At 40.1% G+C, this 288,358-nt stretch overlaps 2 protein-coding genes and 1 long non-coding RNA gene across 6 annotated transcripts; 2 read left to right on the top strand and 1 right to left on the bottom strand.

Moving 5' to 3' along the window:
- The first annotated feature begins 7,408 nt into the window (after positions 1-7,408).
- On the top strand, positions 7,409-20,304 carry LOC107982735 (uncharacterized). 2 transcript variants are annotated; one of them, XR_010005732.1, is made up of 3 exons: positions 7,409-9,406; positions 17,054-17,211; positions 19,966-20,304. It is a non-coding gene; the product is annotated as an uncharacterized LOC107982735 (long non-coding RNA). The 2 variants fall into 2 exon arrangements; XR_010005733.1 differs by having other exon boundaries at positions 19,961-20,304.
- Positions 20,305-51,528: 31,224 nt separating this feature from the next.
- grhl2 (grainyhead like transcription factor 2) lies at positions 51,529-154,113 on the top strand. Of its 3 annotated transcripts, none has more exons than XM_062980127.1 (16): positions 51,529-51,730; positions 76,122-76,311; positions 76,859-76,929; positions 78,262-78,658; positions 81,731-81,786; positions 84,840-84,996; positions 85,846-85,957; positions 89,031-89,125; positions 106,908-107,066; positions 125,238-125,325; positions 125,431-125,567; positions 133,064-133,095; positions 133,950-134,041; positions 135,621-135,706; positions 151,923-151,987; positions 153,343-154,113. In XM_062980127.1, exons 1-16 carry the CDS (start codon positions 51,711-51,713, stop codon positions 153,455-153,457), a joined length of 1,872 nt encoding a protein of 623 aa, XP_062836197.1. In that variant the 5' UTR covers positions 51,529-51,710; the 3' UTR covers positions 153,458-154,113. The 3 variants fall into 3 exon arrangements, with proteins under 3 accessions (XP_062836197.1, XP_062836198.1, XP_062836199.1); XM_062980128.1 differs by lacking the exon at positions 51,529-51,730 and adding an exon at positions 53,002-53,253; XM_062980129.1 differs by lacking the exon at positions 51,529-51,730 and adding an exon at positions 53,265-53,341.
- Positions 154,114-159,721: 5,608 nt separating this feature from the next.
- ncald (neurocalcin delta) lies at positions 159,722-238,609 on the bottom strand. Its single transcript, XM_003219456.4, has 4 exons — positions 238,468-238,609; positions 181,118-181,514; positions 174,640-174,745; positions 159,722-172,620 (listed from the first exon to the last, which is right to left on the bottom strand). Exons 2-4 carry the CDS (start codon positions 181,493-181,495, stop codon positions 172,523-172,525), a joined length of 582 nt encoding a protein of 193 aa, XP_003219504.1. The 5' UTR covers positions 181,496-181,514; positions 238,468-238,609; the 3' UTR covers positions 159,722-172,522.
- Between the last annotated feature and the right edge of the window lie 49,749 nt (positions 238,610-288,358).

Raw genomic sequence — 288,358 nt, 5'->3', positions numbered from 1 at the left:
ATAGGGTGTGTTATGTGCTCTTGCCTGTGAAAAGGGATGAATCAGAGTTGCGGTTTCCAGGTTTATTATAAAGGGACAAAGAGCTTTGTTTTTGAGCCAACCCGTACAGGCTGCAGCTGTAAGCGAGGATTTTAAGGCACTCTACTGCAAAATATGGCAAAATGATTCAAGGAAAAGTAGATCAGGAATGTTAAGAATTAATACAAATATATACAGTATTTTGAAGTTCATAGAATCATAGAATCATAGAATAGTAGAGTTGGAAGAGACCTCAAGGGCCATCTAGTCCAACCCCCCGCTAAGAAGCAGGAAATCGCATTCAAAGCACCCCCGACAGATGGCCATCCAGCCTCTGCTTAAAAGCCTCCAAAGAAGGAGCCTCCACCACGGCCCGGGGGAGAGAGTTCCACTGCCGAACAGCCCTCACAGTGAGGAAGTTCTTCCTGATGTTCAGGTGGAATCTTCTTTCCTGTAGTTTGAAGCCATTGTTCCGTGTCCTAGTCTGCAGGGCAGCAGAAAATAAGCTTGCTCCCTCCTCCCTATGACTTCCCCTCACATATTTGTACATGGCTATCATGTCTCCTCTCAGCCTTCTCTTCTGCAGGCTAAACATGCCCAGCTCTTTAAGCCTCTCCTCATAGGGCTTGTTCTCCAGACCCTTAATCATTTTAGTTGCCCTCCTCTGGACGCTTTCCAGCTTGTCAGCATCTCCCTTCATCTGCGGTGCCCAAAACTGGACACAGTATTCCAGGTGTGGTCTGACCAAGGCAGAATAGAGGGGGAGCATGACTTCCCTGGATCTAGACGTTATTCCCCTATTGATGCAGGCCAAAATCCCATTGGCTTTTTTAGCTGCCGCATCACATTGTAGGCTCATGTTTAACTTGTTGTCCACGAGGACTCCAAGATCTTTTTCGCACACACTGCTGTCAAGCCAGGCGTCCCCCATTCTGTATCTTTGATTTCCATTTTTTCTGCCGAAGTGAAGTATCTTGCATTTGTCCCTGTTGAACTTCATTTTGTTAGTTTCGGCCCATCTCTCTAGTCTGTCAAGATCGTTTTGAATTCTGCTCCTGTCTTCTGGAGTGTTAGCTATCCCTCCGAGTTTGGTGTCATCTGCAAACTTGATGATCGTGCCTTCTAACCCTTCGTCTAAGTCGTTAATAAAGATGTTGAACAGAACCGGGCCCAGGACGGAGCCCTGCGGCACTCCACTTGTCACTTCTTTCCATGATGAAGACGACGCATTGGTGAGCACCCTTTGGGTTCGTTCGCTTAGCCAATTACAGATCCACCTAACCGTAGTTTTGTCTAGCCCACATTTTACTAGTTTGTTTGCCAGAAGGTCGTGGGGGACTTTGTCGAAGGCCTTACTGAAATCTAGATATGCTACATCCACGGCATTCCCTGTATCGACCCAACTCGTAACTCTATCGAAAAAAGAGATCAGATGAGTCTGGCATGACTTGTTTTTGGTAAATCCGTGTTGACTATTAGCAATGACCGCATTTGTTTCTAAGTGTTTGCAGACCACTTCCTTAATGATCTTTTCCAGAATCTTGCCTGGTATTGATGTGAGGCTGACCGGACGGTAATTGTTTGGGTCGTTCTTTTTTCCCTTCTTGAAGATAGGGACCACATTCGCCCTCCTCCAATCTGCTGGGACTTCTCCTGTTCTCCAAGAACTCTCGAAGATGATTGCCAGTGGTTCTGAAATAACTTCCGCTAGTTCCTTCAATACTCTTGGATGTAGCTGATCTGGCCCTGGGGACTTGAATTCGTTTAGAGTGGCCAGGTGTTCCTGGACAACTTGTTTCCCTATTTGGGGTTGGATTTCCCCCAATCCTTCGTCCATTCCATGTTGCTGAGGTTGAAGATGGCTTTCTTTTTGTGAGAAGACCGAGGCAAAGAAGGCATTAAGCAGTTCTGCCTTTTCCCTATCCCCTGTCACCATCACCCCATCTACTCCTTGCAGTGGCCCTATCGCCTCCTTTTTCTTCCTTTTTCTACCAACATAAGCAAAAAAACCTTTTTTGTTGTTTTTTATGTCCCTGGCAAGCCTGAGCTCATTTTGCGCTTTAGCCTTGCGAACCTTTTCCCTACAGGAGTTGGCTATACGTTTGAATTCTTCTTTGGTGATTTCTCCCCTTTTCCACTTCTTGTGCATGTCACTTTTGAGCTTTAGCTCAGTTAGAAGTTCTTTGGACATCCATTCTGGCTTCTTTGCACTTGTCTTATTTTTCTTCTTTGTTGGCACTGTTTGCATTTGCGCCTTGAGTATTTCACTTTTGAAAAACTCCCATCCATCCTTAACTCCCTTGTTTTTTAATATCGGCGTCCATGGAATGCCGCTCAGTAATTCCTTCATTTTTTGGAAGTCAGCTCTCTTAAAGTCCAGAATGCGTGTTTGACTTGTCTTAGTTTCAGCATTCCTTTGTATTGCAAACTGCAGGAGCACATGGTCACTTGCCCCTAAGGATCCAACCACTTCAACTGTATTGATCAGGTCTTCCACATTTGTTAAGATTAGATCAAGAGTTGCTGATCCCCTTGTTGCCTCTTCTACCTTCTGGACCATAAAATTATCTGCAAGGCAAGTGAGGAATTTGTTGGACTTTGTACTCTTGGCTGAGTTTGTTTTCCAGCAGATATCGGGATAATTGAAATCGCCCATGACTACTATATCTCTTCTTTGTGCCTGTTTGGTCAGCTGTTGACAGAAGGCTTCATCAAGTCCTTCATCCTGACTCGGAGGTCTGTAGTAGACACCCACAACAAGATCTTTTTGAGTCCCGGTTCCCTTGATTCTTATCCAGATGCTTTCAAGCTGGTTTCCCGGATTACAGTCTTGCATTTCTTCTGCAACGTAACTGTTTTTGACATATAAAGCTACTCCCCCTCCTCTCCCCTTTGTTCTATTTCTGTGAAAGAGGTTATAGCCCTCAATGGTTAAATTCCAGTGATGGGAGTCATCCCACCAGGTTTCAGTGATGCCTATGACATCGTATGTGTGGTGCTGTGCTAGGAGTTGGAGTTCGTCTTGCTTATTTCCCATGCTCTGAGCATTAGTGTAAAGACATGTAAGCCCCTGTGACCTCCCCTCGAACTGTTTATTTGGGATTATTGTGCTCTCTGTACTTGGTCCTTGCTGTGTTTGTGCAGCCCTCCGTTTAGCCTTTCGGCGGTTCCCTGTGGTCGTGGGTAATATAGTGTTCGCCAGGCTGTTGTTCCCCTCCCCCAGTGGATTTAGTTTACTAGTTTCCAAATACATTTGAGAGGGAAATAAAGGAAGGAAGAGCAACCAGTACTTCTTTTGTTGAAGGTACCCTCGAGATTAATGCATAAAGTTGTGAAATCAACCGATGGGGTAGTTAAAACTATGGGACCTTCCACACAGCCATATAACACAGAATATCAAGGCAGAATAACCCACAATATCTGCTTTGAACTAGAATATCTGAGTCCACACTGCCATATGTGGACTCAGATATTCCACAGAGCCGGGGGGCGCAATGGATTAAACTAGTGGTTCTCAACCTGTGGGTCCCCATATATTTTTGGCTTTCAACTTCCAGAAATCCTAACAGCTGGTAAACTGGCTGGGATTTCTGGGATCTGTAGGCCAAAACACCTGGGGACTCACAGGTCGAGAACCACTGGGTTAAACTCTTGTGAACTGCTGACCAGAAGGTTGGGTGCTGACCTAAAGGTTGCTGGTTCGAATTTATGAAACGGATGAGCTTCTGTCTATCAGCTCTACCTTGTGGGAACATGAGAGAAGCCTCCCAGTAATATATCCCGTCGTCCCCTGGGCAACATCTCTGTAGACAAGCGTTTCTCAACCTGGGAATCGGGACCTCTGGGAGGAGGTCGCGCGGGGGGTTTCAGAGGGTTGCCAAACACCATCAGAAAACACATATTTCTGATGTTCTTAGGAACCCAAATTGCTCCAGTATTTTCTGTTGGTCATGGGGGTTTTGTGTGGGAGGTTTGGCCGAATTCTATCATTGGTGAGGTTCAAGGGGCTCTTTGATTGTAGGTGAACTATAAATCCCAGTGACTACAAATACCAAATGTCAAGGTCTATTTTCCCCGAACTCCACCAGTGTTCACATTTAGGCGTATTGAATATTCATGCCAAGTTTGGTCCAGATCCATCATTGTTTAAGTCCACAGTCCTCTCTGGCTGTAGGTGAACTACAACTCAAGGCCAATGCCCACCAAACCCTTCCAGTATTTTTTGTTGGTCATAGGAGTTCTGTGTGACAAGTTTGGTTCAATTCCATCGTTGGTGGAGTTCAGATAATGTGAGCTTTTATTCAGCTGTGTGGAAGAGGCCCAAGTCTTCTCCTTGGGAGACACCAGGCTCAGACTGGTCTGTCTCAATAATCATTCCCTCTTCCCAAGGATGGCAGGAAAATTTCAATTTTTTAGTCTGAAAGGGCGAAGCTATAAGTTTTAATAGTGAATGAGCACCACCCTTGTCAAATCAGCTCACACTATCCACAGGGTTCTTTGGTGGATGCCACGGCAGTTTATTAATTCATTATTTGTTCGTTATAATGAATACAGAACTCTGAAGACCTAGGCAGGATACAAGACGCGCACACACAAACACAACTGCAACGTGAATGGGATGGGACAATCACTACCACTCAGGCTAAAACAGTGGTGAGCTGCAAACTACTTAAAAGGTGAATCATAACTCCTGGGGTAAAATCCTACTAGACAATTATGCCACGGTGATTCCTCTTTAATTGCCATTGCAACACCTTACAAAATCCCAGTTCTGCAATTTGATAAGATGCTGGCATTTTTTGCTTAGAATTGTAACTACTACTGCTTTGTGATCCCAGGATTTCATAGGATATTCTTCTGAGAATGGCCGCAAAGTGTGGAAATTAAATAGGGTGAAAGACCTTGAATAATCTTGAGATGGTTAGAGAACTCCAGACCTTTTTGCTTCTCACTTGCTATCCTACTTTATCATTTATTTATTTATCGTATTAGAAGCGAACCAAGTGTACAGTTGTAATGTATTTTAAAACACAAAGTTAAAAACGTGGCATTGTACTAAATGTCCTTTGACCAGTAGCTGGCCACTTGGAGTGCCTTTGGTGTTGCTATAAGAAGGTCCTCCATTGTGCATGTTGAATCATAGAATAGTAGAGTTGGAAGAGACCTCATGGGCCATCCAGTCCAACCCCCTGCCAAGAAGCAGGAAATCGCATTCAACGTGGCTCAAGCTGCATTGTAGTAGGTAGTCTGTGGTTTGCTCTTCTCCACACTCGAATGTCGTAGACTCCACTTTATCATGAAATGGAGCAATGTGTTAAATGTTGTTGTATGTCCAACAGTGCCTACTGGTTGATTCAATCACAGTTGCAACATCCTGTTGTATCTTGGAAAGGCCTTTTGTGTCCACTTTTCTTATTCCTATGGAGGCTTTACACTCTTTTGCAGGCTACCAGCTCAAAAGCAGTTGCTTTGTTGACTCTGCCATTGCCCCCTGGCAGACTGCTGTCTGTTCACCACACCTTGCTTAGTACGTTTTTAGGGGGCATCATTATGAAATGGGGAAAAATATAACGCAAACAAAGACATTTGCTTTAGGAGTTTGGCTCGGGTTTAATAGAGGATGTTTGCAGTCTCTCAGTCCTGTTTGGCCCACAGGGCTTAGAGGCTGTACACAACTGCTTACTTAGTGTCATTATTTATCTTGCATTTAAGGATCATGGCCTTTATTGGTCTGTCAAGCGACATCAAACATGACATTTTTTTCCACTGGCAGTGCTGCAAATTCCTTTTGCTTCCATGCCATATACAAGTGCACAGGATTAGATTTGTGAAAGAAAAGTAAAATGTTTATATTTTTGCCAGAGGTAAAAGCAAGGCAGGTTTTTTTTCATATGTACATTTGCTATTTAAGGGGAAAAAATTAAGTGGCACTTACAGTTTTTCATTTTAACAAAAACACTTAACAGCCTTAGCTTAGTCATAATATCACTAAGATCTTGGAAGATTACAGACCAGAAATCTGAATAGCAATCATTTTTTGTTTTTCAGTCATAGATAAATAAGTCCTAGTCATATATAGTATTATTGGAGTACTCTCCATGAGGTCACTTTTAGTTCAGTCCTCCATCTCAATAACCATTTCTTCCTTCACTATTACAGTTTTTTTTAAACATTGCTATGGATCAATGAACAATTTAGACACAAATTAGAGTAGCGTTTTGATACTTTCACATAACCACATACATAAAATTAAGCCTACACTTCTGTGATTCTTTGTCTGGAGGCTGCTGTAGGAAGCTTTCCCCCAGACATGAAGACTCTAGTTTAGTACATTGTGACTCTATTAAATTGTGGAGTGAGCAGTTTGTCTCCTGCCCTCTTGCTCCAAAAAGGGAACACAGCTGCTCATGGTGGATAATAAAATTGGTTTCCAGGCAAGTAATGAAGGAAACAGTTTGGGCAGCAGGACTGCCTGTTAACACACTCAGAAGGCAATGTAGAACTTGAAATGGCTGCACCTTTATTAGTTACTACTGCTAGAGCCCTGAAATAACATAGGTTATGGATGCAAGCATTTTATGACCCTCCTTTGGCCCAGAGACATGGGAAAATCCATGGGATGGCAGTTACTGGGAGCCACATAGAAGCCATTGTGAGCTTCACACTGCCACTTGGAGGTGAGAGTGATGATAGACAAGCTGATTGGTGGCTGAGAATCAGGGGCGGTTCAACCGTTAGGCAGACTACGTGGTTGCAGAAGGCGCCATGAGTCGTAAGGGCGCAGCCTGCCTCGCTCCCCCTCCCTGGCTCCCCCGCCCTCCACGGGCATGGCCTGGCCTGCCTCTGCAAGCGCACCTCGGAAGCAAAGGGGCAGGCGCCTGCGGGGGGGTGGAGGAGGCGGGAATGGTGGCACCCCTTCTCGCACCCCCGCCCCCTTGTCAGGGAAGGAGGGCGCGAGAAGGCAGACGGAAGCCCCCGGGGCCACTGCCAGGCATGCGCAGCCCTCCGAGAACATGGCGGAGGAGGCAGAGGCGGCTTGAATCCCGGCACAGTTGCCACCCCGCCACCACTGCAGCAGCCTTCACACCATGAGATGAGCGCGGGAGGAAGGGCTTGGCGCCAAGGAGCGGGGCCTCGTTCTTCCTGCTGGGGAGAGGGAGAAGGAGGAGAACCAGGCAAGGAGGCTTCTTCCTCCTCCTACTCTTCCCCTTTCTTGGGGAAAGTGCAGGTAGTGGAAGGAAAAGCGGTGCGTTAGGGAAGGCAGGCAGGAAGAAGGGCAGGCTGCTGTTCCTCCCTCCCTCTCTGTCTGTGGGGGTCTCTCTCTCTCTCCATGAGGGAAGAAGCAATGCCACCGTTCCTTCCCCCTCCTGCCTTGTCCTCCTCCCCACTTCCGTGCCCACCTTTCCTGCCATCAAAAGGGAGAGGAAGGGGGATCGCATTCATCTTCGGGGAGAAGCTGCTGCTCGCCGGGGGGCTTTCTCTTCATGCCGCTCTCCTTTCCTTCCTCTAAAAACACCCCCTCTCTTCTTTCTCTTGCGCACCTTGATATTCTGGAATATCAAGGCAGAATATCAAGGCAGAATAACCCACAATATCTGCTTTGAACTGGATTATCTGAGTCCACACTTCTATATAATCCAGTTCAAAGCAGATAATGTGGATTATCTGCCTTGATATTCTGGGTTATATGGTTGTGTGGAAGGACCCTCAGGGCTCTTCTACACAGCCATATAACCAGAATATCAAGGCAGAAAATCTCACAATATCTGCTTTGAACTTGGTTATTTGAATCCACACTGCCCTATATCCCAGTTCGTTTGGTGCAATTCACAAATATAGTAATTCCTACATAACATTACCGTGTATTGAACTGCTTTTTCTGTTGATTTGTTGTAAAACATGATGTTTTGGTGCTTAATTTGTAAAATTATAATGTAATTTGATGTTTAATAGGCTTTCCCTTAATCCCTCCTTGTTATCCAACATTTTCACTTATCCAATGCTTTTATTTTTCAGTGATTGGTTTGGGGGGAGGCGTCAAAATTCTGTTCGCTTATATTTGAAAATTACCTAGGGCTGGCCCTGCTGAGAATTATGACATTTGTAGTAAAATACATCCAGAAACTGCTAAGTGGGACACAAACATCTTCAAGTGTCTGTCAATAAAATTTAGACTGAAATGAACTCCATGGGCCATTGAGCCCAACCCTCTGTACAATACAGAAACTCCAACTAAACTATAGTCAATTTCTGAAGATGTCCAGGGAAGGTGACCCTACTATCCCTCTAGAAAATTGATTCCATTGTGAAAGTGCTCTTACTGTCAGGAGGTTACTTCGCTTGAAATCCAATTTTTCTATAATTTCAAACTGTTAGGCATCCCCAGGGCCATGCATTGCCCCCTCCTTTTCTAGAATATGGACATCACAAAAACAACCCTGAGCTTTCCGTTTGACTACCAAGCAATTCTACGAAAATTGTGATCAGTGGCTGGCTACATTTTTCATCATAGGCCTCTTTGCCTCCACCTCCTTCTCAATTTCAAGCATAGAACCATTCTGATCACACAGGTTACAGCCCCTAAAAATCCTAGTGAAGATGGGGGCTATAACCCAAAATATCTAGAGACTCCCAGTTGCCTACTTCTGCTCTAATTCAACATTTGTCTTGCCATTCCCTCCTGCCAAAGTTCCAGGCAGCCATTTTTTTTTCAAGTAAGTAGATACCAGGAGATTAGAGTGGGCCTCAGTAGCTTTCTTTAAAGGAGGAAAATGACCCCGGTAGCATCAGTAAATAGCACAAGTTTCATGTAAACACCTCTGCTATGTTTCCCTCATGTCTCTAAGTGCTTTACTGAAAACAAATGAACAGTAGAATGAAAGTGCTGCACCGACATTCCACAGTATACACGGCTCTAGACAATCACTTGTTTTTTTCCATTTAACAGGGACAGTAGACTTGAGTTTCCCAGAATAATGAGCCATTATACTTGGATTTTTAAAAATAATTTGTGCCCATCCTTAATTTATCAGAGGGGTTGCTGTCTCTTGGATGAGCCTGTCTGCCTATTAAGTTTGAAAACAGAACCCTCTGCATGTCCAAACAGGGTGGCCACTTATGCATCATCCAAAGAAGAATAACGAATTACCAAAAAAAGTGTGTAGGGCGGGGGCAGGGTTGCAGGTTTATATACTTTCATTTGCAAATCTTTATGTGTAGGTGAAATCCTGAAAATAGAAATCCTATGCATCTGACCATAGAAGATTGTGACCAGCTGGTTACTGTGCTTTCTCTTTCTGCCCAGATACCCACAGTTGATGAGCAACTTTATTGTCTCAGTTCTCACATCTTAGATTGCTTTAGCTTCAATCAGATAATCCAACAAACAGTAAGTAAGACATATGGTAATTACATTCCTCTTATATGGGTAACTGCTCCAGATAGTCAGAACAAAACCTAGATTATGTCAGGTAACAAATCTGATCCATAAGTCAAGGAAACTTGAGTCCAACACCTTAAACCAACAGAAAGAACAAGGCATGGAAAATTTGAGCAGGACATTCAGTGCCTGAAGTATTCTCAATTCATCTTTATTGAAGCTGGGTAATGGGCATAATAATTCTATGCATTGTAGGAATGCTGGAATATTTGCTAAAGAATTCAAGTGCAATTTTTATGACCTCAAAAGTGTGGGGAGTTAAAAGTCAGCTTGAGCCTCACAATGACTGATAGCTTAAAGAACTAGGAATGCCTTGCAATGTTGCCATCTGTCGAAAACACAAGCCATAGAAACTTCTTGTTATGATTCTGTCCTATAATAAAGATTGGAAGAAGAAACAATGCTCACACAACTGAAAGTCAATCAATTGGGGAGATTTAAGAAGTTAAAACAAAGATATCCCTGGAGTGTAAATGCACCTACCAGTGAGAAACTCAAACAACTTTATTGAGTCACCAAATCCTGCAATCTCAGTCCGCTTTAGCAAAAGAGCAGAGATGGAGTCCAGCTATGCAAATACTGTCCCTTTCTTTTTAGCTTCTTCTCCAACAGTCTTGATCAGGATAGTGGGTCAGCTTGGAATTAAAAAAATTATGGAAATCAGATGGAAACGATCTTAAATGTAGCCTGAGTCCAATTTTTCCATTTAGAATATGGGAGTGATACTACTGACAGTAATGAGTTACAAGGAATATGGGTGCCTGTAATAAGTAACTAATTCGTATAGTTAGCAATCAGATTGTAATGATGTTACATTCCAAACCTAACCCAAGTAGGAAGGATGCTGCTCTGTTGATACCCTAAGCACTACCGTGTTTCCTTGAAAATAAGACAGTGTCTTATATTAATTTTTGCTCCCAAAGACATGCTAGGTCTCATTTTCAGGGGATGCCTTACTTTGCTCCCTCCTCCTCTGCTAAGGAAGGCGCATGCGGTGCGATGGAGAAGGAGGGAAAGGTGCGCCTTTCCCTCCTTCGCGCTGCACGTGCCTTCTTCGGTGAAGGAGGAGGGAGCCGCTGCTGCTGAGGAAGGTGAAGGATAAGGGGGAAAAGTGCTTACCTTTCCATCCTTGTCCTTCGCCTTCCTCGGCGGAGGAGGAAGAGGGAGCCATTGCTGTGCTGCCACACTGCTGCCAAGGAAGGCGAAGGACAAGAAAGGAAAAGCGCTCACCTTTCCATCCTTGTCCTTCGCCTTTGTCCTGATTTGTCTCTCGAGAACAGCCTTAAAACAACGTTGTAAGTAAATGAAAACTGCTTTACTTCAGCAAAACATAAAGAGCAGCACACACAGTTGTATAATGCAAAAGAAAGCAAAGAAGTCTTAATGCAGACACAATTCTTAAGTTTCTAAGAAATTCCCAAATAAAGCAGCAGTCTTACTTCAGACAAAGAAACAACAATAAACTCTTAGGAGCAGTTTCCCAAACGCAGACTCGAAGCAGGCACAAGGGGAGTGAAGGCTTAAGCATCAGCGTCGATTGTTACCAGCGAAAGCTGACTACTCCAGCTTCTGATTTATAGCCCTAAGTTCCCCCATGCCACAGCTGCTAGGGTGGTTCCCAATTGCTTTAGTGTTTCTGGCAGCTCTTCTAGCTGAACAATGTCTCTGGTCTGTTTCCTTTTGCTTTTCCTGAAATGTGGATACTTACAAACCCTCCTCCTCTGATTCCAATTCCCCCTCTAATTCTTGAACACTTTCCTGTTCACCTTCCTTTTCTGAAGGTGAGGAATCCCGAACAGCCTTCCTTGGGGGAGGAGGAAGAGGGAGCTGCTGCCGCTGAGGAAGGCGAGGGACAAGGAGGGATTATTTTCAGGGGGTGTCTTATTTTCAGGGAAACATGGTATTGTCAAGTTAAAATTTGGCCTTATTTTTGACGTTAATTTTAGAGATACTTTGACAACATTTAATCAGGTTTTATGTCATTGCTTTACCAGTTCTAAGGGTTTTAAAATATAAGCAATCCCCAAATTACAAACATCTGACCTACACTGAAAGTGAGAGAAATCTACTCCTGGGAAGGGAAATTCACTCCTGAAAGAGTTATCATGAGGCAAAGGAGTCTTCACTGAAGCTTTATCGCCAATCCTTGTTTCCACAACAACCAAAATTTTCAAAATCTAATTGTCACAATGACAGAGAGTGATGTGAAATCTTCTGAATAGGGGAACAGACAGCAAAACAAACACCACAAGGGTGTTAACCCTTCCCTATGCTACCAAAAACTAAAAATAAATATTTTTGGCTGGAGTTACATCTAAATAATGAACCTTTTCTGAATTAAATACATATTCAACTTAAGAACAAATTTACAGAACCTATTTTGTTTGTAACCCAGGGTTCAGCTTGTAATAAAAGTAAGAGGAGTAACATTTGGTGTTATGTGTTATCAATGAATTACTTATGTGTGGAGTGGGGGTAGCAGAAAGAGCATTTTGAAACTCAAATGACCTCTGCAGTATTTATTTTCAGACAAATACGGTTTTTCAGCTGGAAAATATTGTTTGGGGGGGGGGGAAATGAGAATTGGGGAACATGGGAAAACTGCTTGAGATATCCCTAAAGGACATTTCTATCCCAGATGTGAGGCCCTTTCACACTACACCATTGCAGCACTATGCACTTTTTCAGGTAGTTTGCCCCTTGTACAGATTTACACATGGAATTCTAAGATGTAGTAGGCAGGCATAACTCAGTTGTTGTGGGATCATAGGACCTGTAGTTTGATGAGTAATCAACAAACTTCGGCCAGTACATCCAGCCACCAAAATGAAAACCGTAAAGAAACTGGTGGCAGAAAGTCAGCCTCAGAGGTGTTTTTGGAAGCAGCCTTCAAGCAGTCCTGAGGAAGTTCAAAATGTTTTTGTTTTCTTCTGCAAGGTTGTCCTGACCTGGTTGCTTCATTTCACAGGTGGCTGTGATGTAAGAACCTATCCCCATTCTTTCCATGTTATCCCTACTTCTAATATTGTTGTTGTTAAATTAGGAATGCTTAGGAATACATCTAATTGGTGAACAGAGGAATACCAGTGGGCTTATGTTCAAAGTTTATCCTTTGAATAAAACCTCAGACTCCATATATAGAGTGTTTAAAGTGTTTGTAAATGTAAATACTTGAATTATTCTTTCATTATGTTCATTTCTCATAGTTTCCTTATATAAAGAAATCTGTCTTCTGAGATAATATGCATTTGTCTTTAAACATTTTTACATGTGTTTACATTTATGAGACAATAATTCTTTTTATGACAGAATTTAAGAATACTTTATTTGCCTTTACCTTATTTTGGGTTTAATAGTTTCCCTTGAGTAGCTTCCCTGGCACCCACCCCTAACCTGAACTTTTCACATTAGGCACTTTTATTTCACTACAGTTCCGCTTCAATAGCAATGACTGCATTCTATGGAATCCTGGAATGTGTAGTTCAGTAAGGCACTAGAACTCTCTGGCTGAGAATTCGCTATATCCTTCTCTAAACTGTAAATTCAGGATTTTACAAGGGCAGTTCCAGTGGAATCACAGTGCTGTAAAAATTCCCAGTTAGTCAGCATTTTAACTGCTGCTGTTTCTTGAACTGAGACAATATAAGATCTGTGTGTTTTTGTGGATACTTCTTGACATGTATGTGCTTGAATAAACCTTGCAATTTGCATAAAAGTAGACTTGGAAAGTATAGTTGATTCTGGATTGGGCAATCAATTGTCCATGACTCATTTGAGACTCTATTCCAGCGTTTTGGTTGCTTGAACCAACAGTTTTCCAGTTATAAAATCTGACAAGGTGATGAGTAGCAAATCTGCTACGCTTTTCATCAACATCCTAACCTTCTGAAAATTGCAAAGAAGAAGTGAATGTCTCCTGGCTGCTCGCTATGGAAATTGGAGTATCAAACTTTTATTTTGAGCAGAGCTGAGAGCAAACTCTGCTGTTAGTGAAGTGACTGGCTACCTCAAACATGCATTTTTGGTAGATCTGAGGACAGCAGCTAAGGCTGACCTTCTCTGTTATTGGGCAGGATGGTGTCTCAAGGGCCAATGCTTCCCACCTTCTAATCTTTCACATGCTTTGGACTTCAACTACTAGGTTCCCTGTCCCTTAGCCATGCCGGAAGAGGTTTCTGGGTTCTGAAGCAGAAAGCATCTGACGGACCTAAGGACCACAGTTCAGTGCAACCCGATCTGCATGCACTAGTCTGGCACAATGCCCTTGAGTAAGGTTTTTTTTTTCATGTCAGGAGTGACTTGAGAAACTGCAAGTCGCTTCTGGTGTGAGAGAATTGGCCGTCTGCAAGGACGTTGCTGAGGGGACGCCCGGATGTTTGATGTTTTACTATCCTTGTGGGAGGCTTCTCTCATGTCCCCATATGGGGAGCTGGAGCTGACAGAGGATCTCACCCACTATCTTGGGTAAGATAGAGGATGTTTTCCTGTCACCAATGTTGAAATGAAATTCAAGTGTGTGAGGAAGACAACTTCTGGTCTTTTCTCTAGGCATCAAAATATCTTGAGTGACCCCTAATGTAATCCTTTGTGGGCACTTCAATAATGGGCAAATATTTCATTAGGTTGTTGTATTTGTTGTTCCAGCTCTTGTCCTAATCCAAGTTTTTTTCTCTTTTTATTAAAATCTATAGCCAGTGTATCATTTATTTTCTGACAATTTTAGCTTTAGCTACAACTTTTTTCTCTTTTGTTTATTTATTTATTCAAATAGACATACATTTATAAGTGTTTGTTGCATACAGTGCAGTACTTCCCAGGCTCCAAACTAATATCCGTTTCTTCCTTGTCTACAGTTTTATAGGTTCCTCTATGTACATTTTTAGATTAATTTTACATTGAGATGTTGGATAATTGGTTGCCATTCATTAACAAAGTTCTCTAAAAGTTCTCCTCTTAAGAGTACAGCTATTTTATCCCTTATCAACCAATGTGTAATGTATTTATCCCATTCTTCTAAGGAAGGTATCTCTGAGGTTTTCCAATATCTAGCATATACCAATCGAGCTGCCACTGTAGAACAATTTTTTTCTGAATTTCCTTTCTAGTTCTTCATCGGGCATGTTCAAAAGGTACATTTGTGGTGTCATTTTGAAATTTGTGTCTAATAGCTTTTCAATATATACATGAATCTGTTTCCAGTAGTTGTTTACCTTGCTGCGTGACTACCACAGGTAGTAAAATGTGCCTTTTTCTTTCCCACATTTCCAACATTTGTCAGTGCAATTGTACATCTTTGCTAATCTCTCTGGAGATAGATACTATTGCAGGTGCATTTTGTAGACATTTTCTTATAGGTTTTGACATGCCCCATACTTCATTCTTCTCTTCCATATCTTTTCCCATTGAGCCATTTTTATCTCTAGGACTATGTTTTGAGCCCATCTAACCATTGAGTCTTTTTAGCGACAACTATTTATTCCCATCCTGGAGTGGATTTGTTTTAGATTCTGAAACAAAGGACCCTTAAAGAAGTATGATTTCTCAACATACAGCTTTTTTTTAGTTTTGACTGTTGTTCGCTTCTCCACATCTCTTCATTCTATTCTTTTGGAGAGCTCTTTTTAGCAATATTTGGGCTCAGCATTTGCCCTCTTCCAAATATATTTTTAAACTGTGGTCATGGTTTCCTGAGATGATCCCACAATTTGAAGGACAGCTTTTCCCTTATTTTATTTTTTAATTAGAAATTAAATAACAATAAAAATGACATCAAAAGGGAAAAGGACAGAGAAAGAGCACCATGGTGAGGAAGAAAGAAAAGAAAGAAAGATCACTTCAACGAGTGAATAGAAAGGGGAAAGAATGAAGATCGTTATTTCTGCAGGAGTGAAAGGATGTCTAAAGGATAACATGTGTTATCTATATTTGTTTTAACTTTGTACACTAACTTGAGTGTCAGTGGTTGGGAAAAAGTACAATATAAGTGAACAAAGGATTAAATAATAAAACCTCGGCCAAGGCATTTCTACTTACTGTGGGGCTGGGTATGTAAGCCATCTATTTACAAAAGTAACTGAAAAAAATGAATCAAACAAAATACCAGCCTAGGTCTGTCTTATCTAAACAACTCAATTTCTACATAAATATCCATATCAATTCAAATATTTTAAAGGGGCCATTATTTTAGGGTCCATGCCTTTTCAGGTTAGACAGCTGTTTAAAGACAATGGCTTTTCTGGATTGGCGCCCAAACGGGCACCCTCCCTAAATGTATTCATTGGCATTATTCGTACGCTTTTAAATGGAAAGCATAGCATATCCTCCTCTATATTTTAAATGGTATTTGAAATTCTACTTTTCCCTGCAATTAAACTCCTGGCTTATCCCTTGTCCCTATTGATTTTACTGATGGTTCATAGTATACAGGCCTGTAGCGAGGGGGGGGGGTTTAGGGGTTCAACCCCCCCCCCGAAATTTTTCAAGTTATTAAAAAAATCTCGTTTACTCATGAATTTTAACTGGTTAACCAAATCCCCATGCTAAGTCTATGAGATGCAAAACATTAAGAGTCCCTCCAGGCACTATCTCAAGCAGATATTGACAGGTTTGTAGCGGGGAGGGGTATGTGCTAGGGGTTCAACCCCCCCCCCCCCCGAAATTTTCAAAACCCCTCCCGAAATTTTTTTCTGGCTACGGCCCTGATAGTATATATTTTTTTTTTACTTTCTCTCCTTATTTATTTATTTAGTTAGTTATTGCCCCAACTTTCTTCTCTACCAGAACCAAAGGGACAAGCAATTAAAAACAAGATAAAATGTGTTGTCAAAGGCTTTCATGGCTAGAATCATTGGGTTTCTGTGAGTTTTCCGGGCTGTATGGCCATGTTCTAGAAGCATTCTCTCCTGACGTTTGACAATACAATAAAAACATCAAAATCCCTACCTGTCACAAGAAGATAGGCCAAAGCATGAATGATTGATATCATTGTCAAGAAAAGATAGATATAAATTGTTAGATTTTTTTAAAAAAAAAAACCCTTTAAAATATTACCATATCAATGCACTGGCAAAACAGTTCATTATTATTATTATTATTATTATTATTATTATTATTATTATTATTATTTATTCATTTCTATCCCGCTTTTCTCCTGTGGGTGGGACTCAAAGCGGCTTACAAAACACAAAACCAATATAAATATAGCCACTCAATACATAATCAGCTGAACATCATATACCAATATAAAAACCCAATTTAACATATCATATAAAAAAATTAAAACTTACAGCAGGCACCATTTAAAGGTATCCATAACCTCCGGCCACTGAGGTAATTTGTTAAATATTATCAGACCATTATCAGACTGGCAGTGCCTATTATCATTCATCTGGGAAGCCCTTGCTCCACAGTTTTAAAACTACAAAAACAAAATGCCCATCTGGCAAGGTCAGTGGCAATACCAGTTATTTGATTCTGGGAACTATGGTCTAAATTTGTAACTTCCAAGCTGTGAATATCAACTAATAATCTGTATAGTCCTCCAGAAATCTGCAGACACACATTTCTGACTTTATTTTTATCATTATTTGATTTCAGTACAAGCTCCACGTGGATGATTGTTACTTCTTCCTGACTTTTCCTTTCCTGAGATTGTCCTGAAGTAAACAGGGTGATCTTCAGTGCATCTGGGAAAGAATGTAGAGAAAAGGAACAAAGACGGGTTGAGGCATCATGATACAACATGCAGGATTCAGGTATGCATAATAAAAGGTGAGGGAAATTGTCCAAGCGGGATGGGGCAAAGTTAAGAATGCCTCGGGGAGTTAAAACAAGGATTTGGAAGTGTTATGCAATCATGAGGTATTTACTACTGCAGCATCTACAGGCCTTGATATTCCACAGAGCTGTGAAGAATTTCCTTCCAAACAATGTTGAATCATCTGTCCTTTAATCTATGTGGGCTTCTTTGATGTAGTAGCATTGGATGTTCATGGATGGGTCTTGTTTCACTTTGAGTAAAACAATTGTGCAATAGAAACTGAGGATCCTGTTAATTTGTCCTTACAGCTAGGACATATTATACCAATTTCTGTGTGTGTGATTTTGAAGTCTGTTAGTGAGCATAAGATATTGTGTTGGAAACAGTTCTGAGATGAACAGAATATTGCCTTTCAATAAAGATTTCAGGTTGTTTGCTATCTACTGATTCATGGTGACACTATGAATGAGACATTTCAGATTCCTGGTCATCAAATCTTGCAAACTCAGGGCTGTGGCTTCAATGAGTTGCATAGAATACTGTATTCAGTTCTGGGCACCACAATTCGAGAAGAATAATGAGAAACTGGAATGTATCCAGAGAAGGATGACCAAAAATAATGAAAGATCTGGGAACCAAGGTCTATGAGGAAAAGCTTAAGGAAATGGTTACATTTAGCTTGGAAAGGAAGGTTAAGAAAGGACATGAGACTCCTTGTGGAGAGAAAAAGTGGAGTAATAATAATAATAATAATAATAATAATAATAATTATTATTATTATTATTATTATTATTATTATTATTATTATAAGGATGTCAATTGGAGGAGGGGGCAACCTTGTTTTCTGCTGCTCCAGAGACTATGATCTAGAGCAATGGATTCAGATTACAGGACAAGAGATTCCACCTTAACATTAGGAAGAACTTCCCATTAAAATGATTCAACAATGGGGGTTCTTGTTTGTCTTCCTCTAAGGCTGACTTCCCTAATGTTACCCAGTAGGTTTCCAGAGTTGCAGTCCAGCAGTCAAACTACTACACCATGTTGGCTGTCTTTGAACGCAACACAATGTGCTCTAGGTAAAGGTAAAGGTTTCCCCTTGACATTAAGTCTAGTCGTGTCTGACTCTGAGGGGTGGTGCTCATCTCCATTTCTAAGCTAAAGTTGTCCGTAGACAACTTCTCAGTTATGTGGTCAGCATGACTGCACGGAGCACTGTTACCTTCCCACCAGGGTGGTACCTATTGATCTACTCACACTTGCATGTTTTTGAACTGCTAGCCTGGCAGAAGCTGGGATTAACAGCGGGAGCTCACTCTACTCAGTGGATTTAAACCTCCGACCTTCTGATTAGCAAGTTCAGCAGCTCAGCGGTTTAACCTGCTACACCACTAGATCTTGTCCGATTTTGGAAACTAAGAAGAGTTAATCCCAGTTACCACTTGGATGAGAAACCACCAATTAATACCAGGTGCTATAGGCTATATTTCAGAGGAAGCAACTAGCAAAATGTTTGGCAGTGGAACTCTCTCCCCTGGACTGTGGTGGAGGCTCCTTTTTTGGAGGCTTTTAAGCAGAGGCTGGATGGCCATCTGTCAGGGGTGCTTTGAATGCGATTTCCTGCTACTTGGCAGGGGGTTGGACTGGATGGCCCATGAGGTCTCTTCCAACTCTACTATTCTATGATTCTATGAAAACCTCCTCTGAGTGTTCTTTGCCTAAGAAAACGCTATGAAATTCACATGGTCACCATAAGTCAACAGTCAACATGAAGACACAACTCATTTATCTGGCTTTGAATTCTTTGGCTCTTTGCATAAGAATGGAGGCCAGTAGGAGAATCTTGTTGCTCCATTTGATTAATTCATTGAGCCTAATCCTAGGTAGTAGTATAAGGGTGTCTGAGGGGTTTTTGGGGGGGGGGGGTGAGGGAGGTTGGTTGTCTTAAACTCTTTGTTTACACTCAGGCATAGATAAGATTGAAACCAACGGGATGTTTCTTTGCAAAATAAAAAGAATACTAACTACATAAAAACTGGTGTTACTTGAGATTTCATTGTGGATGGATTATCATAACTCTGAAGTCAACAATAAAGCTAATGATTTCATTGTGAAAGGGAAAAGCAGGTTTCGAGGTTAACTGGTAAGGATGAAAAGGAACACACGTCAGTATTATCAAAGTCACATAACTCACACAAAAAGGGGTGGGTGAAAACAGTGCAATTTCAAAATATTTGTTATATTTGATTTTTATACTTAACAAAAAAGTATAAAAGTATAATTTCGATGGACCAAGCAGTTAAGTCCACTTTGGGTTTGTTCTCTTTGCTACTATTTTGATTATGTGTTGCTTTAGTTGGTAATACAGAGGCATAACGGAATGGCATTCCCTAAACGAAATGGCACCCAAGGCTTCCTTTTTGGATTTGTGTGTGTGTGTGTGTGTAGGGGGTAATATTTTCAAGTCGCACATGCTTAAATCTGTGGATGCAGAATTCTTAATGCAGTTAGATGCAGTTGGTCCCATATTTGTTCTCTTCCCAACAGCATTCCAAAAAACTTTTTATTTAACATATTCATCTTTTGGTTTTTAACTTATGTGGCAAATGGGTGTGTAGTGCTTTTTTAACTTTTATATTACATGTGTTTTCAATGTCTTAACTTTCGTGTTTTTAATAGTATTATTTTCTTTTAAAACCCCTTTTATATAAAAGGATTTTAACTTTGTTTTAATTTGTTGTAAGCCTAGGTTCCTGTGTTGGAGAAAGGTGGGATGGCAATGAAATTAATCAATCAATCAATGATAAAGCTGGAATTTGAGTTGGGGAATTCTGGAAGCAGTGCACTGAAGAAAATAACTTTCCCTGGCTCTGCTTGAATCTTTTGATAACAATACAATAAATAAAAACATATTTCAGTTGTGTAGTAAAAATAATACGAATAAAGATAGATTTCAGACATGAAAATATATATAAATAAAAATACAAATTTGATAGTTTGGCTATGATGCATAGAAGCCAGTTGTGATCTCAGTTGTGGCTCAATAGATACACAGAAATGGCCAGCAAAGTCATCAAAGAGCAGGCTTCTTTTTTTTTTTCCACCTTCTGTGTCTCACGATCAGGCTTGATGTGTCACAGATGTCTAGAGCAGTGGTTACAAATACCATGAGAATGACTATCTCCAAAAATAAATTATACAACTAAAATTTTGCTGCCCTTTCATGATCCTCAGTATAACTGCTTATGGTGTCAGATCCACTCTGTGAATTGGTAAGGTTAGTCTGTTAACTTATCATGGCATGCTTACATCACAGTGTTACAGGATCCTGGGAACTGTAGTTGGTGAGGCAACAGCACTCTTTGGGAGAGAAGACTAAAGTTGTTGTAAAACTGGAACTCCAATATTCCTCCAGGTCCGTGTATTTTGAATGCTGGCTCCTTGTACAAATGGGAAATTTTGGTACTTTTACAGCACAGCCCATGGCCATCTGGCATGGGAGTTTTAGAACTTGCAGTTCGAAAAGCAACTTTTCCAAACTTTGTATTGTATTTATTCCATAACTCAAAGCCTTGCCACCTTTGCAGCTAATTAGTCATTTCAAAGGACTCTGCTAATAAAATCTGCTGCCAGTCCCCGTTTTCCCCTCCTACTTCATAGCAAGGAACATGTTCTGGCTCTTGCCCTAACTTTCACATTCCTCTGGAATGAGATGAATGGTTTCTGGAATCAGTTCTAATTTCTATTTTTATTTCCAGGCTATTTTGAGGCACTAGTAAACAGTACATGCAGATCTTAAGAGTTAAACATATTATGAGGAGGTATTAATAGAATTAAGATCTAAGTGGTTCAAACCTCCTTTAAAATACAGCATTTATATTTCTCAAGCTTGACCAACATCAGTTATTTCTACTATTTCTGGGTATTAGAATGTTTTGGATGGTCTGAATGGATCCAATGGAAATCTAAGTTCACCTGGTTAAAACTGTAATTTGAAACAGTTATGCATATTCCATTAAGTAAACACTGTGGAAGGATGAGCAATTTGGAAGGGAAAAGAGGAACAAGATGGCAACTGACAAGATGATCATTATGCAGAACTTTTATCAAAACATAGGAGGAAGTGTTCTTGTCCCAAGGAATTTCCAACCTAAACATCAACACAGGAAGTGGAAGCTGGACAAGAGGACTTATATTATTCAGTGCTTCTTAAGGTACTGATGTGTGGATTAGCAGGGTTTTCCTCCCAGTCTCATAGGAACTGGTACTAAATTTGTGACAATTTGCCACAACTGCTTTTTTCTTTCCTGGACTGGCAAAAAATAGCTTGTGGACCAACACCGGACTACGGATTGTCACTTTGGGCAATGCTGCTTCACTATAGAGTAGTCAAATGTCCCATATGATATGACATGATATGATATGGTATTATGTGTGGTCCAAAAAGCTTGTCATGAATAGGGCTGACAAGTGTCCTTTATTACAAGGGATGCCATCTGACCCTTTGGCCATGTCTACATCGGCCAAAAAGTAGAGTCAATTTTCAGCTGCTGTAGGAAGTCCACACAATATATGGCTGGATTTGCAGCAGAAGACATGCATCCAACAGTCATTCCAGCATATGGAGAAATGAGATTTACTCTGGAGTAATCCTGGCCTTTTGGAGATGTGGAAAGTTGGATCCAACTTGATTTAGTGTCCACATGTCCAGTGGATCCACTAACCCTAACCCAGCCAGAACCTGCTTGTGACATAGCTTCTGATGAAGTCACAAGACGTGCCCTTGCCCCTGGCCAGCTATCTGGATACCTAAAGGGCTCTGGAGATATTCCTGGTCTTCACCAGGGCAGCTTCAGAGCAGCTTACCTGGAATATTTGGGTAAGCCTTTGAAAGGTGTTCCTTTTATATAGACCAAACAAAATGCCAAAAATTGGATATTTCAGAATGCAAGCTTTTCATTCAAATAGAAATGTGTCCACTGTGGCATTTATGAACTTGGGCAATATGTTTGTTTTATAGAAATACATGTAACTGAAATCAATACTGTACTTTCATTTGGTATGTAAGTAGTAGGTATCTCCTGTTAACTCTTCAGGTTGGACATCTGCAATGTGCTTTACATTGGGCTACCTCTGTACCAAGTTTGGAAATTCCAATGAGTTCAAAACAGGGTAGCCAGGCTAGTTACAGGAACATCCAGAAGTGAGCAGATTGCACTCATTTTATGGTCACTCCGCTGGTTGCCAATTAGTTTCTGGGCAAAGTACAAAGTGTTGGGTTTGACCTTTAAAGCTCTGCATGGTTTGGGTTCAGGTTACCCACAGATCGCCTTCTCCCATACAAATCACCCTGTAGGACACTGAGGTCCTCTGGGGGGCAGATAATCCAGCTAGCTAGAACATCACTGACAACCTTCACCTAGAGGACCTTTACATTTGCTGCTTAAAGATTGTGGAATGATCTGTTGGAAGATCTATAGTGCTGTCGGTATTTATAACACAACTGAAAACCTATCTCTTCCAGCAGACCTATTCAGTCAATTTTAACGTGAATTTTAACCTACATTTTATGGGTGAATTTTAATGCGTACTTTACCTGTATGTATATGTTATCTGCATTTTAATAGTGCTGTGTGTTATCTTGCTGTTTTAACCATGTTGTACCCAACCTTGAGCCACATGGAGAGGCAGGCCAAAAAAAATATTATGATGATGTGTTATTGCTATTATGTCATGAATCTTGACTGTCCCTTATTACTTTTTTGAAAACCCAACAACTGTACTTTGCTTACAGGCACTTGTTATCAGAGGGTATCAGAACAAGCATTGTAACCTTAAGCATGTCTATGCAGAAGCACGTTTCACTGGGATGGAGCTTACTCACAAGTATGTGGGTGTAAGACTGGAGCCCAAGGGGCTGTACTGGGTACCATTGTGCTGGATTCTAGCAGATTATTTTCTCACACACACATCCAGTGGGATGTAACTCAAACTCTTTCTTTCTCACAATCATTGCCTTCCCCCAGTACAGGATTAAATGCTCTGTTCCTTGATGGGACTCCATCTTTAATGTTTGGTTGCTTTTTCTCTTGATGTTTTGTCACATTAGAGCAGACTGTGGCTAATGAAACTGGAGATTGAATTTTCTTCTCTTCTTTTCCATTCTCCCTCCCCTTTTGTGTTGTGCTTTTTTTAGCCTGGGGACCCTGGCTATCCAGGGCTATGTGTTGTAAAATATATCTATACTGACCCATAGGCTTCTCTGGGACCCTTTTACATTCTGAGCCAGGTAAAACGACTTTAAATAAATAAATTAAATTATTTAATTGGATTGGTTGGAGCACTTCCTCCTTCCAGGTAAGGCTAAAAAGTTCAGTTAAATATCAAATACAAACTATGTTGAAATATAAACACCTCTATTTGTGTACCATTTATTTATTTACCATATTTATACCCCACCCTTCTCACCCCGTAGGGAACTCAGGGTGGCTCTGCCTTGTATATAGGCAGCGATTCGATGCCATAAGAACAAACATCAATAGAATAAACATATATATTAAAACAATCATTAAAATAATATCAAGCATTAAAACTACTTATTTAAAATCACACACTACTCACAACACACATTTTTCTTCTCTAATAACTCAGAATTATACAGTGTTACTGATGGGCAGAAGTTTTAAGACTGAAAGGAACTACTTCACACAACAGGTAATTACACTTACAAAATTCACCACCCCAAGATAGGGATGATGCTCTCTAATTCTGGTAGCTTTGAGAGGATTAGACAGATTTGTACAAGACAGGCCCTGTTATTAACAGGAATTAATCACAACTGCTAAATGCTGCCCTTCTTTACAACGTTTTTGAATACATTTGCCATCATAACTTCAGGAGATTGAAGGGTGAAGAATAATGGAAATGATAGTCCATAACACCTGGAAGGTACCATGTCAGGGAAGGATGGCTATATGGAGTTTCAATTGGCAGAGGCAGTATACTTGAAGTGAAGAACTTTTGCCCTTCCAGATGTTGCCTATAAATCCTAAAATCCCTGACCATGGGTCAGGCTTGCTGTGGCAAATGAGTTTTGAGGATCCAACAACATCTGGAGGGCTTTAGGTTCTCCATCTAGTATCAGCATACCCCTGGTTCTAGAACTAACAAGTGAGTACTAGCATATCTGGGTGATTCCCTTAAAAATACAATATTGGTTCAGGCCAGGGGGTTCCCAGTTTTGGCCTTCCATATATTTGAACCAACTCACAGAATCCCTGTTCATTGTCTGACTAGATGAAGCTTAGTGTTTAAAGCATCCGGAAGACCATGGTTTGAGAATTACTAGTTTAAGTCATGGATGGCAGCATGTGATTCTCCAAATGTTATTGGCCTGCAACTCACATCAACCAACCAATTAGTCTTTATTACATTCTATGACCAGCACTACACAAGAAATAATATGTGGTCCTCTGGATGCTGATTGCCTGATGTGTCTTGTGTAGGCAGTAGGCAGTGTCTCAACTCATAATTCTACATTCCAAACACTATTTCTGTAAACACCTCATAAATTAAAATTCCCCAACTTATAACGATTTGTCATTGCTTGTGGCTTCCTTCTAGGTGTTACAACCAGCATGCCCCTTTTTAATAATCAACCACAAAGATATCCATGGATCATTGTTAATTGCTCTACACAGGTGACTAGGAAATAATGTAATTGATACTACCTCATGCCTATCAAATAATGCAGGACAGCAAATGGGCAAGTATATTAATTATAGCCAGTGTATAAAAGAGATAGCTATGTTAGCCTGTTTGAACATAAAATGAAATAAAGCAATCTTGTATACCTTTGAGACTGTGGAAAGGAAGCTTCTTGCATTGGATAAAGTAGACCAATGTCCACAAATTGCTCTTTCTCAGTCTCAAAATAGCTATAGGAGCAAATGTTCAGCATTCTATTTCATGTAGAGCAAAGAAAATTACCACCTGTGATGGCTGTAAGAAGACAGGAAGGCAGACCACATTTGCGTTGCCTTTGCTTTAGATGTTATTTTAGGTAATAATCACAGATTGATTAATTTGCCTCAAACCTATCTAATCCTACTTTAAAACCACCCAAGACAGAAAGCTCTCAACACCTTTTGGTAGATAATTATTTAAATTAAATCTAGGCTATGTGCAAGAGTTTTCCTCCCTGGTTTGTCCTGACAGGCACAAGGTATGGAAAGGGAGGAGAAACAGACAGACATGGGCGGAGAGGGAAGAAAAGAAATATCTCCTTCCTTTACAAAAGACGTGGAACAATATGCTTTAAAAATAGAAAATCAACTTTCTTCATTCAAAACATAGGCCACATAAAATAATGAATGCTTCAAATCCAGTTTGAAAAACAGATTTCATTAAGTACAAGCCACTGTTCTGAACTTTGCTTTCAGAAGAAAAATGTTTACATTAAGTTTCTGTCTTCTCTTAGCCATTGTGAATTTCATGTTGGAGCATGCCAGGTGACTCCACTAGTATCCTAGATTTTTTTCCAACTACAGCTCTTGGTATAACCTTGAAAGCACTGGCTTAAAGGCTACACAAGCACACTGGGATGGAGCAAGCAGTCAGTGCAGAAAGCTTGCCAACAGCCATCCAGTCAATTGCTCTAGGCAAGTAAGGTCCTCTTCCTGTAGACACAGGGGTCCCAGAGCCAAACCTCAACAGATACCAAGGGCACACAGTATTTAGAGCTTCTCAACAATTATGCTGAAATCATTCATTAAAGCTGTCCATCTAACATAGGTCCTGTTACATAGTCAGCATCAAGCAAAATAATCACGACAACATAACATTTCTCAGAAGGTATCATCTTTTTATTATTAAAAAAATAACAATATCCAAATGTGAAATGAAAAAAAGAAATAGATCAGGTAAACCTTGCATAAGTGAACAAAAATGTTTCAAAACTTCTGAAGAACATCTGAGATCGCCTTCCAGAATGTGTTCAGGGATCATTTCTTCCCTTACACCAGACTCCATTTGTATTACGACAGCTATTTTGAAGGCCAAACTATGTTTTTTTTAACAAGGGTGAGTAGGTGGTGAGGAAGGCTTACCTCCATTTCCTCTTGCTCTTACACATGCTCAGTTTGGTATTTTGGAGGCAGCTGCTGTCTAGTTTGCCCGTTGTAGACAGGTACACATGGCTACAGTAAGATAATCTAAAGCAGTGGTTCCCAAACTCTAGTCCTCCAGGAGTTTGGGATTTCAACTTTCAGAAGTTGCAGTGGCTTTGGCCAATGTCCAGGGATTCTGGGAGCTAAAGTTCAAAACATCTGGAAGACTGGAGTTTGGGAAACACTAGATCAGTGTAAAATTCTATTCCACTCTAGTTCGAGTTTTATTGCACCCAGATTCATGTAGTTTTCTCCAGCCTTTCTTCATCTTCCTTCCAATGCTTATGCTGCTGATAACATTTCCAGTTAAGCAGAGAAAATGCCGAAAGGTGAGGCTGGTGTTCATAAAAAGTCTTTGTAGAAAGGAGCTTCTTTGTCAGAGGCTTTGTTAACTGAGGCATATCTGTATTTAGCATGCAAAGCATGGTGCTAGGTTATTCATATAACATTTGGAAAGAGTTCAAGTCTAGTTTCTGCTCATAACAGGGATTTTAAATTTATTTTTCAAGTGATAACCATCCTGAACTAGGGTAATCCAGTTTCTGTTAATACATCTGAGATATGAAATATGTTTGACTAAAGCTTTCTAAATCCTGTCTTCTACAAATACTGTGTTGCTGCTTATTTCTGTGTGTTTAAAAGTATTTGCTTTATTATACCATTGTTCCTACTTTCCATTATGGCAATTTGTTTTATTTGTATAGAACACTAGCTCATCAAATGTTACTGCAGCTGAGGCTGCAGGTTGCAAGAAATACTAAAACGAAGCAGTGAGAATCAATCCACCTCCTTTTGTAAATGCAGTTGTCATTCTTTCTTTCTCTTCTGAGGTACCAGACATTGATCCCATGTCAAACAATATTGATTACAGGACTAATGTGAAGAAAACTGGCTTGTTTCTGGAAAAGAAAGAGAAAATAAGACTTTAGAAAAGGCAAGAAAAGGCCAGTGTGCCAGTTTGCTCTTTGCTATAGGCATTCCATTACATAAGTTCAAGCTTGCCCAATACATCCTTGAAGGGGATTGATTAAGCAATACACAGACAGCATGACATCTCTGGAAAAGAGTTTAGAAAAACAATTTAAGGAAGATTACAACTCCGCAGTGGTTTAGGGATTGTGGGGAGCTGGTCCAAAAAATACTTTTCCAAAGCTCTTGTATGGAGTGAGCAGGTTGCATGCAACATCTTTTAAATAGAGAGAATGTGGGTAAACAGTGGATCAAAGATTTGATTTGCTTTCATTTGTTTGTTTGTTTTTGTTTGTTTTTAAAACATGTGCATCTGGAATTGTAGAATCGATGCAGTTTGCTACTACTTTAATCATAGCTCAATGCTATGGAATCATGGGAGTTGCAGTTGTACAAGGTCTTTAACCTTTTCTGCCACATAAGTGCTAGTGCATCACCACCAGGGCCTCATGACACTTGAGCATTTATCCACTTCAATTCACTTTGCATGTTGTGACTGCCTCTTGCAGAATTCTGGGGTTTGTAGTTTAGGGAGGCCCAGGGCTTCTCTGGATGAGCAGTTGTAAGGCCACTCCCTAAACTACAAACTCCAGAATTCTGCAGGAGGCAGTCACAGCATTTAAAGTGGATTTTTCAATTGTGTCAGAAGCGACTTGAGAACATACTGCAAGTCGCTTCTGGTGTGAGAGAATTGGCCATCTACAGAGACGTTGCCCAGGAGACACCCAGATGTGTTATCATCCTGCTGGGAGGCTTCTCCCATGTCCCTGAAAGCTAGAGCTGACAGATGGGAACTCACTCCATCTCACGGATTCGAACTGGAAACCTTCAGGTCAGCAACTCAACCTTCAGGTCAGTAGTCCAGCCGGCGCAAGGGTTTAACCTGTTGCGCCACTGCGGCTCCTGGATTAAAGTGGATAAATGCTCAAGTTTGATGAGGCCCCAAATTACAACTCCCATGATTCCATAATATTGAGACATGATAGTTAAAGTGATGTCAAACTGTATTAAATCCAGTGTAGATATTCCCCTTTCTTTCACCAGCTTCCCATTTTTCTTGTAATTTCAATTTCAGTGCCCAAACTTGCAGATGTATAATTGTGTAGGTATTATATGCTTGTTCAGTATTGATTTGATTGTTTCATTTCACATGAGCATAGTGCTAGCTTTGAATAAAAAATATAGTGTCAAATGCTGTACTGATTTTTTTTGTGGTATAGAAACTTAGCAATGTTTATGTCATGTTATTTCTCCTCTACTTCCAAGGTTTTTTTGCTAAAGAAATAATACCCAAAAACATTTACTTAATGGAGCAAATGTATTCTAAGTGCATTTATAATCTACGTACATCTGAAGTACACACATATATAATTGTATCTTTAGTGTAGTTTAAATTACCCATTACTTAGAAAGGATTGAGATTCTACTTCACAGGGAGATCAGAAATTATACATAATTACAAATATTTACAATTTCTTTAAAAAAACTATAGTAATTTTTGGTTTTGGTTTAAAACCAAGTATAAAACATAATGAAGGAAACAGCCTTAAATAAGTGTTCTTTTTTCTAGTGTTTTAGAAAAAGTGGCAATGAAACCCACTCTTTTCCAGCTAATGTAGCAAAGCAAATAATCACTTCTACCATTTCTTTCTGAGGCAATTAAAAGGTGAAGCCAAGTCTCAAGTGGCTTTGGAGAGGCAATACTAAATGCACCAGTGGTTCGTTTAGCTTCTAAAATGTGTGTTTAGAGAACAGCAAACTTCTCTATCCCCCACTTTAACACTGTGCAACCTAGGTTCACAGAAAAACTGACAGAACGCAAATCAACTTATTTCAAATGGGCTGGAGAAGAGTTTTAAGAGGAAAAAGAAACCAATAACTGCATCTTAAAGCAAATCAAGCCTGGACTCTCCCTAGAAGTCCAAATAACCAAATGAAGACTTTCATACTTTGGATGTATCGTGATAAACCAAGACTCATTGACATGCATTATTATAAGCCCAGCTAGAGGAGACCAATTGAATCAATTCATTTTACCTACATATTAATTCATTATTGAGTAACTGATTCAATGGGTCTACTCCATGAACCCCAGAACAGAGGAGGCACGTTTAGGCTGGGAAGAAGGACGTTTTGGGATGCATCTACGCTGCAGAATTAATGCAGTGTCTCTTTCCAGACAAGAAGGAAAAGCAAGAGGGGGAAGGGAAGAGAGAAAGGACCCTCATGGTGCTGCCAGACTTTTTCTTTTTCTTATCTTTGGGACCACTATTTATTTTGCTTCTTTGCCATGGAAATAACCAACCATCTTCAAGCGCGGCTCGGCCCAGCCCTGTTGTGCCCTGCAGCCACGGCTGTGTCTTTTGAGAGAAAATTGATTCTTTGGAATGCTGTGTGTGCACATACTTATCTGAGCCCTACAGCCCACACCTGCCGAACAGGTAAACCAGATCCTCAGCCATGGGCCTCAGCAGCAACATTCCTTCTTGGCAAGCGATTCCTCTCTAATTGCTACCTGTCAAACAGGTAAACTAAGCTCTTGGGCCAAGTCCAAACAAGCGCATATTCCCACGAAATCCTAAACCTTCCAACCTTTGACCTCAACTGGCGCAGGGCTACCAGTGTTTTCAATCAGGACTGGTTGCAGAATACAGCTGGGCTCAGGGGCTTTGTTTCTGTCTGTGGTAAAATAATAAAAAAACAAAACATTATTTTCTCTTGCCATCATTCCTGTGGAGGGGTGTGGCATGGCCAGAAGATGCCAGGAAGGAACAGCCTTTTGCTAAATGTAATACTAACAGATATCTCCAAAGGAAAAACTCTTTGTCAAGACTGGTGACTGTAGCTACAAGCAGGTTTTTCCCCATATGATTCACTGGCTGCGGTACAACGCTGTCATGTTCCCTGTGGCTGAACAAGTTTTGCTACAAAGCAACCATTTGGGAAAGGTGGAACAGGCGCTTCTTGTTCCCTTTCCTTCTTCCAGTTCAGACTTGCTTTGCAAGTTGCAGAACAGCAGGATCAACTTGCTCTCAAGAACTGGGTCTTCAAGCAGAGCTTACGCAATTACGTTGCTATTGTACACCTAGTTTAAAAATGAAACACAGAGGAAGAATTAGAATCCCATTGCAGTATTTGACATTTAGGGATATTAATATGGGCCTAACCCCAGACAGCATGGTGGAGTGGTTTGTGCATTGGACTATGACTCTGGAGACCAGGTTTCAATTCCCCACTCAGCCATGGAAACACACTAAATGAATGGATCACTCACATGATAGTTTCATTTTAGGATCACTATAAGACAGAAAGAACAGTACACAACAACAGCCAGGTGGGCTAATGCCTATATATGTGAATGATACAATAAAAATTCAAGAAGGGCACACAAAATGGTCAAAGGTCTGGAAGCTCAGCCCCTATGAGCAACTGCTTGGGGAGCTCAATATGTTTAGACTGACAAAGAGACAGTTGAACCGGGACATAATAGCTATATTTAATTATTCGAAAGGAGGAGGAGAAAGCTTGTTTTCAGCTGCTCTAGAGATTGGACATGGAGCAATGGATTCAAATTGCAGGAAAAGAGATTCCATCTAAACATCAGGATGAACTTCATGAAGCTAAGAGCTGTTCAACCATGGAGTCTGCTGCCTTGCAGTGTGGTGGAATTTCCGTCTCTGGAGGTGTTTAAGCAGAAGCTGGATGGCCATTTGCTGGGAGTGCTTTGACTGTGTGTTCCTGCATGACAGGGGCTGGACTGGATGGCCCTTGGGCTCTCTTCCAGCTTTATGTTTCTGTGAGTCTATGAAATTCCCCCATATTACCGGGCATTGCCTTTTCAGTTGTTTAGCTGTCATTACCTTGAAAAGTAAAACATTACATATAACGTAACGATAGTATGTGTTCCTTCCAAGCTCTGCATTCGGAAGCAGGAGAGCGTACTTTTTCTGGTGTGAGTGAAAATCCTCTGGAGGGCTAAACTGCCAGTACAATTTCAGTAGTACAATAGTTATTTTATATTAATACATGAGCCAGTAATGTCATTGCCTGGGGAGCAGTGAAAACTGATGATGAAAGCTCAGCATATATGGTGGGCAGCCAGTCAGGAAAAACTATCCTAAGTTAAAGAATAAAAAACCCACATATATTATCAAGGAGAGGCCAGAGCGGCATCTTGGTGTGCCGTGGTTTAAGTGTTGGATTAAGACTGTGGAGGCCAGGGTTTGAATCTTCTCGATGCCATGGAAATCCATTGGGTGATCTTGAGAAAGTCACACCGGCTCAGCAGCAGAGGAAGGCAAAGACAAACGGCCTCAAAACATATCTTAAAATGGAAATCCAATGATAAGTTCAACTTAGGGTCACTATAATTCATACTTCAAGGCACACAACAACAATAATTAAGAAACTCGGAGCTCTAGTAGAAGTGAAAAACTAGGATGCATTACAATCTCTGGACACCATCTTGGACTTAGCTTGAATACTCTTGCATTTGTATATATGGACTCGCGTCCTGTTTGTGTGTGTAGGGGAGGGGGGGTTTCAATACATAATTGTCATTTCCATCTGACAGTAGCACAATAGAGTTATGCTAGTGGGACTATTGTGCCTGTACTAGCACATTAAAGTACTCTGAGTAGAGTGTGAATACACATTGCCTCTATGCACTGTCTTTGCACATGCCTTGCAGTGGGTTGCCAGCTGTGCACATTGCTCATTGATCCACAAATGATCCACAAATGTGTGACACTGATACTCAATATAGGGGCTTTGTAAAAAAAAAACAACTCCACAGGCAGAAAATTACAAAATACTGAATCAGTGAATAATCTCAGTTTTACTTTCAGAAGAAACTCACTCACACCTTATCACAGCTTTTGTCCATCTAGACTAGATTATCTAAAGTTACAGCAAGTTTCATTGCTTTCCAGCTCTGCTTGAAGATAAGCAAGTATGAATTTGGAACTTTCTGCATACAAGGCATGCACTCAACCACTGACCTATTATACAGTCCTAAACATATTCATTGGTTGATGGACCATTTGAAATTACAGAGCCCTCTAGATGCTCTGTTAATTCTGGTGAGGAGTTAACAGAGTTAACAATTTCTTAGTAGCTTTTGCATGTCTGAGAGAAAGTCGCGAATGACCCAATGAGAATTTCAACCCCTGGTCTGTGACTAGAAGGAGGGATGTGGGAAAGACCCACAAGATCAAGTTGCACTTGATCATTTAAGTATCATTTGGCTCATTTAAGTATCTCCTTAGCTCTGCAGTGGACTCTCATGGATAAAACAAATAGTCTTAAGATATCTTAAAGAAACCCAGATTTACTACAATAATTTCCTGGTAGAACTTTGCCAGAATAAATGCACTAGCCTTGAAGGTGCCACAAAGCCCTTTGTTTCCTTGGCTGCAACAGATGGTTATCTGTCTGGAAACAGTCTCATGTTAAAACAGATCTTAAGGCATGGCTAAAAGGGGACTTCAGTTGAGTTCTATTCTATTCTCAGTTTAAGATAAGTGAAGTACTTTTTTAAAATGTAGGAAAACTACATCCCATTGTCAATAGCAGCCACAAGTGAGATTGTAAAATATCTGACAGGGTGGAAAGTGCCTAATGCTCACACAATTATGCCTAATAAGACCCTACAAAGCAACATGGCTTATTTTTACTAAGGATCCAGACTACTGCTTGTCTGCCATTTTGTTTCATTCAAACAAAGAGTGCTTTGTAATTTTTAGACCATCTTTGCTGACATAGTAATGGCCATAACCAGGAGAGGCTGACGTACACACTATTTTTATCCAGAGATAGGATCAAAAGCAAGCGTGTTTTCAGGCCTTTAAATAATGGGGAATAAGGCTGTATATGCCTTTCTTCACCCATGAATGTTTATGCTGGTACTTGAATGTCAATGTGAAGACTCTATAGTCATCCAGTGGAACTGTGTTTACCCAGTGGATCTAGGGGCAGTGCAGGCAATCAGATTCAGACAATCCAGAGTTCCATATAATTAATAGTTTATAGATGCATCACTTAGGTGCATTTAGATGTGGGTGTGGAAATTTAAGCAATCCTCTAAAGTGAAACAGAGGCTGGAGCTTACTTCTGATTTGCCATTTCTCCAGTTGAAGAAAAGCGTAGCTTATTTTCAAAGTGCTACTCGGTAGACAATAAAAAAGAAGACCTGTCCACACTGCCTGTTATGCGGCCAGGGCTACATTTAGAGACCATGAGCCCTTGTAATGCTGGCACCTTAGCCAAGTATGAATTTGGGCGACGCACCCATTTGTTATTTTGTGCATTCAAGCCACTTCTGATTTATGGTGGCCCTAAGGAGAATGTACAATTGATTTTTCTTGGCAAAATTTGTTCAGAGGGAGTTTGCCTTCTGAAATACTAGCATGCGGAGGAATGATTAACCCACATAAATATGTCATTGGCCAGAGAGATAGTGATGCCAAAATTTAGAGGTTTTTCCAAGTCCTGTGGATAGCTGAGGGACACCTGGCAAGCTTCGCTAACCATGGATGACATGAAATGGAAATCACCAGGATGAAGGCAAACGACAGAGGCTTTATTCAATTTGCACAGAAGGACAGTCGTATAGCATGGATGCTTGAAGGGTACAAATGTAAAAGCATAATTATAAGCAGTCATTTTTATACACATAAGTTTCCATTCACTACCATTGTTCAGTTTTGAAAACTCCCTCCCTTTCCCCTGATTGGCCAGCACCGAGAAGCCGGCCGGCGTCCTCCAAGCCTCTGATTGGTTGGGAGGTGGGTTCAAGCCAGTAGGCACCCTGATAGGAGACGGTGTTGACATAGCTGGGGATCTCCTCTCAGCTGGGCAGGGAGGCGTCCAATGGGCTCGTGGAGGCGGTCTAGGGGAGGAAGGAATCTCCAGGAACATGGGAATGTGGGAAACAAAGAGAAGTCCAAAATGTGATCTGACAGGATTATGTAGATACTGGACCCTGCTGAAGAACAACATGGGAGTTGTTGTCCCAGATATCTCCTCATGCCAGGAGACAAAGGAAGAGTCTCAAAGATGTGTATTTGTTGATGGGATTGCAATCAAAATTTCTTCCTGGATCTTTGTCTCATGGATAGCTGAGATCCCCAAAGGGGAACTGCTGGGCAGCTGGCAGTTGGACTCCCACTGAGATAGAGGATGGTCTAAGGCAGCGGTTCTCAACCTGGTATTTCGGCCTACAACTCCCAGAAATCTCAACTATTTACCAGCTGTCAGGATTTCTAGGAATTGAAGGCCAAAACATTTGGGGACCTACAGGTTGAGAACCACTGGTCTAAGAGGAAGGCAAAGACAATGAGGTGATCTCCATTGAAGCTCTGGAGACTTGCCGTTGTAAACTGGCTCTGGCTGAACAGCTGAGCTGAGTGTGCGAGGGCTTTGACGCTATGGAGTGTGGGCTGTTGTTGGTGGTCAGGGGTGTGTGGAGAGTTTTGTATAGGGAAGGGTGCTTTGGCAATTCATTCTGGCCTCTTGTCCTTTGGGAAACTAGTATGTATTATATTAGGGGTGGGGGTAGCTGGTTTCAATAACAGGACTCCTGAATTTAACAGTTGCTTGGACAACAGTAACACATGTAAATAGGTTTTCTCACCAATTTGCAAGTTCCCTAGAGGTCACTCATTCAGATATGGAAAAACAGAAGAAATACTTCCATAGACAAGAGGACCTTATTTTTCAGGGTGATGTTTTTAAAATTCTGTTGTCCAAACAAAGGTTCTAAATAAAAGGCTACTGGATAAAGGGTTTTTACTGCATCACATTTTGGGATTTAGGGTCTTCTTCGTGTTTTATAAATTTGAATTTTAACACAATGAAATAAGAAAAGGGGAAAGAATAATTTGGATTTTCCAGCAAAAGACATTATTTTTTCTTGGTGCAGCTCAATATTCTCCACAGTTTAAAAGCTGCAAAATGTCTGTGTAAACCTTTAATGCCTTATCTAATTATATAGTTCACTAGCTGTGCCCGGCCACGCGTTGCTGTGGCGAAGTCTGGTGGTATGGGAAATAAAGTATTGTGGAATTGGTGGTAGTTAAGGTCAAGGGTAAAGATTTTCCCCAGACATTAAGTCCAGTCGTGTCTGACTCTGGGGGTTGGGGCTCATCTCCATTTCTAAGCCGAAGAGCCGGCGTTGTCCGTAGACTCCTCCAAGGTCATGTGGGATGACTACATGGAGCGGCGTTACCTTCCCGCCGGAGCAGTACCTATTGATGCACTCACATTTGCATGTTTTCGAACTTCTGGGTTGGCAGAAGCTGGAGCTAACAGTGGGGGCTCTCTCTGCTCCCCCAATTCAAACCTGCGGCCTTTCAGTCCAGAAGTTCAGTAGCTCAGCGCTTTAACACGCTGCGCCATCAGGGGATATTATTTCCTAAAGGCTGTGAATATACAATATTTCTGATTGGTTTTGTTTGTTTGTTGGAGGCAAGTATGAATGCTGCAATTAGGAAAAATGATTAGGATGTAATGGCCTTGCAGCTTTAAAGCCTGGCTGTTTCCTCCATGAGTGAATTTTTTGTTGGGAGGTGTTAGCTGGCCCTGATTGTTTCCTGTCTGGAATTCCCTTGTTTTCAGAGTGGTGTTGTTTGCGATATTTTATGTGCTTCTACTGTCTGTGGCCCTGAGAAAACAGAGGATTTGCCAGACTTTGAGGATGGGAATACTTTGTTGGGAGGTGTTAGCTGGCCCTGATTGTTTCCTGTCTGGAATTCCCTTGTTTTCAGAGTGGTGTTGTTTGCGATATTTTATGTGCTTCTACTGTCTGTGGCCCTGAAAAAACAGAGGATTTGCCAGACTTTGATGATGGGAATACTTTGTTGGGAGGTGTTAGCTGGCCCTGATTGTTTCCTGTGTGGAATTCCCCTGTTTATTTACTGTCCTGGTTTTAGAGATTATATGGTTCTGCATTATTCTATCCCAGTAATTATTTCATATTAAAGAAGAATCTCACTTATCCAACATTCGCTTATACAATGTTCTGGATTATCCAACGCAGTCTGCCTTTTCATAATCAATGTTTTTGTAGTCAGTGTTTTAAATTCATTGTGATATTTTAGCGGTAAATTTGTAAATACAGTACAGTAGAGTCTCACTTATCCAACATAAACGGGCCGGCAGAATGTTGGATAAGCGAATATGTTGGATAATAAGGAGGGATTAAGGATAAGCCTATTAAACATCAAATTAAGTTATGATTTCACAAATTAAGGACCAAAACATCATGTTAGACAACAAATTTGGAAGAAAAAGTAGTTCAATACACAGTAATTCTATGTAGAAATTACTGGATTTATGAATTTAGCACCAAAATATCACGATATATTGAAAGCATTGACTACAAAAATGCGTTGGATAATCCAGAACGTTGGATAAGCGAGTGTTGGATAAGTGAGACTCTACTGTAAATACTACATAGCATTACTGCGCATGGAAGTACTTTTTCTGTCAAATTTGTTGTATAATATGATGTTTTGGTGCTTAATTTGTATAACGATTACCTAATTTGATGTTTAATTGGCTTTTCCTGAATCCCTTCTTATTATCCAACATATTCACTTATCCTGCCGGCCTGTTTACGTTGGATAAGTGAGACTCTACTGTATATTTCTAATCTTATATTATCTGCTCAGAACTGGATTATCTGAGGCCCCTTCTTCACAGCTGTATAAAATGCACACTGAAGTGGATTATATGGTAGTGTGGAGTCAAGACAATCCAGTGCAAAGCAGATAATATAAGATTATAAATGGGTTATATAGCTGTGTGGAAGGGCCTTGAGTCTACACTGCCATATAATCCAGTGCAAATTAGATAATCTGTGGAAGAAGACTCAGTGAGGCCTAAATCGGCCTGTCCCCTAACTGAAACCTGGCTGTCCCTTGGCTGGTTGCTAGGCAACCAAGTGGGCAGAGAATAGCCCTCTAAACTGGCAGCAATTGGATAAAAAAAAATTATTGCTCTCCCTCTAATTAAGACTTTATTTTTCTTTTCTTTTTGTTGTATCAACCTTGAGGCGTGGATGATGGGTTGTGTTGTCAAATTTTGAGGTTGGGGGGCCTGTACTTTTGTTGTTTTGTGAATCGCCGTGATGCCATCACTCTTTTATATATATAGATTGTTTTGCCCACTGCAACTCACTTTTAATATTCACATAATGGCCCTGCAGTTTTTGTGTTGCCAAAATGTGCTTGCTTAATTGCTTTTTGCAACAGTAATATTTGATCACATGGGGCCTCTCCAAGTGTGCTAAGCTTGGTTGAGGTGGGGACTGGGAGGGGCAACCTCAATTGGCAGCCACTAATTAGTGACTAATCCGGCAGAGTGAAATTCCCACACATCATCAAGGCACCACTTGGCAACTCTCCCAATTAGCATCACAACACATCGCAAAATATGGACAGAGCACGTTTCCTTTCCCCAACTCCCTGGGCCGATACAGGACAATCCAATGTGGTGGCACACAAAACTCTGCAGTCTACAAAGAGGGTACACACATAGTTGCTGGCCCATAGGCTGCATGTAACCAGTCACTACTCTTTGGCTGAATCCACACAAGGATTATATCCCAGCTCCAAAGAACATTGTCTTGCACCATTTAAATCACACTTAGATCTGGGGAAAAATCAGTTTTGGAAGCCATACTCCTTCCTGAAATCAATTTGGAAAAAGGGTATATCTGGCATGTCCACATGTTTCTGATTTTAGATTATTTTAGGTCATACAATTACAAAGGCTGTTTTTTAATTTCCCAGCATGTATAAATCTATCAACCAACAGCCTTTTTTGTTTTTTTGTAAATCTTCTCAACCACCTTGCTCACCCATCCAATTCCCTTCCCCCTCTCCCCAAGTGTGTGTGTAAACTGGGAACTTTAAATCTCATTGTCTAAACTGACTGGATATCTTTCTCTTCCATTCCCTTTCCTCAGCTGCTAAAGGAGTTTGGAATTTATTTTATTTTATTCAGAAAGGGGAGGGAATCTCTTTCACCCTTTTCTCTCCTGTCTGATCCACTTATACGCCACCTGCCCCAGTAAGACTCAGTGCCAAATCCTGTATGTGGTACAGTGAGAGACTTGTTTAATAAAATAAAATAATAACTGTCCACAGAATCTCACACTTTTGGAAATGAATGGTTTAAATAACAGTGAGACCAGACTTGCTGGACTTCTAGATAATCACTTACCAACCCGTCTTGCCTTCAATCACTCCACCACTGATTCAATTCAGATCCCATTAGGAGCACAAGTCACATGTCCATGCAAATGGAATTATACTGAGCTGAAGAGGAGACTAGGAATGTACATATTAATGCTCCTAGAAATAAAGTATGTGTTTTGTGTGTGCAAATACACGCATGCCTTCGTGACTCCCAGTACCTGCTGGATGTGGCCCTTACAAGAGAAAAGGTTATGCATCCTGGTCTACAACCCCGAAACAGGACACGACAGCTAGAAAAGTCATTAGATTCATTTCTCAATAGAGGGAAGTTTGTTGCAAATTCCAGTAAGTTATGTCAACCTGTTGCAACTTGCAGTACACTCACAATGTGAAGCAGTCTCATAGTGAACTTCTTTTGTTGTTGTTAATTGCCATCGACTTCAACTTCTGGTGACCACCATGAATGAGAGACCTCAAAGTCACACTATTCTCAACAGCCCTGCTTAGCTGTTCCAGACTCAGGTCTATGGCTTTTTTTGATGGAGTCTTCTAGGTGAAGCAGGAGGGTTTTCCTCACATAACTGGAAAGTCTCCTTCCGGTGCAATGCTGACTTCTGCTGAAGGTGTAAAATCAAACCAGAATTCATGGAGGATAACTATGAACCATGATCAGCAGACAGCTATCTAACAATATTCAAAATGAAGTGTAGAACAATTTGATTACTACATGGATTTGCCATGTTTAGATGTCATCACGCCTGTTTTTTGAAGTTGGCAACAGCAGGAATGAATGTTTGCCCTCATATACTACTGGTAGGTTTCCCAGAGGCACCTCGTTGTCTGCTATATGAAGTAGGGAGCAGAAGTATGTGAAATTTTAGTCTGATCAAACAGAACCTTTTCAGTACCCTCACTAATTACAACCCCCAAATTGGGTTCATGAAAAGCCATGGTAGTTAAGACAGTACAAAACCAAACATTAGAAAAATTACGGCTAGCAAAAACTCAATTACCATGGCTTAAATTAAGTGCTCCCCTAGGATTCATACTCGCCCTCAACCATGTGCAACCAGAGATCATAGGGTCTACAAGCCTCACAAGAAGAAGAAACAATGGGATAATACTTATCCCACTTTCCAAAGTCTACCTGGATTTCCTGTCCTTAAAGATGAGATGAAGAGTGGCAGAGAGAAGAAGGGGATTAATAAATAGCTGTTCTAGAGTTCAAGATGAAACACTAAGCAAAGGTAAAGGTTTTCTCCTGACATGAAGTCTAGTCGTGTCTGACTCTGGGGAGTGAAGCTCATCTCTATTTTTAAGCTGTCCGTAGACACCTCCAAGGTCATGTGGCCGCCTTGACTGCATGAAATGCAGTTACCTTCCTGCCGAAGCAGTACCTATTGATCTACCCACATTTGCATGTTTTCAAACTGCTAGGTTGGCAGAAGCTGGGGCTAACAGCAGGAGCTCACCCCGCTTCCCAGATTCGAACTGCTGACAAGTTCAGAAGTTCGGTGGTTTAACCTGTTGCACCACCGGAGACTCCAGATAAAACACTAGAAAAGAAATAATTGCTAAACCCATGTGATTTTTCAAACAAATCAAGGAGAATTCACCTATCGTCGCTATATGATACTGATAAGTAAAGGCCTATATAGATACCTATAATGACTAAGAAGCTTAATATAACTTTAGAACCTTTAGCTTTTCCATAATTAACAAAGTGAAAAGATAAGTTCTTGACTGACTTTCAGCATCATGTTATATGGTTCCAAAGCCAAATGAAATAGATCATTTAAAAAACAAAAACAAACCACGAATCTATTGAACTTCAGAAGAGATATCACACACTTTTTATAACTGGTTTTTTATTTTTATAATCTGGAGTAGGTCAAAAGGTGTATAAGCAATATTAACGTTCTAATTAGTCCAGGGTCTTGCATGATGCACTAATATCTCAATATTAAGTACAATAATACCCTGTATCCACAGGAGAAACATTCCAAGACACATATACATACGTGAAATTGTGGATAATCTTGACTACACTTGGGGCAGAAACATACCATGAATTGGATGATTTTGAGAGGCCCACAGACACTTTTGGGGAAAATATTTTTGGAGCATAGGTAAGTGAAACTGTGGATATTGAATCCATGGATAATGGGATTATTCTGTACAAGAAATCTGATTTGGTAGTATTTTTCCTATTGCTTCAACAAAAGTAACAGAAAAAATGGATGGTGGAAAAATCTAATATATTTGGGTGACAGCCAGAAAGACTTGTTATGTAAACATTCAAGGATTACACTTTGTTCATGCATGGAAATTCCAAGGGATATTTGATCTAACGAACATCTATTCTAGAAACAAATAAGTACATTTTTCTCACCTATCATCAAACTGTAATGCAAAACATCTTGAAGTTTTGAACCATTTCAGAACCCACTGGAGCCCAAGCATTGCATGGTCCACCTATCACTGTGATTAGCAAGGCCCCCTTGTTCCTGCTGTGTGGTCTTATCTACAGCATCTCTCCCCACCTTGCTCTGCTTGCCATTTATACAGGGTCCAGGCAGCTTATCTTTCCAGGTGGCTGGAACAATGTTCAACTGGGGCCAGAGGCACTTTGACTTCTGAACTAGTGTCAGGCTATTGTTAATGGGATGAAAAGCAATTTCCAAGAAAATTATGATTAAGCCCCTTTAAGGAGCTGTCTTGTTTTAAAATAATTAAACAACTCCCACCCTCATGGTGTACTTGGCTCAAGCATATCCACTTTTTAATCTTACCTGCATGAAAAATGTCCAGTATTTTGCTCAACCAGAAGAGATTTTTTTTCCAGCAAGGAGTGAACTAGAATCTATATACTTTAAACAGGATTCTCAAGAATTTCTCACATATAGTCATAGGTAATGCATAGGTAAAGGTAAAGGTTTTCCTCTAAGTCCAGTTGTGTCCGAATCTGGAGGTTGGTGTTCATCTCCATTTCTAAGCCGAAGAGCCGGCATTGTTCATAGACATCTCCAAGGTCATGTGGCCAGCATTACGGCATGGAGCAATGTTACCTTCCTGCTGAAGTGGTACCTATTGATCTACTCATATTTGCATGTTTTTGAACTGCTAGGTGGGCAGAAGCTGGGGCTAACAGCAGAAGCTCACTCCACCCCCCCAGATTCAAACCACTGACCTTTTGGTCAGCAAATTCAGCAGCTCAGCAGATTAAACCACTGCTCCACCAGAGGCTCCCTAGGTAATGCATACCTGATTACTAATTATTTTGTACATGGAACACTATAGGCAAAAGGGGCAAAACCCGATCGAAGTGGGTGCACAATATCACTGGGGTTTGGTTTCAAGATCCCAATGGTTACCAAATTCCATGGATGACTCAAGTGCCATTATATACAATGGAGTAGTAAAATAGTTCCCTTATGTAAAATTGCAAAATCAAGGTTTCCTTTTCAGAATTTTTTAAAAAAATACCTTGAAGCTGTGGATGGTTGAAGTTGTTGATACAGATTCCACTGATAAGAAGAGCCACTGAAAAATGTTCACACTAAGGGATACAGTATTTTTCATGCAGAACATTTCCAAAGAAATAAAAGGTTCGGGTAGATTCTGATATGGTATATCTGGTCAGCATAAGTCACAGCACTGCAGTGGAGATATATTTGTGTGTATGTAGGAGACATATGACCTCCCAAATTCATGGTTAAAAGGGTAGAATGGGCATGAAATAAACAACAGAGAAATGAATCCTGCATCAGGAACCATGCTCCAAGGCTACTGTCAGTAAAAAGAACACAAGTTACTGTAACATTTAAACAGCCATCAAACAATGAATTAAAACATCTGACAATTAATGTCTAAATGTCTTCAGTCAGTAGATAACCCTAAGCTAGAGCTGTGTGTTTGTTCTGTGCATCTATCCTCTGGCCAGTCAAAATAATTCTAAAAACCAACATGTTTGTGAGTATGCCAGACTTCCAATTAGAACAGTCTGGTTGTACCAGTAATCATCGTGCTTCTCGCATATGCTATTGAATGGCAGATGAGTCTAGCCAGAACTGAACAATGTACAGTGTCCCTTACAATCATCTTACAACAGTGTGTCAATTAAAGGAATCTGATGTACAAAATATCATAGAGTTGGAAGAGACCACAAGGGTCATCCAGTACAGCTCCCTGCTATGCAGGATTTATAAATTCAAGCATTTCATTATATGATAGACATGAAAATTATGATATAGTTTCCCAAAGGCATAAAATGGATATATGTGTGTATTATTGCTGGCAAGTTGATACTTAGCAATGATGTGTATGCACTTTTTCTTGTGAGGTGCATGTTTGTTGTAAGTTTTGATAGCATCATGCATAAGAATACAGAGTATTCTTGAGCATTTGCACTGTTTGTTACTCAATCAGTTACACAGGATCTATGCATACAAAGGTACATTGCTTTGTAAATCGAATGTGTACTTAAGCACTCCCCGGGAGTCTGAATGGAGTTATTTGATGGGTTTATGCAGAGGAGGGAAGGGTCCCATCGCTTCTTTGTGCCCTCCAGGGAAACTAAGGGGGTTACCAGGAAAAGGAAAACTTATCCAATACAATCAGTATAAAATCACAGCAAGAGCTATGGAGCTCTTCAGTTTCTTTTGCCAGCCCCTAAAAGGCTAGTAATTTTTATGAGCTTATTTACAAACCTTAGGTGAACATAGAAACACACTCACATAGTCCATTAGCTGTTGATGATCTTTGAGAATGGCAGAAATAGGGACAAAACCATCATCTTCTCACCCAATGTAGGACAGTGGCCCCCGGTGGTGCAGTGGGTTAAACCCTTATGATGGCAGGACTGATGACTTGAAGGTTGGATTGCTGATCTGAAGGTTGCCAGTTTGAATCCAACCCAGGGAGAGTGTGGATGAGCTCCCTCTGTCAGCTCCAGCTCCATGCGGGGACATGAGAGAAGCATCCCACAAGGATGGTAAAACATCAAACATCTGGGCATCCTTTGGGCAATGTCCTTGCAGATGGCCAATTCTCTCATGCCAGAAGCGACCTGCAGTTTCTCAAGTCACTCCTGACACAAAACTCCCCTCAATGTAGGTACATAAAGATTTTTTTGATGAACAGGCCAGAGGGATACCTTTAGGATAGGAAGCATATTAAACCAATTCTGCTTATTTTACTGGAAACAAACAATTGCCATGAACCAAACAAGGAAGGCTAGGAAATTTAAAATAAACAAAAATGGAGGGACAAGGAGGATTGTGGCAAGTGTAAATAGCCTTTGTTTATTCTGAGATCTTTGCTTTTTGTACTGGAAGCAAGTCCTTCAGTACAGCTATTGTTTATTTACAAAGCATCTTGAGGCTTTATTTAGTTTAAAGGGAGGAGGCTTGGATTGTTCAAGCTGCAGATGCTTTGCAATTATGATCAAACTGTACTCACCATCAGGTTGCTCAAAGCTTCCTGGGACTATAGTTCATCTCAGGAACACCAAAGGAATATTAATACCCCTCCATTATAACATGCAGAATAGGTCTCTATGACAAGACAACAAATACAAATCTATATAATCATCCAACACTATACAAATGGTAGATACCACAATGCCAGCTTTTCAGGTGAGGGTACATATAATTTTCTGAGAAATGAAGAGGGGGAAAATAAGCCCATGGCAAGTAGCTCACATATAATTGCTGTGGTTTGAAAGTTCAGAGCAGAGTACAGCTATATTTCAATCATTTTTGGCAATTTCTTTTCATAGAACAGGTACTGTGCAGCTGAAAAAGGCAGTCAAACATGATCAATGGGCAAGACACCTCCCCTAAGAAAGGAATAGCATTGTTTTGGAATCAGCATTGGCCAAATCACATTTATTTATTTGCAACCTGCCTCCAAGTGGGTTGCAACAGATTAAAACAGAGAGATTTTACAGTCTGGAATAGCCACTAATAATGTTTTCTCTCCTGTTTTCACTATATATATCTGTGATGGTGATGAGACTGAAAGTCACAAAATTTGTGAACATTCATGGCAAGGAGATACATTTTTCACATACTGTGGACATAGGTCATATCATTCATAACCAACACTCTGAATTATACCTGGAAACAGACCAATATTCAGTGAAGCTGTTGTTAACAGAAGAGCTATATGTTTCCTATAACCAGCTCAAATTATAACAAGCCTTCCCTAATTCAGTCTTCTCCCAATGACTTCTACAGAAGCTTTTATAACCTCACAGTCACTCTATCTGGAATATGCAATGTAACAGTTAAAGAAATAGGAAATTCCTGGGGAGGCTATCTTTCAAAGAAAGTAATGGGAAGTTATTTCCAAGCATCCTTGCCTAAGAAAACCCCATGAAATGCATGGTGTTGCCAAAACAGGCAACTTGATGGCACATATATGCACATGCACACATCACTTGGTAGCCTCAGGGAAGTTGCTGCATCTTACTGTAAGCCTCTGAGAAAGAGGCCATGAAGCTAAATAAGGCTTGGAGCTCTTGGGAAAAGGTCAGGATAAAAATGTAACCCCTTTCCCCCATCAAAAGCATCCCCAGAACCAAATAATTCAGAAAGGCAGCAGCATTGAGAAGATGTTTGTTTTCTTTAAATCTGAAGTTACAATATGACCGCATCTTTTTTTGGCTGGAGAAATTATCTTCTATAATTTTGATAATGCTGACTGAGAGAAGCATTAGGCAAAGAAAGCTTTAGTTGCTGGTTGAGAACCTTTCCTATCTGATTCCAGGACCATGGATAAAGCCACCTTGTAAAATATTCCCACAGCAGTTTCTAAAAGGCAATTTTTATTAGCCTAATAAGAAACTAGTAGCATATCCCTCCCTTAGCAACCTGCTTATTTGCCAGAAGGGAACTCTCTGTGCTCACCTGCATGGAAGTCTTGGGGCTCTTCCACACTACATAATTATAGCAATATGAATCCACTTTACCTGCCAGGTTTCCATCATAAGAAATCCTGGGATTTGCAATTTGGGGAGAAGTATTTAGCAGAGAGCTGTGATGCCTCAACCACCTACAAACCTCAGGGTTCGAATTAAAGCGTGATCATAATGTAATAAATGTGTAGTATGAAAATGCCATGTTACTGATGGCAAGATGTTAAACATAAAAGCAGGATAAAAATAAAGTTTGTTTTAAGTTCTGTCATAGCTTGTGTTGTTTACAACATTCATTTAATATTTTATCTTATTTAGTGAACCAGACACCGGCCATAGAGAAACAAATGAACAAAGGTGTAGTCCCAAACACATATTTTAACCTGAATTAACTTGTATTTTATTCCCTTGTAAACAACTTCTAGGATGGGGCAGAAAGTAAGTACTACATGAGCTTTGATAAAACATGGAAGACCTTTTGTCCCCCCTCATATATTGCTTGGAAAAGTTACTGTTTACAATACAATTCTCATTGTCCTACTGTTTGGAGGATTCTGGTAGTTGTCTTTTCTAAGTTATAGCACCTTCATTTAACTCCCTCATTGCCTCAATATGACCCCATGCAATCCAAATAACTGTTTTCCATAAGCCTACCAAGGCAGCTCAAGTCAGGCTTACATGTAAATAAAATAAAATCCCTCTTGACCATAATGAGCCATAAAACTCTCAAGTACAGATGATACATATAATATGTACAACACAGATAATAAGTGAAGGTGCTTGTTAGGTGTTAAGATATAGGAAGGATTAACTATAAGTGCTACCTGTTGCAAAATTAGCAGCTGGATTTGTGTTTCGTGCTCCTAGCCGGAATCTGGCACAAGCTGACAGTGACATAGCAACACATAAGTACAAACACATGCTAAGCCTTTCTCCATACAATCAGTTGTTCAAACACCTGTTCTTTCACACTGAACTTGCTAACAGCCCAACTTTGATATAAAATTCAAGCCATTCGCATCTGTCATCCCATAGATTTGTTTTAGCTGTTTCCACAACACATAATTTTAGGTGCTTGTAATTGGTAACCTTCGTTAAACTGTATTTGAATACCTGATTGTCCTCAACTGGCAAGTCCAAACAATGCTACTATTAAATGGAACAAAATATTCATAGTAAGGCAAAGAGAACCAAGAAAGCTTGGTTCCTTTTGGTCACAGACTCACAGCAGAATCACAGCTGTTACTGCAAAAAACGGCCCACAGTAAAAGTAAGAGAAAAGGCTGTGGACTGGAACAGGAACTACACCTTGCGACCTGTATCCAAGGAAGTCTCTTTAATGGAGCTTGTTTCCTCCTAACATGTGCTTAGACTTGCAGACTTACTTTAGCTGCTCTTGGAATCATCAAACAATTTCTAAGTGGACAGGCAAGGCTTTGATCTCTCTAAGAACTTTTTCCAATTACATGTTCAGTTCATTGTGGAGCACATTCAGTGCCGAATACACAAATAAATTAGTCCTGGATAGGACTTCTGGATTTAAAATTCGATTCATGAACAGCAACAGTATTTTATCCAAAAAGCAGCAGGAGGATCAGTGGGACTTACATCCACACAGTGTGTTTAGCACTGAACTATTTGTTTGTAAAACTGATATTTATAAAAAGGTAAAGGGAAAGGTTTTTTTCCTGACATTAAGCCTAGTCGTGTCCAACTCTGGGGGTTGGTGCTCATTCCCATTTCTAAGCCAAAGAGCTGGCGTTGTCTGTAGATGCCTCCAAGGTCATGTGGTTGGCATGACTGCATGGAGCACTGTTACCTTCCTGCCAGAGCAGTACCTATTGATCTACTCACATTTGCATGTTTTCAAAGTGCTAGGTTGGCAGAAGCTGGACCTAACAGCGGGTGCTCACCCCGCTCCCATATTACAATATGAAATGCCACATAAAAGAAGTTCTGAACAAATGTTTATGCCCAGTATTAAACCTCTAACAGAAATCGGCAGCAGCCTCAGGAAATTTACAAAATGTATAGAGGTGGCGCAATGGGTTAAACCCTTGTGCAGAAGTTCGAATCTGGGGAGTGGGGTGAGCTCCTGTCTGTCAGCTCTAGCTCCCCATGTGGGGACATGAGAGAAGCCTCCACAGGATGATAAAACATCAAACATCATCCTGGGCAACGTCCTTGCAGATGGCCAATTTTCTCACACCAGAAACGACTTGCAGTTACTCAAGTTGCTCCTGACACTAAAAAAAACTTCCAGTATGTTGTATAATATAGTTAATAATATAGGATTGATTCAGCTAAAGACCAGTATCACTGAGACTTTTTCTCATGCCATCATAAGCCTTTTATTTGGAAACCATCAAGCCTGTGGCTATCACCCCTTTTGATGGCAATAAATTTCATAATTATTCCTGCCTTTGAAACCAGGCCATAAAAGTTAATAGCTCACAAACATTTTTTATTAGCCCACCTAAAAATTAATATTAGCTTCTGTCATTTGTGGCACATCAACAGCCTGAAATGAGAAAACACATTTCAGTTGCCTATTCCTTCTCTGATGCGAATGGGTAAACAAGTATATACAATAAGAACAAGTTGAAACAAGCCACCCATTTCCACTGCACTGTAATCGATGGGGCTTACTCGCAAGTAAGTTCATGCAGAATATCGGGATTTATTGCCATGCCACCAGCTAACACCTAACCTTGTATTGAACCGAGAGGTCATGAAATCTCTCTATATATAAATGTAATGTACTTTTGTAGGACTGAGTAAACAACAAAACCACTGAACCAGATCACACCAAATTTGGTCACAAAAGATATAGTCATCCAATCTATGTATTTCAAACAAAAAAGCTAGAGAAATAAAGTTCAAGGCCCTACCACACAGCTATATAACCCAGAATGCCAAGTCACATAATCCACAGTATCTGCTTTGAACTGGACTATCTTGAGCCCACACTGCCATATAATCCAGTTCACTGTGGATTTTAATACAGCTGTGTAGAAGGGGCCTCACAGTATAATCAAGTTCTAAGCAGATAATATAGGATTATAAATATCATATATAATAATTACTGTAGTATAATAATACAGAACAATATAATCTCTAAAATCAGGACAGTAAATAAAGAACAACACTCTGAAAACAGGGGAATTCCAGACAGGGAACAATCAGGGCCAGCTAATACCTCCCAACAAAGGATTCCCCTAGGAATCCCACTTAGGACGACGCCACAGCAATGTGTGGCCGGGCAGAGCTAATCCTTTATAAAAACAAATCTGTACAAACAAGTGTGGATCACTGAATGTGAGGGAATCCAGTGCCCAGGGAATGATAGACATTTCCTTGATGTTTTTGTTTCCCCAGCAACCAAACTGCAAAGGTCACCACTGCCTTCAAAAAGAGCCTTATTATTATAGATACGTGTTCAGTTATTGTCACTCAACTCAGAGCAGCAGGATAAAAAATCTGCAAAATAATGTTGTCCCCATATTTTATCACTGAGGTTAGAGAAGCAGTGAATACATTGGAGGCCTTAAAGGGTGAGAAGACAGCATCTACAACAGGTATAGGCAAACTTGGTCCCTCCAGATGTTTTGGACTTCAACTCCCACCATTCCTAACAGCCTCAGGCCCCTTCCTTTTCCCCCTCAGCCGCTTAAGCGGCTGAGGGGGAAAAGGAAGGGGCCTGAGGCTGTTAGGAATGGTGGGAGTTGAAGTCCAAAACACCTGCAGGGTCCAAGTTTGCCCATGTCTGATCTACAATTACTTAAAAATACACCTCCGACCGGCAAGTAGATTGAGAAGTTTTTCTACTGAAGCACCAGGTGGGAAGCAGCTAAATCTGTTTGCCTTTGCCTCTAAGCACCTCAAGTGTCCAAATCTGCACAAAATGAGGTTTACAGCTGAGGATAAGCCTTTTATGGTCTTGGGCAGGGCCATAAATCCTGCTGTTACAAGTCGGAAAACCCACAATCCCTCTTTCTCTCCCCAACACCAACCCAAACCCTGAGGAATGCCGGTTGTGTAAGAAGAATATGTGGAAGAAAGGTGCCTGTTTCGGTCACTCTGCCCTTGTTTTATAGGTCCATAAAATGGCAGGTGCTTTGTGCTCTCGCTCTCTTTCTCTCTCTGAGTCCATGTTAGTTGGCCATTTCTCGCTCTCCTCTTGATTGACAGACTGAAAATAGTGGGTTGTTGTGAGTTTTCCAGGCTGTATGGCCATGTTCCACAAGCATTTCGTCCTGACGTATCACCTGCATCTATGGCAGGAATCCTCAGAGGTTGGGAGGTCTGTTAGAAACTAGGCAAGTGGGGTTTATATATCTGTGGAAAGTCCAGGGTGGGAGAAATAACTCTTGTCTGTTTGAGGCAAGTGTGAATGTTGCAATTAGCCACCTTGATTAGCACTGAATAGCCACCCAATTTCACAATCTGGTTGTTAACTGCCTAGACAAATCCTTTTTGGGCGGTGTTAGCTGGCCCTGATTGATCAATGTTTGGAATTTCCCTATTTTCTGAAAGTTGTTCTTTATTTACCATCCTGATTGTTGAGTTTATTTAAATACTGGTAGCTAGATTTTGTTTCCTTCTTTCTGTTGAAATTGTCCACATGCTTGTAGATTTCAGTGGCTTCTCTGTGTATCCTGACATGGTGGTTGTTAGCAGGGCCATAGCCAGAAAAAAATGGGGGTGTACCTTTTTTTAGCAAATCATGAAGAGTAGTTCCATAACGCAAAATAATTTAGGAATCAGGCTCCATCGATAAACTTAGGTGGACATTCAAGACAGATAAACTTCAGTGGACTCTCATGGGGATTTGCTTAACCAGTTAAAATTCATTAGTAAAAAACCTGAAACATTTCAGGGTGGGGAAGTTGAACTCCTAACCCCCCCCCCCCTCCCTTGGCTACAGCCCTGATTGTTAGAATGGTCCAGCATTTCTGTGTTCTCAAATAATATGCTGCAGCCAGGTTGGTTCTTCAAGTGCTCTGCTCTGGCTGACTTCTCTAGTTGAGTTAGTTTTATGTTCCTTGATACGTGTTTGAAATCCACAAGCATGTGGACAATTTCAACAGAAATGAACAAAATCTGGCTACCAGTATTTTTTAAAAAAAAAACCTCTAAAATCAGGACAGTAAATAAATAACAACTTTCAGAAAACAGAGGAATTCCAGACATGAATCAATCTGGGCCAGCTAACACTTCCCAACAAAGGATTCCCCCAGGCATTAAACAACCAATGACTATACAATGCTAATCAAGGTGGTCAATTGCACATTCACACCTGCGTGGAACAGACAAGAGTTCTTTCTCCCACCCTGGACTTCCCACAGATATATAAACCCCACTTGCCTAGTTTCCAACATACCTCACAACCTCTGAGGATGCCTGCCATAGATGCAGGCGAAACGTCAGGAGGAAATGCTTATGGGACATGGCCATACAGACTGGAAAACTCACAAGCACCCAGTGATTCCGGCCATGAAAGCGTTCGACAACAGACTGAAAGTAACTCCATGCGGGCGCGAAGGTGTCTCAAAGTGGATTCACCTGCTTTGGTCCCCAACCTGAGTCCAAATGGCCCTCTTTGCCCCATATATATATATATATTTATATATATAAAATCATGCTCTCTCTCTCTCTCTCTCTCTCGCTCTGCGGCCTTCCCTCCCTCCCGCAAAGGCCACCAAGTTCCCTGCGAGCGCTGAGCCCGGGCCTTACCTGAGCGCGCCTCTTCCAATGGCTGCGCACCTGGGAGAGCGCGCCGCCCAATCAGCTGGCGGCTCGTCCCTCTGCTGTGTGAAAGAATCTAACTCCTGGGAGGAAAGTTACCTGGAGGCGCCTGGAGGTCTTGGCGGAGGCTCCCTTTGCCGGAGCCCGAAAGCGCGAGTGGGAGGGAGGGAGGGAGGCAGGGAGGCAGGAGAAGGGAGCCAGGGCTCGGCCAGTGTGCGTGGCCCAGGCAGGAGGGGCGGGGAGAAGGGGCTCTACCTGTCCCACTCCTACCTGCGCGGCTGGTTGAGGGAGAAGTAGAGGGGGGGAAGCAAAAGCAGAATTACCAGTAGCTCTGGTTCTGCCGTGCTGGGAGCTCGCTCTCGCGCTCTCACACACACACCTATACGCACACACACTACACACACACCTTCACCTGCACAGACTTGAAAGTCCAGTTTCACCAGCGAGACTGAGGCACCTGGAAAAGGGGAGAGAGTTCATTGGATCAAACATGTCACAAGAGACGGACAAGTAAGTGATCACAGCCAGCTTGCTCCTTTTGCTGCTCCTGAACGGATCAACTGGTTGGTTGTGTTTTCTTTCCTCTTTTTTTTTGCTTTAACAAAACCCGACAATCTCGGTGGTGGACCTGCTGGGATTACATTTCCTCCTCTCTCCAAGGCACCACAGCACCCACCAAGAAGAGAGAGAGAGAGAGAGAGAGAGAGAGAGAGAGAGACACTGCTGGATCCCACCTTCCTTCTCCCCAAGCTTTCCTATTTTGAAATATCTATATATGTATATAGATATACTGTACCATATATAAATAATGTTGCTTCCGAACTTTCTTTCGGTATTCTTTTCCCCCAATTTTGGGGGGAAATCTTTGCGCCTAGTTTCCCCCACACTGTAGAGCAGGAGTCCCATTGCCGTCCATTTCCTTCAGGGCCCAGAGATGAAAAGCGATTCTTGGCTTTTGTGTGTGAAGGCAACAAAAGAGCTTTTATATCGGATCAGAAACGGCCATCTTCTCCTCTCCGCTCTCTTGGCACTCCTGTACATGTGTTGCGGGACAGGAAAAAGAAGAAGAAGAAAGAATCCAATTCCTTATTCCAAGCCATTCAGGGGGGAAAGAAAACTGTTTTCATAACTGGAAAATAACCGTATTACAGAAAGGTGTCTATGAAAGCCACTGCATATGTGGGCTTTACCCCAGTCTAGGGAGAGGAAGTGATTTTGTGCTAAAAGTTTCTGTTTTACAATCAATTGTTTTTCATATGTGTCTAAGTATCTATCGAAATCTATTAGAAAAATAATCATCACCAGATGAAAATTTCCCAGAGTTTTCTTTCTTAAAGCACACTGATTTATAAAGAATAGAAAATGCCGCATTTAAGTCCAATTTTGTAAAAATAATACAGAAAATCATACATAGCACGCACTATAGGGACATCTAGAAATAAGCGACATTGCTTAGCGTTCAAAACAAATTAGCTCCGAAGTTGTAAAAAGTTTCCGTGAACTTTTTATGTGCCATTGCTGAAGGACATCATGCACTCTGGAGTTGTGTGTATGTGTATATATATACACACACGCAAACTAGATTATGTGTACACAATTCCCACTTCTTTTGCTTTCTTCCAACTTCCAAACATATGCAAGGTGAAGAAGACTGTCTTTCACAGGCGTCTCCTTGCTTCTTCCCCTAGGGTTGTGTTATTCTTAATTTTTGCAGCAGATGTTACTGTTTCCTTGTGGCTTTGCTTGGTGTTTCCAGATCAATGCTCACGATGAAGAGAGGGGGCCAGTACTTTGTAATGGGCTGGGTCTCAAGGCCTGGAATAATAGATTGCGCCTTGAAGCCGCCTCCTGCAACATGCATGTGCATTGAGAAGGAAAATATATTCTGCAGTAGTTGCCTTACAGCTGCTGACCTACAACTTATACCTGGACAAGGAGAGGACTTGAACAAAAGAGTCTATTATTCTAAAGGAAGCAGGGTTGCTGACTGCAGATTGGAAGTTCAGGATCTGATAAATTTCTAGCATGAGAAGGTTGGTAGATGGGGACAACGGACTTGGATCAATATTCAAGGAGAGGCACATAGAGTTCTATAACCAGAAAAGAACAATATTTTTGAAGGTCTGTTGCGGGAAAAGTTGTATGAGATAATAATTATTTGTGACTGAGGCAACTAGTAAATCAATAATGCTACTTTTCGTACTTTTAAAGTAATTTCAGACACACATTTTCCTACCTTTTAAATTCATGATGGTAACTGCATCTTGTGCTAGAGATTGTGAGCCAAAAAGCAGCAATGGGTCTAGTGCAGGCATGGGCAAACTTTGGCTCTCCAGGTGTTTTGGACTTCAACTCCCACCATTCCTGACAGCCTCAGGCCTTTTCCTTTTTCCCCTCAGCCGCTTAAGCGGCTGAGGGGAAAAAGGAAAAGGCCTGAGGCTGTCAGGAATGGTGGGAGTTGAAGTCCAAAACACCTGGAGAGCCAAAGTTTGCCTATGCCTGGTCTAGTGTGATACTCTAGAACAAAAGAGTATTATCCTGATTATACCCCTTGGAAGGAGCTGATGTAGTCTGTACTGAGTTTTGTTATGTATTTTTTTGGTTACGAAATGAGGTGTGCCCATTGTATTCTGGTAAGAAAGACTTGATTTTGATCAGTATCTGAGATGTTGCATATACACTTGAAGCCATTATCTACTTAGCCCATTGAATTGGAAGTTTAGCTCATTCCAGTCTTATTTCTTTAGAAGTGAAGAGGCAGGAGTCCTTTTTAGTTTGGGTTGCTGTGAGTTTTCCGGGTTGTATGGCCATATTCCAGAAGCATTATCTCCTTTTTGGTTTGTTTGTATCTTTAAAATACTGTGTATTTTATTCTTTGTGGCCATATTTGTGGAGGTACATTTACACAAGCAATTGTATTATACAGAATAAAGTTTTGGTTTAATATCAAAACCAATTTGGTTAACATTAAGGTTAAACATGGCCAGTTTCTTGGTACTATGCCCTTCTGAATTTTGTGGGACATTTCTGAATCAATGTGTAAATGATTGGTCTGGAGGACACAGATATAGGCAAGGTTTTCTAATTATGTGTTGAAAGTGTTTACATGAAGTTGTGCTCTCTTTTGGAAGAAACATATTGTTACACTGTTCACATGTGTATGCTACTTTTTTGCAATCAGGCCACCAGATACTTAAAATTATTTGCATGTGGCATAAAGTACCATGAAATATTTGTATAATCCAAACTTTTAAAAGAAGATAAGAAAAAAAATAATTTGCAGATCTTTTGTCCCTTATCTTCCTAAAATCATTAGATTTACAACTACTATTTTGTAAAGTTACCCTTTGTGTTGTGGTGGATACTGCATTTTCATATTATCTCATAGATACATAGCTGTTTACAAGACTTCTGGATTATTTCCCAAGCTTCACTGAATTTCATGGAGGCTAGACACAAAATTACAGAGTATGCAGACTGCAGGACACATCTGAGAGATTTGTCAAGATGCAATTATTCCAATACGAAAGTTATTTTAGTTCGGTCCTTTATTTGCTCTTGATTCAAGTGGCCTTCAAAATCATCTTGCGTTATAGCTGTTGTTGCTGTTTGAATCCTGTGAAAATGCAGAGTGGTCCACAGTTTCACCAATATGGTATGCACTACCATTTGTAATGGCAGCCATGCTGGTTCAACAGTTAATTTTGTGCAAGCTAATTTTCTGCAGTTTTTAATCTGATGTTTGGAGATAAATTGTCCCTCATGGAAACTGTACAGAAAGTAATGGGAAACACAGTGGTGAAAACAAAAGACCAATTCATAACAACCCTCTACATCAGGTCTTTCAATCTGTTGTGATGTCACTCTTTCCCTTTGCCCATCAGCATGTGATGAGACTAACTAGATTATATTATATTAAACTTCATTAGTACAGATGACAAGTGAACTGAACAGAGTTTGGAAAAGTTATTTTTTGAAATGACAAAATCTAGACTCTCCTGATGCAGTAGTGCCAATGCTGACTATAAGATTTTAAGAGTTCTAAAATCTTTCCTAAACTCCAGAAAACTTTCCTAAACTCCGATAAGATTATTATTAGTCTTGGTGTTCATGGTGTTCTACTAGCACTGTCATTTTCCCTCCTGGAGTAGCTTCATAGTCTTAAATCTTGCGTGGCAGATGAATTCCCATCACTGTGCCTGCATGACAACAAATCTCAAAGGACTTATTTGTGTCCATGTGTTGTTGCAAAAAGGTTTTGAAAAATCTTTTGAGGTTAGATTGGAGTCCATTAAAGTTTATCCCAGATAAAACCTGTTCACCCTTCGAGTGCCACTAGACTCTGCAGCACCCGGAGGCAGATGTCAGATTTGTTAGTCTTGAAAGTGCTTTAGGGTGTCTTGTTGCTGATCTGCATTCGAATGTTTGGGGGGAAGGTTCACTTGAATTTTTGCTTGTCATGCTGCTGTTAAAGGCATGGAGAATCTGTCAAGACAAGGAAGTGTCAATAAAAACAAAACCTGACACGAGGTGACAACAGAAAATGATGGCTCTGTTGCCTTTCTTGATTTCCGTTTCTAACTAGATAACAGGTTGGAAGGATACAAAGCTAGTGTTGGAAACATATTGTATAGAGCAGCGTTTCTCAGCCTGGGGGTCGGGATCCCTGGGGGATCGCGAGGGGGGTTCAGAGGAGTTGCCAAAGACCATCAGAAAACACAGTATTTTCTGTTGTTCATGGGGGTTCTGTGTGGGAAGTTTGGCCCAATTCTATCGTTGGTGGGGTTCAGAATGCTCTTTGATTGTAGGTGAGCTATATATCCCAACAACTGCAATTCCCAAATGTCAAGGTCTATTTTCCCCAAATTCCACCAGTGTTCGCATTTGCTCATATTGAGTATTTGTGCCAAATTTGGTCTAGATCCATCATTGTTTGAGTCCACAGTGCTCTCTGGATGTAGGTGAACTACAACTACAAAACTCAAGGTCAATACTCACCAAACCCTTCCAGTATTTTCTGTTGGTCATGGGTGTTCTGTGCACTAAGTTTGCCCCAATTCCATCATTTGTGGAGTTCAGAATGCTCTTTGTTTGTAGGTGAACTATAAATCCCAGCAACTACAACTCCCAAATGACAAAATCAATCCCCCCAACCCCACCAGTATTCAAATTTGGGCGTATCGGGTATTTGTGCCAAATTTGCTCCAGTAAATGGAAATACATCCTGCATATTAGATTTTCCATTAAAATTCATAACAGTAGTAAAATTACATTTAGGAAGTACAGTAGAGTCTCACTTATCCAACATAAATGGGCTGGCAGAATGTTGGATAAGCGAATATGTTGGATAATAAGGAGGGATTAAAGAAAAGCCTATTAAACATCAAATTAGGTTATGATTTTACAAATTAAGCACCAAAACATCATGTTATACAACAAATTTGACAGAAAAAGTAGTTCAATACACAGTAATGCTATGTAGTAATTACTGTATTTACGAATTTAGCACCAAAATATCACAATATATTGAAAACATTGACTACAAAAATGCGTTGGATAATCCAGAACATTGGATAAGCGAGTGTTGGATAAGTGAGACTCTGCTGTAGCAACAAAAATAATTTTATGGTTGAGGGTCACCACAACATGAGGAACTGTATTAAGGGGTCATTGAGAACCATTGATATAGAGAAATTGGCCCAAACTCAGTGGGCATTTGGTTCTTATTTATTTTCTCATCTTTTCCTTTTCTCTTATGTTTTATTGCTGGTTCTCCACATTCTAAAATTTACAATGTCTAATGTTAATTATTTATTTTATTGTAATTTCTGGGATTTTATTGATTTGTTTTTGTTTTTAATTGGCAGCTTGTCTTGACAGCATACTGCCAATTCAGAAGCAGACAATCATTTTTAGATGAGAAAATCCTGGAGATGTATAGATCATATGTCCTTGAGCCTTCTCTGTCCTTCCAGTAACAACTCTGGCTCACTTGGTAGTAGGTGGATATCATTAGGTGGCCATCAACATGTTCCTGCCTAATGGCGAGATTGCCAGTTTCAGCCAAACAAACTCCTTGTTTTTGCCCTCAGGATTGGTCATGGTCTTACTCCTTCCATCTCTCTGTTCTTCAGTCCAGATATATTCTTGTCTGTAATTTGAATTCTATTACTATCAAACATTCCTGCCAATCTCAAAAGTCTCTTTTCCTTTTCCTTTTCCTTTGGTAGCCCATATGTTTGAAGCTGCCTCCGGGAAATCAAAACACCTCTGTGACATCACCTCTATTTCATCATTCAATTTGGTCCTGCTTGTCATACTTTTTAACCTCCAAACTTTGCATCATCTGTCTTCTATGTATCAGGAAATACAGATCTTGAACAAGTTACTTATACATATAACCAGAGCTCTGGAAAAGTTATTTGTTTGGACTATAGCTCCCAGAATCCACCAGTCAACTTGGCATGTTCCCTTTCCTCTTTGCTCACTTCTAGATTGTAATGTTCACAGGCAGAGACATTTCCTCATCAGGCACACTGATAGCAAAATGTAAATAAGGAAGTTTTAAAACCTAGTATGAATATAACTGTTTTAAAAGGGAAGTGGGTCATAGTTTCATATCATTGCAATCAATATGATAAGAAGCAACAGGTGCCTATCCCGTTCCACAGAAATGTGACAATCTAGGAATACGCACAATCATTTTTAAAAAGGGCATTTACCTACATAGAGGCAGGAAGCAGGTCTTTGGACTGCTGTTTTTAAAAGAATCCTGGAAGATATATCTACTCCTTAAACGTTCTTGGAGGTTCCTGAACTTGAATCTCCTTAGATTCGAAGAACGATCTATTGGGCAAAGTGTGAGCATGCATTTGAGAGAGTGAGATCTCATTGAGAGTGGTTGCTCAACAGAAAGTGAAGTTAAAGTAGGAAAGTCCTTAGGAGAATGAACAAAAAGCAGAGTGAGAAGGAACATGTAATGGTGTGTGGCATATTTATTCATAAATAAACATTAGGATGGAAGCATTCACACATTTCTGTCTACCTGATTTAATTGCTTGCTCCCTACATTGTTTTCATATGATAGAACAGTGATGGGCAACCTTTTTGAGCTTCCTGTGTCAAAATTCGCCAAAAAAAACCGAGCATAACTTGGGTGGTGTGTCACTTTGAGAAATAACCCATAATTTTGCAATATTTGTAGTTTAAATAACAAAAATGTATAATTGTAATATATAACTGTATTTAATAAAGCAAAAACTAATTATGTAACTATATTACACTATAGCAAACGTTTTATCCTCAACTATTGCACCTGGCTGTGCAGGAGCCGAGGATGAAACGTCCTTCTCAGCATGCGGCCCCACATTTCTCTGTATTCAGCCACATGCAGCCACGTGTCATTGAAAATGGCTAAGTGTGTCAGTGCTGACACGCGTGTCATAGGTTCACCATCACAGTGATAGAAGCTTCTGTAAAACTGAAATGCAAGATTATGCCCTAATAATATTGTTAGCTTTTGGATTTATATGCCACAGAGAGCCAGGATGTTGTAGGGCTTTGTGTGTTGGACTATCACTCTATACAAGGGTTTGAATCACTACTCAGACATGGAAATTTCTGGGTGACCTTGGACAAACTGCTTTAGATGAAGGCGTGATAGGTTTACTAGAGTTCCTATAAGTCAGAAATCACTTGATCGTACCCAGAAACCTCAGCAGTTAAATAAACTTTGGCACAGTGTTACCTATACTAATCACTTTGAAGTCCCAATGATTGTAGTGGAAGGAATAAGTGTGTATTTTATTCAGCCCCACTGAAGGGAATTTAAATCCAGCTTTTTGCCCAATTGATCCAACAAGTTTTCTTGAGCTACGCTTGGGAAGTTATGTAATTCCTGTAGATTATATAAAAAGCTATATCAGACAGAACGTTATGGGAGTTCCATATAATCTTTGATACACTTTTTCAAAAGGGTGTTGTGTTTTTTTAAATTTCTATGCATGGTCCTCCATGAGAATTACTTTATCAATTCTATTGTGGAGGAAAGTCTGAGATCTGGAACACAGAGAGAGGAATAAAAGTTTTGTTATTGTGTGGCTTCAAGTAATATCCAATTTGTGAAGCCTTAAGGTGACCAATCACAGGATTTTATTTTAGCAAGATTTGTCCAGAGGCTGAAAACCTGTGACTTATTCAAGGTCAGTCGGTGGGCTTCCATGACCAAATGGAGATTTGAACTCTGGTCCTTAGAGCCATACTCCAAGCTCTGGGAATACAGACTCCAATGGAGCAAATGCGGTCCTACATATCCATGGCAACAGACTGGCCTAAGTCCAGTGTAAGTAGACCTGTTATTTGCCATTCGGTCAACTTTGACTTATGAGAACCCTGTGAATGAGAGACCTCCAGTAGTATAATTCAGCTGGTTTGCACCAGTTTGCCATAACAATTTGTTAAAATTGTTGAAAAGCTGAGGTTAAGGTCTCCTTTTTCTATTGCTTTCCATTTTACCAAGTGTATTTTCTAGTGAACCAAGGAGTCTCAGGATATGTCCAAACTATGGCAGCCTCAGTTTAGTCATTTTGGTCTCTAGTGTAATCTTTGTGTAATAAAATTGTTGTTGTTGTTGTTGTTAGAATTCAGGCTTCATTTGCTCTAAGATCCATATATTTGTCTTTTTAGCAATCCATGCTATATCCATACCAATTTTTTTGCAGACACACTTTTCAAATAAATGGATTTTCTTCTTGACTGATCTTTTTCACCGTCCAGCATTCACAACCTTATATAGAAACAAGTAATAATATGGATGATTCTGCCTTTGGTATTTAATTATACCTCTTTAGGACTAATCTAGTGACATCTCTCCACTTCAGTTTGGATTGCATTTTGACAAGTAAGAAACTGTGATAGATTATGTCATAAAATGGCTTTCTTGGGGGGATACGTCCACTTACAAACATCAATTTTGAAGAAATTTTTTTGGAAAGGTTAAAGTCAAACATTCAGATCAATATACCAAAAGCTTGAGCAGTGATTAAGACAAAGCCTTTCTCGTTCCATTGAATTTTCCTGCTTCAGCAGAACACTGATATTACAGAGACAGAATGGGGAGGCAAAACAGCAGTTTCTCATGAATATCTTCCTCATACAGAAAACATTCAGCCAATGCATACAAAGCACACACATATACAAGATCTGGCCCCATAAAACAGATTCACATATACATATATAGCAGAAACAAAATACATGATGAAAAACACAATTTGCTTCTTGCTCAATTTCCCCAATCCATGAGTTGTCTCCATGGTCCATTCTTTCAATTTCTCAATTTATTATGCAGAAATAATGGCTCTATTTTCCCATTCCCTTTTTTCTTTTTGGATGGCATTAAAACAAAAGTAACTTCTGAAAGACAGTAGGCAAAATCCCTTTGATTTTAATTTTAGAGGAAAGCATTATCCTTCTGCAGTCTCTGGGCCACAGTTTGCATTCTGGAGAAAAAGAAATATAGGCATGGGAGACAAACAGTACAGTCTGAAGCAATTCTGGCATTTTGGTGTATTTTAATTTGAAAATAAAACTGATGGACCACAGGCTTAATGGTACCTATTTGATGGCAAAAAGACACACATTGAGGACTACAGGAACCACAGGTTCGGAGGTCCAGCATGTCTAACTTACCAGAAGGCCAAATCAGACAGACAGGTGGAAGGTAAAATCAGACGTTTATCCCCAATGACCAGAGAGAATGTCAGTCAAGAAAGCACTCCAAATAATTGACATCCCTCAATAGCAAATATAGCGCATTTTTATTTCATTTGACAGTTATTCAAGAAACCCATCCCATCTCCTGATTGGCTTAGAAACTGTCAAGGTAGGATCTGCATCCTGAGTGGATGAGGATTCCATCTGATACCATCACTCATTGGCTTTTCGTGGTGGTGGAAAATTTCATAAACTGTCATTTGAAGCATTCGTTCACTTATTGATCCACTCCTGGAAAGGAATGTGTTGTGGCATTGGGCAATGGGTTCATGATGAGCTTAATGGTTTGGTTGTGGTGGGAACAATAAAGTTAGTCTAAAGCAGTGGTTCTCAAAGTGTGCTCCGTGAAGCCCTTGAGGCTCTGGGAAGCATACTGAGGGGGTTCTGCATTTTCCTCCTCCTCTTCTCTCCCCCCCTTCCAAGCTTTCCTCCTCTTTCCTGCTCCTCCTCCCTCACCTTTCTTGCCACCAGACTTTTGCTTTAAAAAGGTCTCCGCTGCTGAAAAAGTTTGAGAACCTCTGGTCCAAAGAACATAATAGGTGCTTGTAGGCGATGACCATTTCAATGGGTGTTGCAAGAGTGAATCTGGCTTGAGGCATGGGAGAAGAACCAATCATATTAAGAAAAGGACCCAGAAACTTAAACGCAAGTCCATTATGTGCTCCCCTCACGCCCCCCAGTTCATTGTGAAGGAGGGATCATTTCCTGGGATCCAGGTGTGTTTGGCAACAGTCCAAAGACAATTCATGGAAAAGATTATTATAGGGCAAAGGTGCACATGCTCACTATATGTCTCAGTGGACTCACATTTCATGCACTTTATATACGAGGGTTATCCAGAAATTAGATTACGTTTTGGAATTAAAAATGAATAAAATATAGGAGAAAACATTTACCATATGCAGTTGAAAGCCACACCCTAATACCACTTCTCAACATAGTTGTGCTTAGTTCTCTCTCATCATCATTGGTGCACTTAAGCTCCAATTACCACGACAAATTGTAATTTCATAGCATTCATTCGTAGCAATGAATGAGCTTGGCAACTCCTTCCCCACAAAACTCTGCCGTTTGCGTCCTCAACCAGCTGGTCACCCCTTCCCGCAGCTGCGATCCAGGACGAGCGTGGGGGAAAGTTGAGTGTGGTGATTTTGCTGTTTCATGGGGACACCCGGCCCCACACGGCAGGTCACACATGTGAAATTCTGGAGTCTTCTGGGTGGGAATTGTTTCCTCATCCACTGTGCAAAATCCCCGTGCTCAACTTATCCCCACGCTCATCCTGGATCGCAGCTGCGGGAAGGGGTGACCGGCTGGTTGAGGACGCAAGCGGCAGAGTTTTGTGGGGAAGGAGTTGCCAAGCTCATTCATGCCTAGATTTGAATGGCGACTATGTTGAGAAGTGGTATTTGGGTGTGGCTTTCAACTGCATATGGTAAATGTTTTCTCCTATAGTTTGTTCATTTTTAATTCCAAAATGTAATCTACTTTCTGCATAACCCTCGTATTTAATAATATAGGGGTGTGTTTTCTCAATATCAACATGGATATGGCAAAAGTTACTGAGACTTGAAATAGGACTTAGGGGCAAATGCTAAGGGACTCACTAGGAATTCAGAGTAAAATGCAGAGATCCATTAGCTTAAGTACAATATATATGAGGTGCCTCCAGCTTGAACACATTCCTTTTAGAGACTATGACTTTGAGAATCCCTCAGATTTAGTGGCCATAGAGGCTGGGAAATTTTGGAAGCTGTACTCCAAAAAGCAACCCTCTCAATCTCTGCATATACCTATCATTCTCCTAATTATGTCCAAATAATTTAAATCAAGTAAAAGAATTTTTACAAATAATTTCTTAAAAGTTTTGCTTCATTATTTCTATATTTTGAATCCTAGAGATTGTGTTCAGAGATTAATAGTTTTATTTAGCTTCAGATAATAGTGTCTTCTGTATCATTTGGGGAAAATTCCTCAGGGTGTAGCACATTACCATCATGTCAGTTCATGCCCATTTAATTTGGGTTGTCTTTGTATATTATGAAATACTGCAGGCATTGGGAAAGAAGGAGCAAATGGAATAGAAGCTGTGAATGTAAAGATGTGTTCTTTATTTTGCACAATGCTGGGGTCATAAAAAGGTTGCAGAGTGAGATTTAAAACAGCATTTCAAAAACTTAAAAGTCTTCTTTAATATGTAAAACTCAGTTTGACAAAAATGCATATACTCTCTTGTTCTAGGATAACTAAGTTTGTGTGTGTGCGTGTGCGTGTACGTGTCTGCATGTGACTTCAAGTTGCCTGTCAGATTATGGCATCCCCATGAATTTCACAGGTCTTCCTGGGCAAGGATGCCCAGAGGTGGTTTGCCAGTGCCTTTCTCTCAAATGTAGCCTATAACACCAGGTATTTGTTAGAAGTCTCCCATTGAAGCACTAATCAGAGCAAACCCTGCTTAACTTCAAAGATCAGATGGGATCCCGTGCCTTAGGGTATTTAGGCTCCGTAGAGGGCATTTATATGTTTACATTTGGATCCAAAAGAAACTTCTTGTAGGATTAGTTGTTTAATTAAATCAATGATTCCCAACCTTTTTTGCCCAGGGACCACTTGACCACTTTCTCCAACTTTAGTACCAAAAGGGTTATGAATCAATTTTTGGTCAACTTTAGATTCAGTTTGGTTAGTTGGGGTACTGATTCAGAAAATTGTCAGCATTGCGGAAAGGATTTTCGTTCTTGTGGCCCACTGTTGGGTCACAGCCCACATATTGGGAACCACTGAGTTAAATGAATAGGAAACAGTAATATGTGTGGTACTTTGCAGAATACAAGGATAAATCTGTGCCCTAGGGAATGTAGTTTTACCCCAAGCAGACAATAGAAAAGTATTTATTTCAGTTACATTTATTCTGTTTGGAAGTATATGTTTTGTTGTTTTATTGTTAGTTTTGCTATTACTCCTCTTCAAGTAGTTTCCAATGTATATGACCCTAAGGTGAATCTCTTCAAGGGTTTTCTTGGCAAGAATTGTTTGGAGAGGCTAAGAGAGTATGATTTGAGAGTATGATCACTCAGTGGATGTCCACGGTTGAGCAGACATTTGAACCCTGGTGTCCTAGTCCAACACTGAAGCCATTATATCACACTGACTCTAATTTTAACTTAATTATATAAGTTTAGGCTCAGGTTCTGTACCTAAATATTCTCATTAGAGAGTGAACTTCACTGAACACAGTGGGTCTTGTGCAAAAATAAGAAGGAGGCTGTGCCTTAATAGTTACTATAAGTCATTGATAAGAAATGTGTAGCCCTCCTATCATTCCTAGGCGTGATAGGAGTTCCAGTAAAATGACAATCTTCACTCCTGCAATAAAACGCAGGGGAGGAAACAACGACGAAGGTTCAAATTATACTGGTATAATTAACAACACAATCTCTGCTTTATTGAGTTGCCAGTATTGCAAAACACTCATCGTCGTCACCATTACCATCAATTTCATGTTTCCCCTAAAACTGAGATTCAAGGTGGGTTACAAATTAAAATACATTGTAGTTAAAATGTACAAAGTATTAACATTAATGTGTTGTCAAAGGCTTCATGGCTGGAATAACTGAGTTACTGTGAGATTTCCAGGCTGTATGGCCATGTTCCAGAAGCATTCTCTCCTGATGCTTTTCTCACATCTATGGCAGGCATCCTCAGAGGTGTGAGGTCTGTTGAAACTAGGCAAGTGGGGTTTATATATCTGTGGAAAGTCCAGGTTGCGAGAAAGAACTCTTGTCTCTTTGAGGCAAGTGTGAATGTTGCAATTGATCACCTTGATTAGCATTTAATAGCCTTGCAGATTCAAAGCCTGGCTTTGTTCTTTCTCCCAACCTGGACTTTCCACAGATATATAAACCTCACTTGCCTAGTTTCCAACAGACCTCATACCTCTGAGGATGCCTGCCACAGATGTGGGCAAAACATCAGGAGAGAATGCTTCTGGAACATGGCCATATAGGCCGGAAAACTCACAGCAACCTATTAACATTAAAATGAAACTAAACTATCAACAACATTTAAAACAATTTCAGTTAAAATAAAAAAGCAGTTTTAAAACAATGCAAATAAAGGAATATGAATGGAATATGTTTTAATTATGATAAAAGATCAAATATAAAAGCAGGATGTTTTAAAGTACTTATTCTTTTGTGCTTATTTAAGTAGGGGGGACCTACTTTATTAGGCATTTGCAATTATATGAACTGAATTTGAATTCCACATAGTGGAACATGCAAGCTGAATTGCTAATTTATCCTGACACAGTAATACTTGGTTTCATGTCTGGAACCTGAATCTTTCCAACTCACAAATAAGGTGTACTGAGCTTGAATATCAGAAATTGACAGAATTCTGATTAATCCCTTATAATTAACCGGAAAGAAGAATATTCAGTTAGAACTCTTTGTGTTTAAAAAAAATTCACTTCTTACACAAAAAAAGTTTTAAACAGAATTTAAAAATGTTGGGTTGCTATAAGTTTTCTGGGCTGTATTGCCATGTTTCAGTAGCATTCTCTCCTGACATTTCATCCACATTTATGGCAGGTATCCTCAGAGGTTGTGAGGTCTGTTGGAAATTAGGCAAGTGGAGTTTATATATCTGTGAGAGATATATATCTATGGCAGGCAACCTCTGAGGATGTCTGGATTGATGTGGGTAAAATGTGAGGAGAGAATGCTCCTGGAACATGGCCATACAGCCCAGAAAACTTGCAGCAGCCCAGTGTATCCGGCCATGAAAGCCTTTGACAACACTTTTAAAATGTTATTTTTAGGGCTAGTTCCCTGAACCAACCAGTCAGCATATACAATCAGTGTGTTTTATATAGCACCTAATTTTTGAAGTGTAAACATTTACAAGCCTAGTTAGTGCCCAGGAAGAAATCTTAAGCAGAGCGTTCCTATTCTGTCACTATCAGGATGAAGAAATTTGGTTTTATCCCTGAAGCTATTTTGACTGTTATTTGCTTAGTTGGAGCCCTTCTGTCTAAAACTTGTCTCGCCTGATTTCCTTTTACAGATTTAAAGATTTAAACCTGATTCCAGCAAGTGAGTTACGCTGAAGAGTAGCAATGAGCAGGAAGCCTTTGCAATCATTGTCCAACAAAATGTTTTGTAGGTGTAATTCATACTCACTGTTTAACACATACAAGCCGGTTGTAATAACAGGGATGTGAAGGCACAGCACTCAGACTGCATACAAACCCTCCAGGGTTGATTTTGTAGTCCTTCGGGGTTCTTTCTTGGTTTCCAAAAGGGGACAATTTTGGTATGTTGTAATTTTATCTTTATTGAAAAAGGAAGTGAGCCTGAAGAGATTTATTTGCCACTTGCTTTTGTGAAATAGAATTCCCTGGGAGTAAAACATCGCGAAAGTGACCCTTTATGCTCCTAGAAGGCATTTGGGAGAAAATTTGATTCCTGCCTCATGGGGATGTGGCCCTTCAGTTTCCCTCCACCGGGCAATTGCCCATCTCTGTACTACCGTGTTTCCCCTAAAATAAGACCTCCCCAAAGAATAAGACCTAGCAGGGGTTTGGGGGATTGCCAAATATAAGGCCTCCCCTGAAAGTAAGACCTAGTAGTAGCAACTAAGGCTGCAGCAAAGTTCCATTGGGAAACATGGCTGCAGGGCAGAAGCAGCACTCATACATACACACCAGAGGGAGGGAGGGAGGGAGGGAGAGAAAGTGCTTGCTTGCCTTGCCTGTCCCCCAGCCTCCGTGGCTGCTGCTGCGCTGCCCTTTCTTCCTTCCGTCTCCGTCCTGGCCATGCTCCCTTCGCCCCCAAGGCTTCTGATTGGCTCCTGGAGCCAGGGCAAGGGAGGGTGGGAGGGAAGGAAGAGGGCTTTCCACTCGTCCTGCTCTTTCTGTTTCTTAAAGGTACAGGACGCATAGGGATTCTCCTCTCATCCTTATTCCTATCCTATGCCATGAAACTTATTATTTTATACTATTATTCTATTACCATATTATTATCATCATATCTGTTACTATTATTATATCCCATTATTATATTATCCTATTAATATATTTTATATCATTATATTATATTTTATATTATTATTATTATATCATTATATTATTATTCTATTATTATTCTATTATATTTTCATATTATTATATTATTATTCTGTTATTATTATATTCCATTTTATATTATCCTATTAATATATTTTATATCATTATATTCTATACTATTATTCTATTATATTATCATATTATTTTATTATTAGCATATTCTGTTTTATTATTATATTCCATTTTATATTATCCTATTAATATATTTTATATTTATTTATTTATTTATTTATTTACAGTATTTATATTCCGCCCTTCTCACCCCGAAGGGGACTCAGGGCGGATCACATTATAACACACATAGGGCAAACATTCAATGCCCATAAACACATCAAACAGAGACTGAGAGACACACGCAGAGGCAAGTTAACCTTCTTCTGAGGGGATGTTCGATTCTGGCCACAGGGGGGAGCAGCTGCTTCATCATCCACACTGACGGCACTTCCTCATTCCAGGTCGTAAATTAGTTAATCTTGCCTCCCCACTTTATAAGTGGTACCTTATCTCCTACTTGATAGATGCAACTATCTTTCGGGTTGCTAGGTCAGCAACGAGCAGGGGCTATTTTTTTATTTTTAATTGACGGGTGCTCACCCCGCCACGGGCTGGCCTCGAACTCATGACCTCATGGTCAGAGTGATTTAAGGCAGCTGCTCAACAGCTGCGCCAATAGATGTTCTATTCCATTCTATTATTCTATTATATTATCCTATTATATTATTATGCTATTCTGTTATTATATCCCATTATTATATTATCCTATTAATACCATATCATATTCTGTTATTATTATATCCTATTATTATATTATCTCATTAATATATTGTATATCATTATATTATTATTATATTATCATATTATTATTATAGTATATTATATTATTCATCATTCATGACTACATTGAAACTAGAATAGAGAGAAATCAGCATGGAAACTTTGTGAAACTTAAACTGCAAGAGGTACCATAGATGTACATGTACAAGAGGTACATGTAAATAATGGTAGTAACAAGAAATTCTTGATAGGATTCATAGTTTGTCTGGTTATGCTGGTTTGTGATGACAACTACTTTACAGTATATAATAAATGTTCATTTTGTTGTTATAAATGTGAGCTCTTCTTCATGGAAAAATAAGACATCCCCTGAAAATAAGACCTAATGCATCTTTGGGAGCAAAAATTAATATAAGACCCTGTCTTATTTTCAGGGAAACAGGGTATAACCCTGTCCTATAGCACGAATTCAGCCCCTTCCAGATGTGTTGTACGATATATATATTTTAGCAGCAGTACCCCTTTTCTGCTTTGGTCAGATCTCACCAGGAATAAAACTCTGTCCAGTTCTGTGCATCACAATGCCAGAAGGATATAGAAATGCTGAAATATGTCCAGAGAAGAGTGATTAAAATGGTCAAAGATTTGGAAACTAAAGCTTATGGGGATAGTCAAAACACCTTATCACATTAAGAACTTTCCCAGTCGTAGGACACTTCAGCCTCTGTTCAAACACAGAGAGTCACAGAGCTCATCACATGAATTAAACTATGTCTGGCAGTCATGCATAGCCCCCCATGGTTGAAAAGAGACAGAAGTTGTTGTTGGAGGTTGTAGAAATAATAAATAAATAAAAGCTTTACCACGGTTTCTGAATCAAGATAAACCCTGCAGTATAATAAAATGTCACTCAGGCTTGTGTAACAAGTAACAGTATCTTTACTTCAGTTCAAAAGATCAAACAGGGCAACAATATATATAGCAATTTTTCTGAATTCTCACAGAGGACATAGAGAATAAACAGTCCTTTTAAACAGTCTTTAAATATGCCTCATTTGCCTTATAAATAATCAGGCTTTGGAAAGTATGGCAGCCATTTCCTCCCTGACCATTTTCAGTCAGCTGCTCTCTTCCCTCTCTGAGATGAAAATGGCAGTTAAAACCATTTGTCTCAGCACCAAGCTAGAGGCAGCAGCCAATCAGAATTCTGGCTCCTGGCTGGCTCAGCCAATCAGCTGTCAACACATGCCCTTTCCAGTCAACTCATTCCATCATGGTGCCTCTTTTACAAACACTCACAGAAGTATCCTGAAAGGAGGGAATTCCGGCAATCAGCCCCATCACACTGAGAAATTTCTCCCTCGTAGGCTCATCACATGTTCCAGGGTTGAAAAGAGGCAGAAATGTCCTGAAAGGAGGGAACTCTGAACGTGGGGCAGCAATCATGTTCAGAGCTCCTACCTCTTATCGCACTTTACTCACATCTTTACAACTGAAAAACAGATGTGATGGGAACCATTAAAGTTTCTCATCCTGTTTCATTTCTCAACCATCTGCAGTCTCTTGTATCCAATGAGGCTCCATGCAAATCAATAGGATCCCATGGAAAGCAATGGTTTTAAACTCGATCACTGCCTCTTATATCCCCTGTGGTTTGGGGCAGAACCATTTTTCCCATGGGAAGACGAGGTTTTAAACTGGCGTTAGTCTCCTTTAATGTAAGGAGCTTTGGTTGGGCAAGGGATCTCTTGGTTTGTGGATATTGTTGTTTCTCCTGCTTAAAAAAAAGCAATACTGACTTTGTGTTAAATGCATGATGAATCCATTGCCACACGTGTGAGTGTGATGGGGAACAAGACTGCTGATTATGTAAGAGGGGCAATTATCTACTCTTAAAGGGACAGTCACCCATGCTTTCCCCTCTCAATGTGATGAGGTCATTAGTGAGATGCTTATGTTTAGTTTGGAGAGAGAAGGCTGAGAGTGGATATAAAATAATGTTATATCAAGGAGGGAGGAAGTTTGTTTCCAACTGCTCTAGAGAATAGGACTCATAGCAATGAACTCAAATTGCAAGAAAAGAGATTCCACCTAAACATTAGAAAGGCCTTTCTGACAGGGTTGTTGTATGTTTTCTGGGCTGTATGACCATGTTCTAGAAGTATTTTCTCCTGACATTTCGTCCACATCTATGGCAGGCATCCTCAGAGGTTGTGAGGTATGGAGAAACTAAGCAAGGAAGGTTTATATATCTGTGGAAATTCCAGGGTGAGAGAAAAACTCTTTGTCAGTTGGAGGCCAGTGTGAATGTTGTAGTTAATCACCTTAATTAGCATTGAATAGCTTCATCTCCTGGCCTCTTCCTGCCTGGGAGCATCCTTTGTTTAGAGTCGTTAGCTGCCCCTGGTTCCCATGTCTGGAACTCCTCTGTTTTCAGAGTGTTGCTTCTTGTTTACAATTCTGATTTTTGAGTTTTTTAATACTGGTAGCTAGATTTTGTTCATTTCCATGGTTACCTCCTTTCTGCTGAAGTTGTCGACATGCTTGTGAATTTCAATGGCTTCTCTGTGTAGTCTGACATGATAGTTGTTGGAGTGGTTGAGCATTTCTGTGTTCTCAAATAATATACTGTGTCCAGGTTGGTTCATCAAGTGCTCTGCTATGGCTGATTTCTCTGGTTGAGTGAATCTGCAGTGCCTTTTGTGTTCTTTGACTCGTGTTTGGGTGCTGCGTTTGGTGGTCCCTATGTAGACTTGTCCACAGCTGCATGGTATACGCAGCCTTTCTGACAGTTTGGCAATGGCATATGCTGTCTCGTAGGGTAGTGGAGTATTCTTCTCTGGAGTTTTAAAAGTAGTGGCTCAATGGCCATCTGTCAGGAGTGCTTTGATTTTGTATTCCTGCATGGCAGAATGGGGTTGGATTGAATGGCCCTTGTGGTTTCTTCCAAGACTATTATCCTGTGAACTGTGCTGATTGAGCATGGTGGGAATTATAGTTCAACACCATTGGTTTGTGGAAAGTGAGCAGAAGTCCAGGACCTTTCATTTATTCATTTACAATATTCTTGTAACACTTTTTACCGGGGATGCATTGACACTGCACAGTTATAGCAGTTCAATGCTACTTTAATTGCTGTCCTATGGATTTCTGGAATGTTTTCTACTCAAGAGCTTTAGTGTATTTCCCTGCATTGCAACATTAGATCTCTAGATGTTGATTGGAGTATTCTTACCGGTTTGCCGGTCATTGGTATCTGTTTCTTAAGGTTTCACCCTTCTGGCTTTCCTTGCTCCCTAAATGGGATTTTGCATTCCACAAACTGGTATTTCATTTGCATTTCTGAGTCTTAGCAGCAGAACTGAGAGTGGTTATGTAAACAGAAAACAGGTATCCACAATGGACATACATGTATGCCTGTATTTGCTACAATGTGCAGGAATTAATAATTTCAAAACAATTAGCTGCCCACACTGCAAGAATACAGCAATTTCACAGCAAATTCCAAATGCTTTTTGTCCCACAGAACTTTAGGGAAAACCGGTTTGCACAGAAATGGCCATGGTTTTCCTGAGCAGAAAGCATGTATATTTTGCATAAAATACACAGATTCCTGTGCAAAAATACAAGATTTTGTGCAGAAAGTATGTTCAGGGAAACTACATGTAATTCTTCTGTGCTGAAATTGATGTAAATGTGCATATGGCACAAAATCAGTGCAATTTGCAGAAATATACAAATTTCTATTTAGGAAAATCATGTACAATTTTCAAGCATATGCTTTTTGCAGAGAGAAGAAAACTAGATTTTTGAACAGGAATCATCATGATTTGTGCAAAATGCACTTTTTCTGTCTCAAACCTCTGTCTGTACGGGGAAACCACATTTTTTGTATGCAGATACATTATTCCCCAAAATGCAAAGCATTTCACAGCTGATCTTCTTTACTTAAGGTGTTGGGATGTGCTGCATTCATTGAAGATGTGGAAACTAACAAGAAGTTTTCAATTCTCCAATCAAAAGATCAGCATCTTTTGTGGGTATAATGGAACCATTTCCAGAAACTCCAGCCAACATACCTAGTAGATTTGGGGAATTGTAGTAAAAATGTTTATTTAGGCAATTGGGATAATAGGGCACCACATGAATATTCAGAAATATTGGGTTCTCTTCACACTCAAACCGTAGAAAGCAGGAATAACAAATCTTTATTTGATGCTATTTCCCATTTAACTGATCACCTGCTGTCTTTTGAGAAAGTAGATGGATAGCAATAGGGATGTGGGGCATTATCAGCCAGTTTTTTTTTTTTTTGCAGTTTTAAACCATTCAACTTATGGTGACTCCATGTATAAGAGATTTCCTTGAGCTCAGTTATCTATAGATCTCCGCGAGCTGTTTGCCTTGCAAAGCCAGGCTGTTGCGTTCATGTTCTCCTTTCTTACAGCTTTCCACTTTGCTGAGAATTATTGTCTTTTCAGATGACATATGTCCAAAGTATGACAGCCTCTGATTGTTTTTGGCTTCTAGTGGGAATTTAGGCTTGATATCCTCTTGGATGAACCAACTAATTTTTCTTTTTCATTGTCTATGATATCCATAGATTTTTTTTACTCCAGCATCACATTTCAAATGAGTTGCTCTTCACTTCAGCTTGCTTCATTGTCCAGCTTTCATGGTTGCATATAGAACTCAGAAACACTATGGCATTAAAAACAGAGACAGCTGGTGTATTGAATAATCCAGGGTGTCTCAAAATGATGGGCCCAATTTGAATATTACCAGTTGTAAGGGCCTTCTCTATAAAATTCTGTAGAATGCCAACAGAACAGGAAAAAAATGATGCTTTCTCAAGTGGTCTGAAAGCATCCATTTGTATTTCTCTCTAAGGCTGTGACTCTGCCACACTCCATCTATTATTGGAGAATTGCTCGCAGCATTCCTCACTTTTGGCCATCCTGATGAGTGTAGTTTGGAAGGTGACATTATTTCCTCTTATGTTTTACTGTGCCTTTGGTATGACAAGGATTAATTTAGTGCTTTGAAAATTAACTAAGAGTTTTTTGAAGCTCATGTTGAACATGCTCTCCATTCTAAAACTGCTAGTTCTGATTTACTAACAGCATTTTTGACAGCCATAAACAAATTCTTGTGTACCCATGTGTTTGATAGGCATGTAAAATGATTGTGCACCGTAAGATCATCCACTGCTGCAACCATCAATGTATGCATCAGGAAAAAGGAATATTCAAGAGACTGGCTTGGATGCTGCTTTCTTCCTTCTTCTTTTGCTAGATAGCATATCTTCACTCACTTGGTTGCTTTATGGGACACAAAACAGGCCCTTCCTCCATCTTTGCTTTCAGAATTCCTAGTTGGGATCTTAGAGAGGTTAAATCAACCTCATTTCTTGTCTTGCAAAATCCCACTATCCCCCACTCTGTCCCACAATTAACAAGTTTGAGAACAAGGGTGCAGGAGGAGATTAATCCTCGCTTCTGGGCTGTATCTGGCTTTGAATTTGCAGATTGCATCTGCGTCCTTGGTCATTCTTAATCAACTACCATCAAAGCCAATGAAGCCTTGCCTGAAGGAAAGGTCAAGACTAGGTTGAGGTTAATCACATCAAGATCTGTTAGCCTTAAGGGTTTTGGAGGGAGAGTAAGTCATAGTTCATTTTCTGTAGTTGGCAGAGCCATTGAAACAGGCCAACAGCATCACTGAATGTTTAATCATTAGACTCTCTCCCCCATGTTTTTATCATCTCCTCCCATGCCTTATCTCCCTCCCCCATATTCCTTCTGCCACTCACTTAACGGAAATGGTACCTATAAAAAGTTATTTCAGCAAGGTGTTAAGATAAGCAACAGTGTTGGCTATCTTTTCCAACATTCAGGAATAATAGTGTTTGTGTGTTTGTGAGTGTGTGCATACTAACTGGCATCTTACCTTTACAGCAATATATGTACTATGTGAAATCATACATAAGTGTATTCTCTTTATTCATAACAATATTAAAATAATGCAGTAAATACAAGCCAAGTCCCATGCCTGGAAAAGTTGTACCATTTTATTGTGCACACATTATGAAAACTGGACAAAGCTTTAAATGTTCACTTCATGTTCTGGTGCTAGTTTTTCCTGATGCATGCGCCAGAGTGGCAAAAGGCTATGCTGCTGGTAGTAACACATCAGAAAGGATTTTTCTGAGGAGCTAGAGTAAATGCACTAAACAGAGCAGCTGCTCTGACAAAGACATATCACAGTTGTTCACGTTATTGGCTTGAAGTATTAAAATGCTGTTGTTTTAATCAGCTGAGTTGTAAGTTCCCTTGGAGGGTAAATATCCTAAAATGTGAGGTACAAATATATCACCAGTCCAACTTCTGTATCCATGCGACCAGCAACTGCAGTTTCATTTATCTGCATCTGACAAAATACTAGGTACTCCAGCCAGGGCCGGCCCCACTATGGAGGCACCTGACGCCGCCGCCTCGGGCGCAGGCCCGGGGGGGCGCCGTCAGGCTGGGCGGGAGGCGGGGCACCGCCCTGACGGTGCCCCGCCTCCCGCCCAGTGCGCCCTGGCCCGTCTGGCCTTTTCTAGCTGGCCAGAATGCAGCGGAGGTCCCTGCAGGCCGCAATCGCGGCCTACAGGGACCTCCGCTGCAGTCTGGCCTGCTAGGAAAGGCCAGACGGGCGAGCGGGAGTAGCGGAGGCGGAGCCAGCTCTGACACCGCTCCCCCCCCCGCCCAGCGTGCCTTGGCCCCGCCTCCCACGCAGCGTGGGAGGCGGGGCCAGGGCACGCTGGGCGGGGGGCTGGCGCCAGAGCTGGCCCCGCTTTCACGCTACTCCCGCTCGCCCGTCTGGCCTTTCCTCGCAGGCCAGAAAGCAGCGGAGGTCCCTCCAGGCCGCAATCGCGGCCTGGAGGGACCTCCACTGCTTTCTGGCCTGCTAGGAAAGGCCAGACGGGCGAGCGGGAGTAGCGGAGGCGGAGCCAGCTCTGACGCCGCTCCCCCCGCCCAGCGTGCCCTGGCCCCGCCTCCCACGCTGCGTGGGAGGCGGGGCCAAGGCATGCTGGGCGGGGGGGGGAGCGGCGTCAGAGCTGGCTCCGCCTCCGCTACTCCCGCTCGCCCGTCTGGCCTTTCCTAGCAGGCCAGACGGGCAAGCGGGAGTAGCGTGGGAGGCGGGGCCAACTCTGGCCCCGCCCCCCGCCCAGCGTGCCCTGGCCCCGCCTCCCACGCTGCGTGGGAGGCGGGGCCAGGGCACGCTGGGCGGGGGGGCGGGGCCAACTGTGGCCCCGCCCCCCTCACTAATCGCCCTGGCCCCGCCTCCCACGCAGCGTGGGAGGCGGGGCCAGGGCGCGGGAGGCGGGGCCGGTGGCGGGGGCGCTTTTCAGCACCCCCGCTTCCCATTAAAAAATCTCTCCGGCCGGCCCTGACTCCAGCATGACTCTATTGTATTCTTGGGCCAGAAATCCTTCATTTCAGTAGAATTCACTATTATCCATGGCTTTGGGTTTCCTCACGAAGTCCCGGAATGCATTCCCTGTGGATATGGGGGCTGTACTGTATGTGTGGATATGTATAATTATTTCATGAATTTTGTGTTTTCTACTTATGTGGAAGACAATGAGGGACTATATCTCAAGAGTAGAGGACAAGCCATGCATACAGAGATACAGGGTAGAGTCAAATTTAAATTCCGACACTGGCATCTCCAGTTAAAAGCATCCAATAGCAAGTTACAGGGAAATAACCTCTGTTTGAAAGACTGGAAAACCACCATCATTCAGAGAAGACCACTAGTTATCAATTTATGGCCTTCCCAGTTTTTTTGGACTTTAACTTCTAGAAGCTGATCTAGATTGGCAAAGGAGATGAGAGTTTGTGGGTTGGCTGAAATCATTTGGAAAGCGAAAGGGATGGTTTGAGGATCACTGGAACAGACAGTATTGCACTGAATGCATAGTTACAATGACCAAACCACAAGCCTCAATATATAATTTCAGTATAATGTATTGTATAAAAAATTACATCTGTGTATACCACATGAATTATAGCATTAAGATTGCAAACATATGGTCTATGTTTTAAATATAACAATAACAGAATACCAGTGAAGTCTGTCTGTACTGTACTAGGTCTTCATCAAGTCAATATCCAGCTTTGAGATTGTCTTTTGCATAACCTGGCATGCTTTTATGTATATGTGCCTGTTTTTAACCCACAGTAAAAACCGGCTTGTGACCATAGTGCCCAGTGATGCTGCGTTCAATACCAGAAGGGCATATACCAGTGAAGATGAAGCTTGGAAATCCTATCTGGAGAATCCCTTAACAGCGGCTACCAAGGCTATGATGAGCATCAATGGAGATGAGGATAGTGCTGCTGCCCTTGGATTACTGTATGATTATTATAAGGTAGGAAGCTCACGTTTAGTGCTTTGGCTTCCTAAAAAATTGCTTCCCTGAGCAATTTAATCCTGCATTGTACATGTTATACTGGTTCCTATTACATGTGCAGGCTCAGTTCAATATTATTGTTACCAGTACATCCTTAAAAGTTTGGGATCAGATTATTTGAAGGGTTGCATTCCCCTACATCAGTGGTTCTTAACCAGTGGGTCCCCAGGTGTTTTGGCCTTCAAGTCTCAGAAATCCTAATAGCTGGTAAACTGGTTGGGATTTCTGGGAGTTATAGGCCAAAACATCTGGGGACCCGCAGGTTGAGAACCACTGCCCTACATGAATGTATCTATATTTTATGGTAACCCTCTAAGGTTTTTCTTTCTGTCTGTTAGCCTTCACTTGGAAGACTTGATTGGAAATCCTGAGAGTTAAATGTGGCCTGCCAGCCATCAGCTCTGCTATCAAAACTATTTCTGGACTTGGGAAAATATTTCTTTTCTTTTCTTTTACAAATAACCATTGCTGTCATACTCATCCAATGAGTATCCTGTTGTTCCAGATTCCCAAAGACAAGACAAGATCGTTGTCTGTTAATAAAGTGAGCGATAATCAAGAAGATCAAGATAAAAGGTACAATATTTTTGAAAGTAGCACATCAAGAAAATGCACATAATCTGACTGGGGATGGATAGAAAAGGAGCATGATGCCTTGTGATCATCATCTTTCTCACCCTCCCACCTCTAATTTCCAAAAAACACCATGAAGAGGAGGCTATTAAGGAAAGCAGCTGTGGCATGTAACTCAAAATAAATTTAGCAAGTTTCTTTTTTAAAAGCAAGCAATTGACAAGCTGAAAAAACAAAAACAGAAGAGAGAATTGTGAGGATTATGGAAGTCTGCAAATAAAGCAGCTACTTTCCCAACATGCTGTGATATTGTGTCCCCAGGAATATCTCCTGACTCATGTCATTAGAGCCTATATCAGTGGTTCTCAAGCTGTGGGTCCCCAGATGTTTTGGCCTTCAACTCCCAGAAATCCTAACAGCTGGTAAACTGGCTGGGGTTTCTGGGAGTTGTAGGCCAAAACACCTGGGGATCCACAGGTTGAGACCCACTGGTCTATATGAAAGCCATGTATCAGTTTTTGTTTCCAATTCCTACGATTGGAGGACTGAACATGAGAGGAATCTTGTTAAAGAAGTTCATCTAAGTAAAAATCAATGGAACAAATAAAAAGACTGGTTTATTTATTCTGACAAATTATTCTTCTGTCAAATAATTGTGGGGATTACAAACATGCCCTTCCAGTTCATTCTGCGCCCACCACATAACAATATTTCAATATTATTACTCAGGTAGAAAATTTGTCATGCAAAACCTCAGCATGTATATGATCCTAGTTCAACCTGGTCAAAACATGATGGCTTCAATATTCATGTACTTAATTTTAAAATCATAATAAGTTAATTTAAGTAAGTTCACAGGAGGAAGTTTTCTCCTTTACTACAACTCTTTCCCAGATCCACAACATAGTCTCAAAATCCCAAATATGCCCACTGGCCCAAAAGGATTGGGATGCCTTGACAACACATCGCTTTGATAGTACAGTAGAGTCTCACTTATCCAACATAAACGGGCCGGCAGAATGTTGGATAAGCGAATATGTTGGATAATAAGGAGGGATTAAGGAAAAGCCTATTAAACATCAAATTAGGTTCTGATTTTACAAATTAAGCATCAAAACATCATGTTATACAACAAATTTGACATAAAAAGTAGTTCAGTATGCAGTAATGCTATGTAGTAATTACTGTATTTACGAATTTAGCACCAAAATATCACGATGTATTGAAAACATTGACTACAAAGATGTGTTGGATAATCCAGAACATTGGATAAGTGAGACTCTACTGTACTTAAAATTTAGTACATGACTTCTTTGTTTACCTTTTCCCACTCAGAAACTGTCTTCCCACCAGCGAAACGCAGAGTAACCTCAGCAACAACGGCGAAAACAGAGTGCAAGTCTTGAAGACTGTCCCAGTAAACCTTTCCTTGAACCAGGAGCAGCTTGAGATTTCAAAAAGGGAGCAGTTCAATTCAAATGTATCTGGAAGCCCAACCTCCATTTCTGTGACGGGAGTTATGGTAGTGAAAGCTGAAGAGTACACTCCTATTTATATGACTCCATCCGTGCATTATGCCAGAGGAGAAAATGAAGAACATAGAGGTGTTATATTTGAACATGCACATTATGAAGTGCCAAGCATCACTGCCCATTCGACTTATGCAAAAGATGATCAGCGCAGCACTCCAGATAGTACCTACAGTGATACTTTTAAAGATGGAGGGGCAGAGGTATGTTCACTGGATGGGCATCTTTGGTGTGGAAGTCCTTATTTAGTTATTGGTCACATGTATGTCCCCCACAAACAGGTCCAGAACAGTTTTCTCATTTTCTCCCTATACACAAGCCTGTGATATAGGTTAGACTACATAATTATAGTAGTTTAATACCAGCTTAATTGCTATTGATCCTTCCCATGGAACTATTCAGAAGATGCTAAGGTACCTTGAAAAGAGATAAGACTGAAAAATGAATTAGTTTCATTCTGTAGTAGAATCAGGCACTTGGGAATTGTAGTTTGTGGTTGTGGGCCTGTGCTCCCTGGCAGAGGAGTCCAAATCCTTGGACATGCCACAAACCCCAAATTGCAAAGGATGGGACCATGATACTTAAAATGATACCAAACTGCAGTAATTGTACAGTATGGACATGCTCTAAGACATAATGGTTCACAAAAGACCACCTATTGAACTTCGTAGTTAAACAGGATTTGGGGAGAAGGTCAACCCATGCTGGAGAATGTTATTCCAGAGACCATCTTGAGAGATTCCCCATTACAGAAGATGAAACAGGAGGCAGTCAAAAAGCCTTCTCAGTATTTGTGTTTATACCAGTGTTGCAAAAACTAGCATGTTTGTTTTCCTTCTTTACATTTCATGCTTGTTGGTAGCATGATAGAAGATGCATTACTTTTGTTTAATAACCTAAAATATCAAAACACTCAAAGGCCAAAATGATGTAGGCAAATGTTTGGAGGTTAGCTTTGTTTATATTTAAATAATTTCATTATCTGATTTTTGCCTCCAAAAGAACATAGTAACAAGTAATATTGTTCCTTGTAGCCTCAGTTCTGTCCCAGTTATTAAGTTTTCTCACCAAGAAGGCTCAACGTGCATCAATATTACTATCTTTTCAACAGCAGACAAATAAATTTATATTCTCTCTTACCCTTCAGTGTATTGTTCTAACATAATAAAAGTGGTCAGATTCAAGTGATTATTGTTTTGTATTTATCCTGGAAGATTTACTGAATGCATTAGGAACGATTTGTTCTTTCTCCTGACTCCCATATTAAGAAAAAGTTATATATACACACACAAATTTTATTTCTACCCCACCACCATCTCCCTGAAGGAACTCAGGGCGGGGTAGAATATAGGTTGGAATATAAATATGATCAACACAATACCATTCTCAATAGTGGAATAATATAGAGCTAATGCTGTTGTTAGAACAAGTTACCTTATTTCCTACTTCATAATTTGGCCTGATTGTTTAATGATGGTATCTGAATGTCATTTCTTTCTTCTAGGATGGGGAGAAAAGAAGGTTAAAATTTATATTCCTTTTTTTCTTCCTCTCATAAAAGGGAATGCCTCTCTTAAGATGCTTTCTCCTGTGCTTCACTTAAAATCAAAATATGCATCTGGCTTCGGGGTTATTAGGCTAGTTGCTTTCCCTGGAATGATTAAAATCAATGTGATTTATTTTAAAGTTCAGCAGGTATCCTCTTAAGTATGACTAAGTATTCAGCCAAATCACATGTAAATAAAAAAGTAATTTACAGATTAATCAGATAATCATCAGACAGATAATGTGTTGATTGTCATGGCAATGGCAGTTTCCGCTCACCTACTTCTGAGGACTTCATCACATGAACTTTGAGAAGTGTGGAGAACTGTCTGTCTAGCGAAGATAATCGCACCGTTAGATCTCCAATCATCCTGTTTCAAACTCTGTATTCCCATCACATGTGTTTCCCTCTTAAGTCCCCCCCCCCCCCGCCGTTGTTGCCTGCATTCAGAACCATCACATGGGAATCCTTTTCTCTGCCCTCTACATATTACTTTTTTTTAATCAAGGAAAACTTTAATATCTGAAAGTTGAGATTGCTATAGATCTCATCCCATTCACAGGGGAAAGCAGGGGAATTTTAAACCCCTTTACCATGATAAGTCTTTCCCATGCCCTCGTTCCCTCCATTATACCAGTATAATTTTGAACCCCTTTGCAATGATTCCCTCTTTCAAGGCTTTGCTTCCCTTCATTATACCAAGGTAATTATAAACCATTTTGCCATGATTCCCTCCTGCTAGGCTTTCCTTCCCTCCATTAGACCAATGTTATGTTAAAAAAAACTAGCAAGAGCACAGTTTTGAGCCTAGATTACTATTAAGGAAAAAATGCAGTGAAAACAAAGTGGTGAGGTGCTCCTATTCCTCTACGTCACTGAAATGATTTAACATGGGCAAATCTGTCAGATCCCATCACATGTGTTTTTCGGTGTTAGGGATGCTTCCGGCATGCACAATTTCTCATCCATGTTCTAAACTCCCTCCTTTCAGCATGCTTCAGCTCCATTTCAAGGATGAAAGGCAATGGATAACGGCCAGAAGTAGGAAACATCATCTGATTTGCTCCGTGTCACTTCATCCTTGAAATGGACCCAAAGTGTCCTAAAAAAGGAAAAATACTCTGTGAGGAGGTCCTTTGTTGCGAGGTGTCAGAGCTTGGCCTTGAGTTTCTATTTTTCGTGCATTGTTTCCATATGTGAAAAAGGGGTACAAATTATCCAGTATGAGGATTCCTAGCTTTAGGCAAGAGAAGACTGTGTACAAATCTCCACTTTATCCAGTAGAGAAGCAATTTGTTAAAATTTGCAAAGATTAATTAATGCAGCAGTTTGTAAGGACTCTCTAGAGGAGGTCTGTATATTTGCTTCCTCTTCCTTCCCATCCACTTCAGCACCAGACTCAAACTTCACTCTGCCCTGCATCCATTTTCGGTCTAAAGGAATGTTGGCACAATTAAATGTTTTTTATTCAGTCTCTCTTAAGATAATCTCAATTATTCCTTGATTACAACAGTTAAGATTTCTGCTTTAATTTCAGACCCGGAAAACATATTCTCTGTTTACATGTGTGTTTGAATGACAAATCGTGAGCATAACACAATGTTTAATAATGTTACTGGGGGCACTCTCTAATCTCAAGCTTCGGCCTGGAGACCATAGGACCTGAGGCAGTTCTGGACTTGTATCCCTGCCTACTTTTCATGCATGGTTATTCTCCTTCTTCTTCCAGAAGTATCGCAGTGGTTCTGTGGGGCCTGAGGAATATATTTATGAACAGACAGCCACGTAAGTAATAGCAATAGCTGAATATTGGGAACAGTGAATTTATGAAGACTGCAGGGTAAAATACATGGGAGGCTGGACTACGGCTTTATTTATTCTATAATTAGTAGTCAGCTCTTTTATTCAGGACATTTTGGTTCTCTGATTCAGAATATCCATTCTGATATATTTTACTGATTCATTGTGGTAATTGTATTAGAATTGCTAGTATACTTCTCCATTGAAGACAGAGCTGAAATCGAGTATGTCATTCAAGGGGCAATAATTACAAATACGTCTGAAAACATAGTATTTCAATTGCCTCCTGTCAAACTTAAGTGGTCATCACAGTGTTTATGTCACTTAGTGAAAGAATATATTCACTGGATTTATGCCTGCCCAATGGGATTTTTTCTTCACATTATTCCTGGCTACTAATTGAAAATCCCAATCTAAAGATTGTGCATCCACTCACAAATATGTAGGCACCGATACACAAAGCAATTAATTTTCCTATGTTACTACACTATATGGCTGCATTGTTTTCCACTGATAAGGGAAAAAATAAAACCCCCATTACCTTCCCCTCATTGCCCTGTCCTCAAGAAAAAAGAGTGACAATCAGGTGGAAATGCATGACTGCCTCTGTACACAGGGTGGCTACATTTACACACCAGTGTGAATTGCTCCATGGAAAAGAACACCAGCTGGGAAATAATAACAGAAGGACAAACCCTGTCTGTATCGCCATTTCTTTTATATATGGCTAATACAACATAGAATAACATTATAGAGAAACGTAAAGCTATTATTTCTACTATTATTTCTACTGATGTAGGAGAAATGGGCTGCAAAATGAAAAATTGAGATTCACGATAAGCAATTGTAAAGTGATGCATTATTGCTGTTGTGTACCTTCAAATAAGTCCTGATTCATGACCGAGCAGGAAATTAGTTTCCAAAGTCATAACTCGGCACTAAAACCACAGGCTTTCTTAGCATACAGCAGTTTTCTCCACGAGACTGTCCAGTTTGCCAGCCTGCTTTACATCACATGGCAGTGAATTCCATAATTTGACTATGTAACTTCATGAAGAAGTGCAGTAGAGTCTCACTTATCCAACATAAACGGGCCGGCAGAACGTTGGATAAGCAAATATGTTGGATAATAAAGAGACATTAAGGAGAAGCCTATTAAACATCAAATTAGGTTATGATTTTACAAATTAAGCACCAAAACATCATGTTATACAACAAATTTGACAGAAAAAGTAGTTCAATAGGCAGAAATGCTATGTAGTAATTACTGTATTTATGGATTTAGCACCAAAATATCATGATGTATTGAAAACATTGACTACAAAAATGCGTTGGATAATCCAGAACGTTGGATAAGTGAGACTCTACTGTATTTACTTTTATTGTCCTGAATCTGCCCTCATTTAGCATTGTTTGTTAAATTTAGATTATGATGTTCAATGAGGGATACAACTTCTCTGTATGCACATTTAGCACATTTTTGCATGATTTCTGTTTAAAAACAATGGCTCTTTTCTAAATGAAAAACTTCAGATGTAATTTTTTGTAGGTTTATGTATCTCTTTTCAGCTCCATATCATTCTCTTTTTGAGATACAGTGATCAAAACTTTAAACAAAAGTTCAAATATGGCTGCATTATAGATTTGAACAAATGTATTACACTATAGGCAATTTTCAGTCCCTATCCTAATTATTTCTAACATAAATTTTGCTTTTTTCATTACCAACAGCACACTGGTTGGATTTTGTAATGTCCTATTTGCTAAAAGCCCAAGATCCTTTCCTTGGCAGTTATTGACTGCTCAGATGCCATCAGTGTATACATGCTTGTATAGTATATATCCCTTTACAATTATTTACTTTGAAACCTATTTGCCATTTTATTAGTTGTTTGCCCATTTTGGAGAGATGCATTTGAAGCTCTTTGCAATCTCTTTGTTTTTACTACTTTGAATAAACCATGTTGTGATCACTTCACTTGCTTTTGGAAAGTTAAAAAGATCACAAAATGCATCTTAAAGGGCTCCACTTCTTGTCTTCTTCCACTGTACAAAATGAGCCTTATCTTCTATACGCTCTGCAGACTGAATTACAGAGGGATTATCTGCATTGCCTCCAGCTATAAGGAGAATATTTTAAAAGTGGCAAAGTACAATTTGAGAATCCCTTATCCAAAATGCTTGGAGCCAGAAATGTTTTGTAATTTGTATTTTTTTTCTGGCTTTTGGAATACCTGAATTTGAATATATGTACATTATGAGCTATCTTGGAGATAAGCCCAAGTCTAAATACAAAATTTATTTATTTTTCACATATACCTTATACATGTGGCCTAAAGGTAATTTCATGCAACTTTTTAAAAAAAAGTTTGTGAATAAAACAAAATCTGTGTACATTGAACCATCAAAGAGCAAAGGTACTACTATCCACACATGTGGACCAGTTTGGATTTCAAAGAATTTTGGATTTCAGAATTCCAGAGAAGGGATTCTCAGTCTATATATACTATCATGCACACACTCACACACCCAAGCCCACCATTAATAGCAGAATTTTATTTGTCAATGAAAGCAGGCATTCAGAAATTACCAAAATTTTGAAAAGTCCTTGATAGAAGAAAGTTAGAACTCAGTTCTGAAAAATTGTTTCATTATTATTCTGGGAAGGTTGTCCTGGAATCTAACCCAAGTGGATAAAAAGAGCTCATTGTATATCCAGCACACCCTTCTCTGCCCTCCAAGGGAGGAGAATGGCCAGGGGGCTGAGGAGAAATGTGTTTCCATTATGGGTGGGATACAGAAAAAGTGCGTTCTCTGTTAAACTGTGGAGCTACACTTGGGTTGTCCTGCTCCAGCATAATAAAATTGAAATTACACTTGGTTGGGTGTTGCCTATGGGCATTTGTATGCCTGTGCTTCTAACTGTGCAGGTAGGAATTATTAAGCAATTCTAATTATTAAGCAGTTCTAAGTGCACTGTGTTTTTGTTGCTCTTATTTTGGAAAAATAAGTGTTTTTGACTTACTCTCTTTATACAGCAGCACATTTCGATATACTTTAGAAGCCACCAAATCGCTACGTCAAAAGCAAGGAGAAGGCCCAATGACCTACTTGAACAAAGGACAGTTTTATGCCATAACCTTGACCGAGACGGGAGACAACAAATGTTTCAGACATCCCATCAGCAAAGTCAGGGTATGGCTGATCTTTTATGACCTCGATAATATAATTACAGAAGTGTATGTTTTTGTGTGTCCGTTTCCTTTCACGCTGCCTTTCTGAATCTCGTTTGCATATAGCAGCCTTCTTTTTAATGGAAACTTGGTTCCGTCCAAAATTTACGAGGCATGTAGTAAAAGCAGGGTTTATTGCAAAAACAAACATCCTGTAGGAAAATGTTATAGAATGCTAACTGCATCTTTCAAATATTTGAAATATTTATTTCAATATGCATTTGAAATATTGGAAGTATTCACAATATTTACATGTCATCCATCATATAAAAACTTTCCCAGAAAAATGTATAAACGGTGAACGAGAACAAATATGAGACAATGCAGTGTTGTAAAAAGAAAGAAAAATCTTCACAAAGCAATTAAGATAAGAGTATGTAAAAGACCCCAAACTACTGACAATTCTTAGTTAAAACAAACATTTTATTATGTTCTTGAACATTTAGTGTCCTAGAGGCGTGTTTGACATTGGAGCACCAGAACTAAAACAACTGGTTCTTTTTGAACATCAGAAGTCACAATGGCTAAAAGGCAGTTTGTCTGGTACCCAGGTCCTCAAAATAACAACTAATTCATTTATATCTCACTTTTTCCCCAAACTGGGGCCATGTTCACACTGTGTGTGTCCTAAACTCTCCTTACTTATGTCACAGAGTGGGGGAGTCTTACTAGTTTATCCTTTCTTCAGAAAATGATAACAAAATGCATTTAGCATTTGATTGAACAGTAGAATTTAAAATTGTTAAGAATATTTTGTTTAAGTATTTTTGCTTTTGTCCATCATTTGATTATACTTCCATGGTCTTTCCAGAGTGTGATTATGGTTGTGTTCAGTGAAGATAAAAATCGGGACGAACAGCTGAAGCACTGGAAGTACTGGCATTCCCGGCAACACACAGCCAAACAGAGGGTCCTTGACATTGGTGAGTGAGGCAGTAGTCGTGGGAAAATCTGTATTCACCAGTAGCTTTTGTTCTATGGGAGATCACCAACAGAGAACCAAGAATGAGCACTTCTAGAAACATTTTGTTCGGGGGTAATCAGGTGATCTTGTACCATCTCAGCTGTGTCACTGTATGCACCAGTAGGCACCTTTGCTCTAGTAGGGCAGTTGTCGACACTTTCTATATCTTCCAACATTTCACAAATGAAAACTTGGAAGCATGTAACCAAGCAACATCAGGGTGTGGTCAAGATGCCAAAGGTTAAAGAGGAGGAACTCACTAGCAGTTTGCTGTTGCCTGATCCTACTGAGAAGGGCTCAGTATTCCAGGCCCTCCACTCTTCTCCCATTGATTTGAGTGCTAACTATCTGTGCACTTTGAACTAAGATTGCTGTCATAGCAGTAAGCCAAGGATATAAAGGGAAAGTGAGGGAAAGAGGAGAAAAGAACTAGGCCATTTTAAAAGCAGACGCAAAAGTTGGCTGACAGAGGATTATTGCTGCCAAATTGGGACAGTTGGAGGGCATCCCGTGTGGACCTATTTGTAACGGTTTAACCTGTTGTTCATCCTTCTACAATCTCATTTAACACTGTCTCTCCCTATCACTCATTTTTTGTCTCTATTTTATTTCTCCATCGCTTGGTAAATATATGGGTAAACAAATTGTATAACAATTGTGATAGTGCTGTCAGTATGATTCCAATGTAAGCCATAGTAGTGGCAGTAGGAGTCCAATATAAATTAGTGGCCCTGATTTGCCAGTGGAGGCCTGTAATTTCAAAGATTTCTAGCAATTTTCAATATACACCTGATTGAGTGTGTTTGTAGAGAGAGAACGCAATGAAGAATGCTTTGAGGAAGGGAAATAAAACTGCAAGAGCTCATGCTGTAATTAATTCTTTAAAGGTTACACAAGGCTTTTTTAAAAAGTATGTTTGTATCTTTTTCTTTTTCTTTTTTGTAGTATTGCCTCCTCCCACATTTCTTCCTGCCACTTTAATGTTGTTCCTGTGGGGGAATGTTTAGTATTGTTCACAGAAATAGGCTTCAGAGTTGGGAGCACTTCTTCTGCCTCCCTTGTTACTTAAACCTTTACTCTCTTCCTTGTACATAATTCCTTCTTTTCTAGTTTGACATGCTTGTCAGAATTTGCACACTTGTTGTGTCTTAAGTACCAAAGGTGTGGCGGTTCTGCTTCTTTAGCCTTCATGGTTCTTCCTACTATTCATAACTTTATGTTACATACCTGAAGGATACTGTCATACTCCACCTTCCCTTTATCCTAAGGCTATACAAATTGGGCATAATTGGCTACTTCTTTGAAAATTTCTTTTGAGTTTTTGGTCACATCTTATCTCAATTCCTCCTTCTGGCAACCTTAGGTAGCCGTGGGGTCAAATCTAGCATTACTTCCAAATAGAGCATACCCCATTGGAATGAATTAGTCACCATTTATGTAGGTCTCATTGTTTTTATTGTGTCTACTGCAGTTTTGATTTAACTTGTAGTTTTTGCATAGAAAAAAGGAATTATACAGTTGGGAGGCCACAAGAAAAAAGGGGAAAATATTTCTCCAACAGCTCAGTCTTATTTATTTTTTTCATTGTAGAAAACTCCAAGAATATTTTGCTCTCTCTGTATATTTTAATGATCTTTCTCAGGGGCAATATGCAAAATATGAGAAAATATTTCTAGAGTTTAAAAAACACATCTTATTTACTGGTTAATTAAAGGAAATCATTATGGGAAAGGCGATAGGATAGGTGAACCGATGGTCCAGTTTGGTTTCCTTATCATAGATGGGTATTAATTAGACCTGCATTGGACCTGTGATATGTTCTTTGGACTATGGCATTCTTTTATTACGAATTTAAGAAGAACTGTGCTGAATTACACCAAAGCCGTAACTGGCTCAATAGTCACATCCCACAGGGGTCAGATATATGCTTATGGGATACTTACGAACATGGCATAAACTCAATATCCATCTTCTGCTTGGTTTCTCCATAACTAGTATTGGAAGCCATATGGCCTCTGAGCCTCGAAAACATATATAACTATAATGAATATACTAACCACTGACAGTTCCAGCCTTCATGAATTTGTCTAATCCATGTTCATATATGTACTCTCTGAAAAAGTATTTTATGTGTCTCAAATCAACCATTATTAAGCTTCACTAGATTATTCCACTTTAAAAAGTATCATGAGAAATATTTGGAGAGCCTTTATTCACCACACTGAGTTTCCATGGATTAAGAAATCACCAGAATTCTTTGTGGAGTTTTCAAAACTAGAGCAATTTAGACATTTCTATTCAAAACAGACCCACAATTAACACGTATCTCACAATCAACATGAACAGAAATGTCTCCACTAGTTCATGGAAAAGCCCATTTCTTTGCTTTTCTTTTAAAAATGAAAAAGTGACCTGTAGTCAGGAAACAAATCTGTAACCATATTTACGTGACAGAAATCACTCAGATTTCAGTGGAAAATATTTGCCAGCTTGCCTGTACTGTTGGCTGGGATGCTGCCTGGACAAGTAAAACCATGTGCTTGGAATGTCTAAAGCACTTCGAGGCACAGAGTTCCCTGGAACTTTTGAAAGCGAGATTTGACTTTTATAAGAGGATGAAAAGGAAGAGTCCACAATGCCAGTGTTTCAGATGTTCTGGCCCTCAGGCCTCTTCCGTCAGGCCTGCAAGCTTCCTGTGCTGTTATCTACATGATAAAAGAGTATTTTATGTAGACTTAAAAAAAAAGACAAACCAGATTGCTCTGGAACAATCTCTATTATGTGCATGTTATATTTTAAATGCTTTTACACTATTTTTAATTTAATGCTTTTTCACCAAGATTAGGGGCACATGTTTCTTTCTATAACATAAACTTCCAGTAAAAAGTTAGCAGAAGGTACTTAAAATCTGATTGTGTTGTAGTTAAATGAGCAGGAAACTTGTTCTAGTATAAACTTATTATATGGGTTGTAAAAATTTGCCTGAGCATAAGAAGAAAACATGTTTTACAAAAAGATTCCATTTATTACAGCTGATTACAAAGAGAGCTTCCATACAATTGGGAATATTGAAGAAATCGCCTATAATGCTGTTTCCTTTACTTGGGATGTCAATGAAGAAGCAAAGGTAAGACGGCATCCTGCAACAGATTTATATAAACATATTCACACTGTATTGATAAAAACATGATTGCAAATTGATCTTCGAATAGCAGTTCGATATATGTTCCATATGTATCCCACGGCAAGGCAAAACGTTTGGTGCTTTACATCAAGAATAGATAAGATCAATTAGTCTTTTTCATTTCAGCCCTATGTTATAATTTGAGAAAAGGGGTGGGGAATGGGGCTGTTAGTCATTTCGTTGCTGCTACTGATAAACCATTAGGAGTCAGAAATCTCTCACTATCCGCCACATATTATCCGAAACCTACTGGTAGATCCTCATGCACATTCTGCTCATCTTTGTTTTATATCTGTATTGATTAAAGTTGAGAATAATTTGCAATCTAGTTTCACTGACTTTGAAGTATATTGTGACCTTGCAGCTATTTTGAAATTGCGTTGTTGAAAGGTCAACCAAGAGTTCAATTTTACTAAGAAGACAGCTAGCTCTTTAACATTAATGACCTTATCACATGAACCAGGCAAAGTGTCCCACTTCACTTAAGAAACAAAGAGGCAGCTGGGTGAATCTGTCACCCCATGTGCCACTCCCTCATGATGACAGTTCGCCCATCACACATGGGAAGCATTGTCTGAGCGGTGAGGATCCGTGGTGTCTCCATTGGAGCCAGCACAACAAAGACAGGCTCCATGTTGGGAGGGAAGTATTGTACGACACTTCCACTCCAGTTGTGGGCAGGGCCTCTGCTGGAAGTCTAGCAATGTTATGAGATGGGCACCTTGCTGGACTGTGGCAGGACTGGTGGGGAAGCATCCTAGGACTCTTCCCAAGCCCTGTCTGATAAGAGCCTTACTCACACCAAAGGTCCATCTAGTGGTAGCTGCAGGGTGTAGGAGTTGTAGTCCAAAGCTGTGGTACTAAAGGCCCTGGCCATCTTTCTCTTTCCATTGTTTTCTTAGTTCCTGATTGTGATCTGGTAGTTATTTCCCCCCAGTCCCAATGAGGGAGGAAAACAAAATCCGCAAGCATCCCTGAAGTTGTGCTTTGTATTACATCCTGTATGGAGCAAAACTGAATCCATAACACAGTGGTGTGAATCTTTTAATTAATGTTTGCTATGTTGTTTGTACTGCTTTGACTCCTTTCATCCAGGAATCATCCAGTGTTCCTTATCATAGTTACTATAAATTGTAAGGATTCGGTGAATGCCCATAGTTTGAAGGAAAAGTTGAACTGGCTCTGCAGCAATCTCCTCAATCTGCCAATGCATTTATTTTTAACTGAAAAGGTCCTCACTCTGCACACTGTAGGGCTTTAGGGCAGAGGTCGTTTTCCCAGGTTTACAGCCCTCCTGAGAATGGGGTAGAAAGTCACTTTTGCTAAATCCACAAGTAGCACCTGGTCACTTTCAGGTTGAGAAAAAACAACAACAGGGAAAAGGAGGTTCTTGTCTCAAGGAAGATAAATATGATATGACAAGTCAGTCCCTTTCTTTGGTTTCAAGATTTAAGATGGTTCATTGTGGTGTCAGGATCAAAAGAACTGCAAGTAAGAAGTCCAGTCATAGAAAAAAAATCATATAGGCTTTAATCAGTTTGCCCCAATAAAATGAGCCGCTGATGTTTGCTGGTGAAGGAACATATCCTATTGCTATACAAACTTTCCTTTGTGTAGTGAGTAGTCTGTCTGTAATAACAGTCTCGGGTTTCATTTTGAAAATGTTATTACCTTTCAACTGGGCTGCATACACATTTCCTCAAAAAGTTACATTTATTACCATTAGAAGAAAGCATTAAACCTAGAATACATCTATGTACAGTGACAGTCATACATGGGAGTTGTCTCAACAGACTAAGAATGAACCTAGGATTTGCAGAAGTCCTTCCTTCACCAAACAGGGAGTTCCACAAAATAATCTAGTGAGTTCTGAGCATTCCTGAATATTTTCTTGCAGGTTCCAGTTGTTTTGATTTCATTTAAAATAATTTAAAATATTTGGGCAAAAATGTTATAGAACTGAAAACAAAGAAAAATTATGATGTCGCAGAAGAATGGCAGTAGAGACAGAAATGTATTTGAGGAAATATGGATCAGACAGTCCAACTTCCTTAAGGGTTTTTATTATTAGTCATAGGCCATTAAAATAATAATCATTTTAACAACCATCCTATGTTCATAATTAGTAATATGAAATACCCTATAAGATTATAAGACTTTTGTTTCTTCCTGCATGGAAATTTCTATTTGGTGTGTCATTTGTGCAATGAACACAGTTCTAAAAATTTCCCTTTCTGACAACCGCCTCTTTTAGAAAGGTAGAAAGTCCCTGGGAGTATTGAGACTTTGCACTTCTTTTTGTGTTGATTTCACCTGTATATCTTCAGGTTTGCATCCAAACTGTTTCTTGAAATATCCGGTTTTCTCTTCCTCTCTGTTTGTATTCATGTTCCCCCTCCTATTTTGATCACACGCCACATCTAAACTCATACAGAATAGATTTTTTCAAATTTTCCACAGAGCCTTCTTTACAGTTATTAAGGAGTTACAGCCAACATGCTGACGTTCTTTATTAATATTAAACTAGCTAATAATAACCATTGTGTTTCAATGCTAACATTCGTCTTTTTTTCTCTTGATATTCTGTGTCTTGGAAAAAATAACTGTGTTTACTGGTGATGACCATTTTAATTAGTTCCAAAATAATACAAACATACTGTCAGTAGAGATAGGTTTCATTTTTCAGAATACTGGATTAGTTTAAACTGACTTGAGAAGTACAGAAGAAAAGTTCTTGATAATGTCATGTATACCCAGAAAATAAACCAGGATGAAAGGAGGGCACATGAATCTCCAGAATAAAATTGATCTGGACTGGAACAAAACTAGGGACTTGCAGAGATATTATTCCTGCCTAGAGGTGCTCTGGGGTATATTTTTGCATACTTTAAAAATAATATTTTAAAGAAATGTTACATATATTTACTTGCATAAAAGAAAAAGAAAATTTGAGAGAGAAATTGTATGATTAAGATTCCTGCTCCTGCAGGTATTATGCCTTGTATTCTCATTAGGAAATATTAGAGTAACATAATTCCCCAGCATTTGTCTGTTCTGAAAGAATGAATTTAATCATAAACCCCAAATCCCACTATCATGTAAACCAGATCTCCTTTTAATGTCCATGTTCTACACAAAACAATAATAATTTGGCATTAGAAAGTACAGTATTCAAAACCTAGGGAGAAGAATACTCCTAGGGCACTTACTCAATCTCTTAGGACACTCTGTCTCTGACTTTCAAGTAGCGATTGTGGAGCAAAGGAATTTCAAAGGGCAAGGAAAAAGTGCTTGCAGAAGGAATTACGGTTCTTTAGGAAGTTCCAAAGTGTTGAATCTGGTTAACAGTTTCTCAGCTCAGTAGTGTCAGGATGATGTGTTATCAGCAACAACTTTGTGAATGAATGATGTTTATATTGTCATGTCAGGATTTCTGTATTTAATTTGCCTGTGACCTCACTACTGCTACTACTACTACTACTACTACTACTACTACTTATTATTATTATTATTATTATTATTATTATTATTATTATTATTATTAACTGCATTTCTATACCGCTTTTCTCACCCCTGGGGGGAACTCAAAGCGATTTACAAAATAATAAATGGTAAAATTCAATGCCTCACATATGCATAAAAATACATCACATATCTTAATAAAAACACATAACTGTAGATTAAACAATTAAAACTATAAAAACACCAAACATAGACATACGCATGAAACATGCTATTGCAGCAATTACATAGATCCCCTCTCTTCCACCACCACCACCACCCATCTCCCTCATGTTCTGTTGCCATGCATGAATGCTACATAAACATGACTGAAAGGCATTTCATGGGTCTGGTGAAACAGGCAAAGTCCCCCAAAATTTGTTACATCATAAACTGCTGATGTTTATGGTGTCACTGGACTTTAGGTACATAGAAGAGGTAAGGGAGGAGATGGAGGGAGGTGGGTGCAGCTTTTAAAAAAACAGTATTCTTTTTGTGTGGTTCCTTTGTTAGATTTGCAGCAGCCACTTTTGAAATAGCCCTCATAGGGACTAATCCTTTTATTTCAATGAACTGCATTAAGTTTGCAGTCCAGGTCAGGATGACCCATGTTACTATGGAGTAAAGCAGAAATCCACTAGGGATCCAAATCCCAGTAACTTGTTCCCACTCATAAAATTGAATAGATTCAAACACATGCTTCTGTCTGGGTTGGTTATTATGCCCTTTTGTTGTATGAAAATTCAATCTAATGGGGGTGGAATAAAAATGCGTTTAACTCCATCATTTCCTTACTCTGCCATTTGTACACAGGATTGCCTTTGAAGTATCCAGGTAAGCACTCTAAACCTTCAGCTAGGTTACATGTTCAGGTATTGTTGTTTATTCATTCAGTCGCTTCTGACTCTTCGTGACCTCATGGACCAGTCTACGCCAGAGCTCCCTTTCGGCCGTGGCCACTCCCAGCTCCTTCAAGGAAAGCCAGACCCTTCAAGGATGCCATCCATCCATCCATCTTGCTCTTTGTCGGTCCCTCTTCCTTTTTCCTTCCATTTTCCCCAGCATCATTGCCTTCTCCAAGCTTTCCTGCCTTCTCATTATGTGGCCAAAGTACTTCATCCTTCCCTCCAGTGAGCAGCCGGGCATTATTTCCTGGAGGATGGACTGGTTGGATCTTCTTCCGGTCCAAGGCACTCTCAGGATTTTCTTCCAGCACCAGAATTCAGAAGCGTCTATCTTCCTTCGCTCAGCCTTCCTTATGGTCCAGCTCTCGCATCCATAGGTTACTACAGGGAGTATCATTGCTTTAACTATGCGGACCTTCGTTGCCAGTGTGATGTCTCTGCTTTTCATTATTTTATCCAGATTGGTCATTGCTCTCCTCCCAAGAAGTAAACATCTTCTGATTTCCTGGCTGCAGTCTGTGGCTGCAGTGATTTTCATGCCTATAAAGTCTGTCACTGCCTCCATGTTTTCTCCCTCTGTTTGTCAGTTATCAATCAGTCTGGTTGCCATAATCTTGATTTTCTTGGTGTTTAACTGCAACCCGGCTTTTGCACTTTCTTCTTTCTCTTGGTTATAAGATTCCTCAGCTCCTCCTCACTTTCAGCCATAAGAGTGGTATCATCTGCATATCTAAGGTTGTTAATGTTTCTTCCCACAATTTTAACTCCAGCCTTGGATTCATCCTGCCCCACATGTCGCATGATAGGTTCTGCATACAAGTTGAATAGGTAGGGTGAGAGGATACAGCCCTGCCGTACTCCTTTCCCAATCTTGAACCAGTCTGTCGTTCCGTGGTCCGTTCAAGATGACTTGGTATTCCCACACCACCTCAGGTGGTGATTGAGATGTATATCGCTAGTTCCCAGGGCCCTGTTCAATTTCTGAACACAACTGGAAGAGCTTTCCACTTGTTTTTTGTTATAGAACTTCAAGTTAACTCTGACTAGTCTTAAGGGAGCTTTGGAGGACAAGATGTATCCAGAGGAGATTTGCCATTGCCTTCCTCTAATTGCTTCAATGGAGGTATTTCCTATCAGGATTAAACTTTAGGCCCATACATTGAAATGTTTACTTTTTGGGATTGCAACTTCTGTACTCCCCCCATTACCATGGCCACTATACTCCAAGGCTGTGACGTGTGCAAATGATGCATAATGTTTGAAAGGTCACATGGAAAGAAATCTCATTTCTGGGCATGAATACATTCCCACTAACCTAGTCATTTATAGCTAAGATTCTTGCCAGTGGAGGTTGCCTTTCCCTTGGCAAACATTTCACTACAAAGAGCTCTAATTACAGACTCTTCTAAGGGTAGTTTTAAACCTGGTTCCATTGTTCTGATAGCTTTTCTGACTTTTCTCACAATTTTAAGATTAAAATGAATTTTGCTTGTATAAAGACCTTTTTTGCTGAAATCAGATGAGGTCTGATAAGAACAGAGCGATGCTTATGTTTGTGTCTATGAAGGCATCTTGGAATTGTATTAGTTTTTTTAAATGGTTGACTCATGTATTTACAGCAACTCCACACAAGATTCTCTTTTCAGCCAGTGAGATTGTGCCAAAACATATGGCATCTACAAGTACCCTTAGAAACTGTTCATCTAACCTTGGAGAATTTAATTCATTCAGAGTGCCTAGGTCAGTGGTTCTCAACTTTCCTAATGCCGTGACCCCTTTATACAGTTACTCATGTTGTGGTGACTCACAACCATAAAATTATTTTCGTTGCTACTTCATAACTGTAATTTTGCCATAATGTAATTATCTGATATACAGGATGTATTCTCATTCACTAGACTAAATTTGGCACAAATACTCAATACGGCCAAATTTGAATACTGGTGGGGTTGCAGGGAGGATTGGTTTTGTCATTTGGGAATTGTAGTTGCTGGGATTTATAGTTCACCTACAATCAAAGAGCATTCTGAACTCCACCAAACTCTGAACTCCACCAATATGGAATTGAACCAAACTTGGCACACAGAACTCCCATGACTTAAGATGTTTTTAAATTGTTGATTTTAGCCGGTTCTTGTAAGCCGCCCCGAGCCCTAGGGGAGTGGCGGCATATAAGTTTGAATAAATAAATAAATAAATAAATAAATAATAGGAAATACTGGAAGGGTTTGGTGGGCATTGACCTTTAGTTTTGGAGTTGTAGTTCACCTACATTCAGAGAGCAAACAATGATGGATCTGGACCAAACTTGGCACAAATACTTAATATGCCCAAATTTAAACACAGGTAGAGTTTGAGGAAAATAGACCTTGACATTTGGGAGTTGTAGTTGCTTGGATATATAGTTCACCTACAATCAAAGAACCCCTTGAACCCCAACAATGATAGAATTGGGCCAAACTTCCCACACAGAACCCCCATGACCAACAGAAAATACTGGTCTTTGGTGACCCATCTGAACACCCCTCACGATCTCCCAGGTTGAGAAATGCTGATCTAAGTGTTCCTCTTGGAAAACTGAGTTCATTTAAAGCTTTATCACCCCTTTCTCCTTATAAGAGTGTGTATTACTTGTGTAGAATAAAAACATTAGTAAGTACAAATTGTAAGACAGACGCTGATGTTTTAACCTCGTTGGGCCTTCTACTTTCACATTGTATGAACATCCTCATTTGTATGTATTTGAGTAAAAGAGAGAGGGAGGGGATTATAGAACTTTATCATTGGAAGGGGCTCCAAGCACCTAGTGAAAAATCTATATTAAAATAGGACACAAGAAAATTAGCAGAATTACCAAAACAATTTCAGTATTTACCGTAGAGATGGTGTTCTTTAAATCTCATCTAAAATAGGACACCATGGTTACAATGCATTTCGGATCTGCAGTGTACATAAATGATTGAACAGGTGTCCCAACTAGCTTTCACTACAAATTGAGTTTTTTATGTAGTTGTTGGGGCGTGGTGCAGAGTTGAGGAAACTTCTTAAAGGGAAATGTAAACATTTGCTGGAGACATTGGTATTGAGCAGGAACAAAGGCGTTTACTTTGCATGGAATTTATAAGGTAACGGATGTCAAAAGAAACTATAAAAGCTGGACTTACTTCGCACAAAGCAGCTTTATTTATTTAAAACCCAGCCCTGTGCCTAGCGTTCAGGACTGACTGTATAATATCTGAAAGAACAGGACAAAAAAGGTAAAAATATAATTAATGCATGGTTCTGTTTTGTTGAAAATTTACATTATAACATTATATGCCTTAATTTCTCTTATGTCTTGCAAATGAAACTCCAGGCGAGGTTTTTTAGCAACACTTTACATGGTATTTTGCATATAAAACACTGGTTATATAAAAACAGTTATTTATGCTATTAGTAGTAACAAATATTTTATTACAAGGGGCTTGCTCTGGTTATAACTACTATTGCTTTTACCCCAGAGTCTAAAAATGCTACTTATCTGGACAGGAGCTGCCAGAATTCCCTAGTCACCAAGGTCATGACAGTTGCAGGATTGTAGCAGGACTGGCCAAGAAAAGAAAAGGTTGTAAATGGTGGTTTAATGATTTGTCCTTTGATCAGAGTCCTTATTGCCCAGCTCCCTGGTGCTCAGAGTTAGCCGTACAAGTCGGAACAGGTTTCCCTGGAGCACCACCTGGTGGAAACTTATTATTTGATACACCTGGACGCTTGTTCAATTTTCACTAATTACGGTACTGTATGGAACAGCTTCAGTACAGATATTAGTATTAATATAAATCCCAATAAAACAGCATTTTTTGCTTTCAAGTGTCCTATAACTGCAGATATAGTAACTAAATTCTAATGTGAAGGAGAATTTCTATCTTCAGTTTTAAGTAGGTTCTCTGAAGCTTCTTTGATTCTCAGCTACTTCCTTTATAATTTCTTCTATAGCTATTTTTGATGTTGTTGCATTGCTTTCTCTGCAAAACTGGGACTCTACATGGAATATAGATGATGGGTAACAGACAAGATGGGGGCCAAAACAGTCCTGCCAGGGAACAATGTTGTTTAGATTTGCAGAAATGGGAATGGCTGGATGGGAACTACAGTAGAGTCTCACTTATCCAACATAAACGGGCCGGCAGAATGTTGGATAAACGAAAATGTTGGATAATAAGGAGAGACTAAGGAAAAGCCTATTAAACATCAAATTAGGTTATGATTTTACAAATTAAGCACCAAAACATCATGTTATACAACAAATTTGACAGAAAAAGTAGTTCAATACACAGTAATGCTATGTAGTAATTACTGTATTTACAAATTTAGCACCAAAATATCATGATGTATTGAAAACATTGACTACAAAAATGCGTTGGATAATCCAGAACGTTGGATAAGCAAGTGTTGGATAAGTGAGACTCTACTGTATTGAGAACTGGACACGTTCAGTTGCCGCATAATGCAGAGCCAGAGTGGGCCTACAGATCTTGTTACAAAATAACTACGAGAACACTTGGAAAGAGATCAAAAGGGATCTTGAAAAGTGGAAGAACTTAAAATTATCACTATGGGGAAGGATTTCGACCACCAAAATGAATATCCTTCCAAGGATGCTTTATTTGTTTCAATGCCTGCCAATACTGAGAAATCAGAAAAATTTCGCTAATTGGAATAAAGACCTGAGCAACTATATCTGGCAGGGAAAAAAACCCCGAATCAAATGGGCAAATTTAACAGACGATAAAAAAAGAGGGGGATTTGCGGCACCAAATTTAAAAATTTACTATGAGGCCTGCAATTTGATATGGATCAAAGACTGGATCCAACTTAAAAATAGGAAAATACTAAACATTGAAGGATTTGATCTCAGGGCCGGATGGCACTCCTATCTGTGGTATGATAGGACAAAAATAGAAAAAAATTTCTGTAATCACCCAATAAGATCAGCACTCATAAAGACATGGCAAAAATACAGAAGGAGAATGTATAATAAGACACCAACATGGATCTCACCCCTGGAGGCAGCACAAAGAAGGCTATTGGGATGGTGTAATTGGCCAAAGTATGAAGAATTACTGATAAAACAGGGATCAGAATGGACATTAAAATCACATCAGGAAATTTCAAACGATCAGGTAAAAATATCATGGTTACAATATGGTCAACTCAGGGAGTATTTTAGAAGAGATGGGCCAATTGGCTTTATGAGCAAAAACAACTTATGGGATAGAATATTATTTACAAACGGTAAACTCATCTCCAAAATCTATAAAGTACTTTTGGAATGGGATACTGAGACCAATTACATCAAAAATTGTATGACCAAATGGTCTAAAGATATTGGCAGATCAATTCACCTAGAGGAGTGGGAGGCATGTTGGAATAGGAAATTGAGACTGACCTATGCATTCGAATTAAAAGAAAACTGGATGAAGCAATTTTATAGATGGTATATAACACCAAAAAAGTTAGGAAATATAAATAAAAACTTAAATACCAACTGTTGGAAGTGTGGATTGGAGGAAGGAAGTTATTTCCACATATGGTGGAAGTGCCACAAAGCAAAAGAATTCTGGGCCATGATCCACAAAAACATACAGAAGATCCTGGAGATCAAATATAGACAACTGCCAGAAACATACTTACTTGGAATTTCAAAAATACAGGCTGGGTCAAACGAAGAGAAATTAATGACGTACCTCACGACAGCGGCTAGAATAGTATACGCAAGACATTGGCGAAAAAAAGAAATCCCCACAAAACTTGAATGGTTAGTTAAAGTTTCAGAAATCAAAAATATGGATAGACTAACTTACCTAATAGCCAAACAACAGGGGACCACAAGGAAAGAGACCGATTGGCAAAAGGTAAACAAACATATGAATAGATGAAATATAGAGGAATAAGCAGAGAGAGGACATACCATAATAAGAAGTGAAAATAATAAAGAACAGAAATAAATAAATAAACAAAAAATAATAATAATAATAAAAAATAAATAAACAATAAATAAATAAATAACAAACCAGGAAAAAAATTATAAGAAAACCAAATAAATAATAACAATAAACAAATAAAATATTTGTCAAAAAAAATAATAACAATAAGAAGAAGATGAAGAAGAATAACAGTAGGAACAAAACCGAATTAATAAACAAATAGAAGACCACCTCGGACACCTGGCGAATAACCCATGTATGGGAAATAGAAGAATTGAGTGAAGACGACGAATGAAAAACAGGAGGAAGTAGACGGCAACCTCTATGGCGGCGAAGCGGAAGTCAATTTTGTTTTAGTTTTTTTTTTTTGGTGTTGTTGTTGTGGTTTTTTTTTTGTTTTTTTTTTGTTTTGTTTTTTCTCTCTCTTTTTCTAATTTTTTTTTCTTCTTTTTTCCTTCCTATTTTTTTTCTTTTTTTTCCCTGTCTGTTCTTTCTTCCTATTTTTCCCTCTTTGTCCACCAATATTTATGTAAACCCATCACCCCATCCCTCACCCCCCTCTCTTTTCAGTTCACCCGAATTTTATTGTATATGATTGAAACTTAATAAATATTTATTGAAACCAGATCTTGTTGAGCTGAAACATCCAGAAGTCAACTACAGACAATGGTTTTCAGTGCATGGGAGATACAGTCCAGAGGGATGAACTCTAATGTAAAGCTATAGTTTGAAGAGAAATATGAATAGGAGTGAAAAAACAGAATCCCCTTCTTAGATGGAAATGCCCGCTGGCAGGAACCATGGACAACCATGGACAAATACTTTTTAGAAGGGAAAGTACAGATAAGATTTTGTTGCAGATCTCAGGGCCCTTCCACACAGACCTATATCCCAGAATATCAAGGCAGAAAATCCCACATTATCTGAGTGTGGACTCAGATAACCCAGTTCAAAGCAGATATTGTGGGATTTCCTGCCTTGATATTCTGGGATATAGAGCTGTATGGAAGGGCCCTCAGTTGTAATTTAATAGTCTTCCTTCAAAGTCTTCTACAGTTAAATTCCAGAGTTTTCTAGTAAGCGTTCTAGGGATTGCAGAATAAATCAATTACTTCTCAACAACAACAAACTTTATTTATATACCGCTCTATCTCCCATGGGGACTCAGAGTGGTTTACACATGGTAAAAATTCACTAGGGGCTCCTGGTGGCACAGTGTGTTAAAGCACTGAACTGCTGAACTTGCGAACCAAAAGGTGTCCATGTTCAAATCCCGGGAGTGGGATGAGCGCCCACTGTTAGCCCCAGCTCCTGCCAACCTAGCAGTTCGAAAACATGCAAATGTAAGTAGATCAATAGGTACCGCTCTGGCAGGAAGGTAATGGCGCTCCATGCAGTCATGCTGGCCACATGACCTTGGAGGTGTCTGCAGACAATGCCGGCTCTTCGGCTTAGAAATGGAGATGAGTACCAACCCCCAGAGTCAGACATGACTGGACTTAACATCAGGGGAAAACCTTTACCTTAAACATTCACTACCAACTCCTCCTTATCCCTCACACATAAATCCATTTCCCAAAATGCAAGATTTGTGCAAAGCTATGCAAACTACAAGATAGCTAGATAATGAAAAGTCTTTAAAAATATAAATACCCTGCTGGGTTTCAGAAGGGCCGTGAAAACACAGTTATGTGCCCAAGCTTTTGATGAGTAAATGATAAAGTTGACATGACCTGATTTAAGGATGAAGTATGAGGATCTTGTATTACGCCAATTTGCTTATGTGTATGTGTATGTGTAAGAGAAATCCCTTGGAAGAAAACCTTTGCAAAAGTTGGTTTGCAAAGGGAACTCTGCAAAAAGGGAGCTCAGCTCTTTTGCAGAGGCAAGCCACACCTCAAACAATGTATCGAGTTTGATGGCAGGTGGCTAGGAATGTCAGTTGGGATTTGAGCTTGCTAGAGAGAGCACTGGGAAGAAAGGCTCTCTAGCTACTATGCTGTATATATATTGATGATGATTGATTAGGTTATTGATCTTATGCATCTACATGGACTTTGTAAGATTGCAGAACTGTTTGTTTATATTTCAACTCTACAAGCAAGAGTAAAGTTTCCTTTGTTCATTTAAATTCCTCTGCCTGGTCTGAGTCCTTTGCACATGGTGTTATCTGGATGCTACTGATTTCCGCTGCTATACTCTCACCTGGCAACATCTTGGACGAATGGAATTAATTATATATACGTTTTTAAGGTTTTTATAATGTGTTTTAACCATGTTATTAATGGCTCTGTATGTATTGTTTTGTTTTTATGATTTCATTTTTGGGCATTAAATTTTGCCAATTTTTGTAAGCTGCCCTGAGTCTCCTCGGGTGAGAAGGGCGGGGTATAAATGTTGTAAATAAATAAATAAATTCTACAATTTAAGAGTAGTGTACATTTTGGTTATGCTGTGTAATCTCTTCCACATGAAGTAGTTTTGGAACTCAACATAACTTAATTAAGCTTTCACCATAGACCTTCCAGGTCCTATTCTAGAGAATTTATAATAGTTCCTCCATATTCACTGTGACCATAGAGTGGTGCTGGAGGATCTAGAGATTTCTAGAAAGATTATATAGGCAGTCCCCGAGTTACAAATATCCAATTTACAAATGACTGATAAGAACGGGGGTGAGACAACAGGAAGTCTACCCCTTGGGAAATTCACTCCTGAAAGAGTTATCACAGGGAAAAGGTGTCTCCACTGAAGCTTTAACACCAATACTTGTTTCCATAACAAGCCAACTTTTTCAAAATCCAGTTATCACAGGGACAGAAAGTGAGGTGGAATCTTCTGAACAGGGGCACAGACAGCCAAAATAGTATTTTCATTATTATTCTGGTATGCTTCAATTGGATGACCTAGAAAATTTTATAGATCCCACAGTGAAGACTCTATGATAACATCTGGCAAAAGTTATTCTTTCCAGAATCATCCATTTCAATAGGATTTGTTATTATGCATGATTTTCTGTTTCCATGTTAAGTTCAGGAATGTATCCTTCATGAATATGGGAGTCATACTGTACTGGTTACTTTTGAAAATGTGTCAGTAGAGTTAGTTTTGAAAATAGTAATTATATCAGCAATATCTCAGAGAAATAACTAACAAATTGTTTTTTAAAGTAACTTTCTAAACTTTAAGGAGAAATTTGAAGATTCCTCACCTTCCCTGTATAGATGGAAGTCTGCTAATTTCTGTGATCTGAGCAACTTGAAATTTAAAACAAAATAGGTAACGTCAGTAATTAAAACAGAGCTGCAGTTTTTTAATTTTTAGAATTGTTTTATAGTTATTATTCATAAATTATTAAAATATAGAAACCAGAGTAAGATACAATAAAACATTCCAGTAGAGCCACATGTTAATAATTAACATAATCAGCAGCCAGTTCCTTTAAAAGCCCAGATACAGCAAACATTTCTTATAAATGCCAATACACAACCTACAAAGGTTGAAAACAATTTTACATAAGTATAGCAAAAGGGCCATTACCATATAATCCAGATAGTCATTTTTTTAAACCCAAAGAAGCACTTGTGTAAAATCTGTAAAGTAACCAAATAGATTCCCTCAGAAGAGATAAGTGAATGAAGATTTCCCTCCAGTGCTGATGGATCCCCACATTCCCCATTGCCCCAAGCAAAAGTCTTCCCTATCTCTGCTTCCATCAGTACAAGTTGTCTCTGCTTCTTTTCTTTTTCAAATACCAATGAACTTGCTGTCTGCCTTAATCTCTCTAAGTAATGCCCAAGCCCTGAGGAAATGCTGCTTGGGTATTGATTTTTGAAAGAATCACCCACATAGATCTTTTGGCTGCCTTTTGCTCAGCAAATGAGATACCATAAGATAGCATTAGCAGTGTCTTCCCCAAAGCAAGAAAGAGAGTTTGTCTAGTCACCTGTTTGGTTTGCCTAAAGGTTCAAGCTTGGAGGATTCCTGAGTAAAGTTCTTTCTTGCTTTGACCCAGAGACCACCAATGGGTTTAGTGGGAACACTTTTAAATAATGGTAATCACTAGGTGGATCTAGCTGATCTGTACATTTTGCAAATTTAACTTAACTCATCTCTCTCAGGTATTAACATTAAGAACAACCTGGTGTCCTGCTGTTCCTACAACCCAGTGGTTCTCAACCTGTGGATCCCCAGATGTTTTGGCCTTTAACTCCCAGAAATCCTAACATCTGGTAAACTCGCTGGGATTTCTGGAAGTTGTGGCCAAAGCACCTGGGGACCCACAGATTGAGAACTACTGCTATAAGCCATGATCACTAGCCATTATGACTGGGATTAATAGGACCTGGAACAGGAATAGCTGATTTATTGATATCATGATACCAGAGCAGTTTACTTTGTGTGATTTCTGGCTCTTCCCAGAAATATATCTCCTAGAATATCTATTATTATGGTATAAAGATGCCCCTGCATGTGTCAGATCCTGTCTGGTTTTCAAAGTTAAGTGGTTAGTACTTGGATGGGACACAGCCAATGAATATCAGGTGCTATATTTCAGAGGAAGGAACTGGCAAAATCACAATTCTCTGAGTATTCCTTGCCTAAGAAAATTCTATGAAAAATTTATAGTTGCTGTATGTCAACAGTTGACTTGAAGGCATATACACACATATAAAGCATGGAGCTGAAATCAAAATATCTGTGTGATAACAAACGATGCTCTCTGGGGCACCCAGAACAAATGTAATGGAGCATTAACATCATCTAAAGCATGAGGCTAAATGAAAACGAAGAACATGTACAGGAATTGTCTATGGCTCTGGGTTGGGTGCTTGTAAATTGCCTTTCCTATTTAAATCCCCCCCACTGTGACTAAAGTAACCTAATAGGGTGGTGCACTGAGGCATGAAAATGTATCCCAAATCATTGATCTGCCTTAACTCTAATTGAATTCTCTCCAGCTACAGTGCAAAATAACACAGCATTAATACTGATATGACAGCTTTTTGCCTTTATGTGTGCACACCATCAGCATACTATTATTGATGGTTAAAGAGCCCTGATATATGGCATTACCATTGCAGGAGGGGATAGTCAATCTTCTAAAATGATAGTCTGTTATATTCACCGCATTATCTTCATTTTGCTTCTCTCCATTTCCATTGAGTTCATTGCTACAGCTGAGTGCATTTCTTTAACCCATTCATTTGCCAACTTTCCAAAGCTCAAGAAAGCCATTTGAAGCTTCTTAAAGCACCTCCTCCCTCATATAATTCAAGGGGCAGAATTCTCCATGTGTTGAAGTCATAGTTGTGAAGGGTAGAAGTTTTCCAAATGAAAAATCCTCACCAGTTTACCAGCTGTTAGGAATTGTGGGAGCTGAAGTCCAAAATACCTGGAGGAGCACAGTTTAAGAAACTCGGACATAGAGATTCCTAGAGAGGTGTTCTCTCTGGAAACCTCCAAGTCTTCCAGCATGACTGGAAGAAGTTGACGCTGGTAAAAATGCTAGGGAAAGATTGAGAAAAGAAGCCAATGTGGAAGAAGAAGCAGATGGTCAGAAATGAAGAGTTACAAAGCAAAAAGAGGATGCTGTAGTACTGCCTAAGCCACACACATTTGTTAGCCTTCTAAGATGTAGTCCTATGGCAGCTGGGAAGTATTTGATGGCCCATCGAAGTCTGTTGATTTCTGTGCCGCTTCTCTCTAGATTTTGGAAAAAGTTTTGGACTACAACTCCCAGAATTCCACAACTAGTGGGCATGCCGTATGGGAGATTCCTGGAGATGTAGCTTCTACCATGCATATATTGTGTCACCAGAGAATGGCCTGAAAAAGCTTATATTTAGACAGGGAGTGTTGTGTTGCTACATGCTTGTAAATCTGAGTAATGCTGTGTTATTTTGCACTGTAGCTGAGTAAATCTCTTCCCCTTCTCCTCTTTAATGAGTTAAAGTTCAACTTTGTTGTTTGTAGGCATGGAGTACCATGATAGCATCAAGCACAGAAATGCTGCTGTGCTCCTAACTCGGTCAAGCAAACAAGCCGAGCCAACTTCTCTAGTAGATAGTAATATCAGTCCTCATAATCAAATGAACGCTGCCAAGTTCCCCATGCAAAGCACATTAGCTTTACCTCTGTGTGGCTTTTCTGAAACAGTTAGGGAGGGTTTCCATCAAAATGTTTTTGGGATAGGAAATTTTCCTTTATGGCCCTTATAACAGTTTATAGGCATTATCAATACTTTCAAGCCATAGTCAGAGAGCAAGTACAGTGTACAGCTGTCTCTCCACAATTACAGTTTTGACTTTTGTGGATTGGATTATTGATAGATTTGATTAAAATGTTATCTCTAGTAATCTCTTTGCTAGACTCTTTGCTCAACTTCTTCCAGTCATAGGTTTTTCAAACTGTGCTCCTCCAGGTATTTTGGACTTCAGCTCCCACAATTCCTAACAGCTGATAAACTGGAGGAGCACAGTTTGAGAAACACTACTCTAGGTCATCCAATGTGATTCTATGTTCAGCTTCCAGAGATGAGTTCTTTCAGGTAAAAAATAGCAAATTTAATAGTCAGTTTTTCACATGGGTCTTGTGCCTCTAACTCCTGTGATTGTGGAGGTTTGACTGTCGTCATTTGAATGTTGGACTAGAATTGTGTCTACACTAGCAAAAAAAACCCGGACTGATCCCAAACGAAAGGCTGTATATCTTCACATCTTCTTCCAGTGAGAGTTGTGGGGATTTGGGGTTTAAAGTGACTGCCCTGTTTTGGAAACTCTGGGGTATTCTGTAGCTTTGGGGCAATCTGGAATCAGGCTTGATTCCAAACACCAGCGTCATCACCCTTTCCTTGCACTGATAATGAATTGTGACCATATAGCCTCCACTCCTAGCCGGCCACAGAAGTGGTCCAAAAGATTTTCCCAAAGTCTTCCCTTAGGAAACAAAGACCATGCAACAGTCGCAAGATGAGTAGGAACTGAATTCCACTTATTGATTTCAGTGACTCAAATGGCTAGGCATTTCTCATAAATCTCCTACCTACAGGCTTCTAGTAAATTTCTTTTATTGATTCTAATGTTTCCCATGTAAAGTAGTTGTATTAGCTGAGTTGTTGGAGCCATTCTGTCCTTGTTAGATTGCTTATGCTAAAACCATGAATTAAGCAATGATTAATTAAGGTAAACTAATTTCCATTTCATGGAAGCTGATTTCTCTAGGGTTGTTGCAAATGGAACCTTCAAGATTAATGAGCGGCTCCACGCTTTTCTATGAGTCCCATTTTCATCTGCGGATGAATGTACATTTATAGCTCTCTCTCTTTTTTTTTTGCTCTTCCTCTCCAATCAGATTTTCATCACAGTGAACTGCTTGAGCACAGACTTTTCTTCACAAAAAGGAGTTAAGGGTCTTCCTTTGATGATCCAGATAGATACATACAGCTACAATAATCGCAGCAATAAGCCCATCCATCGAGCTTTCTGCCAGATCAAGGTTTTTTGTGACAAGGTAAGTGTGTGCATGTGCGTTTACCACCTTAAAATACTAATTGCTAAACACATAATATGTGAGCAAGAAACAGTTTAGAACAGTGGTTCTCACCCTGGGACCCCCAGATGTTTTTAGCCTACAACTTCCAGAAATCTCAGCCAGTTACCAGATGTTAGGATTTCTGGAAGGTGAAGGCCAAAAACATCTGGGTACTCCAGTTTGAGAACCATTGAATTAGAAAGATTAATCTGTTGGATGGATTCTGGGACTTAATGATCCAGAAGAGTATTTTTTTCTAAACTCCAGCAAGAAATCTTTTCATGTAACAATTAGTTTATTTATTATTTACAGTATTTATATTCCGCTCTTCTCACCCCGAAAGGGACTCAGGGTGGATCACAGAACACATATGTGGCAAATATTCAATGCGGATTAAAACTATGACAAGACAGACAACAGATAGAGGTATATATAGACTTTCCTATCTTTTGGCATCTTTGGAGGTTGTGCTCAGTTCCAGCCACTGGGGGGTGTTGTCGCTTCATCTCCCTGCAGAAAAGCTTTCTTTGTTTGTAAACCTCCTTTTTCTAATCAAAATGCCGAGCCTAAATACCTCCCCACTTCAATGCGGTTTCTATTTATCTATTCACAGTTGTTTTTGAACTGCCAGGTAACCAGATGCTAGGCTAAACGTCAGGAGATCACCCTGACCTGGGCTTCAAACTCTCAACCTTCTGGTTGGCAAGATTTATGGCAGCTTGGTAATTAACCTGCTGTGTTAAAGCCCGATTAACTTGTTGTGCTTAAGCTATTGAATGTATTCACTAGTAATTTGTTTAGGTCATATTTATTTATTTTTGTTTCCATTTTGTTGTTTTTTTCCTTTATTTTTCTTTTTCCTTCTTTGCCACATGACTGGCAGCATCAACTGATGTTGTCACCATGTTATATTCCTCAAATAACTTGGGTATTGTTCCATTTTGTTGATGCTCACCTACCTTTCATACCTCCATCCTACACAATCCTGTGGCTCTTTGCAGTGTGATGAGGTATTATGCACCTCCACATTTCCCAATTTATTTATTTATTTATTTATTTCCAATATTTCTACCCCGCCCTTCTCCCCGAGGGGACTCAGGGCGGCTTACACAACTGGTAGGATCACTACCAGTACATCATAATACAATAAAATAAGAATAAAACAGTTAAAATAATTAAATAACATAGTAAAATACAATATATAAAAATTTAAAACAATGCAACACCAAATATATATACCAATCATCCACCAGACCTTGTGCAAAAGCCTTAATCCGATCCATGTCAATGCTAACTGAGTTCATTCATTAAACGCTTGCGCGCATAGCCAGGTCTTCAGCTTCTTCCTGAACCCCAAAAGGGATGGAACCTGCCGGATGTCACTGGGGAGGGAGTTCCACAGCCGAGGAGCCACCACCGAGAAGGCCCTGTCTCTCGTCCCCACCAGCTGTGCTTGTGAGGCCGGTGGGATCGAGAGCAGGGCCTCCCCGGATGATCTTAAGGTTCTTGTGGGCTCATAGGAGGAGATGCGTTCGGACAGGTAAATTGGACCAGAACCGTTTAGGGCTTTGTAGGTCAAAACCAGCACTTTGAATTGGGCTCGGTAGCATATTGGCAGCCAGTGGAGCTGGCTTAGCAGGGGGGTAGTACGCTCCCTGTAAGCCGCCCCAGTTATTAATCTGGCTGCCGCCCGTTGTAATAGCTGGAGCTTCCGGGCCGTCTTCAAAGGCAGCCCCACGTACAGTGCATTGCAGTAATCCAAACGAGCTGTAACCACAGCGTGGACCACCGTGGCCAAGTCAGACCTCCTAAGGAACGGGCGCAGCTGGCGCACAAGGCGGAGTTGTGCGAAGGCTCTCCTGGCCACCGCTGAAACCTGAGGCTCCAGGCTCAGCGATGAGTCCAAGAGAACCCCCAGACTGCGAACCTGTGTCTTCAGGGGGAGTGCGACCCCATCCAACACAGGCTGTAACCCTATTCCCTGTTCGGCCCTTCGACTGACCAGGAGGACCTCCATCTTGTCTGGATTCAGTTTCAATTTGTTAGCCCTCATCCAGTCCGACACAGCGGCCAGAAACCAGTTCAGGACCTGAACAGCCTCCTTAGTGACAGGTGGGAAGGAGTGACAGAGCTGGACATCATCTGCATACAGATGACACCGCACCCCGAAACCCCGGATGATCTCTCCCAACAGCTTCATGTAGATGTTAAACAACATGGGGGACAGTACTGACCCCTGCGGGACCCCACAAGTAAACGGTTGTGGGGCCGAGCAGGCGTCCCCCAATGACACCATCTGGGACCGACCCTCCAGGAATGAGTGGAGCCACTGCAGAACAGTACCTCCAAGTCCCATTCCCGCGAGGCGTCCCAGAAGGATACCGTGATCGACGGTATCGAAGGCCGCTGAAAGGTCCAGCAGAACCAGCAGGGACACACTCCCCCTGTCCAGTTCCCGGCATAGATCATCGACTACGGCGACCAAGGCTGTCTCGGTACCATGCCCCGGCCTGAAGCCAGACTGCGCCGGATCCAGAAAATCAGTGTCAACCAAGAATGCCTGGAGTTGCGCAGCCACCACACGTTCCAGGACCTTGCCCAAAAAGGGGAGATTGGAAATAGGCCGATAGCTGTCCAATTGAGTGGGATCTAGTGATGGCTTCTTCAACAGCAGTTTGATCACAGCCAATTTAAGGCTCGCTGGAACAATGCCTTCCCGAAGGGAGGCATTCACCACCACCTTCACCCACTCAGCCAATCCCCCTCTGGCTTCTCTCACCAGCCAGGATGGACAGGGGTCTAGGATGCATGTGGTAGCCCTCGCCTCTCCAAGCACCTTGTCCACATCCTCGAGCTCAACCAATTGAAAAGAATCCATCAAAATAGGACAAGCAGGTGCTCGTGTTACATCCTCGGAAGCTGCCATTAATATGGTGTCAAAGCTAGAGCGGATCAGAGCGACTTTGTCTGCAAAGAACTGAGCAAATGCTTCACAGCGGGCTGCCGAGTTGTCAGGGATCCCATCTTGAGAGATGGGATTCAACAAACCTCTAACAACTCGGAACAGCTCTGCCGGACGGTTCTTTGCGGATGCAATATTAGCTGCAAAGAAAACATTCTTAGCAGCATCTATTGTTGCGGCGTATGCCTTTAAATAAAGGCATAGCCGTGCTCGGTCTGATTCATCCTGCTTCAACCGCCACACGCGCTCTAGACCCCTCTTCTTTCGCTTCATCGCTGCCAACTCCTCGGTGAACCAAGGAGATGGTTTAGCTCGGGTACTCGAGAGGGGACGTTCTGGAGCAATCGTGTCTATTGCCCTAGTCGCCTCCTTGTTCCAGAGGGCAACCAGAGCATCGACAGAGGGCAACCACCAATCGAGGCAGCGGGAAACTCCCCAAGAGCCGTCAGGAATCCATCCGGATCCATAAGCCTCCGGGGGCGGACCATTTTTTAAGGTCCTCCACCCCTGCGGAGGTTGGGGGGCACAGTGAGTCTAAACCTGATCAGGTGATGGTCGGTACATGGCAAAGGAGCGATGGTGAGCTTTTCATACTACAGCTGCCAGAATTGAAGAGTTAGTGTGGTGTTAGTGGGTTTGAGAGTTGGACTAGGATTTACGGGAAACCGTGATTGAATCTCCACTTAGCCCTGAAAACCACTTGGTGGCCTTGGGCAAGTCACGCTTTCCCGTCCAAAAGGAATCATAGAATCATAGAATCATAGAATAGTAGAGTTGGAAGAGACCACATGGGCCATCTAGTCCAACCCCCTGCTAAGAAGCAGGAAATCGCATTCAAAGCACCCCCGACAGATGGCCATCCAGCCTCTGCTTAAAAGCCTCCAAGGAAGGAGCCTCCACCACGGCCCCGGGGAGAGAGTTCCACTGTCGAACAGCCCTCACAGTGAGGAAGTTCTTCCTGATGTTCAGGTGGAATCTCCTTTCCTGTAGTTTGAAGCCATTGTTCCGTGTCCTAGTCTGCAGGGCAGCAGAAAACAAGCTTGCTCCCTCTTCCCTATGACTTCCCTTCACGTATTTGTACATGGCTATCATGTCTCCTCTCAGCCTTCTCTTCTGCAGGCTAAACATGCCCAGCTCTTTAAGCCGCTCCTCATAGGGCTTGTTCTCCAGACCCTTAATCATTTTAGTCGCCCTCCTCTGGACGCTTTCCAGCTTGTCAACATCTCCCTTCAACTGTGGTGCCCAAAATTGGACACAGTATTCCAGGTGTGGTCTGACCAAGGCAGAATAGAGGGGGAGCATAACTTCCCTGGATCTAGACGCTATTCCCCTATTGATGCAGGCCAGAATCCCATTGGCTTTTTTAGCAGCCGCATCACATTGTTGGCTCATGTTTAACTTGTTGTCCACGAGGACTCCAAGGTCTTTTTCGCACACACTGCTGTCAAGCCAGGCCAGGAAGGTGATTGCAGACTCCCTCTGAACATATCTTATCAAGAAACCCTTTAGGACAGGCCTGGGCAAACTTCAGCCCTCCTGATGTTTTGGACTTCAACTCCCACCATTCCTAACAGCTTCAGGCCCTTTCCTTTTCCCCTTCAGCCACTTAAGCTTAAGCAGCTGAGGGGGAAAAGGAAAGGGCCCAAGGCTGTTAGGAATAGTGGGAGTTGAAGTCCAAAACACCCGGAGGGCCAGGGTTTGCCCATGCCTGCTTTAGAGTCACCATCAGCAGAAATGACTTGAAGGTACACAACAAAGTCTGAAGCTGTACCCATTCCAAGCTTTGCATTGGGGTTCTTGGTCTTGCAAGAAGTTTAGGTGCAATTCAGTGCCACCACGGCATCTCAACCCATCCAAGTCGATGAAGAGAGGAAATAAACACATCCTGGTTGCTTGGCAACCATGAACTTAGATGAGGCAATATCTAATGTGAGCTATAAGGAAGAACGATGAACCCGTCGTCTCAGAACTACTTCTCTTATCTCTTTCTTCACATCTTGGACGTCTTTGTTACTTAGGGGCAATCCAACAGATTCAAGAGATGGGGGAAATTATCATTGTCCACACCACCTCAGTAATGAATCCTGCTGCATTTTAATGGTAATTTTTAATTGCAGAGATCTAGAGATGTAGATGCTAAAAGCCCAGTAAATATCAAAGGCATGAATACTCCCCACCCCCACACCTTTGTCAGTTTTTGAAAAATAGCAAGGGAAAGAAAAGAAAAAGATCTAAAGGAGCCTAGCCCTCATCAAGGGTGACCTACTGGTGACAGGGAGCTAAGCCTTTGAATTATACATATTCATCACTTTGACTATCTATCCGTTTAATTGATACTTCACATTTCATGGTTGGGCAGCAGGAAATGAGTCTTGACAGATCTAATCAAAACCATCTAAATGCAAAGGGGGAAAAACACAAATGTAGTTGAAAGGTTACCCATATCAAACCTGGAGCCCAAATCGCTCTGTGAGATTTGGAGAAATATAACGCACACTCTCCCATACTCAGAACTGGGAAATTAACTGTTTTGACTACCGGTCCTCAAATCCACCAGCCCATGCTGCCTTGGATGCTAGAGGAGTTACACTAAAATAACAACAGCAGCAGCAACAACAACAATAACAACAAACACCTTCCCAGCTCTGACTAAGCCTTACTTCAGATCAGCAATCCTTTCTTCCACAAATCCATTCCATGGCTTATTCTCACTGATTTATTTCTAGAACTTATGCCACATTTCCCCAAATCTTTACCATATTTCCAGATGTTGGGCTTCACTGCTTATCCTTTTATTAATATTATTGTCATAAAATAATAAAAAGGTAAAAGTAAAGGTTTCTCCTGACGTTAAGTCCAGTTGTGGCCGGCTCTGGGGGTTTGTGCTCATCTCCATTTCTAAGCCGAAGAGCCGGCGTTGTCCATAGACATCTCCAAGGTCATGTGGCCAGCATGACTGCATGGAGCGCCGTTACCTTCCCGCCGGAGCGGTACCTATTGATCTACTCACATTTGGCATGTTTTCAAACTGCTAGGTTGGCAGGAGCTGGAGCTAACAACGGCCGCTCACGGGGTTTGAACCTGGGACCTTTCGGTCTCCAGCTTAGTGCTTTAACGCACTATTTCCATTAAATACTCTTTATTACCAAGACTTTGCTATCTATTGATTGCTGGCATTCCTATTTAGATGGTCCCTGAGGGCAAACACTTAATGGAAACACGTGAAAGTTTTGTTCATGCTGTACTTTTGAGAACTGGTGGCTCAGGGCCCTTCCACACAGCCATAGAGATGAATAGTGAAGAAAGCTGATAGGAAGAAAATCAAACAATTTGAAATGTGGTGCCAGGAAATGGTTTTATGGATATCATGAACTGCTGAGAAGACAACTAAATGGCTATTAGAGAAAAAAAAAGTCTGAACTCTTCCTAAATGCTAAGATGACTACACTGATACTGTCAATCAAGGAAGCCACAGCCCCAATTCTGCAAGAGATAATGGTGATAAAGGGATTTGGAGGTCACTCATACATAGGGTCACCATAAACTGAAGTTGCCTTGGCAGAGATGAACAAAAACAATATACCACTATATTAGCCTGTGCAGATATTATGCAAATCTGCCCCTCCTTTTTTTCTTGGCCATACATTTCCTCATTTTTCTTGAAGTTTACGTCACCATCCCACAAGGTTTCAAGAACCAATGTATACAATGGTTGGAGCTTGGCAATGAATGTCTTAACAGCTTCATCTTTAATTTCTCTCAAAAATTGCTTCAAAAAAATAAAGACAGCTTGAGGTTATGTGGGTGAATGAATGCAGTTGGGCCCTTTCACTCTTCACAATGATAGTGCTGTCATTCCACTTTAACGGTTGTAGCTGCATCCTTGGAGTTTGTAGTTTGGTGAAGCACTACAGCTCTCTGGCTGAGAATTCTAAATACCCCTCCCTAAACTGGAAATCTCACAATTTCATAGGATTTAACCACAGCAGCTAAAAGATAGTGGAACAGCAGGGTGAAAATGCCCCTTGATTCCAACAGAAGTCAACTAGGCCATGCTAGTCCCAGTTGAATGTGTAGGATTATTCCACTAGGTTACTTATGCCATCTAGTGGTACAGTGTGAAAATAATGCCTGCTTTAGTAAATATTTAAGGTGGCTAGGCTATGAATTGTTGGAAGAATGGGAGGATGCTTGGGGTGTCATATAGGGTTCCCTCTTCTTGCTCCAAACTTATCCTCCCAACAGCTCTTTGAGAAAGAGTTAGGTTGTCTCAAGATGTATTTGCCTATTTGCTTATTTTGTTTTCTATAGTAAAGGTAAAGGTTTTCCCCTGACATTAAGTCTAGTCGTATCTGACTCTTGGGGTTGGTGCTCATCTCCATTTCTAAGCCGAAGAGCCGACATTGTCTGTAGACACCTCCAAGGTCATATGGCCGACATGACTGCATGGAGTTACCTTTCTGCCAGAATGGTACCTATTGATCTACTCACATTTGCATGTTTTCGAACTGCTAGGTTGGCATAAGCTGGGGCTAACAGTGTGAGCTCACTCTTCTCCCTGAATTCGAACTGTTGATCTTTCGGTCAGCAAGTTCAGCAGCTCAGGGGTTTAACCCGCTGCACGACCAGGGTCTGTCTGTCTGTCTGTCTGTCTCTCTCTCTCTCTCTATATATATATATACATACATACATATATACAGTAGAGTCTCACTTATCCAAGCTAAACGGGCCAGCAGAACCTTGGTTAAGCGAATATCTTGGATAATAAGGAGGGATTAAGGAAAAGCCTATTAAACATCAAATTAGGTTATGATTTTACAAATTAAGCATCAAAACATCATGTTATACAACAAATTTGACAGAAAAAGTAGTTCAATACGCAGTAATGTTATGTTGTAATTACTGTCTTTACGAATTTAGAACCAAAATATCACGATATATTGAAAACATTGACTACAAAAATGCGTTGAATAATCCAGAATGTTGGATAAATGAGTGTTGGATAAGTGAGACTCTACTGTGTGTGTGTGTGTGTGTGTGTGTGTGTGTGTATGTGTGTGTATATATATATATATATATATATATATATATATATATATATATATATCATTATCTATTTCTGTCATCTGTATACTCACATAAGAGCCACTATGGTGTAATGTTTTGAGCCTTAGAATACAACTCCGGAAATCAGGGTTCAATTCTCCATTTGGCCATGGAGATCCAATGTGTGACTCTGGGTAATTAACAAACTCTCAACCCTAGAAAGCCACATGATAAAGTTGCCTTACCGTCACCATAAGCTGGAAATGACTTCAAGGCACAACATCAAAACATATACATACATGCTCAAAATGGCTTTCAACAGAAAAATCATCAGGAATAAAAATCGCAGTAGCAACAATTGGATAAAATCAGAACCACAATATCCAGAAAGGAAAGCTTTACGTCCATTTTGGAATGAAAGACAAAAAGTTCTTCATTTCTGAAGGCAGGTTGTTGATTCTAAAAGCCCCAAACATTACCTACGGACATTTTGGTTCCATGAACAGCTGAAATAAATATGATATTCTGTATGCTATTTTGTATACATTCAAAAAAATTTAATATAGTAGGTCAGAATTATATACTTCAATGAACAAAAGTGAATCAGAGGTTTTGGTAGAATGTAAGGCCTCTGTAACCTTTTTTTGGATCACACTTCCCAAAATCTTCTAGCCAATATGCCCAATGCTGGGAGATTTTGGGACCTGTAATAAAATGATGATGATAATCATCATCACGAACATGATGACAACGACGACAACATTTCCAGGCTCCAAGTGTGGAATCTGTTTTTACAAGGACAATTTTTTACAATGACAAATTGATAGATAAAGTCAAAGGACAAAGAAAATATAAAGAATTGAATCATTCTCTATTTACGATTGATCAATTAAAATAATATCTGAATGAAAGAGGGCGGGGGAGGGGTGAAAAACCAGTAGACGTAAGTGGGAGATAAAGGTGGAATTAGCAAGTGTTATGTTACTGAGAATATATAATTGGATGTGTACCTCGGTGCATGGTACTGTTTTATTATTGTGTATTGGTTTTTATGATGTTTTAAATGTTTTTAGTTTTTAATGCCTTTTGTACTGTATTGTTGTTGTGATGGCACTGTGTTGCCAATTTGTAAGCCGCCCTGAGTCCCCCAGGGGAGAAGGGTGGGGTAGAAATACTGGAAATAAATATTGAAATGGTGATAGACTTTGTTATTATTCCACTGGTATTTACAATAAAAACATATTTATTTATTTATTTATTTTTAAAAAGGACAACCACAAGTGCATGATTGATTTGCAAAACAGATGCAGATGCTCTTGACTTTGTAGCATTAAGCAATTGCTTATCAGCTTGGTACTGAGCTTTGCTTCCCTTCAGTCTTAATCAAAATACCCTTTCACCTTCTGGTAACCAGGTATTCCTAATTATCATTAAATGATAGGATTGTTTAAAGTTCCTTAAATAGCATTAAGTAGGTTGTCAAGGAAACATCAGCCACAACACCGAATCAGTGCAAAATGAACCTATTACAGGGAGGAGGGTAGAATTACTGTACTGCTTATCCTGGTCTTTCAGATAAATTATGCATTTTTATATAATTTAATATCATATTCTCTTTTTTTAAAGAATGCAACATTTCAGCTCTGTTTCCCCTCAGTAAAACAGCAGTTGTATCTTCTGGCCTGCCATCCTGTAAACCAGGTATGGGCAAACTTGGGTCCTCCAGGTGTTTTGGACTTCAGCTCCCACAATTCCTACCGGCTGTTAGGAATTGTGGGTGTTAAAGTCCAAAATACCTGGAGGGCCCAAGTTTGCCCATGCCTGCTAAAAACAAATGAAGACATATTTGAGGAATTAAGCTGATCATGTGCCTAAACCTAGCTTTAACAAAAAAAAAATCCAGTATGTAAATATATGCACAAGTAATTGTACTGAGTTCAGTGGGAGCAGTGTGTGGTAGTGATAGGAGCATTGGGTCAACATTCTGGGAGATCTGGATTCAAATTCCTGGCCATTTTGCTATCCAGTAACATTAAGTGCAGGCACACCAATCACATCACAGTGTGTTCATATCTATCTGTACATATTCACTCAAGGCAATCTTCAAAGGCTCCAAACTGGCAAGTAAGACTGACTTAAAGTATCTGATACTTTTTTTCTTCCCTTCTAGTTACAGATAATAGCTTTCATATATGATTGTAGCACATAACAATGTCAACCAATCAACTGAGAGAGGGAGGGACAGAGGAAAAAACTAACCAACCAGTTAACTAACTCAAGAAATATTGTGACCAGCGTGTGTACTTATGAAAATCTCCAGAAACTAATGTTGTGTTGCTAATTACTAGAATGATCAAAATGACTACATGAGCTTAACAAATACTAAGATTCAAAGGTCCAGCCATTTGACGCACAGCCGGAAAGAACCTTTGGCTGTGTAGATTTGCACTGTGACCCCACACATTAGCATCTTAAATTCAAAAGATCTTCACATGGTTTCCCACTGACTTATGTCCCATTTTCTACTCTAAGAGGGAATGAAATGCTACAGAAAGCATAGTTTGTTCACCGACTTGGCATCAAGTTAAATATCAGCACAAAGTGCACAGCTGGGGGATGCAAGATGGAATTACATAGATGTTTAGTAAACTTGGTGTCAGACTAGGAAATTATCATTTCAAGATGCTGGGTGCATAAACTCCTTAAGATCATTACAGTCAGTGCTGGTGAACAAAACGTTCCCCCTTCCATTGAATAATCCAGGCTTTGGAAACTGATATATAACCAGTGGTGTCTTGTCACAATAGACTGGGTTGTATGTATGTATATATGTGTATGGCATGTATGTATGCAGAGGGAATATCTGTGGTGATCAATGGGTGCTAGAAATAATATCATACGAAAGCTCACTGGCCCAACCTAGGGATCATAACAAGATACAGTGAAGGCACCTGCCCTTGCGCTTTGCTACTCTGCTGCTGAATACGCATGTCCAGTGTGGAATACCATTGGAGAAATTATACTGTTTAGCCAGTATTGCACCACCTGACATCTGTCAGGAAGTAGCAGCCAGCAATGAAAGGGCCAAGGCATTGACATCTCCGGCCCATCCTCTGTTCGGATATCAGCCAACATGCCAATGCCTTAAATCAAGAAACAGCTTCCTAAGATCTACAGAGATACTTGTAGGAACACCTCAGCAAGTGAGAGTCCAAAAGTGACAGGTTAAAAACCCAAAACCTCAATACATGGCTAATGCTGGATGAGGAACACTCTCCTGGGCACACAGAAGTCTTGGGTGACTTAGAAGGCACTGAACAGACCACTCTGGCACCACGAGATGCAGAGCTAAACTTGAGAAACGGGGCCACAAAGTGGAGTCCACAACATGCAAGTGTGGAGAAGAGCAAACCACAGACCAACTACTGCAATGTGGTCTGATCCCTGCCACGTGCACAGTGGAGGACCTTCTTACAGCCACACCAGAGGCACTCCAAGTGGCCAACTTCTGATAAAAAAAATCTAATATAATGCCAGGTTTTTAACTTTGTGGCTTTTAATACATTTTAGCTGTAGTCTCAAATTGGTTCTGATATGATAAATTAATAAAGCTCAAAATGACCAGTTTGTCATCCAGCAGCTCAGTGGAAACTTTGCTTTGAATCCATCTGTTGGTCTATTTAGCCCTGCATCGTTGACAATAATGGGCAATTGTTCTTTTTGGGAAGGGGTCTCCAGTTCTACCTGGAAAAGGCTGGGATTGAACCTGGAACCTTTAGCAAGCCAGACAGATTGCCCCATAGAAGAAGGAAGTGGGGAGACAGAGAGAAAAGATGTGGCAAAAACAGACAGAACAGATAAGAAAAAGGAGGCATGTTCATTCAGAATGCAGAAGTAACAAGTAACTTTATGATTTATTTATATATTTTATTTATACTACACCAGTCTCCTGAGAGACTGAAAACACTTACAAAATATTAAAACAAATTCCAGAGATTTCTATTTAAAAAGCACATAGTTTAAACAAATTTAAACATGTTTAAAACACAACAAAGAGATTTTTAAAAGTAAAAGTACAGTATGTGACACACTTCTGGTAATGTCAGTCTGGCAAAGATGCATTTCAGAAGTAACATAGGAACAGGAATATAACACTGGGTGGCGATGGGAGAAAATCATTGCTAATAATATACAAATATTATATTTTGTTTTAATGTGGAGAGAGGCATTCTTTTTCATACTGAGAACTGCATTCTCTTTGAGGCATTCATTTTGAAACTAGGCAGGGATGAAACTATTGGAAATATGAGATTATTATTATGGATTTCTCAAGGAGAGCATTTAGTGCATTGGGAAGGGCAAAATTGTGTCTCTCTTCTTGCTCAGACGTGTTGATTGAATGCAAACTCCTTTTGCACTTTGAACTTTGCAGTAATTGAAATAAGTTGAGGATAAATAGGGAAGCGGAAAGAGGAGAGCACAACTGGACATTTTAAATGCAGCTGAAAAGGTGGGATATCAAAGTATAAATGAGGACTATCCCTGCAAAATCAGGAGACTTGGAAGGTATGCTAATGGCACCTCCACCTTCCTTCTGTTTCTCTCTTTCCATTTTCTCTATACAGGCCCGGTCCAACATGGAGGCCAGTGAGGCCCCCGCTTGGAGCGCAGGGTCCCCTGGGGCGCCGTTGAGGTGTCTCCCCCCTCCCCCCCCCACGGGGATCACCGGCTCAGTTGAAGCCTTCCACCTTCCGCAGCAGTGGGCATGGCTCTCTCTTCCTCCCTGCTTCTCTCTCTCTCTCTCTCTCTCTGAGAGGTCGGGGAGAGAGAGAGAGAGAGAGAGAGAGAGAGAGAGAGGTCGCAGAGAGAGAGAGGGGGGGGAGAGAGAGAGGTCGCAGAGAGAGAGAGAGAGAGAGAGAGGTTGCAGAGAGAGAGGGGGGGAGAGAGAGAGGTCGCAGAGAGAGAGAGAGAGAGAGGTCGGAGAGAGAGAGAGAGAGAGGTTGCAGAGAGAGAGAGAGAGAGAGAGGTCGGAGAGGGAGAGAGAGAGAGAGAGAGAAAGCAGGGAGGGAGGGAAGAAAGAAGGGAACCAGCACCAGCCTCTTTCTCTTTCTCCCTCTTAGGAAAAAAGTCTCTTCCCCGGTTTGGTTTTGCTCTTTCCAGACTTACCCAAGAGCCAGTTAGCCTTAAAGGGGAACACCTGAGGCAGGCAAGCCTTTCTAATGGGAATCCTTAAGAGCCAGAGGATATCCCTTTAAGAGATCTCTCCAGGAGGATTATGGCACCAGCTCACTTGCAACAGATTCAGTGCCATGTAATCATGTGAGTTGTAGTTTTAAAAAGTCCCTAGCCTTCCCTGCAGAAGAGAGCCAGTAGCATGCCAAACTACAACTCCCAGTTTTCTGTCAGATTGTTTTGGATTTCAACTCCCACAATTCCTAACACCAGACACGGGCAAAGTTTGCCCTTGCCTGGTATAGAAGCATTCTATTCTTTTTCCCCAGACATGCCAACAGTTTGTATATTAAGTGAGAAAATCCTGGGTATTTTTTCCTTTGATGCTAAAAGTGCATAGGTTGTTCAGCAACAGCCTACTGGCTGGGTTGCTATGAGTTTTCCGGGCTCTATAGCCATGTTCCTGAAGCATTCTCTCCTGACATTTTACCCACATCTGTGGCAGACATCCTCAGAGGTTATGGGGTCTGTTGGAAACTAGGCAAGTGGGGTTTATATATCTGTGGAAAGTCCAGGGTGGGAGAAAGAACTCTTGTCTGTGGGAGGCAAGTGTGAATGTTGCAATTGGCCACCTTGATTAGCATTGAATAGCCTTGCAGCTTCAAAGCCTGGCTGCTTCCTGCCTGGGGGAATCCTTTGTTGGGAGGTGTTAACTGGCCCTGATTGTTTTCTGTCTGGAATTCCCATTTTCTGGGTGTTGTTATTTATTTACTGTCCTGATTTAACTTTTCTTTAATACTGGTAGCCAGATTTTGTTTATTTTCATGGTTTCCTCTTTTCTGTTGAAATTGTCCATGTGCTTCTTGTGGATTTCAATGGCTTCTCTGTGTAGTCTGACATGGTGGCTTTTACAGTGGTCCAGCATTTTTGTGTTCTCAAATACTGGCTGTCAGGAATTGTGGGAGTTGAAGTCCAAAACATCTGGAGGGCCAAAGTTTGCCCATGCTTGATTTAGATCCATCTCAAAAAAGGGTATATTTGGCAATCCCTTTGGGTACGACCTTGGAAATATCTGGCTATAGTGCAAAATGTTCTCAAGTGTTGGGTTTTTGAAACTGCACAAGATGGCTTTAAGGCAATTTCTGCCCCCTCAGCCAAAACATATACAGCCAACTTCAGTAAGCTGGAAATAGTCTTAATCATGTATCCAGCTCAATAGCAGATTGTGATGGGAAAGTTCTGGAAAGTGCAGTATAGAGCAGGCATGGGCAAACTTTAGTCCTCCAGATATTTAATAATAATAATAATAATAATAATAATAATAATAATAATAATAATAATAATTGTTATTCTATTTTATTTCTAACCTGCCCTCTCTCCCCAAAAGGACTCAGGGCAGCTTCCAAATGCAAAGGCAAATATTCAATGCCATATACAATAATAAAAACACAACACAATAAAGTCACAAATAAATCATAGCTAAAAGTGCATATAAAATTGATTCTATAGGGAGGATAAATGATTGGATTTCAACTCCTACAGCTTAGCTTTCTCTGCCAATAATGGTACCATACCAAACTACAGCTCCCAAGATTCTGTAGCAGTGAGCCATCTTGGATATTGCAAGGGATGATTTTTATATTATTATTATTATTATTATTATTATTATTGACACAACGACGTTGTATGACACAGCAAACAAGATAGATATGCTGGATTTCGTTTCACAAAATCACAAGTCGAACACTTCCCAAGTGTCTAGGACTGTGTGATGTATTTTCGGATTATTATTATTATTATTATTATTAGGCCTTGCTCCTGGGAAGGTTCCTCCACTGTGGCTCCCTACTTATCTATCTACCTTTCCACATATTCTCCACACACACACACACATACACACATACACAAACACATATGCAGGGACTATAACACACACACACACATATATATTCTATTCACCTCTACATTCTACCTTTTATTTTTCAGTGATTGGTTTCAGGAGGGGGGGCACCAAAATGCTGCTTGCTTACACTTGGAAATTGCCTAGGGCCGGCTCTGTCTCTATATCAGATTGCTGAAGAAGGGCCGGATTAATTTTGCAGAGGATTGAGCTGATCATGTGCAAAGGGATGTTGAGACTCGGATGAAGGTCACTTAAGATCAAATTAGGATTGCAAAGGCTCTTGAGCTAAACATTGCCTCTGCCTGGAGTCCTTTCCTTTGAATAATTATAGTGCTATGATTCCACTTCAGCTGCCATGGTTTCATCCTATGGAATCCTAGTAGTTGTAGTTTAGAAAGCTCTAAGGCACATGTGTCCAATGCAAGGCCCACGGGCCACATTTGGCCCTCCACATCATTTTATGTGGTCTGTGAGGCTTTCAGTGTCAGCGCAACATAGTTACATTTATACAGTCTTACAATTACAATTGGCCCTTTGAAGCCAACCAAAAGGCTGATTGGCCATCAGTGAAAATGGGTTTGGCACCCCTGGGACCTTACCATACTACAAATCCCAGGATCCCATCGGATTCAGCCATGACAGTTAAAGTGGAATCACTGTGGTTAGTTATGTAGTGTGAAAGGAACTGGAACCATGTATGATTGATATGATTACTCCCACCCCCATTTGGGATGTTTGTATTTATCTTCATTAGTCTGGATGTTTGTTTTTGTTCCTCTTTTCCAGTCCTGTTTGCTCATTTTGTTTCCAACCTGTTTCCTATGTATGTGTCTGTTTTCTTGTTTAGGAAGCATTAGTTGGTCCCAATGTGACCTTTTTACTATGTTGAACAGATTGCATTTCTGTTTCATTATGAACTTTTCTTTTAGGCACTTGAGTAGAGCCACCTTGCTGTTTTGTGTTTACACTAAACATCTAGTGCCATAGTAATATATTTACAGACTATAGAGTAGTGACAGCAAAATTACCCTTAGATGTACATAGTCAGAAGAGGTAAATCTTACAGTCTGGCAGGGCACATCTGTGTCTTCAAAAATAACTTTGTTATCTTGATTTTATAGCTTGTGAGCTTCTACAAAGGTCTGATTTGCAGCTTTGATCATGTCGCATTAATATGTTAACACTGGAGCAAAATTGGGGGAGGTCAGGGAAAGGATTGATGGCTAAATATGATACCAGAAATTAAGCTTTTTGGGATAAGAACTCCCAGATTCCCCCAGCCAGCTTATCTTTTAAAAGTGACTTTTTCATGCTTTATTCCAGATGGAAATGAATGCATTGCTATGATATATGTTATTTGATATATGATAACTTATTCTTATAGATATGGCCCCTCTTCCCTTTAATTCAGATTAAAACTTGCTTAGTTGTATGCTAAATGTGATGGCTTTGGAATGATGTTCCAAAGTATATTTGTGTCTGTGTGTTCTGTCTTATTTATATGGTTCACCAACCTATAAATAGGAAATAAATCCATCAGAAGTATCCAGATGGAGGTAGCTTCCAAAGGCTTGTACATGAACTTTGTACATGAAACGAGAAAAAAAATACTGTTATCAGGGAGCAATAGTGTGTGTATTTACTTCATGCCACGCTTGATAATTTTCCAGAGGCATCAATTGCCCTTTGGAAAATGAGATCATAGCTTGAAAAAGTTATTTTCTTGGATTGCAATTCACAAACAGATGGCTTGGTCAGCAGTCATGCTGTCTAGTGGATTCTGAGAGTTGTAGTGCAGAAAAACTACCTTTTCCAAGCTCTGAAGAGGATGCTAAACTCGATGTACTTTATGTCTGAACTAGCAGGACTCTTACACTCTTCGGAAATGACCACTACATCTTTCCTCTATGTTGCTTCCTAAGTAGCGTTTTGCTGTGTTGCAGTTTGAAGCAAAACCTTATGTGTTGTAATGGCTGCAATATACTTCCCAGTTATAATTTGTAAAACTAATTTAAATGAACTAATGACTCAGAGCTCTTCCAGACTGATCTAGAGAAGCGTGAGCTCTTACAATATAGAGTATTATTTACTAGATTTTTCCAGTGATTATTTCTACAGCCATTTGTTCCATTCTTTTTGGGATACATTTCTAGCAGTTTCATGGGTCTGCATTAGGAATGTCCAAAGATTTTTTTTTTAAAAAAAAAACTGGGACATGGTTTGCTGAGTGATCCTATGGCTTGAAGAGCAAGAACAGTATTTGAATATGGCAACACAATGGTGCAGCTGATGCTGTATATTGCTTGAAAATAAGCTGGAATTGTGTTTGTATAATTTTGTAAAATGTGGTAACTTTTGTGTAGCTATCTCCTGATAGCTACACAAAACCATGGTTTAGTATAGATAGCCTAAGTGGAACCAGCCCTACAAATAGGCAGTGGAAGATTCAGGATGGTCTGTAAGGTCAGCAAATTGTTCATGTCCTTTTATCATATTTGTCCTGGTAGATATTTGTTTTTGCTTTTTTATGTAACTCCAATTTATGTCAGCCCTATGATAGGGGTTTCTCGGCAAGATTTATTCACATGGTGTTTGACATTAGCTTCATTTTAGGCTGAGAGTGAGTGATTGGCTCAAGGTCACCGAGTGAATTGCCAATACTGAGTGGTCTGGGGTTTTAATCTGACACACAAACCAATACACTTTTCCTAGGGATGCAAAGAGGTATTTGTGTGATTTTCTGCCTCATATGCCAAAATAACCTCTGTGGATATGATTACAGTAGAAGCACAATATTTCTGTCTTGGACTGTTCCCATGGTTCACATTCAGTTCTGATGGACCATATTAAAAATTATACCAAGATCTAAATTTGAATTGCACCATGAAGAAAGATGGGATTCCTTCTTAATAGGGGTGAAGTGGGGCAAGCCAAAGATCTGCATAATCTTGTATTTAGGGGGAGAAAATTGAACTATGCCAATTCATTGAGGTGTAACAGCTATCAACTATCCCTTCCTGTTAAATTGAAATCTCACATGTTTTTATATTTATGCTTTTCATGACAGGGAGCTGAGAGGAAGATCCGAGATGAAGAGAGGAAACAAAACAGAAAGAGATCAAAAAACCCGTTATCTCAGCCCCCGTGTAGTAATGGTGAGGAACATCTTCCCTTCCCCCTCATCTTTATTTGTGCTCTGCTCAGCCACACTTGCATTGTTGTCCTAGGAATTAACTATATCCTTGTTCTCCTTTGAGCAGCTGAAGGAAAACTGACCGCTGTTGCCCTCCAAAAGAAGAGTGATATCACCTTCTTCAAAACAATGACAGACCTGGAGTCTCAACCTGTTCTGTTCATTCCAGATGTTCATTTTGGGAACCTCCAAAGAGCTGGGCAGGTGAGTAATAAGGGCAAAATTGGGATGTATAGAATCCTTGAAAACTTTGTGAATGATGTTTATGGAGAAAAGTATCTTTTCACATCTACAGCACAGAATAAAAAGGTGGTGGTCAGGGAAAAGACATAACCCAGCCAAACCATTTTCTGTTATGTTAATATCAGTAGAAGAGTCAATAACCAAGTAGAGCTTTGGAAAGTTACTTTTTTGGGCAACTCATAGAATTTTTGGGCCAGCCCACAAAAGTTATTATAAATTAATAGTGTTGCGATGTTAGAAACCACCATAGTGGCCATCTGGTCCAGCCTCCTGTCATGCAGGAATCCACTGATAAAGTATCCATGAAAAATATCCATTTGATTCCTAATGGAAAGTCCTCCACCTTCCAAGACAGAGGCCCTGTCATTGGCATGTCATTAATGAGTATTTGTTGATATCTTTTTTATGGCAATTGGAATCTATGACTTCAGATCTAGAGCAGCAGAAAACAAACTCACTACTTTTACTACATGACATACTTTCAGTTGTTTAAATGGCTATCATGTCAACTTTCAGTCTTTGCTTCTCTGTGCTAAATAAAAACAAACCTCTTAACAATTCCTGACAAGACTTGCTTTACAGATATTTTACAGTCTTGGTCCCCTTTTTCTGGATGCATTTCTTCAAGTCGATATTTCTCGTGATCTGTGATGCCTAAAACTGGAGACCTATCCCAAGTGATGTATCTCAAGCAGAATAGTGTGGGATTATTATCTACTTCCCTTAGACTGAAAGCTATTGTTCTTCTGATGCATCTTATAATAGTGTTGACATTTTCTACCTATCATTGCTCTTTTCATTCATGGGAAGCTTGTGATCTGCAAAGGTCTCTCACATATACTGTTCTCAAGCCGTGTGGCACCTATCTTTTCTTTCTGGATCTGGGTTTTCTTAACCAAATATAGTACCTAGCATTTATCACTGCTGCAATTTATTATGTTAGTTTCCACCCATCTCTCCAATCTGTTATGATAATGATGATGATGTTTATTTATACCCCACTTTTTCTCTCCACAAAATGGACTCAAAGCACCTAAGTATCTTGAACCAGATTGTCTTGAATTTGCATTTTATATTCTAAACTACACCTATCAGATTAAAGATGACCATAGAGCCATGCTGGAGAACCTAGATATTCTTCTCTAACCATTTTTTATTCTTTTTGCCCACTTTCTTAGGGGTCTTTTCCCATAACTGAATTTAAAGGGTTGACTGTAATTTCATCCTGAGGCTCTTTTCAATCTATACCACTATGATTTCACTGTAACTTTCATGGTTTCATCCCATGGAATCCTGGAATTTGCAGTTCAGGGAAGGGCATTTATAATGCTCATAGTAAGAACTCACCAGATCTTGAATTCCTTAGGATGCAGTCATGACAGTTAAAGTGGGGGCATTGATGCTGCATAGTGTGAAAAGTTCTCATTTTTTCACACTTAGTATTTAGTGCTGGAGATGTTCTCTGTTACTCCATTTTCCTTGGAATAACCAAATAGGGGCCAAATTGTATCTGTTCTTTGGGGTTTATGTGTGGCTAAGCCTTTCACAATCCCCTGAATGAACAAGTTAAGTAGTAGTTAAGGCAACCATTTATGTAATAAACCTCCTTCATTATAACAACAAGCATAAATGCTGGTTTGCTAACTTTCAATCTGTTTTGCTATTTGCATCAATATTCTCACTCTTTCAATACCAGCCTACTCCTCCTTCTCAGACTCTCCAAGCAGAACTCCTAGTAAACTGTAATACTGTTTGACAGTTAAACCCGCAGTCCTTTTCCCCCTGATTTTTACCCCTTCACTCAACATTGGAAGGGCTACAAGTACCGTATATACTCTAGTATAAGTCTACTCAAATATAAGCTGAGGCACCTAATTTTACCACAAAAACTGGGAAAACATATTGACCTGAGTATAAGACGATGGTGGGAAATTTACCAGCTACTGGTAAATTTCAAAAATAAAAATAGATACCAATAAAATTATATTAATTGAGACATCAGTAGGTTAAATGTTTTTGAATATTTACATAAAACTGTAATTTAAGATAAGACTGTCCAACTCTTATTACCTATATATTCGAGTATAAGCCAACCCAAATATAACCCGGCTAGGACCCTCACTCGAGTATAAGCTGCGGGGGGCTTATACTCGAGTGTATACGGTAGTTAATTTCACAGATAAAAGAGGCCTCCTGATTCTGCTGTCCCTTGGTGTCCTAAAACCAAAGACACAAGACTACAAAATTGAATAAATCAGTAAAAATATTATCTCAGTGAAGGGATGGGAATTGGACATCAAAAGCAAATCAGAAAGAAATTACAAGCTGCAAGACTTTAAAATACTATATCTCTGAAAAAGGTAACTGTATTAAGATTGTTTGAATTTGTCATCTGAAATGAGAATGACATAAGGCCATGTGAATCCTCCTTAGACTCTCTTCACGCTGCCTCTTCATTTCATATCATTGCAAAACCTATTCTGCCATAATTTTCTCAATTTCAGAATTTACCACCATTTGCCCACTCACTTCTAATTATGGTTGGAAAATTGTGGTTTGAGCTAACTATGGTTTGCAAAAGAACAAATGGTACACCATAATTAGTCATCTGTGGAAAGACAGTACGGATAAATATATCCCTCATTTTAGCCATAGTTTGATCAAAATGCAGCTTCAAATTTATACTGGACAAAATTTGTTGCAATCAGCAAGAGGGTATCATTAGAAGTAATGCATAGCTTTTGGCACTGCATTCAGAGAACACACCACCACCCGCTCCTGTTTCTATGCATATCATCTTAACTTTTTTTGAAGTAGAATGAGAGACTAAATAACATTAAGGCAGACAAAATGATGAGTTGAATGATCAGCATTCTGACTAGGATACTCAGTGTAACAAATCTTAAAGTGACAAGGGCTGAAGTGTACAGTTAATTTATTTTAATCAGCCTCCATTTAGAATGTTAGAACCTTAGGCACTTGCTGTGGTTCTTGCTGTCAGCTACAAAACTATTTGCCAGCGCTGAAGAGACTAAACGGAATAGTAGATGTCAACACAGTGGGAATACCTGGGGGGTGTGAATTTGAATTACAAACTCTTCTAAATTAGAATAATGTTTTAATGTAAGAAATGTAAAAAACCCAAAGTTTAAAATTGTATACATATCTCTCTAGCACACACATCCCTCATTATCTAATGCACAAAGGGCTATCCACCTATTTTGGGATGTAGTTTAGTGGTGGAGCATATGCTCTGCATAATAATAATAATAATAATAATAATAATAATAATAATAATAATAATAATAAATAATAATAATAATACAACAACAACAACAACAACAACAACAAACAGAGGCACAACTATGTGGCCCAAATGATTCATTGGAACGTATGCCTCAAGTACCACCTCCCAGCAGCAAAGAACTGCTGGGATCACAAACCTGCAAAAGTATTGGAAAATGAGCACGCAAAGATACTGTGGGACTTACGAATCCAGACTGACAAAGTTCTGGAACACAACATACCAGACATCAGAGTTGTGGAAAAGAAAAAGGTTTGGATCATTGATGTTGCCATCCCAGGTGACAGTCGCATTGACGGAAAATAACAGGAAAAACTCAGCCGCTATCAGGACCTCAAGATTGAACTGCAAAGACTCTGGCAGAAACCAGTGCAGGTGGTCCCGGTGGTGATGGGCACACTGAGTACCATGCCAAAAGATCTCAGCCGGCATTTGGAAACAATAGGCATTGACAAAATTACCATCTGCCAACTGGAAAAGGCCACCCTACTGGGATCTGCGCGCATCATCCGAAAATACATCACACAATCCTAGAAATGTTGGAAAATGTTCGAGTTGTGATTTTGTGATACGAAATCCAGCATATCTATCTTGTTTGCTGTGTAATAATAATAATAATAATATTTGTACCCACCACCATTTCCCTGAAGGGACCTGGGGCGGCTCTACAATACAAGTACAAAAGTTCCCAGGCTTCATTTATGCCGTCTTCATCTTGGGTTGGAAAAGATTCCTGCCTGTCATCAGGACTGTGATGGGGAACTTTGAAGTGCAAGCGCTCATCAAGACAATCCCCGTAGCGAAGCCTCCAATGAGTGTCAAAGAAGGGAAGCAGAAGCACGGATCAATGTCAAGGAGCCAGTTCCACTTTAGGACTGTGATCGTGTTGCCCAACAGATCTGCACTGTTATTGCTTATGGCAGCACAGTGGCAAGGGTAAAATGGTTGCAGGTGCTGTGGTTAGTGGAGGGGCAGGGGCGGGGGGGGGGGGTATTTAAGTAGGTGAGAAAGCTACTCTGCTGTCTCCCAAGCTACTTGGGGCCTAGCAGAACTGTTTTCTCTGGCTGTGGCTCTGTACCAAAAAGTGTCTTACACTGCTTAATGGAATATTACAACAGGATAAATCTTTTGTAGAGCAAAATTAAAGACCAAGCCAGCCCAGAATGTTTTGTCTTATGCAGGACTAGTTCTCAACAAAGTATTTTTGCTGGGAATATGCATCATCTCAACCATCTCAACTGTTCTCTCCCCCACCCCCTCAACACACTCCCTCTGAGGCTAAACTCAGTGGTGACAAGAAAGCTCCACCACTACTAATTAGCATGGAGTCAGATGTTAAGTTTGATGAATCCAAGGTGTGATTTTCCTGGCTTTCTACCTATCTGCTGTCTGATATCTATGCCACCCCTTTTCCAAGGAGCTGTAGGTAATTACTATTTTCTTCCCTGTTTTCTTCCCCCTTCCTCACAACTCCCTGTGAACTAAGTTAGACTGTGAGACAGAGAGTGACTTTTGTAATTTATTGCAGAATTATCCCAGGTCTCCACTGTCTTATGTTAGCATTCTAACCACTAGAACATACTGGCTCTTTCCAATATTGTGTTAGATAAGTGCAGCTAAGTCAATTGATTTAATCGAGAACCTTTCTAACTGCTTGTTAGTTTATGGATGTACTGTTTACTTGGAATCTGAAAACAGGCAATTTATAGGTAGACTAAGGAGCCCCAGTGGCGAAGTGTGTTAAAGCACTGAGCTGCTGAACTTGCAGACCGAAAGGTCCCAGGTTCAAACCCCGGGAGCGGCGGGAGCAGCCGCTGTTAGTTCCAGCTTCTGCCAACCTAGCAGTTTGAAAACATGCCAATGTGAGTAGATCAATAGGTACCGCTCCGGCGGGAAGGTAACAGCGCTCCATGCAGTCATGCCGGCCACATGACCTTGGAGATGTCTACAGACAACGCTGCCTCTTCGGCTTAGAAATGGAGATGAGCACCAACCCCCAGAGTCAGACATGACTGGACTTAATGTCAGGGGAAACCTTTATCTTTATAGGTAAACTAATTCCATGTGGGCTTCAGATTGATTTCAAAGTGTTTTCTGTAAGTAATAAATTTATTTCTGGACAGAACAATTTGCTGAACAAAGGGAATATTAGAGAGAATAAAGCCTGGAAAAGTTAGGTTTAGGTCTAAACTCCCTGCAGCTCCTATCTAACATGCTGGCTGAGTGTGAGAAAGTATGGGAACTATCCTCTTGTCTCCTTTCTCTTCTGCTGTTTCTCCAAACAAAGGACACTCTCAGTTGCAAGGCTGGCCGGTCATAAAGAATGGCATATAGTTCCAAAGAAAAGCAATGAAAAAGTATTAGGAGGACAGTAGAAGCTCAGCAGGCAAGGGATGGGTCAACACCATTATAAAAAGCAGCAATATAGCTATGGATTGTGAGATATTAGGAAGTAGAAGCAGCCAGATTGTGAATCCCTGGGCCAGAAGACAGTCATGAAAGAAGGCCATGTAAGCATGTAACCGAAAGAAGGAAAGAAGGAGAGAAAGCCCAGGAGGGGTGCTGAGATTCAGCTTACCCTATGACTACCAGCTGGTCTCCATATCACCTAAAGCTGAGTGCTGGAGGAAGTCATGTTTACTGTTAAGCACTGTAACAAATAAACTGCTTCCCTTGATTTTTTTGTCTTGACACCTCATTGTGAGCTCATGGAGCTGAATGCCTATGATATGCTGGTTTTCATGGAGGAGTAGATGGAGATCCTGGGAGTTGTCATCACAAAATATAACCCTTTTATGTTGTGCGAAAGAGTTGAAGAATAGAAATAGAGAATTGGTGATTTTCAATAAAGAAACCAGTAGGTATTTGGTGAAGTCTCATGATCAGTAGGATTACTCTGCTCACATAGGGCTCAGGCCCTGGCCACCAGCTGCGGATTACCCCCAGGGGACTGTTGTCTTTGATTGGATACATCTTTTCTAAGAACAAAAACAGCTAAATTAAAAGAAAAAAGACACAATTCAATAGGGATATTTCTTGCACCGGCTGTACTGGGATGAACAGGGCAGACCTACATAGGGTGGAATGAGTCAGTAGTTTTCAACAAAGGCAGCAGCTCCTGGAGTCATTACCTCCAGTCTGTAGTGCATTCCATTACCTTTGCTTCCACAATGCTACCCCATTCCTGTTCCTCATGAAGAGGTATGAGAAAGCAGCATATTGTTTTATTCATTTGCGACATATGACTGCTCAGTCCCAGGGGAGGCAGATTGGCATGCATACCATATAAGATTAAAGATAGTGGAAGGGAGGGAGTTCATTTTTTAAAAGTTACCAAGGATATGATTCTATAGAGCAGCACAGGTGGTGGTGATTGTTAATTGCTATCGAAATGATGCTGACTTAAGTGACCCCTGTGAATGAGAGACCTCCAAGTCACCCAGTCCTCAACAGCCCTTTTCAGATCTTGCAGATTTACGATCACGTCTTCCTTGATTGACTCTACCCATGTGTAATGTGGCCTTCTCTTTTACAACTGCCTTCTATCTTACCAAGCCTTATTGTCTTTTCTAGTGAATCGTGTCTTCTCATGATATGGCCAAATTATGACAGTGTCAATTTAGTTATCTTGGCATGATTAGTGCTTGAATCCATTGTTTGTTTGTTTGTTTGTGGTAATCTGTGATGTCCATAGAACTCTCCTGTAGCACCACATTTAAAATGTGTTGATTCTCTTCCTATCAGTTTTCACCACTGTCTAGCATTTACAATCATACATAGAAATAAGTATTGTGGGATGGACAATTCTGATTCTGGGTGTTTAGTGATACTGAATATAATTGAAAGCAGCACAGTACACCGACCTTTTATAATCTACTCTCTCCAAATATGTAATGTGGGAAATGTGTTTCTTGATGAAGGAGGGAATAGGAGAATGAATGTTGCTGCGTTACTCACAAAAACCAAAGCATTCCTTCCCCCTTCCCAGTGCAAAAGTAAATAATTATAAGTAATAGTTTTAACTGTCTACAGAGTCTCAACGTGAGCAAAGACAACATGGAGACCTGTATATAGTTGTTGTCTTTCTTTCCTAGTTCTTCTATATAGCAACTCCTGACATAATCATAATCAATCTGTTTCTTCAATTCTACAGGTTTACTATAACACCGATGATGAGCGAGAAGGGTAAGACATCATGGGAGTTTCAGTTTTACTAAGTCTTTAGCCTTCTCTGCCAAAGAGTGCTGGTGTTTCTTCAAACCACGATTTCCAGAATTCCATAGCACTGATCCATGGCAATTAAAATGCCAAATGCCAATGAAGAAGCAGTGGATCTTGGCCTGGAGAGAAAGAGAAATAAGCTTGTGCTCAAAAGTAGAATGCATTTTCCTAGCCATATTCTTGTCATATTAATTGTTGCTCCTTCTTTTTATACTTAAATCAGCATAATACATGGAGTCATGTTTAACAGCAATTTCACTGTTAGATTAAGTCTGTCCAAATACTAAAGCTTCATGAATAATTAGATCATCTGTCTGATAGCTGACAACTTGGAGTAGCCTTTGCTCTCACTTTGCATAATTGTTCTTCCTGTATTGAGTAGCATCTGTTGTTTTATTGTGGCTGCAGTTTTAAAATGTTCTTTAATCAAGCTATAATGAATAAATGTGTGGGGAAAATGTTTATCAGGAATCTGGTTAGCAGGAGAACAGAAAATATGTGTGAGTGCTTTTGCTGTCCTCTAAGAATTCTAGCAAAGCAGCAAACACAGAAAGTCCAGGATTGGTCACTGTAATCCTTATATAGACATTGGAAACATTACTTTGCTGGATTACAGTTCCCAAATTATTCTAGCCAGCATATTACAGTATCCATGCTGGATAGATAATTCTGGGAGTTATATTCCAAAAAAGTAACTTTTCCACACTCTGCTCTGGCCTTGCTTAGCCTCTTCCCCTAACTGGGAATACTACTGGGTAACTCTTAATTTGTTTCATTACTACATCTTTGGTTTCTCTCTTTGTTTTTCTCTGCAACAGGAGTATGTTGGCTAAACGGATATTCCGGCCAGTAGAAGACGACTTTGTTACGCCTCCATTAAAGCAAATAAAAGAAGAAGGAGCAAAAAGAGGTATTTATCAATACTTACACACTTTGTCTTATTTTCTTGATTCAAATTTATTTGAAGGTGATGCTTGAGAAAGATAAAAATGGAAAGTAAATATAGGTCTGAACAGAGATACTCAAATACAGTGGATCATCAAGTCTTATGTCCTCCAGATCAGTTGAACTGCAACTCCCATTGTCAAGTGATTTAATGTCAGTAGGAAATAGCTTGAGCTGGGAAGAATGGGATTCTACTCCATAGCTTTGTGTACCTGCCTATTACAGGCAAGGTAAACAGCATCTACCTCCAGAATCCCTTACTAACTGTGCTGGAACACAACACAGAAAGAAAGGGCAAAAGATAAGCATATCTCACCAGCTACCCCTAGCATGTTGAAAAACAAAAGAAAACCAGACATCTATAACTTTGGCCAAAGAAGTGGAAATCCTAAGAAAAGTGGAGGCTGGTGAAAGAAAAATTAATCCATGGATGCATTTGGGAAAACCTTTTAGGTGATCTGTAGGAGCGTCAAAACATGTATGTTTACTTAGGCAAGGCTTACCGACTTGGTTTCTTCATTTCACATGCACATGTTTCTAGTTTTGAATAAGAAAGTTTACTGAAGCATTTTGGACTGCTCTTCATTGTTGTGGTTCAGAAACCTATCCCTTCAATGCTATTTCTGCCTCTAGTGTCAGATTTCCCGTTAAAAAGTAGTCCCCAGGAACACATCTACTTTGTTAAGTGAGAGATACCTGTATGCATACATTCATATAATTTCTACAGGCTGCTAAATTCACTGATTCATGCACTGGCATATCTAAAAGTAGTGGAGAGGTTACTGAGTACCAGTCAGTAGGTGGTTATCTTTCATGAAGAAGCATTTACATGGATTTTCCACCCACCTTGCCCTCCCACAGTGATACATCATGCAGGGCTGTTGATCATGCACTTTGTCACTAAACTAGAAGCACCAGCAAATGCATCTTTCTATTAAAAGGAACACTGATGCAAATGTCACAGGCTTATTGGTGATGCGGTAACAACACTATCATGGAGGTAGTGTTGTTACCACATAGTCTGTCTCTGTGCTGCATGGAATAACATTTTAAATCTGTGCCCAATTTTATTTAATGGTGCATTTGAACCACCTCCCCCACCTCTAGAGAAAACAGACTTTTGATGAAAATAGCTGTTCTGGAGTTGCTTTACATACTGGAAGAAGTAAGTTTTGGTTACCCTCCAATATATTTGACGCAAATTGTGCCTACCACTCACTTGTAATGGGACACTTCTGTGCTGATTAGAACTACTATGTAAAACTTCATTAAGTTTTGAGGAATACAGGCGTTCCCAGACTGCTTCCTAGAGAAAGATAAGGCCACATTCCTTTCCTCTAGATATTTCCATATCAGCCAATATGTCTCCTTCCCCATGAGATCCTTATTATGTGGGATTATTTTTAATGTGAGGATCTGGCTTTTTTTAACTTGTCAGGGTTTGAAAAGAATAATTTTTTATCCTGTCCAAAGGGAAATAATTCAGTTGTGGAACTGTTGTATGTGTCTGCCCCAAACTTTGATTCTCTCATTTTTTTTCCTAGTGTTGTTGTATGTGAGGAAAGAAGCTGATGAAGTATTTGATGCTTTGATGTTAAAGTCCCCCACTGTAAAGGGATTAATGGAAGCAGTAAGTATTTGTCATTCCTATTTTACAGTTGTTCAAAAGTATGCTAAACATGGTGATTTATTAATGAGTAAAATGCCATTAATACCCTAAAGACACCAGACCGTTGTTTCTTATGGTAATTTGAATGTTCTTCGAACTGCAGTTACAGCCCAACACTGTTTTCAACTCCTACCATTGAGAATTGAGTACGATCCTGTGCTCTTCTTTCTTTGAATAACCTCCTCCTTTGTTTTACATCTTGGTGGCATCAGGTGGAGTGTTGTGGGAATGGTGCAGAATGTCTGGGACTGTTGACACACAGCTAAATTATGACTTATAATCCAATAAACAAGGAGGTTTGATCAAACTCAGTTGAGCTTTTTGCATCCTGTATTGCATAGCTCCATCATTCCCAACTCCCTGTGGTGCTATGATGGAGGTAGAGTAGGACAGCATAGCCTACAATGGTATTGGTAGTTGAGAAAAGCCAACATGATGCCGTAACTTGAGAATTGGGCTACTACTCTGGAGGTTGGGTTGCTGACCTGAAAGCTGCCAGGTTCGAATCCCACCCGGGGAGAGTACGGATGTGCTCCCTCTATCAGCTCCATCTCCATGCGGGGACATGAGAGAAGCCTCCCACAAGGATGGTAAAAACATCAAAACATCCGGGCGCCCCCTGGGCAACGTCCTTGCAGACTGCCAATTCTCTCACTCCAGAAGCAACTCAAGTTGCTCCTGATACAAAAAAAAACCCCTCTGGAGACCCACTGGATGATCTTGGGCAAGTCATACTTCCTCAGCCCCAGAAACCCCTATGATTGGTTCACCTAAGGATTGCTATGAGTTGAAAATAACTTGAAAGTACACAAAAACAAAGTGTAGTTGAGTGGTGGGAGGGAGGCCCCTTCTACACTGTCCTAGTTCCCAGGATCTGATCCCATATGACATGCTTTAAAAGGGATTATATGAGCCTCCACTGCCTGATAATCTGGGATAAGCAGATAATCTGGGGCCAGATCCTGGGATATATGGGCCGTGTGAAAGGGGCCAGAGTCACTGTTCAACATGAAAGAAAGGCATATCCTACTCTAAACACAGGCCTCCCAGGCAGCTTTTCCAAATCAGGACTTTTCCCATTATTATTTCACTCATTCTCACAGTAGCCCTGCTTAAAAATGTATTATATACCTTGCTTACAAGAAAGACCGACAGAGATCTGATTTTGGCGTGTTATCATCAGGTCAGTAAAATAACATTAAAATTCATTCTTGAACATCTTGCTCACCTCTTACTGCCTTTTAATAAGAACATGGAAAATGTTGGTGGACAACTTCACATATTTGTGTAAATCCAGTGTAACATAAAGAAGATTTTACTTGTATAAGGGAGCCTCTGTTCTATTCTGGAAAGCGTCCAGAGGAGGGCGACTAAAATGATTAAGGGTCTGGAGAACAAGCCCTATGAGGAGCGGCTTAAAGAGCTGGGCATGTTTAGCCTGCAGAAGAGAAGGCTGAGAGGAGACATGATAGCCATGTACAAATACGTGAAGGGAAGTCATAGGGAAGAGGGAGCAAGCTTGTTTTCTGCTGCCCTGCAGACTAGGACACGGAACAATGGCTTCAAACTACAGGAAAGGAGATTCCACCTGAACATCAGGAAGAACTTCCTCACTGTGAGAGCTGTTCGACAGTGGAACTCTCTCCCCGGGGCCGTGGTGGAGGCTCCTTCCTTGGAGGCTTTTAAACAGAGGCTGGATGGCCATCTGTCGGGGGTGCTTTGAATGCGATTTCCTGCTTCTTAGCAGGGGGTTGGACTAGATGGCCCATGTGGTCTCTTCCAACTCTACTATTCTATGATTCTATGATTCATGTCCCCAAAAATTGCTGAATTGTCAGTATTGACTGGAGGAAGGAGTCGGAACAATGCAAACTTTATCTGACTTTTTCTTGAACTCCTATTTTAGACAGGTTATTTGTTATTTCTTAGTATTTTTTTCAAAATACTTAAGCAGCTGAGTGGAAAAAGGAAGGGGCCTGAGGCTGTTAGGAATGGTGGGAGCTGAAGTCCAAAACACCCGGAAGGCCAAGGTGTGCCCATGCCTGCTCTAGGCAATTAAAAACAAACTTTTCAAACTCATTCTGAGATGTAATCAGGCTCTGCGCATCAGTGTTCAAATCAAAATAACACTGCATACTTGAAATACTGAAAGTTGACCCAAGGACTCCATAAGGCCATTTTGAGTGACATGATATGTCATTGTGAGGGTCATTTGGCATGACCAGAAGTGACATTGGACCACCTTCTTATTTGGTTTTGGAGGAAATGTTCAAAACCGTTCAGGAAAATGCACACATACCTACCCAGTTCCTGCGTCAGGCAAAATATGTTTTAAAAATCATACTGAAGAAGAAAAGTGATGGTGTTAGAGTCACAAGCCTACATTATGTATTTCCTGTTGTTTCTATTGTAGTTCAGTTGGCTAAGAGAGATTTAATGCATGCAAAGGTGACTCCCCTCTTGCCAATGTGGGAGTGAAGACAAAGGACAATTAAATGTGAACTCCATTAGCCAGCAGTAAAAGAACTCCTCTTGGAAAGCTACAGGCCCCTTCTTAGGCTGGGAATATTGTATTTCTCAGGAGGTTTCTGCACGGCTACATTTGGGGGAAAGGGTTCTATATAAGTTCAATTCAGCTAATTATTGTCCACTAGAAAAAAAGGTTTTTTTTGTTGGAGGTACAAACAACAAAGAGTTAACCCCCAGTCCCTAGTTCCCTCTTGTTTCGGATTCCACTGTTGCAGCTAAATTTGGTATCTTCAAATCCAGGGAACATATTCAGGGTAGCCATACAGCAAAACAAAACAAAATCCACAGGAGAGCAATGTCTTCGTTGGCCAACAAAACACATCATGCAAGTTTTTGAACATCATTGGCAGTTGAGGGATGTCCTTTTTTGAACTGGAACCTCCCTTCACTCATTAGCTATTTTCCTAATATTATGCTATATGATCGACTCAAGTTTTACTTCATCTCCAAACCTATTCAGTGTATACTAGAAAAGATTACAAACTAGATCCAAGAATTGACTAGTCAGGGAGTATTTTGAACTGGCAAATCTCCCTGGCTTCAGAGATAATGTGGTTTTCAGTCTGTGGGGGAAGTGTTTGTCCTCTCATGCATATTTGTTTATCTTTTTCTAAAAATATACATCCAATACCCATGGGTTAGTGGTCTTCCATTACAGTTATACAGTTTCAACACAATCTTAAAACCTTACAAAAAATAGAGCTTGGAAAAAATGCTCATCTGGACTCAACTCCCAGATTCTGTGGCACAGTTTGTAGTTTAAAAGTTTTTGCAACCTCTGTAAAGTACAGATTGGCTTACTACTGAAATAATACCTGGGAGGCATAGAGTCCAGGAAGTGAATCTATTTCAAAATGCCTCAAATATTCCATTGCTTCTTTTGCTTCAAAAATCCTTCCTTTTCCCCACAAGGGTTGCATTCACACTATAGAGTTATAGCAATATTATCCCACTTCTGTCCTATGACAATTTAAGTAGTTTAGGGAGGGACGTTAGCCAGAGTGTTTTAGTGCTTTATCAAATTACAAACTCCAGAATTCCATAATATGGAGTCCTGGCAGTTAAAGTGGAATACTTCACCTATTGATGATGATGATGATGATGATACATTTGATTTATTACTCGCCACTCCTGATGGCTCAAGATGGAATACAACAAAGTTAAAACATATAAAAACACACCAACGTAAACAAAAATACACCAAGGTCCTCAAAATCACAGTCACCAGTTTGGTTCTGGCCGGTTAGGGTAATCGTCTGCCAGAGGATCTAAGGGTCCCAAAAGCCAGGTTGTGCAGGAGAAGGCGATCCTGTAGGTCTTCATTTCTGTTGGCCCTTGCCCTTCTTACTGGAAAAATATTTTAATTATGCAATTCAATATTAATATTTTAATTATGTAATTCAATATTAATTATGTAATTTGTTTTCTTTCTGGAATGTCTCTGGCCCTCACATTCCTATACTAAAGTTTGATTGGCCCTCAGGTAACTAAAGGTTGGACCACACTCTTGTAGGTAACCTGAACCCAAACCCTAGTTCTATAACTATGTAGTATGAACAATCCCCTGATTTCTCTTTAGATTGGGATTCTGTTTTGGTAACAAATTGTATCAGAGTGGTTACATTGTCTGCTCTCTGACCAGACATTGCATTACCACTCCACTGGGCAGAAGAACACCAGCTCAGACTATGTGGCTGCAGCATAGTAAAAACAATCACTGCCATAGATATGTTCTATTCTCATTATTGCCAATATTACATATTGAATTAGTACAGTGCATATGGATCACTCTCTCCCAGCCTCTGACCTCAGCCATTCAGAAGATAGTGACCCTGCAACATAAGGTGCAATTCAGCAGTGCAACGTGTGTTTCAACAACGTTTGGCGAATGGCATCTAGCAGTAATCATTTGAAAGTCTGTGCCCTACACTTTCAAGTGATGAGCATGTCCTTCATAGACTGCTTACCATTGCAGGAATATAGTGATTTCAGAGGTGGTTCATCTTTTTGAAACATCCTATAATAAGATACTGTACTGTATACACATACACACACTACCTTGAGGTTGGCAGTGCTATATGTTCTAAGCCCATTGTTTCAAAAGCTCAGCTTATTAAGAACATGAAAATTAAAGAGTGGTTCCATTGTTTACTAGTTGTATGAACTCTGATTTCTTTCCCCTTGTTTATCACACACTGATCTGTAGCTTTCCTTGATACTTGGTTGCATTTTCTCATATTTAGCATTTGCTTTATCCTTCTCCCTCCCTTTGTTGTTGTGTCCTAGAAAAACCAGGCAGTTTATCTTCATCATTCCTGTTTTCTTTTTCTCTTCTGGGAGACAAAAAAGTACTATGGCACCTTAGAGAATAAACTGTTTATTGTGGCATGAATTCTCATTGGGAACTGCCTGTTTCATTAGACTTTTTATAAGAGCTAAAAACAGGGCTGTTGTACATAAAACATGGGTTTAGGAAAAGAAAGGATTTCATCCAGTTCAGAAAAAAGACAGCTTACAATAAAACAACCCTAGAAAGCACACAATGCATACTGCATCCGCTCAAAGACAGAGCTTCCTCTGTAGCCCTTTTCCATGACCTGAAAAATGCAATCAGTTTTGTTTATGAATTCAGATTCCAAACCATTTTTAAAGCCTTCACTATAAAGTCGAAGGCATTTCTGCAGGCAAACAGAAAACACTTTGGAGGAAGGAGGATTAGTAATATCCAGAGGGTTGGGACATCCATATTCAGGAGGGTGTCCGAATTTCCTACAGTATAGAAAGTTGATCTTTAAAAAATGCCATAGATGATCCTGAAGAAAATATTATGGGAGATCATACCCTCCAACTTTTGTCAACTGATTCATCCTCCTACCTTTGAGCTACTTTATGTCTCCTCTTCCCATGTTCTCACTAAGTCCACACTCTGCTTAAATTGCTGTATATTGAGTTCAAGTTCAAAGGTAGTTTATACTACACTTGGAAGGGGAGAGAGAAGAGGATGGATTGTCCTTTCCAAATAGACTCAAGGAAAGCAAACTGTTTTAGTCTCTCCTGCCTTGTGTGTTCCTATTTGCTCACAACTTTGCCATTTCACTATACTCTGATACAACCCACTTTTCCTCTTTGAAATGTTGGGAAAGTATGGAGCTACACAATTCACTTGTACCATTAGCAGATCACAGATAATTACTACTGGTAACTGGAAATTGCAATCAGATAGACAAGTGGGGAAGAAACCGCTGGTGATTCCGTGTATTTAATGCTTTAAAAGCTACATTGGGCTTCCTTTGTTCACTGCTGATTGAAATCTCTGAATTTCCAGCTGGTACATTCATGGCAAAAAATTTCTTACCCCCTTATTTTGAGAAGAATTCTGTAGCGTGAATGTCCTTGCATGCAGCGCTTATCTCTTTTCGCCTTTTTATTTGCCCTGAGGCTGAGTCATAGGAAAAGTGTGAGGTGAACTTCAATTAGCTGTCTGCATTGAAACTAGGAAACAGCTTTGAAAACTGTGTTCGTGTGAGGCTAACTGGAAGCTATGCAAAACAGGTTATGGTTATGCTGTGAGTAAAAGGAGGGGAGGGGAAGGAGCATAATATATCAACAGCGGAGGGTAAAAGGAAACAAATAGTATATTATTAACTGAGCATCTACACATGGAAACTGAGCCATATGTCCCAGCATAAATTGTTGATGTTCCACATTCCCGACATGCTATTCCTTTTTACTGCTCTCAGCACATCCTTAGATTTTATACTACCATGTTTGAAACCCTTAGGGGTCCCAAGCTCTTCTTCCTTGTGTCTCTGTGTAGTGCTGCTTTGGCCACATCAATGAACCTTCCAACACTCTTGATGGAGTGGGGACTATCCTGATTAATCCCCTCTTCCCTACGTTTTCAGCTATTAAAATATCCCAGTATCTCTCTCCTTCCCTCACCTCTAGCCTTTGTTCTCAAATTACTTTCATTGCTGCAAAATACTCCCTCAGATCACTTGGGAGGCAGGAGAGGAAGAGAGCAAGGAGGAGTAGGAATTTTGCCCTTCCCAGTAGTCTCAAGCAAAAGCAAACTGTTGCAGCCTCTCCCAACTTGCATATTTCCTTCATTCATAACTTTCTCAAGTGGATTGCATTCTGATACTGCTTAGCCATATGTCTCCCAGTTTCCACTGGGGAAATGTTGGGGGATAAAAATTGCACTCAGATCCCAAGATGTCAGAAACAGAAGAAATAACAACATCACCTGGTCTCTGAGCATCTGTTATTCCACACACTTGCATTAAAACAAATCCAGCCTGAATACTAGCATGCTCAATTTATATTTGATGGAGGATAAAATAATCTTGTAAATAGATGCCAGTTTGGACATTTGTATGGTTGCAGGATCCAAATTCATTTGCTAATTGCAATCAGAATAGACCCATTGAATCAATGGGAATTTGTTAAATCAACACTCGGGTAAGATTCACTGATTTGATGGGTTTCTCTAGTTGGAAATAACAGATTTAGGTTCTGAGTTGCTGTGAGTTTTCCGGGCTGCATGGCCATCTTCCAGAAGCATTCTCTCCTGACATTTCATTCACAGGCATCCTCAGAGGTTGTGAGGTATATTGGAAGCTAGGCAAGGGAGGTTTATATATATGTGGAAGGTCTAGAGTGGGAGAAAGAACTTTTGTCTGTTTCTGGAAAGTGTGAATGTTGCTATTAATCACCTTGATTAAACTTTTCCCTGATGAAAACTGGGACGCATATGGTTTTAAGCTGTATCAGCATGCAGTCCACTTGGGAAAGTTATAAATGAAGGAAAAATACAAGTTAGGAGATGCTGCAACAGTCTGCTTTTGCTTGAAACTACTGGGAAGGACAAAATTTATCCTCCTCCTTAATTGCAACATTCACACTTGACTCCAACAGACAAGAGTTATTTCTCACACCCTGGACTTTCCACAGATATACAAACTTCCCTCGCCTAGTTTCCAGTATACCTCATAACCTCTGAGGATGCCTGCTATAGATGTGGGTGAAACATCAGGGGAGAATGCTTCTGGAACATGGCCATACAGCCCAGAAAACTCACAGCAACCCAGTGATTCCGGTTGTGAAAGCCTTCAACCACAGAATTAGGTTCATGTATTTCCTCTGAAGCAGTAAGAAATCTTCCATGCAGTGGAAGTCATGATCAGGGCCAGCTAATCACCTCTCAACAAAGGATTCCCCCAGGCTGGAAGCAGCAAAGCTTTGAAGCTGCAAGGCTATTCAATGCTCATCAAGGTAATCAAGTGCAACATTCACACTTGCCTCAAACAGACAAGAGTTCTTTCTCCCACCCTGGACGTTCCACAGATATATAAACCCCACTTACCTAGTTTTCCAGCACACCTCACAACCTCTGAGGATGCCTGCCATAGATGTGGGTGAAACATCAGGAGAGAAGTATTCTGGAACATGGCCAAACAGCCTGGAAAACTCACAGCAACCCAATAAGGTTTGTTGTTACAGTAGAGTCTCACTTATCCAACATAAACGGGCCGGTAAAATGTTGGATAAGCAAATATGTTGGATAATAAGGAGGGATTAAGGAAAAGCCTATTAAACATTAAATTAGGTTATGATTTTACAAATTAAGCACCAAAACATCATGTTATACAACAAATTTGACAGAAAAAGTAGTTCAATACTCAGTAATGCTATGTAGTAATTACTGTATTTACGAATTTAGCACCAAAATATCATGATGTATTGAAAACATCGACTACAAAAATGCGTTGGATAATCCAGAATGTTGGATAAGCGAGTGTTGTATAAGTGAGACTCTACTGTATTTGTGGTTTCATATATCCATTCAAAGTTCAGGAATATATCCCCTTTGGATATTGTAATCAGGACAGCAGTAAGGAGAGGACAAATTTGTGTCAAGGACAGAACGCCACAAGATCAAAGATAACAGAGTTTATTGGATTTACAGAACTCAAAATGCCCGTAAAAGACAAGGGCAAGGCAACTTAGCCTTTAAAAACAAAAAGGGGCAAGAAAAAACGTTCAAAAGATAAACCGGATTAAACCGGAGTTTAATCCGGGTAAAATCAAAACAGCTTGCTTCAGCCTGGGGAAAAACAAACAGAAGCTGGGAAACAAAGAGTTCAAAAGAATGCAACTAATTGGCAGCAAATAACTCTCTGCTGCCAGCACTATGTTTTGAGTAACTAGGAGTCACTCCTTCACACAGCAAGGCAAATTTCCAATACAAACTCAACAGCCAAGGATTGAAGCAGTAGCGTAGTCCCAATTCGTTCCGAAGGTCGAGAGGCAGAATCAGACGTTTGCAGTTTTCCAAGTCCAATAGGAGAAAGCGAGCCCGTAGTCAGTTTTCAGTCCGTAAATCCAGAGTAGCAGATGGCGTCCGTCAAGAAGACGACGGAAGGTCAAAGGTATCAGCACACGAAAACACACCCGTCTTCAGGAAAGCGTCCCACACAGATCCCAAGCGTTCGTCCAGATTACCTTGCCCAACGCAATTTGCAATTGCTCCCAAGCCTCATTTTATGCCAGTTACAAATCCTCATCACTATCAGCTGCCCTCCTTAACCCGGGCGTTTCCTCATCACTTTCCTCATCAGAGCTGGAACACCTCTGACTACGCCCCACAGCATCCCCAGCTGTGGATCCCGTCCCATCCCTCCAGCTTGTCCATGGGTCTAATCCTGAAGGTCCCCATTCATCTTCCATCCCATTATTGCCAGTGGCACCCAACTCCTCCCTTACCCGAGTCCAATCCATCTCATCCTCTTCCGAGCTAACCAGCTCTTCCTCCATTCTCTCCGTGAACCCCTTAAAAGACTCTTCGTCAGACGGTTCTGCAAAGATATCTCGCAGCCTCTTTCTTTCTCGCTCCTCGAGAGTATCTGACTCTCGAGGAGTCTTACGTCCACGTCTGCCAGAAGCAGAGCCATGAGGCTCAATCATAACACTATCCCCTCTCACAAAGGCCTCCTCCCCCGAAGGCGGAGAGGTGGCAGTGATATCCTCCGCTATAGCATTACGACGACTGGAGGTATCCAATTTCAACAGCGAACGATGGAACACTGGATGGACCTTTAAACTAGACGGTAAACGCAAACGAAACGCAACGGAAGAGATCTTTTTAACTATAGGAAAGGGACCCAAATACCGAGGCGCAAACTTTCCCCCAGCCTGTTTAATATGCTTGGAAGACAACCACACCAAATCCCCTTCTTCCAACTCCTCCCCTGCCTGCCTGCGGCGATCGGCCTGAGTCTTTTGCGTTGCCTTAGCTTCCAACAGTAAGCGACGGGCAACATCATGCAACGCAGCCATTTCCGAGGAGCGGTACACAGGGTCAGAAGAGACCACATTGGTCGACGGCGCCACACCTCCCCGTGGGTGAAAACCATAAGTCAGTTCAAATGGCGTATGCTGACTAGACGTGTGCACCGCATTGTTGTAAGCAAACTCCGCCACCGGTAGCCACTTCACCCAAGCAGTGGGTTGATCTAAACAAAAACAACGTAAATATTGCTCTAAGAGCCCATTAACCCGTTCCGACTGACCATCCGTTTGCGGATGAAACGCTGAAGAGACGTTTAACTTAGTACCTAAGCACTCATGGAAGTGTTTCCAAAAGCGTGACACAAATTGTGGAGCCCTATCCGAAATAATCACCTCAGGAGCTCCGTGCAAACGGTAGATGTGCTTAGTAAACAATAAGGCCAACGTAGGGGCCGCCGGAATGGTCGAACAAGGAATAAAATGAGCCAGCTTGCTAAATAAATCCACCACCACCCAAATACAAGTATAACCCCCAGACTTAGGCAAATCTGAAATGAAATCCATGGAAATGATTTGCCATGGCCTCTCAGGAACAGGTAGAGACGACAACAACCCTCTAGGGCGCCCCACAGGCGTCTTACTCTGCTGGCAAACAGCGCAGCTGTCACAAAAGCGCAGAATGTCTTGCCGCATCTTTGGCCACCAGTAGCTCCTGGTAATGAGCTGCACGGTCTTGAATCTGCCAAAGTGCCCAGCCATGGGTTCATCATGGTGGGCTCTAATTACCTCTAACCTGAGGGCCCCCACTGGTACATAGACCTGCCCCCTGCGTACCAATACTCCGTCTTGGTCTTGTAGGTGAGGCAGTATTGTACGGTTACCTGCTGACAACAGCATGAGTTGTTCCTGAGTCCACACATCTTCTCTTTGGGCCTCAATGATCTGGTCATGTAACCCGGGCTCATTATCTACAACACATAGAGAGGCAGTAGGCAAGATGGTTTGACATACTACCTGCTCATTGGTCTTAAACTCCGGCTTGCGGGACAAGGCATCGGCCCGCAAGTTTGCCTTCCCTTCCACAAATTGCACCTTGAAGTTAAACCTGGAGAAAAACAAAGCCCATCGGATTTGACGCTGGTTTAACTTTTTAGCTGTTTGCAAGTGTTCCAAATTCTTGTGATCAGACCTGACCACGATTTGGTGCCGCGCCCCTTCTAGCCAGTGCCGCCACACCTCAAACGCCACCTTAATCGCCAACAACTCCTTCTCCCATATGGTATAGTTCTGCTCAAATGGTGTTAGTTGCCGCGAATAAAATCCACAGGGACGCAAGGTCCCTGAGGAATCTCTCTGAGACAATACAGCCCCCAACGCGTAGCTAGAAGCGTCCGCTTCTACCACGAACGGTTTGTCCACATCAGGGTGTGTTAGTATGTTGTCTGACTGAAAGCTAGACTTTAGTTGCAAAAACGCGTCGTGAGCTTCCCGCCCCCACACAAATGGCTGTTTCTTACGCAGGAGCTGCGTCAAAGGCACCGTGAGCTTGGCAAAATTCGGGATAAACTCCCGGTAGTAATTAGCGAACCCTAAGAACCTTTGCACATCCTTCTTGGTCTTGAGCTCCTGCCATGAGTTGACGGCGTCAACCTTATGTGGGTCCATTTTAAGTTCCCTACCTGACACTACATGACCTAGGAACTCCACTTCAGGCACATGAAAGACGCACTTGGAAGCCTTGGCGAAGAGCCCACTAGCCCGCAGGCGGTGCAGAACCTGCTTGACATGCTGACGATGTTCTTTCTTGTCCTTAGAAAAAATCAAGATATCATCCAAATAAACCACCACAAATTGATCAATTAGGTCCCTAAACACATCGTTTATGAACCTCTGGAAGACCGCGGGCGCATTGCAAAGTCCGAAAGGCATGACTCGGAACTCGTGGCATCCGAAACACGTGTTAAATGCCGTCTTCCATTCATCACCTTCCCGTATTCTGATTAAGTTATACGCCCCCCGCAGGTCAAGCTTGGTAAAGACCTTAGCCCCTTGCACCCTTGATAGCAGTTCCGAGATTAAAGGTAGCGGGTACCTATCCCTAATGGTGTATTTGTTAAGGATACGATAGTCGGAAACCAACCTAAGGTCCCCAGTCTTCTTGGCCACAAAGAATACCGGCGCCGCAGTTGGAGAGCTAGATGGGCGAATAAACCCCTTGGCTAAATTCTCATCTAGGAACTCTCGTAAAGCTTGCCTTTCCGGTACAGTCAAGGCGTACAGCCTTCCCGCTGGCAATCTTGCACCTTCCGCTAGTTTAATGGCGCAATCATACGGCCTATGCGGCGGTAACTTGTCCGCTTCCTTTTTACAGAATACATCAGCGAACTCCCCATACTCATCAGGCACTCCCTCCATATCAGGCTGAGTAGTATTCAGAGTACAACAACCCTGCCTCTTTAAGGTCAGCTTACGTGCCACCCAATCTACTTGTGGATTTACTACGGCTAGCCAATCCATCCCTAAGATCACATCGTATCTGGGCAAGCTCGTAATATCCCACACAAACGTTCCCGTTACTCCCTGCACTTCCCACATTACTGCTGAGGTCTCATGGTTAACCACCCCAGTCTCCAATAGTCTCCCATCCGTACCTTCCACCCACACGTCGCATGCCTTGCGCACTATAGGAATGCCATGCTTCCTAGCAAACTCAATATCTACGTAAGAGACCGTAGCCCCTGAGTCCAGCAGTGCCAAAGTAGAAACAAGTTCCTTTCCCCCAACAGATAACGTAATGGGTACGAAAACATGCTTCTTCCCCTCAGCTGACTGCTTTAGAAGCCCTAATGCGTTGGACTCACGTCGCACTAGGGCTGGCCTTTTCCCGACAGCTGGGAAGGTTTCACATTACAGTTTTTGGCAAAATGCCCAGCATTCCCACAGTACAAACACAACCCCAGCTGCCTCCTACGGTTCTTTTCTTCAGTAGACAGCTTTTTAAAGACCCCAAGCTCCATAGGCTCTTCCCCCATCACCACAGGTGCCTTGGTTACATGCATAGGTGGCGCACACATTGCTTTTGAGTGCTTACGGGACTCGAACCTGGCATCCAAACGCAGCACTTTAGCTACTAAGGCATCCCAATTTTCGGCCGGCTCCAAGCGTGCCAATTCGTCCTGGAGGTAATCACTTAAACCAGCAGTAAACAAAAGCATGAATGCATTTTCCCCCCAGTCCAGCTGGTGACGGTACAAATTAAACTTATTTAAGTAATCCAAAACAGTCCCCTTTCCCTGTTTCAACCGATACAGAGCCCACCCAGCATTCTCCGTACGGAGGGGATCCCCAAAAGTGTCAGTTAGAAGCTTCTTGAAATTATTCAAATTGTCCTTGACTGGGTCATTTCCCAAAATCAAATTGGTGGCCCATTGTCCTGCGGGACCAGTCAACAAACTCAAAATAAATGCCACCTTGCTAGTGTCCGTAGGGTAAGCATGAGCACTGAGCTGAGAAAAATAAAGCTCAACTTGTGCCAAAAAAGTTGGCAGTTTGCACCTGGATCCGTCAAAGCGTTCAGGGGTCAAAACATGTCCTTTAACAGCATGGGCTGCTTGACTGACGTTAAAGGCCGCCTGTAATTGGTCAAACTTAGCCTTTAACTCATCCATCGTCTTCCTGACGAGATTTATTACTGCAGTAAACTTTTTTATGGGCGTTGGGCAATCTGTCAAGGACAGAACGCCACAAGATCAAAGATAACAGAGTTTATTGGATTTACAGAACTCAAAATGCCCGTAAAAGACAAGGGCAAGGCAACTTAGCCTTTAAAAACAAAAAGGGGCAAGAAAAAACGTTCAAAAGATAAACCGGATTAAACCGGAGTTTAATCCGGGTAAAATCAAAACAGCTTGCTTCAGCCTGGGGAAAAACAAACAGAAGCTGGGAAACAAAGAGTTCAAAAGAATGCAACTAATTGGCAGCAAATAACTCTCTGCTGCCAGCACTATGTTTTGAGTAACTAGGAGTCACTCCTTCACACAGCAAGGCAAATTTCCAATACAAACTCAACAGCCAAGGATTGAAGCAGTAGCGTAGTCCCAATTCGTTCCGAAGGTCGAGAGGCAGAATCAGACGTTTGCAGTTTTCCAAGTCCAATAGGAGAAAGCGAGCCCGTAGTCAGTTTTCAGTCCGTAAATCCAGAGTAGCAGATGGCGTCCGTCAAGAAGACGACGGAAGGTCAAAGGTATCAGCACACGAAAACACACCCGTCTTCAGGAAAGCGTCCCACACAGATCCCAAGCGTTCGTCCAGATTACCTTGCCCAACGCAATTTGCAATTGCTCCCAAGCCTCATTTTATGCCAGTTACAAATCCTCATCACTATCAGCTGCCCTCCTTAACCCGGGCGTTTCCTCATCACTTTCCTCATCAGAGCTGGAACACCTCTGACTACGCCCCACAGCATCCCCAGCTGTGGATCCCGTCCCATCCCTCCAGCTTGTCCATGGGTCTAATCCTGAAGGTCCCCATTCATCTTCCATCCCATTATTGCCAGTGGCACCCAACTCCTCCCTTACCCGAGTCCAATCCATCTCATCCTCTTCCGAGCTAACCAGCTCTTCCTCCATTCTCTCCGTGAACCCCTTAAAAGACTCTTCGTCAGACGGTTCTGCAAAGATATCTCGCAGCCTCTTTCTTTCTCGCTCCTCGAGAGTATCTGACTCTCGAGGAGTCTTACGTCCACGTCTGCCAGAAGCAGAGCCATGAGGCTCAATCATAACAATTTGTGACCACAGACAGATAAAAACCCTACATTGAGAGCCACTTGTTTAGATATAGTGACCCCTTCTCAAAGGAGGGATTTAGGTAAAGTTTATTTTTTAATCCTTTTAAGGTCCATAATTTCATTATGTTTTAAAATTATATTGACCTGGAAAGAAGAAAGGCATTTTGCTTTGATGTGTTGCTGTTTCCTGTTGTCAAAGACAATTCTGTGATGATGAAGCCTCTGTTGACATGTTATCCCCCATTGGGAATGAACTTCTATGTTGATATATTAAAGTCAGAAAGACAGGGGAATCATGTCCGTTAACAAAGAATTCTGAAACTGACACATCTGTGACTAACTGAAGGACGTGCCGTATTGTCTCTCTTCTCCACACCTCTATAAACACAGATGGACATGATCAACATGACCAGGATTATTCAAGTAATATTAACATAACATGGGGAGGAAGGGAGAGAGAAAATTAAAATGGAGCTTTTTTATTCAATAGACACACAGTTTAGGTATCTTTCTGCTTTTCAGTTCTTCATTTACTGCATAAATACAACAGCTTACATGCCTACGTAACATAGGAACTTTGCAGGCTGGTAATGTGTTGAGCTATTGTGATAGATGTCCTTGAGTCCATCAGTTTGAATTGAACGTTGTAAGAGCTATTTTCTTGGGACAAGTCCAAGAATTGTTCAGCCAGCATGGCCCATGGAAATTGCGCGGTATACCTGAGAACTTCCCAATTGGTCCTCAAGTTTGTCTGCGCTTCAGCTTGCCACAACAAGCTTATGTGCATGTTTTCAAGCCTTATGCAACATTGTAATATTGTCAAAGGGACCCCTGATGGAGCAGTGGGTTAAACCACTGAGCTGCCGAACTTGCTAACCGAAAGGTTGGCAGTTCAAATTCAGGGAGCAAGGTGAGCTCCTACTGTTAGCCCCAGCTTCTGCCAACCTAGCAGTTCCAAAACATGCAAACGTGAGTAGATCAATAGGTACTGCTCTGGTGGGAAGGTAACGGCGCTCCATGCAGTCATGCTGGCCATATGACTCTCTGGCTTAGAAATTGAGATGAGCACCAATCCCAGGGGAATTCAGGGGAAATTCAGGGGAAATCTTTACCTTTACTAATATTGTCAAGTCTTTTAAAGGGAGAGTATGGCCACTAGACTTTCTAGTGGCACTTTTCCTGAAATCTTCATGGGACAATGGTAGGTTTCATCTATTTTTAAGGGTTTGGTGAATTTCATCTATCAGCTATTCATTGAAACCCAGAGAGTGTGAACTGGCTAAGGTCACTCAGTGAGTGATGGGTGAGTGGGAATTTCAGCCCTTGTCTCCAGAATCATAGCCCAATGCTCAAATCACTACATCATCCTGGATGGATGTTTGCAACCTTACAGATGCAAAGTCTCATTGTGCTCTATAAGATTTACCTCTGAACAGAAATACATTATTGCAAAATTTACACATTAAAATTGGTAGTAATGTTAACCAGACTTTAATGGAAGATTATGATAGCTGTGCGGTGTTTTCTATTTAACGTATCTTTTTTTCTTTCTTTAAAAAATATTAAATTTAGATTTCAGAGAAATATGGCCTTCCAGGCGAAAAGATCACAAAGCTTTATAAGAAGAGCAAAAAAGGGTAAGTGGAAGCTCGTGATTCATGTTTTTATGAAAGAGCCTCGAGACCTCAGGCAAGACCTTGATTCCTTTGTGCTGCTTAGGTAATATTTGGTCACATTGCAAGGCGAGATCCCTTCTCTGAGCAGCTCATGCTTCAAACAGGGTTGCAGTAGAGGTCAGAGCAAGGACTGAACCGTGTGGTTTCTGCTAACTTCTCACCATGCTTTGCCGCTATAGAGCTCTTGGTAAATGTGTTGGCTTAGATATATATTATAGGAAAGGTGTTCTCACATTACTTTGCAACGTGGGAGCTGCTGCAGTGGGTCTCCTTGCTACACCACACAGGTCATCACAACCAATATGCCCACATTGTAACTTCTTCCTCAACTGGTATTTTCAGATTGGCTTTGCACTTAAGATATTATGCAAAAAAAAAACTTGGAGTTTGGGCAATTGCAAGACACAAATGTGATCTGTCTACATTTGTTTCTCATTATAGTTTCTTAAATATTACTCATCACATTGCTAGTAGCATGGTTATTTGTTTTTTGTTTAAAAATAGTAATATTAATGAGCAAAAAATACATCCTGCCACCAAAATGCCTTTAAATGTATCCAGGAAATATCAAATAATAGGTAGGTAGGTAGGTAGGTAGGTAGATAGGCAGGTTGAATTCTTCCCATGGCATATTTTTTAAAATATAACTTGATCTTGCACTCATTACCAATTAATAGAAAGGGGGTTAATTTCAAATAGCTACATTGTTTGTTATGCCTTCCTTCTCAAGCTGTGAATGGGGCAATAACCCTTCAGAAGCTCCCGCAACATCAATGTTAACACAACAGGAGCCAGGCCTAACAGGCACAATATCATTCAGTTTCAATAGTTTAAAGTACAGGTTAAATGTCAATAGAAGGATAAATAGCATTTTATTTATCAATGAGATTGATCAACAGTAGCAGAAAATATTCAAGGCATTATTCCTTATTCCAAGATCAGATGAAATAGAATTACAAGATAATGGGACCATAATACTGTGTCTAACTAGAATCTGTTCAAATATAGCATAATTCTATATGTGTGCAAAGATAGTATAATATAATGCAAATGAGCGGAGGAGGGTCCTAGTAATTTGGAAGAAGTGTGCTTTGTGTTGTTTGAGAGGCTGATTTGGATCAGCATGAATGCAAATCTATGCATATTGTACAGAGGAAAACACTTCAATTCATACGTGAAGCTGGGACTCCAGTAAGTGTTGAATTGCACCGAGGGCTGTGTCAAAGCATTAACACAAATGGCCAAAGTATTTACACATATGGAAATATCCTTCTATCCATCTGAATTTTGCTAATGTGCCTTTTTTTTCATTCCAGAATCCTGGTCAATATGGATGATAACATCATCGAACATTATTCCAATGAAGACACTTTCATCCTAAACATAGAAAGCTTGGTGGAAGGTTTCAAGGTCACATTGACAGAGATCTAGTTAAATTATTCTGCAGCCCTGGAAGCCACCGCATTTCTCCCTTATATCAAGGAAAGGAATGTTTCACTTAGATCCGGAAGACCTGCTGGGGCCAAGAAAAGAGGCTGTTACAAAACTCAACTGACCACATCCTTCGCGTTTGGCAGAGGAAACAAACCTCTTAGTTACTGACAAGTGTGTTTAAGTCAAGATCGACCAACATTCCACGACAACGTTCCTTATTTATTGCTGCCCACTTTGCAGTATGTAAATAATCTATGGACCCCAGACTTCATGATCTCACTCACCGGAAGGAGGAAACAATGACTTTAAAAAAAGGTTTAATATGCAATACAATGAGTTTGAGAAATTGCATCCATTAAGTTGGAATTTATAGTAAAATTGCACACTACCAAATAATTAGCTAGAAAATCCGATACTCTTTTTTTGTTCAGAGCTATTGATGCGGAAAGTGTCTGACTGTGTTCCCCTTTACTAAATTCCCATCAAGTCCTGAGAAATGTATACCTTAGCCATGTGCCTCCAAGTGCTTCCATGTACATAGCAAATAATGACTGTAAGTAAGATGGCAAGTTATTTGTAACTAAAATGCCATCCATTTCAACCTATGTACATAGTGTTTATAATATGTAATAATATATTTTTCCTACATGTGCTGAATTGTTTACTGTCACTCTGTTTTATGCTGGGATTTGATGATGGCAGGAGCTTTTGCTGAGGACAAATTGTTCATCCCAACTCGAGCAGACTCACTGAAACAATGAGCATTTGGTAAATTAGCACTTACGCAAATTCAGTTGATTGATTGGGTCTGCCCTAGTTGGGTTTTTACAATAGGCTGGAATGACTGCCTTTAATGGATGTTTAGAAAGATTTCCATGTTTTTGTATGTCATCCCTATTGGGATATCAAAAGTTCCCCATGTGGCATTTACTCCATAAGCTAAGGAAGGCCTGGATCCTTTATGGTCTCCTTTACCCCAAAATACTTGGCTAGTGTGCCATGTTGCTGCAGACTTCCACTTCCCAAATTATTTAGCCTTTATCTTCAACCATGAAAGTTTCTGCTTTGTTTTTCTACATCTCTTTGTCAGGTGAGGCTGTGATGGCAGAAACAAGGCAATTCCATCATTCTCAACCACTTCTAACTAAATCTGTGAGATATCTGAGTAGATTTACCACCTAGTTTCATTTTACTCTGACCAAGTGAAAGCAAACCTGAATTGTGCCAGAGGAAATTGTTATTGGTAACAGCTTCCATGATCATAAAATCATATGCAGTTTGAAGGCACCAAGGAGCTACTCCATTTTACTGCTTTTTTCTGTTCCATCTTTTGTCGGTTCCATCTTCTCCATTTTCCTTGAATATATTGAGACTGTAATCATGTCTTCCTTAGTGGTGGAATATAATTTGAGCAAGGTAGCTACTGGCTTGTTACTATGTTCTCCTTCATCAAATTAAGTAATAGCAAGAATGCACTTGCAAAGTATGTGATCTCAAGTGATACCGTCCTTCAGAAACTGCGCTATGTGAATGATAGCAAGAAAGGAACTGCACACTTATGAGCGTGTTGAGGATCTGAGAACACTTGCATAAAGAGACTATTTTTCTCTAGTGGAATTGATTCAAAGAGCTTGTATACCAACATCCTAAGATACCAAGCTGGGAAGGTACTTACTTTTACACTTGAAAGGATGTAGGTGGAGTCCCCTAACTTTTCTTATGATCCTTGACCTCCCTTGCCCTTCCTTTTCTTGACCTGGGTCTAAATGGACATTGAAACCCCAGCTATAGATACTTGTCTTTGTGAATATATTATTCAGCCTCTTTTATTGGTATCTAGTAAGTGTTTTTTATGGCACTCATGAAGCTGTTGAGGAAGGACTACATCTCAATGGTGGAGAATCTCCTTAGCAAGCAGAACTGTTAGGTTCAGTCCACAGGCTCTCCAGGCAGCAATGGAGGAGATGCCTGCATTAAACCATGGAGTTAGTTAGTGCTGGACCACAATGCTTATCTTCATGGTTGGTGATAATGAGACTTGTAGTCCAAATGCCTGGAGGAGACCAAACTGAGGACAGTTGCTTTCAAACAACATGGAGCTAGCTCGACCAATAGTCTAATTTGATATAGGGTAGCTTAGGTTGCCTGTATCCACATGATAAAATGAATTAAAGATACTCAACAAACAGTAATCAAGCTAAATAGTATTCATCTAGCTTTGAGCGACTCTGTTGCCCATTAGCTTCCTTGAACAATGCAGTGGGAGAACCGTACTGCCATTTATTTTGGGGTTTGTTTTCAATTCCCTGAGGCCTGAAAATGTGAAATATAATGTGAAATGAAACCCTTGAAATTCTTGCTTATATAAGTTTGGAGAATCCGAGCATAAGATGCCAAATTGGGAAAAAGATCAGAGGGATGTGGCTTTTTGAAAACAAAAATGTACATAGATGTAAGTAAGTTTAAAACACATTTCTTAAATTAGCTTATATCAAAGCCTGAGATTTCTTGTCTGAATGAGACAACTCCAAATGGAGCTGTACAGGGAAATGTCTTTTAAAGATTTGTGGTATGTAGATTAGTTTGACCTACATTTCCAGCGAATTTGCTGATGCTCTTGTAGCATCTTGGGGCCTTTAGGTTTCTGAGAAGTTTCAACAGTTGCAGAAAAACAGTAATCCAAACCCAGAATTATGGCATATTTTTAATTAATTCAAAAACATCACTGGTCCACTTATTTATTTAGGTCAAAATATTATATTTCCATACCCAGCCAACAAATTGCTCTTTTACATTTTGAAAAGAGCAGGTCGGAATAGTTGTCCCATATCTACAATGAATGCAAGACATCATTAGAAATGGACAATCTCATGGTTTGGTATACTATATTTGCAAAAGCGTGACTGTTCCTAGTTGTCATATAACACTTCAAGGTCCGATACATCTAAAACCAGGCACATTCTGATTTAAGCTCACGAGAATTGCTTGATATAATTGATTAAAATTGATTAAAATATGTAGAGATGGACATACAGGAATAATCTAACCTTTCTCTTCTACAGTTCAGTATTTATTAAGTGGCTTCTTAGGAGGTCACCAAATAACATCTTTAAATAATAGCAGCATCTACTCTGCATGTTCAGCATTTCCGTCCATCAAATTTCCATGTTATGCTACAGCTCCGTCTTTATCTGGCAATTGCTGGAGTTATAAAATCCGCTCCATTCCTTTTCCTGTGTGTACAATTGTTTAGCTTCCTATGTTTTTTGAAAAAAAATATTATCCTTTACTCTTATTGGTCATGGAAGAGGAGGGATCTCCACCAAGCTTAGCCATTGTTTTCTAGCTTTTGTTGTTGGCAACAAATGCTTGTTATTAAAACAGAAATGACTTTGTTATGTATACAGAAACATTTGATTTATGAATTGACAATTCTCCCCATGTTTATTTTCATGAATCTGTTAGAACACCGTAAAATTAATGCAACTGCTCAAGTTCAGTTTCTTTAATAATGAGGAAACTGGGGGGGAAAATAACACTGTGATTACAAATTCGGCCTAAGTGGACTGGTTGAAGCTTTCAAAGTGTATAGCATTGAAAACATTTGTTCCTTTAGTAACCTCTTAGTCCTTCCTCCCTCCCTCCCTCCCTAACATCTCTCCAGGAAAACGGTGACATGACTGATACAAACAAGAGCGTTTGTGCCAAAAATTCTTTGTTCAGTCCCCATCTCTGGAAAGCAAGGAAGTTTGATGTATAAACAGCGTGTGCTATTTTATTCTAAGAAAATAGTTGTGTAACTTAATAGCTTTTTTTAAAAAGGGGGGGAGATGGGAATCTATAAACGTATAAATAATACAGGTTTATTTTATTTTTTGTACAATTTTTAAGAAGGAAAGAAATAAATATTCATAAGCTATAACCACTTGTCGTTGTTTTTCACTCCTGTGTGGTAGATGGTTTTACTTTGCACTGCATCCTTTGGATCTTGACTCACGTGTCATTTGGATAGGACAGAATTGCCCTTTATGTCAGGGGTCCCCGTACTAAGGTTCACAGGCCAAAAGCTCATTTACCCAGCCCCTGCCCTAAACTTTAGTCTTAGGGTCACCCTAAGTCTGAAACGACTTGAAAGCACACAACAGCAATCCTAATTACCATGACTGTCTCATCAGCCAAAAGCAGGCCCACACTTCCCATTGAAATACTGGTAAGCTTATGTTGGTTAAAATTATTCTTCATTATTATATTGTTCTGTCAATTTTTTTTGTACTAAAAGGTAAAGGTCAAGGTTTCCCCTGACATGAAGTCTAGTTGTGTCCAACTCTGGGGGGATGGTGCTCATCTCCATTTCTAAGCCAAAGAGCCGGTGTTGTCCATAGACACCTCCAAGGTATGTGGCTGGAATGACTGCATGAAGTGCCATTACCTTCCCGCCAGAGCGGTACCTATTGATCTATTCACATTTGCATGTTTTTGAACTGCTAGGTTGGCAGAAGCTGGGGCTAACATTGGGAGCTCACCCTGCTCCCCGGATTCAAACCACCGACCTTTTGGCCAGCAAGTTTAGCTGCTCAGTGGTTTAACCCACTGTGCCACTGGGCTATTTTACACTACAAAAAAGATGTGCAGTGTGCATAGGAATTAGTTCATGGTTTTTTCAAACTTGTCCACCCCCCCCCCAACCTCTGACAGACCATGAACCCTGCCCTCTGCTTAACATGTTTGAGGACCCCTGATTTATGTGAATCTCCCACATATGTTTTGAATTTGCTCCATGGCTCTTTATTAATAGATGTAGAGCTTGAGAAGGGTTTCTTTTGCTCCTCAATTTCTTTGGCCAGCATGGCTAAACAAGATATTTAAAATACCTTCAGAAGGACAGCAGGCATTTCCCCCATTTCTAGCTGGGAACCATGTTTAAACATCAAGTAAACAAACAAACACAAAAGCAAGTCTCAGTCTCCCCCCCCACACACACACACACACAACACAAAACATGCTAAGAATGCTGTTATAGTGTTAATCGATGGCAACCAAAGAATCTCCATTCTCAGATCTTCACAGTCAGTATTGATTATCCAGTTGAATAAGAGTTGGGATCATACCTTCCAACATTTCACAGGACATAAGCAACATCAGAATGCTTTCAAGGTGTTGCCTTATGGAATGCCTTGCCGCCCTATATGAGAGCCATGCGTGAGTTAGGGCCTTTTACCCTAGCACTCAAGACCTGGCTCTTTACTAGAGCTTTTAATCTATGTTAATTTTATCAATATTTGTATGTATGTATTTTTATCCTTTACAATTTTATCTTGTAAATCACCTAGAGCATCGTGGATGGAGGGCGATTAATAAGTAACTAAATGATGATGATGATGATGATGATGATGATGATGATGAAGATGACAAAAGTTGCCTATGAGAAGAAACAGAGAAACCAGAAGCTGCAGTGTTTTGCTTTTGCTTGAGCCTACTGGGCAGAGCAAGATCTCACCTGCTCTCCCTCTACTGAGATAATTGAATGCAAACCACTAGTTTAGTTTGCATTAGTTTGTAGCAAATTGAAATAAGCCAAGGACAAAGTGAGGGAGTGAGAGGTGGAAAGAGAGACTGTTGGGGATGCAGGGTGTTCAAAGCTATAATTACAACTAATTATGATTTAATTAGAGCCACATTCCATGTTCTACCTAACATAAGGGCTTCTTGAAGGGAAAAGTGAAATGGTAATAAACATCTTTGTTTGGAGAGGCCACTTTCATATCCCCTCCAGACAAGGAGGACAGAAGAGAACAATATTTTGTTTAAGCTTTGCTCACACTAATTCAAATGTGTACCGATACAAATGTAGAAGTGATAGTTTAAATAGAAATGCAATATAGTAGCCCCTTCACATTTGCGGTTTTGACTTTTGTGGATTTGATTGTTCATAGAGTTGATTAAAAATATTTTCTCTAGGAACTTCTAGTTCCTCCAATGCAATTCTATGGTCAGCTTCTACTGGAAGTTGATCATAGTCATGCGGGAGAAGCTAGAGATTAATAGAGAACAAGTCTTTAGGAATCTGTAGGTCCTCCAATGCGATTCTATGGTCAAGTTCCAGGGATAGCTGGATGGACTGCATTACATTCCCATTGCCACCCTTGCCCTGAAAGGAAAAGACTCCATAGTGCTGGTCAGAACCAAATAATATATTTGGGGATCTCTCCCAAATGGTCACCCCAACACATTACTGCAATGGAACTTCCTAGAAAACATGGATATAACAGAATTTTTATTAGTAGGCAAGAACATTTCGGAGGTGTTGTGTAGGACTTTATAGTTGCAAACCTTGGGTCTCCACCATACACTGGTTTTGATAAAGATTGTTGAAGTTATGTATCCATATAAGAAAACGGAATAATAATAATGCTCAGGTGCAACCAGTAATTCCAGTATGAAAAAAGCACCAAGTCACAAAACAGTTTACAATACAAAATTATTCCAAATATAACATTTAAAAACAATATTTGTTCAGCAGTAACACAGTAAAAAAAATCTTACTTCCTTCAAACAATACTGTTCATATGTTTGGCACTGTAAAAGACATTATCACAAATACGCATCTTTTCCTTTTTTTCTTCAAACCAAGGCTCTTTGCTGCTTTTAAAACGTTTATATGCCACACTCACTGAAATATATTTGAGTCAGTAATAAGCACTGCAATTCCCACACTCTTTCAATTAACATGGCATTTGTGGAAATTTGGAAGCTATAGTCATCATCATCAACAACAACAATAACAACAACACTATTACTATTCAAACACAACCCTCATATCTGAAGGATCTGCAATTTCATCTACCCACATCCTCCAGGTAAGTTTATGGTATGATTCCATAGAGTCATGCTTGCAAATTCTTAAGAGTATGATTTTTTGAAAGCCTCCAGTGGCAGAATTTCTTCATTCCCACAGGGTTTGCTATTATTCACAGTTTCGTGTTTCCACGAAGGAAAGAACATGTCTCTGCAGATGAGGAGATCATACTATCACCACTTCAAGGAGGAAATAAATTTCCAAGCCTAACCAACAACATTCCCAGTAACAAGGAACTGAGCCCAAGATAAAGAAACTACAGAAGCTGGTGGCACCCATATGTAACTTTGCATAACCTTTTCAGTTTTCCATAAAAGGCTAAGGCCTTGAAGGATGGCCGCTTGCCAGGACTGGTACCTATAGGAAATTAATGGTCCCTGGCCATTTTGGCAGAACTTAAAGGCATCAAACTGATTTCTTTGGTCCTACAAGAACTGGTTCCTGTTCTGAACACCCACCTGTTTAGATCTGGGAATAGTGTGCCATTGGTCCTTCAAAGCAGAACTGTTCAAACTTTGGTCCTTCCACTTTTTGGACCTTAGTTCCCATAAGTCACAATCTTCCTGACAAACTGACCAGAGGAACTGAGTAGCATTGTTTTGAGGTATTGTGAAAGATTAATATGTCAGAAAACTTTTTCCAGATGCACCTACTGCTGATAGGCAAATCTGTCCCGGGAAGCATCTTACCAGTGCCCTGTTTCAAATTAGAGCTTGGAAAGGTTATTTTATTTGACTACAGATCCCACTTCCCATTCTGACAATAATTATCTGGAAATTGTAGACTTTGGAGGTTTTTTTATTTAAAAAAAAGCTTTGAAACTTGGGAGTAAACACATAAAGAGACCATGAATCTTACCCATATTTATGGATCATATTTTCTCTGGCAATGACCACTGAGCAGCAAAGACCAGACATGGTTTTAAAAAGAAAAGGAAAAGCACCAGGATTGTGAGTTAATTACAGATAAAAATAGAATTTTCAAGCAGAGTATAACAACAAATCCCAGTTTTATAACTACAAATCCCAGTTGTAAAACAAACAAACAAGGAATGCAAGTTTCCTATACAACCCAAAAAATAATTGCATCATAGTGCAAGAGGCAACAGGGAAAATAATTAGTTTAATGAACATGCAGGTTTGTGCACTGTCTCTATAAGCCAAACACTAATATAAGAAATCAGTTTTTCCCCTTTGTGTTCACAACAAATTTGCCACTAGCAACACATACTATGCTCACATGTCAGTACTGCCTTAAGAATACTAACCAACACAGTTAAGACTTTCACAGAATCTGCATATCTTATGAATTCGGGGAGGGAACATCTCAGCCAATGGAAACTATTGTCGGCACAAATAAAAGTCATTCTCTGAATGATAAATATAGCTGTATTTGTCAGTATAAGAAAAGTTTTTTTTTCACATTAAAAAATTCTAGAATGTCTTAGCAAAAAGCATAAAAAGGAAACACACTGGCCATGCTTTGGAATATGAATATTACTACCATCCATCAAATCAGCTCTACTCTTCAACTGAATACTGGTTTTATTCTATAGGTGAGCTTTCAATCATCATGCAGTACATTTAGAAACAATGTATACTGTGATCTGATTGAAGAAGGGAGATTCACCCATAGAAACAATGCCCATGGATGGATTCTTCAGCTAGATCAGGAACCATGCTACAAGGATAGGATAATGACAAGCAAATGGAGGTGATGTTACCTTGCAGCCTTCAAATGGGGGCATTCCTGATTCGCAATGCATCAGTAGGTGCACGGCCAACTTTCAATGCATATTCAGATTAGAGTCATATTGGGCTACGCCTTACATTGGTCAGTGGCCCTGCTCCAGAGCAAGTTAGTTGTTATCCTGTTCTACTGAGTTGTTGCATTGCTTTCAATGACACTTAATCATGGTCCACTTTCTTCTGGTGCATACATAGATGAGGAAGCATGTTCTTGCAGTTCATGGAGCAAGCAGCTATCGAGCAATCCTGCCTTATATCCTAAATTTGTTCCCAAGTCATTTCATAACTCTGAAATTTTAGCACTGAGGATGGAATAAGAAAATATCCTCCCAGGTGTAACAAAGAACAAGGTTCATCATCACTAACTTTTGAAAGGATGTAGCAAAATGTGTTGCAAAGACCAATGGAATTGTATCTATCATTAGTGTTCTATTTATTTACATACATTAAAGCAGACCAATTAGTATGAAGCATTCCAAATGTCTTCAATTCCATGTGGCCTGAATGCAATGAGTTAGTTCCAATTAGAGCAGACTCACTGAATAAACTGTCTACCGGTGAGTTGACAAGTAAGCAAATATTATTCATTCAATGGTTCTACTCTAGTTGAGGCTAAGCAGAGGATTCAGGCTCCTACGTTTTCATGATATTGCAGAGCTTTGTGAAAAGAGCTGAAATGGTAACATTTATGTCCACTGGACAGACTTACAAACAGGAGGGAGATGGAAAGGGAGGGAATATCTCAAGTTCAATTTCTAAACCTTAGCTAGTCAATCCGTTTGAGTATGGAAGATGAAAAATGGAGCATTACTCTGATCATGCAATTTCGAAGTTTGAATGACACACACACAAAAATATAGTCCCTTCCACCTTGAAGGTCTTGGTTCTTTTTCTCAGGTTTAACCCTGATCCCTTGATTTTGAGGTGTTAGTTCAGGTGCTGAAGTGTAAGTAGAGGACACATCTCATTTCATTCAGTAGGTATTCTCCTTGGGTTTCCACTTGGTATATTTTTAACCTCTGGAACACTGTCACTTTCAACATACAGGCTTTCACATTGGAAATAATTTTGTGTCACATACCATGGATTATATATCTATAATAGAACAGGTCAGCAAGCTTGTTGGTGCAGTGTCACATTCATTAGTTTGTCAACAACAGACCCTTTTACTTCCCAGGCAGAATTCAGTTGTGTATAAAGATTACTGTACACCCCACAAATAGCTTGTGATTTATGAGAGTTCTGCATGTAACTGCTGAAGGTATGTTATAAACTGTGGTTTAACATTTCATGGTAATCTACCTTGAATTTGGAGTTTCTATCAGCTTTTGCTCATTTGAATGTGCCAAAAAACTTAAAACATTGGGAGCTACAATAAAAGCAATTTCATATCTGGAAGTTAAAAATAGTTGTCACATTCAGCTGTGGATCGTTTCATAAAAAGTCCTACCAATAAATACATTTACTGCCTGCCAATGATGAAGTGTCGTGGTTAGAATGTTAAAGCAACTTAACACCTACCCCAGTTATGTGGGTATGTGACAGCAATGGAGGTGAATGTATATTTTTGGTAATTTTAAAAATGTTAACAGCACTGATAATCTTTTCAAGAGAACAGAGACTGGTAGATGGACTAAATCCAGCTCATCAGCTCCTTTCCTGAATTGTGGATTATTGTCTTCCGCAATTTGGGCTCCCTCTCTTCTGGACCAACCTAGAAACTATGGATTCAAAGCCCATTTGTACACATTGTTTCTCCTCCAGCTAATGTCTTTGTGGATGATGTTCTAGGGCAAAATTCTGTAAAAAGGGGAATTGAGACCTTCACTTAAGTTAAAATCAAATGTAACATTAACACCAAAAAGTAGTGTTACAATAGGGCTTGGAGAGTTGATGTTGGATTTGTTTCACTTTCAGAAGTGGTAGCACATTTGTTCTTGTGGTTCCTCAAAAGTTCATTTGGTTGTCCATGCACAGTTGGGCTCTTGGTTTATGGGTTTGATTTGTAGGATTGCCATAAACTGGAAACAGCATGAAGGCAGAAAACCACAATCCAAGGCAATGAGCCAGTTTAGGGGATTTACCATTCCACTGATATGAAATTCACCAACTGCTACTGTCCAAGTGAAACGTAACTTGAACTAATGGCATCACACCGTGGAATCCTCTCCATAGTTTGTATTTCCTGGTATGAAAGAAAAGCAAATGTAAAGTAGGATGGTTTCAATCTAAAGGTATTAGCTGTCCACCCGTGGTGCAACACCCCATAGTATTTGAGAGTTATTAAGTCCTCAGGAACAGCTTTTTAGGGAGGTGCTGTTAACTTCTGCAGCAACACGGAGGCAGATAAATGCCATTCCATGTGCCAAAGTCCCTGAGCAGATATGAGGATACAAGCCATTACCTTTAATTTGCAGCCAGCTAACCTCCATTCTCTATATTTCTAGAAGTCTACAAGCACTGATGCAGACACCATCAATCATCTGGTTGCAATGGGTCAGGAAAGAACATGTTTTTGTGGGATAATAAATTTGACTGATAGATTTCCAAAACTGAGACACACATGTATTTTCTGTCCTTTTCATTGTTTGTCTCTCAATAGAAGACATTTATGACATCTTGAAATCTTCTTGGCATGACCTCATTGTTATAACCTAAGTGCCTGTTTTAGTTGTCACTTTAATTGCCATGGTTTTATTCAATGGTATCCTGTGATTTGTAGTTTGTTGATTCACTTAGAATCCTCTGCAGGCCAGTTTTAGTTCTGTAGTTTAGAAAACATAAATCTAAGTCTCCTACCAAGGCAGAAACCCCAGGTTTTCATAGGTTGGAGCCTTCAAGTGGCATCAACCTGCTATAATTGTAGTGTAAATATACACCCTATGTTGTGGTTTGGTACAGTTTAGGACTGGGCTGCTGACATATAAATCTCTCTCCATGTGTCAAAATGTCTATTTCTGTTTTGTGCAGCTATTGTTAGCACTCTAATTTTTTCTTCCCCTCCCCAATTATAAGTGGTTCAACTCTTCTGGTTTTAAAATAACTAGTGAATAAACTATACACATTGTTCCTAAACTGGCTAACTAGACTCTGTGCCAAATGAATCTCTAAGCATCACAGAGAAAGGGTGAACACAGCTGCTTAAACAAAAAGTAATGTTTTAAAGAAACATCTGGTTGGGTATTTTTTTGCCTTTAAAAAAGGACTAATTGTGACTATGTGAGCTCAACAAGTTCCACTGAGTTTATTTTGCATCTTGCAGTTTGTGGCATGACGGCTTTAAGTCTGAAACCAATATTGTAAAACGACTGTTAAAACTTTCTTGCAAATGGAAATCTTTACGCATAAACCAATTCTCCGAGGATGGACCATTACAACTTATTTTGTGAATTCTGCCTTCAAAAATGGATAAATTCCACCCTAAGCACTGGTATGAGCCTGTGAGAAGACTGCAAGCAAGGATCCCGAAGAATCCATTCTGATGAACTGAACCACAACTCCTGCAATCCATTAGATTTTGTACATGTTTGCATTATATGCCAGTTATTTGAATAACACATCAATATATAGTTCAAAACTGATCTTTAGAAATAATCTTTTGTAAAAACACATTGAGTAGCCCTTATCTGAAATCTGAAATATTACAAAATTATCCACATTAGTGGCTGAGATAGTGACACCTTTGTGTTCTGATGGTTCAATGTACACAAACTTTTATTTCATGCACACATTATAAATATTACGTATAAATTACCATTGGGCTATATTTGTATAGTATATATGAAATATAAATGAATTTAGTGTTCAGAGTTGAGTCTAATCTCCAAGATATTTCAGTATGTATAAGCAATTATTTCAAAATCGGGGGGGGGGGGGGGGATACAGAACACTTCTGCGTCCAAGCAATTCACATTAGTGGCACCCAACCTGTATGTAATGTGTATGTTGGCATAAAGTAAATTTCAAACTTCATGCAGGAAAAACTGGCAAGGCGGCATTCAGTGCCTGAGGTCCTACATGGGCAAGAGACTTGCCCTTTCTGCTCTGTCCTACATGCATGCATAAGCTACACTTACATACACTGAAGTCTGTAATAAAATGACAGCCAGTGATAGGCTAATGATAATGTTATTTTGCTAGCTCTAGCACAACTAGCAGAACAGTTCAAGCAATGCTTGGCCTAATGAAGTCAACATTATTGGTGCAAGGACTTAATGATAAAATGACTTATCAAACTGTTTCTGGAATGATTGGGATGAAGGTTATGCAACAGCAAAAGGGTTTGAAAGTGGCTAGTTGTGAGGTCGCAGTAGTGATGTCTGGGCATCTGCCCATTAGTGTATGACATTTTGTGCATGCAACCAGGTATTTATTTAGAAGAGTGTCAACATCAGTGGACTTTTACAAATGTAGCTATTTCCCAAATGTACATCATAGCAGCTGGTGGCTTCCGTGTCAGTGGAATGGTTAATTTGCTCCAGATTTCAGTCTAAACTCCAAGGTCTGGCTAGACAGCAGTACATGTGAAAAAGACCTTGGAGTCCTCGTGGACAACAAGTTAAACATGAGCCAGCAATGTGATGCGGCTGCTAAGAAAGCCAACGGGATTGTGGCCTGCATCAATAGGGGTATAGCATCTAGATCCAGGGAAGTCATGCTCCCCCTCTATTCTGCCTTGGTCAGACCACACCTGGAATAATGCGTCCAATTCTGGGCACCACAGTTGAAGGGAGATGTTGACAAGCTGGAATGTGTCCAGAGGAGGGCAACTAAAATGATCAAATGTCTGGAGAACAAGCCCTATGAGGAGAGGCTTAAAGAGCTGGGCATGTTTAGCCTGCAGAAGAGAAGGCTGAGGGGAGTCATGATAGCCATGTACAAATACGTGAGGGGAAGTCACAGGGAAGAGGGAGCAAGCTTGTTTTCTGCTGCCCTGCAGACTAGGACACGGAACAACGGTTTCAAACTACAGGAAAGGAGATTCCACCTGAACATCAGGAAGAACTTCCTCACTGTGAGGGCTGTTTGACAGTGGAACTCTCTCCCCCGGACTGTGGTGGAGGGTCCTTCTTTGGAAGCTTTTAAGCAGAGGCTGGATGGCTATCTGTCGGGGGAGCTTTGAATGCGATTTCCTGCTTCTTGGCAGGGGGTTGGACTAAATGGCCCATGAGGTCTCTTCCAACTCTACTGTTCTATGATTCTAAACTACAAAACATAACTAAGGTTCTGATCACCTTGAATCTAGAAATACCTGAGTCACTGGAGACCAATAAATGATGACATGCTCCATTTTGCGATACTTTGCTATAGCTGGACATAATTTGCAAAGAACTACATGCAGGGCTGCAGAAGTACTAGTGTTGGAAGTGAAGACCATAGAGTAGCAGGAATTGACCGGTAACATCTATTATCCATAGTGGAGGTTTCATTGACTTTCACCTCTGTGTTGTGTGGTTCCATTTGAAATACTGGGTACAGTTGTGGTTGCCCATTTCAATGAAGAAAAAGAGAGGACCAGAGAAGAACAAACTAAGATGGCAATCTTTTGCATGCATATGGAAATGTGTCCAACTGACCACACTGGGATTTTTAAGAAGACAGGTACACTTCCTTTACTCCCTCCTCTTGTCAAATAATACAGGTGCCTTTGCGGACAGCCAGGAGCTTTCCAAAGCTCAGTGGCCACACTGTGGTGACAAACAACAATAAAGAAATGGGTGTTAATCAACTGGATAGTCAGGACTCTGCTTCCCCCACGGCTGCATTTTGGGAATGGAGAGGGGTAAACATTGTGGCAGAATCCAGAGTCAGTCCATAGCAGCAATGCTTTTGACTGGCCCTATATTTAGGTGCCTGTGTAGATGGGACCAAAGTCATGCCGAATATTTTTGAAGTAAGGCTGCTGCAGGTGATTACGATTTACTTGTGTAATAAGATGGTCAGAGGTGGTTACAACTCTGGAATGGGAAGAACATTTGCGATGTTTTATTCCTAGACCAAAAGCACAGCCAATAGTCACAGCCTGTCAGAGCAAGTAGGAATCTCTTCAGGGGATAATGATAGCCAAGCAAACATTTTGTGTATTTTTCTCCTGGTATTTAACATTCCAAGGGGTTGCACAGGAATTATTCTGTAAATTAAAAAGAGATCCCCCCCCCCAACCCCCAAAAAATCTGTGCAGAAACTTAGTTTCCTAGGAAACCTGTTTTTGTATACAAACCATGTGAAAGAACACATCCTTGACAGAATAAGTCCTATACAACACTTTGATGTGTACAAATGCAAGGAGAATACTCATTTTCTCCTGCTGCAGGAAAAGAAATTATTTTTCAATATTTATTTTCATTACTTACATCTCCACAACAGAGATAGATAATTATTACCAGTATGCAGAGGTTTTTCCTCTCTTGTTCCACTCTGATCAGCAGTAAGATTCAGTGTGATAATCAGGATTGGGCAGGCTGAAACTACTGGCTCAGGCAGTAGATGCTGAGGGGGCAGAAATGCAGTGGCCCCAATTCTTCCCCTCTTTTGCAAGGCAGACCTCACACAGCCCTGCATCCCTGGCCCAATGTCTTCAGATGTAGTAGAAGATCCTATCCTGGTGTCAGAGTTGAAAAACCTTTGAACGGCCAGAGCTGCCAGCTTCTATATATGGAATGGAAGTGGGCACCATCTGTCATTTAATGGGATGTGAAATGGCAAGGAAAGGCACAATATTAGGGCTTCTGGATTACTTAGTTAAGCAAATGCAACAGTCTTAAGTGAAGAGATGTCCATGTTCTCTTGCGCATGCTCACCCAATTCTCAGAAAGTGGCCAATGGATGCAGGCTTATGACATTTTCCTTATATATCTCACAGCAGCTGGTGGTTTCTATGTCAGTAGAGTGGTGAACCTTCTCTAGGTTTCAGTATGAATTTCAAAAGAGGTAGGGATAGAGTTAAATCCCTTGGATAGCTCTTTTAAACTTGAATTAAAATCTGGGAGAAAATTCACTGCCATACTAAAATGGAGGCCACCAATGTACATTGTACATATTGTAGCAAGATACGGAGCTCTAGTCTACACATATGTTCACACACAAGACCTTTGTGGACCCAGGTGTGTTGAAGTACGAGTGTTATCCAGAAAGCAGATTACGTTTTGGAATTAAAAATGAACAAAGTATAGGAGAAAACATTTACCATATGCAGTTGAAAGCCACACCCAAATACTTCTCAACATAGTCGCCATTCAAATCTAGGCACTTATCATTGCGATGAATGAGCTTGGCAACTCCTTCTCCACAAAACTCTGCCGCTTGCATCCTCAACCAGCAAGTCACCCCTTCCCGCGGCTGCGATCCAGGACGAGCGTGGGAAAAAGTTGAGTGTGGGGATTTTGCTGTTTCATGGGGACGCCCGGCACCACACGGCAGGTCACACATGTGAAGTTCTGGAGTCTTCTGGGTGGGAGTTGTTTCCCTATCTGCCATGCAAAATCCCGCGCTCAACTTTCCCCCACGCTCGTCCTGGATCGCAGCTGCGGGAAGGGGTGACCGTCTGGTTGAGGACGCAAGCGGCAGAGTTTTGTGGGGAAGGAGTTGTCAAGCTCATTCATCGCAATGATAAGTGCCTAGATTTGAATAGTGACTATGTTGAGAAGTGGTATTTGGGTGTGGCTTTCAACTGCATATGGTAAATGTTTTCTCCTATACTTTGTTCATTTTTAATTCCAAAACGTAATCTACTTTCTGGATAATCCTCGTACTATCAGCATCTTCTTCCTTTGCTATGTATCAAAACTGCTGGTTGGCAGAAACTGCAAAAGTGATGCTTCTATTAGGTTTCAATTTTGTTCATTCTTTGATTCCAACCTCCCTGTTCTATCTGAGGTTTGTAGAAGGAAACAGAAGGGAGGGAAGGAAGCTGCTTTCAGCCAAAAGGGATAAAAGATTCAAGATTTCTCTCCTATATCTATTTTGTATATTTTTAAAAAATACTTTAATATATATATGCTCATATATAAATATATCACAACTGGTACCATTTCCATGTTTCAGTAGAAACCAGAAGCTAAACCGAAGTGGGACCACTATAACTGTATTTCTATAGCAGTACTTGCTGACAGTGTTCCCTCCCCCATCCCTCTTGGACCCAGGTGCGCCATGAACAACTCAGGGTGATCCTTTTACAGTCCATTCACACAATCACTTCACAGGTGTGGCCCAGACGATCTTGTGAACATGCAACCACCGAGTGAGACCACATGAAAACTGGAATCCCAAGCAACTTTGAAACTCAAACTAGTAATCTGACAGAATTAAATATATATATATATAAATGTGGGGGGAAGTGAGATGAGGATTTCACTCAGATCAGCCTTTCATTCCAGCTATTTTAATGGTGTTGTAAAGACTTGAACAAAAGTGCTTGAGTCAAAATGACTCCCCAATCCCCATGTTGTTTTTCTTACACATATGAACCAGTGGCTTGCTGAGGGGACAATGCGAGCTAGTGATTCCCTGCTGCTTCTCACCTGCAGACAGGGCCTGCCTCCTTCTCTATTGTTTTGCTGCCATCCAAGCTCAAAGCAGAGAGAGCAGGAGGAGGTTACTTTAACAGGGCATTTGTAGAAGAAAACTGACAGGTCTGTAAGCCCCCTTCCCACCCAGCAATTATTCCTCTGCAAGTAGGTTCTGACTGCGCATCAGTTCACAGTCATACATTTTCTGAAATATGACGGATTCAAATAATTTGACTCAGTTTTCTTTTTCTTTTTTTCTTGAGAAAGAGAGAGATCCCTCACCAAACTATTTTGATCACCAAACCTTGCCATTTTCCTATTGCTCTCTTCTTGGAGAATGGTCTTCCAGAAAGTTGAAGTTACAGTAGAGTCTCACTTATCCAACGTTCTGGATTATCCAATGTATTTTTGTAGTCAATGTTTTCAATACATCGTGATATTTTGGTGCTAAATTCGTAAATACAGTAATTACTACATAGCATTACTGCATATTGAACTACTTTTTCTGTCAAATTTGTTGTATAACATGAAGTTTGGGTGCTTAATTTGTAAAATCATAACCTATTTTGATGTTTAATAGGCTTTTTCTTAATCTCTCCTTATGATCCAACATATTCGCTTATCCAATGTTCTGCCAGCTTGTTTACATTGGATAAGTGAGACTCTACTGTACTTTCTTATTACTGGTTCATTAAAGCACATGTTCCCTCTTAAGGTTTGTTTTCAACATGGTTCCAAGAAGTACATACAATTGTTTTCACCCCAAATGGCAGTTAATTAAAATGTTTATTTGAAATTCTCTTCTGGCCTTTCCCGCACTTAAAAAAAACTCCAGCAGCATAACCTGGTAAAGACAGGACAACCAATCTTCCTGTCCTTCATTCCCCTTATAGATGAACTCTAAGCATGACAATGAATGCTAGCTCTTCCATCAAAGACTATGGTGTGTTCTATGGGGATTTGATGATTCAGTACTGGTTAGCAGATAGTGTGCTGTTTACCACTACTTCTGGGTCCTGCCCTTGATCCTAATCCTACCCTGTCTCCATTCTGCATGGATGGAATTTGTACCCAATGACCAACCTGGAACATGTTTGCAAAGAATTTCTCAGTAATCATGTACACATTTAATTTAGTTACTGTACCAGGTGTTTCGGGGTACATTTTACTCTAAGCAATTCATCCTTAAACCACAACCAGATTTTTTTTTTAAAAAAAAAAAAAGAAAGAAAGAAATGAGCAAAACTCTTTGACACTGATGTCTCCCTCTAGCACAGAATTTGGGAAAATACTGTTTTGGACATACATCACCAATAATTATTGAATCTCTAGTCCAAAAAGTAACGTTTTTAAGCTATCTACTACATTTGAGTATTGAACTACTTGGGTATGAAGCGACTTGAACCTGGATCTGTTTCTGATACAAATGATTAAGTATCCTCTTTCATTCATTGCAATGCCAAAGAATACTGATTGAAACAAACATGGCAGGCACTTCTCACATACTGCTTCCATGCCAACCTATGAGACCTACAGTGTTTGAAAACTGGACCATCTTTTATTCCTTTTTCTTTTGAGGTTGGAACTGACAATCAAAACAAAACTTAAGGCCTCTATCCTAAGCATGCTAGACATTAAGTCCTGTTAAAAACTCAGTGGGATTTACTTCTGGGTAAACATACTTTAGGACCAGGCTGCAGACCTTTACAACAACTTGAAAAATCAGCACTGGCACACGGGCTGCTCTCCTGGGCTCCTGGGGTGAGTTTGGGAGAATGCTCAGTGCATCCGCTGACTGATCTGCCACAAAGAAAGCTAAAATGCCATGGACAGAAGGCATAGTTGGCCATACAGAGGCAACACCACCATGAAATGTTGTTTTGGCAAAAAAGGAGAGAAACAAACAAACAAATAAACAAAAAAACAGAGACACAAAATCCGAGCAATTGCTTTAGAATTGCCCAGCACTGCTGGGGTCACACTGAAGGAGACGGACGATGGACGGATCACTCTTGGCTCCTCGAATAAACTCTTCCAAAGAAAGTTTTCCTAAAAAATAAACAGAGAGGCTAGTTTGGGGTTCTAATATAAGCACAGCATATACTCTAACCAGAATTTTTAAAGAAACATGACTTTGCCCTTTTCTGTCTATCCTGATAAAGTCTTGCCTCCCAAAAGCACTGCATAGGTTTCTCTTTTGTGTGTGTGTAAAATCTTCTTATCAACCAAACAAACTCTTTCCATAGTTTTGCTCCTATCAGTATAGAAAATATGTTTCTGGTTATTTCAAGCTGATTTTTTGAAAATCTTGATATTTCTCTTATTATTTAAAACAAAAATATGCCCCAAGTACAACAATTTTCATGGCACCAGTTTGACTTTATTGTCCCATGTCCCTAGGAATACAAGAAATGATATAATGGCATAGCTGTTTTACACATACGAACAAGAAAATGTAGTTGTCGAAGGCTTTCATGGCCGGGATCACAGGGTTGTTGTATGTTTTCCGGGCTGTATGGCCATGTTCTAGAAGTATTCTCTCCTGACATTTCGCCCACATCTATGCCTGCCATAGATGTGGGCGAAACGTCAGGAGAGAATACTTCTAGAACATGGCCATACAGCCCGGAAAACATACAACAACCCTAAGAAAATGTAGTCTTGTTTGTTTCAGTCCAAAAATCCAGACAAGCTGTAGACAGGACGGAACACGGAAACATGGAAAAGTTACATTTTAGGGGGAGAAAATGGTCTTGTGACATACCTCCTGAATGCCTAAGTACTTTTTCCTACATTGTATAAAATGGTACCAACTTCCTCCTTTCACAAAAATTTTGCTAGGCAATATGACAGTCTCAGGAGAGCTTCTGAACTCAGATCTTCACATCTGATCAATTGACTGACCACGGGGGACACTGGGAAAGCTCCCTCATGCCACAGTCTATCTTCATCCTCATTCTGTGGCTGCTTCAATCTGGAGCAGAATATGGATTTAGGAGATCCGGTTTGATCTGGAGTGCCTACACAGAACAGGCTGCAAGTTTCGACAGAGTCGCACAGGTCTCTTAATACGCATTCTAATCTGGATTGGCGCCATTAAAACCCAGGATTTTTCTCCCTTACGTAACAGCAGGGACAGACAGCTTCTCCAGGCTGGCTTCAGAGAAAAAGGCTGAAAAAAGACTGTAAAAGCTAGTGTTCCCATGGGAACACTGTGTTTTCATTGCCAGAAGGAAGGCTGCTTTTTAACCCAACTTCAGCCCTTTTTATATCCACCCTTTGTATTTAAGCATTCGGATCATTCCAGGAGGGATCCTGAAGATTTTATAGTTGGAGATGGGATTTCTGATGAGCCTTTTTATCACACATTTTTTGGTAGACACGAATTGGTACTTGCATGGGGGATGGGGGGGTTGTGGACACATTGACTTCAAGCCAGATTTTAGTGCCTCTGTGAATTGGACCTCCATCACCCACATTTTCATATACATGTGGCTGGAGAAACTGAAATTTCATTCAGTTTCCAAGACATTCTCAGACATTGGCTACATTTTCCAGGATCCTGTCATTGTCCATACTGGCTGAAGCATGTTAAAAAGCTGTAATTTTTCCAAGCTCCAAAACAGGTTTTTTAGGTTTTCCATGGATATCCAACTCGCCCCTACCCTCATTCTGAAATTTTACATTTAAAAACCTGCTTGAGACCTCCACTTCCAAACTGGTTCAAAATTGGCCAAGATATAGACAGGAAGATATGTTGCTCAGCTTGGAGATTCTGGAAAACTGTATTCAGAAAATGCTTTAAAGTTCTGTTTAACTGCGGAATGGCTCACTCTACAAGTGTGCATAGCTAACAATATGCATGGTTTTGGTTTGTCATGGATTTCCCAGCATAGCAACATAAACATTCAACTTTTCACAGATCCTTAGAGGTCAGAAGCTTATCTACATATCAGTGTCTTGCTTCTGTTTACTCCCTCAATCCAACTCTTTGATGGGAATCCAAAATACCAAGAAAGAGAGGAATATATTTTAAAAGAACATACACACGTATCTAAAGATACCTACCATCCCGATTTGTGTCCATCTGACGGAAGATTTTCTCTGTCCTTTTCTCTGGTGTCGATTCATCTTCTGGCATCTTCATAACGGAAGAAACCATTTTGTAGATTGCCTAAGAAGTAGAATAACAAGAAGACTTTATGATGGTTTAATATTACAAATTTTATGTTATAACTTATACTCTATAGATAATCTTACACTAAATTCTATTTGTTAATTTAACAACAGTCCCTTACCTAATACAAAAATTATAGTAATTCCAAGTTCTAATTCCTACAGATGTAAACCCATTTACAAAGATGTACATTCCCACCAGGTTTCTGGTCATTATTCCTTGCTCTAGTAAATTAACTTCAAGATATGTATTTGTTTATTAAATTTCTCCTTGAAGAAAACAACAAACAATCTCAGCAATTTTCTTCTCACTGAAGGTCTTCAAAAACAAAGGCTATTTCTAATTCAAGATAGTCTATGCATAATTTTTCACATACCATATATACTCAAGTATAAGCTGAGTTGTTCAGCCCTTTTTAGGGCTGAAAAAGCCCCCCTCAGCTTATACTCAAGTGAGGGTCCTGGTCGGCTTATATTCGGGTTGGCTTATGCTCGAGTACTAGGTAATCAGAGTTGGACAGTCTTATCTTAAATTACAGTTTTATGTAAATATTTAAAAACATTTAACCTACTGATGCCTCAATTAATGTAATTTTATTGGTGTCTATTTGCCACCCTTGGCTTATACTCAAGTCAATAAGTTTTCCTAGCTTTCTGTGGTATAATTAGGTGCCTGAGCATATATTTGGGTTGGCTTATACTCAAGTATATACTGTAATTTCCTGCTGTTTCCTGTACAGAAATATCTTATATACAAATCACTCACATGTAAATAAGTTCCAGATTACTGCGAATAAGAATCCAATTACAGCATTCTGCACGAGAAATAGTTCTCTTTCACAGGAAAGAGATATTTTAGAACCAAAAATTCTGTTTTCTGCACAACACAACTATATCTGAATTTTGAATGGAATAAATCCCAAACTGCAAAGATTCCTCTAAATCGGTGTTTCGAAAACTGGAGAAACCCGTTTTTCTACAAATATGCAAGTATTAACTGCATTTCCACTAGTTTTGAAATATGAATTTGTTAAGCCTTGCTTGTTTTTAATAAGAAGTCAATTTATCACAGTTAATGTTCAAGCTCCAGGACAGCAAACCGCAGCATCCCCTCTCCTTTCCTTCTCATTTAAGGCTTTTTAAATTCAAATTAAAGAGACATATATCTGTGTGTGCATCCATATGTACACACATACATACACGTTTTCACTACTAATATTATGTTAAGAGAAACCTTAAGTGCTGCTTTGCTGACCATTCATTTCCTCTGGTTTACTGTATGAAAATGAATGCTAGATGAAAAGTCTATCCATTTCTTTTGTATAAATAAAAGTGGTGGACTTGGCACACTTTTCCTACTCAAAGGGAATATTCATGTTCAGAGACACAGTGTACATGCCTTGGGAAGCTGCAACTAGTAGAAAGGCATTATAAATGCAAAGACATATTTGTATGTGACACATATGAGGCTTCAAACTATGTTGTTTTCTTTGTGGGAGTAAAGCAGTCCCAGAACAATCCTAAAAGCAAGAATATAGCACTTCTTTTTTTCTACTTAACAGAAAGGTGGAGCATAATTGTACATAACGCAGTACAGAAAAAACACATTTATTTAGGCTAGGGATACATAACTACTTCACTAGTTTTGTCCAAACTCAGTTCACTTCCTGAAAATTTCTTGGTTTTTTTACTCGAGCAAGTCTTGGGTGAAATTTAATGGCAATTCATGGATGAAAAGATCCAGCTCAAAAACAAATGCGGACTTTCTTGTAGTTATTTAATTATGCATGTTCACCCAAAAGGCCCTTTTAGTTTTGCTAAAAACAGAATCTTCGAAATCACAGTCAACATTTTGCCTTGATTCTCGAATGCAAAATGTAGTCTCGATTTTTAAAGAAACAAAAACCAGAAACAACTGCCATATGCAAGAAACTGGCACCTGCACATTGGGAGAAAATGCTAATAAGTGTGTCTGGTGTCTTCACAGAGCAACAAGCTGAAAATCTATGTTCCAGCTCCCATAGTATTGAAAACATAGGCTTATAATCTGGAAATGGTATGAAACTTTGGGTAGAATAAGTCAAGGATTATAAATAGGCTTTGTTTTCAAAGATTAGCCACAGTAACCAAAATAGGTAAGGTAGATAGGTGAGAAAAACCCCACAAAACGTATTTATTTTGTACATCTGGTCCACAATCATGCTGATTCATAAATGATACATGATATATTCACATGATAGCAGGTATCCACAATAATGTTGACCAGTTAAATTCTTATGTGAGTGGATGAATAGTGGTTTGACGGGAGTGGCCTCACAGTAATAATGAGTGGTACAAAAGGCCACCAAATTCTTGTTTTCAACTGGATCATAGATGATCTTGAAGAAATGGACTAGTACAACTCTCAAATTCGTCAATAATATATGATTATAAAACATATCATTAATTGTCCTGTAAAAAAGGACCTGTTAACAGTCACTCTTGGTAAGAGAAAGCATAGATAAGGAGGGAGTTGGGATACATAAACTAAAGCTAGACCAGGTAAGTGAAGTGGTCTCTTAACTGCTTCCACTGCTGCAGTTACAGTTGTTAGTAACAGTCACTTACTAGGATGTTCCAAAGATAAATACAAGATAACGCTAGGTTATATAGGAATATATGGAAATGCCTGTGGAAAGGTTTTTCTATGGATTTATCTTTGAGCTGTGGATATATCTCAATCTCTCAGATGTATTATCTATACATTATGTCAGAATGTTTTAGCATGATAAAGTCCATATAAAACATAAACCAATATATTTTAGGTGTCGGGACAATGAGAAGTCTATGTTCCACCTCAAGTCAGCCTCCACATTCACTGGAGGCTAGGGTCCCATGAACATGAAAAAAATATGAAGAAATTGCTATTTTACCTCTATAGGAATTTCTATGTCTTCCAATATGACTCTATGTTAACGTCCCTTGTTAACCATCCTGAAATCCCAACACTTAAGGTTACTTAAAGGTAATGTTGATACTAAATTGGTATTTGGATAATACAGTTGTTCATTGGAAGCTCAGTACCCAGAAGATGAGTCTCTCTCTCTCTCTCTCTCTCTCTCTCTCTCTCTCACACACACACACACACACACACACACACACACACACACACACACACACACTCCAAACACCGCATGCCATTTCTGTTGTTCTGAACTACTTTCTGGCAATTCCTACCAGCTACAACATTTTATTATCACCGTCACGTAGGGCCATTTTTTAATTCCAAGATATATAATAGTGTAGTAAAAAGGTGCTTTTGCAAAACAGTTTCTATCTACAGTATGAGTTCTTTTGCTCAGAAAAATATCTTGTGAGTTGCCCAGTTGTAAACAAATTTAACACTGTTGTGGATTATATCAATGACATAGTTATGTCATCATGAAATTACACATCACAGCACATCATGTAGGATCTCAGTTATTACTGATTACATATTGAAACATCACGTCCAGTAAAAATAGCCCCTCCCTCTATCACTCTCCTGCCCAACATTTAATAAAGGAAAGAAAGAAAGAAAAGGAAGGAATGGGAACAATTGTTTCTCATTCAAATGTTTCATTTTCATATAAATTATAACACCATTGCTGGAATTCTGCTGAGGTCTTTTATCTTTGTAACAGACGTAGAACTGTGGGAATAGAAACTGTGCAGTTCTATTAAGTCCCTATCCAGTAAAGGACTGCTGTTACGTTACTACATAGTAGTTCATTACTATGCATTGGAAAATCTCCTATAAACAAATTTTGCTAAGAAAATTCTGCAATAGGGTGGCCTTATGGTGACCATAGGTCAGAAATGACTTGAAGGCACACAACAACAGCAACAACCAGCATCATCTCTATCAATGTTCTCTTTATCCACATTAAGAATAAAAGGGTTCCAAGATTTTAAAGATGCAATAGACCTTCAATAGAGCTTACAGGGGAAAAGAGAAGACATTCCAAGAGATGGCATTCTGTCAACAATTACTGGGCTGTTCAGAGAGTTTTAGCAGAGCTGGGACCAGACACCAGATCAGACCCCAATCCATGAGTAAATGGAGGACTACTTAGAATCACAGAATCATAGAGTTGGAAGAGACCTTGTGGGCCATCCAGTCCAACCCCCTGCCAAAAATCAGCAAAATCGCATTCAAAGCACCAGTTATTGGATACCACCTTACACAAGTATTGAAGAAATAAAACTGCCCTGAGTAGCTCACAATGATGCCCATGCGATGCTCCAAGTGGATTCCAGCTGGGAGAGCTACACATTTGGCTGCAATTAACATTCCCTTGTGGAACTATTCTCCTACTTTCCATTATCTGGGGAAATTTACAGACAATATATTTTCATTGAGAATTGCTGTACTTATAATCTAGGCTGTCAAAAATGAAGAAATTCAACATTAAACTTGGAACTTCATTTTAAAAATGAGAACAACCTCAAGAGCCTAATTAGCTATGACAGCCAAAGTGAACAGCAAGACTTCATTAAAAATTGAAGGGGCCGGGCTGTGGCGCAGCTGTTGAGCAGCTGCCTTAAATCACTCTGACCATGAGGTCATGAGTTCGAGGCCAGCCCGTGGCGGGGTGAGCACCCGTCAATTAAAAATAAAAAATAGCCCCTGCTCGTTGCTGACCTAGCAACCCGAAAGATAGTTGCATCTATCAAGTAGGAAATAAGGTACCACTTATAAAGTGGGGAGGCAAGATTAACTAATTTACGACCTGGAATGAGGAAGTGCCGTCAGTGTGGATGATGAAGCAGCTGCTCCCCCCTGTGGCCAGAATCGAACATCCCCTCAGAAGAAGGTTAACTGCCTCTGCGTGTGTCTCTCAGTCTCTGTTTGATGTGTTTATGGGCATTGAATGTTTGCCCTATGTGTGTTATAATGTGATCCGCCCTGAGTCCCCTTCGGGGTGAGAAGGGCGGAATATAAATACTGTAAATAAATAAATAAATAAAATAAAAATTAGATTTTCATAAAGCTTGTTAGAATGGGCTATTCATGAAACGAGGTTTGCTAAAGCAAACAAGGTCTGTATTAGATCAGGGCTGGATAGCAGCTATCTGGATATTCATATGTACCACTGTCTAAAATTCCACAGAAGAAAGGCATGAGATATATACTATTATGATAAGGAGGCTTGGCCCCTGAAATGGTAATGGAGCTTTCCCCTCTCTTTGGAATAATTCTCAACTTATCCCTGGGACATAACATAATCCATTATTTTGGTTCCAAAACCTGTCCTTGACATATACATAAGGTTGACTTATATACAAATCTACAATGTGCTCAGGAGAAGACATATCATATTTCCTAAGGCATAAAAGGATGGTACACACAGTTTTGCTTTCTGCCCATGTTACAAGCATCAAAGAGTCACAATGTAGACTGGCCACTCAATAGAAACCCTGCTCATCCTCTGTGACAGTTGTGAACTGCGTGGCACATAAACGCATTCAATACATTGTATGTATTTCAGGATGCATCTGCATAGTAGAATCAATGCAGTTTAACGCCACTTTAACTGCTATAGATCAATGCTAAGGAATTATGGGAGCTCTTATCCTACAAGCTCTTTAGCCCCTCTGCCAAAGAGTGATGGTGCCTCACCAAACTACAACTCCCAGGATTCTATGGCATTGAACCATGGCAGTTAAAGTGGTGTAAAACTGTATTCATTCTATAGTATAGATGCACTTCAGAACTCTATTCACTATACCACATTGCATCTATCACCCATATACATACCCAAGCACCAACGGGAGGAACCACAGCATAGCTTAAATATCTGCTGGTGGAGTACATCAGGCTAGCATAACTCCCACAGAGAAGAGAAACATTGCATGATACAAATTCAAGAATGGGCCTCATACATATTGTGCAATGTACTTTTTGCACATCCATTTTCATAATGGTTCCACCTGCACAACTCTACTTCCAAAGCCACCAACTGGATACAACTGTTATGAAAGGCCAAAATAACTGGTGCCAGCCTTGGTGTTAGACTACTCGGTGAATGAAACAGAGAGCTCTGATTTTAATGCCAAGGAGTACAGTTTAACTCCCTTAGTAGAGAAGCAGAGAGAGAAATCTTTCCATTAGTCACAATGACCAGAATCCCAGAATAAGGAAGTAAGAAACACTTTACACAGAGAAACTAATTGCCTTAAGTGGTAGGCTTTCATAATGATGTATATTCAAAGTTCTACATATTATTATACCGAAGGGAGCACATGGCAGTCCAAGAATTCAGCAAAATTTATTGCACCTCCATTGTTCATAAAACTAATGCCAGTGGGGTTTTTTTTAATGGGAAAAAAGCAAGCAAGTGGCACATACCTGAACGATTTCCAACATCTCTGCCTTGCTGATGTATCCGTTTCCATCCAGGTCATACATGCTGAATGCCCATTTCAGCTTTTGCTCCAACTTCCCTCGGGACGTTACACTCAAGGCTATGATAAATTCTCTGAAGTCTATTGTTCCATCGCCATTGGCGTCAAACGTACGGAATACGTGTTCGGCAAATTTAGAAGCGTCCCCATAAGGAAAAAAATTCCCATAGATTTTCTTAAATTCCTCCATGGACAAATGTCCACTTGGACAGTCTCTCAGGAATCCTTTGTACCATTCCTGGATCTCGTGTTCTGTAAAGTCTGTGCTTTCTAGCAAATCTTGCATGACTTCGGGGCGTAACTTGCTGTTCTGTTTCCCCATGGTGGTGTCGGGACCTTATCTAAAAAGGAAGGGAGAAAGGAAGTTAATTTTTTGTTTACACAACTAAAGACTAATGATGAACACTGCAAATCTCAGAGCAATCTTTGAAAGGATGTTTTGTTACCATCACATTTATTCTGTGTAGTTGTGGAATGTGATCTGAAATGAGGAACCCCAACAGACTTGTGCAAACCTGTGCAAAGAAACAGTGAGTAGCTGGCTGATATCACTGCACCATGCTGAATGTCATATTTTGGCCAAGGAAGATCTCAGTAGATTTTGGATTGGGAGACAGCATGACAGGCTGCAGGATGAGGAACCAAGCAAAGTCCTAGTAGAAGGCAGACTGCATAATGGAGGCTTTCTCTTAGCCTCAAATACCCTGTTTCCCCTAAAATAAGACATCCCCAGAAAATAAGACCTAGTAGTGATTTTGCTGAATTGCTAAATATAAGACCTCCCCCGAAAGTAAGACCTAGCAAAGTTTTTGTTTGGAAGCATGCCCAACAGACAGAACACCAGAGCATGCAGGATTGGCAAATATATGTACCATAGAATTGTTGTACATGGACATAATGGTAGTAACAAGAAATTCTTGATAGGATTCACAGTTTGTCTGGTTATGCTGGTTTGTGATGAGAACTACTGTACAGTATATAATAAATGTTCTTTTTTTTTTGTTCAACAATAAATGTGAATTCTTCTTCATGGAAAAATAAGACATCCCCTGAAAATAAGACCTAGCGCATCTTTGGGAGCAGAAATTAATATACGACACTGTCTTATTTTCAGGGAAACACGGTATCTAAGAGAGAGTCATGTTTTAACTGAGATTGGATATAAAATACAGTATGTTGCATGTTTCTGTATGATATGATGAAAATTGAGATACTGGTCGAGATCCTAGATCAGGATTGCATAGTGCAGTATTCTTCAGAGTTATTTGTTATTTGCAGCAGCTTCGGGGGCTTCAATGAAGTACCGGGCCTGATGTAGATCAAGCCATCTGGATGCAATTGACTGGTCAAGATCACATAAAGGTAAATGGACCAATGTTCTGAGCTGATTTAAGGCAAAGGTAAGAGGAATTATGCTCACGGGAGAATTCTGGAGCATACAGCTCTGAAAATGAACTATTCCAATCTCTACTTTGCATAATCTTTTGACAGTCTTATCTAAGGAATTGAAGTTAGTGCTAATTCTGATTAAACATTACTTGTTCCAGTACTGTCAATCTACTACTGAATCTACATCTTTATATTTAATAAGTGTTATTTCAAATGTCATCAGTAGCTTATATTCTTTCAAAAGCTTCCATGCTCATGAGATTACCCCACCCATGACCTTCAGTTCTTTTATAAGCAAAAATTCAAGTTAGAGGATGCAATTAAGATAGAATTGTACAGTTTATACATTAAATATATTTTTCCATACTTCATTGTATACCTCAGAGGCCAGATAAAAGCCCAATTAGTAGTTATAAATGGGCTTAACTAAAAATCTCTGACTATCTTTTAAGAAGAAAATTGAGTAAAAGCACAGTACTTGTAAAAGAAGGAAGTAATTTCCCCCATTAAATTAGACATTTTAAAATCTATACAAGTATGACTCCAATTTTTAAATTAAATTAATACTGATATTCTGGTTGAAAGAAAATTGCTGAACTTCCATTGCACTTTGTTTCTAGGAAATATTGGAGCCTTTTAGCCATGAAGCAGTACTTTAGATGCCAAAATCTCAGTTCAAATGGGAAGTTTAATTAGATTTCACAAAAGGGCTTGCAATAGAAATAGGCCCATGATTTAATAGTTCAAAATTGGTCCCTTCATATGTTATCTATTCCTTAGACATCAAGATCAACAGTTCTCTAGATCTTATGGAAACAAAGACAAATCATCCAAGTCCTTGAATAAGTGAAAGCCAAAAAATATGGAAAGTACAGCCAAATGAAAATAAGTGCAAGAACATTGGATTTTTTCTCACTGACTCTTTGGCATGCTTTTATTCTCTCAACTGTTATTGTTATTGAGAAATGAATGAACTCTCAAATTGTGCATTTATTCATTGATCTTTCCTCCAAAGAGGTGGAAACAAAGGTAACTTGAGAGGGTGGGTTTGAACCCAATACTCTCCTACTTTGATAAAGTACTAAATTAGTTGATAAAGCTTTAAGTGTTTTAAATCTATACTTTGTTCAGCAAGATTTCAACAGCAAGTTAAAGTAGGGCATGGGCCATTGTGTGGTTAACTGTCTGGCTCTCTCTTTCTGCCTACTCATAACAACTTCATTTTTGTCGTTAACCGCAATCAAGTCAACTTTCTCTTATCATGACCCTATGAATGAGAGACCTTCAAGTCACCCTGTTATAAACTGCCCTGCTCAGATCTTGCAGTTTTAGGAATGTGGCTTCCTGGCTGGGTTCATCCATTTGTAATGCAATCTTCCTCTTTGCCTACAGCCTTCTACCTTACCAAGTATTTACGTCTTTTCCAGTGAGTCATATCTTTTCATGATATAGCCAACCTCACTTTAGTGATCTTGCCTTCTAGGAAGTTTGAGGCGTGATTTGCTATAAGACCCATTTACTGGGAGATTTTTTTTAGCAGACCATGTTACCTGTCCAACTCTCCTGCAACATCATATTCAAAATGAGTTGATTCTCTTCCTGTTGGCTTTCTTCACTCTCCAGCTGTCATAACCATACACGGAAATTGGAAATACAATGGCAAGGCAATCTAAGTTCATTTGCACTGCACCTTTTCCATAAAACTTGGACTCAAAGCATCTTTCCTAGGCTTCGGCACCCAAACTCTCAGAGCACCATAACTGGACAGTACACTGCTCGGTTATGAGCTCAGTTTCTCATTGTCTCCTTTGTTCTCCCTTTTTTATTCAAAACTGGAGTAACTCTCCAAGAGACTTGGCTGTTTCACAGAATAGATGTCCAGGCAGCATTCACCAAGGACTCAACCTTCCAAAAATCCCTTGGTAAGAAATCAAAACAAGGAAACCAAATGCCTTTCAGCATTGTTATAACAAAACATCAGATAACATGTTACAAAAGCTTAAGAAGTAATACATTGGACATATGACCTTCACAGCTACAGAAGCATAAAAGCAAGCTGATACATGTAATTGTACCTGCCTGCTGGTAAGTCAATGTTGGTAAGAGAGCCTAAATTGTATAGGTTGTGAACCAACAATCTTACTCCATGGAGAGAAAGCGCTTGAGATAGGTTTGGGGTTTGTTTTTATTTACTGTTTTGCTGATTTCTTGCAGCCTTATCCTATCCCAGCTGAGTTCTTTCAAGGGAACACAGAGAGGGTTTGATGAGTCCGGTCATGTGGAGATACTCTAGAACAGTGTCTCAAATTCTGTTCCTCCTGGTGTTTTGGACTTCAGCTCCCATAATTCCTAATAGCTGGTAAACTGGATGGGATTTCTGGGAACTGAGTCCAAAATACCTGGAGGGGCAGTTTGAGAAACACTTTGTAGAAGATACATCAGAGCTCTGATGATGTAAAAACGTGTATATCTAACCAAACTTGAGGTGTCAAGAATCAGGTGTACTATACAGTCAAAGACAGTATTGATTACTTCATTCATTATCATTCAATCATTTTTAAAGATTGATACAAGCCCAATGATTTGGTAGAAGTACTCTCCATGTCTTCAGTGCAGACTACTCCCCATAAGTTTGCATAGGATAAATGGCAGCAGTCTTTGTTATTAATGGAAGAACTCAATGACAATAGATGTCTTAATAGAGATTCCACCCAAACAATAGACCTCCTGACGGTGAGAGCTGTTCAGTAGAGGGATGTGATACCTTGCAGAGTGGTGGTCTTTTTGTCTGAAGGATTTTACACAGCAGCTGAATGACAGTCTATCAGGAGTGCTTTGATTGTGCGTTCCAGCATGGTAGGAAGTTGGACTGAATGGTCCTTATGGTCTCCTCCAACTCTATAATTGGTGTGTGCATACAATATATGTTTGTTGCATATATTATGTGTGCAATGACATAATTTGATTGATAATTGCTGAGGAGACTGAACTGCAAAGGATTATTTGTTATCCAATTTGCCTGATCCTTTGCCAGGGGAGGGGGCAGTCCCATAGTCTAAGTCTGGGGTTATGCTTGAGCCCCTGAGATCCCCATCCCGGGTGTCGTCTTCTTGGTGACTTCCTAGAGAGGTTAAATTGGCACCATCATGCTATCTTTCTATAGGTAGGCAAAGTCTTCTTTCAGTGGGACTCTGAGGACTGATTTTTTCAGTGTTAAAGGGTGTTTCATAATCTGCTGTATTGTTTGTATTTGTTGTTTTTCTTTTTAATCGCTGTGCATTTAACTGCTTTCAATTCGACTGATGGTTTAATTATATTTTAACCTTTTTATAATGTGAACCTTTAGCTCAATCTATTTCAACTGTTGCAGGCTTTCTTGGGTTCTGGACAAGGAAAAAGAATGAGATATCAATAAATGTGATTGTATTAGTTTCAGAGTCTACCAAGAGTTACTGACAGGAGCTTTGGACCATAATTAATTTGGATTCGGTCTAAGAATCTAGGAATCGGCGCAGGATTGTCAGGTAATATAGAATGTTCAAAGCAGTGTTGCCTTTTGCAATAGTCCTATTGTGATCCTATCTATGCCAATTTCATTCAGATGCCAAGAGTTGGTGGATAACTTCAATTCTCCTTAGCAAAATCACACTGCAAAAATAGTAAGTCCTGTAGACGTGTAAAACTTCCACTCTCATAATCTGCATCCATCTTGCTAGGGGTGATGGGATGTGTAATCCAATATATCTGGAGGAAGTGAGTTTGGAGTAGACTGCCTGATAATAAATGCTTCCTTTCCTGTGTTCACTCCTAAATACTTATTCGCTTTCAAGGTAGATACTAATACCAAGTGAGGCTTCCCTGTTCAAATGAAGCACTTCGCAACATTCATATATTGTTTAAATTTATACTCCCTGTCTCCATATATTTCCATCTAATAATCTTTTCTCTCTGGATCAGATAGATGCTTGATGTTGGCTGAGGATGAATAACACTAACTCTTATTAAGCACCAAGTGGTCTTGTTCTGTCAATCTGCTATGGAATCTACATCTTTTTTATTTAATAAATGTTACTTCAGATACTAGCAGTAGCAGATGACAAATATTGTAGATACCACAGATACCATAGACTGATAGATAGTTAAATAGATAATCTTGTAGGGTTTTCTTTTGTCAGTCAAACAAAATTCTGATGTTTCCAGGACTTGATTACTATTGTTGGAAGGTGCTCTGACAAAGCAGTCAATGCTTTGCACTTTACCACTACATCACACAAACATGCTCTGTGGGGTCTTGGTTTCGATGGCAGGTGGCTATATTTGGCAATTAACACCATGAACTGATACAAAGACTGTGTGTAAATAATTCACAACTGGCAGATCTCTTCAAACTCTCCAGTTCCCCTCATTTTTGTCTCTTTGCTGTTCATAAACAGTAGAGATTATTTACCTTTCCCAGCTGCTCTCTTCCTTTTCAGGGTCCACTGAACAAAACTATAGTTAACAAACAGCAAAGGTTGGCGATATGTAGTGGCTAGATAAAATGTCTCAGCCCATTAAATGGATTTCAGGTCTAGAATGGATTTTCCACTAAATTCAATAGGCATTCATTTTTTCCAGGCCAAGGTTTTCAGAGAAGAATTTGTTGGTTTACAGAAAATGTACTTTAAGCAGTTCCCAAAGCAAAATCTCAAAATGTAATAGAAGCCTCTAATTTAAACATTCCTATTTTTATGTTGTCTTTCTTACACTAGTAACGCTCCTACATTCCTAGCAACAGACATTTCCCCACAATACTTGGCAAATCAGAAGAATTTGTTTTGAACGAAAAAATAACCATACTGAAAACAACACGATCATTACAAACATCAGAAGAAACAAATAGAATTACATGTACATGCACATGTACACGCAGAGAGATAATAAATATAACCCACCATGTATGATCATTTCCTCTTGAGCATCTGCCTATATTGAGGGTGAATTTAAGGGTCTTATTAGCAACTGATATGCTTTGAGCATTGAAACAGGAGGGCTGGTTGCTGTTGTGGCTCAGAAGAGGTGGAGAAATGAGTGTGCGCTCATGAATGGAATACACCTCCCTTGGATGGGTATCCTTCCCTTTTCCTTCCTCAACTTGGTAATGGGGAGAAATGAGAGTGTGTTCAGGGATGGAGTGCACCTCCCTTTCCTCCGATCTCCCGAGGAAAGCCTCAGGATTTGAGAGTAGCCATATCTTCAGGGTCTGAACGGTTTCCCCTTTCCTTACCTGTAATAAAAAACATCAGAAGCAGTCCTTTGCAGGACCTCAGCAGAGATGGGAGCCCCCAGAGGTGTAATGGGTTAAACCTTTGTGCCAGCAGGACTGCTGACTGAAAGGTTGGGGTTCGAATCAGGGGAGCAGGGTGAGCTCCCGTCTGTCAGCTCCTGCTTCCTATGCGGGGACATGAGAGAAGTCTCCCACAAGATGGTAAAACATCCAGGTGTCCCCTGACCTATGTCCTTGCAGAAGGCCAATTCTTTCACACAAGAAGCGACTTGTAGTTTCTCAAGTCGCTCCTGACATGAAAAAAAAGCAGAGAGAGAGAGAAAAAAGGGGGGGTACATGTGGTAGCACCTTATAATGCAGTGTTCCCTCACTTATTGCTGGCGTTAGATTCCAGGACCACCCGCAATAAGTGAAAATCCGCAAAGTAGGGATGCTATATTTGTTTTAATATTTATACATTATTTTAGTAGTTATACACTATTTTAAGTCTTTATCAACCAACCGTGTGTTGATAAATCGCCTCCTCCTCTCGTTGCTGCTTGGGCTCCTTTTCTCTCCCTTTGGCTTCTCCTTCCTCCCTTCCTTAGGCTGTAAATTGTAATTTTTATGATTTATAATAGTCTTTTAGAGTTTATTGAAAAGCCGCAAAACAGCAAATCCGCGAAAAGTGAACTGCAAAGTAGTGAGGGAACACTGCAACCTTAAAAGTGCTGCTACATACCTTTTTTTCTCCCCTTCCTTTTCACCTTTTTACAAAATTGTAAAAGATATTCCAATAGCATGCTACTTGTCCCAACTTTTTGCATTTCCAGAACCAATCTTGACTTTTTAAACTCAAGAATGTGAGTACATTTCAGTGGTGTTTCATTTGTTTGTTTGTTTTACTTAAGAGTCTCCAATAGAGACAGGGTAAATTCCCACATCTGTATCAATTGTCTTCAGTTTCTCCTGTGTGTCTGCTTGGTCCCATTGATGACAAGTTGAATGAGAGTGGGGGCGGTGTGACATTTGCTGTGGAGGTTTCTTTCTGACCTTCCTTCCCTCATTACAATTCTGGTCCACAAACTGAACGATTTGCCTCCTCTCTCCTGTTTTCTATAGTGCGCAAAACACTGTGATGCAGGGCGAAGTGCTGAGTTGATGGAGGGGTTGACAGGGAGGAACGAAAACCCCTCACGCTACAGTTAACCGCACATCAAGCAGCAAACAAAGGAGCAGACAAAACCCCAGTATATTTAGGGCATGACTGGATGTGGGAGTGAGAACAACAGTTATGAGGCATGAAATGCAGAAGCAGAATAACCTGACATTTACGAGAACTATTGGCCCATCTGCAAGAGCCCTCTCTCAGCCTGACTGAACTTTCAGGGCTGTTGTGAGGATACAGAGAGAAGGAGAGAGCCACGTAAACCATCCCCAGCACACTGGAGAAGAAGCAGGATACATGGAAACAAGCAAACAAACAAGCTGTACATAATCAATGTTCTATATCATGAAGAAACCTACATGCAAAGACCAGCTGGTAGGTTTCAGATATTTCTCTTCTCCAACCTGTGGAAGTCAGCAGAGATGAGTGATGGATGAGGTGACTATGCCCACCACTCACATGAATATGGTGAAGAATATGCCCAATAGTTCCTCTTTCCCAGATTTAAGTAAAAAGGTAAAGGTTTCTCCTGACATTAAGTCCAGTCATGTCTGACTCTGGGGGTTGGTGCTCATCTCCATTTCTAAGCCGAAGAGCCGGCGTTGTCCGTAGACACCTCCAAGGTCATATGGCCGGCATGACTGCATGACTGTTACCTTCCTGCCAGAGCAGTACCTATTGATCTACTCACATTGGCATGTTTTCGAACTGCTAGGTTGGCAGGAGCTGGAGCTAACAGCGGGCACTCACTCCACTTCCGGGATTTGAACCTGGGACCTTTTGGTCTGCAAATTCAGCAGCTCAGCATTTTAACGCACTTCGCCACTGGGGCTCCTTCCCAGATTTATGAGCATTCATTTATGCTACTTCTATACTTCCCCATATTCCAAGTTTTATGGGTAGCTTAAAATGGTTAAGTTTTAAATGTAAACAACAATTATGTTCTTAAAGTATAAAACATAAAGAAGTAAAAAAAAAAACTATTTGCCATTAAAACACTGCCAGAGTTTGGAAAAGTTATTCTTTTGAATTAACAACTCCCTATGGCCATGCTTGCTAGGGGGTAATGGGGATTGTTTTCTGAAAAAGTAACTATTCCAAGCTCTTTATTACGTAAAGGGCAAAAATTCTATACAGAGTAAAATTATACATGCCAACATTCCCAAAATCCCTCTGGGCAGGGGTTCTATTAATATAATGCAAAACTATTATGAAACTATAATTCAGAATCTGCTAAAGATTGTCTGGTGCTGCAAAATGCAAAACAAAATGTTTTTCTCTGATCCTTCTTAAACCTAACCTCTGTCCAACCTTCTTTACTAGTTACAACACCAAATTTCATCTGATTTTGAAACTGAGGTAGGGTTGAAACTTGTTAGTACAAATACATGCATGAATGTCGACAAGGATAAAAATTATGAAAATGTACCCGAAACCTTCATGAAGTCAATGTTGACAGTACTGGCTGAAATGGACCAAGGGTACAAATTGGTTTTTAAGGCAATGTCCTATGCTTCCATAAGAAAAATCCAAATAGGATCAAAAAGGAAAAACATAGCTAAGAGATGTTTAGGGAATTGTATCGCAATAAAGAAGGTTTCGTCCCTTTAGATTTTCCCTGGTACAAATGTACCACAGCCAGTTGCTCCAGGTTATCTCTCACTTCACCATCTCTCTTATAGGGAGATACAGCGAAAGGGGAAAGCATCAATCTTCTCATCAATTATAGTGTGGAAGCGTTAAGAACTGGGATTACAAATGGCCTCACATATTTACAGATATTACTAATATCACTGTCTCAGTCCCAGAACTTGCAAAAGGTTGGGTTTTGCAGGTAAAGGTGGGAAGCAATGCCCAGCATTCCACAGTCAAAATGCCATTTTTCAAGCTCTGGTCCTTTCTTTGATTAGGGTTTTGTATATGGGATAAGTGGAAAATGGCACAATAAGAAATCAAAATCTCTCTTTAATGCTATATGTTTCAAAATGAACCTTTAAACTAAAGCCATTTCATCAAACAACTGAAGCACAGAGCTTAGAAGAGGAACTTTTGGCCTATATTTCTCAGCATACCTCAGCTAGCCTGACGATGTAATGTTTCCATTCTTCAGAAAAATATTTTTCCAAGCTCTGAGGAAGCATTATGCTCAGTTGGCAGATGGATGTGAACAGACAGACAGACGGACACAGGCAAACACAGCGATCCAGGCAAAACAGTGCTATAAACTATGAGGTTAAAAAGGCCTGAAGATAAGCGCTCCATGCCACAATCAATCTGTTAGTCTTTAAGGTGCCACTAGACCCTTTTTGTGTTTTCTTAGCAGATAAATACAATCCATTTCACGAGACATTAAGCACATATGAAGTTCCCCTTGGGAACCCAAATTAGCATCCATGGTTTGGTGAGTTACATTCTCCTGTGGGAATATCAACAGTATCCTTTTTAAAAAAAATAGTCATGGGTAGAATCTTCCGTGCACATAAGTGTGGTTTATGAGTATGCATGTCTCTTCACAGTATACGCCATTGTGGTCTAATGGCTTGAGCATTTGGCTAAGACTCTGGAGACCAAGACGTAAATTTCCACTTAGTCATGAAAACCTACTGGATGACTTGGGGAAGTCACACCCTCAAAGGCAAGCACCCCCTGAGGAAATCTTGGCAAGAAAACCCTGTGTAAGTTTGCCTTAGAGTTACCATAAGTTGGAAATGACAGGGAATCATCTAACAACAACAACAACAACAACAACAACAACAAATATCTCAGTCTACAAATGATGTTTACATATTTCTTGCACCTCATCCCAGACCTGTCCCCTCGGGTTTGGGATGTCAAATTCTGGAAGGGGTTGCTCCTAGTACTCTTTTCCAGTACTGTAGGGAGGAGGCTAATTCAGTAAGAAGTGTCTTGTCTGCATTCCAAGGGGAAAGAAGTGAATGTGGCACTCTGTGCGAGAACACAATCTCTTCCCCCCCCCCAAAAAAATTACATTTTCCTTCTGTGAATTTCCTCCCTTTACCATCATCATGGGGCAGTAAAAGGAGCTTTGCTTGGGGGTTGGCAACTAACTTGGCAAGAGAGAGGTCATGGGGCTAAAAGAACAGTGTTACTTGACATCTGATTGATGTAGGATCTTTGTTTTTGACTTCTAAGCAACACTAGGAAAAATTCCTTTTCAAACATATTGGACAATTAATAAAAAAATTGATACATTTTGTTCAATATGCCTTTTAGGGCCCTTTCACACAGTCATATAACCCAGAATATTAAGGCAGATAATCCACAATATCTGCTTTGGACTGGGTTATCTGAGTCCACACTGCCATATAACACAGTTCAAAGCAGATCAAGTGGGATTTTATACAGCTGTGCAGAAGGGGCCATAGAGAGTTGTCATTATTACAGTTAAGGCTATAAATGGGAAGGATAAGATCTTTAGATACAGTGCAGTATAGTACTTTTAATGTTGAAATAAGAAACCAGGGTTTAAATCGCCACTTGGACATGGGAACTTACTAGATGAGAAGGTCATACTCTCTCCGCTTCAGAAGAAAGCAGTGGCAAATCCCATCCAAACAAATCTTACCAAGTAAATTCCTGTGATAGGGTCATCTTAGGGGTAATTACCATAAGCAGAAATGACTTGAAGACACATAACAACAGCATCAGCAGTCACTTTTGAGAGATATTGTAGCTCAAACTGCAGCTAATGGTTCCTGTGACAGGAGATCAATGAATCTAGTCCAAGTTGTAATCCAGGCTTTCAATGAGTTATTCAAGGTGTCATGCCATTTCTTGCAAAATATAGTAGAGTCTCACTTATCCAAGCCTCTGGATTATCCAAGCCATTTTTGTAGTCAATGTTTTCAATATATTATGATATTTTGGTGCTAAATTCGTAAATACAGTAATTACAACATAACATTACTGCATATTGAACTACTTTTTCTATCAAATTTGTTGTATAACATGATGTTTTGGTGCTTAATTTGTAAAATCATAACCTAATTTGATGTTTAATAGGCTTTTCCTTAGTCCCTCCTTATTATCCAAGATATTCGCTTATCCAAGCTTCTGCCAGCCATTTAGCTTGGATAAGTGAGACTCTACTGTAGGTTCAGCACCTTGGAAAGTTCATTGGAAGCTGCCACAAACCCAGAGTAAATTCACCGCCTTCCAGGCATTGAAGTTATCAGCCAACACAAAATCCTGTTGACTTAACTGCCCATTACACTAGCCTGCATGTTCTCTTTCATCTGTTGCAGAAAGATAAACCTCTGTGTTCACAGTGTCATTTTGATAGTACATTGCCAACGGGTAGCTGTGCGAGGTGTTGGGGGCTTTTGTGCATTATCAGCCATAGTTTTGCAGCTGGGAAAGAGAAGGAAATGCAAGCCTCACTGAGGGGCAGCTCCATTTTTTCCCCTGGCTACAAAACTGTAACGTGATGATACTCAAGAACTTATCGTCCCCAGTCACTAACAGTACAGCATACTCAAAGCACAATGCATACAATCACACATGTTCCTATGCATCGCACCAACTATTGCATTACTGAAGCTTCACAAGCAACTCCAGGACTGAGCAAAATATTGCTAAATATCTACTAAGGACAATTCTACTATGCAGCGTAGTACCGCCAAACACTTTTTTAAAATATGGAGGATGTGGTGGATTGTTATTCCACTTCAACCTGGCAGAATGCCTTCCCCAACAGCACACATGTCTTTCCTTGGTTGTGAGAAATACCTGGAACTTGAACATCACATTGTTTTCTGCACCGTTAAAGCTAACTGTGACAAATGGTAGAAAAGGAACAACTCAGCTGCAAAAACAGTATCACAGGATAGAAAACTGTTACAATCAGAATGTAATCACCTGACACAAGGACATTATAAAATGTAAAATGAAACTACATGATCATATGAACACGCCCTGTTTTTTCTATGCCTCTGCATTCAAAACGTGAGAAAATCAGCTGATTTTATAGAATGCCATTGCTATTACTCGATAATTACAGGAAAGAAACAAAGCAATTGCCGAACCATAACACCGTATTATGGGAACTTGCACACAAACTTTTGTGCCTCCGTCTCTTTCACTAAAGAGCAGGCCAGGCATGAGTGTTAAAAATCGCAGCAGGGGAGCTAGCAAAATCCCTCTCCTCCTTCCAGCTGGCGGTGACTTTATGTTGTGCCATTCTTTTCAAAAGAAGTCTGTGCATCGAAGCCACACTGACAGATGGCTTTAAAAAATCATTCCTTCTGGTTTCTATGATGGGAACAAGCTAGAAACCCGAAGGGGTTTAGAAAAGCAATTTAGAGAATTCTCAGAAGGTCTCTTCCAAATGGTCAAGATCTGAGAGTTCAAAGGGATACTAATACCGGGATGTGATCTCCTAGCAAGTTCTGAGACAGAACCACAATCCAGTACTATCTTTTCAGACCCCCTCTTGCTCTAAGACAACACAGTCATAAATTAATGATGTTCAAATTCCACAGTTTCTATCTGCCTCCCTTTTCTAGTCCTTGAAGATCCTTGCATGAGTGTTCTTTTGCAAGGGAGTTTTTATGTAAAACTAAAACAAATCCTTGCCATAATTCAGAAGATGCCCAACCTTTGAGGGATTCAGGGGACACTTCCCTCTAGAAAATCTGCTCCTTCCCACACAGAGAGCTGAAATACATAAACAGAGAACCCTAAATAATAACTCATGGACCCAGAAGCCATTCTGTGCAATCCCTCCACCTCTGCTAGGCAAAAAAGCTATTTCTTTTAATATACTCTGTCTGTATGATTGTTTGTAATATACGCATACTTATATTACAAACAAAAAGCAATCAGGCAGTTATTTCCATTTTCTAAAAATGAACAAACATCCTTATCAAACTGGCTAAAGGACCTTTGGAATCGTAGTTTAAAAAAAAAAACACTTTCCCAAACTCTTATTGTAATTCCCCCAAATAATTATGCTAAGGCAGTACATTATGTAAAATCTGGAAGACAGGGGCTTACAATGTGCACAAGGAGACACACACATACACACACACACACACACACACAAAGAGCTGCAATACACAGCATAATACGGCAGATTGCAGTTAAGAAAGTAGATGTATTCACAGAATTACTTCTTTCACAGAAGTATAAATAACATGAAAAAACAGGGATTGATAAACTCTATAAACTCATGCATAGGTTTAGAAATTCTAGTTCAAAAAACATCTCGAAAAACCTGGCTTGACATCCATAGATCAATGTGAGTGCTGTACCTTAACTCCTATAAAAAAAAAGAACCATCTCCCTTCTCTGAGTAGAAAGGCCAAAGGCAGAGAGCTTAGACCGTCTTGGGAGAACCTAAAAGCAGCACTGAGCATATCTACTTTCTTCACCAGGGCACTGCTTCTGGCCTTTTTGAATTCCTGGGAGGGGAAATTGAGGCAGCATTGGTACTTTCCCCTCTCCACAAAATAACCTTTGACTTATCCATGGGTCTTATCAAAATCTACAATTTTGGTCCCCAAACCTGCCCTCAAATTATACATCTGAAATAAGCAATGCAAACAATACTGGGAAAGAATGGCATTTCTATTATAGACATGTCATTGTTTGCCTATCACAGGCAACTGCCTCCAGAATCCCTTGCTACATATGTATGAACAGCAAAATAAAGAGAAAAGGGGAGATCTATCTATAACCCCTTTTGGCCAGCCATCTCCAGCATGCTAGAAAAACTTGTTGTGTGCTTTCAGGTCAGATCCTATGATGACCCTAATTTTCTTGGCCTGATTAGTTCAGAGATTTCTGCCTTCCTCTGATACTGAGAAAGTGTGGCTTGCTCAAGGTCCCCCTGGTCTCCTGAGTCACAGTCCAGGACTGAAACCACTATACCACAATGGCACTTAGAAAAATACCAATTAGTATTTTTGCCAATATGGAAATTGTATCAAAATTGGAGGTAGGAGAAAGAAAGAAAGAAAGAAAGAAAGAAAGAAAGAAAGAAAGAAAGAAAGAAAGAAAGAAAGAAAGAAAGAAAGAAAGAAAGAAAGAAAGAAGAAAGAAAAAAAGAAAGGAAGGAAGGAAGGAAGGAAGGACAGAAGGAAGGGGGAGAGAGAGAGAATGAGAGAGAGAGAGAGAGAGAGAGAGAGAGAGAGAGAGAGAGAGAGGAGGGAGGGAGGGAGGGAGGGAGGAAGGAAGAAAGAAATCCTTTTTTGGAGGAAGCTATAAAGTGATCTCTAGAAGGATCAAAATGTACTTTGTTTATGCAAGAGTTACCTGCTCTTCTTTTTTGTAGTTTATGAACTTACCCCTATTCAGTCCATATTGCTTCTGCTTCTGGTATGCATTTTTCTATTAAAGAAATAATATCCAGGATTGCATCTACAACATTTCATTAACTAAGAGACGCCTGTATATCTAGGTTGATCACAAACAGATTTTTAAATCGTCTCTCTCATTTTTGGTGGTGCCGGGCTGTGGCGCAGGCTGGAAATCAAGTCAGCTGCAACAAATCACTCTGACCAAGAGGTCATGAGTTTGAGGCCAGCCCGTGCCTGCATCTTGTCTCTGTCTCTGTTATATGTTATGGCATTGAATGTTTGCCTTTATGTGTGCAATGTGATCCGCCCTGAGTCCCCTTCGGGGTGAGAAGGGCGGAATATAAATGCTGTAAATAAAATAAATAAATAAACAAATTTCCTCTTTTTTACCATTAGGACTACCCTCACCTGTTTCTGCTCCTAAATCAGGGCTTTATCTAAGAAAATCTGAAGTCATGTTGTCATTATTTGCTCAATTTTTTTTTTTAAAAAAAGAAAAGCTGGACACCAGCTAGTGGAAGCTTCATCAACAAAAGCTCAATGCTTTTTCAAAGAGGAGTTGAAACCAAACCTCGTTTCAAGAAATCAATTAAGAAACTTCCCCCATTGTGTCAGGCAGCTCTTATCAACCAGAATGATAAAAGTCTAATGAGAGCTTTTAGTACTTTTTAGGACTAAAGGTTCCAGAACCCTCAGCCATCATGGTCATTGGTGGCTTCTAGGACTTTTTGTTAAAGGGGGTACCACATTCACTGGGATTAGGGAGCCATGAAAGTGAAAAACCATGAATAGAGGTCTTCCAGACGGACTTCATGGTTGACATCCACTGGAACCTGGTTACTGAATTGCTCTGAAGGACCTAGAGATTCCCAGAAAAGTGTTCTCTCTAGCAATCTCTAGGTCTTCCAGCTGACCTGAGGAAGTTGACCACACACTGGAGGACCTAGTGGTTCTCGAGAGAACAAAACTGTGAATAATCAAACCTTCAAAGGTCAAAACAACAAATATGGAGGGATAACTGTAACTTTCTTTAGCTCTGGGTCTTATCAAGCAGTGGTTGGGCTTTGTTCTTGAAACATCCTGTTGATGTTTTTAGGCTGAACAAAATGAAACTTACCCCTCTAAGTGAAGTTGTGGTTGTCTTAATCTTCTCATCAGAATCTGCTCTCAATCTGAAGTCCAAGTCAGATTCATCAGAGCGGAGTTCTGAGGTTTCCTCTTCACTGCCCCAGAGTCCCAAGTTCTAAGCTGTAGCCTAACAAGCTCATTGCCAGAATACATTTCTGAAGCCAAATTCTTATGCACATTTATCAGAGAGCATGCTCCATTGAACACACTGGAAGACTCTTTTAGCACATTTGACTAAACATTCATGCACTTCCACTTAAGAGATTTCAAGATGCTGGAAAACACTGTTGTTTTTGCTAACATGGAAATTGCCCTCTGAATATCACTGTACGAAATAGGAGTCTTTAAAAAAATGAGATATGTTCCACCCAGTAGCCTTTAAAAAAAACTGCATGAAAAATTGTTATAGCACTTTTTGAGCAAATTCACAGCACTGCTGAACCATACATGCTACTCTCAAGCAGCTAGGGTTTTGACAATCATAATCCATTTGCATGAGCTAAGGCAATATTTTGCACTTTGGCAATGACAGTGATGGATTGCTGAGTTACTGCCCTTAAGCTCCCATTAGTGTGGGCAACAAGTACATAACTGAAATAATTCTGAAAGCCAGTTTTTTAAATTTTGTACTGAGTCAAAGGGCTGCATGAACCACGAAGAAGCATTTCTGAAACCATTTGTATCTACTGACTTCTTACCTCATTTTCTACTTGTTCTCTCCACCCCATGCCTCCCTTCATAGCTACTTTCTTCCTTCTGAACTGCTTTCTGTTTCTCTGCTGCTGTTATATGCCTTCAAGCTAAGTCTGTTTATAGCAACCTTATCCTAGGATTTTCTTGGAAAGATTTAATCAGAGGGAGTGTGTCGTGTCCATGGTCAACCTGTGGATTTCCATGACTTTGCAAGGATTTGAACCCTGGTCTCCCAAAGTCCTAGACACAAAATACTGTCATTTTCAAAAAAAACCTCCAGTACTTGTTTGTGTGTTCCTATTCATAGGAGAGAAACTAGACAAGATTCTGAAGTGAAAAAATATATAATACCAAAGTTAGAACTGTCCATGCCATCATATTTCCCACTTCTATATAGAATTATGAAAGCTGGGCAGAAAGAAAGCTGATAAGAAGAAAATCAACTTTTTTGAAATGTTGTGCTGGAAAAGAGGTTTGTGGACTGCAAAAAAAGACAAGTAAATGCGCCTGACAGCAAATTCAGACTTAACTCTCCATAGAAACCAAGCTGACTAAGCAGAAACTGTTCACACTTTGGCTGTATCATGAGAAGACATGACTCACTAGGAAAGGCAATAATGCTTAGTACGATAGAAGGCAGCAGGAAAAGAGATGGATAGACTCAATCAAGGAAGAAGACCTGAGCAAGGCAGTTGATGACAGATTGACTTGGGGCCCATCCACACAGTACCTTTATCCCAGGAGTTTCCGGTTCAAAATGGAGGGTGGCCAAACAACGTGCCCTGCGGGAGGAATTGCTACAAAGCACTAAAAATGTGAGATTTTCAGTTGTGGGAGGATCCCAGTTCTGGCCAGAAAATGAAGATATTAGAATCTCTGTATGTCCCTACACTTGGAAAACACTGGATTTTTTTATCTTGGTTTGTTCCCGGGTTATACATGTTGGTTCCTGATTGGTTGTATCCTAAAAACATGGCAACTGTTGAACAGAAGGCAAAAACTTTATCCTGGCAAGAGAATCTTCTTCCTCCACACATTTAATGAAGTTTATGACACACAAACAAAGGTTCTGCCATGTAATCAACTTTCCCCATGTTTTCATGATAAAAGCAATGAGGAACAGATATGTATAACCCAGGAACATCACCCCGTTGTTCCCAGGCTCCCAAACCTGTCTGGACAGATAGCCACGCAGCCTCTGAATGGTAATAATAATGATCAAATTCTGTTCCTGACTTGAAAGTATCTGTTCCTGTTTAATAGTGTAGTCCTGACTTTGAAAGTAGCATTCCTACTCCACAAGGTTTGTTTGTGTACCAAAAACATCATTAAATATGTGGAGGACAAAGTTTCTCTTTCCAAGACAAAGTTTTCACCCTCTAGTCAACTTTCACCATCTTTTCAGGATGAAAGCAATGAGGAACAGATATGTATGACCCAAAGAAAAAAATCATATGAACAATGTGCATATTTGCATATGTGCATTTAATGTTTTTTTAAACGGCACAATTTCAGATGGACATCCCGCGGTAGCCATCTTGTGGGCTTCAAAATCCCATAACAAAGCAGCAAGTCTGGACATCGCAGGCAGAAATCCCAGGACCAATAGTTCTGTGTGTGGACTTGCTCTCAGGTCCCGGGTATTTTTGCCTCTCATGGAAAACCCATGATTTGGTGCTGTCTGGAAGCGCTCTAGGAGGCTTCTCATTCACAGGGTTGCCATACATCAAAGTTGACTTGATGGAAGTTAACAACAACACTTCACAGGTGATTTAACTCCTATTACACTTCATTTTCTTTTCTGCCTCCCATTGCACTCTTTCCTTGTCCCATCTTTGTAAATCTCCATATTCTTTGCCTCTCTGCTCTACAAACTCTCCATCCCATTTCTCATTGCCCCCATTCCTTTCCTCCTTGCCAACACAATCTGCAGAGGTGGGTTTTATTGCATTCAAAGCTTACTTCCAGATAACTCTACATAGGTAACTCTACATCACTCCAGGAGTTTCTGTACCAACATACTATGAAGTAGAACGGTTGCTTCTCATAACCTGGATGCAATAATATTTGGTAATGCAGCTGTTTCATTCTTTTAGCAGGTGGTAACAGATGTAGAGAGGACACATTTGACTGCTAGGCCTTATGGTACATAAGGGATGCTCAAAGTCTACAAATGCTCCAAGCAAGGATGAAAAGCATGCAAATGATATTGTTTCTTTGAAAGTCAAAGCTAATACCTACGTTTTCAAGTCTTGGATGGAAAACCCATCCTTTCTTTCAGGTCTGAATGTAACACAGAATGAAACTCTCTCGGGGATTGCAAATATGATTCAGAATGATCAGTAATACATTTAATCCATATAGACACATTCTACTACTGCTACTCAGTGCAAATGCCCTGTTTCAAAATGCTGTGTAATAGCCTGAAATAGTTCCTTTCACTGAATCATGTGATACGAATAGAAGAATCATAAGAATGTATTTCATCAAGCAAATCTTATTTATAGTTTCACAGTAATTACAGCTCTTAGCTTACACCGTGCCCTGGTCAATACACTTCACAGAGGTAATGCGAAGATTAATAAGCTAATTAATATTAGCTTCTAAGATGTGAACAGAGAAAAATAGCACAAACCGATCAGTTTATTAAATACTGAAAAAGAACTTTTACAGCACAGCAAAATGGTAAAATGTAAGCATATGATAAGAAACTCCAACTAGTATGCAATTTCACTATTCACACACACACACAAACACACAATTATTCAAATATTTATATCCTACCCTACAGCTAAAGATCACAGGGCAAAGTATAGTCAACAACAGAACTTTAAACTGGGTTGTTGTGAGTTTTCCGGGCTATATGGCCATGTTTCAGAAGCATTCTCTCCTGACATTTCACCCACATCTATGACAGGCATCCCTGTCATAGATGTGGGTGAAATGTCAGGAGTGAATGCTTCTGAAACATGGCTATACAGCCCGGAAAACTCACAACAACCCCATAATTCCGTCCAAGAAAGCCTTCGATAACACAAAGAACTTCAAACTGTTTCAACTGTATAATTTACATTCTCGTGCCTCCCTACCATCAATTGGTAATTTCTTGAGAAGTGAAAGAAACTTCAATTGATGGCATTTTCTGGAATATGTGGGGGATTGTGGTTGTTTAAGAGGTGAACTGATGCTCCTGGAGGTTTCCAAGAGTCTCAAATATTCATTCTGTGACATTTTTGGGCAAAAGATCCTGAAACAATGCCACTGAAAGTTGGTAAGTAGGGCTTTTGGGTGATCCGGGCAAACCTGAAGATGGGCACATACAAAAACACCCCTTGAAGGACTACTTGCAGCCTGTGATGGGATTTTTCACCATCCCTAATTTAAAACAATTCAGCATAATTTAAACCAACATCAAATTTGCAAAACGCCAAAATGCCTAACCGGCTGTTAGGCAAAACGCCTAACCGGCTGTTAGGAATTGTGGGAGTTGAAGTCCAAAACACCTGGAGGGCTGAAGATTGCTCATGCCTGCTACAGGATGGAGTAACTCTTCTTGATCTGTCCAAACCTGAGAAGCTGTTGCTGGAAAGACTCTTTCCTGTCTCTCCACAAGCTACAACACTCTCAACTGTGGACACAAGACAGGATCCATCTGCCCACTCCCTCCCCCAGGGAAATATTAATGACCAGGCAAGTCTATATAGGAAATACAATGCCTATGAACATTTATCTCACATGGCTAATGCCAATTAATGGACCTATCTTCCCTACATATGACTAATCCCTCTTTAAACCTAGCTAAGCCAGCAAACCTTGCCTCTTTTTTTCTGGCAGCAAATTCCATAAATTAATTTCATATTTTCTGAAGAAGTGTTTCTTTTTGCAGGGCTTAAGCCTGCTGCCAATCATTTTAATTGAATTCTAACTTTTACCGCAAAAGAAAAGGACTTGCTCGATCTATCTTCTGTACACCATTATTTTTCCTTCCCTTACTTAACAATGAGAAAGTTACTTATAAAAAAAACCATAATTTCTTCCTATTACTCATCACGGTGTTTTTGATGCCATTGCACATTATAGCTCACTGCTGCGGGCAGGGATGAAGGGGCAGGGGGCAACCAAAGCTGGATCAAAAACGTACATAACACACATATTTCATTGGAACTAAAATTATAGGTTATACAGCGTTCTAGGTTACAGAAGCTGGGCCCAGCATAGAGCAATGGATGCAAGCCATTGACCCACCTGTCTGTCAGTTGATGAAAACCATATCTACACTCTGACTACTGAGGCGATCCATGAGATGGAACAAGACATCCTTGTGTCATTTGGTGAAGTATCCCCAATCAGGTCTTATTTTTATATTGCCTGCATCTCCAGGATCTCAAAAGGTGATCCAAAGCACTCACTGACCCTTCCTTTTCCTGCCTTCCACAGTGTATCAGTGTATTGATAAAATACCACCACCAGAAAAATTGTAACATTGCAAGAAGAAAGAAAAATACCATTATCTCAAAAGCATCTACAAAGTCTAGATCAAACCAACTGCTGAAATAACTGTGGTGTAGTGATTCAAGCACTGGACGATGTTTTCCTTGGACCTGATCAGATATGGATATATACTAAGTAACTTTGGACAGGTCACACATTCCCCACCCCACCCACCCCCGAGAAAATCCCACCTTAGGATCACCTTAAATAGGAAATTACTTGAAGGCACACAACAATAAAAAAGAGTTACCCCTGAGAAACTGGCCAGCATCTCTTTGTAGAAAAAAAGCATAAGAACGAAGAAAAAGAAAGAGAGAAATGGTAACTTTACAGGGCAAGAGTACTTAAATAACAGGTCAAAACATTGCTCTACAGTCTGGGTTTTTATTCATTTCAGCCGTCACCTTTCTCCCCAGGCTGGAACCTTCTGACCAGCCACTGCCAAGCCCTTGAGGTAATACCTTGACGGCGGAGTTAGAGGAGAAACCCAGAAGGTTTTCACAAATCTCCTGGAGGAGGGAAGATCTGAGGTTAACAGGCAAAGCTGCTTTCTCAAGAACTGAATGAGCCTTGACAAAACGTTCAAGCCACAGATCTCCTTCCCTGCTGCGCTGCCAACATGAGGTGTAATAAAAATAAATCAATGGCTGCCGCACAACAAATACTTTTTACTGTAAAGGGCGTTAGACTGAGATGATTTTCAAATCAGCCCTGTAACAGAATAGTGAACAAAATGCAAAAAAACATCAGGACTTTTTAACTTTTAGAGTTCTACTACGTATAATCATTTCTCACCCTGCCACTTAATGAGCAACACTGCCCTGTAATGTATCACATCTGGAGCCCGGTCACATTACAGAATTATCATCATTCATCATCATCATCATTTAATTACTTATTAATCACCCTCCATCCAAGATGCTCTAGGCGATTTACAAGATAAAATTGTAAAGGATAAAAATACATACATACAAATATTGATAAAATTAACATAGATTAAAAGCTCTAGTAAAGAGCCAGGTCTTGAGTGCTAGGGTAAAAGGCCCTAACTCACGCATGGCTCTCATATAGGGCGGCAAGGCATTCCATAAGGCAGGGGCAGAAATAGAAAAAGCTCTGTGCCTGGTCCTTTCCAAGTGCACTTCTCTAGGACCCGGTATTTAAAGTAAGTAAATTATAGCATTATGGTTCCACTTCATCGGCCATGGTTCTGAACTATGGAATCCTGGGATTTGCAGTTTTTCATCCAACTAAAAAAAGCATAAGAACAAAGAAAAAGCAAGAGAGAAAGGGCCGGGCTGTGGCGCAGCTGGCTAGTAACCAGCTGCAATAAATCACTACTGACCGAGAGGTCATGAGTTCGAAGCCTGGGTCGGGTTAAACCCCCAACCATTAAATAGCCCGGCTTGCTGTTGACCTATGCAGCCCCGAAAGACAGTTGCATCTGTTAAGTAGGGAAATTTAGGTACGCTTTATGCGGGAGGCTAATTTTACTAATTTACAACATCATAAAACTGCCAGCAAAACACGAGGAAAGGAATGAGGAAGTACAGTCACTAGTGGACAGTGAAGCAACAGCTCCCCCTGTGGCCAGAATCGTGAAGCTGGAAAAAAATGTTAAATGCCTCTGTGTCTGTCTATATATATTTGTCTGTTGGCATTGAATGTTTGCCATATATGTGTTCATTGTAATCCGCCCTGAGTCCCCTTCAGGGTGAGAAGGGCGGAATATAAATACTGTAAATAAATAAACTACAAACTCCACGATTCCACAGAACAGAATCATGGGTGTTAAAGTGGAATGCCTGCACAGTAATTCTGTAGTGTGAATGCTCCCCTGGTCATTATACAATATAAGTCCAACCCTATTCCTTTGACTGAGGAAGGGATAAATGAGTTGAACGGTTCAAACCAAACAGAGACCAAGGCTACAGCTGCTACAAAAAAGAACTTCTGTTTTCAAAGTAAACACAGATAGGATTATGCTGTGTGTGTCGACACATGCTTTCAGCCTGGCTAAGATGCCTCAACTTCTCAAATTCCCTTTTAGGCACAGCGATAAGAGATACGGGAACCTGTACCTTTTCATCGAATAACAAGGTTTGATCATCCATAGATTTGGTATCCTCAGAGGGGCCTAGAACCAAACCAAGGGACCACTATGATGCCAAATTTAAAAAACTAATACTTTCTTTGTGCTGTTATAACATCACAAGTCTAGCTTTTTTCTATTTTGCCTTACGAAGGAAGTTTCATTGAATAAGAAGGCACCCAACACATGGGAAGAAAATGCTATTCCGTGCCAAAGGTACTACTTTCTAACCTTTAATATTTTGGTCTTTGCCGATATTACTGCTACTTTAAACCACTGAGCTGCTGAACTTGCTGACCGAAAGGTTGGCAGTTCGAATTCGGGGAGTGGGGTGAACTCCCACTATTAGCCCCAGCTTCTGCCAACCTAGCAGTTCGAAAACATGTAAATGTGAGTAGATTGATAGGTACTGCTCCAGCGAGAAAGTAAGGCACTCCATGCAGTCATGCTGGCCACATGACCTTGGAGGCGTCTAAGGACAATGCCGGCTCTTCAGCTTAGAAATGGAGATGATACTACTAGACTTAATGTCGGGAGAAAAAGTTTACCTTTTATCTACCATTAGCCTAAGTTCTACACCACGATCTAGGTAGCTAACACTCTGAACAGCCTTTGATTCAGAGATGCCAAGAGTTAGAAAATCCAAATGGCAGCCTCCCCTCTCAATCTTTTAAAAGAAAACATCAGACTGAACGTCAATGCCACCTCATCTTGCCTGCTGCTTAAACTAATAACAGACATGGTTTTAAATGCCCAATTATTAGAGAATGAAATTACAAGTGAACACTTTCTGTCTAGATGAGAGTGCCACATACATTTCATTGTGATGTTTTCACATAAACATCACTGAATAGGCAATTTTCTCTGTTTACAGCAGCTTCTAGTTTGGAATGTGCAAGTCACACAAACAAGAAATCCTAATTTTACTACCATCTCTGCTGTATGTAATAATTCCACATTGTTACTCCATGCACAATGTCTCTTTTTAGAGAGATAAAGGGGGATAGAAATACATATAACAACAACAGCAAATGCTTATTACTCTATTCCAAAGGAAATCACTATGAGTTCAATGAGGCTTATTCACAGATAGGAGGATGCAAGAAGATTACACCCCTAATATATTTATATTACTCTTTTTTAAATATTTATTGGAACATTTCGTGGATTTTCAACATTCTTCTGAAAACCAAGCTTCTACTAAATAATAGAAAACCAATCACAGCGGGATGCAAATGGCTGATACCAAATTCAAATGGTGAAAAGAACCTTCTAGTTATCAGTAACAGCAGAAGTCCTTATTCACAAGGGATGCCCTGTCGGTTATTTAGAAAACACTAAAGAGCCAACTATTGTTAGTAAAGTAACAACATTTCTATGCATGGTGGCACAGAGATCAGTGTACTTGAGCACCACCAAAGGAGAAAACCAAGCTGACACATCATTTGTGAATCCAAGGCAAGACCAAGAATTCAAACTGGTGCCTCTTCATCTATCCTGCAGAAATGCTATCACTGGTAACTAGGGAACTTTGGGAGCTATAGTTCAACACATCTGGAGGACAACAGGTTGGGGAGGATTGCCCCAGATATGATGGTAAGAATGGGAAATGACTTTCAGTCTGAATGCCAAATTCAGATTTACATAAGCTCTTGAAGACCTCATTCCAGTGGTGGCAGTGGCAAAGACAAAACTTCTTACTGCTAATCACTAAACCTTGGGAATGGTACATCAGCCTTTTAGAATATGGGGGGCTGGGGATGAACAAAATCTGGGAAATCACACAGTGGTGGCCCCAGAAAGGGTCACGGCCATTTGGGAAACACAGGGCGGACTGAGACCCCACAGGGATAGGATTCAGACCCAAGACTGAGGTTCAGTAGCCCTGCACTACAGCAGTGACTAGAAGGGAGGGTGTGACATGGAAATTCTCTTTGTGGTTGCTAAACTTATCTTGACACACTGATTTAAATGTCAAGTTGCCAAACCAAGTAACCCACAAATGGTAAGAGGTTTTTCCCACTACCTGCTAGCTGGTCTTAAGAATTATCTCAGATTTCACAGAAAATGACTGTTGTATTCAAGGTGCTCCACTGCTAAACAGTAGTTCAATAGCACCCTGAGCAGATTACTGTGAATCCCTGTCCTCCCTACAAATACATCTCCAAAACCTAGTGACTGTCTTACCTTCTCTATAAATGTCTCTTCCTATACTTAATCTAGCCTTTGCTCCACAGAATACATGTTAGTGGGCACAAACTAGCCTTAGCACCAGGAGGACTGCAACCATGATTTAAGGGTCCTGTGCAAGACTATGGATCTGATTCTGATTAAGCCTGTGTCATCTTTCAGCCCTGAAAGTCTTGGGAGACCTGAAGTGATAAACACAGTAAATTGCCTCAATCCATCACCAAGAAGCTGTCAGCTCAGGCTAAGCAAGAAAAAGATCTCTGTACAGAAGCAACTTTCCACTGTATTGCTGGTATGGATGTACCCTGACCACATTTTAATTCCTACCTAAACCCAATTAAATTGCAACACTGTATCTTGTGCAACATAAAGGGAAACATAACATTTTTCAACTACAATTTCCAGACAGAAACCCTCTACCCAGCAGGGCTACTAGCCTGGGGAATTCTAGGAGCTTTAGTCCAAAAAAGTAACTTTTGCCAGTCACTCAGTCAGTAGCCTTTATTTCAGTCAATAAACCTTCAGCTGAAGTCAAGTGGGAATAAGTAAGTCATTACAACATTTGAATCATAAATAACATCAAGTTCTGACTTATGGTTTAGCAATAATAGATATTCAATCTCTACTAGTTGAGTAACTGTCTTTGTATCATAGCACTAGTTAAAGTTCTAGATTAAGTCCCCTAAGTGCTCATTATTACTCTTCCATCATTATAAGCTGTTCATGAAGCACTTGTGGCTTTTGGCTGCTGCAAAAAAGGATTTAGTCACCTGCGCTGTCACCCTTCTGTCAATGAAGTAACTTTTGCAAGCTGTGCCAAATTTGAATCTGAACTCACTAGTTTTTATACAAAATCAGCTGCCATAAGCTGCAACTGATTTATCCTATTATTGGAATCGGTGGTATACATTGTGGGTGTTTGGTTTCATGATCATAGTGTTAACCTTAAGACCATGTTTACCATCCCTTCAATGAATATTAGCATTTTCAGTCAAGAGATGCATGTTTCTTTCCCCCTTACACAGTATACCAATTTGTCTTCATAAGTTACCTTTGGCTTTCAGTGAATCAGCTGTCATTAGAGAAACGAATAAACAAACAAGTCAAAATGCACTCTTTCATTTGAAACAGTTTTACCATGCCATCTCCAAGCTAATGGATTGAAAAACAGCATAATTATACACCTACTTTTTTACTCTTATTAATGATGGTAAAATAAGAACAATAGAGTGAAGGCTGCAGTCATGGCAACAGATTACACCAGTCTAGAAATAAAGGGGAGGGGAATAAAGTAGATTGAAGGTAAATATTCTACTCCCGCTTCTCCAGATACTAAAAAGATAGCACAGAAGAGTAAAAGTATAATCACTTTTATTTTAACATGATGATGAATAATTATGTTAGCATTAGGCAATTATGATGATGATGAAATAGCATTAGTACTAGTAAAACATCTGGTTCTCAGTCTAGCAGGTGTTAAGGAATTGAGTATTAGACTACCAATGAGTCAAGAGTCCAAGAATTTAGGAATCAGTGAGATATTATCAGAACATGTCCATCTTTCAAGCCGTGTCACTTGGAAGACCATATGCCATTTGAAAAAGTTATTGGTTCTGGTCATGTTGGCTAAGGATCTTGGAGAACTGTAATTCAAAAAATTAACTGTTCGAAACTCTGGAAAGCGGATCATTATGGAACTTGATAAACCAACTGATTGATTCAAAATAACAGTTGTTTTATATGTTGAAAGGAAAATGAGAATAGCATGAACAAGTGGGTGTGCAAGGCAGGGAGGGAGGGAGGGAGGGGAAATGTTTTCTGAACTGAAAAAATAAGAATACATGTATTATCTCAGTTTGAACTAATTGGAGTGTGCTTTGGGTGACTTTAAGTTTCACTGCAGCTATTGCTCCGGTCCCTTTGCTTTACGCTTTACTTTCACATCTGAGTTGTCAAAAGTTAGAACAGATGTTTAGATGCAAAGGGAAGGGGCTTTTTATTGCTGCTCTATTTACTTCCTCATGTGAGATCGACTTACATTTCCCCCTGACTGCAACAAAGAGAGCATTCTAGCAGCTTAACAACTACCTGGGGGAAGCTTGAATTTACCACTCTTCTCAAGCATTATGAATCGGGAGAATTGTGGACCCCCAGTCACCCCCTCCCCTCTTTGCTGCACAACTGAAGCTTTTGTGAGTCTTAAAATTAGGTCAGCAAATGCATTGGCTTAGAAGCAGAAATCTCAGAGTGATGCTTAGAACACGCACTCATTCCATCAATAAAATGCTTGAATTTTTTTGTATGTGTTTCTGTGCTTTTTTGCATGTTTTTAAAACCATAATTATCTTTTTTTTAAATGTTCAAAATGTTTTTCTTCTACTTTCATGTATTTTCTTTTATTTCAAAAAGAAAGGGCAATTTCAGCTCCCATGATGTTAAGAAAATCCAGTACCTAGGGCATTAAAAAAGGCAACATACAGAAGGATGTACCACTGCCCAAATTTCTAAGTGTCTAGTCTGAGCCTCAGCCGCTTTGGAAGTCTAGGTCTTGTTTGGTTTTGTTCCCTGGACAGGACCACACACTAAAGGAAATGTGGTCTGTGCTAAGAGTCCCTGACACTGCTTCATTCTAAAAATAAAGGACATTTTCCAGCTTGCGCTGTCTGCTGCTCTGTCTGCCTTTCCCTTTCTGCTGCTCCAGTAATGGCAAGAAGTGGAAGGACCAGCTGTGTTTGTCTCTTAAAAACCACAAAAACAGAAAAAAGACCATTCAACACACAGTCTGGTCTTCGAACTGAAGGAGTCTGTCGGGCATGAGGGAATAGATGCTAATGGTGGGATTGCTCTGCATCTCTATGCCAGAGACTTACACATATCTTTACATTGTCACACTGTTAGATTTGAGTCCTAGCATAAAAGGTAATGTGAGAGGGTACATATGCTCCAACATTCACAAATGAAAACCAGGAAATGCTTAGACAAAAATTGAGGAGAACGTGCAAGCCAGTAAACCATCCACATTTCAGATTTATAGCAGCTTGACACAACTTTAACTGCCATGGTTCCCTCCCCTGGAATCCTGGAATCTGCAGTTTGTTTTTATACTAGAACTCTCTCACGGAGAAGATTAAATATCTCACACTGAAAATTGCTGCAGTCTCTCCCAGGCTGTATCTCACTGCAGAATTATAGCAATTTGGTACCACATTAACTGTCATGGCTCAACGCTAAGGAATTCTGGAATTTGTGAACTAATTCACAAATTCCAGAAGTCCTTAGCATTGAGCAATTTGGTACCATATTAACCACCATGGCTCAATGCTAAGGAGTTCTGGAATTTGTGAATTAGTTCTCCTTAGCATTGAGCCATGGTAATATGGTACCAACTTGCTATAATTCTGCAATGGGATACAGCCTAGGAGAGACTGCAGCAATTTGCTTTTGCCTGAACCTACTGGAAAGAGAAAGATTCAGCCCATTCCTCTCCTCTCCCTTCTGCTCAATCAAATCAATGCAAACTACTTTTGCAAGTTGATTTCCAGCCCCATCTACACTGCCATATAATGCAGTTTGAAACTGCCATGTAGACTCATATAATGCAGTTCAATGTGCCACGGTTCTATAAACTATAGAGTCGCAGTGGTGCAATGGATTAAACCCTTGTGCCGGTTAAACTGTTGACCTGAAGATTGGGTTGCTGACCTGAAAGTTGCTGGTTTGAATCTGCTAGACGGGGTGAGCTCCTGTCTATCAGCTCTAGCTTGTTGGGACATGACAGAAGCCTCCCATCTAACACATCCGGGTGTCTCCTGGGCAATGTCTCTATAGATGGCCAATTCTCTTACACCAGAAGCGACTTGCAGCATGTTCTCAAGTCATTTCTGACACAATAAAAATGCATTAAACTGCATTGTAGATTCATATAATGAAGTTCAATGCATTAAGTTGCATTATACAGCAGTTTGAAACTGCAATGTATTCAATACATTAAACTGCATTATACAGTAGTGTCGATGGGCCCTAGTCTGTAGCATTTCAAGCAATCTGAGGACAAATGGAAAAAAGTAGATGAAAGAGAAACCGGAAACTTTGAAAAGCAGCTGAAAATGTAGGACAACGTTAACCAGGACTGTGCCAGCCCAATCAGGACAGTTGAAAAGTATGAGTCTGGCTGGCAATAAGTTTTCTCATTTGAAAGCCACAAAAAAGTGAATTTGTAGAAACACATTTTCTTCACAAAACAGCACAATCAATCACAACACAAATTTGACAGAAAAAGTAATACGCAGTAATGTTATGTTGTAATTACTGTATTTACGAATTTAGCAGCAAAATATCATGATATATTGAAAACATTGACTACAAAAATGGCTTGGATTATCCAGAAGCTTGGATAAGCAAGGCTTGAATAAGTGAGACTCTACTGTACAAGGTAATTTCAATGGTCACCAGCATTCATCCCAATGCTAGATACACATCGGAAAATAACTTTTAGGTTCGTTTCTTATAATGCACCCCTCCTGCAATAGTCAGACTTTTAATCACTGAAAGCAAATGAATGAAGCATTGCACTGGAAGTGCAAAAAACAATGTTATGTAAGAGGATGATGGCAGGCCAGAGAGATGTGAAAAGGTCAAAAGAGTCGGCATGTTGTGTCACTTCAGGCATTAGAGAGCATTAGAAGCTGCAATGCCATTAGTACAAAATTTAATTGAAATGAGGATTTAAGGTAATCTCAAACAAAAACACAGACGTCTAGCCTTAACCTTGGCACCAGCGAAGATTGAACAAAGCTTTGCCCTGTTCTGTAGAAACAATGGGGTATAATCCAACCCGAGTTAAAGTGCTTATATCTCCTGTGGTTTCAAAAGCAGTGAAATAAACATGTGCTTGACTCCAACTGAAATCAATAGGACTTTAAAGCAATTTGGCTGGATCATGTACAATGTGTCTAATTGCTATTGTGCAAATCTACTTTTCTACCAGGCATTTAACATGTCGCCAGGGAATTTTTTACAGAGATATTTCATTCATCTTTTAAAACTTATATTTGTTAATGTTTTTGTACTGTTTTATATGGTTTTATCTTTTTCAAATGGTCCTGTGAATATTTTAAATTGATTGCTTTGGGGAACCAAAGTGGGTCCCACCCTGAGAGAAAGGCAGTATACCTCACCACCTCTGAGGATGCCTGCCATAGATGTGGGTGAAACGTCAGGAGAGAATACTTCTAGAACATGGCCATACAGCCCGGAAAACATACAACAACCCTATATTGATTTAACTTTTCGTAACTGACTTGAATTTCAGTACTGGGGAAAAGGTGGGATATAAAGCAACTATTGTAATTGGCCTTCACACAGTTCTATGCCCCCACGTTCGCCAAATCTGCCAAGGATTCATTCACCATCCCCACCTATTGGAGGCAGCAAAGTCTGAGTCAAAAATGATCTACACGGTGTTCTGATTTGTGAAGAATCTGATGAGGAAGGGGATTTTGTGGGGCCTCGGGAGAAGGTTTTGGGGGATGGAAGTGGCATGGAGATATGTGTTAGTGAATTTCCTGGTAGTTTTCAGGATGTTAGAAAAAGCAAAATCTGTTCCTATGAGAATCTGCCAGAGTTTGCTCCTGAGATGAATGTTGGAGAGTGTGAGTTTCCTAGGTAAGAGTGGCTGCAATTGCGCCAAGAGAATGTGAAAGAGAGACAGATTCGCTTTTCCCAGCGGCTTTGAGATAAGAAGCGAAGAACCAGGAGTACAAGAAGTGATGTCATGGAAGGGAATTGAGGCTTTTGAGTTGTCTCCAAGCGTACAGTTCTTTGTCATAACAGCCTGGCGACAAAAAAGGAAGAACAAGAGATCTCTTCCAAAAGATATGAGATAACCAAGGGAAACTTAAACCAAGAGCTGAGATACTCTATGATCAGCAAGGAACATACTACACAATCAAAAAGAAACAAAAAGATGATGAGAACAGTAAGATATGTAGGTGACATCATACCACTAGCAGAAAATAAGAAAGATTTGGAATTACTGAGAGAAGGAAGTCACAGAAGAAAGTACAAAAGGATGTCAGCAATGGAACTTTTAGAATAAAAAATTAATGACCACAGGTAATTTATATAATTTATAGGTAGATGATAAAGACATTGAAATAGTTTCAGATTTTCCATACCTTAATTTAGTCATTAATCAGAATGGATTATGAAGTCAGAACCAGACTAAGACTTGGAAGAGCAGCCATGAAGCAACATAGCAAGATTCAGATCTGTACAGATATATCACTGAATATTAAAAGGACTGTCTGTGCCATTGCATTTCCAGTTTCTGTGCATTGTTTTGAAAACTGAACAGTGAAGAAAACTGATTGGAAGAAAATCATCTTATTTGAAATGTAATACTGGAAACTATGGGCTACCAAAAAACAAATAATTGGGTCCTAAAGCAAAACATGCCTGAACTCTCCCAAGAAGCCACATTTATTAAACTAAAACTGCTACACTATAGCTACATCACAAGAAAGCATGATTCATTAGAAAAGACAAAAACAGCAAGGTAGAAGCCAATTAAAAAAGAGAAAAACCTCATTCCAGACAAACAAGATTTAATCATGGAATCCATGACCATGATCCTGCAAAACTTGAACAGACCTATTAATGACTTGGCTGTCTCTTATTCACCATAATAACAAAAACAACAATTCTTATAACTTACAATACGCGATGCTAAGAGCTTAAGCGGCTGAGGGAGGAAAGGAATGGTCCGGATGCTGCTAGGAATTGTGGGAGTTGAAATCCAAAACACCTGAAGGACCGAAGTTTGCCCATGATTGCTGTAAATGATCTGATAAAATATACTGTGCATGGTTAATATGGACAGACTTGAATTTCCTCCTAATATGCCTGGGGCTATCATATTTCTGGACATTAACTATCAGTATTTTATTTCTTCCAGCTACAGAGCCAATGGCTCACACACCAGTGCCGATCTATTGATCACTACAGTTGCAAAGTCTTAAATAAAAGCCCAGCTTCTAGAAGGATTTCAGAAACAAAATACTCCATAATTGTTTAGGTTTTAAATAACTCTTCTGTTTTATCCCTGTGGGTCTTTGCATATTTACTTAAGGCAAATAAATTGAATAGTAATTAATACCAATTCAGATATGACATTAAACTTGCTTGAACACAGAAGAAGATATGCCACCTAAATCTCTTTGTGCAAATGCATTCATTTATCCAGGGCACAGAGAGGTGGGGAACGTTGGCAACGATGGTCTGTTCAAACAAAAGCAGTTTTCAAAACAAGTAAATGAACCAAACTGATGAAAATGTCTTTCAGGGAAAGTGTAATTGAATTATTCAATGTTCCCATTATATATTCAAAATTCAATTAGTTTAAGCATGCTTTATGGAGAGAGCTCCTCTGTTTAACAATTTTACTACTGTTCATTTGAGGCAAGAGTATTTCATATATAATTTCAGTGGAGTGTGAAACAAAGAGCAAGAACGTTTTTCAATGGTTGACATATGGGTTATTGATATTGACATTTTTGTTGTTATTATGCAAATGGAAAAAACCCTTTTAGATTATTTTCACTCTTCCAGATGTGGGGAAATGTCTTTGGGACAATGCATTCCACAATTATTTTGCCACATAACCACCCTTTTGACTACAACCCTGTTTAGTCAGCCAGTCAACCCTGCTGGACCCCTTTTGATGGATATAAGTCAAGCATGGGCAAACTTCAGTCCTCCAAGTGTTTTGAACTTCAACTCCCACAATTCCTAACAGCCTTCCCTGACCACTGGGATCTCCTTCATTTTCTCCATATCTACTAGTCTGGGAAATAAAATAATCTTCAGTGAGGAACCTGGATTTGGTCCATACTAGAGGTAAAGGAACAAATATTCATGAATTTGCCCCATATATTGTAATCCACCTCGAGACATGAGGAGAAGCGAAAAAGAATTAAAATAATAATAATAATAATAATAATAATAATAATAACAACAACAACAACAACAACAATAACCTCCCCAAGCAGTCAAAGAAGAAGAACATGCCCTGGCAGAATATGTAAAGCAAAGTGAAAAACCTGAAGAACCTCAAAAATCAGAAACTCCTCAAAGCACAGCAGAGAAAAAACCAGTACAAGAAAACCGCACTACAAACTAGAGCGGACAGCTGGCACAACAAAACATTGCATGGAAAGTTCCTTGACAAAATTGAAGGAAAAGACCTGGCTCTGGCTCACGAATGGGACCCTGAAGAAGGAGACAGAAGGCCTGATCCTTGCAGCCCAGGAGCAAGCCATCAGAACAAATGCAATTAAGGCCAAGATCGAAAAATCAGCTGATGACCCAAAATGCAGACTGTGCAAGGAAACCGATGAAACCATTGATCATATCCTCAGCTGCTGTAAGAAAATTGCACAGACAGACTACAAACAGAGGCACAACTATGTGGCCCAAATGATTCATTGGAACATATGCCTCAAGTACCACCTTCCCAGCAGTAAAGAACTGGTGGGATCACAAACCTGCAAAAGTATTGGAAAATGAGCATGCAAAGATACTGTGGGACTTCCGAATCCAGACTGACAAAGTTCTGGAACACAACACACCAGACATCACAGTTGTGGAAAAGAACAAGGTTTGGATAATTGATGTTGTCATCCCAGGTGACAGTCGCATTGATGAAAAACAACAGGAAAAACTCAGCCGCTATCAGGACCTCAAGATTGAACTTCAAAGACTCTGGCAGAAACCAGTGCAGGTGGTCCCGGTGGTGATGGGCACACTGGGTGCCGTGCCAAAAGATCTCAGCCGGCATTTGGAAACAATAGACATTGACAAAATCACGATCTGCCAACTGCAAAAGGCCACCTTACTGGGATCTGCGCGCATCATCCAAAAATACATCACACAGTCCTAAATGCTTGGGAAGTGTTCGACTTGTGATTTTGTGATACGAAATCCAGCATATCTATCTTGTTTGCTGTGTCATACTATATAATAACAATAATAACAACAATTGTTGTTGTTGTTGTTGTTAAGTCTTTATTGATGCACCAAAAGAAACATGAACATGCTCTACATCTCCCAAACCCCTGGCAAATCCATATGGGATTCTGGGAATTCTAGAAAAAATATGTATCCAAGTTCTAATTGGAAATGAGATACAAATGTGATTTCCTGCAGACCAGGTCATCCACAAGTTATCCCAGTATTTTCAACTCTTGACATTTCTCATTATAGTGCCAGCTCAATCCTATATAAACATTGACACATAAATGAAGTCCTTCTGAATGGGACTTAGTTCTAGGTGGGCATGTCCAAAGGCCCTTCCACACAGACAAAAAAACCCCAGAAAACCAAGGCAGAAAATCCCACAATATCTGCTTTGAACTGGGCTATCTGAGTCCACACTGCCATATAGTAAAGGTAAAGGTTTTCCCCTGACATTAAGTCTAGTCTTGTCCGACTCTGGGGGTTGGTGTTCATCTCCATTTCTAAGTCGAAGAGCCAGCGTTGTCTGTAGATACCTTCAAGGTCATGTGGTCAGCATGACTGCATGAAGTGCTGTCACCTTCCCACCAGAGCGGTACCTATTGATCTACTCACATTTACATGTTTTCAAACTGCTAGGTTGGCAAAAGCTGGGGCTAACAGAAGGAGCTCACCCTGCTCCCCAGATTTGAACTACCAGCCTTTCAGACAGCAAGTTCAGCAGCTAAGCAATTTAATCCACTGCGTCATCAGGGCTTCCACACTGCCATATATTCCAGTTCAAAGCAGAAAATATGGGATTTTATTCAGCTGTGTGGAAGGGGCCCAAAACTGCAGCTTTACATGTTTTAATATTTGAAATAACAGAGACTTTGTATTCATGAGTATAGAGAATTCTCTATTCATGAGATGAGAATTTCATTTATATTAAGAGGAAACCAGTCAACATTTATGTTTTTTTCCATATTCTGGATGGAAAGTAATTAAAATTTAGAAGTAGAATATGTTGAAGTCAACAAAGTCAAGACTAAGCTTGAAACACTTAGCTTTTCAGGATCTGAGCCTGCATGCTTGTAAAATGAGCCACCCACATTTGCTGGGATCATGATTCTATTGTCAACCTCTGGCAGAAATTGACCATAAAGTTGCAGTGGGCTAGAAATTACTATGGAGAAGATTTTAATCACATACACAAATAATTAAATTCGTAAAATTCAAACCCAAAGTGTGGGAGGCTAACTACTCAGCCATGTTAGTGCTGAATTAGGATGGCCACATCTCTTTTTTTCCTGAAAGGTTCATCAAATTCAACATTTTAAAGAACGGACAGGTCCATCAAGTCGGGGAATAGCAGTACCTCTCACTCCATGCTGGCAAATAGCAGTAACTATTTCCCTTGGCTGGTGCAGACAACTGAGAATTTAGCTTCCTTTTTGAGAAATGAGCCACAACAAACAAATTCCTTCACATCAATAAGTTTTTCTTCCCTGTTTATAGCTGACAGGTTGAATGTTTGTTTAGTGTTTGCAACTGAATTTTTTTTTAAAAAACTTGGATATGGAAAGGAAAGCCAAAAGTATTTTAAAGTGTTTTCTTGTAGCTAGCAAAGCCTAAAAGACCAGCTCCACTGCTGCATATTGGTTTCCTAACACGTGCATCATCATTAACTGTTATATTGAGATTAGATGCAGAAAAGAACTGCCAGCACAGAGCAATGCATTATGTATGACCCCATCATTCAATATAAAATATGGTAAAGTTTGGGTGCCAAGGGTCTATAGAAAGTTGGTATTTGTGGAATAAAATATATATCATAACAGTGTCTTCTGCTCCTTAAAGTGAGTCCTTCACTTGTACTTGTCCTGTTGATTACTAAGCAAGTAAATAAAAATCTGATTAAAACTGACATTATCTTCAGAAAAAATGAATATGTTTGCTTTGAAAACACACAGGAAGCATGCTGGTAGGAGGGGATGAGGACTGACTATATATGTATATGTATAATATATATGTATATGACGCTAATAATGTAAATGAATTAATTGCCCATTTTTGAATTTAACATGAAGTTATGAGCCAAAGATTAATATATATAAAAATAAAAACAAAAGGGTTGTGGGTTATACCAACACACAAAAACAATCACATCCACTTTTTAGAGAGCAGCTGGAGTCTGTAATCTTATCTCATGTAGAAAGCATTGAAAAAATTTTTATTTCTGCTCATCAGAGTGATACAAAGCAGCAAAGTTTTGAATATATTATTAACACAGGCTGGAAATCCACTTGATCTCTAAGTCTTTGTAAACAGTCCTACATGTGCACAAAACTGAATTGAGAGGCTTTGCGACATCCTTGTTCACCCAAGGGCTGTCATGACATTACAATGTATGGGCATCCACTGCTCAAAGGTGGAATGACTGATGTCCATGACCTGCTCATACAATGGGCACTGATGCACATCAGGGTGAGCTACATGATGTGCATCCCGTCATTGGTTAAGAAGTGCTAGAGCACAACAAGAGCACCTAATGCACATCAGAAGTGCCCAAAATGCACCACACGTACCTGATGAACATCCAAGGTGCCTGATGCGGTGCTCATGTTTACCATTCACTAAAAAGACATTGCTGCATTTCTGAACATTTAGTTTATGAAAGCATATGAATACATAACTCTAGCCCTAACACTGGTGTAAATTGAGAACTTATTTTGTTTCATATTCAAATTCTATGTACAATGGCAGATACCTGTAACAACCAACTTTTAACTGTTATTAATTATTATTAATTATTATTATTATTATTATTATTATTATTATTATTAAAAGGGGGCAGAAAGTGTAGAGAAATTGTTGGGGAGCTGCATGGAACACAAAGGACACGTATTAGCTAACGGGTATGTAACTAGATCTCATTTTGCTCAGCCAATGACACAACACACATGCGCTGAACTTGGGGATCTTCCTATTCATGCTGCTGAATAACAAACTGGATTCCTGCCCTATTGGCATCATTGAACTCTTGTCACCTATTAATTCTTCAGGTCATTGCTTTTTAGTTCTGCCCACTTCAAATGTTCCAGCACCTTTAGCTGTTTCATTTCTGATTGAGCCTTCTAACAATCCTGTCTTCCTCACATTTCTGTCTTACTCCTTTCCCACACCTAGCATACATCCTCTCTTAACCTTAAGCACTGTGAAGTCAGGGTGCCAATTCTCATTAGACTCCTCCTGCCTCTGTCGATTCCCACTTTTCTCTGTTCCTTGCTTCACACCATTCATCCTTCTACATGCAATGTGTACTTTTGCACTTTCCTTGGGACAAACATCTTTGAATTTGGGTTGCTGTGAGTTTTTCGGGCTGTATGGCCACATTCCAGCAGCATTCTCTCCTAACATTTTGCCTGCATCTGTGGCTGGCATCTTCAGAAGTCCTGTGTTCTTTGGGTTTCTGTCTTTTTCCTTCCTTAATTCCCAGTCCCTAGCTTGCCTACGAAACTGTTCCAAGCTCTAGGGTATGTGTTGGGTCCAGCCAAATAGACAACTTTCCTTCCTTCACAGAATCCAAATGCAAACATTCTAGGAATATCCTTCTTTGAAGGCTTTTAAATAGAGGCTGGATGGCCATCTGTCAGGGGTACTTTGATTATGCTTTTCCTGCATGACAAGGGATTGGACCAGATGGCCCAACTCTATGATTCTATGATCCTTGACCAATAACACTGTTCATGATTATTCTATGGTCTCACATCAGACAAGAGTCCAGAAAATCACTGTTACAAATTTCAATGCAATAATCATAGCAGGAAAATACTTTGACATATGAACTAGTCATAAGTCTCAAACAATGACTCAAAGGCACAGAGCCTGAGATTAAGGGTATTGCTGAGTAACTAAAGAAAAGGGTGGAAAGTATGCATTTGAAGGAAATCACACTCTGGTTCCATTTATCAATTGCAGAACTAAGCACCACACAGAGGTTAGATTTCAGCCTCCCATGAAGAACATCAAAGGAAGAAGACCAAACTGGTCCTATCCATCAACGGCCAGAGAAGTAGCAGCTGTGGGGGAGTTTATTTCCCTCTACATACGCACACCAAAGTCCTCACCATGAAGAATACGTGGCTCAAATTACGAATTGCTCGGAGACTTTAAAGCTGAAGGAAAGCACACTCTGTGCCCATTCATCACTTGGAATGGGTTAAAGATTGCTAGTTTGAACATAGATGTATGTGGGAATGTTTTTCCTCTCCTTTGTTGTTTCATATTACATGTATTGCAGTCTGTTGCAAACTGTCTTGATAATAATATGATCAAAAGGTGGGGTATGAGCATTCAAGATGCTAAAATAGGAACTAAAAGGCAAGATTTAGTCAAGAAAATATCCAGGTATGCAAAGCTTGGGAAAGTTATACTTTTGACTACACTCCCCATAATCACACAGGCAATATGGGAGGATGTAGTCCAAAAAGTGACTTTTCCAAGACCTGATGAAAATATGAATCTCTCTGCAGCCCAAAGTGTACATTCTCGCAAGAGAGGGTCACAGACCATGGAGTTTCTACAGACTTTACATCCACATTCAAGCTGTCTTGAAAAATCCAATAATGATTTAATGTGCCACAGAACACTCTTTTTCCTTTTCCAATGTACTGTAACCAATTTTTTTTAATAAAAGACTTTTTTTAGTCTTGCAGTATCAAAAAGATGACACTTTGCAATGGCCTGTTGTGCTCAGACAATGTTCACTGCTAACTGTGTTAATGCTGTTATCAGCAAACTATGGTCATACTGTAGTTGGCATAATAGTCTGAATTGCTCTGCTATTGCATGTGAGTGTGAGAACAGGTTGAATTGGGTTGACACATGGGGACAATTTGTGTGAAAAGATTTGTCTATTGCCAAGTTCACTAGAGAGTTCATCAATAGCTTTCAGAACTATGGAACCATTAATATTTGGGGGGACTAGTCTTCCTGCCAACCTAGCAGTTTGAAAACATGCCAATGTGAGTAGATCAATAGGTACCGCTCCGGCGGGAAGGTAACGGCGCTCCATGCAGTCATGCCGGCCACATGACCTTGGAGGTGTCTACGGACAACACCGGCTCTTCGGCTTAGAAATGGAGATGAGAACCACACCCCAGAGTCAGACATGACTGGACTTAATGTCAGGGGAAACCTTTACCTTTTTTTTTTTTTTAGTCTCCAGAATCCCTGCCAGCAAGGCCAATGACTGTTGGATTCAGGAAGCTATAGTTACAATAAAAGTATTTATTTCCAAACTTTGCTACAAAAATGATACATGAACTGATGTATATTTTGACGATAGGAAGAAGGATGCCTGAGGAATAACAGCCACAGAGACAGCTAGTGCTATGTAATGCTAGGAGGGCTGGATTTTCTTTTTCTTGTGTCAGAAGCGATTTGAGTACATACTGCAAGTCGCTTCTGGTGTGAGATAATTGGCTATCTACAGAGATATTGCCCAGGGGACACCTGGATGTGTTACCATCCTGCTGGGAGGCTTCTCTTGTATCCCTGCAAGCTAGAGCTGACAGATGGGAGCTCACCGCATCTCGCAGATTTGAACCAGCAACCTTCAGGTCAGCAGTCCAGCCAGCACAAGGGTTTAACCCATTGTACCACTGTGACTCCTGGAGGGCTGGATGAGCACATGGGAAATCCAGATTATAGTCCAGGATAACCAAGGTAAGCCCCCAGGCTCCCCTATGACACCTCCCACACAGAGACATTTTTATTCTCCAAATGCCAACTTGTATCCTAATAATGTCCCACCCACCCCACTCCCCACATCACCAACATCCCAAAGTATTGAGAAAAACCAAAAGGGGAATGTTCTCTCAATAGGGTGAAAATAGCAAATAGTGTCTACAGACGTAAATTGTGGGACTTTTTCTTTTTAGTAGAAATGTGTAGGGAAAGATGGTCAGATGGGTCAGGGAACACACACAAAAATCTCCAGGTCCCTCAGGAGTTGTCCACTGAGCCATGAAGTTCTTTGGGAGTCTCTGTTTCGATAACTTGCATTCTAACACATTTCACAAGATTGCTGCGAGAATAAAATGCCAAGAGAGTCACGTACCCATCCTTGAGTTCACTAGATGAAAGGCAGGATACAAATATAACTAAATAGGGAGGCTGCACCCATGTACATTCCTCTTTGGAAGAACATCGTGGTGAGGAGGAGATCAGCAACTCCAGGAAGTTTGTATCCTTTTCTAGGTCAGAGATAAAGGGCTTTGTTCCAAGTGCCATCTTCCCTGGGATAACAGGAATGAGTGGGATAAAAGTCTGGCCTTTGCCGCTAACTAGAGTCTGACATTCTGCTGGGTGGTTGCCCCACTTTTATCTGGGCAAGAACACCAGCAAAGGGAGATCATTGTGACCTTAGCTACAAATGAATAGTGCTATACAGCCCTTCACTTCTTTCTTCCATTCCTAAACTCATGCACTTTGCCTTCATTCCTCATCACTTGAATATCTTTATGTCTTTTAATTTGGAAATCTGGTGCCTGTTGCCTCATTTTTTTATTTAAAAAACCTAGTCTGGAAAACAACTGAACATTTTTGAAGGACAGAGGATGGGACAGATACACAATGAACGAACATATCCATACAACCTATCAGTAAACGCCATTCAAATGAGACCGACAATTCAAAGTCAGCTGGTTTGGACCCGTTCCCAAAACTGAGTGAATTGGGCTTAAGTAGGTTACATACAATAGAGGTGTCCCCAAATTCTTCTGCGATCCAATGTAACCTCTCACTTGGACTTGCCAACAGGAGACAGCATATATAAAGACACAAACACATTTGTCAGTAGGAATTCATTAGCAAGATCAACATGGTTTCTCAATGATTTGCCAAGCAACTGTGATGGGAGGTAAGGGAAGCAAACGCCGACAGAAGGCAAAGTCCAGTTTTACCGCCAAAATATAATTGCTCTAATTGGACCTGCACTAACCCAAAAGACAAAGCTGGTGATTGAGAAACCAGCAATAACGCTGCTGCTCTGCACAAAAGGACAGCACAATGAGAGGCATGAATGAGGTGGGAGAATGCGTCAACAGTCACAGCTTCCATTTTCCCCAACATTTCGCAGAGTGCATTGCTTTTGAAAGAGAATGTCCCCAGGATTCATCATCCTCATTTTCCAGGGATTTGGGACAACAGGTCCCATAATCCCTGACCACTGGCCTGGCTTGTTACATCTCAAATATATGGAGGTTACTAGAAGCCTATTCACACTTAAAGTGCAGTCATAACACTATGATTGCATTTGAACTGCCATGGATGCATCTGATGGATCTTGGGGCACAAGTGCCTCCTCCTCATATTACAAATCCCAGAAATCAATGGAATATTGCCATGGCAATTATAGCACTATCATGGATTAGCGTGAAAGGACTCCTGGTTTCTTACCCATGACTGCACTTCTTCATTAAATGTCAAAAAAACCCAGCTACAATTTCCTTCCAGGTTACTTTTCCATCTTAAATTTTCCAACCAAAAATATAAATACTGGCAACAGAACTGCATTATATACATGCGGCTAATGGAATATAATTGATACTTTAACTTCACTGTATGTAATGATACATACATAGAGTTTAACTTGACTGTATGTAATTATATCAACTTCCCCACTTTTTGAAAAATAAAGGAAGTCAGCATGAAGCCCTTCAAGGCAGGTTCCCACATTTTCAGCAGCACCTGCTAGAGTTATTATGATTAAGAGTTCACTAGTGTTTCTCAAGCTCCAGAACAAATGCTCATATTTCTATTTTAAACATTCCCAGAAAGATACCACTGAGCTATTTCCAAATTTGAAACTCGGTAAAAGCTATTATTATTTACTGGTTTGGGAAGCTTTCTTGTATCTTTCAATCACTGTTACGTTTAACCTGGGATTTCAGTCGGCCTTTAACGCAATGCAGAAATGTAACCCAGAATGCCCACTGAAATATGAAATAGCTTTTCAAATTTCCACGCTTGCATTCCATAGGGTGTTTGCCTTCATATGGTTCCTCATGCTCACCTGAAGCAATCTCACCTAAGAGCTCCCAAACGGGCTGCACCAGATACACTTATGTTTTTACTGGTGCTAACATACTCACTAAAACCAAGCTGAAAGTAAAAAAAAAATCTACCATTTCCTCAATATCATATCTATAGCTGAAACCTTTCCAGTAGCAGACATCAGGCTAAATGCCTATTAAGGGAAAAAGCTTTGATGTTCAATACATTTTCATGGAAATAAGATTTACCCACAGGAGGTGGATGAATTGGAAAGTCAAAGGCAGCGGAGATTACAGAAAAGGAATTCTAGAACAGCACATTCCCCCTTCCCAAACCAACACCAGCTATAGAATTTCAGCTCCTACTGTAATGAGAAATGCTTCTTGGTAAGTGTTCCTTTGGGAAATGCCACACCATAAATCCTGAACTCCTTTCTATAATTATATTTCCACAATACATTTCTGGCTGAAATACAAATGTCATAGCAGAACTTATTTCATTAGAGTAAAAGGATGACAACTTCACTGTCTTTCAAGACTCAGTGCCCATAATTGTTTTGGTGAAATACATAAGAGATTATAGTAATGTAGAAACTTTTGTTAGCATTGCATAGAGAAGTAACCAGTACCCCCCTCCTTATAGGCAAAGCAATAGCATTGGGTACAACTCCACTCTTTCCAAACCAAACATCCCCAGATTGATCAGATGTGTATTCCAGAATATCTCCATCATGCTATTGCCTCTCTGGCAACTATTGTCCCATTGGACCTCTGCATGAGTACACTACTATTTTGGGAAATTAATTGCAAGTATCATATGAAAAGGCTCCTTCTTTGGAGGCTTTTAAGCAGAGGCTGGATGGCCATCTGTCAGGAGTGCTTTGAATGCAGTTTTCCTGCTTCTTGGCAGGGGGTTGGACTGGATGGCCCACGAGGTCTCTTCCAACTCTATGATTCTATGATTAATTTTATTAATTTTACCCCATTTTTCTACCATTGTGAGATCTAAGGCAGCACACAATAAAGACAAGATACAGTAGAGTCTCACTTATCCAACATAAACGGGCCGGCAGAATGTTGGATAAGCAAATATGTTGGATAATAAGGAGAGATTAAGGAGAAGCCTATTAAACACCAAATTAGGTTATGATTTTACAAATTAAGTACCAAAACATCATGTTATACAACAAATTTGACAGAAAAAGTAGTTCAATATGCTGTAATGCTACGTAGTAATTACTGTATTTACAAATTTAGCACCAAAATATCATGATGTATTGAAAACATTGACTACAGAAATGCGTTGGATAATCCAGAATGTTGGATAAGCGAATGTTGGATAAGTGAGACTCTACTGTAGTACCATCAGCCCACCACATTTGCTGTGGTTAGGAGCAAGGAACCCCAATGAATATGAAAACTGGAAATAGAAAACTCATTAAATATAGTCACACTTGTTAACCCTGAGATACCTAGAGAGAACATTTTAAACAAATCTGTGAACAGTCAAAACCACAAAAGTCAAACTCACAAAAGTGATTGTATAACTAAAAAAATAGTCATAATAATGAAGTTTAAAAAAAACAAATAAACTGTCCTATTAAAGACAGCACCGATTAAAACATTTAAACAATTAAACACAATACTGAAAATAAAAACATTGTACCTCATCATACTCTTGCACATGACTACTGGTTCTAACAGAACAACAAGCCACAGAACATCATAGAAAGCCTGCATGAAAGCATCAGCATCACAGCATAAAGACTTTGCTCTCACTGATTTCAGTGGATTGAGGGAAAAATAAAAATAGGAGTTTTCACATTGAGAAATGCACCCTACCCAAAGCACCATCACAAAGTTCTGGAAGCCAATCACAACCTGCCATCACCAAAATATAAGCCTCACACATGGAAAACAGAACTCAAACATCCAAGTGTTTAGTGTGGAGCTGTTATCTCTCTCGTGCTATATCACACATGCTTACGGATCACAAAGGGAAATTTGCAAGATGAGGTTTATGGAAAATGGATACTTTGTACACCTGATCTTGTGCCCAGAATACATGTGGAGATTTAAGAATATTACTAATTCCCTGGATTTTAGTTAAGGCTTTAAAAGAGATAAACCAGTGCTGAACCCGGACACTAGATTGGGTTCAGCACCTTGGATAGATCAGACCAAAACCAGAGTACATTCTGAAATGGGAGGCACAAGCTGCCACAGAAAGATGAACCCCAAATGTTCATCTCTGTGAAACTGTTAGCTCATTTTTTCCAAGTTAGACTCCTTTACTGATGCAAACCCAATAGCAGACCATTATGCAATAGGTGACAGAGTTATTAAGATGGCGCTATTGCTGTAAAATATGTTCTACCTGCTGTCTTACTGAGATACTAAACAATTGGCACAATAAGATGAGGAGCAATTAGTTGGAAATCCCACACGTATCTCTCCTCATCAGAATCACTTCATCTTGAGTGCTGTTCAATAAGGGCTGGGATACTGCTCCATGCATTATTTCTATATTGCTATAATGTGGTTCCTGTGAACTGCTTCCCACATCTAGCTAGAAGCGGCTTCATTTCTCCCTAGAATGGGACTCCAACTGGAAAGTCAATGGAGGGGGTCGGAGGCAGTGAACCTTCCTACCTATGCTCTTTTAGGTTTCTGGACTGTGGGCAAAGTCTCTTAACCTACTAAACATTCTAGAGAAGTGGGAGACATTTTGCCCTACTGAAACATTTAACCCCCGCCACAAGGCTGACTTGACAAGCAAAAAAAGAGCAGGGGTAATCGCATGAGTTTTGCTCAAAAATGTATTGGCAGAAAGAATCTTGGTTCAGAAAATGTGAGTGTGTTGCATGCAACCCCATTATTTTGGCACAGAAAACCCACGTGTATTGTTAGAAATGACAACTTTCATCAAGCCTTCTTTAGCAATCTGTTTGTCTATGAACTTGTTGCTTACTGTTTCCCGTATGTATGTTCTGGTGTGCAGTTTCCTTTACTCTATGGTTTCTGAGAAGTTAAAAAAGGGGCTGCAGACCACATGCTTTCCTCTCTCTCCCTTTGACTATGTGACTTATTGATAGCTGTTTTGTTACAAGAGAGATGACGTGGCCGGCTGGCAGGGGGAACCACCTCAAAGATATTTGAAATTAGACTAATAAGGTTTTGTACCTGTGTATGCTGAACACATGACAGTTGTGAGTAAACCAAATACATTATTTCCATCACAAAGTCTATTTCATTTTTATCTCTTGAGAGCATGATATGAAACAAGTTATTTTATGGGAGAGTACTTTTTTGGACACTGAGAAAAAAACACTTCTAAAGCTCTGCTGTTTTTATGCACAGTTGAATCTTTGTTTTCCTGACAGATCTGAGACTGCAGGCTATTCTAACAACTGAAACAATTGCCTAGCATAATTATATTTGGTTGTATACCACAAAAGTAGATCCTGCTTTAAAGGGTTTTTTGGTTCTTCTCTAAAATGTTATGTTCTCTAATATGTATTTCTGCATAGAGTCATTTTCTAACAGACTTCAGAATGTATTGTATGGAAATAGCCATGGGCTTTGAAACTGGAAAGAAGTGTCGCAGAAATTATTTGTGGAGTTTTGTTTCCAAAAAGTATCAAATCTATTTGAATATTTTTATAGAAATATTTTAAAATGTACTATTTTTTTAAAATGTTATCATTTTGCTATAAAATGCAATTTTCCTGTATTTATTTATTTCGTGTCAAAAGCATTGGTACAGAAAATACATTTCAAATAATGGAAATAAAATAAAAAGAAGAAAAGAAATCACAAGCAACTAAATAGTTTTGGACCAAAAGCGGGCAACAGCAACCGCATTGTCTGTAGCTTTAAACAACTCCTCCTCCGTACATGAGGCAGGGCATTGTGGGCAAGCATACATGTGCTGAGTTGTTTGTTCAGCTCCACAGTCACACAAGGTGGAGGATTCCTCCAGGTAGTGCCACCTTGCCAAGTTGTCTTTAGATCTGCCCACTTCACTTCTGAGTCTGTTCAGGGACTTCCAAGTTGCCCATTCTTGGTTTGCCCCTGGAGGAAGACCCTCATGGGGGGCCATCCAGTTAGAATTGCCAGGTTTAGCTGCCCAGAGGGACACCCTTGCTGTTGCTGGGGGAACATCAAGAGGAGTGGTGGTTCTCATGAAGCCCTTCCTTGATTTGAGTCTGGTGGGAGGAGGCTGATAGTCATGCAGTGAGTGGCTTTCACAATGTTTGACCTTATTTCTCTCGCAGTTAGCAGCAACTTCCCGTCACACGTCGGGAGGGGCAATGCCAGCTAACTTGTAGAGTTTATCAACAGGTGTAGGTTTAAGGCATCCTGTGATGATTCTGCATGTTTCATTCAGTGCTATGTCCACCTGCTTTGCATGGGCAGACTTGTGCCAAACAGGACAGGCATACTCTGCAGTTGAGAAAGACAAGGCCAGGGCTGATGTTCTTATTACTTGTGGGTCTGCACCCCATGCGCTGCCAGTCAGTTTCCGCAGGATGTTATTGCGTGCAGCTACTTTGTGCTTGGTGTTCATGCAGTGTTTCCTATATGTTAGTGTTCGGTCTAAGGTGACACCAAGGTATTTAGGATGGAAACAGTGTTCGAGCTCTTGGCCTTCCCAAGTAACTTTCAGTTTCCTGCTGGCTTCGTGGTTACATAGGTGGAAAGCACACACTTGTGTCTTGGCAGGGTTAGGCTTCAGGTGGTTCTCTTTGTAGTAGCTGGAGAGATCTTTCAAGGCATTGGTGAGTTGCTTTTCAACTGTTTCAAAATCTTTTGCTTGTGTTGTAAGGCCAAGGTCATCAGCATATATAAAGCTCTTTGTGAGTGGTGGTAGTGGCTGATCGTTCGTGAAGATGTTAAATAAGGTTGGTGCAAGAACGCTGCCTTGGGGTAAACCATTCTTTTGCCTCCTCCATCTGCTTTTCTGGCCCTGAAACTCCACATAGAAGCTGCGGTTTTCTAAGAGGGTCTGGACAGTTTTTGTAAAGTCAAAGTCCTGGGTGATATGGTAGACTTTATGCAGCATTTTTCTATGTTGTACCGTGTCATAGGCTGCCATAAGGTCCACAAAAACTGTTCCCGTGATGCAGCCTTTCTCGTAGCCTTCCTCGATATGTTCAGTCAGATGAAGAATTTGACCTGTACAGTTTTTCCCTGGTCTGAAACCTGCTTGTTGTGCAATAAGCTTGGGTTCGATAACAGGTCCTAGTCGATTTAATAGCATCCTCTCATAGACTTTATATAGATGACATAAGAAGGAGATTGGTCGATAGTTCCTGGCATTGGAGGCATCTTTACCAAGTTTTAAGATGGCAATTATCTTAGTTTTCCTCCATGCTCTGGGAATCTGTTTGTGTGCCAGGCATTGATTGTAGAATTTCAAAAGCCAGTTTTCAGCTTTGGGGCCCAAGTGTTTGATTTGCTCCATCATCAGGTCATCTAGGCCAGGTGCTTTACCAGTCTTACATCGCTTGATGGCTTCTCTGAGTTCTTTCAGGTTTAGAGGAGAAGACAACTGGTGGGTTTCAAGTTCTGGCACCCTGTTGATTTTCATCTTTATTCTGCTGCGGTTGGTTTTCCCATTCTGAATTAGCTGGTGAGCTATCTGATCTGGTGTCACGTTCGCGTGTCCAGGGTTGACCAGGGGGTCACTATCCAGGCGTCTCAGCAATTGCCAGGCTTTTCGGCTACTCTTGGACATGTCCAGGTTCTCAAGCAAATTTTCCTGTAGCAAAGTGATTTGATACATTTTGATAGTTTTGATCTATATATAATATCCTACTCCTAGCCAACAATATGCTATCACCTATAACTCATTTTTATTTTATTTTTTGGATTTGATGCCTTTTGGAGACCCCACATTTAGTATCTCATATGAGGATGAATCAGTTGAAAAATGTCATGCCCTGTTCTAGTGTGTGTACCTTTAAGTTGCCTGTCAACTAAAGGGGACCCCCATTAATTTCACTGGGTTTTCTTAGGCAGGGAAAACTCAGAGGTGGCTTTGCTAATTTCTTCCTCTGAAATATAGCCTACGGCACCTGATATTTGTTGGCAGACTCTCATCCAAGTACTAACAAAGGCTGACTCTACTTAGCTTCCAAGACCAGACAACATCTGGTGCCTTTAGGGTATTATACTAACTACTCATCTTTCCTTTTGTTGCAGTCCATGCGTGATGTGCAAGTATATGGTTGCTCCCTTTAGACTGCCAGAAAGGATCCAGTGCAAGTGGATTATTTTTTTCTATTTAACTGTTGAAACCATCAAAAGCAGGAGAAATTTCAGACCTAACAGTCTCTTGAGGAAAGGAATGCCTGAAAATTCCAGAGTTTCACTTTTCTAACATGCTCCCAAAGACTATGAGGTAATGACAGAATCGGCTTCCATAAGACTTCCGGCATTACATCTGGAATTCATTTATAATAGCCTTCTCCCAGCTTGGTGCCCATCACCTCAGCCAAAACCAAGCAAGCATGACTGGGTATAAGACATATTCCTATGTATTTGAAAAAGAGAGATAAGCAATTTACATTCTGTAACCGTCTGACATCTGCCAGCAAAGACATAAAACTAAGTACCAGCATTTACCAGCGAAATTCTGTGCAACATTTCAGTCTGGTTGTAAATTGTGACAGTTTAATGAAATCAGCAAATAAGACCCAAGTTAAGCTTTAACACTAATTTGTACTGGAAATTTTATTGAACATAAAAACTGCAAAAACAAATTATATACAAACCTGTGATTTCTAACAGTGATTAAAAGCCTATCACCTTCCTAGATGAGAAGAGGAGACAACATTTGCGAGGCAGGCAGTTTCAGCTGTACTGCGTGCAAAGAACTGACACGTGCAACGAGTATTAAGACTAATGGGAGTGGCATGTGCAAATCCTTGTATAACCTGGAGAGTAATGCCAAAGAAGTGTAGAGAAAGAAAGATTGTTTCAAATTATGCAGGAAAAGGCCACAGTGGTCCATGACTTCAAGGGAAAAAGGAGAAGGTCCCGGATCTAAAATAGAGCAATTGAGAGCAACAACTAAAGCAGGACTATCTACAATGGAAGCCAAATAATGTAGTGTACTTGATCAGAAAGTCAATGAGGGTCAAATGGTGCATTTTCTTATTGCTGTTCTTGAAATCAAGGAAGGAAAGCCATGGCAGTCCTTTTCGTTACAGATATATTTTCCATTCCATGGATAAAAATGAGATTTTTTGGCAAAAAAGACAGTGATAGAAATTTCAGGAGTTGGAGAAGTGTTGAGTATGAAACAAAAATATTGAATTCTCTGTTAGGGCAATAGTAGACTTTGTTAAAAGTTAACATACAGTAGAGTCTCACTTATCCAACATTCTGGATTATCCAATGCATTTTTGTAGTCAATGTTTTCAATGCATTGTGATATTTTGGTGCTAAATTCGTAAATACAGTAATTACTACATAGCATTAATGTGTAATGAACTACTTTTTCTGTCAAATTTGTTGTATAACATGATGTTTGGTACTTAATTTGTAAAATCATAACTTATTTTGATGTTTAATAGGCTTTTTCTTAATCTCTCCTTATTATCCAACATATTCGCTTATCCAACATTCTGCTGGCCAGTTTATGTTGAATAAGTGAGACTCTACTGTACCTTGTTTATTCACAACCTTCATGTATTCAGCATGCAGGTACATAACCTGTCAATCCAGTTACAGATAGGATTTGAAGTAGTTTCTCTGTGCAGATAACACAGGGCATCTTTCTTACAATCAACAGCAACATGAGTTTGCTCTTAGCAGTCCAAAGCCTAATGGTGTCTCTGTGTTTTGAAATGGAGTCTGAGCTCTGAGCAGTCCCAGATCTGATCGTGTGGTCTGCAGCCCCTCCCACAACCTCAAGTAACAGGGTAAAGGGAAAGCAGCATATCAAAACACACATATACAATACAATAAGCAAACAGAATCATATACAAAACAAATTACTAGTGGAGGCTTGAAGAAGGTTGCTATTTCCAACAGGGTTATGCATGGTTGATGTTATCCCATTTGAAGATTCAATCTATGTGTTCAAGAAGCATTAAAAGAAGTGTGTCAAATGGGGGGGGAAATCACAAAGACAAATCAAAGAGACAAATGAAGGATTTTAGCCTTACATTTCCACTGTAAGATTAGCTTTCTATGTGACAAGAGTTGTCAACAAGAACAATATCTGACCATGCATTTTGGAGCCGTACCATTCTTCTTTTTTTTCCCTCCTGAACATGCAAGCTTATTCTTATTCTCTGAAGCCAAATGTAGTAGAATTCTTTCATAATGATTGGATTCTGACCAGAATATTATTAGAACATGCCAAGGCATCTTATTGTGGAGAGATGACCAAAGAGAGAAGATGGTATTCTCACTGTTTCATCTTCTTCCCATGTTTTCACTCAAATGGCCTAAGCAGAGCTTTATCTATCTCTTCTCATAGCAAAATGTGCAAGTCCTGTCCATTCCCAGAGCTTCTGCATCTCGCTGAGGAAGAGGTACAAAATATGTTCTAGCCGTAATATAAGCCAATTTCTTTCTTCACAGACAGTGAGCCACCAATCAATTTATAACAAATGAAGACATGTCTAACCTGTAGGCTCTCCATAACTCTATCTTCTCTTCCAAATCAGTAAAAGAAAAACCACAGAACAGCTAATGATGGAGCAGATGAAACCAGTCATCGGGTTTTTAAAAATGAGATTCTATGCATTGTATATAGACTTCATGGTTTAACTTGATTTCCCTTTCAAAAGCAGCACATAGTATGGTCCTTGTCTCTCTAGATTATACAAGATAATGAGCTGATGGAGCAATTCAAAAAAATGTCCTTAAATGTAAAGCAACTGCTGCTTATTTTACATGATTGCAGTAGCAGTAGGAAGCCTCTGTAACAAAATACCATAACTAGCATGAATTATATGAAAATTGTAAACACACTTGGTGCTGGCAGAACTGCAAAATGATCACCAGGATTTCATAGGCACAAGCAATTTTAAAAGCATAGCCTATATTTCAGATGGATCTTTGTGCCTGGACTTCTGCTTAGATGATGAGAGCTCTGTAATATTGGTCTGCCTGTATCCTCATGGTAGCTATTAGTTTTGGCTTCCAGGGATATATATATATATATATATATATATATATATATATATATATTTCTTCAAATGCTTGCTAACAGATTTCTACAAATATTATCCAAATCATCAGTCCAAGTTTCACATTATTTAAATCTTAAGCAGCTTTTATTAAATTTCACATGACTGTTACCATGAAAACTAATTTTGGTTGGACCACCACTTGACTATCACAATGATCTCTAAGACAAGATGTTTGGTTTCCAGTTTATGAATTGTATTTTTGCATTTCTGTTATAGCTTACAGCCATTATGGAAAGAAAGAATGGAACGGAAGAAATGAATGATTTACATAATCATGCATAATTTAAGTTTTGTAATATGCATAAAAGATATCATCTAGTTGTTGCTATGCTTTCAAGTTCACTTCAGTTTATGGTGATCATATCATAGAGTTTTCTTCAAGATTTATTCAGAGGAGGTTTCCCACGATCTTCATCTAAGGCTGAAATAACATGATATGCTGAACACCACACAGCAGGATCCCATTTCTGAAGGGGCAATTTGAAGTCTAGCCTCCCAGAGTCCAAATCCAGCATTCAAACCACTATGCTATGTTGGATCCATAAACTCATCTAGTCCTACTATCAGAAACCAAGAGAGAATCAAGCACACTGAAACAAGACTATCCCCAAAAACAATTTTGCTTATTGTCATCCAGTTATAGTTAAAAATAACAATCACACAAATGCAAAGTGGTTTTCCATCAGTTTGGAATGTGGATGCTATCATTTTAGAAAGAGTCTACTGATCTGAATTGCCTAATCAGATGGGCAGGCTGTTGCCGAAACCAATAGTCCATACAAGCACAGTCCAGACACTTAGAAATATTGTATTACTTTTTTACGACTTCAATTTCCAAAATCCCCCCATGACAGTCAGTATGCAAAAAAGTATTGTACACCAGTCATGTTATCTAATCTGGTAGAGCAACAGAAGACCTCGTTGACATGGATCCATCCATACTTCATCCCCACTATAAAAAAGAGTGCTTTGTCTAGTCATTCTTAGTATTGTATGAAGCAGTGCAACTATTTGCAAGTTTGAAGCTGGCTTTAATGGGATGAAAAGAACAAGAAAGCTATAGAACACTGTAAAGTAGATTAATTTATTTTCCCCTTAACTTCTATGCCATTAGTAGACATTAGAAGAAATCTAACATGTTTGGCTTCTCCGTCACTCTTATCTGGATGTGCTGTGTAAGTTTGCTGAAATTAACAAACACATTTTCCTCACAACATCTCTTTATGTCTGGTTCATTCCTGGGGAATATGGATAAATTCAGGACTCTAAAAAAACAGTATTTACTTAGGAGTAAAGCTCCTCCAGTTGTTCCAATTTTCACCTAGGGAACATTGGTGAGTAACCACAATAGCATCCATTGGTGGTGGTAGTTGCATGCCTTCAAGTCATTTCTAATTTATGCCAACTCTAAAGCAAACCTATCATGGAAGTTCTTGGTGGTTTACCCTTGCCTTCCTTTGAGATTGGGAGAGTATTGACCAAGCTCACCCAGTGGGTTTCCATGGCTGAACAGGGCTTTGAACTCTGATTAACAGAAGCATAGTTCAACACCAAACCACTACACCACTTTGGCTCTCACATAATAGAAGGAGCAGCCTCATCTTAAGAGAGGACAACAAACAACAACTATCTCATTCCCATTGTATAATGGCACCTTGTTTTGGAATCACCTTTGGACAGGGCTTGCAAAGGGTTGCTTTAGGGCACGGCAATGACTGAGGGATTATAGGAGACATAGTCCCAAAAGTAACCTTTCAAAACTCTGTGTTTTAGGAGCTCAGGGTGTATTTTATTTTAGACATCTCCAAAATGCGCACTACCTAACAAAAAGGATACAGAGACACTAACAGTAACTAGCTCTTCCTGAATGAACATCAGGCGCAGTGTGCATTTAGATTCAGACCTGTGAGTTTACAAGACCTGGTAGCAAGCCCAACTGTCTGAGTGCCAATAAATGCTGAGCTGCGCTGCCGACACTAAGCAGAGATTAAATAATGAATTGAGGGTGTAATCCAACTGGGCTATTTTTCAAGCAAGCAAAGAACTATGAATTCCAACGACAGTGGAGCAACAGTATAGGACGCTATAAGGGGAGACGGCTGTGTAAACTTGCTGCGCTTGAAGGCAATCATTCAAAGGGCTATTTCCCTATAAATGAACAACCCCTCCACTGTTTCACGGCATAAGGGGTTCATAGTCCAGCCTTCAAATCTAGGAACTGATTAATATACACAGCAGAGTGTTTAAAAGGCTTTGTTTCACATCAGAAGCATTTCATGAATATTTTTTAAGAGATCAGTAAAATCACACTGGCTGTAATAATACTTTAAAACTGTTGCTATCTTTCAGATGATTTGCTACACTTTAAACAGAGATTTAAAAATCAAATGACCATAAACCCATTTGAGCAAATGACCACAAGCTGACAATTTTAAAAATATATAGAGTATGGAATTTATAGACAAATGAAACTTTACATGTATGAGTTTTTGACCCGTGATTAAAGACAATGCATTTATTTCCTGAGCTGCGTGGCTATGTTCCAGAAGCATTCTCTCCTAACGTTTAACCCACATCTTCGGCAGACATTCTCAGAGGTTGTGAGGTTTGTTGGAAACTAGGCAAGTGGGGTTCATATATCTGTGGAAGGTCCAGGGTGGGAGAAATAACTCTTGTCTGTTGGAAGCAAGTGTGAATGTTGCAAATAATCACCTTGATTATCATTGAAAAGCCTTGCAGCTTCAAAGCCTGGCTGCTTCCTGCCTGGGGGAATCCTTTGTTGGGAGGTGTTAGCTGGCTCTGATTGTTTCCTGTCTGGAATTCCCCTATTTTCAGAATGTTGTTCTTTATTTTCTATCCTGATTTTAGAGGGTTTTTTAAAAAAATACTGGTGGCCAGATTTTGTTCATTTTAGTTTCCTCCTCCTTTCTGTTGATATTGTCCACATGCTTCTGGATTTCAGTGGCTTCTCTTTGCAGTCTGACATAGTGGTTGTTGGAGTGGCCCAGCATTTCTGTGTTCTCAAATAATATGCTGTATCCGGGTTGGTTCATCAAGTGCTCTGCTATGGCCGACTTAATTGGTAATTAATTGCAACATTGCTTCCAACAGACAAGAGTTCTTTTTCCCACCCTGTACCTTCCACAGATATAAACCACACTTGCTTAGTTTCCAACAAACTTCACAACCTCTGAGAATGCCTGCCATAGATGTGGGTGAAAAGTCAGGAGAGAATGCTTCTGGAACATGGCCATACATCCCGGAAAACTCAGAGCAACCCAGTAACTACATTCCTTTCACTAATCATCTTTAACTTGACTGTATGTATTGTAAAACAGCTGACTGAAAATCCACATGAATTTTCAAATACACACTGATTTTTTTAAAATTTATTATTTACTATATTTCTACCCCACTCTTCTCACCCCGAAGGGGACTCAGAGCGGCTTACAGTTTGGCCACTTCAGTGCCACATTGCAAATACACACAGTGTATAAATATAATACAAGACACATCAAAGCATATTTAACACAAAATACAAGACAACAATCACATAAAGCATAATAACGTCCAGAAATAAGATACAAATAGATATCAAGTATTAAAAACATTTAAAAACTAATTACAATGATGGCAGAGACTCATCAGTTAAATAGTATATTTCACTAAGCTCAGTCAAGGAAAGTTTATTTTTCGATTACAACTCTCATAATACATATTGGCAATTGTAGCCCCCAAAGGCAAGTACAGTAGAGTCTCACTTATCCAACGTTCTGTATTATCCAACGCAGTCTGCCTTTTAGTAGTCAATGTTTTTATAGTCAATGTTTTCAACACATTGCAATGTTTTTGTGCTAAATGTGTAAATACAGTAATTACTACATAAAGTTACTGTGTATTGAACTGCTTTTTCTGTTGATTTGTTATAAAACATGTTTTGGTGCTAAATTAGTTAATACAGTAATTACGACGTAACGTTACTATGGATTGAACTGCTTTTTCTGTTGAATTTTTGTAAAACATGATGTTTTGGTGCTAAATTTGTAAATACAGTAATTACTACATAAAGTTACTGTGTATTGAACTGCTTTTTCTGTTGATTTGTTATAAAACATGTTTTGGTGCTAAATTTGTTAATACAGTAATTACTACATAAAGTTACTATGGACTGAACTGCTTTTTCTGTCGAATTGTTGTAAAACATGATGTTTTGGTGCTTAATTTGTAAAACTATAACGTAATTTGACCTTTAATAGGCTTTTCCTTAATCCCTCCTTGTTATCCAACATTTTTGCTTATCTGATGTTCTGTCGGCCCGGTTATGTTGGATAAGCGAGACTCTACTGTACCTTTTTTCAAAGTTGTAAAAGTAGTATTGTTCATATCAAAGCGGTTTGGGTTACAACATGACAAGTGGCGAATCAATATAACCGTTCTGGAGATATATAGGCAACATCATTGTGCATAGGCAGGCAGCCATCTATACTAAGTACAATTCAAACAAAACTCAGGATATCAGATCGCAGTCAATGCTGCCGTGCATGATAGGAAGTTGATTTCCCTTCCCCATTTCCTCCTTAAGGAAGGAATGGAGAAACAAGCCTGTTATTTTTCTTTCCAACAGTGAAATATGGTTCAAGGGAGAAGATCTTTTTTTAGCAACATACTTTTTTTCCCCTCCAGAGAAGTTGTGGAAAGAGAAAGCAGCAAGTGGGAGGCAGAAGAAGCTGGAGAGGATCCAGCATAGTCATAGGCAAAGTTGGGTTCTCCAGGTGTTTTGGACTTCAACTCCCACCATTCCTAACAGCCTCAGGCCCCTTCCTTTGCCCCCTCGGCCGCTTAAGCAAAGGAAGGGGCCTGAGGCTGTTAGGAATGGTGGGAGTTGAAGTCCAAAACACCTGGAGAACCCAACTTTGTCCATGCCTGGTCCAGCATCTCAGCAGGTTTCAAACCATGCATCTCCCTCACTCATCTCTACCAAAAGGACAGTGGAACTCCCTTCCCAAGTAAGTTGAAAACTCATGGAAGGAAATCTCCACTCATCTGTCTCCTAACTCCGCCTTTTTGACAAACCTTGAAAGTTCAACCACTTCCCAAACGATGCTTTAATTATTATTATTATTATTGGTGGTGGTGGTGGAATATCTTTAATTATTGTTGCTGTTCTTGTCTTCCCTGTCCCTTGCCTTTGTTTCCATCCCTTCCAAAGAGTGCAGCAGGATTTGCTTTCTGCTGCTAATCCCCACTGAACTTTCCTTCTTTCTAAGGGGAAACTTGCAAGGCGAGGGAAAGGGGTTTAGTGTAGAGCTTTGTTACCTCACTCTTGCAGCAGCAATGCACTTCTTTCTTTCAGTTCTCCATGCTCCAACAGGTCGGGAGGAAGCGGCGGCAGGAGAAGCAGCAGCAGCAAAAGAAAGAAAGAGGCAAACAGAGACGGAGAAGCAGCAGGAAGGGAGGCGGACTCTCACTCTCTCTCTCTCTCTCTCTCTCTCTGCAGCATCCACCGGATTCTCGGCTTTGGCTCCGCAGGCTCCCAGCCCTGAGCCTGACGTCAAAGTCACTGTCACATGGCTCCGCGGGGGGCGGAGGGGAAGAGCCAAGGAGTAGCCAGCCGCCGTCGCCCTGGCAACCCCGGTCCGCCGCTCTCGAGTAATGGCAAGGGCGCGCGCGCCCACAGGAGCCGCAGCAGCAGCAGCATCAGCATCCTCCTCCTCGTGCTGCAGACGGACACGCCCGCCGCCCATCCGGAAATATCGCAACACAGCCAGAGCCCCGACAATGGGTTGCTATCTGAGTACTGTATGAGTTTTCCGGGCTGTATGGCCATGTTCCAGAAGCATTCTCTCCTGACGTTTCGCCCGCATCTATGGCAGGCATCCTCAGAAGTTGTTGAGGTCTGTTAGAAACTAGGGAGAGGGGTTTATATATCTGTGGGAGCAGATATGCCAAGACACCTAAGAATCACTTTCACTAGGGCAAGATTCGAACAAATGGAGTCCATGGAGAGACTGGGCAGATTCAATCATATCCCGTATTTGTGGCAGCCCTGAAGTTGAAAATGTGAACCACATTTTGCACAACTGTAACCTATATATATATAAAAAAAGGAAACAATACTTATGGCCTTTTATCTATATATATATAAAAGAGTGATGGAATCCTGGCGACCGACAAAACAACAAAACTAAACACACCACAACCTCGAAAATTGACAGCACAACCCCTCATCCACACCTCTAGGTTGATACAACAAAAAGAAAAGAAAAATAAAGTCCTAACTAGAAGGAGAGGAATAATTGTTTTTATCCAATTGCTGCCAGTTAGAAGGCTAAGCTCTGCCCACTTGGTCTCCTAGCAACCCACTCCACCCAGGGGACAGGCAAAGTTAGGCCTCACTTAGGCCTCTTCCACACTGCCTATAAAATACAGACACCACCAGACAATGCCACAGCAACGCGTGGCCGGGCACAGCTAGTTGGTAATAAAACAAGCTGGGTTATTGAGGCTAAAACTTCATTTTTGTTAGCTGGTTGCAACCCCACTCTGACAACAAAAGTGGCCCTGTATTTGTTTAAAGCTGCTAAAAGGAGATCAGAGTACATAGATCAGATTGGGGTGCAGTGCAGGGGAGATGAGGATAGTTGATGCATAGATCTTTAGCTAAACTACATTGGCACCAAGCAGGCAGACACCTGTATACCTGTATTTTATTTTAAGTGAACCAGATGTATGTTGTATGTTGTTTTTGTATTGTCTGTCTTTGATAAGGCCAACTGGCTAATCAATATGTTGTTGTTGTTGTTGTTGTTGTTATATCTGTGGGATAATGCCCAGGGTGGGAGAAAGAACTCTTGTCTGAATCCACCCAACAAAGGATTCCCCTAGGCAGGGAGCAGCCAGGCTTTGAAGCTGCAAGGCTATTCAATGCTAATCAAGCTGGACAATTGCAACATTCACACTTGCCTCAAACACACAAGTGTTCTTTCTCCCATCCTGGACACTCCACAGATATATGAACCCCACTTGCCTAGTTTCCAACAGACCTCACAACCTCTGAGGATGCCTGCCATAGATGTGGGTGAAACACCAGGAGATAATGCTTCTGGAACATGGACATATAGCCCAGAAAACTCACAGCAACCCTGAGGGGGGAAAGGAAGGGGCCTAAGGCTGTTAGGAATGGTGGAAGTTGAAATCCATGACTACCCAATCCCCAAAATATTGCAACCATCCCTTGAACAGCACCATCCCCTGAAATGTAGTAAACCATCTCCTAATATGGTTTACTACGTTTAATACCACCAGCCCCTGAAATATTGCAACCATCTCCTAAAATATTTCTATACCCCCAGCCCCTAAAATATTACAAGACCAACATTCCCAAGACTATTGAAATACCAGCAGCCCCTGAAATATATCAGCCTTCTCCTGAGATATTGCAGTGCCCCAGCCTGAAAATACAGCAACTATCTCATATATTGTAACACCATAATCCCTGATAGCAGCCACCCTGTGAAATATTGCTACACCACCAGCCCCTAAAATATTACAAGATCAGCAATCTCAGAATATTGCAACCATCCCTTAAAGCAGAGGTCTTCAAACTTTTTAAGCAGAGGGCCAGTCCACAATCCTTCAGACTGTTGAGCGGCCGAATTATCATTTTATCAATCCAGTCCAACCCCCTGCTTCTTGGCAGCGGGTTGGACTGGATGGCTCATGAGGTCTCTTCCAACTCTACTATTCTATGATTCTATGATTAAAAAACCGAACAAATTCCTATACAGACTGCACATGTCTTATTTGTAGCGCAAAAAACAACAACAATGAAAGAACAATATAATATTTAAAAATAAAAACAAATTTAACCAACATAAACCTATCAGGATTTCAATTGGAAGTGTGGGCCTGCTTCTGGCCAATGAGATAGTCAAGTTAATTAGGATTGTTGTTGTTGTGTGCCTTCAAGTCATTTCAGATTTTGGGTGAGCCTAAGTCTAAAACTGAGAGCAGGGGGCAAGTAAATGACTTTGGAGGGCTGCATCTGCCCCACGGGCCTTACTTTGGGGACCCATGCCTTAAAGCTTTGCAACAGCAGCATCTCCTGAAACATAGTAAACGATCTCCTGTATCTAATATTGCCAGCCCCTGAAATATTGCAACAATTCCGTAAAATATTGCTACTGTACACCCTTATAATATAGCAACCGTCCCCTAAAATATTGTAATGGCACCAGCCTCCAAAGTACTGTATCACTACCAGACTCTAAAATATGGCAACTATCCCACTAAAACACTGCAACCATCCCCTAAAAAATAACAACACTACAAGCCCCAAAATATTACACAAAACCAGCATTCCTCAAAATATTGCAATACCAGCAGCCCCTGCAATATACCGGTAGCAACCTTCTAAAATATTGCAGCACCCCAGCCCCAAAAGATAACAACAATCTCTCCTTTTTATCATGTCAGAAGCAACTTGAGAACATGTTGCAAGTCGCTTCTGGTGTGAGAGAATTGGCAGTCTACAGAGATATTGCCCAGGAGATGTGTTACCATCCTACTGGGAGGCTTCTTTCATGTCCCTGCAAGCTAGAGCTGACAAACGGAAGCTCACCCCATCTTGCGGATTCAAACTGGCAAACTTCAGGTCAGCAACCCAACCTTCGGGTCAGCAGTTTGGCCAGCACAAGGATTTAACCCATTGTGCCACCCCAATCCCCTAAAACATTGCAAGACTAACAGCCCCTAAAATATTACAAGACCAGTGTCCTCCAAAATATTGCCATGTCAGCAGCCCCTGAAATATAACAACCTTCTTCTAAGGTATTGCAGCACCCCAGCCCCAAAATATAGCAATCATCTAATATATTGCCACAACAACATCCCCTAAAATATAGCAGCCACCCACTAAAATATTGCAACATCACCAGCACCTGAAATAACACAATCATCCACTAAAATATTGCAGCACCATTAGTCCCTAAAAATTTGCAACCACATGCTGTAGTGCAACCCCCCCCTAAATATAGCAACCTTCCCTAAAAATACTTTGACACCATAATCCCTTAAAATCTTGCAGCTTCATCATCCGCTGAAATATTGCAATATCACCAGCCCTTAAAATATAGCCGACCATCTGCTTAAAAAACCACAATTAAAGACTTATCTCTTCTGGTAGGCCTACACCATCAATTTTAACTATAAATCTTAAATGTACATTCTGTTAGCATTGTGCTTTAATCTTCATACCCTGTTTCCCCTAAAATAAGACATCCCCAGAAAATAAGACCTAGTAGAGGTTTTGCTGAATTGCTAAATATAAGGCCTCCCCCGAAAGTAAGACCTAGCAAAGTTTTTGTTTGGAAGCATGCCCGCCAAACAGAACACCAGAGCATGCAGGATCAGTAAATGTACGCACCACAGTGTGTTGTACATGGAAATAATGGTAGTAATAAGAAATTCTTGATAGGATTCACAGTTTGTCTGGTTATGCTGGTTTGTGATGACAACTACTGTACAGTATATAATAAATGTTCATTTTTTTGTTCAACAATAAATGTGAATTCTTCTTCATGGAAAAATAAGACATCCCCTGAAAATAAGACCTAGCGCATCTTTGGGAGTAAAAATTAATATAAGACACTGTCTTATTTTCGGGGAAACACGGTAATATGTAATTATCATATGTATTTTGGAATTGTGTCCCACCTCAAGCCATGAGGACCCCTTAATGCAATTCCTCATGTTGATGTGACCCCAAAACCATAAAATTATTTTTGTTGCTGTAATTTTGCTACTGTAATTTTGCTACTGTAATTTTGCTACTGGTATGAATCGTAATGTAAATATCTGATATGCAGGATGTGTTTTCACTCACTGAACCAAATGTAGCACAATTACCCAATACGACCAAATTTGAATACTTTTGGGTTGGGGGGATTGATTATGTCATTTGGGAGTTGTAGTTGCTGGGATTTATAGTTAACCTACAATCAAAGAGCATTCTGAACTCCACCAACGATGGAATTGAACCAAACTTGGCACACAGAATTCCCATGATCAACAGAAAATACTGGAAGGGTTTGGTGGGCATTGACTTGGATTTTGGAGTTGTAGTTCACCTACATCCAGAGAGCACTGTAGACTCCAAACAATGATGGATCTGGACCAAACTTGGCTTGAAGACTTAATATGCCCAAATTTGAACATTGTTGGAGTTTGGGGGAAATAGACCTTGACATTTGGGAGTTAAAGTTGCTGGAATTTATAGTTCACTTACAAAGAGCCCTTTGAACCTCACCCATAGAATTGGGTCAAATTTCACACACGGAATCCCCATGACCAACAGAAAATTGTGGAGGGATTTGAGTTCCTAAGATCATAAGAAATGTGTTTACTGATGGTCTTTGGTGACCCCTCTGACCCCCACCCCTCACGACCCCACGAGGGGTCCCAATTCCCAGGCTGAGAAATGCTGCTCTATATAAATGTTGTATGTCTTCAAATCATTTTTTAGTTATGTGAGCCGCAGTGGCTCAATGGCTTAAACCCTTGTCCTGGCTAAACTGCTGACCTGAAGGTTGGGTAGATGAACTAAAGATTGCCAGTTCAAATCAGTGACACAGGGTAAGCTCCTGTCTGTCAGCTCTAGCTTGTGGGGACATGAGAGAAGCCTCCCAGCTAACACATCCTGGCATCCTCTGGGCAACATCTCTGTAGATGGCCAATTCTCTCACTCCAGAAGTGACTTGTAGTATGTCTTCAATTCAATTCTGACACGATAAAAAAATTATTTATGGCAAACTAAAGGTTGGTGGGGATTTTCTTGGCAAGATTTGCTCAGAGGGGGTCTGCTTTTGCCTTCTTCTGAGACCGAGAGAGTGTGAGTTATCATTTATCTATGTATAATACCACTGATTTCATTTCATTTTAGATTTTTGAGATGTAGTAGGAATCTCTAGTTTCTATGTACGGTATGAGGAAATATTTAAACATTTGATTCCTGCCAAGCTCACTCCAAAGTATTACACAGAGGTATAGCTTGAAGCACAATTTTACTGTCTTCTCTGCTGTTTATGCACAGTCACACAATCCCATTCTTCACATTCTTCTTCATGTGCTTCTAAACAAAATAAAAAGCAGGAGCCATGCTGTAATAAAACAGCAGATGTAGGTATGTGTATGTGTTTGTGTGTGTTTGACTGATGCAATAACCATGCATTTTAAATGTAGATAATATTTGGTAGGGCAAACATTTTCTAGTGATAGGTATTTTAAAAAGTTTTGTTCCTGTTTCTTTTTGGTTCTATAATCTGTACTACAACCCAATGGGTAACTTGCTCTTCTGCTCCACCAGTATTTCTAGAAGACCATTATAAGATTTGTTGCAATAGATCAAGGAGAAAGAACATCAGAATATTTTTTTCCTTGTAGTGGGAATTACTAGAAAGTTGCCAGTCTGAATTTTAAGTAATAAAATTATGACTTACTTCAATGGAAAAAGGAAGCAACCAAATTACATATTGAGTCATGCAGGCTTTGAAACCAAAGCTATAAAATAATTCACAATTTCCCCCCATTTGCTGCAGACTGGCTATAAAGGAGTGATTGTTCAGATCAGCTGAACTGGAAGGTAATTCTCCACTGAATGCAGCATTATGAGAAAGGACCTGAGCGATGGGAAAAGTCCTCAGCTATCCATCCTAGTTCTACCCTTTAGCAGAGCCGATTCCTGTTCCCAAGGAGGAAGTAAGTAATGGTTCAATTTTCAGAAATAATTTGTTACAGACTGGGTCATAGCTGATTTTTTTCTTAGAAGGTGAAGCTGCCTTCTCTTTAAAATACAGAATAAAATATAACAAAAACAACCATATCCTATGATCAGTAATGTTTGGAATTCAGTGATGATATGAAATATACAAACAGGATAGGAGTGTTGTAGCTATCATAGAGTAATAGAGTTGGAAGAGACCACATAGGCCATCTAGTCCAACCTCCTGCCATGCAGGAAAAGCACAAACAAAGCACTCCCGACATATGACCACCCTGTAATGTTTACCAGCAATTTATATTCATAAACGAACTTCTTCTTATGGTAGTCCAGAAGAATTTCATGTTGACAATCTTTGTAGCTCACACAGTCTATAAAATGGGCAGCATCTCTCCAGGACCTTGAAGAACTTGGAATATTTCTTCAAGCAAACCATTGCCACCATTTCCTGACAAAAACCGCTCCCTCTTCTAATAATTAGGTAAAGGTTTTCCCCTAACATTAAGTCTAGCCGAGTCCAACTCTGGGGGTTGATGTGCATCTCCATTTCTAAGCCAAGGAGCCGGCATTGTCCACAGACACCTCCAAAGTCATGTGGCCGGCATGACTTCATGGAGCACCATTAACTCAGAGGTTGTGAGGATGTCTGCCATAGATGTGGGCGAAACGTCAGGAGAGAATACTTCTGGAACATGGCCACACAGCCCGAAAGACATACAACAACCCAATACCTATTTATCTAATCACATTGTTTATCTACTCACATTGTTTTCAAACTGCTAGGTTGGCAGGAACTCACCTCGTCTCATGAGGCAATGAAGTGAATCTGGTGGGCAACAGGGAAAGCGTCATCCCATGCCCCACGTTGGCACTTTCCCCATTTCATGGGGGAAAGTATCACCACCTGGCTAAAGTCCGCACTGGCCCCGTTCTTGTCAATAAAAACACTGGAAACCTCCCATGTTCCCTGAGCAGCATCCTAGGATGCTTTCAAGTCACTGGGAGGATGGAGCCCTGCCAGAAGTAGTCCTGCACCATGTGATGTGCTCTGTCTGACTCCATCCTCCCGGCATCCTGAAAGCATCCTAGGACTCTCAAAAAATGAATGTGATGAGGTCCTATGACTTAAAGTTTTTAAATAACCTGAATGTTCTCATTCTTCATTGCCAGCAGTGAACGCCACACATCTGAGTTACATAAATCTGCCTGCAAACTGCCTGTTTTTATTTTAAGAAAGCAGAGTTGGCCGCCCCTGTTTTGATGCTATGTGTAACATCCAGTAACAAGGCATGTTATGTTATGTTTCCCTTCTCGCTTCTGGCACTGTACTTTCCATTACTCTAAAGCACTTAAAGATAGATTAGCCTCTGGCAACAAGAAACAATTTTCCTATTTTAAAAAGTCTCTGTAGAAGTGTTGCAACCAACTCACTCATGGGTGGTCAACTACAGCATTATGTAATTATGCATTACAGCTGGTTAGAGTCACATATTCTTGAGCTGCCCAAATGGCTGCCAGGATTTCTTAGGTCACTTTATTTGTCTTGCTTTTAATGCAGCAAGTGCACTGGCTATGGGACCAGTTCATCACAATAGGACCAGCAATGAGTTGAGTGTGGAAAGAAAGATTGGGGTGCTTGAGATACAGTTTTTTCTGTATTTTCGACTTGTGCACATAATTCTTTTCATGTGTTCAGTTGACCTGAAAGTCAGTGTGGTGGCTTAAAATTGCCACTTGGATAAATAAGAAAGCCAATATCCTGGCAGAAATCTGGAATTTATGTGAATATAACGGCGCTCCGGCCACATGCCAGCCACATGACCTTGGAGGTGTCTGCGGACAACGCCAGCTCTTCGGCTTAGAAATGGAGATGAGCACCAATCCCCAGAGGCAGTCATGACTGGACTTAACGTCAGGGGAAAACCTTTACCTTTTTATATAGATATAGATATTTCATATGTGAGAACTGGGGAAACTGTCAGTGGAAATCCCTATGATGAGAATATGGAGTAACCACTGCCTCTCTTGGGGATTCCTTTCCTAACCTTTCACTCTGATTCAAAAGATATTATTTTGCTCAGAGAGACAAATATCATCTGTATTGAATTTGGATCCAGCCTTGGCTTGGCTTTCTTCCTGCTGGTACTGATCAGGGCGTAATATCCTTGCACCTTCTTTTTCTTTTACTTCTTTTCTTTTTCACTGGAGGCAGCTATATTTTGCTTTTCTCCTTCGGCTCGAGAAGTAAGTTCCAGCTGTCAGAGTAAATCATAAGCATTGCTTTATTTCCTTCCTTTTCATTACTCAGCCAGCACCAGCCGAATTAGCCTGAGAAGAACATCATAGAAGAAATTGTGCCTCTTCTTCCTTGCATATGAGAAAATCATTCTGCAAAACACAGTGGTTTACATTATTTTCATCAGATGTTTCATTCATTTCCTCTCACTCTCGCAGAAATTATAGATAAAATGTCACACCATGCATGATTCATAGAACAGAGAGTAACCAATAAGGGGAAAGTGGGGAACCCATGGAGCATTTGGCTTGAGTTTTCAATTAAATGGCAGTTCCTCCTTTTAGATGATAAAAGGATATTATTTACCTGCTATGGTTAAAAGTTAGCAGCTTTGTGTATGAAATGTATTAAACCTAAGGGCTCTTTCCGTGCCATACAATTATCATTCTGTTTAAATTGCCATGGTTCCATCTAATGGAGTCCTGGGATTTGTAGTGTAGAGAGGGACACTTAGAATTACAAACCAGAGAATTCTATCAGTTCACCAAACTACAAATCCCAGAATTCCATAGTACGTTATCACAGCAGTAGAAGTGATATATAATGCCATAGTTGTACAGTGTGAAAGGCTTGAAAATACAGTACTCAAAAAGTCCAGCCACAGAAAACCACAAGTTCTCTGTTCTCTTAAATTATGCATTCTTCTTTCCAGAGGTCAATAATGCAAGATTCAAGCAAGGTATGTGTCTGACTGTAACATGCATAATCTGCAATGAAGAATCCAATAAAACTGTAAATTACAGGCTCAGCAAGTGGACATACACATAAAAAGACATGGTTTCCTTTCACAATAAGCTAGTCATTTCAAATGTGGTAATGAATTCCAATTTGTTACCTTTATTTTATTTTATTTTATTTTATTTTACAGTGTTCCCTCACTTATCACTGGGGTTAGGTTCCAGGACCACCCGCAATAGGTGAAAATCCGTGAAGTAGGGACGCTATATTTATTTTAATATTTATACATTATTTTAGTAGTTATACACTATTTTAAGTCTTTATCAACCAATCATGTGTTGATAAATCGCCTCCTTTTCCTCCTATTGCCACTTGGACTCCTTTTCTCTCCCTTTGGCTTCTCCTTCCTCCCTTCTTTGGGCTGTAAATTGTAATTTTTTATGATTTCTAATAGTCTTTTAAAGTTTATTAAAAACCTCAAAACAGCGAATCCACGAAAAGTGAACTGTGAAGTAGTGAGGGAACACTGTATTGCATAAGAGCTCCTGGTGGCACAATGGGCTAAACCCTTGTACCAGCAGGACTGCTGACCAAAAGGTCAGCAGTTCGAACCTGGGGAGTGGGGTGAGCTCCCGTCAATCAGCCCCAGCTTCCCATGTGGGGACATGAGAGAAGCCTCCCACAGGATGGTAAAACATCCGGGTGTCCCTTGAACAACGTTTTTGCAGAAGGCCAATTCTCTCTCACCAGAAGCAACATACAGTTTCTCAAGTTGCTCCTGACATAAAAAAATATTGTATGAATTACTGGATATACATGGTTGGCTACCAACATATACTCTCTGGGTGATCACAAGGAAAGCAAATAAAACTTGCTTATTTTAAAATCAAAATGGAAGAATCATAATGTAGGTGGAATAAAGAAGTCTAACATAAAAACATTCCTTCTAGAAGGGAATAAACCCCAAAATCCATAGCCTAGAACATAAAATAGAGCACAAATCAACCATTAAGAGCCTCGTTGTTCTTTTTCTTATTAAAATTTTCCTTTAGAACTTGCTGCTGCTGTAGCTTGGAGACTTCGAAGTCTCTGACATAATATGTTACGAGATTGAAATATTCCCCACTACTTTCTTAATGTTACCATTTTTAATGTCTTACTTGGGTGCATACAGAGTGCTTAAAACGACCATAAAGTCCTACTCTTGTTCTTTCCAATTTTATTTTGGAGATCATTCCCAGTACAATCAAAGGATTTTAATACCAGCTGCCCAACAGGAAAGAACAGGAACAAATCTCAAACTTTTCAATTGGTCTCTGGATACTTTTGGGAGATTATAACTTCTAGAAACTGACCATGCTGGTTGTGGGATTCTAGGAGTTTCCATCCAAAAATAGCTTTTGCATGTTCTGGATAGATCACATACTTTGGTTGGAGAATGTGACCTGGTATCTTCCATCAAAGGGACCAGCCAGCAGGTAATTTGGGACACTCTCTTCTTGGGCTGCAGCCAGACATGGTAGGCAATACTGTGATACCTAAACCAAATCATAGTTTGGTTTGCATAATGTATACATTTGGCCCTAAGTATTCCTAGCTGTAGTTGTACATTTTTATTCCTTCTTACTCTTGCCATGCTTGAACCTCTGTTGACTTTCTGCCCATGTCCTCCATCAGTGTTTATGCTTAGAATATTAATTCTTTTGATTCACAGCAAAAACCTGCCTGTTGCTTAAATTATTTTTAAAACATCATATACATACATGAGTTTTGGGGGTGACAAATGACAAAGATGAAATAATAGGATTGGAATCAATGGTCAGGTGTGCTTTCACAACCTTTTCCACTTTGGATTTTGTTTTTTTCCACCTTCACAAAGGGCAACATCATTATATATGATATTTACTCAGAAGGAAAACTGAGGATTTGTTCAAACACTCTTTCCTTCCTCCCTGCCCCTCCCTTTCTCTCTGTTTGTATATAAAGAGCAACAACCTTCCCTAGCAATGGCATTTCCTTCATTATCTTTCTTAGATTTACTGCCTCACCCTGTCTTCTAAACTGCAAGAAGGAAACCCTTATTTCCACTGTGATTTAGGATATGTTTGCACCAGCTGTCCCTTCCCCCTTATTTTTGTACAAAAATATACTTCAGTGGATCATTGCAACCTACATCCTATGACAAAAATGCAAGGTTTCATTTTATTATAGAGCGGGATGGAGAAGATAAATTAACGGGGCTGTAGAGGAACTGTATCAAGAGCAGATAGCTTGTTAGCTGCCTCTGGTAGGGTTCAAGGGGAGCAGGAAGGAGGAGCTGGATCAGAACAGATGTAATTGAAAACACTACATTTTTGAAAACAGTTCTCAGAAATTGGCTGGAGCATGGGAGGGTAGGCTGTGAGAATAATGATTTTTTTAAAGTATTCTTTTCTGATTTGTGGAATAAAGTGAGTGAGCATTTTAGGTTCTCATTCTTTAAAGCAGAGTTTAAGCAGTGTATAGTCTACATGACATCCCACATCTATTTTTTTAGCTTTCATACTGCTTGGTAAAGTGGAAGGCAGCAGAAAAAAACACTTGTTAAGTGGAAGGCAGCAGGAAGGCCACACTATAGGCATATTGATTCGATTAAGGAAACTATAGCCCTGAGTTTGCAACACCTGAGCTGATGACTTGATGAACAAAGTTACTGGAGAACTTCAAGGGGTCTCAAAGTCAACTTGACAGCAAAAAACAAAAACTACAGTTATCTGGAGCATTAGCCACTATGCTAGAGTTTTCAAGCTGAGTTTTCCAGAAACCTCCTGGAAACAGAATTCAGCTTGAAAACAGAGCCTATATTCTCTGTTCACTTCGTTTTGAAGTACATGACTGGAAGTTCTAGTACGTTGATGATGGAAATATGCATAAATACATCCCCTTAATTTTTGCAAAGTGTATGTGGGAACATAATGGCACCTTTCCAAATAAATAAATGAATGCTCTAGTAGGGAATTGTCGTCTACATAGTTTGTCCCACTTCAAAGGATAATAATTGTTCAATGAGGCAATAGCAACTACCTTGATAGAAAGAGCAATTTTTTTTCTTTTCTGCTGCCTGTGAGATGGAATAAGCAATCAAAATTCAAACCAAAGAATTCAGCCAAAGAAACATAAATTGAAAGAAATAAAACAATGTGAGCTGATAGTCCTTTCCGTGATCCAAAAGCCTATTTCCACAGATAATAGAGTCCAAGATCAATTCAAAATCCAAATGCCATTGCCTAAGAGATAGTCCGAAGTTCAATCATTCTAAGATCACCAACTGTCCAAAGTTACAGCTCCAAACACCAACGTTGCTGCTAGCAACAAGATGAAACTCCTGAGAACCTTTTATGCCGGGTTCTCGTGTGTTTCCTATTGCTAATTTTTCAGGTAATTGGGTAGACATGCAAATTTGAGCTGCCTTTTCCATTTCCAAGTGTAAAAGAGGCAGAACACTCAATCCTTCCTCCACCTGCCCAGATGTACTTGCTTGTTCTTGCTCTGCAGGCTGAGAAGTAGTAGCTTCCTTTAAAGGCTCTTCTTCCAAGCTGAGGAAGCTGCTGGGCACTGATGGACTCCAACTCATACACTGGCCCTTCCAATAGCTTCTCCTCCTCACCTTCGCTATCAAAGCTGGCTTTGCCATAACCTCTACAGATGACTTTTAGCCTGGACATACACGTTTCACAAGCACTCATATACTCTCAAGAAAAGAACATAGGAAAACCCTATTGCCCCTTGAGGTGGTAGGCATAATTCCCTAATAATGCCTCCACACACTTAACAATGGAGCCAAACCAAAGGTCACAGAAGTTCTCCAACACCCTGCCTCTGTCCTACTCCTGGGAACCCATTCAGGCTAGCTAACATCTATTGCTACCCATTGTTTCACCTGCACAGACCATTGTCCTCACCTAGGTTGGGGAAATTACCATCATTAGCACCCATTACCTCAAGCCAGCCCACATTCTTTTCTTCACACACCCCATGAGAGGCAGACTAAAAAAAACCCCAGAAAACTTCAAACTGAGCAATAATAGCTTATTAAAATTCACGCCAAACCTGAAATCAATCAGCTGCAGCTTTTCAACCAGCCAACAAATGGATCCTCGCCGGCCACGATCTGGACCAATCAACCACCAGGGTAGCAAAATTCTTTGTTTCAAATCAGTCAAAGTGCTGTAAATAAACTGATATGTTTCCAGTTGCTTTTATGTCAGTCTTTGGAATGCACTCTGTTGACATCTGCTTTAGCCATGGAAAATAAAAGTCTCTGTTCTTCTGTCTTCAACCTCTCCATATCTTATTTGATCCTTTGGTGCTTGACATGCCAGGCCACGAACCAATGGTTCTTGCAGAGATGAAATTACATAACAATGTGATTTAAGCTACAGTTTAATCAATTAGCATGTTTTTGAACACAGCTTTGATTCTGACTCTCACACATACATATGCAGTTGTCTCTCCTCCGCGTTTTTAATTTTGACTTTTGCTAACTTGATAAAAATCTTAATTCTAGGAATCCATAGATCATCCAGTGTGACTCTGTAGTCAGCTTCTTCTGTTATGCTGGCGGGTCTAGAGATTTCAAAAGTGAACATCTCTCTTGTTCTCTTGTGCAATTCTGTCATCAGCTTCCAGCAGAACTTGACCTTAGAATTGTACAAAAAGACCTAGAAATTCCTAGAGAGGTATTCTTACGGGTAAAAAATGTTATTTATTTATTTCTGGTTTTTCACTTTTATGGGATTCTGTGCCTTTAACTCCACCAAATGTGGAGGGCTGACTCTACACACACGTATTTACATTCTACCAATATCTGAAACTGCATTCCTACTTCACACATAATATTTCTTCTAAGCACACTTGGGCTAGATGAAAACATCCAAGAAAAACATCCAAAACAAACATAAGAACCTGTTGAGTATAATGGTTGAGGACACAAGATATAGAGCAAATGATAAAATACTTAACAAATGAAAGTGTTGTGAAGTCAACAATAACTTGCATTTGAACAGCTGAATGGATGTGCCATGGGAACAGATGGGCTAGGCCAGCAAAACAGAATGGGACCTAGTAGATGTATTGTATGTGGCTAGCTGAGAAGAGACAAAGAAAATAGAAGCCAAGAAAAAATAAAAAGGTAAGAAGAAGAAAAGGGGAAAAGGGAGGAAACCAGAACTGGCCAAAGGCATTTTGTTGCCTAGCAGGGGAACAAATTATATCTCGTCACTTAGACAAATCAAGTTCCTTTGGCATCTAAAAAGTCTGTTTACATCTTCCTGGCAATTTAAATGCAATGGACAAAAAACCTACTACTAATAATGTTCTGCCCTTTCATGGCCATCGCATATCTCCTGAGAGGCAGCTGTTTCACTCTTCCTAACAATGATAGAGCCAGCTTTGCAGAGGACAATACAGAGCTAACGGAAAAGAGAGGTTCCAGAACATTCATGTGTGAATATGCATACATGCACCCTCCTCTGGTCCCATCACCTTCCTCATATTTTGCTTATGAGTGTGAGCAAGTGAACACATATCCCCAGGACGCTCTGCCAGTTTGATTACCCCCAGCAACAGCAGTGTCTTCAAAGTCTTAACAGCAGACCCAGCAACAAATGCAATACACATAATCAGATCCATGAATCCTTAACCCACAGTGCGGAGAGCCAACTATAGTGTCAACATTGTGACAAAGTAGCAATTGAAAATATGAAATAGCTATGGATTTGTATATACTGTATAGGTAACCTTTTTATTTTCATTATCACAACTTAGTCATGACTATTGACACTGGTAGCAGAGTCGTAACTCCCTCTCAACCTACTTTAAGGGGATCAGCTGCAGGCAATGAAGGAGATCCTTTCTGCCAGGGAACAGAGAAATGTTGAATGACTTATCCATCAGGCTTGGTGGGGAGTGTGGAATCAGGCCAGGAGAATTTACATAGTGAAGTGTATTTATTTACATATACTTAAATAAGTAGCTGATACAAAATGTTCATATTGTGCAAAAGTGGCATTTCACTGATTACAAGCTTTGTAAAAAGATGAAAATGAAGTATACTTTGGTCATATCCCTTGATTTTAAAAAAAAAACTCACTCCAAGGGTAGCATTAAATGTTGCAGTTTGTGACAGGAATTGCCAGAAATAGTACTGTCTGTACTAACAAAAATATTGTTTGACTTTTTTTTTTTTAAAAAAAAAACCCAAACCTTGGGAACCTCACCAATAAATACACAACCTCCAGACACATTTGTCCCACTTGGAGAAGTCTTTTTTCAGTCAAGGAAGAATTAAACTTTAAGCATGTGTGCTTAAGTGAACTGCCTTTATATTAGATAAAGAACAGCAGAGAGGGCCCTGTGCCAAGGCACTTTATTATCTGTTTATTTCATACTCCACTTTCTCCCGATGTGTGATGCAAGGTGGTCCATAGCACAGATGAATGAATGCAGGAATAGCAATTAATTAAACGATATAGAACACCACATTTTTTAAAAAAATTAAGCATTGAGTGCCGCAGGGCTCTGTCCTGGGCCCGGTTCTGTTCAACATCTTTATTAACGACTTAGACGAAGGGTTAGAAGGCACGATCATCAAGTTTGCAGACGACACAAAACTGGGAGGGATAGCTAACACTCCAGAAGACAGGAGCAGAATTCAAAACGATCTTGACAGACTAGAGAGATGGGCCAAAACTAACAAAATGAAGTTCAACAGGGACAAATGCAAGATACTTCACTTCGGCAGAAAAAATGGAAATCAAAGATACAGAATGGGGGACGCCTGGCTTGACAGCAGTGTGTGCGAAAAAGACCTTGGAGTCCTTGTGGACAACAAGTTAAACATGAGCCAACAATGTGATGCGGCTGCTAAAAAAGCCAATGGGATTCTGGCCTGCATCAATAGGGGAATAGCGTCTAGATCCAGGGAAGTTATGCTCCCCCTCTATTCTGCCTTGGTCAGACCACACCTGGAATACTGTGTCCAATTTTGGGCACCACAGTTGAAGAGAGATGTTGACAAGCTGGAAAGCGTCCAGAGGAGGGTGACTAAAATGATCAAGGGTCTGGAGAACAAGCCCTATGAGGAGCGGCTTAAAGAGCTGGGCATGTTTAGCCTGCAGAAGAGAAGGCTGAGAGGAGACATGATAGCCATGTACAAATACATGAAGGGAAGTCATAGGGAGGAGGGAGCAAGCTTGTTTTCTGCTGCCCTGCAGACTAGGACATGGAACAATGGCTTCAAACTACAGGAAAGGAGACTCCACCTGAACATCAGGAAGAACTTCCTCACTGTGAGGGCTGTTCGACAGTGGAACTCTTTCCCCGGGGCCGTGGTGGAGGCTCCTTCTTTGGAGGCTTTTAAGCAGAGGCCGGATGGTCATCTGTCGGGGGTGCTTTGAATGCGATTTCCTGCTTCTTAGCAGGGGGTTGGACTGGATGGCCCATGTGGTCTCTTCCAACTCTACTATTCTATGATTCTATGATTCTATGATTCATTTGAAGCAGATGAGATAAAAGTGCAGCACCCCATTAAAAACTTTCCTACAACAACTAATTGACAGCCCACAGCCTTACTAAACAGTATTTATTAAGTGGCTAAAGACCACAGAGGACCACAATCTAGGCTTCCATTAGAGGCCATTCCACAGTCTGGGAGCAGCCACCAAGGAGGTCCTTTCTCCTATTCTCACCAAGCTTGTCTTTGGTAGCATCTCCATTGTAGAATGAATGCAGTTTGACACTACTTTACTGAGTCACCAGCACTCTTGGCAGAGAAGGCTAAAGCCCTTCTAAAACTTCAACTCCTATAATTGATAGCATGGAGCCATGCAGTTACAGTGGTGCCAAATTGCATTAATTCTGCAGTGGAGATACACCTTTGACAGTGAAAAGATGGGCGAAAGCCTTCAACTGATTTCTGCTGAATATCAACCTCAGATGTCTGGCCATAACCTGCAGTAAACACTGATTCTAGGTCCAAAGAAAATTAGTCATTAAGATAGCTGTTTTCAGCAGCAAAGCAACACACGGAGCCTTGATCCAGTCTGGAGGTCCAGTGACTGCTTTCTCTCTTAAACAGATTTTCCAGGCTAGGCATCTTTGTCAAAACATGCAGCTAACAAATTAGTTAAAATATCCCTAAAAAGGTGAGGAACTTGGAAGAAAAGCCTAAAGAGAAGATAAATGTTCAGAGTGTTCTCAAAACCACAGACTTGTGGAAACTTTAGATTTTAATTAATTCATTTATTAACTGAAGAGTACACAAAATAATTCAACATCTAACAATTAGAAAGCAATTGAAAGAACTCTAAAACAATCTAAACATTTTGCAAATTTAATTCTCACAATCAAGAATGACTAATGTGTTGTTGAAGGCTTTCATGGCCGGAATCACTGTGTTGCTGTGTGTTTTCCAGGCTGTATAGCCCTGCTCTATAAGCATTTTCCCCTGACGTTTCGCCTGCATCTGTGGCAACCTCTGAGGATGCCTGCCATAGATGCAGGCGAAACGTCAGGAGAAAATGTTTATGGAACATGGCCATACAACCTGGAAAACTCACAGCAACCCAAGAATGATAACTTTCCCTTCTCTATGAGAAAGTCCTCAAATACTGAGCCATTTTCAAGGGACATAAACAAATGGGGCTTGGGAGAGAAAATAACATTTTCCAAACACCAAACTGCAATTTCTGCCCAGAAATGTGTTTTTCAGCACATAAATGTTTTCTGCATAGCACATAATACTCTCTGGCAAAACTCACAAGCAGTTTTTGGAAAAAATAACTCCTAGGCTGTGAAAATTTTGATTCCTTGCATATTCTCCTCATCAGGGTTCCCCAACATTTGAAGAAACCCTTTTTTTCTTTCATTAGTATATTTTAAAATATTATTTCCATACCTAATTCACACACAGAAACTAAGGGTACATCTACATTGTAAAATTAATACAATTTGACTGCACTTTCACTGCCTTAGCTCAATGCTATGGAATCCTGGGATTTGTAGTTTGGTGAGCATCAGCATGCATTGGCAGAGAACACTAAAGGCCTTTAAAACTACAGCTCCATAGCATTGAGCCATGGTAGTTAAAGTGGGGTCCAACTGCATTAATTTCACAGTGTAAATCCAGCCAGAGATGCTGAATATTGGTTCAGACTTTCTGTGGTAACCTTTGCCTGAAGTTTTTCATTGTGTAAACATCATTTTACATGTTTTGTCCTTAAGTCTCAAATCATCAGATATGAAGTCCTCCATATATTCATTCAATAGTGAGCTGATCAAATGTTTAGTATGTCTTATCTACACCCAGCCGGCTTTAGAGCTTCATCAATCTTCTTTATATTCTTGGGAGAACTGTCAGAAGAACATTTAGAGTCAAGAAAAAACAAAGGAAACAGTTGTTTCTCCAAGACCCACTTGGCTAGCAATTGTTTAATTCTTTTCATAGGCAATCTGCAATATAAGTTTTAATAACCTCACAGTGGAAAAATGAAGAAGACAGTATAATTTGAAGATGCTGGAAAATGAGAGCGGAGGAGATAATGTCTACACTTATGTGCTTGCAAATTCCATGTTGCCAAGGGGCCGGTTTATTATTGAGCTGTTCGTTGGTTGGTTAGTCAGAGGAGCAAACATAAAAACTGAATGTGTCTAAATAGCAAAGGGAGCCAGAATGAGTCATCGCAGTAACCCAGAAAACATCGAGGAAGCCAGAGACTTTAGACAGCTATTTCTAACTAACTGTACAGGTTAATATGCAAGAGAAGTCAACATTTGCACTTTCATGAATATGCCTGTTATCTTTGATCCTAGGAATAGCTAACAAAACATGAAAGAGTTACAAAAAAACACTCTAAAGCTTGAAATAGGAGATGCAATATCTGCTAAGCTAGTCATTAGGGCTAATAAAGGCAATTTCTTTCATTTATTGTCAGAAAGCCCATTTAGCTGTCAATTAGAGTGAAGCCCAGATGCAAGCTCTCCCATTGCTCAATGAATTTGACTTCATTAAAATTACTTTCAAATGTGCCTAATTATATTTATGGAGCAATGAAAAGCCAACTACATCTTATTTGGGTTTATGGGGGAGGGGTGACTAGGATTTTCCAATGTTGTCCAAAGAACAACATGTTACAAGAGGCTGAATCCAAATTTACTCTTGCTTAAAACAGACAGAAATGATGCCATTTATTTGTTAAATCTTCATGACTAAGTCTGGTTCCCAACCAATATTTATTGTTCAGCTCTTCTGTTTATAACCTGCTTCCATGCCAATCAATGCAACTACATACAATAAATATATAAAAGTTAAGTGCAATAAAACAAATAGGTTTCCTTGTGGAAATAAATCATATTTCTCGCAATACATTGAAGTAATCCACACTTTATTTGAATTTACTGTGTGGTAAGTTTACACTGAGTTGCTTCAATAGGATATATGCACAGTGTAATGGGGAACTTGTTCCTATGTAAGTCCAAAATTAAACGAGAGATAGTTCCAAAAGATTATACTTCCAAGTCAGAAGGTTTTGGAAAGGCATGACCTTTTTAGAGATCAGAATCTCCATAACCTTCTGGAGAAAAATGGCATTCACAACCATTTGAAAATCACAACCTTTTGTAGAAGTATGATCTTCCAGAGAAGAGCCATAAACTCATTTTAGTAAAATATTCTCTTCAGTGGTATATATCCACAGATTCTTATGCAAGACAATTTGGTTTTTCAGTTGTTAGACTGATAACCTAGTTGTCTCTGATCTTTTAGGAACAGAGATTTTGCCACTGCACAAAATATAACAGTTCTTCAGAAGTGCTCTTTTTCAGTGCCCAAAAACATCTACTCTCCCATAAAATATCTTGTTTCTATATCATGCTCTCAAAAGACAAAATAGAGTAGACTTCGTTAAAAGTAACCTATCTGGTTTACTCACACCCTTCATGTATTCAGCATACAGATACATAACTTGTCAATCCAGTTACAAATAGGATTTGAAGTAGTTCCTCTGTGCTGATAACACAGAGCATCTTTCTTATAATCAACAGTCCAAAGTCTAAAGCATCTCTCTGTGTTTGTGCTCTAATGGAGTCTGAGCAATAAAACATCTCATGGCTAAAGCATTTCTGTGTTCAAAAAGGGAGTCTCAGCTCAGAGTAGTCCCAGATCTGATCATGTGGTCTGCAGCCCCTCCTACAACCTCAAGAAACACAGAGTAAAGGATAAGCTGTATGCCGAAACATATATATACAATACAGTAAGCAAACAGAATCATATACAAACAAATTACTAGTGGAGGCTTGAAGAAGGTTGCTATCTCCAACAGAGAGAACTGTCCTCTCTGAAATAGGCTCTCCAACCACTCTATGGCCAGTTGTCATGAACATTTTCTCCCATGGAGAGAATAGCATTATATGGAACCAAGATCTGCAGGGTTAGAGTGAATTGGCTGTTTTGTTTGTTTAATTAACAAGATTTGACTTTACCTGCATGCTTGGGAATTGGGATCTATGGGTGCCCCCCCCCCACCATCTGTGCAGGCAATATGATGGAGGAAAGCATGGGAGAAGGCCTTCTCGGATTTTTTCAGTGTAAATAACTTTAAAGTATGTACACAGTTTTAAAACTCTTTTAGCTGCTTTAAGATGTTTCTTATGTTTAAATTATTTTGTTTAAATTATTGATTATAATCTCGAAGAATTTAAATTGTTTATATTAGTGGCTTGGCACCTGGAATTTCATGACAAAAAGGATGTGTATGTAGTGGGGGGAGAAAGGGAAGAAAATAATTTCCCAATCACTCAATTTTCCTTTATTCCCTCTGAGGTTAGCTGCCATCCTCACAGGTAGCTGGAGGAAAAAATGTTTTTCCCAGCAGCAATGAGCTAAACTGGTTCAAATGCAAACTATTTTGGGAAGGCTTAGTCTCAAGCTGGACAAAAGACAGGCTCCTGGTGGAGATGAAAACTGCTGGAACCAGTTAGTTTATATGTATCAACACAGCTGTCTGCGTTTCTGAACTCTCCTTGCTGTTGCACCAGAACTAAAGTCATGAATAATTTCACATCTGGCTTAGCCCTGAAGCTGTCATCATGCACGCAAGCAGTAAGATGAGGACAAGAGAAACAGTTTACTGTTCAGAGTAGGTCTAAGGAAACATTGATCCTGCAAACCAGGGGTGAGGAACATGCTGCCCTTGCACCCTCCTTTTGTGACCCAAACAGCTACCTACCAGTCCCACAAGACTCCTGGACCTCTTTTTTAAAAACAGCAGTGCAATTTTTAGGCAATTTTTGTCTGAAAAACATGTGAAAACATCTGAAAATGACAAATATCTATTTTTCAGCCCATATTGGCCAAAATGGTGGCCAAAGGTGATATTTCATCATCTCCATTTCTAAGCTGAAGAGCCAGCTTTGTCTATAGATGCCTCCAAGGTCATGTAGCCAGCATGACTGTATGGAGCGTTGTTACCTTCCCTGGCTGATATATAGCCCAATATGTCGTCTTGACATGAATGAGCAGGTGCAGATAGAGATAGTGAGACCAGTCCACTCAGAAGATTTGGACTAAACTTCCAAGGGTTACAGAAAGCATGGCCAATGGCAAGGGGTGATTGTAATTACATCTGGATAGTTAAAAGCTTCCCACTCCTAATGTGTGCCCTCAGGACAACTTTATAATCAAACTATGAAATTACCCGGGAGGGCCTAGATATTGCTAGAGAGAACACTTTGATAAGAATCTTTAGGTCCTCCAGTACAATTCTATGGTCAGCTTCTATGGAAATTGGCCATAGAATTGCTCTGGAAGACCAAGAGATTCCATGAGAGACATTCACTCAGATAAAAAATAGTATTCATGATTTCCCCACTTTCACAGAAGTCCTGAGACCCTAACTAAAGTGGAATGGCTACTATACAATGTTGTAGAACTGTAGCTGGGTGTACGTGTAGCAAGGTGAGGACAAGAAAGCATGAAGATCAAACACTGTGAGACTTGCAGCAACATTTCTAGAGACTTGGCAACATAAAAACAGCCTTCAAAATTAGGCAAATACTCCTGGGAGTTCTTTCCAGAAGAGCTGCCTAACAGAGGTCCTGGATCAAGACTTTCACTCATCAGGGAGAATTGTTTTCTTCTTCTCATTTCTCCTGTAACATAGCAACCTTCAGACTTAATTTGTCAAAATGCTGGGCCTTCCTGTCAAAATCAATAGAAGTTAAAACATCTCTCTGGAACAGGTTGTAACAGAATGAGACTATCAAAGCTATACAGAAATTTTCCTTACAGTATCACAATGAAACTCAGCAACATTCTTTTTTCTGGCTATTGAAAAATAAAAACTCTGTATTTTGTTTCACCAAGGAAGATATATCCCACACTTATCTCTATCACTGCTAAAGATAAATGGTATGTGTGCCTCTCTCTGTTGCTTATAATGCCATTTTCATGGTGTTAGGTTATATAGTGTTAAGAAGCAACTAATGCCAAATGTGTGTCACTGACACATGAGAATGGGTGACATAATTTAAGCACCTGAAATTTCAGAAGGGAAAATATTATACTTTGCTCAAGGACCGGCTTCCTATCAATTCATTGAAGAAATTATGGACAATTTCATATTCAGCCATTTTCTCCCTTAAAGGAAAGGCCCATGTGCCCTTCTTTAGTGAAAGCAATCATGTATTTGGTTGCATGCTGAAAGTCACTTCTCACAGGAACACCTCAGCAAACAAGAGTCCAAAAGTGGCAGGCTAAAACCCGGAATCTCAATCCATGGCTGAAACTGGATGAGAGACTTCCTCCTGGGCACACAGGAGACTGGGCGACATGGAAGGCACTGAACAGACTGCACTCTGGCACCATGAGGTGCAGAGCCAATCTTTAGAAATGGGGCTACAAAGTGGAGTCCGCAAAATACAAGTGTGGAGAAGAGCAAACCACATACCACTTTCTACAATGCAGTCTGAGCCCTGCCACATGCAAAATGGAGGACTTTCTTGCAGCGACACCACTCCAAGTGGTCAGATTCTAGTCAAAGGACATTTAGTATTATGTCAAGTTTTTAACTTTGGTTGTGTTTCTAAATATATTTAGAGTGACTTTACCCTCAGTTTCACTTCTGATGCAATAAACAAATAAACCATTTATTTCATACGATGTTTGAAGACAACCTGTGTATGAAGAACCACTTGCACAAGTCTTGATAGAACCTGAAGAAGAGAAGATAGGAGGAGGTGGAGGAGAGTTTACCCATTATGTTCCAACACTGGGATAGGATTGTGTTTAGGATGAAATGGAAGCGCCCTCCATTGTGACTTGAGCTCCCTTAGTACAAATAATCTTTGCTACTTATATAACAAAATAACTTCCACACTGATCTTTGATTCTCACAAGCAGTTTTCCACAACAGTCTCAGGGTTAATAGCCATACATATCAGCTTGGGCATATCCTCCAACTATCCAAATTTAGCAGAGAAAAGTCTTGCCCCTCCCATGAAACTTGAATAGTTCCACTTTTGTTCTGTAATTGATATGTTGTTTGTTCATTTTAGGATGTTTTAAATTATTATTTTGTTATGCATTTTAATCTTGTAATTTGTATTGTGTTTTAATTGTATGTCAAACTGTGGTTCTCAGGGCTTTGTCCCCATGTAATCTGCCCCGAGTCCCTTCAGGGAGATGGAGACAGGTTATAAGAAATATATTATTATTATTATTATTATTATTATTATTATTATTATTGACACAACGACGTTGTATGACACAGCAAACAAGATAGATATGCTGGATTTCGTTTCACAAAACCACAAGTCGAACACTTCCCAAGTGTCTAGGACTGTGTGATGTATTTTCGGATGATGTGCGCAGATCCCAGCAGGGTGGCCTTTTGCAGTTGGCAGATCGTAATTTTGTCAATGTGTATTGTTTCCAAATGCCGGCTGAGATCTTTTGGCACGGCACCCAGTGTGCCCATCACCACCGGGACCACCTGCACTGGTTTCTGCCAGAGTCTTTGAAGTTCAATCTTGAGGTCCTGATAGCGGCTGAGTTTTTCCTGTTGTTTTTCGTCAATGCGACTGTCACCTGGGATGGCAACATCAATTATCAAAACCTTGTTCTTTTCCACAACTGTGATGTCTGGTGTGTTGTGTTCCAGAACTTTGTCAGTCTGGATTCGGAAGTCCCACAATATCTTTGCGTGTTCATTTTCCACAACCTTTGCTGGTTTGTGATCCCACCAGTTCTTTGCTGCTGGCAGGTGGTACTTGAGGCATAAGTTCCAATGGATCATTTGGGCCACACAGTTGTGCCTCTGTTTGTAGTCTGTCTGTGCAATTTTCTTACAGCAGCTGAGGATATGATCAATGGTTTCATCGGTTTCCTTGCACAGTCTGCATTTTGGGTCATCAGCTGATTTTTCGATCTTGGCCTTAATTGCATTTGTTCTGATGACTTGCTCCTGGGCTGCAAGGATCAGGCCTTCTGTCTCCTTCTTTAGTATCCCATTCGTGAGCCATAGCCAGGTCTTCTCCTTATCAGCTTTTCCTTCAATTTTGTCAAGGAACTTTCCATGCAATGTTTTGTTGTGCCAGCTGTCAGCTCTAGTTTGTAGTGTGGTTTTCTTGTACTGGTTTTTTGTCTGCTGTGCTTTGAGGAGTTTCTGATTTTTGACTTCAATCAAATCAATTATTATTATTATTATTATTATTATTATTATTATTATTATTATTATTATTATTATTGATTAATCCTCTGCTGTCCCTCTTCCTCAGCTGCATTTAAACAGCCCCAGTTTTGTCCTCTCTCTCCCACTTTCACGCTCTGTTCTCAACTTACTCCAAATGCTACAGACTGGGTTCAGAATGTAAAAGTGGTTTGCACTCAATTGTTTCAGCAGGAGGAAAATATTTGGGGGGCTTGATTAGTTCGCTCTGACAAGAGCTTAGCTGCACTTCCTCAATCATAACTTCCATCATTTTTATCACAATCTGGCTCCTCGTGTTCTAGCTTTGATCTATGAAATGGTGGAGGACATGGTTTTGGGTGAATGTACAGACATAGAGGGCAGGGACAAAAGTCATAATCATAAAATGCTCTCCTCAAAATGCATTCATTTGCATGCATGAATGAAAAAAATCTTTTTCAACTTCCCAAACAGATAATAATCCCTTATTATGGGCCATACAGGTTGGGATTCCTTTGTGAATTGGTTTAAAACAGGCATGGGCAAGCTGGGGTCCTCCAGATGTTTTGGACTTCAACTCCCACAATTCCTAACAGCCTACCGGCTGTTAGGAATTGTGGGAGTTGAAGTCCAAAACACCTGGAGGACCCAAGTTTGCCTATACCTGGTCTAAAACATCTGGAAAGCCAGAGGGTCCTCACCCATAGTATAAAGATTTCTCTTCTCACAGAGATTGAAAGGGTGGAGGGAATAGCTCAATGGCCAAAAGCAACAAAGTTATTGGAGCAGTTTTTGTCCCAGTCATTGGTTTTGGCATTTTGATATGTAGACAAGTGCCAAAAAAATCTGTATGGATATTTGCTTGAATTTGGATATTTTATTTGCAATTCTTTCAGTGCAAGGTCATAAAATGTCAACCTTTTAAGTCTAATTCTGTGTGGATTCTGCAACAAAGGAAGACCGCAATGTCCTGTCCTTATCCATAATGGTTGAATGAAACAATACATTTAGCATTATGTGCACTTTAGCCCTGTATTCTGAGAAGGTCTGTAACAGCAAACCCAAGAATGCAGACACTGAAAAACAAAACAAAAACAGCCAAAGAGTGAGGTCTTTTAACAAAAAGTCATGTATCAGAGATATTGTTCCCAGACACATTGTTCCTCTTCTCTCAGTTATGAAGACAAAACAATATACTTTTTTAGAGCTCCCATATCCTTTTTAAAGTTTTGTTTCATTTTGCTAATGACGCTTCCCACTCAAATGCCCCCTAAAGCTTCATTGTAGTTATTAGCTAAGGCTGAGAAGGACAGAAAGAAGAAAATTAATGTAGAATTGCAAATCTATGGCCCCATTTAATGTCACGAACAGAATGACAATATAATCGAAAACTGTATGGAGGAGCACAATGACACATCCTCTGTGTCCTGAAGCAAAGGAGCAATCCAGATAATCCCTACAGGGATCATATTCACAAACACTAACACATCCTTTTTCTCTATTTCAGTGAATTGCAATAGGAGATTCATTTCTTGAAGTCTCTTTTTATCTTGCCTGTTTGTTATTTTTGTCTTCAAGCAATTATGAAAACACTAAGGTGAGGTTTTCACAGAATTTTGGGGGACTAGGAGTTGGTTTCCATGGCCAAGTGAAGATTTGAACTCTAATTTATAGGGTGGTAGTCCAGTACCACCCTATAGTCCAAAACTCTGAGCCCCCGGTAGTGCAGTGGATTAAGCTGCTGAACTGATGGATTTGCTGACCGAAAGGTCACCAGTTCAAATCCAGGGAATGGAGTGAGCTCCCGCTATTAGCCCCAGCTTCTGCCAACTTTCTACTTCTTCATTCGGTCAGTTGTTTCTGACTCTTCATGACCTCATGAACCAGTCCATGCCAGAGCTCCCTGTTGGCCATCGCCGCCCTCAATTCCTTCAGGCTCATGCCAGTCACTTCAAGGATACCATCCATCCATCTTGCCCTTGGTTGGCCTCTCTTCCTTTTTCCTTCCATTTTCCCCAGCATCATGATCTTTTCCAAACGTTCCTGTCTTCTCATGGTGTGGCCAAAATACTTCATCTTTGCCTCTAGTATCCTTCCCTCCAGTGAGCAGTCGGGCATTATTTCCTGGAGGATGGACTGGTTGGATTTTCTTGCGGTCCAAGGCACTCTCAGGATTTTCCTCCAGCACCAAAGTTCAAAAGCATCTATCTTCCTTCGCTCAGCTTTCCTTATGGTCCAGCTCTCGCATTCATAGGATACTATGGGGTATACCATTGCTTTGACTATGCGGACCTTCATTGCCAGTATGATGTCTCTGCTCTTCACTATTTTATCGAGGTTGGCCATTGCTCTCCTCCCAAGAAGTAAATGTCTTCTGATTTCCTGGCTGCAGTCTGCATCTGCAGTGATCTTCGGCCTAGAAATATAAAGTCTGTCACTGCCTCCACGCTTCCTCCCTTTATTTGCCAGTTATCAGTCAGTCTGGTTGCCAACCTAGCAGGTCAAAAACATGCAAATTTGAGTAGATCAATAGGTAACAGGGGAAAACCTAAATAGACTGCAGAATTATTTTCATATGGTTTGTGAGAACAACATTGTGAGAACTGTTGGTTTAGTTGGTTCATGGCCTAGAATGAAATAGGGGAAGCTGTACTTCCAAACATTGTACTCAGTCACTCCCCCACCTCCAGTCCCACTAAAGGAATGAATGAAAGAAAGAAAAGAATAACTTATTTAGAACAGAGCTCCCCGTTGCCCAAATGTCAAGGGAGGCACCCAACTGACCCGAGGTTACTGCATGAACTATAGCAAAAGCCGGGAAAATAAAAGGTTTGAACAGAGCACAACCTCAGGGCCTGATAATGTAAAGAAGCTAACATCTGCTCCTCACTTGAAATATTGACCAAAAGGGTCAGAGTATAGCAATAGAAGACTGATATATCACAGCTGCATTGAAAGATACCATTTCAGTGTGTGCTGAGATGAAAGCCCATCTCTTCCTAGAATCACTCTTAAATAAAAAGTTAGTATTGTATGACTTGCTATTGCTATACCCTCCTGAGTATTGCAGGAGTTGAGGTGGGAATCATTCATGTTGTTTTCCTTACATTAATTGTACTTTGTGACATGTATCACCAATAAAACTCAGTAACTATAATGCAGTTTTTCTTTTGTTCTTTCAACAAAAAAGTTCAACTTTTCCAAACAGAAACACAAAGCCACAGGTTTTGTCTGAAGAAAGGGTGAGTTCAGTTCCTTTTTGAAGTTTTTACAAAGTTTAGGATGGAAAGAGCTTGAGAGTAAACAAATTTGTAGGAGAAAGCAACACTGACAATTTTCTTTCATCCTTAAATGTGAGCCGCAGAAAAGAGGACAGGGAAAGGTCCCTGGCATGATCTCAGATACATATAAATATAGATATAGATATTGGAGTCCCAGCCCTTGTTATAAGATTGGGAGAATCCCATTATTGATGCTTGTTAATCCAAATGGCCCTAACTAGCATTTTTCTTTACATTTACATATGTTCCTTTGCTGAGTGGAATTGTATCCCCGAGTACAATCAGCCTCCACTTTTCTTCTGATTTCCATTTTGGTAGCCAAAAAAATAGGCTAAGGCAAATGTAAAGGTTTTCCCCTCATATTAAGTCTAGTCGTGTCCGACTCTGGCGGTGGGTGCTCATTGCCATTTCTAAGCTGAAGAGCCGGCATTGTCCGTAGACACCTCCAGGGTCATGTGGCTGGTATGACTGCCTGGAGTGCCATTACCTTCCCGCCGGAGTGGTACCTATTGCTCTACTCACATTTGTATGTTTTCGAATTGCTAGGTTGACAAAAGCTGGAGCTAACAGTAAGAGCTCACTCAGATTCAAATTGCTGACCTTTCACTCAGCAAATTCAGCAGCTCGGCAGTTTAACCTGCTGCGCTATCAGGGACTCCAAAAATAGTCTATGCTTTTAAAAATATAATAATAATAATAATAATAACTTTATTTTTATACCCCGCCCCATCTCCCCGAAGGGACTCGGGGCGGCTTACATGGGGCCTTGCCCGATAAAACAATCAAATATCAAAACACAGCAATAAAACAGTTATCCAATAAAAACATCAATTACAGTAAAAACAATCGTTAAAATCAACATAAAACATACAATATTAACACTGGAGGGTTATCTGTGGTCCCCCCTTTCTCTCTGTTTTGCTTGTCATGGGTACCATTCAGTAAGGGATTGTGAAGGCAACTGCTATTTACCTTATCTGTTATAGAGAAACACACAAAGCTACAACAGAATCCCACTCTTTATCAGCTGAAGTTTTGTTTATTGCACTATTTACCCTGTGCCAATATTTGGTGTTCCCCACTCTCCTCCTTCTCCATCCTCCAATGATGATGCTATTTTTAAAACTCCCAGCAGGACAGAGGATGAGGAAGAAAATGGGGAATGTTTAGATGTAAAAAGACTTTGCAAAAAAAAAGAGTTTATCAGAGACACTTTCTTAACTGTGTTATGACTGGATTAGAGCTGTTCTGCAGACCATAGGCAGTGCTGAACTATCAGGAAGAAAGGTCTTATTGTGAGAAGGAAGTAATCTGTTAATACTGAATGAAAAAGGCAAACTTAATTTAATTCATGCGAGTAACATTAGCTCCTCAGCCCAGTTGGGCACCCCAATCCTTTGAGCCAAGGAGTTGCTTCTGACCCTGTGTTGTCCTAAGGTCTATGGACTTGAAGCTTATTGTTAAACGTTGGTGTACCATCTGCAAACTAATAACTACTTCAAGGAGCAGTACGAAGTCACTTAGGCAAAGGTTGTTTCCTTGCAGCAAAAGCTTAAATCAGACGCTCGGAGGTTTCTCTCTTGTTTCCTTCCTGAAAAATCCTCAGTCTGGTACTTGAACATTATGCATAACCACAAAAGCAGCAACGGATAATTTTTCATATAAACCACTTAATCACTGCCTCCTGCTGTTTACTGAACCATGACTCCGCCCAGGGTCTTTATGCAAGTAATTGCAAATAAAAACGAGAACGTAACTTGTATATATACTCCAGATTCTCAGATGATAAACATTCTGCAGTTGAGATTTCATGCATGTTTAGAAATATTTTGAGCATGAGAATACAGCTTCTGGGGGTCTTCCATGTTACACAGTTTTAGCACTTTAATTGCCATGGAAACATTGAATGGAAACCTGGGAGTTGCACTTTAGGGAGGTATCAGCACAACATCCCTGATAAATGAAGAAGACTAACATAATTTACAATTGGGTACTTTTTGAGGGAATATTCTGTGAGTGAGGTGGGATACAGACTTCTGGGAATACATAAAAAGATTAAGATATAAGGTATTTTTGTGCTTCCAGAAAAGGCTTTCATGATCCATTTCCCCTGCAATAAATAGGGCTTTTAAAGGAGGCCCAAGTCACACCTTCTATATTTGTAACATCCTTATTTGTTCCAACTGCTCCTTCTGCCTGTTTTCCTTCCCGAGAAAAAAGCACTAAGGCGGAAAAGATGGAATAGATACATAGCATCATTACTATTATGTTTATGTTTATTTATACTCGGCTTTTTCTCTACACAAGGAGACTCATTAAAAGCATTTCAATACAATATAAAATCTACAACTATACAAACATAAAAACAGAATTAAATATCAATGGTTTTAAAAATTCACAGTTAAAATACATAAAAACATATTCAAAGCTAAAAAACACATAACCCACTGACTTGATCATAAAAAATCTTCCTACTAATAAATAGTCATAATAATAAAACTTTATTTATATCCCGCAACCATCTCCCAGAAGGGACCTGGGGAAGCTTACATAAGCACTGATAGTGCAACAACACACAAAATGCAATAAAATACATATTTATTTTATTTTATTTCCCACATTTGTACCCCACCCTTCTCACTCCGAAGGGGACCCAAGGCAGCCTTACAACAGGCAACAGTTCGGTGCCAACAACATAGAAGTCCAAAAATAAACAAATACAATTAAAAGTCAAACAATTAAAAACATTAATTATGAAAACATTAATTAAAATCACGCATATACATGCACATTTAAATATTAAAATACTGATAGCTCTGGGATTCTTTGGGCTGGAGCCACTCTTAATAATGCTTCTGATTTGTGGCATTTTACTGTAGGTGAAAAATGTAGTTTTCCAAGTACTGTGGATATCGAGTCTTATCGCCTGGCGAGGTTTCGCTAACTGCGAAGAGTGATTTCAGTCCAAATAAGAGTACCGCACCAGGCTAAAGGCAAAACTGACAGAGGTTTTATTACATTCTGCAAATTGGATGCTGCAGATACAGCAATGCTATGCCATAATGTACAAGCATAAAATCAAAAGCAAAAACCAGGCATTTTTATACAATATTTTCCCATTTGCCTGCATTGCCCCATTCAAAGCTTCCCTCCTCTGCTCCTGATTGGCTGGTGTGCTGAGACGCCGGCTGGTGTTCTCCTGCTTCTTATTGGCCAGGAGATGGGTCTTAGTCCTGATTGGCCAGGATTCTGATGACGTCCTGGGTGGTGGCACCTCCCCTGGGTGTTTGGGACACAGTGAATGGGACAATAGAAATGGCAAATGTCTGTGATAGGATTAAGGTGACTTGCCCCAGTTCTGGAATTTGGTACAATGATCTCAGCTCAATTCCCAGACTGATAGACAATGGTTGGGTTTCGAGATGTTATTTGGTCACTCATAATCTCTTTTGTAAGGACTGGAACCCATGATGGTTTTGAGGAAGCAGTAGGTATCATGTCAACTATTGGGAGTTTGCATTTATTTGCCCCGTAGAGTAATGGCATTGGAGAAAAATCTCTGGAATGTCGCCCCAGCGTGGGGTTAGGGAGAGGTTATGCTAGTGTGTCTTGGTTTGCCTTCAGAAAGGTTTGGAATAAGACAGAAATAAAATAAAATAAAAATGGAATATTATACAATAATTGATTATGTGTAGTTCATGATCATGAGAGTGGGGAATAAAAGGAGGTTGGGAGAAAGGGAGGGATGGCTGCTATGGAGGGGATCAGGGAAAGAAAGGTTTTGTTTTCTTTGTCTGACATTCCTGGATCCATGTGCTTGTTCTCAATAGTGAAATGGGAGCAGAGAGGTAGCGGAATAGATACAATATAATGAGGTCCCACAGGAAGGATACATGCTATCCTTTATGAGGCCATATTGGGGCACATGAATGGAAGATGCTTGACTGTAATGAGTTTGCTAGTGGGCAGATACCCTTGTCAAGCCTCCCGCAGCCCTTCCATGTTCTCTGAGACAAAGTCTAGGCTTTGTCCAAGTCCATTCAGGTCTGGGGCAGGACCCTGGGAACCCCCAACTCTGTGGGACCCTCTGTCACTCTGCTCCAAGGGGCTTTGTCCAAACCATTTCAAGTGCTGGATTCCCTTTATACCGACCCTCTGTGACTCTGCCTGACTCCAAGAACCTCAACATGCATTTTATCCAGGGTGGCTCAGATCAGATAGTATCTGCCAGAATGTGGGGAAAATGTGGGATCCATGGAAGTGTGTGTGTGCTGCTGCTGGTCTGGGTTACGTGAAGAGTTCATATGAAGGGAAGGGTGCCTTGGCAATTCATTGAACAACAAGAATAATAGAATCATAGAGTCATAGAATCACAGGGTTGGAAGAGACCTCACAGGCCATCCAGTCGAACCCCCTGCCAAGAAGCAGGAAATTGCATTCAAAGCACCCCTGACAGATGGCCATTCAGCCTCTGCTTAAAAGCCTCCAAAGAAGGAGCCTCCACCACACTCCGGGGCAGAGAGTTCCACTGCTGAACAGCTCTCACAGTGAGGAAGTTCTTCCTAATGTTCAGGTGGAATCTCCTTTCCTATCGTTTGAAGCCATTGTTCCACATCCTAGTCTCCAGGGCAGCAGAAAACAAGCTTGCTCCCTCCTCCCTATGACTTCCCCTCACATATTTATACATGGCTATCATGTCTCCTCTCAGCCTTCTCTTCTGCAGGCTAAACATGCCCAGCTCTTTAAGCTGCTCCTCATAGGGCTTGTTCTCCAGACCCTTAATCATTTTGGTTATCCTCCTCTGGGCACTTTCCAGCTTGTCAAGACTTTATTAGGGTCCATGACCAGCACAAAGGCAATTCATTCCTGCCCCTGGGAAATTATATATCCCATTCATAGTACTTATTATATTAAGAGTTAGGGTAGCTGGTTCTATGAAAACATCCTTTTACCCTCAAAAGCCTCTCTGGAACCTGAATAATTAGGAAAACATTTGTTTTATTCTGGAGAAGTTAATGAGATCATTGTCTTCTGAAGCCTATTATTTCCTTTACAAGCACAAGAAGCTATGTTCATGCAAATCATGTGTAATTGGGAATGAATAAAGCATGAAAATTGTCTTCAACCATAATGTGCCTAAAGCGCTTCAGTGCAAAACAGAAAACATTTTGCATACAACATAAAACACTCAGAGCTTAGTAAAGTTACTGTTTTGAACTATAATTGGGGATTTAGAGAGTTGCCGTCCAAAATGTAACTTTACCAAGCCTCGGATTCATGATTTTACATGGACATCAACCCTGAGATATTCTGCAATATGTCTAGCAATGAAACCAAACATGACATTAAACATATAACAAAATAAATAATTTCAATCCATAAGAAACATTTATAATATACAATCAGCTTTTGGTTGGTGGTGATAGGAGCTGTCCATCTGGTAAGATCTAGAGACGCTAATCCTGATGATTTCAAATAACTACCTTCTATATTCTTCTACCTTTCTATAATTTCTGCTGTTTATTGAGAGTTGGGAGAATACACTTGCAGCACCAGCCTTTCATGAGTAGTTCAGCACTAATTTCCATTGTTGCTGAACAGGTAGCAATAAAATAGACTGAGCCTACAAAATAAAACCAGAATGATATTGCTGCATAATTTAGTACTGTCGGGAAGCAACACTTTCATTCAGTATTTCAACTGTGCTTTCAAAGGAAAACCAAGTGCCGAAGTACAAGAATTCTCTAGCACTGCTGAGGCACACAGGCAAAGGCATCAAACCAAGAACATGAATGTTCTGTATTTCCCCTTCCTCCTACCAGCACAGTGATATTTTTATTTTTCAATCTGTTTTCATAATTTTCAGAAATATAGATGTCAAAGGACCCTTTTGTCCCAATTAGATTGTCAGCTTTACTGTAATAATTTTAATCAAAACTAGAAACACAACAACGTGAGTGCTGCATTTCCCCCCAAAATAGCTTATAAAGCAGACCTGGGCAAACTTTGGCCCTCCAGGTGTTTTGGACTTTAACTCTCACAATTCCTAACAGCCGGTAGGCTGTTAGGAATTGTGAGAGTTGAAGTCCAAAACACCTGGAGGGCCAAAGTTTGCCCATGCCTGTTGTAAAGCTTTTTACATATATTTTACATTTTTTCAAAATACATTTTTAATTAATTTTCTACATTTAAAAAGTTCTGCAGTAAAGTAATCCAGTATGGGAAACTATAAAACCTGAACTCTGAGACCATGCATAATCTGGCCACAGGAAATTTTCTGAACACATTTAAACTTTCTAATTCTTTTGGTTTGATTGGGCCCACATATTCATGATTTTGTATCCAGTCTCTTTCCTGAGATGTTTTTTGCACAGAGATAAATAGAGATTATGTATGTGTGCGAGAGAGAGAGAGATGGAGAATGAGAAAGAATGGGTATTATTCAGGTTAGGACTGTATTGCTCTCCTGCTCCAGACTTTGCAAACTGCGGGAAGTATTAGAAGACACACACAGCCTGCCCTCTACACACCAAAAACCCTCTCAAAGAGACAGTAAGTGCTAAAGCGCTAAGTCAAGCAAGGAGACATTGAGAGACTAGTAGCTTAAAGTGTGAGCTGGTTATAAAAGAAGATTACTAAGCTTAGTGTCAGTGTACAACAACACTCGGTTGCCGAGAAACAGACTTTCCAAGTCCTCAGTCAAGGGTGGTGCATATCAGTTCTTCAGATGCTGCAAGGCAACCGAGAGGTCAGAGCCGCCACACCAATGGCAGCCACCGACATCTCACTAGAAATAAGGAAATGCATTGCCCAGATTTGCATAAAATTTGCATTTACCTTCCAGATGCAAACTTAATTACTGATATTAAGTCCCCCTGTACAAATAGGACCAGTACTTGTGGTTTCACCTACCTGCATCCAACAAAATATGTCCTATGTGTTGCCGAAAGCTTTCATGGCCGGAATCTTTGGGTTGCTGTGAGTTTTCTGGGCTGTATGGCCATGTTCCAGAAGCATTCTCTCCTGACATTTTGCCCACATCTATGGCAAGCATCCTCAGAGGTTGTAAAGTCTGCTGGAAACTAGGCAAGTGGGGTTTATATATCTGTGGAGTGTCCAGTATGGGAGAAAGAATGCTTGTCTGTTGGAGGCAAGTGTGAACGTTGCAATTGGCCAGGTTGATTAGCATTGCATAGCCTTGCAGCTTCAAAGCCTGGCTACTCCCTGCCTGGGTAAATTCTTTGTTGGGTGGATTCAAACAAGAGTTCTTTCTCCTACCCTGGACCTTCCACAGATATATAAACCCCACTTGCCTAATTTCCAACAGACCTCACAACCTCTGAGGATGCCTGCCATAGATGTGGCAGGGGCCAGGCTGTGGCGCAGGCTGTTGAGCAGCTGCAATAAATCACTCTGACCATGAGGTCATGAGTTCAAGGCCAGCCCGTGGCAGGGTGAGCACCCATCAATTAAAAATAAAAAAATAGCCCCTGCCCATTGCTGACCTAGCAACCCGAAAGATAGTTACATCTATCACGTAGGAAATAAGATACCCCTTATAAAAAGTGGGGAGGCAAGTTTAACTAATTTATGACCTGGAATGAGGAAGTGCCGTCAGAGTGGGTGATGAAGCAGCTGCTCCCCCCATGGCCAGAATCGAACATCCCCTCAGGAGAAGGTTAAATTGCCTCTGCGTCTGTCTGTCTCGGTCTCTGTTTGATGTGTTTATGGGCATTGAATGTTTGCCCTATGTGTGTATAATGTGATCCGCCCTGAGTCCCCTTCGGGGTGAGAAGGGTGGAATATAAATACTGTAAATAAATAAATAAATGTGGGCAAAACATCATGAGAGAATGCTTCTGGAACATGGACATATAGCCCAGAAAACTCACAGCAACCCTGAGGGGGAAAAGGAAGGGGCCTGAGGCTGTTAGGAATGGTGGGAGTTGAAATCCAAAACACCCAGCGGACCCAAGTTTGCCCATGCCTGATTTAGATCACTTGGCTATACATCTTAAGAAGGCACCCTCAGCCTTTCTAAGTTGCCCCACCAAGCTCCTCTAATGCTATAGCCTACCTTCTTCCATGGTAGAAAGGTTGGCAGTACAGCATATCTTTTTCATCCATGGGAAAATTCTCAGTGTTGGGGCAAAAATTTCCAATTTTACATCATCCCTACAAGGAATAATGTAAAAAAATGTTCCCAGATTCCTGATTTGAACTGTGTGATATTCAAGTTAGAAGGGATGTAAAAGGAGCTGAATGAAATCCATTAGTCACACTCCTTGTTGCCGAAATTTCCTTCTAGGTCAACTTCAACTTGTGGTGACCCTATGAATGAGAGGCCTCCAAGATCCTTAGTCACCAACTGCACTGATCAAGTCTTATAAATTCAATGCTATGGCTTCTATCCACTTTGAATTCTTTCTCTTTTCCTATTGCCACTTCCTTACCTAATATTGCATTTCCTAGCAAACCGTGTCTTCTCATGATATCTCCAAAGTAGGACAGTTTCAGATGACGTCTCTCCCTAGAAGTCGTCTTGGTTTCTAGAAAGAGTTGAGGTTTGATTTGTTCTCAGATCCATTTTTTTGGGTTTGGTTTGTTTAGCTGTCCGCAGTATCCACAGAATTCTCATCCAGCACCACATTTCAAGTATCGTATATACTCGAGTATAAGCCGACCCAAATATAAGCCGAGGCACCTAATTTTACCACAAAAAAACTGGGAAAACATTGACTCCAGTATAAGCCAAGGGTGGTAAATTTCAGAAATAAAAATAGATACCAATAAATTTACATTAATCAATGCATCAGTAGGTTAAATGTTTTTGAATATTTACATAAAGCTCAAATTTAAGATAAGCCTGTCCAACTCTGATCAAATCATTATTTTCCTCTTCTTCAATGTAAATGTGCTTATGTATCCTTTTAATAATAATAGAGTAAAATAATACATGTAATAATAATAATAATAATAATAATAAATACAGGAAAATAATACATGTAATAATAAATAGAGTAAAATAATAAATGCATCAACAACAATAATAAGATCAGAGTGAAATAATAAATGTATTAATAAATGTAATAAAATAGAGTAAAATAAATGTAATACAGTAGAGTCTCACTTATCCAACATTCTGGATTATCCAACGCATTTTTGTAGTCAATGTTTTCAATGCATTGTGATATTTTGGTGCTAAATTCGTAAATACAGTAATTACTACATAGCATTAATGTGTAATGAACTACTTTTTCTATCAAATTTGTTTTATAACATGATGTTTTGGTGCTTAATTTGTAAAATCATAACCTATTTTGATGTTTAATAGGTTTTTTCTTAATCTCTCCTTATTATCCAACATATTTGCTTATCCAACATTCTGCCAGCCCGTTTATGTTGGATAAGTGAGACTCTACTGTAGTAGCAACAATAATAGAGAAAAATAATAAATGTAATCATACCAATAATAATAGAGAAAAATAATAAATGTACCATAAATTCTCAAGTATAAGCTGACCCAAATATAAGCCAACCAGGACCCTCACCCGAGTATAAGCCGAGGGGGGCTTTTTCAGTCTTAAAAAAAAGGGCTGAAAAACTAGGCTTATACTCAAGTATATACAGTACATTGATTTTCTTTCTCCCAGCTTCCTTCACCATTCAGCTTTCACAACCTTATTCCTTGTCTTCTCCCATGTGTTTCACAGTAACCTTGTTTTTTATTGCTTCTCTAATTTTGTGTGGTAATGTATATTATTATCTATTGTATTGTTTAATGTGTTATGATGTGTTGTTTTTATATTTTGTTATATTATACTGTCCTGGGCATGGCCCCATGTAAGCCGCCCTGAGTCCCCGTTGGGGAGATGGTGGTGGGGTATAAATAAAGTTTTATTATTATTATTATTATTAACCTTTTAGCTCTGCCCCTCAACAGAGCTTGGGAAAATTACGTAAAAATGAAACAAAAACCTTTCAGCCGAATAAGTAATATTTCCAAGCTTTGCTGCTTTATAACTCTAATCTGTGACTGTATCAGCCTGTAAAAAACAAATAAATTGAGGGGATCTGCTCCACTACTTGCACTTTTGGTAGAAATAAATGTTTCATTTTGTGAGAGGAGGAAGCACACCTTCCTCCACTTGCAACTCTGCGGGGGCGTGGGAGAGATAATGCTCGGAGAGGAGGCTGCTTTGACAGGCGGTGTCAGAGTTCAGCATCGGAGGCTGAGGATGACTGCATGTCAAGGAAGGGGGCGGGGAGGATGGAAAGAAGACTTTGTGTGGCTGGGACAAAAATATCCACAGCCTTTTTGGACTCAGGATATTGGCTGCACGAGAGGCCAAGCCATCCAGGAGAAAGGTCAAGGCCAAGAGAAGTAGGACAAAGGAAAGGAAGCTGGAAGTTACACTGGAGAAAGAGGCAGGAGGGGAAAAGGAATGCCTCTGTCCTTTCCCTAAAGCTGCAGCCCTATGCACAGCTATCTGGGCATAACATGTTTTCAAAAGGTACCAAATCCATGTGAAAAAAATTGGCAGGAACTGGGGGGGGGGGGGAGTGTCGAGGATATATTTTGCTAAAGACATAGGACAGGAGAATAAGAAAATGGGCAGTCGGAGGAAAAAGGCCCAGAATAAGGGACAAATGGTTAAATGAAAAAGCGGAAGAGGGAGGCTGGGGGATTCCAAGTTTAGAAGTCTACCACGATGTGTTTCAAATCCAAAGATTATTGGAAATACAGTATACTAAAAAAAAGGGCAAATATGGAGAAGATAATAAATAATACTAAAGAAAAAGAAAGCTTGGTTGTGCACGCAAGCTTTTAATGAATGAGAACATGGACTTTACATGACCTGTACGAAGACTTGAGAATTCTGGATGAATGTATTTTAATCTTGGATATTCTTAACATTTTATATAATGTGACTTTATTTTGTAATGGTATCCGTTTTATATGAACTGTTGTTTTGTAGATTGTTTTATATGAATTGTTGTTTTTACATTGTTTTTAGGCATTGAATTTGCCTATTTACTGTAAGCCGCTTTGAGTCTCCTCGGAGAGAAAGGCGGGGTAAAAGTGATGTAAATAAATAAATAATATTTAGGGAATGGAGTAGGAAAGAAAAAGCAGAATTTAAGGAACCTTTTAAAGGAAAAATAAAAGTGTGAAAAAAAGAAAGAAAGAAGAAGGCAATGAGAATAAGATGGCAACTATATGGCAAATTAATTACAATAATAATGAAATTATAGGCAGAACATTGAGACCAATTGAAAGTAGAGGGAAAAGGTTAGTGGAGAATTTGTATACAGTAGATGGAGACTCTGTAGAACAAAAAGAAATTCAGAATTGGATAGGATCAGGGAATTGGATTCAAAGCTGGGCTATAAGACAGGAAATTTTTAGACTGAGGGGAAAAATTAGAGAACAAGACATTCCATTTGAGAAGGTGATTAGGAAATGTTTGAGAGAGGAAAAGAAGGTGGCAGGAGATCTGTATGAACAAATTATAACGGTAAAAGAAGAAATAATAGAGGAAATTTTCCAAGGATATATTTTGCTATCAAATGCAATTTTCCAAGCTCTGTATTGAAGTAATGCATTCCTTTATTTACTTTATTTATACCCCGCCGTTCTCCCCATGGGGACTCAAGGCAGCTAACAACTACACAATCTGGTCACAATCTGGTCTACCGTATACCATGCAGCTGTGGACAAATCTACCTAGTGACCACCTAACACAGCGCCCAAACACGAATCAAGGAATATGAAAGGCACTGAAGACTAATTCAACCAGAGAAGTCAGCCATAGCAGAGCACTTGATGAACCAACCTGGACACAGCATATTATTAGAGAACACAGAAATGCTGGACCACTCTGACAACCACCATGTCAGAATACACAGAGAAACCATTGAAATCCACAAACATGTGGACAGTTTCAACAGAAAGGAAAAAACCATGAAAATGAAAAAAAATCAGTATTAAAAAGAATTTAAAACTCTAAAATCAGGACAATAAATGAAGAACAACACTTTGTAAACAGGGGAATTCCAGACAGGAAACAATCAGGGCCATCTAACACCTCCCAACAAAGGATTCCCCCAGGCAGGAAGCAGCCAGACTTTGAAGCTACAAGGCCATTCAATGCTAATCAAGGTGGCCAATTGCAACAGTCACACTTGCCTCAAACAGACAAGAGTTTTCCTCCCACCCTGGACGTTCCACGGATATATAAACCTCACTTGCCTAAATTCCAATCGTCCTCACAATGGCTTAAGTGACTGAGGGGGGAAAGGAAGGGGCCTGAGGCTGTTAGGAATGGTGGGAGTTGAAGCCCAAAACACCTGGAGGGCCCAAGTTTGCCCATTACTGATCTAGTTCCTTCTTCCCGTTAACATTTAAATCAGACATGGGCGAACTCATAGGCTGTTATTGGGTTCTGACAGTAATTATATATTAAATTGCAGCCATGGTGAAACTAATGAATGTGACATTATGTAATCTGTTGCTGCTCTTTGGTGCATGTATGTGTGTACTGCCATAATGAGCTCCTGCAATTCCAAATTTATCACTACAGCAGAGGAGAGGGTAAGGTAAAGCAAGGGTAACAGAAGATGAGATTACAATGGAGGGAGAAAGGGAAAGTGAGAAAAGTGTTTGAGATTGAGTAGGCAATTTTTTCTCCCAACCATGGATTAATTTCTCCAACTTTAATATTAGACCCCCAAAAATGCTTTTAGTGCAGGCATTTAACCTACATTTAAATTGCAATTTAACATTGCCTTAATTTTTAAATCCTCCCATCGCAACATAAATACAAATTGACTTAGATTTTTTGGCTTCTTAATAATTAAGTAAATGCTTTAAAGCTTTTCTGTCTTTGCTCAGATCTCACTGGATCAGGAAAGGATAAACTCCAGTGCTTGAAGACCCACGCTGCCCTATTGTTTTCACTGAAGGCCACAACTTGTCATCATGGATGCAGTTGTGGGTGACTGGAAGTGATGGTATGTCATCTCCAGGCATCTTTCAAGTTGTTCTTGGGTATTGACCATTTCAGCCTTGCAATGTGGTTTTAGAAGCTATTTTAATGTTTTGGCCAAGGCGTTTTCGGTACAAAAAAGTGTTCTTCACACCTATTAATAGTCAATGTGTTATTACTGCATGCATTTCAGCAATATGGTAATAATAATAACAATAATAATAACGCTTTATTTATATTCTGCCCTATCTCCCCAAGGGGACTTAGGACGGATCACAGTACACATACATAGCAAACATCAAATGCCATTTGGACAGACAGACAGAACAGACAGAAAGGAGGTATGTTGTGTCAAAGTCCAGCTTCAGTGCCTTGGAGGTTGTTCTCAGATTCAGCCACAAGGGGGTGCTGTTGCTCCATTCTCTATGACGAGCCATCAGGACTTCTTCTGGTCTCCAGCATTTCTGGTCTTTTTCTTTTTTTATGGTGGCGCAGTGTGTTAAAGCGCTGAGCTGCTGAACTTGCAGACTGAAAGGTCCCAGGTTCAAATCCCGGGAGCAGAATGAGCACCCGCTGTTCGCCCCAGCTGCTGCCAACCTAGCAGTTCGAAAACATGCAAATGTGAGTAGATCAATAGGTACCGCTCTGGCGGGAAGGTAACGGCGTTCCATGCAGTCATGCCATCCACATGACCTTGAAGGTGTCTATGGACAATGCCGGCTCTTCGTCTTAGAAATGGAGATGAGCACCAACCCCCAGAGTCAGTCACGACTGGACTTAACGTGAGGGGAAAACTTTTAACCTAAAATACCTGCCCTGCTTAATTAGTGGTGCCTAATTTCTCTACTTACAGCTCTAAGCTGTTTTTGATCCGCTTAGGTAAACAGTGAGCTGGGCTGACAGTCAGGTGCTCACTCTGACCAGGCTTTGAACTGGCCACCTTTCGGTTGTTAGATCTTATTACTGCTGGTGATTTACCAGCTGTGCTAAAGCCCAGCCCATATTCATAATATATATGGTATCATATCTTAATAATAATATTATAATACAATAAAGTATGATATGATGTAATATAATAATATAATATAGTAATATAATATTATCATGTTGTATTATATATTATAGTATATTATAATTATATGGTATCATAATAATATATGATAATAATATAATTAAATAAGATATTGTTTGGTGCAATCATATTCTATGTACCTACAATATATTCGGCTTCAAATATTAACTGATCAGTTGATTCCAGAAAAATAAAACTTTTAATTCATATTATCTATAAATTATTAAGGAATCTATCTTTTATTATTCCTGGTAATGGAAACACACCTAATATTTACGAAAGTTTACTGAAATCCTCCAACAGTATAACAAACTCCAGGAGAACATGGTCACTCCCACCTAAGGATCCCACAACTTCTATCTCATTAACTGATGGTTTGAATCAGACCTAATAGATGATGATAATAATAATAACAACAATTACATTGGTTAATTTCTTTGTTTCCTAGTTGTCTTGGATTATTGCATGACAAGGGATTGGGCTGGATGGCCCTTGTGGCCTCTTCCAAAATTGTGATTCTAAGTTTATATTGCACTATGTTTAGTTTCGCTTACATACATTGCTGAAAATCATTACAATAATTAGGTTTGACAAGAGACTGGTGAAGTCCAGCCAAGTCCTAATCATAAATATAACAGAAAGGAACTGGATGTTGTTGACATCACCACTCAAACACTCATCCTTCAGTGCTTAGCCTCCTCAGTCAGGGCCACCAGTTCAACCTATTATGGCAGCATTATGGCAATGAAACCAGCTGCCAGTCTGCGTCTTCATGTAATGCTGCTGGTTCTTACAACACATTCATAAGAAAGCTGTCCATATAAAGTTACTTATACACACTTAGGTGCTTCCTAAATGATTTCTGAGTGCAGTAACGATGCACTTGAACTTGTTACACATTGTGGATGATCGGATTTCTTTCTTCAAGATGACATTTATGTTTTGCAGAAATTGCTATTTTCAGCATTTATCTTGCACTATTTAATCTTATTTTCACATTTATATAAAACCTTTCCTCTAAGGCAGAGCTTTCCAAATTCTTTGTCACATCAGTGTGTCGGCTGCATAGTGTAAGTGTATCACATGAACGTAATGAGAAGTATTTGGTCTATGTGAAATAACTAAGAAATGAATCATATATTTTTAAAAAATATAAATGAAAGGTTTTCATGAGATATGTTGTGTCCCCCTGTATTTTGTTGTTACAATTTGTATGCATCTATATCTCTTATAAGGGGTTGGTTTAACATCTGGTTTGCCAGTAAAACTGAATTACAGTATCACAAAATGATGCATTGTCTACAAATTGTGTCACCATTGAATAGACATAGTTAATTCTCACAACAATCCTGTAAGACAGCAGTAGGCAATTGTTAGAGGCTAGAGAGAAGCATCTTCCCCGGATAAGAAATCTTGGAAAACAGCAACCCCATTTAATCCCATTACAAAAAGGATCAATTTTGCCCCCAGATGTCCCAGAATGTAAAGAGAAAATCACTTCCAGGTGTAAAAAAAGACCTAGCCCAAGTAAAAATGTCTTTGGTTGCTGTGAGTTTTCTGGGCTGTGTGGCCATGTTCCAGAAGTATTCTTTCCTGACGTTTCATCCACATCTATGGCATGCATCCTCAGAGATTGTGAGGTATATTGGAAACTGAGCAAGGGAGGTTTATATAGTTTCCAATATGCCTATCAACTTCTGAGGATGCCTGCCATAGATGTGGGTGAGAGAAACATGAGGAGAGAATGCTTCTGGAACATGGCCATACAGTCCAGAAAACTCACAGCAACCCAGTTGTTCCAGCCATGAAAGCCTTCAACAACACATAAAAATATCTTTATTCCCCCTAGAAAAATTTAATACCTGGAATCATAAAAAACAAATCCTTGGCGTGTGAATGCTGTAAAGTACGCCAGGCTGAGGAAGAGTTTAACATATCCCATTAAGTTTCATGGCTGAGAAATATTTTGACATGGCTGGCAGACTAACCACTATCCCATATTGATCATCAGTGTAACCTTTTGTCTTCCTACTAATAATATTTAAACATCCACAAAGAGACTAGATGAAAGAGGAAGAAGATGAACTACAACTTTATTTTGAAGGGACCCTCTGGTCCCTTCCTGTACAAAATAGTCACAGCCCAGTCAGTAATGATGCATCTTCTATCTAAAGCCATTGGTCCAGTTCTCAGGTCCCATTGGATTGAATAAACACTACACAGGGCATAGGCCGGCCCTAACCTGACAACCCTAGTGGTGCTGAGATTTCCTGTGAATTCCCCTGGGGAGGTCTCCAGAAATGGAGATGGCTGGCAGGCCTCCTGGTGTGGTAGCTGCGCATCATCTGGTCATCCCTCAGTTCCTTTACAGAGAGCACAGAATTGCTTCCAAATCTGGTTATAAAAGGCACAGAAATTAAGAAAACCTTTTAGTCTGATGAAAACTCTTTGTTCTCTGAGAAATAAATATTACACCAAAAAAGTTCCATTATATGACCCATTATGTCATCTCCTCATACTTCACTTTCCTCTTTGTACTCTTTCATCGGTCGTATTAATGTCCATTCCCCAATCTGAATATATCCTTTCAGACTTCTTCACAATCCACTGTTCTTCTCATTATCCTGAAGCATTCAATGCTATCTGTAAACTACTCCCTATTCACTACATGTCTTAAATGGTCCAAATTCGATAGGCACACAATTTGTCTTTCTCCCATCTTATACATGTTGACTTATCTCATAGTTTTTGCTCTCAAAGTGTGAGAAAGTAACTGAGAGAAAGGTATGTTAAGGTAAAAGGTAAAGGTTTCCCCTGACGTTAAGTCCAGTCGTGACCGACTCTGGGGGTTGGTGCTCATCTCCATTTCTGTGCCAAAGAGTCGGCGTTGTCCATAGACACCTCCAAGGTCATGTGGCTGGCATGACTGCATGGAACGCCGTTACCTTCCTGCCGGAGCAGTACCTATTGATCTACTCACATTGGCATGTTTACGAACTGCTAGGTTGGCATAAGCTGGAGCTAACAGCGGGCGCTCACTCCACTCCCCGGGTTTGAACCTGGGACCTTTCGGTCTGCAAGTTCAGCAGCTCAGCACTTTAACACACTGAGCCACCAGAGGTATGTTAGGGGACTTCAAAGTCAGATCTGCATTCAACTACTAAGTTCTTGTATCCCCCCTTTGTCTGATGTAGTAATATTTATGCTTTAATGGTTTTTGTAATATATCTTGTTGCTTTGTCATAGCAGTCACATTGTTAACTACATCACTTTGTACATTATTTATCATGATTATTTTTATGCACTCTATTTTGTTTTTTCAGTAATGTATAAGAACGCACCAGCAAGTACACAAAATTCATTATGACCTTCCTGTCACTCTGAAATGTCCCCTCCTCTTACAAATAGTTCTGATCTTCCTGGATTCCTATATTCTCTCACTGGGCTTGGTAGTATCAAATTCTACTGTAGCGTCAGTGTTACTTGACCTTTTCTCTTGTCATCTCACTTCAGACAGTTCAGAATAATATTGCTGAGGATCCTTCCATCATTGCAATCATGTCATTCCTCTTCTTTCTTTCTTTTTGCAAAGTCTCTCTCCTCTTGTCAATTTCTGCATCAGCTTCAAGCTTCTAATTTTACATTCAAAGCTTGCCATCACTCCACATTATTATCTCATCTCCACTTTGCATTTTCATTTTTCACTCATTCTGTTCTGTACAAGCTCAGCTTGATTCAACTGAACTCCTGGTTCTCTTCTCTGCATCCTACGTCATGCATGTCTCTATGTGGTTATGTATGTTTTCAAGTCACCTGTCAACTTACGGTAACTCCATGAATTCCATAGGGGTTCCTTAGGTAAGGAATACTTAGAATAGTTTTGCTAGCTCCTTCTTCAAAAATAATAATAATCTACAACACCTGGTATTTATTGGCAAACAACCATCCAAGTACTAACCAAGCCTGACCCTGCTTAGTTAATATAATATAATTAATAATAATAATAATAATAATAATAATAATAATAATAATAATAATCTGCCAACTGCAAAAGGCCACCCTACTGGGATCTGCATGCATCATTCGAAAATACATCACACAGTCCTAGACACTTGAGAAGTGTTCGACTTGTGATTTTGTGATACGAAATCCAGCATATCTATCTTGTTTGCTGTGTCACAAAATAATAATAATAATAATAATAATAATAATAATAATAATAATAATAATAATAATAATAATAATTTATTTCTAGACTGCCCTCTCTCACAGAAGGGACTCGGGGCGGTTAATAAATATATCATTTCCAAAATCAGTTGAGAAGGGACCTGGTAGCATTAGGCTATCTAGGCCCCTGAAAGAGGCTAAGTTAGGCTTATATATATCCCATAAAAGAGACACACATTTTCCAGAAACCTTGTAGTATGAGAACCATATTTCTGGGTTCCCTCGCCCCTATACGAAAAATATCTCATCCATGTATTAACCAGGACTGACCTTGTTTAACTGTATTCTACAGCTGTGGGTCCATGGACTGTAATAGTTTGTTGTTGTTGCATCCCAAATCAGTCACTAGTACTTCTTGTTGCTATGTGCCTTCAAGTCCATCTAATGGCAGCAAAGCCATAACATGGTGTTCTGGGATGAAGAGAATGTAACTTGGCTAATGTCACCCAGAGGGTTTCCATGGCTGAGCAGGGAACCAAATCCTGCTTTCTGGAGTAGTAGTCTAGTGCTCAAACCACCACACCATGAGTTGAAAAAACTTGATGGCATGCAACATCAATAAATATGTAGGTTGCTATTTTTAGGGTTTATATTTTTCTATTAGCTAACAGATTCTGATAGAGAAGGTCCTTTTTGCAAAGTTTTTCTTTTTACATCTGCCAAGACCCCTGCCCTTTTCTTCTTCGTTGTCTGCCTTGTAGGAAGAATTTTATCAGGAGGACTGGGAGGGTGATAAATGAAAGATATAATAATACTTGAGTTGGAAAAGAATGGGACGCTACTGTTGCCATTTTGCACATGCATGTTCTTGGTGCAGTAGAGTCTCACTTATCCAACATAAACGGGCTTGCAGAACGTTGGATAAGCGAATATGTTGGATAATAAGGAGAGATTAAGGAGAAGCCTATTAACATCAAATTAGGTTATGATTTTACAAATTAAGCACCAAAACACCATGTTATACAACAAATTTGACAGAAAAAGTAGCTCAATAGGCAGTAATGCTATGTAGGAATTACTGTATTTACGAATTTAGCACCAAAATGTCACAATGTACTGAAAACATTGACTACAAAAATGTGTTGGATAAGCGAATGTTGGATAAGTGGGACTCTACTGTATAGCACTTGCTGAAGAATGCTGTTTTTTGTGGTTAGGGAAATCATCCCTGTTCTTTCCATGTTGCTTCTGACACCATTTAAAATTCTGACACATTAAAATCCATGCCATATACCCAGTCCTATAACTTCTTTGTACATAAGATGCTTCCAGATGAGACTTATTGCTGAGAACACATTGTCATCATGGTCACCTCCAGTCCCTTTGAAGCCTAGGACAAAGAGTTGTGATGGCCTGAAGGAAATGTCCAGCCACATTGATAAATCATAGTAGACCACTCAGAAATGTCCAGTGTAGACAGAGGCCCCCCAGGTTTTCCAAACTAATAAAAGAATTTGGCCTAAAAATGGTTTTATGTGGTACAAGTAGCCATTAAACAACTATTTGGATTTCTTCAAAATTGGTACTGATCTTGCAGTCACTTCTGATTTTGTGAAAATCATGGTGTGGGCATTTGTGAAAATAGGGTAAGTGATGGCCCCCTCCTCACTCCCCTCCCTCTTTTAAATTTATATTTAAATCATACATCCTTGTAGCCACTGTATTTGGGGAAATTACTCAGTCAAGTTTTGTAATCCTTCCTAGTATTCAGGCATGTGTAACATAGCAAACAATAGAAGTGGAGACTAAATTTCATGCTGTGTAATTTCATAGATCAGTTATGTGAAACAATAAATGTCACTGCTTGACAAGAGAATTTCATCTAGAGCTTGTATTTAATTAAAATGTTCTAGCATTCGGGGATTCTGCATCTAAGGTCACCTGCCAGCAAAACAAAATCCCAAACAACAGCAACAGGAAGAGCCTCTCAAGTCTTCAATTTGTATTTTTCTTAGAGATTTCTGAATTGGTCTATTTAGGAAGATACAGTTAAGCTCGTCCCATCCCCATGATAGTAATGAATAATGCACATTACAAGCAGCAGTTCTACTGAGTTTATATTGCTTGTTTTTGTTAACTACTGTCAAGTCAACTTCAGCTTATGGAGATCCTACAGATGAGAGACCTCCAAGTCATCAACTGCCCTGTTCAGGTCCTGCAGATTCAAGGTCATGGCTTCCTTAATTAAATCTATCCATCTGAAATACAATTTTCTTCTTTTCCTATTGCCTTCTACCTCACCAAGCATTATTGCCTTTTGTAGTTAGTCATATCTTCTCATAATATGTCCGAGTTTATACTATGCAAACTTTTATATATTATGATAATACATTATACGTTTATAAGTGTATAGGTTGATATACTGGATTTTTATTGATATGAAGATGAAGAAAACAGCAGTTTCAGAGAACAATTAGCAATTAATGTAAGGGCTAGGACTTTATTTTTGCATATCTAGGTATCTTAGTACAGATTTCTGTTCTTTTCTTCCTCGATATTCCAGATATGAAAGGCTTCTCACAAAGAAGAATCTATAGCCATATCAGTATTGCTGCCCCAGCATAGCCAAGTGCATTCATGTAATAAAATACATGCCTTTAATGCAGAAGATCCTTGTTCCTTGTATCTCCAGGTAAAGCTGGAAAATAATCTTTCTGAAACCATGGAAGGCCTCTGCCAGTTTCTTTAGAGTGGGAATAGGCAAGCATCAGTCTTACAAGATCAACTTTATGTGTGGAAGATACTCACTGCATGGCAAAATACATGTTTTGTATACTAAGGATCCCAGTTTCAGTGCCTTTTATATGACTACAAAATGGAGAACAAACCTTTTTGTCTAAAAGCTCAGAGAATCACTGCCATTCACTCCAGACAGTTCTAAGCTAGAATTGCTGGGGTCTGATTCAATATAAGGAAACAAAGGGTTGTTCCTAAGTATTAACAAATAACAGATTTTCAGACCACAGATGCAAGACTAAGCATCCTGTATGTTAAACCTGATACCTGAGGCTAAAGATAGTAAATGGTATTCTATATCACAGAATGAACTGTCTGGAACTGACCCAGTGTCCTCAGAAGTGACACCACCAGAAAGTCTCTGTGAGGATAATGCTCCTGGCTAGCAATGGGTCTGTTGGACATATGGACACTGGATCAGGCTGGATGT

This window comes from Anolis carolinensis, chromosome 4, assembly GCF_035594765.1.
Source record: "Anolis carolinensis isolate JA03-04 chromosome 4, rAnoCar3.1.pri, whole genome shotgun sequence".
NCBI classification, from domain to species: domain Eukaryota; kingdom Metazoa; phylum Chordata; class Lepidosauria; order Squamata; family Dactyloidae; genus Anolis; species Anolis carolinensis.
Note: the sequence above shows the minus strand (reverse complement) of the source record. Positions and strands in the feature narration are given on the sequence as shown.

What these genes read in the sequence shown, in the direction of transcription:
- ncald (XM_003219456.4), bottom strand. Translation starts at nt 181,495, where the DNA reads ATGGGGAAACAGAACAGCAAGTTACGCCCCGAAGTCATGCAAGATTTG. An exon ending in AGATGTTGGAAATCGTTCAG is followed by an intron (nt 174,746 to 181,117) that starts GTATGTGCCACT and finishes TCTACTTCTTAG; the next exon opens with GCAATCTACAAAATGGTTTC. An exon ending in GATGGACACAAATCGGGATG is followed by an intron (nt 172,621 to 174,639) that starts GTAGGTATCTTT and finishes TTTATTTTTTAG; the next exon opens with GAAAACTTTCTTTGGAAGAG.
- grhl2 (XM_062980127.1), top strand. Translation starts at nt 51,711, where the DNA reads ATGTCACAAGAGACGGACAA. An exon ending in ACCGATGATGAGCGAGAAGG is followed by an intron (nt 133,096 to 133,949) that starts GTAAGACATCAT and finishes TCTCTGCAACAG; the next exon opens with GAGTATGTTGGCTAAACGGA. An exon ending in TAAAGGGATTAATGGAAGCA is followed by an intron (nt 135,707 to 151,922) that starts GTAAGTATTTGT and finishes TATTAAATTTAG; the next exon opens with ATTTCAGAGAAATATGGCCT.